The 243,793-nt window shown below is 39.8% G+C and overlaps 3 protein-coding genes across 7 annotated transcripts in view; 2 read left to right on the forward strand and 1 right to left on the reverse strand.

The window, feature by feature from the left end:
* Positions 1 to 2,811, forward strand: part of epn2 (epsin 2) — a 22,361-nt gene extending 19,550 nt beyond the window's left edge. For all 3 annotated transcript variants that reach the window (XM_022209403.2, XM_022209404.2, XM_022209405.2), the window contains one exon: positions 1 to 2,811. This exon is cut by the window's left edge and continues 804 nt beyond it. The gene's annotated coding sequence lies outside the window, so the exon portion shown is untranslated.
* A 54-nt stretch (positions 2,812 to 2,865) lies between these two features.
* On the reverse strand, positions 2,866 to 7,099 carry b9d1 (B9 protein domain 1). Its single transcript, XM_022209407.2, has 7 exons — positions 6,888 to 7,099; positions 6,685 to 6,753; positions 5,996 to 6,107; positions 5,745 to 5,841; positions 4,888 to 4,950; positions 3,443 to 3,510; positions 2,866 to 3,264 (listed from the first exon to the last, which is right to left on the reverse strand). The coding sequence occupies exons 1-7, from the start codon at positions 6,948 to 6,950 to the stop codon at positions 3,116 to 3,118; spliced, it is 621 nt and encodes a 206-aa protein (XP_022065099.1). The 5' UTR covers positions 6,951 to 7,099; the 3' UTR covers positions 2,866 to 3,115.
* An 81,590-nt stretch (positions 7,100 to 88,689) lies between these two features.
* On the forward strand, positions 88,690 to 239,260 carry cacna1ha (calcium channel, voltage-dependent, T type, alpha 1H subunit a). 3 transcript variants are annotated; one of them, XM_051941077.1, is made up of 38 exons: positions 88,690 to 89,214; positions 90,375 to 90,858; positions 158,355 to 158,467; positions 159,261 to 159,394; positions 160,712 to 160,809; positions 167,242 to 167,401; positions 171,213 to 171,537; positions 179,458 to 179,550; positions 181,240 to 181,478; positions 183,211 to 183,749; positions 188,311 to 188,477; positions 190,028 to 190,219; positions 198,197 to 198,348; positions 199,351 to 199,536; positions 199,642 to 199,759; positions 201,781 to 201,936; positions 202,382 to 202,469; positions 202,582 to 202,865; positions 204,973 to 205,344; positions 208,164 to 208,267; positions 208,669 to 208,792; positions 213,577 to 213,645; positions 213,790 to 213,974; positions 214,085 to 214,211; positions 214,680 to 214,805; positions 215,396 to 215,485; positions 216,402 to 216,615; positions 221,817 to 221,968; positions 222,576 to 222,685; positions 223,219 to 223,352; positions 223,564 to 223,634; positions 224,952 to 225,030; positions 227,332 to 227,453; positions 228,323 to 228,481; positions 228,630 to 228,770; positions 230,121 to 230,289; positions 231,529 to 231,585; positions 232,481 to 232,605. In XM_051941077.1, the coding sequence occupies exons 2-37, from the start codon at positions 90,399 to 90,401 to the stop codon at positions 231,537 to 231,539; spliced, it is 6,063 nt and encodes a 2,020-aa protein (XP_051797037.1). In that variant the 5' UTR covers positions 88,690 to 89,214; positions 90,375 to 90,398; the 3' UTR covers positions 231,540 to 231,585; positions 232,481 to 232,605. The 3 variants fall into 3 exon arrangements, with proteins under 3 accessions (XP_051797037.1, XP_051797035.1, XP_051797036.1); XM_051941075.1 differs by lacking the exon at positions 231,529 to 231,585 and adding an exon at positions 233,725 to 239,260 and having other exon boundaries at positions 88,693 to 89,214; positions 232,481 to 232,629; XM_051941076.1 differs by lacking the exon at positions 231,529 to 231,585 and adding an exon at positions 233,725 to 239,260 and having other exon boundaries at positions 88,693 to 89,214; positions 216,402 to 216,594; positions 232,481 to 232,629.
* The last annotated feature ends 4,533 nt before the right edge of the window (positions 239,261 to 243,793 follow it).

The following is a 243,793-nucleotide window of genomic DNA, read 5'->3' on the forward strand; positions in this document are numbered from 1 at the left end:
TAATGCCAGGATCTTATCTCTTCACTAGAGCTAATCTTTTATAAGCCCTGTCAGCTTGTGTGCGTGTGTGAGAGAGTGCACATCTCAGTACTTTTACACTGTGTATACTCCAGTGAGTTTTACTTACACACACTGGAGTAAGGATGAGAGATGGTCAGATGTGTTTATACTCTGTGTATGCGTGTGTTACAAAGCAGGAATTTTGCACAATTTTTGGCTTTTTTTTTGGTTTTCTTTCTGCGACTGTTGGGCTCACCGTTACACCTTAGCTTAGGGAGGAAGTCGAGCCGCTAAAACGACCGAGACGACACACACTGCCTCGGCTCTTGGTACCACTCAGTCACAACTCTCGTCTGGTCACTTCCCCTCACCTTGGACCTTTTTCTCTGACCCTCCACATGAACTTTGACCTCAGCGGGTCACTGGATTAACAATGAACGCTTCTCAGAGGAGATAAACCCTCTTTTTAACCCCTAAAGGTGGACATGATGAGTGAACAGTTGTTTTTGTTTGTGTGTGCGTGCACATATGCAGGTGTACTGTTACTGCTCGGATACTAACGGCTACATGTTGATACATTTACCACTGAGTTTCGCCCAGTGTGTGTTCAGAGGAAAAGACACAAACTGTGATGGCATCAGTATTTTGCTATCTGAACACATGGATGCAGCGAGGCATCTTGGGACAGTTGTTTTCCTTTTAAGTTTGCTACTAGGGTCAAAGGGATGAGGGAGGGTTGTGTGTGCGTGTGTGTGAAGTTTGTGTGTGAGATATGTTTAGCTTCCAAGTGTACTTTAATGAGCTTTTTTTTTTTTTTTTTTCCATTTCTCACTCGGTTAAGAGGAACTCTACTCACATTTAGCTCAAGTTAGTTTCTGAAGTGCAACTCAAAACAAGGGGTAATTTAGGCATCATCAGCCTTAAGTGTGTGTGAGTGTGCGCATGTGTGTACGAATGTGCAGCCATTTATCGAGGAATGTTACTATGGTGACAAGGTTGCAAAGAAAGCTCCGGGTTTTAAAGGGCATGTCAGCCACTCAGTGTTGTGAAGAGTTTACCTCCGACTGGATTTGCTCTGGCTAATCTATTTACAAGAACATTACAGCGTGGACACACACTCACACACACACTCTCGAACGGGGCTTTTCCAAGATCAGACTATTGACAGCACAGGGAATCCCACAGCAAACAGCAGCGAGTTATCTCTTGTAAACAAGCAGTTGTTCATTTTGTTGGTTACTTTTTGTTATTTACTCGTTAGATGTAAATCCATAGCCAAGCCTTTTCTGAGTTTTGGAGCCATGTACTAGCTAAGCCATGTGTCATCTTTAGTCTCTCTTTTGTCTATTTTCTGTCATTCTAGTTTTTCACCCTATGGGTAGGCGATGTAATTCTCTTCTCTTAGAAGCACAACTGTTACCAAAGTCATAGCGACTGTGATTTCTGAGGATGCCGTACTTTGAACAGTAGGGTCACACTTCACTGACATTTTTCTTTTTGGTTTATGGATGCTCACAGTGTCGTAGACTCCATCGTCAAATTGTTTTATATTTCAGAAATATTTTACATTTTTTGCAGTTTGTGTAAGAAAGTGTTACTGTTGGCTGAATATCAGCGCATTTACTAACAGCAAGATGAGCATCTCTCTCTTCTATTGGTTGATGCAAAACGGCTAAAGATGAGCTGCACCTGGTGTATAGACCCCTTTTCTCTACACTGTAGTCTCCTCAGCTCTGTCAGCATACCTGCCTGTGTTGTTACTGTGGAAGGCTTTTTTTTATTCCTTTTATGGTGTGGGTTGGCGCCCCCTCATGGTCTGCTGTGGTATGATAGCTACACCACAGGACCGTGGATGTTTCCACTTAATGCAGACCATTTCTCAGGCAAAAGGAGGGGCATCTCCAACTGTGTGTATGAATTTGATATTAATGCTGACGGTGGTGGTGTTTTTTTTGTTTTTTTTTAATGCTTGGGGTCTAGAATGAATGGATTATTACACTTACTTGCAGACCAGCAAATATTTTTAATCTCAACTAAATATATGCAAAAATTGGAGTTGGAAAAGTGAAAAAGACAAGAAGACATAACGCTTTACGTGTTTTGCAAAGTTAGATTTGCTAATAGTCTTGTTTGTTAAAAAGCTACTATGATATTCTAGCTAAGACGTGTCACTTTCTCACAGGCCTGTATTTCACTGCGGCCTGACCTTAAACTCTACTCCAGCGATTGTGGGAAAAGTTTGTTATTAATGCATTTACAAAAAAAAAAAAAAAGCCTTTACTGTTTTTGAACAATTTGAGCACTCCCAAACAGTCAGAGGACACTGCAGTTGAACACTTTTTCTTGATCCCTGGCAGCAGTTTCACAGTCGTGGCTATGGTGCAGTGAAAATGTGGCCTGTGTGTAGCGAGCTCCTCCGTGTTTATGTATTCACTATGCTTTTATCAAGAGGACTAACTGACCTTATGGGCTGTCTGTCTTTATATGCATAAACAGCCTCCCTGATTCTTTTTCATGTCTGTCTAGTTACCCTTCTCATAGTACTGGGAGCAGGCTGGTTTTTTTTTTATTGGATACGTGCTCAACCCGTTGGCATTATAACTGTATAATATAATTTATCATTTGTACTATTGTAACATACTGTTCTTCTGTATACCTTATTATTCTGTGTAATGGGTTTTTGTAGGAAAAGTCATTGTGGTATTTTAACGGCATCTAAACAAACGAACGCAGCAGGCCGCACCCTGTTGGATGAGGACAACTGTAGCTGCATCGGTTCAAAATAAAATGTGTATCACTTCAGCTCTGTAACTTGGGTGTCTGTGTCCTTGAATTTTTTTAAACCACCTGTCCAAAACACAAGGCTTTTGGTGAAATTTGCATTTATTTAAAAACTTTTTAAAAAAAAATAGCAAAGTAGGACAATAGAAAATATCTGATTAACTATGATCGCATTAAAATAATTTCATTTTTAGCATTGCAGGATTACTATCAAAGAGGTAAATAAATTAGTTGATGTGAGCGTTGTGGATGTATTTTGGCAGACAAAAATGTCCTTGTGGGAAAAGAATGAGTGGACAGGTTAACTGCCCCAACAGTCTCTTATTACGTGTCATTATTGTTGTTCCTCAGTCGACCAGCCAGATGTAACAGATGCTGAGTTTGCAGGGCTTGACGGTCCGATGTCATATCCCATTTTCTTCATGTCTTTAGTCAAGATGTGAAAGGAAACCGTAACGAAGCCTTGAGAACGAACCCTAGTCACTGCAACGCACACACACACACACACAAAAAAACGGAATAAATGTTATTTTGAAAACTACAATGTATGTATTTTGTAGTTTGGAGATGTCACACCATTTCCACTTCAACATGTTATCTGTTTCTGTATTTACTTGGTGAGAGCTGCTGTGCAACCAACAAACACACATGCTTCACAGACCTTCTCTGCCTTCACCCTGGGCTACCACTTTGGGGTCTGTGTACTCGGGCCGCCGTCCCAACAACCAGCTAAACAAAAGAGAAAAAAAACATGTTAAAAACGACAAAGGTAAAGAAAGGCACTGAAGCTCAGACTAAACTATCTTGTCCTCACATACTGTATACAGTTTACACTCTACAGTTGCCACACACGGGGGTAATAATATACTTTTAGTTCAAGATGGACATTATGTCAGTATCATCATACTCTGTTGATTCAAAACAATTTGAAGATGAAGATTTTTTTGTAAATATTTGCTGTTCTGAAGCCTCCCACACAGGAAAATGATGCTTCTTTGTTTCCCACAGCTACAATGGCATTGGTGTGTTCAGAAAAAGAAAAGTAAAACCTGGTCAAATGCACGAGCAGGAGAGAGCCCCACCCTTAGATACAGCTGTAGGCAAAAGTCTGGGCTCCAAGAGCAGATGGGATATTTTACTGGTTTTTTTTTCTAGCAACAAGAAGTAGATTTTCAAGTGTTGATGTACTGTTGCTTTTCTTTCATGACCTTGGCACGTGGAAAGGTTTGGGAATTTTCCCCCAGTCTCTCCACTTGAAGTTCTAAGATATTTTTAGGCTGCCTTGGAATGTACAGCATATTTAAGATTTAAATGATCTTCATGTCAGGACTCTGAGGGCCGCTCCAAAAGCTTCATCCTTTGTTTCTTCAAGAACTTTGTGGTGGATTTTTAACATCTGCTTTGTATCAGTGTTACAGAAGCTAGCCGCCTTTTACTTTCCCATTTGATAAGTGCTTTGATATCTGTTTATCGCATTTATTTGCTTTCTATGTATCCGTTAGCTTCACTCAGTTGTGCAGAGGGACCCATGGCTGTCAAGTTTTACTGTAAAGTTTGAAGAGTCAGAATTGATCAGCTCTGTAGTTATCTTGACCTAGCTTACAAGTTCCAAAGAACCATTAATGAAGATCTGAGACATCACAAGTGAAGCAGTGCCCAACCCCTAAATAAAACGGGGTATTTTTTCATGTTTGTTTGCTGCAATAGCTGCATGTACTTCTTCATGCCAAAAATCAACAAAATATGTAAATTTCCCAGGGGTGGCCAAAGATTTGCATACAACTGCACGCTCCACAGCTGCAGACATGCGTTCATGAATCTCTAACAACCTATTGTGTAGTTAGGAATTGAAATTGACTTTGAATATCTGTGTGTGTGTGCATGTGTGTGTGTGTGTGTTGCCATGCACTGATAGCAGTAGCAGCTAGGCCAAAGACTACATCCTCAGTTGGAGCCACATACACACACTGAGAGAGAGAGAGAAGGGAACAGTAAATATTTGATAATGCTCTGAGATCATCTGCTTCCCCCAGCAGGCAAAACTCATCATCCACAGCACCATAGCTGCTACAAGAGAGAGCTACACAAAATATTCACATATCTCACCCTGTGAACTTCTGAAGTCTCCACGTCGGCTCAGGAACAAACATGGGGATGGTTCTTGTATGTCTGGGGAATAAAAAAAACAGTTACAGATTATTATCTTTTTAAATATGTGTTAAATATTGAATAAAAAATACAATGGTCCATTGGATGAAATGGAAAATAGCTACATGCTTTAAGTAGGTGTGTGGTTTTTTACTAACATAAATTACATTCAAACGCTAGCTACACGAAAACTCATTTTACTTCTCATTTCTCTATTTTGTGCCACTTCATGTCCTATGTCCACGGGATTGAACCAGAAATCAAGCTGAATTCACCAACCTGAGGGATGTCTACAAAACATTTTGAGGTGAGAGGAGGCCTGCCAGAGGAGCAATGACGTTTATTATCATTGAATGCCATGCAATAATCTTTTTTGTACCTGTGATATAAGAAGGGGCTTGACCACACAGGAAAAACAAACCATAGCGGTATCAATAATCTACAACGCGAAGTCAAATTTAAAGGCTATAACAAAACAACTGACTTGTCACGTACAATCTGACATCGCTTTATCTCTTTGACACACAACATGGGTCAAAAGTGACCCATATTCAATGGAAAATGGGTATCTCTTGACCCATGTTGTGCATCAAAGGGTTAAGATGTCAGCTTTGAAGCCAGAATGTCTCATTTTGTCAAATGTCTGTTGCATAAACTTCTCTCTCTTCGTGTCTCTTTCTCTTCTCGTCAAGGACAAAGAGGACAAGGAATGAATCAAGGATGTGCACACTGAGAAATGAGAAAATGGGAAAGTTTTGGTTTGGATGTGCTTGATGTACAAAAAACAAGAGGAAGTAAAAGGAAGTTGTACTGACTGTCCAGGTGTGAAGGGGACATGTGTTGCTCCGTAGCCTCTGACCACATCGTTGCCAAACACATCTGGACCGTATACACTCACTACTAGCTGAGGCCCTGGAAAATAAACAAGCATCATAAATGAATAATATGTACAAACCTCTGAAGTTTTACATAGGATTTCTAAGAGAATAACAGAGTCTAACCAGTAACATGTAACAATGGGCTACCAATCAGGTACGAGTAGTTTGTGTTCGGGGGTAATGCTTACATCCAGAAGGATTTGTGCTCTTAAACGTTGTTTCCAGTGGAAAGTTCCATATTAACCTGTGTGAAGATTGGCTGTTTTTACGGGTTATTTGTGTGATGCCTTCCTCCAACCCCTAGAGGGAAACATATACATTTTCAAATAATGTGATTCACAGACACGATTTAAAGAGTTTGAAAATAGAGTCTTTGAAAAGGTTGCATGTATGTGGAAATATACCATATTATCAAAAGACTATAATCTTTACTACATAATGGATGTCCCATAAAGAAGAGGACAATAACGTCATATTTTACTGGTATACTGTCATTGCCCCTTTGAACAACTTTCTGTAGTTTTATATTAAGATAGTAGATATGTTTTTTTCCAGGGCGAATACCAATTATTAGTATTCAAAGAGACTGATTATCGATATTTGGAACCAATACACACTAAATGTTATGTCATGTAAAAGCAGGAACTTTGATTCCTAGTGAGACTTCTTCATTAATAAGGATTATTATAGCTAGATATGTACAAATAATAAATATGTATATTAAATGTTACACATTAACAGCATGTGATAGCAGGGATTATTCATAACTAGGCTGGTCCAATAACAGGGATTACCGTAGCTGAATATGTACATTTATGGATGAGTCAGATACTGATTTTATGCATGTTTCTTTCTTGTTAACCAGTCAGCAACTCACTGTAGTGGGAGCCCAGTCGTGACCGTAGACGAAACAGTATTTGCAGTACAAATCGTCATACTCTGGAAACTGAAAAAGCACAAGAATACCACGTTTAGACCTGGAAGAATTGAAACACAAACTGAGAAAAAGGACGCTAAGTTGCGAATGCTAGCTGAAAATGTAGCTGCTAGGATAGGCTAACACACAGAAGCACTACTCACGTTGGCTCCCTCTATCTGTCCGTTCACCGTGAGCAGAAACACGGACGGGTTGCTTGTCGCCATCACAGCTTCGGTTACTAAACTGGGAATTTAAGGCGTTTTTCTTTTACCAGTAACTCAGTCCGCCTTAGAAGGATCCTATAGCTAACTAAGCTAAACCTCGGCCGTTGCTAGGGCGACGTTTGCTCCTCCCTACGGCGACTCGCCAGGTGCAAACTGAACGAGAGTGCGGAAGTGAAAATAACACCAACATCCACAAGATGGCGGCAGCGTGACAACCAGACCATAGACTGTATAAAGTCTATGAACCAGACTGGATCCGGTTGTAACTGAAGCAAATTCTGCCCCCACCTGCCCCTGAACCTGCACCGTGTACGTCGTTATCACATGGTAGGCAGCTTTAAATTAAAACCAGTGAGTCCCACTTTGAATTCTTCATCAATATACTTGCACGACGAATAAATGTGTGATTTTTAATGTTCCAAATGGCACAATTTTTATTTGATGGTGTAAATTAATGGTTTTTGTGCTTTTGAGCTCTGATTGCATGTGTTCTCTGGTTAAACTGAGGCTGTGCAATGTTTCTAGAATATCTGTGAAAATGTCAAATGTGCACATTTGACAAAGGAAAATATACAATAGATGTACTTGTTCAAGTAGAAATTTGCAGACCGTTGTTTTAAATTGAATGAATTCAGATGGAACCAAGTTACTGACTGGATGCAGTGACTAAGCTTCTGATGAAATGACACTGAATTTAAATGTATTTTTACAGCTTTAAAAACTCTGATCAGCCACAACATTAAAACCACTGACAGGTGAAGTGAATTACATTGATAATCTCATTATAATGACTTCTGCCTGTGGATGCCACGAAGTGAACAGTCAGTTCTGAGTCAGTTAAAAGCAGGGAAAAAAGGTCAGCGTAACAGTAAACCACTTTGACAAGGACCAAATTGTGAAGGGTAGACACCTGAGTCAGAGCATCTCCAAAATGACAGGTCTTGTGGTTTCTTAACTCTGCTGTGGTTAAGACAAAAAGCAGTCCAGGAAAGGACAACTAGGGAACCGGAAACAGGGTCACGTGAGTACCCAAATCTCCTTGATCCCACAGCATAGCTACTGTAGCACAAATAGCTGAAAACCTCAGTGCTGACTATGATTGTGTATGGCGCTGTGAAGTGTCCACACTGACCCACATTCACAACCTATAGTACCTACGATGAACGTGTGAGCCCCAGAACGATATGGAGCAATGGAAAAAGGTGGCTTGGTGTGATGAATCTGTTTTTATTTACATCATGTGGGGAACGGGGTGCATTATTTGTCTGGGAAAGAGATGGCAGCAAGAGGCACAATGTGTAGAACATAAGCCGGCTGAAGTAGTGTGATGATCTGGACAATGTTGTGAAGCCTTCAGTCCTGGGAACCATGTCAGTGTTACTATAGCATGTACACCTGCCTCAGCATCATTGCAGACCACATACACCCCTTCATGTCACCATTGTTTCCTGATGGCAGTGGCGTCTTTCAGTAGGATAATGCTCCCTACCACTAAGATTGTTAAGAAACTGTTTGAGGAAAATGACGAAGAGTTCAAGGTGTTTGCATGATCTCAATCTCATTTGGGCATCTGTGGGATTTGTGGAGGCTTCAGCTCTGAATTCACAGGAACTACAGGATCTAATACTAACATCTTGGTGCCTGATGCAACAGGACACTTTCAGAGCTCTTGTGAAGTCTAGGCATCGATGGGTTAAAGCTGTTTTGGTGACAAGAGGAGGTTTTATCTCTAGAATCCGTCACTTTTAGGGTGGCAAACCTACACTGACTAACTGGTAGTCCCAGGCAATCAGGTCTTTTGTATACATGTGCATTTTTGCATGGATACTGTACATCCTTGGCAAGCTGCTGGTAAGCTAAACTTTTCTGTTAAGTAATGATAAGCTAATTTAGCTCATATCTGACCTCTATTAAAATTCGCCTTTGCATTGAGGACATGCAGACTTGCACAACTAAAGGCTGAAGTATTATTATCACAAAGCTTATATATGGCAAAATCCTTTTGTGAACTATACAAGCAAGGACTTACGCTTAACATCGATTAATCCGATAATATAGGTCACTTAATTGTTCCGAAAAGTCGCTATATTAAGGACACTGAACTCACCATTGGATAAGTAGATTTCTTAGAACGCAGTAAATGTCCGTGCCTGGTACTAAGAAACAGTAAGATTTAGAGTTGCCTTGGTAGTACAAGAAGATTCCTTTCTTAAAATACTGCTTGAAATCAAAGATGGTGTTGGATGTCTTTCTTGCCCTCAGACTGGAGTGCTCAAACGATATATAAAGATCTACTACTATTGAACAAAGTACCTAATAGCCTTCTGTTTATACATCATGCATTCTCATTATTGTTATTCCAGACTGATCCATTCTGCATTCAAGAAATTTTACGTAAGCATCATAAAGTTGAGCTCATTTGTTTTACTTAAACTGTTTTATATTTCCAACTTTCAATCGGCTGCTTTCCATATAAACATTCATGAATTTTGTTTTTTTTTCTTAAAACTCATTAGTTTATATCCTCATACAGACACTAAATTCCAACTTTAAACCTTTCCACAATCTATGTAATTTCTACACAAATAATGCACAAAACAATATAGTATTGCTTCAATCAAAGTTGAAGCTTTTTTGACAGCTTTTAAAGCTTTATCATGGACATGTTTTGAGTGAGTCATGTGGTGGTGATGATGTGACATGGTGGCATTGACAGACAGTTTCTAATACTGCACACAGATGACGTCACCTCTCTGACTTTGACCACTGAATCATTTCAGCGAAAATTCTAATGTTTTCTTTCTCACTGCGCTATGTGCAATGAATAGAATAATGATTAGAGTAAGAGGTATAAAGGATCCGATTTCAGAAATGAGAAGATGTAGCACAACAGTTTAATTTATTTTTCCCTTGAGGCGAAGAAATAAAACAGCCAGTGTGTATATACCACAAATTGTCCATAACCTTGATATGTTATCACAAAAAGTTCTGATTTTAATAGACTAACCTATCCATTTTATGCCTTTAATAATTGCACTTAAACACAGGGTAACGCTCAAAGAGAGAATCTCATTAATTCTTAAAATATGAGCAGCTCCTAATTATTGAGTTAAATTTTTCCTTTAAGCACGAAACAAAATAGCAATTTTCCAGCAGATAATTGTGTCTGTCCAGTGTTGTGTTCCACCGAGGACAACCAAGGACATGTTCTCAGCGAGAATGATTCGGATACCCTTTATGAGTCTATATTCTTAAACTCAAGAAAAATCTTGGGAAAAAGTAGTAATGAGATGTCTTTTTATTACTTTTCCTTTAGAACTATGAGTCTGGAACAGATTGGAGGCCATTAGATATGCAAAGATTGTAATTTAACAGCATATAATTGAAGAAGAAATAAATATTTTTAGACTTGAATTGGTTGAGGTGAAACCATATCAAGTTCACTTTTAAATTCACTCAACAAGCCATAAAACAGCGCGTATTCTGTTTTGTAGCAAGCAATAATTACAGTAGGTTGTGTTTGATGCATCCCTAAACACCATGTTGCTGTGAAGAGCGTGGCCTAATATAAGGCTCTGAAAATAGCGTATTGGGTAATTATTAGGCCATGAGCCTCCTTTGTTCAGATAATTCGCTGTGTTTTAGTTTTTAGTGTGGAAAATCAGCTGTTTTTATCAGCTCTGTCACACTGTAATTCCCCCCTCTGTCTGTCTCTGGGTCTGCTCACTCCCCCACCTTTTCTTCTCTCCGTCTGTCTGTCTGTCTGATAGGTTGCAGTGTGTCCTGCTGTCAGACAGCAGTGGGCCCCCCGGAGTTTCTGACCTTTGTTACTGTCCAAACAGCAGCTCTCTTTCTATCCACCGTCCCTTTACTTCCCCGCCCTCTTCATAGCCTTTTTCTGTTTTTGCCTCTTCTCCTCGAGCTACAACCTCTTTCTGCTTCCATGTAGGAGTCAGGAAAGTAATACCAGACGCCTCTGAAGTCCCTCACACATGGACTTCCCCTCCATCTTCCCCTTTTTCTGCATATTTTTCTCCAAACCCTTGGCGCCCCACCACCATCCGTATCACTTTTCATCTCCTTCCCAGTCTCCCCCTCTTCCTCCCTCTCTTCCTCCCACCACTTCACTGTTCCTCCTTTTTCTCCACCTGCCAAATTAATCATCATCTTTTTTTGTTTCTCCACCATCTGCATTCCCTCTCTCATTTTCATCATCTACCCCATTTTGTTTTCTCTCTTGCCAACATCTCCCACCTCCGTCTCCTCCGATGTCCTGTCTGTTTGAGTTTCTTTGTATCCTTTTCTTGTTATACCACAGCTGCAAATTTTGTTATCCTAAAGCATTTGGACAATATTAATGGACAATGTTTTTAGCACAAAGTTTCGTTCCAGCTGCCAGAATGATGTTCTTAAAGGCAGGGTTACATTTCTAAAAGTGTTGGGTGATAAAATTGTCATCACAGTGTGCTCTGACATTATTAAAATGTTTACAGCGAGAAGATTTACTATTTATTTTGTTCTATGAATGTTATTACAGAACATCATAATGTTCTTTAAAACACCATAAGCATCTTTTGTGGTATTGTTGTTAAGACATTTTTTTAAATTGTGTTGTAAGTTTGTGAAAGTATTTCCATCAAAAGGTTTATTTTTGTTCCCAGAATGTTCCTTTGCAGAAGTAGGACGGTGTTCCCTAAATGCTTTCTAAACAAAGTTTGTCAAAAACTTTTCTATATTTTTTACACTTATCCATTGTTAGAACATTATGCTATAACTTTCTTGAATCTTTCCCAAATGTTACATTGAGAATGTTCTTTGTTTGTTGTCATATAACATTGTGCAAATGTTTTATAAAAAGAGCATTCTCTAATCCTAAGAATATTACAGACAAAATGCTCTACTTTTGTTAACATATTACATTGCAGGAACATTTTACACAAAATATTCAGACATCTCAGGTCTTCATAAATTAAAGGCATTATGGAGGATGTTTTTTTTTTTTTGTTTAATTTGTCTGATTCACATAAAATGAATATACTGACCTTTAGTCAGTATATTCATGTATGGTCTCTAAAAGAATACATTTTTTTTTAAAATAACTGTGGACATGGCAGGACCTGAAAAACATCAGCCAATCAACACGCTCGGACCGAGGCGTTTGGTTTGCTCCCTTTCCTGTCAATCAAAAATCTTCCGGCTCAGGCCTAGTTACGAAGATTACGTACGCCTTGGACTTACGTGTTTTCTGTATGTGTTGCTTTGGTATAGCTTCATAGTTAGCTGGCGACTTGTTTTGCTCATCTTTTTTTACATAATGGCAGATAAAGATCCAGGGGGACCCAGCCGTAAAAGACAACTTCATGAGTGCTACGCAAGTTTCTGGAGGGGGGCGTTTCTTCGTAAATGTTAAGAGGGGGGAGGTTAGAGGGGGGTGAGGGAGAGGTTGTATGTGCGCATGCGCGTGCTACGTTCAAAGTCGTAGGAAATTAAATCTCCTCTGCCTTTAACACACATTTTAAGGTAATATGTGGCCCTGAAAATGTTGCAGCTAAAACATTCTGTCTTAGTTGACATTTAACCTGAATATCTTATTTGAGGTTTTAAACTGTAAAATATTCTTTGAACCATAGATTAAAACCTTTGTAGAAACAGCTTTTAGCCAATGTTAGCTAATGTTGTGGGAACGTCCCCTGCTAGCTGTGTACCCTTTCTGTCTCTTTGTCTTCATCTGAACATTTTGTGTTGTTTGTCTTGTCTCCATCTCTCAGTCTTCTCCTACATTCCTGCCCTTCTTTCTCTTCATCCTGCTCATCTCTCTGACCCCTTTCTGTTCCATCTCCATCCCCTGGTTCTCCTTCCTCCTGCCAAGAGCCTGATTTAGAGCCCGACAGACTTCCTGACTGGCGGCCCATTTAAAGTTGTTGCAGAGCGTGGATCGTCCAAAGGGGTCATTTGACCCATAAGGGATCTCATTTTATCTGGACTTTCTACCTGAAAACTTGACAAATTGTTTAAGCCAGAGCATTTTACACGGTGTGCTGACATGCATTTTAATGTATAAGCTCGCACATCAGTCTTCTTTATGCTTTATATTCACTGAATAAGTGCTTACAAAGAACTGTGGAAGCCAAGTGCACATAACAGAACCGCTCTTAATCGAACTACACATGAAACCACACACTTCATTGGTTAGCTAGTGTCCTTAAAGGGTCCCTATGTGAGTGAAAGTGACACTACATGGTTCTTGCATGTATTTCTTATGGAGATTTTTTTCATGTCACACAGTGATCTCATGCCTGGAGGCTGACTCGCTGAAGTGCCCTTCACAGGTATCCACTGGGTGAGCGTGATTCATCCGGAACAGGAGTGGAAAACAGGAAAAAAAGATAGGAGGGAGGTTGACAGAATAGAGAGGTAAGCTGAGAAATGCCACGTTCCTATTTTGGAATCGACACATAAACACTCACCATGCAGTCTTTAACAAACTGTTACAAAGCATTATGTATGACAAGCATAATTGAGTGAGTCATATTTATCGAGTTTTCAAACGAGCGCACACAGAATAGGCTTAAAGAAGTGAGACATGCTGACGGAGGTTAATGTCTCACACTGTGACTAATGGCTTATGACCACTGGTTCAGTGACTTTTCTTCTGAGAGGATGCCCAGACTTCACCCGCTTCCCAAGTGCTCACAGGAGGTGGAAATACAAATGTGGATGGGGAGGTTACAGCAGAGAAAGTGACATAACCAGAAGGAGATGATATTGAGGATGCAGAGGAAGGAAGGAGAGGTGATGTGAGTTAAGGGAACAGAGGGAGAGTGGAAAAGAGCAGAAACAGGAGAGGAGATGGGGAATAATTAATAAAGAAAGAAGCGAGGGGGAGAAGAAATTGGAAAGGAGTTGGGGGAGGTGCTGGAGGCAGGATAAGAAAAGCTGCTGGGAAAATATTTGGAGGAGGAAAAGGGATGATCGAGAGGATAGAAACGAAGAAGCTAAAAATGTTAATCAACTTGTCAATTGTAAGAAAAAGAATTTGCACTACCCATGCAGGTGTGTTTACTTAAGTTGCCTGGTAAAACCTCTTCTATTTGGGTATTCATACACTGCTTAACATGTTTCCCACTTTGTCTTAGATGTGTTGCACCTATTGGAGCGGGATGTCCTGCACCTCCATCATTCCTATATGGCTTCTTCCCACTAGATATTTTGACTCATCGTGGTAGAAAACCCCCCACGTATTTTAGTTCTCAGTCTCCCTAATCCAGCGTGCACGATACCAGGAATATTCTGAAAATAAAGCAGTTAAATGGAGATCCAGCTATCTTCAAATGTAATATTTACGCCAGTGCTTTTTACTGTGACGTTTCTTTGTTAAAAGGCCTGCTGCATTCTTAATGGCTTTTTCTGAGAACTCGAAGCTGCTCACCTTTTGCTCAGCCGGATTGAAAACATATGTGGGAGTGTGCAAAACCTTTACAATCAATTAGCATACTTCCATGCTAAACATTTACCTGTTTCTGCTTCTCAAATGTGAAGATTGTCTGATTTCCTTCCTTTGTGTATTTGGCTGCAGCAGAAAGTAAATGCAAAAAAAGAGCAGATAAGCTATTAAAAATAGTTATTCAAAGGATTAGCAGAAATATTTCTTGACAATATCTGTGCAGATAGACCTTCTTATAGTTTGTTATAGCAAAAGTTAGTAATGGAGTCCCTGACTTAGCTAAACATTCTTCCTTAACCAGCCACCTGACTAGGCAGATGTGTTTTATTGCTCCTTTATTCAAGTTATGTCCATTAATTCCACACCAGCTGTTCCTCGTGACTTTGTGAAGACAACTACCTGTGTAATGATACCTGCAACAGTCGATACATTCTGCCTGTCTAACAGAAAAAAAAGAAACCTCCAAACTGTCTGTTGCAGCCCTTCACATCCAGTTTAATGAGCTGCTCCTGTTGCTGTCTCCTCCTCAGTCGAGCCTCTCTATCTCTTTCTCTGCCTCTGTTTCTGGATGAACTGTCTGCACAAGTTTCTTGTCTAAGTCATCTACTTGTCTGCCTAACCTGGACTTGTTTCTAGTGTGGCGGAATTTTACATTTTGGTGTGTGCGACTGTGTGGTAGAAAAAGTGTGTGTGTGGTCCGCCTTTGGCCCACTTTGAATCTTGCATTCCCTCTGGGAGAGGCACCAAAACTCCACATCATATTTTTAAACTGTCCCCCCTCTTCCTCCCTCATGCTGTCCCTCTTCTCTCAGCCTCCCCCCAAATGTCTCCCTACCTCAGTCTCTGAGTCCTCTCGGCTCCCAGGGGCCTTTCTGTTGAGAATCAGGCTGGTCTGTTTGGGCCGAAGGGTTCTTTTTAACTGTTGTGCACACTGAACCAAATTTTCCAGGAAAGAACAGATTTCACTTACACTGAAGTAAACAACTTAGCCTTAAAGGAGTAGTTAACAATTTGGGGAACTTGCTTAGTCTTCCCGAGAGTTACATGAGAAGATACTAATACAATATCTGTCCGATGAAATGAAATCGCAGGTAACTTGGTTAAGGACAAAAATTGACATTCAATTCACTCCATTTCAAGAGTAGCACTGTTGGAATGTGTTCGCAGACACAACTCTTTAGTGTTGCATGGAAATAGGGGACAGTGCCTCTGGAGTGGCAGACCTGAATGGTGGTTCCCATTTTCAGAAAGGGAGCCTGGACATTGTGCTCCAATTATCAGGGTAACCTACTGCTCAGCCTTCCCAGGAAAATGTATTCCTGCCACCTAGAAAGGCAGCTTTGACTGACTGACGAATCTCGGCTTTTGAATGCAAAATCCGTCTTGGCCGTGGAAGAGCAGAGCGGTTCTTTACTCTTGCAGAGCTGCTGAGGGGCATTGTGGGAATTTGACGGTTACAGCGGTGTTTCTCAGGGAACCCTAATAGGATAGTGGGGCCCTTTCTTCAAGCCATCTGGTATATGTACAACCAAAGTGGGCTGTGTTCGTATTCTCAGCACAAAGTTTAAGCACATTTCAGCAACATTTGGAGGTTGGACTCTGTCAGAGTAGACTCTTGTCTCTGACCCTGTTTGTGATGTTCATGAAAATGATTGTGTCCAGCTTGAGGACCACAGAGTTGTATCTCTGCTTTTTGCAGATGATGTGATTCTACTGGTTTTATCAAACTGTGAATTTAAGCGTACACTGACACGGATTGAGTTGGCTTGAATGAGAGCCAGCACTTCTGAAAAGCAAAGTACGTTCCAACCCTCACCTATGGTCGTGACCTTTGGGTAGTGACCGAAAGAAGAAGATCAGATACAAGCGGTGGAAATGGGTTATATTCGTAAGGTGGCTGGGCTCAGCTTTAATGACAGGGTGGGGAGCTCGGACATCCAGAAGAAGTTCCTCCATTGCATTCAAATAAGCCAGAAGGGGTGGTTCAGGCATGATAATTAGGAAACCTTGTGGGTGTGCCAACTCGGGGAAGACCCTGGTGTGTACCTAGAGCTTGCTGGAGGGTTTACATATTTTATTTGGCCTTGCACTGCCTTGGGATCCCCCAGGAGGAGATGGAAAACATTGCTGAGGGGAGAAACATCTGGATTGCCCTGCTTAGTCTGCTGCTACTGACTTACCCACCCCGGATAAGTGGAAGATAATGGATACATGGACCAAAGACGAAAACAAAATAATCTCCGTTGCAGCACTTCTAAATCTCAATAGTTAACACATCATATATTGCTGACATATATCAAATGGAGAATGTGCACATTTGAGCAAGCCAAGGCCTAGAGCTGTATCCCCAAATGTGGCATGTGGGAAGAAAAAGTTAGAAATATGAGGATAAATGTCACATTTTTTTACAAACATTTTTACTGGAATGGCTACATATAAAGTAACATACCATTCTGATCCGGAGTTTTCTACCTTTCATGCCGAGAGCCCTCACTGCTTAGCAAGTGGGTGTAACCTGACAGTTTTCTGACCACCAAGGATGCCTTTCTCTGCCGTAACAACTCAATATGCATGGAGGCAAACACAGCTACAGAAGGCTCAGTGACTACACGACTGGTGAGAGAGGGCTCGACAGTAAATTTCCAAGCCGCATCAGCATCCTCTTCCTTTCTCTGAGAGCCTGTTCTGCCTGCAGGCTACCACCCAGCTCTGTAACCTCCACTGTCCTTCACAGAGGAGGAGACGAAGAGAGGGAAGAGGGGGAGGGAGAATGGGAACAAGGTGGTACAAGAGAAAGTTACAGGGACAAAAAAAAAAATCTGAAAATGAGGAAGCGACGGGTTGAAAAAGACAGCTGTTTTCAAGTACCATCAAGGAGTAAGCAATGGGGGGGCCGCGGAGGAAATCAAGTAGCTGCTGAGGAGGAACAGAGGAGATAGATGTGAAGAGCTCAGAGGGGAGGTTATTTAGATATTCATCACTGGAGCGAGCCTTTAAGGTCAGCTAGGTCTGCTGAGCGCGTCAGTGGTGGAGCAATAAGTGTTGAATGTTGATGCTGTTGGCTCTGGCTGGAAAAAAAAAAAGGTGAGGGAGACCTTTATATGTATTCCAGCGTGTCAGATATGAGCGGCTTTTATATGGATCACATTAGTTTATTGCACACAATTAAATCTCTTTAGCTCTGATTTGTTTAACTAGCAGCGCTACTTGTTCATTCCAGGGTTGTTTTGTACGTTTGTTGTCAGGCTTTCAGTATTCTGTGGTGTGCCATTGATTTATTGTAATGTGGACTATAGGAATTAGGCTTATCCCTAGATTTGTTGTGCTCAGCGTTGTGTGTACGAGACTTGCAGCCAAACCCTTTTGTGTGCACTGTAGCTGAGGTAGTAAATGAGAGGTTACATGGTTGCCAGTGTGAGTGTCGCACAATCACATCCATTATAGATTAATTGTGTAAATTTCTTATACGATATATCTAGTGAAACTGTAAAAGGTGACCAAAGATTCTCAAATGTAATGTTTTTTTTTCTACACGAACACAAAAAAATGGAACAGCTGCATATTTTACTGTTAAGTACCCACAATTAACAGTCAGAAAAAAACACTAAAATTTGAAAAAAATACATTTTTAATTAGTAAAACATCCATGCTTTCTAATTCCATCACATGTAATTGACCTTTCAACAACTTTACTGATGTAGTTGCATTAGATAATTAATCTACTTATTCAGATCTTTATTTACAGCAGGCTTGGGTGCTCATTTAGGTTTGTTAGCTGCATAAGTATTAACATAAAGTCAGAAACTGAATTTATTTGAGCAGTTTTGCTAGTATATCAGAGTGTTTCATTTCTTTGACAACAGAGAGGGAGCTCACACAGAAAGCCCTGGCATCCAACATTACTCCTCTAATTTCAGTTCATTACTGTAGTTAGGGGAAAGTGCAGGAGCTCAAGATGCTGTAATCTGCTCGTACATTTCCCACCTGCTAATCTCCCATATCTATTCCAACACCTGGCGTTCCTGAGACACAGCTGATTCATTCGAGATCCATCTGGTGGAGGAGAAAAACTAAAGCAAACATCCATCCATCAAGTATCTATACAACGCTTAATCCTCATTAGACTTGCGGGAGGCTGGAGCCTATCCCAGCTGACTTGGGGTGAAGACAAGGGACACCCTGGGCAGCTCACCAGTCTATCACATGGCTGCATATAGAAACAGACAATCACACTCACATTCACATCTGTGAACCTAAAGTCACAATTTAGAGTTTCCAATTAACCTCAGCATGTTTTTGGACTGTGGGAGGAAGCCAGGCAGCCAGAGTACCTGGAGAAACCCCCCCCCACATGCACAGGGAGAACATGCAAACTCCATGCAGAAAGGTCCCAGGAAGCCCGGGATGCGAACTGGGGATCTGTCACGGCTCCCTTCTCACCCCCGTCCTTCCCACCTGACCTCCCCAATACCCTTTTCCCATCTGGTTCTTCCTCCCTCTCCTGTTCCTCTGCCCTGTCTGTCTTGCCTGTCTCCCATCCGCTCCTCTACCCTGTCTCTCCCCCTCCAGCTCGGTGCCTGAGTGGAGTCTAGCTTCTCAGCTGACTCCACTCAGGCAATCAACCACCTCCACGGCTCCCGGACAGCTGAGAGACATCACGCTGATTAATCACCCCTGCAATAAGAACCGGCTCATCTTTCCACTCCCTGCCAGATTGTTGAACAAGAACCATGCAGTTCAGTTCGCTCTCTAGCCTCTTACAAGATCTGTTTGCGTTTCTGCCTTGTTTTCTAATGTTGTTTTCTCCTGTTCCTCGTCCTCAGTTCAGCTGTCCGGGGTCCCCGCCATCCTCCTTCCCCTCCGGCTCTCCCCGTCAAATCATCACCGGTTTTCCCTGTTTGGACCCCCGTTCCTGCCTGGACCCCCATTCCTGCCTGGACCCCTTCTGCCCCTGCCTGGACCCCCCCCCCCCCGTTTCTGGCCAAAACCCCAACTACACCAGCCACTCCTGCACCCTGGATTTCCCCTCACCGTGCCATTATTCACCCCTCCAATAAAACTCCTCCTCAGTCCCACCAGCCTTGGAAGTGTGGCTTTCTGTTCGGGTCCGCCTTTTTGAGATCGTGACAGGATCTTCTAGCTCCAAGGCGAAAATGCTAACCACCAATCACTGTGCATTACCTTATGGAAAATTAAAAGAGCATTAACTTGCTTTGGTTCTCTCCAACTAAATTTGTCCAGTGCATCAGTTTTGTGGTGTGAAATCCAACAGATTTGAAACTATAAACCAGAGAACACAGTGTTTTCAGCTTGATATTGAGCTACTCCTCAAATTACATTGACACAGGTTACATTGACTCAAAGCTGAATGTCATGTCTCAGTAACTTTTAGTTCAGCAGAGGATCTGAGTGTCATCTGATTAGTCTAGAGGACGAAAAGAAGATAACTGTTATTTTGACCGCTTCATCCTAGGAAAGTTTTACTGAGAGAGAGATCGAACAAGATGATTGCCAAATTCAATAAAACAACCGATCTCAAAAATGACCACTAAAATAGTGTGTATCAGTCACTGAGGAAACTTCAAGTCAGCTATTTTGACCCAGTGGATGTTGGAACAGGCCCCAACCCAGTTGTGACCCTGAACACAAGCAAGCTTACAAAATGTATGGCTAAAAAAGTTACTTGAATGGTCATCTGTCACATTTTTCCTATATCTGGGCACAAGGAAAGAAGCCAGAGAATTTATTCAGCTGTGTTCCCAGCTGTTAAACATGATCTATTGTGGTTTGAATGCCATTGTGGAAAATCGTTAGATTAGTATATTGCTCTGGTGGAAACTGCCAAAGACTACAAGGACATTTTGTAGAGCACATTATAGTGTGAACGCAAAGTGCCTCATAGACTACCCAGATGGACTGCTTAAAGAATATAAGAGCAGTTGGAAATGGCTGGAAATGATGATCATTGTCATTATCATATCGATTTGTCATTTAGCATATAAAAGGTCAGAAAAAGGTGAAAAATTTCAAAGCCGTACGTTTCCTCAAGCATCTTGCTTTGTCCACAACACAAAAATATTTAATCATAAAGGTGTAAAGACAGCAAAATTAAAATCAGGAAAAAAAATCCAATTTGGCCAACTGGGATCAGAGAGTTTTCTTTTAAAAAAAGAATTTCTCAAACTGATTAACTGATCCCAAAATAGTTGACGATTAGTTAATAGCTCATAACTAATCAACTTAATTCTTAAATTTCTCGTTAGAAATGACTCCATGTGCTTCCCTTGTCACCTGATCTAAACATCACTGAAACTTAATGGGAAATAGTGGAGACTACAGTTCTTCGTTGCATAATTTCCAGTTTTCTCTGCTTGCTGGAATCAAAGTGTGGCCGTTTGAAGCGTACTTAAATATTTATGAATATATCTAAAGAAACATCAGGTTTCATATAAGTGTCTACTTATTTCTGGGCTTATATCGTGTTCATGTCCTGACAGAGTTCTCATAATGACCTGGTTTGTAATCAGTTTTCACGTCAACATCGGATACACCTTAACCCACCCATAACTTGCTGTTTGTAAAAAAAATCCCCAAAAAACCAAATAGAAAATGCTGACAATGATTAAACTCACCTTTAATGTGCTAATTTGAAATGTGAATATCTAACAAAACTTTAACATCTATCCTATTTCACATGAACATGGCATTAGCACGTTGTGGAAAATAGCTGTTTGTCTTGACTTTAGATGCTGTAAACATGCATTTTCTTTGCATAAATTTGATCAGATGTCAAGCTTTTCATCTAATCTAATCCATCTATTTAATGCAGACTCTGTTTTACATTGCCTTTGGGAGTGATTGGTCATATATTATAAAACCACATGCAGACTAGTTTATCTCTAGTTCACTTCACTTTTGTCTGTAGACACACACAGCCCGACTTGCTGACTAGCTGAATCCATTTATCTGTCAACCATCCATCATGCATCCATCCACCTCTCAGTAATATTTCCTTACGCTGACATGTCTGACTTCTGGCTTCCATTAACGTGAAAATCAGCTGACCAGTCCTCTGCAAGAACACATTCATGCAGCCAGACTGACTCAAGTACATGTTGAGACATACAGCAGATTAAGAAGCACAAAGCTGAGCACAGAAAGAAACATTCACATGTCCTAAATATGCAAACAGATTTTTAGCATTCAAGCGGTAGCAGTTCCTTGACGAAAATCATGATTTGAATGATAATGTTTCCATCGGCTCTTATGTTTGTGTGTGTATGTATGTGTGTGCGACACAGATCATGCCTCATAAAATGGCAAACGTTTGCATCATTTTTTGCCTGCCGAGAATAACAATAAAACTTTAATCAATAGATGAAATGAGTCAGGTAAACAGACCCCGCGTCTCTCTCTGCGTCGGAGGATGCATCAGCAAACGAGTAAAAGAAAGCAGGTCAGGTAAAAGTGTCATCGATTTATAGCTGGCGTCTGAGGAATGAAGAAGCCATTTATTATAAAGTCTATTAGTAATGTATGCATTTCTGTATGTGTGTGAAGAGAAGAGCAGAGAAAAAAGAGGGTGGAAGGGGGACGATGCATCGTCATTAATATGGCTCCTCCATTAGCCTGAGTGCTTCTGTGACAACATAATGGCCGTCGCCCAGACAACAGGGTCACAGTAGTTATGAACACGCCCGGCAACTGCTGATGTCAGTGTAGCAAAGTGGGTCCCGAAGTCCTACTTGGCTGCAGCAACCGCTCATGCACAAATGCATACATATACTCAGCCTGGGCAGGGCAACTCTTTGGGATTTGAGAGGTTTTTGAACTAATCAATTATGAAAGAAGGGATGATGGGAAATGAAGAGAGAAAAAAAGAGCTCGAACAAGTGAGTGAACAAGTCAGACTGGAGGGAGATGGTGAGTGGATGAAAATGAGAGAGACAGAGTGCGATGCGAGAGCCTTCCCACGAGAGTTGTTTCCAAGAAAGCACGGTTACAATGGAGTTATACAGGCCCATTTCCCCAAAAAGCATCTTAGCGGTAAGATTATCTGTTCCATTATAAACCAACGGATGGATGGAGAAGTGCTTGAGATGGTCTCGTCATCCAGCTCGCATTTAGCGTGACTTGGATCAAATGGATTCTTGGAACAATGAGAAAGAGCGGGTCAAAGAGGCAAGCAGATGAATGAAGACAGAGAAAAACAAAGTGTAGAAATTAAAGTGGTGAGGAGAGGAAAGAATTATTAGGAGATGGCACAGTGAGGATTTTGGGTGTGTAGGAAGTTGACGTTTCCATCTGTTGCACTTCTGGCGCTGTTGCAGGCAGTTGCCTGCAAGAGTCCCTTCTTATCGTTGTGTCTCTTTCAACTATTTATTTGCTATTTATTTGACCTTTCTTTTAGTTTAATAGTTTTACAAATTATTGACCAGTGAAGACATGCCACTTCACTAATTATTTATTGTTTTTCTGTCGTTTGAAATTCTTTTCTCGAGCCTGTTCAAGATTCTGGCTGACATGCTGCTCAACATGAAGTTGGAATTCTTTTGGACATCACATCTGACACAATCATGAGCAGCATGACGGTGCCACAGGGGACAATCCTGTTTCCCTTGTGTTCAAAGTTCACACTCTACACCTCAGACTTCAGGTTCTGGTCACAGTATGGCCACCTGCAGCAATTTTTGGATGACTCTGCCATTGTGGGCTGTATCAGCAGGGACCAGGAGGCTGAGTATAGGTGTGTGGTGGACAGGTTCGTTGGGTGGTGGGCTCAATGTCTCGAAGACGAAGGAGCTGGTGGTGGACTTCAGGAGACAGAGGATCCGTTCGAAACCAGTCACCATACATGGATCACAGGTGGACATTGTGGATTACTACAAGTACCTAGGTGTCCACATAAATAAACTGGATTGGACAGGAAGCACAGATGGTGTATATGCGAAGGCTCAGAGCTGGTTGTATTTCCACAGGAAGCTCAGATCTTTCAACGTCTGCAGAAATATGCTGCAGAAGTTTTATCACTTAGTGGTCTCCAGCATCAACTTCTACACTGTAGTATGCTGGGGCAGCAGGCTGAAGGCATCTGACACTAACAGACTCAACAAGCTCATCAGGAGAGCTGGCTCTGTCCTGGGGGTTCAGCTGGAGTCTGTGGTAGAGGTCTCAGAGAGGAGGATGCTGAGGAACCTGCTCAGCATCGTGGACAACACCTCTCACCCTTGCATGCCACGCTGATGTCCTGTCAGAGCACCTTCAGTTGTAGACTGAGACCACCGAGGTGCACCACCAACCCCTACAAGAGGTCTTTCCTGCTTGTGGCAATCACACTATATGATTTCTCCTCGTTCTGCAGGAGGTATAAATAATCAACATACCAATTAAATTTCATGTGCAGTATTATTGGACTTTTCTATATCTTCAACTGTTTTTATCAGGTGCAGTAGTCTCACTAACAGTGTCATCATTGTTAAGTACAATACTTCTGTACAATGCAGCTATTTAATTTTACATTTTTTTTAGACATTATTCCATGGCATCCACTTAGATACTTTACACACTTAAACACGCTGCGTTTTGTACTTTGTGTTCCTGTTGTGTTTCTCTCTGTAAATGTGTGTATTTCAGTAACCTTTTTCTATTGTATTCTGGCAAAACAATTTCCTCCGGGATAAATAAAGCTGATCTTATCTTCTGCCACTCATCAGGAGCAAAATGAAGTAATGCAGATGTCCTTTTCACTAGCTACGCTCTCAAACTCCTCCTGAGGGAGGCGCTCACTGGCTGAATTCAAAAATAATCACTCCATCTTGTTCTGGGTTCTTCTACCACCATTCAGCTAAAAATCTAGACAGGGAACCCAAATAGTCTTCCCTACAAAATGTAAAGAAGCTCCGAGATGCAAAATAACACACTCATGATCCATTTTGTAAGTGTGTATCTGTTTGTTCGTATAAGGGTTTGCCAGATTAAAAAATGACATTTTTATGTGTAAAATGGGTGGAAAGACAAAAACTCACTTAAAAGCAAACACAAATGACTCAGTCCTTTGCAGAAAATGAGTTTCTTGCGACTAAAATAAAGACGGAAAAAACAAACCTTTTTCCACTTGTTTCATGAATTGAAACAAATATAAGTAACTTAGAATGTTTTTTGTTAGAATATTTTTTTTTCAACTGTTCTTAATTCATTAACAAATTTCAATCACATTTAGAAAATGATTCCCCAGTTTATTATTATTTTCTGTTTGTTTCAGTTGCATCTCTGGGCTTCTGTGGCAAACAGAAACTAAGCCTTTTAAAATTGGATGTGAGTCTAGATGATGAGAAGAAATTGGAAAGGGAAATTGCCTTCTTCTGTTTGAAAACATTTTTCCCACTACTTCATCTTGTCCAATTTGCTGACTTTAACTGGCATGAATTTGAGCCGTCTATTGACTTATTCTTGTGTTTACTTGAAGGGGGATACAGATTCTCCAAAAATTGCTGAAAAAGTCAATTCAGTTTTTCATTTTTGTTGTTGTTGATAGGTACAGTCATATTGGTTTTAGCTTATTTTAATTTATTAATCAACTACAAATGGTAAGAACATTTCTTTCTGGCTATGTTTACTTTAAGGATGAAACATTTTGTCAATCACTACATCCTCTTCTTGATTTTTTTTTTTTTTGTTTCGCAGACCTAAGCATCTCATGGAGTACCTCGGTTTACAGACATTGGTGGTTCCCTTAGGATGAACCACAGTGATTTTTGGTGAGTGTGTAATATTTTTTGTAACCACATCATCACGTCTTTTCCAATATCTTGTCTAATTACCAAATATAGTAATGTTGTGATAGTTCTAATAATAATTACTTTGTTTTCATAGCATCTTTTTTAAACCAGTTTAAACAGTGCTTTACAAACAGGGCTAAAAATGAAAAGAAAGAAGCTCAAGAATACCATTTAACAACAAAAGGCTGGATAGTCTGAACAGGAGAAAGACTGGAGAGGCAAAAGTATAGAAATAAAGTTACACATGGTGTAAGATTTCTAAAATTACTCAATAAAACAGCACAAAACAAGAAAAGCAAGAACAAGAAAAGCACTCAGAGAGTGCAGTACTCCACCAAGGCTGCTCATTCCCCCATATGGCATTGTTAGAAATGCAGAAATTATTATTATTTTTTTTAGAAATGCACATTTGTTTATTTGTTATTGATGATCAGAAATCATGCCAACATGGAATGTGGCCATTTGATATAGATGTACCCACAATAAAATGACCTTACGCTGAGCACAGGCGTGTGTTATGCATATGTATGTTATGTACGGTTACCAAATCGCGTGACCTAAATATGTAATGAGCGACGGGAATTGATAGAACTCGGAAGCACCCAACAACTGTTGTTTGTTGTGTCATTTCCGATCGATAAGTCCGCAGCAGTGGATTTGAAGATTGCAATCATGTGATTGTCAGCAGGCAGCTGACGTACTGTTCACTTGTTGTCATATTTACAGTGACGCCATACCACTATCGCACAATAATGCAGAAATCTTTGACAAATCCATGGATCAAGACTTTAGGCTACATCACTGCCAAAATCTAATCATTTGGTCCTTGTTTCATTTCTGACCTTCCCTGACAATTGCATCCAAATCCATTAGTCTGTTTCTGAGTAATGTTGCTAACACAGACAGACAGACCAATGCCTTGATGGAATAAAAATGCCGTAGCCCAGTAAGAAAAAAGAACAACTTGGATAAAATGAAATAGAGGGTAAAACCATCTACACAAGGCTAATAATAATAATAATGTTGGTAATAGCAAATATGTAATAAGTAAACATTGAAATAAATTTATACACTGAAGGTGAAAGAGATAAAAATTCTGATGTAACAAGGTAAACTAAGATGGTTGGATGCTGATGCTCGCATTTAGCTCAAAACACGTCTCAACCTAAATATGACTAAACACTCTCAGTCTTATTTATGTAAAAGAGTAGCGAACATAATTATCAACAGTGGTGACAGTATGTAAGCTAGAGAATGGAGGAGGGGAAAGTATTCCTTGTCTCTTTCTTGGTAATCAACTGATAGCATCAGACTCCTGCAAGGGAGCAAACTTTGTTACGAAAGAGGTATGTCGTGCGTCTCTGTGCATATATTCCATTTGTTAACCCATAAGCCTAGTAACACATACAGCTGTTATCACAGTGTGTGTTTCTGTGTTTGAAATGTACAGAGCAGCAGGCAGGGTCCCACAGGCAATAAAATCTATATTTCACGAGCTGCAGAGATGCTGCCGACTTCTGCCTGCTGCTTTGAAGACCGGGGGAGGAGGGTGAGAGTGGTTGGTGGGTGAAAGGAAGCGAGGTTGGGAAGCCGAGGCCAAGGACTGCAGGGAAAGACAGGGAACCGGGGGGGATATGACAGATGTAATGAGGGGAGAAGGACGGGAGAGAATCCAAACTGATCATAATCAACACATGCATGCAGCAAAGAGCAAGTGCTGGTGGAGCCGACGCTGGAAATGCACCACTCTGCATGACAACTGGCATCAGACAGCGCTGCTCAGCAAATTAGAGAAGAGATTAAATGGAAATTATGACTCACTTATCTGCAGTCCCTTCATTGGCTTTGTCTGCAAATACCTCCTTGACACACTTTGAGCCTTTTTGAGGGCACAGATTACAGACAAGGTTTAAAAAACAATAATTTCTTTCATATATCTGTGCCTCTTTGTGCACAACATTGTTTAATGAAGTGCAAGTGATTATGAGGAAAACAAGACCTCCAGCATTTTCTGTGACTCATTCCAAGCAGTGCAAATAATCAAATAGGAGCTTACTGAGTTATGGGAATAAACATAATATTAGGATTACTGTACACTTTGATGTAGTGTTGTGATAGCTTATCCCCTCCTTTTATGGTATCTTCTGCATTAGTCATTAAATCAAATGACCTACAGCTTGCAGCAAGTTTCTCTATAATGGAAAACTTACCTCGTTTGTCAGGCTAGAACTTTATTTCAAGTGTTTCATGTGTTCAAAATGGCTGTGCTGATTTTGGAAGCCAGTTTCAGTCTATTAGTCAGTGTGCTGACATACTGTATGCTTTTCAAGGACCTACATTTCTTGCCAGGCTGAAAAAATCCAATAATATGTTTCAGATGTCTGCTATTTATTATTTCTATGCTTTAAAATATTCTCTTTTTCCTGACATCTAATATTTTTTGGAAGGAAAGTTTTTTTATTTATTTATTTATTTTTTTGCAATTAGGAACAGGTGTTATTGAACTGAGTAGTCTTTCGAAACTCACAGCCATGCTGAACAGATGCCCTTAGTTATTTGTAATACCAAAACATTTATTCATGTGATTTTAAATATTAACAGCACAATGGTGAAATCGGCAGAAATAGTACCCCTTCGCAAAGATAGCAATTAGCTACACTGAAGTACAAAACACAGGGGCCCAGTGTGGATGTATGAGCTGAGGTATGTTCAGACAATCTGCCCACTGACAATGCAGCTCTGCCGAACATGAAAATGTAAGGTATTCCTGTGCTGGGGAAATAACACCACGGGACAAAGAGTTTATGCAGAAATGAATAATAGGAGCTATTTATGCATTGGTATGATTTGTCCTGGTGGGTCACATGGGAGCAGAACAACATTCTCGCTGCATTTACAGTGTGCTTTAGGTCATCATTCTGTCTCAAGCTGCTCTCCTTGTAGGGAATTTCTATCACACTGAGAAAAGGGCAATTTTCTGATCCCTTTGAGAAGAGACTGGATCTCTGGTATCCAATCAGAGAATCAGCCGACAAGCACATTAACATGCATGTGATTAGAGAGTGTGAGCTGAATCGAAAGACGTGACATGATGACACTCATGTTAAACATTTGAATGCATCTGAACACTTAATAAGAGTCCTCCTCAGGATTGTTTGTGTCTATGCAGAGTCATGCACTTCCTGCATGTGTGTGGGTTCATGCATGTTATGTGTGTGTGAGCGTTTGTGTGCACACATGCATTAACTTATTGCAGAATGGATGCTTATGCTCTCAAACAGCGCAGTCTGGTTGCATAGCAACAAAATCACCCCATCCCCTGCATCCCTTCTTCTTCCTCTTCTTCTTCTTTTACTTCTAGTCTGTCTGAGCATTTGAACTACAGTGTAACCTGAAAACATTTTTAACGGTTTCACACACTCACCTCTGAGTGTGCCGTCTGCTCAAACGACAGTGTGTGTGTGTGCGTGTGCGTGTGTGTCTCCGTCTGTTTGTGTGCCTGATATCTATAGATTCCACAGAGCTGAACACATGAAAGAAGTAGAGAGAGGAAGAAGTCTTCCTTCCAGCTCTGCAGTATTAACGAGAGAGAGACAGGGAGCTCAAATCAAGCCTGCAGTTCAGCTTTATACATTGGGTGAATATTGATGTTTTTACTCTGAATATCGGTGAAGGCTTTAAAGTCTGCTTTTATACAGTGGCTTACTTTTTCATCTCGCCATTCCTTTCTTTTCCTTCATCTTTCTTCTCTCTTTCCCTCTCTCTCTCAGCTCACACAGCAAAGTGGGAATTCTGCATGTCTTGACAATCACATTACACCCCTCCGCCATCACCCCCCCACCCCTTCCCCTGTGGCCTAGTTAGAGAAATATGCATAACTTTTTCATTTACCCCTGCAGCTAAAGTAGTACACTAGATAATTCACTGTACTAACAGATGCTGCAAAATTGAGTTTTATTATCCACTCGACTGCTGTGATATCCTCCTGATGTCGAACCGTTGCCACTGTCACCGGATAAGACGGCGCTGTGATGCATTGATGTATGGAGCACACTCAGCCTCGAGGCGTCATCTCTATATTGAACAGTGATCATGACACAGAGTATAGTAATCATGGACACAATTCAAAACGGGGAACCCACGCAAGCCGCAGCTCCAGATTAAACTCGTATCTGCGATGTAATTGTGTGTTTACAGATGTGGCGTTGCACGCATCTCCTCAGACTGCTTAATGTGGGCAGGGAAGTGAAGGAATGCTGGATGAAGCAGTCTGATGCATGTATGCAGTTTGATGCATTCAACGGCATCAGAAGATTGCATTTGGATGCCTGTAATGTGGTGTGTCGCTGTGCAGCCAGCAGAGAGATTGTTATGACCCAGTAATCCAAACATTAATAAAAAGTTAAATCCTGCCAGAAGAAGGCAAAACAAAGCAGGATTGGTGAATGCTAATACCGTCAGCCACATTGTGCCGCACAAAGGCAGGATTTCCTAATGAAAAACACATCACAAGAAGACTGCTGTTTCAGTGACTCATCATATTGGTTGTTTAAGATATCCAGCCTTTTCCCACAATGGGAAACGTACAGGACGTGATGTGATGGCAAATGTCCACAACATTCCTTAATATATTAGAGATGTTATAAGAGAGTTATGGGACACAAGAGCAACCCCCCCCCCATCCATAAAGTTAGTCGTCTGCTTTGTAATAGCAGTACCAGGAAACATTCTGCTAGCTGTGTTGCTGCACTGATGCAAGCGCTGTATTGTGAAACTATGTGTAGAATAACAACTTGTGGTGAAAAAACTTCTTAAAATTTGTTGAGGAAAAGTTACCAAATTTTTAAAGCAACTTTTATCCGTTTTTACTCATTAAAAAGTGCAGTTCATGCTCAAAATAAGCGCTTTTCAAAATTTGAGAAGCAGATGATTTGGGACTATCCATCCATTCTCTATACACCGCTAGGGTCACGAGGGTGTTGGAGCCTATCTCAGCTGACTCGGGCAAAGGCAGGGGACACCCTGGACAGGTCGCCAGTCTGTGGCAGGGCTACATAGACAAGCAATCACACTCACATTCACACCTGCAGGCAATTTAGAGTTATCAATTAACCTCAGCATGTTTTTGGACTGTGGGAGGAAGCCGGAGTACCCGGAGAAAACCCACGTATGCACAGGGAGAACATGCAAACTCCATGCAGAAAGCTCCCAGGGCTTTGAACCGAGGATCTTCTTGCTGCAAGGCGAAAGTGTTAACCACCACACCACTGTGCAGCCCTCTGTTTTGGGACTAGGATATTTTAATTTTAGGGTTTTGGTCATTTTAGTGCATTTAATGCATTAACAATGAATCACATGAGCACTGTAATGTAAAAATGTATCCTTCAGTTGAGTATTATAAGCTCTTACAACTTATTGTTGTAACCTTCCAGCCTGCATCTGTACTGTTGGATGCTAAAGACGCAGATATTTTTCTCAGGAGTTGGTTGAAAGAGACCAAGCAGGGCTTGCTTTTCTTGATAGATTACTTAATTCAATTTACTGTCAGTTCTTTTCTTCATTTGCAGTTTTATGTATCAGATTTGTTTTGATTTGGTCGGCATAATTACAAACCAACCAAAGCTTTAAAACTGCTCTTATGGACTTACATGTAAAGACATTTGCATGTTGAGACGAGTCAAGACAAACACAATTCCAGTCACCATAGGGTGAACAAACCTAGTGGATGAAGAAAACTGCTTATATTTATGGTTTCCTTTTGTTTCATAGCACAGGAATGACAACTGTCAATAATATGTTTAGAAAGTCAATGAGAAGAAGTCAAGTAGTGTTTTACAAAGCCTCAGTTTGCTTGGTCAGGCTACTATAGCATGAGTGTTGGCTAGAAGAGAACAATGTCTACCAAGACCTTGTTCTAAAGTTGAGATGGTCCCATTCAGTAGCTGTGCTATCCTTGCTGGGTTAATGATGCTGTGCACAGCCTTGTGAAGCTGCAGCTTTATAAGGTGAAGAAGGGATATCTGCAGTGTTGTTGGCATATTTGGTCATATCTGATGTTATATGGCTCATCTAGTGAGGATGCAACCAGCAGAGTAAACACACATCACTTCATCGCTGTAGATGGATGGTAAAGCTTAGTCTTATAGTCTATATTTCAAATAACTCCTTATTTCCCAAACTGTCTCTCTTTTCTGGCACAGTTGTTTGGTAGAAAACTTATGAAATGGTACGTTAGAGCTGAGAAACTGAGGAAAGCAGGAATGATGCAATGAGAGGAGCAGGAAGGGTTACCTTAAACCTCTCTTAAACGTTCTTGGCCCGGCTGACACAATCGGCTGTCTTTCCGTGTCCTCTCGCTGTCTGCAACCACTCATGCTGTCACAGGAGCCACCTTTCAGGCCACCTGCACTGAAATTACACGACAGTTTTGGGGCTAGAGTGTTTCTGCTGTGCACTTTGCAGGGACCATTTGTCACTGTGACTCCAATGTCTAACGGCAGAAATCTGTCCTGCTGTTGTCTTAGACTGCAAATGGTAACTGTTTACCTTCCCATGTAGCCAAACTTTAGCCAACAGAGCCGTATTTTATTTATGATATTTGATATATACTTATAAGAGTCATTGCTAAAAACTGTGAGAGTGCAGTCTGAAGACTTAGAACCAGTTTGACCACAAGGGGCTGCACCTCCCAACTGATTGCATCCTAAAGACTGGCATCAGGCTACAGATAAGATAAGATAAGATAAGATAAGGAAATCCATGTGCCAAATATTGCTTCAAAAAACCAAAATGGCATACTGTAACTTAACAAGCAAAACAATTAAGTATGATACAAGCTAAAATACAGCTTGAATAGAAAAGTACAAATCAATGCTGTCAATTAAACTGAGACAGTAAGTAATGCCACACACGATACAGAAATATTGCACCTGAAAAAATTGTTTAAAATGAAATGTTGCGCAATACATTGACAAGATTGCACATGTAATCAAAATGTTCCAAATTAAAGTGAAATGTTGCACACAATAATGAAATATTATACATGAAACTGAAATATTACACCTAGGAAATAAAACATGACATATTGCATTGTGCATATTTCACATCAAAAGAAATGCTACTGAAGATGTGACATTCGCGAATGAGTCAGTCGTTTTGGCCGGCTCTTTTAAGTGAACTATGAGAACCAGTTCGCAATTGCGAGCCTTTCATATATGCAAATTGCCCACGCATTCTTCACGTGTCACCTCTGTGGCCCATGAGTTTGAGCTGTCCACGCTCAACATCTGAGTTTGAGGTGTCCACAGCATGCTTCATTCATATGAATGCAGCAATGTATGCGCAGCTAACTTAATAATCTCTAAATGCTACTCATAATATGGACACTGATATTGAACAAACTATTCAGAAAAGTAATATCATAAATTATATTGATGTTATTGTTAGTTTGTTTGATATTTTAGCTGTCATTCCTACATAAAGAAATCTAAAATAAGCTTAGTGCATTAATCTGATTAACTCATTACACTACCTGCATGTCCTACTGGGAGACTTGGTTCTTGGATATTCATGTGGATGTTACTTTGACCTAAACTTTGTTCCAGACCAAGCACACCCATCTATGTGGCAACAGCAGCGGTCTCACCCAGCAGGACAAAGCACCCCGCCAAACTGCAAAAACTGCCCCCAAGACCTAATCTGATTGAGCAGCCACAGGATGTGCCGGCTCCTCGGTGGCGCCACCCCACAAGCAGCACCACAGGACGCCCAGAGAGGTCCGGCATTTGTGCCCGAGTGATATTTCAGCAGCATGAGAGGGACCTACACCACATTCATCAGGTTGGTTTTAATGTTGTGGCTGATCTTTGTCTAAAAAATAGAATCTGAGTTAATAGATAATAAAAGATAAAAGTCAACAGGTGCCCAATAAAGGAAATGGAGTGAAGGAAATAGCAGCCGAAAATGAGAGCTGAATTTGATGGCAGGTAATAACACTGTTGGGTGCTTCACTGATGTCTGGCCCACAGCAAAAAAAACCAAAACAAACAAAAAAAACTAACTCTGCTCCGCATCTGCTGCCAGAAATGCAAACGGTCTCATTTCCTGTAATGACAGTGTTTTACCAAACACACACCTGACATTACCGCAAAAAAAGAAAGAAAATAGCGGTCAGTTCGTGGCAGGAAAGTTTATTAGGGAAAGTTATTGAGTGTGTGTGCGTGTGTGTGTCGATGCATTCATATCTGCCTTGATCCATATTAATCAGCCCCTGTCTAATCTAGACACAGCGATGGTGTCTCATGAATTAAACATAACCAAACCGGGGAACATTCAAGACACCCAAGTGTCATGAGACAGTTAAATCAGTGCCTGCTCAAATAACACACATTAGCGTTTTTTTGTTGTTTTTTAAGCAATAGTATGAGCAAAATCTGTGCGTGAAGATGTGTTTTTTGGACTAAAAAAATGTGCAAAGATGTCATAGACTACTTTTAATATTGATACAGATCAACGAGATATACATTTTTATCTGGTTGTTCTTTCATTGTCAGTTACAGTGTACCATGTAGAGAGGGATTAAACCTCATTTTTTTCTGCTCCACACATTATCTCAAGGATTTTAGTTGGAATATGATGTGATTATTTTTCATGCAATTCATATTGTATTTTTTACAATAGTATGACCAAAATTTGTGTATGAAAAGGCACCTGAGATGCATTTATTGAACTACAAAATGTGCAACGATGTCAAAGGTTTCTTTTAATATTGATATAGATCAATGAGATGGACATTTTTATATGTTTCGTTCATTTTAAGCTACAGTGCAGCATGTACAGAGAAATTATGCCTCTTTTTTCTGTTCTACACATTATCTCAAGGATTTTAGTTGGAATATGATGTGATTACTCAAATTTTCCATGGAAACATATCTAACTTTCAGATTGTATCTGTTAGAATTTAAAAATTAGGTTTAAATGGATTGCCCCATCCATAACTACGACAAAATAGGGAACACAAAGTCATTATTTTTGCATTAGCAAGCCTTGATAAGCGCCAGAAAAGTACTTGTAAGATTTATTTCTCTGTAGATGCAGCTAACACAACACTTGGTCACACTGTTAAGTCTGAGCTCTACGTGATATTTAGGGATGTTGAAGGAAGACCAGGAGAACAGGGGAGGCTGCAGCTGAGTACTGACACTCCTCCACAGAACCGCACACTGGAGAGTCTCTTGGAGAAGAGTTGCTAGCTTAGCTGCAGCTCAGGTACCCACACAGAAACCTCCTAGAGCATACATAAATGTGCTTTTTGTTCCTGTCAAAACTCCACAGGACTCCATGTCTTTGCATGCAGAGAAAATAACAGCCAGACAAAAGTTTCAGGTTGTGGTTCTGTCAGAGAAAAGGCCTCAAAGAAGAAGAAACACAAAAACCAAAATCCAGATGGTGCTTGTTAAAAATGATTATGAATATATTTTTGAAAGCAGTTAATAACATGTTAAAGCAAAAAATTAGACACAACTTCACACAGGCATTTGAAGATTTGCAAATACAAAACCTATAAAAAGTATTCAGCCTCCTCTCCCCTTGGAAGTTTTCACCTTATACCAATGAATCAAATGATATTTAATGTGACCTGTTTGACACTATAAAGAAAAACAACAACACAAAGTGATCCAAATTAATTAGAAATACAAAATGCACATAAGTAGCAGTGTGCGCCAATGACGTCGGACCATCGGTCAAATCCGATTTGTGTACCAAAAGTCCAGTAAAACTTACTACATTACTGGTCTCATGTCCGGTGTAATTTTTTTCCTGTAACCCCGAAGTTCCACATAATGCGATCGCGCCGCGCCGCGCAACGGAACGAAGCGACGCTGTCTTGCTCCGAAAGTCAAAGCACACAGCAAGCGCAGCGCAGCGGCGCGCCGTCCGGATGGGGAGGGCTGCTCCTCAGAGAGGCTCTCGTGTGAACAGCGATATCACGCGATAAAAACGCATGATATAAACAGAAAATAAATAAACCACACCTCATTTCGCTTCTACAAGGTCGCTCTGCTTGACCCAGCCACATTTCAACTGACTTTACACTATCCATGTTAAAATAAAGTCGTATTCACTATTGAATGTGCAGTAAAATAACAGATATCTTATAAAGATTAAATTTAATTTTTGACCTACTGAAATATACATTGTTAAAATGTTCATTAAGTTAACACTTAGTTTACTAGAGAGTCAAACTGTAACTTCAGATGTGTTCAACTGTTCAGTGTTGCCACTTGTTGAATTGATAAGTTTAGTTATGAAATTCAAGTCATTTTCAGAAATGTGTAAGATGTAAATCATTGTATATAATGTGCCGATGTCTAGTCATGAAACATTGAAGTTATATAAAATTAAAGTTATATGAAATTCTAATGAAGTTCATCATTGTCTGTTATGGAAATCGTAGCAACCCTTTTCTGTACGTATGTGGCTCTTAGAAGAGCCGTTTTGTTATTGCTTCAGGCTTGAGTCTTGAGTCTTGACTTGAGTCTTCATTCTTGAATTCTTGGGCTTGGCAATGGGTCTTGGGTCTTGAGGTCCTGCCTCTCAGACTTGGTCTCATATGGCATCAACTCTTGGCCCCCACTGTGACTTGACTTGTTTCTATCTTCTACTCTTTAAACCTACACATGGGCTGTTTCGGGGCTTTCTTGAGCTAGAATCTTGATCTTGGTTTCATACATACCTGCAAACATAATTAATAAAGTAGTAAATTTGTATAACAATTATTAAAATTAAATTATACATCAACTTTTGGTACATTTGTGCATAAAATATTCGGTCCAGTAAAAACGGTTTCGGTCCAGTAAGAAATTACTGTTTACTGGTCCACGGTCCAGTAATAAATTGTGCCCATTCGCGCAGACTGAAATAGTCACCCCTTTTTACTCTGTAGGCATCAAATTAAAAAGTGACACAGAGGTCTCGAAGGACAAAAGTGTCTGTGTCAAAAACACTGCCATATATTATTAATATTGCTTTCTGTTATCGTTGAGGTTTTTTGTGTTTTTTAATCTTTTCATAGCTGTTTTTTTTTTCAATTTTAGTGCCAATTTGTTTACATGACATCAGTGTTGTTTCATATGAAAAAATGCAAAAAATGATAATTTCTCACCCAATAATGTGTGGTTTCTTTAAGTCTTTATGACAGTAAACTCCAAATCTTTGAGTTGTGGACAAAACAAGACATTTAAGGACATCATTCTGGACATTTTTCACAATTTTCTCACATTTTCTGACCAAAAAACTAATCGATTCATCCAGAAAATAATCATTTTCTAAAGTAATCAATTAGTTGTTAGCTAGTAAATTGAATGCAAAGCAGTTTAGGAATCAGACTGAGTAATTATTTAGGGAAAAAAAGGGCAAAATCCTCTGATTCCAACTTCTTACACTCTGTGATATCAAGTGATTGACTTTGATTTTGATGCATTATTATTTTTGCAGTATCAGATTTAAAAGGAAAACTTCACACTCAAAAAATGTCCAAATCAAAGAGGTGCCACAAAAATGATGCATATTATTTACCTCTTTTTAAAGTAATGGTAATAACTATTTAATATTGAAGATGTATTCCTTTAAATGCCACCTTTTTTAACATAGTGACACATTGTGTTTCTTTTAGTCACGTAACATGGTGTGTTTTCATGTTCACAAAGAATCATATGGAAAATGAGAAGCCAAAATGCAGAGTTTCCATCTTATGTAAATCTGAGAAATGTAGGATATAATGTTTGATGGATTGACCAACTTTACCCAAGATACCAAAACATTCCGTCCAGACTGCATTCTATTTCAGACGTGTTTGTTTAGCTACATGTTCCATCTCTTGGACGTTTTCCACTCATACCATTCAGAGTTTACTTAATGTGACTGTTTGTGCTCTTCCCAGCTAAAAAAGTCCTACAAAGTGCTTTGAATTAATTAGAAATACAAAATGCACAGACATTCTCACCCCCTTTAACAGGATGCATCGGTACAGCTACTTTTGTGTGTAGTGTCCCTTCATTATTTAAATGATGATTGTGTGTTTTAGCTGTTTCCAGAACAAATATGTGTTTTGAAGATCCAGCAGTTGGTGAGTCCAGGTTATTACTACATATTGATTACATGGTCACGGAATCGATTTTCTCATCTAACTGTCCGCAAACAAATAAGAGTACATGTAAATAGAAGAAGCACTGAGCACAGCTGGTAGGATGAAGTGTGTAAATCTGTTAAAAAATGTATTCAGATCATATATTCCTGGACTGGTGACGTGTCCATTTGGTTTGTGTTGCCGACCCTCTACAGCAGCAGTCTCCAACCTTTTTTGCACCACGGACCAGATTCAAGCAAGATCATTTTTTACGGACTGGTCATAGTGCACATAACAAACAGGAAAAGCACTCAGAGAGCACAGTACTCTGGCAAAGCTGCTCAGTCGTTGTAACAGTTCCAATGGCTGAAAGCTTTAATAAAAAAGGACCTTGCACAGAGCACATGCATGTGTTATGGATTATGTATAGATACCGAATCACGTTACCTAAATATGTAGCAGGAATTAATGGGAATTTAATCAGTTGTTCCTTCTATCATTTCCGATAAATCAGTCCGCAGCGGTGAATTTGTAGTTGGATCATAATCATGTGATCGTCAGCAGGTAACTGATGTAGTGTTCACTTGTCGTCATAGTTACAGTGACGCTGTGCCACTATATCTCGTAATGATACAGAAATCTTTAGCAAATCCGTGGATCCAGACTATAAGCTGCATCACTGCTAAAATCTAGTCACTTGGTCCTTGTGTCATTTCTGATCTTCCCTGACAATTTCATCCAAATCCGTTCGTCCATTTTTGAGTAACGTTGCGAACAAACAGATGGACAGACAATCGTATTCCATTATTACTTCCTTGGCCGAATAATAATGATTGCTTTTTCTTTTCGTTTTTTTTAGAGTCCTCAACAAATAAAATTACTTGTTATTGCTAAATATTTATTTACTTTTTCTTCTGTGTCGGCATCAAGCCTCCCTCTTTAAAAAAAAAGCTCTCCAGAGATGTTTGATTTTTATCAGTTTTGGCAGACTGACAGCTTCATTTAACATCAAATGCAGGAAACAAGCACAGACAGAAGTGACGGGAAGACGATATAATCATTTTTCACAATAAAACACCCTGCAGACTCTGCCAGAAATAAAATATAAAGTAAACCGTTTTTATTCTCTCTGTTCGGCCCGGTACCAAATGACCCATGGCCTGGTCTGCGACCCAGTGATTGGGACCACTGCTCGACAGAAAAAAATGTTTATAGTTAATGGATGGATGGATGGATGGGTGGATGGATGGGTGGATGGATGGGTGGATGGATGGGTGGGTGGGTGGATGGATGGATATTATATTTATCACTTCAGCAGAGTCCAGTGGTTCTCCTTTATCACTTGTTGTCTTGGACGCCTCTTGGAAATCCCATGCAACTTTTTTGAACCCAAGAGAATGCAGACATGACAAAAGCAGACACAAACTTCTACTCAATATGATGCGCAAACACTGACATTAATCGCTGAAATGCAAAACATGCAGATTATTTAACTGTCAAATACAACTTTTTCTTATCAGCCAACAGTGTAAATGCAACACAATACACTTGCTTCTCCTGTCTGCAGTTCTCGTTGATACTGCTGCACACCCAAGATACTCCATGTGCCTTAATCACATTGTGATTCTGTGCTACTTTATTATTATTTTATTGCTTTCAGTGGATTTCTGACACATACAAAGACACTTCCTTCAGTTTATCAGAAGACTATGCTGTCTGTAATGCTGTAGCAGCAAAGAATATGTTCATGTCCTTCCTGTAGTTTAAGTGAATCCTGCTCGGCTGCTGACAACCTGGGAGTCGGTCCAGTTAAAAAGAGAAGCAGCTCAGAATGAGAGAGTCTCAGAGGATGATGCTGAGAAATTTACACCCGCTGCAAGCTTTTCTTTTGGTTATGGCTGTGCTGTGATTGTGTCATCTAATTTGGCTTGTATCCAACTGTTAAATGCTTATTCATTATTTCACAGACTGAAGTTTACTACACCGGAGGAGAGAGAAAATAATAAAAATAACTCAGCAGTCGACTTCTCAGTCTTCTACACAAAACAAAGACAGGCAGTGGAAATGAACACACTGAGAAGGGAACTACTACCTGGTAACATTTGCTACTGAACCAGTCAAACGCTCACCACCTGTCGTTTTAAAGCCCTGTTTGCTTTTTGCGAAGTAATCTGATATCAGACTACTACTAGTCGAGACAAAAGGGTCACCAGAAGTCCTGGAATCTCTCTCACTATCTAGTAGACACAACTGGCATCAATAATGTACTTTACATAGGCCTAATAGTTGGAGAATACCAGAAAATAAAAAGTTTATATTTGCCTGATACACAATTAATCACATTTTTCATTGTGCCATTTTTAAAAGATTGCTTTTTTTTTAGATGTCAAGGTGTAAAAAGAAAAAAGTTTTTAGCAAGCCTTAGGTTATACACATGCCCCATGGCATTAAAATTACAGATTTGTGGACTTTTAATCTAGTATTATATCAGTAATGTACTTGAAAACATTGTAAATACAGCTTGAATGGATGTTTACTTTGCACAATTGTTCACAGAGAAATTGAACCTTAACTGCATTTGTAAATCTTCATCTTTTTTTCGCTCCATAATGTAGATTTTGTTTTCATTTCTACACACTGACACTCTTCAGTGAATGAAACCCTTTGATTATAACCAATATTGGACACTGAAAACCTGTCACTCAGCTGGTAATAGGTTAATCAGCATTGCATTGATGCTTACTGTGGTATTGGTTGCTGTAGACACTTGCAATCATTCTGTTCTGCTGCAATATGTGTGAGCATGTCCACAAGTTGACAATTTATTTGGCTGAATAAAGTAAATACTCCCATTGAGTATATTTGTCCAGAAATTTTTAACCTTCACATTTTAGAGTAAAGCTGCTTCTGGAATTGGCAGAGCTTAAAATATCCACACTGGTGGGAGTATAAAGTAGCTGAGAGTCAGTCAGACGGCCTATACATTATGTGCAAGTGTCTGCATATTTGTGTGTGTGTGTGTGTGTGTGTGTGTGTGTGTGTGTGTGTGTGTGTGTGTGTGTGTGTGTGTGTGTGTGTGTGTGTGTGTGTGTGTGTGTGTGTGTGTGTGTGTGTGTGTGTGTGTGCGTGCAGTGACTGATCATAACATTCGCAGCTGTTACTCTAAAGAATTCAGCATTGGTCAGAGGTCATTAGATGGATTGTGAATGTGAATAAGTATCCATTACTGTGACAGTTGCACGTCTCCTAATTGTGCAAATGTGTGTCTGCACATTCTTATGCATTCCAGGTTGAATTTCAAGCTTTTTAGGCGAGTATATTTTGTCTGGTTTGTGGCTAGAACTGGGATTAAGGGTTAAGATTAGAACTAGAATGTCAGTCCTGCAGTAGCAGTGCATGTAAACATATGTGTTTATCTTAGCGTCAGTTCTCTTCACCTGTTCTGTGCAACTTGTGCACAGCAGAGCTACAAAATGCATTTACATGTCAATAATGCCTAAATTAATAATATGCTGTGGAAACCACACGGTACCAGACTCCCGACTGTTGGATAGAGTTGTCTTTTCTTTGTATTTACAGCACAAGAACATAAAATATAGAATTTCAGGAATTTTATTTCAGTATGTTTTGTCTGGTTTTTGGATAGAATTTAAATTAAGGGTGAAGATTAGGACTTGAATACCAATGTCAGTCCTACAGTAGTGATGCATGTAAACAATTGTGTTTGTCTTAACTTCATTTCTCTGCACCTGTTCTGTGCAACTTGTGCTCACCAGAGCTGCAGAATGCATCCACTCATGCATCCATTATCTATACACCGCTTAATCCCCATTAGGGTCGCAGGAGGGCTGGAGCCTATCCCAGCTGCCTTGGGGCGAAGGCAGGGGACACCCTGGACAGGTCGCCAGTCTGTCGCAGGGCTACATATACAGACAATCACACTCACACTCACACCCTAACCCTAGTCCTACACTATCCCTAACCCTACTAACTTTAACACTGCTAACCCTAACCCTAACACGTTAGAATACTCAATTACCCTCAGCATATTTTTGGACTGTGGGAGGAAGCCGGAGTACTCAGAAAAAACCCACACATGCACAGGGAGGACATGCCAACTCCATGCAGAAAGATCCCGGGAAGGCCGGGACGTGAACCAGGGATCTTCTAACTGCAAAGTGAAAGTGCTAACCACTGCGTCACTGAGCAGACTCCTGCAGAATGTATTTATAAATTATTATGAATGCATAAACGAATATGCTCTGGGAACCACGCTGTGCCAGACTCCTTGGCCTGTTCAATAGACACATCTGGGACAAGAATTTGCTACATAAGAACATCAAATATGGAATTTTATATATTTATTTGAATTTTTTTTTCTGGTTTTTGGCTGGAAGTTGGATTAAGGGTTAAGATTAGAACTAAAATTAGAATGTCAGTCCTGCAGTAGTGATGCATGTCAACATGTGTGTTTGTCTTAGCATCAGTTTTTTGCACCTGTTCCTTGCAACTTGTCTGCACCAGAGCTGCAGACGGCATTTACATGTTAATAATGCATAAATGAATGTGCTCTGGGAACTACACAGACTCCTTGGCCTGTTCGATTGCCACATTTGGTTGCAACACAGGAACATCAGATATGGAGTTTCAGACCTTTTCTGGGTGTCACGCCCCCTCCCTCTCCGGTGCTCTGGCTCATCAGCCTAATGATGAGTGGCTGTGTTTCCAGCACAGCCGGCACGAATGACAATCAAGCACAGCTCAAAAGCCTGGCTCTGCCAACAGCTCTCTGCTGGGCCATTGAATGCAATCCTCCGTCAGACACACATCACGATTGGACTCTGTCAGCTCCTCGTGGACTATTCACTACATGCCGCTCTCCGTTGTGTGCACACCGCTTCCCGGATTCTTGGAATTACCTCGCCTGCTCTTCACCTCTGCTCCGCTCTGCACCCCATCCTCCGTCTGCCCCTCAGTCTCTGCCAGTACCGGCTCCCTCAGCTCTGCCACCCCACCTCGTTTCTCGAACCCCTGGACATTATCGTGAGTCACCTCTCCTCTGTTTAGTTTAGTTAATCTCCACCACGGTCAACTGGTCCGTCGCCTTTAGTTTAGTTTTCATCCCTGTTCTGTTTGTTCCCTGTGCCTCCTCATATGGAGTGTTTATGTTGCGTTTTTATAATTAAACCTCTTTTTGCAAATCACCCGCCTGTCTGTGTGCCTGCTGCATGGGTTCTAAACGCCCAGTTCATGACACTGGGAGTATGTTGTCTGGTTTTTGGTTGGAATTTGGATTAAGGGTTAAGATTAGCACTAGAAATAGAACTACAGTAGCGACGCATGCAAACGTGTGTTTGTCATAGCGTCAGTTCTCTGCATCTGTTCTGTGCAACTTTCTGGACCAGAGCTGCAGAAAGCATTTATGCATTATTATTAATGCATAAATTAATAATATCCTGTAGAAATCACGCTGTGCTAACCTCCCTGGCCTGTTTCCTGGCCCACATTGGGTCCAAGTATTTGCAACACTGGAACATAAAATTAGAAATTTCAGACCTTATCTCGGAGTATATGGTGTCTGGTTTTTGGTTGAAATTTAGATTAAGGGTTAAGATTAGAGCTGGGATTAGGATGTGAGTCCTACGGTAGCAATGGATGTAAACGTGTTGGTTTTAGCTTCAGTTCTCTGCACGTTTCATGCAACACCTGTATACCAGAGCTGCAGAAATGATGAAGCAAACGGACAGGTTTTGTATTCGCTCTGCCCACTTTCCTTTCTCTTTCCGTCAGTCCATCTTGCTAATGGTTTCTTGCATGCACTATATATTTCATAAAGCAGCTGGTTATTTGCTTTAGATGCCATCCTCGCCCTGTCTGCAAACATATGCGAGTGTGTGTGTTTGATTTGCACAGTCTAAAAGCAGAAATGGATGATTCACGGAGGATGACAGCAGTTTAAGGTAGCTGACATGATAGTAAAGAGTAACAGTTTTGTCTGAGATTTTTTGTGTGTGTGTGTGTGTTTCTAGTAAACATCTCGCAGTATACCATGTAAATATAATGATTGTTATTTCTGTTAAGTCGAACCCAGTGTAATGCACAGTCACAGGATTGAAGTTTGACACCAGACTGTCTCTCTCTCCCTCAGTAAGGTGACATTATTATCTTGACTCGACGTGCTGTTTTAAACCAAAGAGAATGTTCTGTTCATTGCGTCTGCCTGACACCAAATGTTGTTTTCTCTTCCCTCCCCGACATTAACACCATCATTCCATCTTTCTGCCAGTCCCTGCAACACATGATCATCCATTTTCTCCATCCATGCATCCCCTCCTCCCTCCTCTATAGTCCCTCCATCCTTGCTTCCTTCACACCATCTCAGCTCAGGTGAGTTCAGCTCACTGAGCTTTACCAGCAGTCAATACAAATCAGCGTATACAGACAAGGCTGACAAGTAATAAGTAATGCAGATAGGCAATCATAATTTAGCTGATTATAACTGTGTGTCTCTCCACTTTCCCTGCATGAGGTGTTATTTGACGAGCATCTATCTGCCTTTCTCATCTCCATCTCGGTGTTTATTTAAACATAACTGCTCTTTGCTTTCTCTCAAAGTGCAAATTACAGATAATACTCGTGAAATTGGAGAAAGACATATTTACATTAATTATTTATGCTTTAACCAACAAATCGAGAATGGCAGGAGTTTATTGTATATACACTACTGTTCAAAAGTTAGTTTGGAAATGTCCTTATTTTTGAAAGAAAAGCAGTTTTTTCAATGAAGACAACATTAAATTGATCAGAAATACAGTCGACACATTGTTAATGTGGTAGATGACTGTTCTATCTGGAAACAGCTGATTTTTAATGGAGTAACACCATAGGGGTAAAGAGGAACATTTCCAGCAACCATCACTCCTGTGTTCTAATGCTACATTGTGTTAGCTAATGGTGTTGAAAGGCTAATTGATGATTAGAAAACCCTTGTGCAATTATGTTAGCACATTTAAAGTGTAAGTTTTCATGGAAAACATGAAATTGCCTGGGTGACCTCAAACTTTTGAGCTTTTTTATGCATCTTTACTCAACCACCGTGTCTATATTATAAGCCTTGTACAGCCATTTTAAGGTTAAAGTCAGTATTTTTTTTATTTTTATTTTGCTCAATATCTTAGCTTTGTTAAATTAACTTACAGAATTAACCCTTAAATGTATATAATGTATTTCAGCCCATTCACATACCAGAACGTGTAATAGCTATGTCAGTCCACATTGCAAAATGTGTTGTTTCCATCGAAAAGACCGCAAAGTTGAGAGACATCTAAGCTTTTTAGGGTCTATTCTCGTATTTTACAGTTCTTGTAACATAGAAAACAACATCAGCTTTGTGTTTTGTGCATGTGCATTTAAATCTAAACCATGATTTTTTAGTAAAGACTTTTAAGACGTTTTATAGCGTAACCAAAAGCAAACAGTCGTTTTGTTGGGTGGAAAGCTAAAAGCAAACAATGACTAGAAATGTAGCAAAGTTAAACTGAAAAAAACAAAACAAAACCTAAAAACCCTGAAACTCCAGACCTCTGGGAGAAAGTCCTGTGATTTATGCCACCAACAAGCTAACAACATGCGGACGTTGCTGCTCTTTGTATTTACAAAGTGAAAGAAACAAGCAAGTTATGCGTTGTGGATGCAGGCCAGTGAAATGTGGGCATTTCACACCTTTATTGTGAAACTAATATGTTTGCGCTGTAGACCAACGTAGCTATGAAACACTGTGAGACAGCACTGTGTATTTTCTAACAGAACACGATTTTGTCTCTCATATTTTACACTAAAGTGCTGTACTGACTTAAGACTTAAGAACTCTGTTTCAATCTTTTAAACAGACTACGCTGCTTCATCTACGCATGATTTCCTTTTCTTGAGTGAATTTTTGGGCATGTTCAGCGGATTTAGGGATCAAGAAAGGTCAGCTTGAAAGGAGGAAAGAAAAATGGTATAAGCTGAACTCAGAAGTGACAAAGCATATGTTCTTTTTTCATTTCTTTTTAATGCAAGAACCACCTGTGGAACTCCAGTGAAAGATAAAGATTGAGAGGCTTAAGACACTGGTGCGGTTCTACACAAAAATACACTTTGTCACTGTCTTTCTGTATTGTTTCCATCTGTATCTGTTTGAACCAGGTTAGTCAGCGTGGCAGGACCACATCTAAGCTCTTCACTTGATAGTTTGTCCTATCAAACGTGGCTTTTATTCCACAAAAGATGCAAGTATTAAAAAAAATCAAACACCGCCTTCAGATGGGACACTTATCCAGAGCAAGTGACAATGAATGCAACAGTGGCCAATAAGATCCACGATCATGCAAGCAAGTCATGCTACAAATAGAACGTCACAGGAGATGAGACAAGGTTTTTATTTAAAGTAAGACAGAAGGAGAGATTGACAGCGTGAGAAAGAAGCACCAGTTCACAAATCCTCTAAGTGACAGCCCCTCGGAAGGGATTTCTGCCAGAGAATTGAGTCTAAGAACTCCCAAACCTGAACAAAATGAGAGCAGAAAGCAGATTATTGGGGCTACAGTGACAGATGCTTTTTTCCTTCTTCCCTCATGAGAATTGAAACACGTTATTGCTACTCAAGAATGTGTATGCTGCTGAGGGAAGGCATTAAATGTACAAGTGCCAAATGGTTTTTAGTGTTCGGTTTGAAGTTGAAAAATGTACATCTTGCACATTAACTTGGCTGCAAAGTTTGTCTTATTCGCTCCATAAATTCTCCTGGGAGCTCTGTTCTCCTCATTTATGGGATGTTCATTAGGAATGTGAAATTAATATTTGATGTTTAGGAAAATATGGTGCAGGAGAGATGCAGCTTTTCCCCCAAAACACTTTATGTTCCATCTGTTTAAATGGATAGCCTTCTGTGTACCTGCAGTTCTGCCACTGTGACAATGTCACGGCTTTCAGTGTAATTGTTACCAGCTAATAGAGTTTTAGTGCACACCGGGGAGCAGAATTCAATAATTTGACATGCAAATGCAAATTGGCTTGGCGACACAGCTTTGGCCATAATGTTCTCTGCACCAGCTGGTCGGTTCCAAGCCTTGGCAAGGTTGCTTAGCAGTGGCAACGGACTTGTGCAAAATGATGTGAAGCTGCATGATTTGATTTCTTCAGTCGGATAACTATGTAGTCAGCAGTGTAAATGCTGGTGTTGCAACGTTATTCCTGGCTGAAGTAAAATCATGAAAAATAGTGATGCAAGAGAAAAAACTAAACAGTTCAGATGCAGAAAACTTCCACGTGGCTTTAACTATTCAAACATTTCTTTAGACACTCATGTATTTATGACATTTTTCACGAAATCCCAGTTACGCGAAAAGATTGGACACTGTGTCAGATATTCTGTCAACAAATAAATAAATACATGTTGCTCCCTACTTAGAGTTGCCCTGCTGTCCAAGGATGGTCTCCAGGATTACAGTTTATCACTGGAGACAAAAGTATTTACAATGAATGTAGGCCACCAGGAGTGCAGGCCAATGTTTCTCTTAATGCATTTTCACAGTTTGAAATTTACTGCAGACAAATGACACTTATGTAAGGAGGTCCAGGGTTATGTAATCACTGTCACAGACAGCAGGAAGAACAAAGAGCAGATTTCCTGGTCTCCTGTGTTTGATCCCAATCTGGCTCCTGACAGTTAAATATACAAGATTAGGCTTACGAAGCAGAAACATATTGGCCTAATGACACGCCAGGGGTTATAATGCATAGCAAGCAGCTAAAAAAATGTGTACACAACATGCACAAGTACTTTACACATCTACACTGTTCAAAGTTCCATTCAGAAAAATGGTGGAGTCCAGAATCAAAATTATGTAAAATTTTTCCAAATCTTGGAAATTAAGATTACGGTTACCATTCATTGAGCATATTATTAATATATACAACAGATGTTAGTTGCAGTATATTTACATACCATAGCCAATAAAAAGCACAGATGAAATTAATAACGTATCCGGTTTATTTACTTATTTTTCTGCTTCAAAATACATTTTTTCATTTCTGTGGACGTCTTTGCAGCAGTATAATAGCAGCTATACTCCACACGGTCTTGCAATCATACACATGGATGTGGCCTGTTAAATTCGATGAGCCCCTCCTCCAAGCTGAAGACTGATCATTTCATCAATATTCTATAACAGGACCTGACCTCTGGTTATGGCCCCAGTGTGCACATACTCAGCATCAAACAATGACCGGTGCTGGATGATTTACGGCCTCTTAGTCAAGATGGAAAACTGTTTTCAATAACTGAGCTGGTCTCGGCCATAAAGTGATATCTTGACATTGCAGTTGCTTTACTTTACTGGCACCATTGTTCTTTAGAGATCAGATCATATAATGAAGTCAGTCACGATAGACTTCTGCAACCTGACCCCTGCACCCATTTTAAATAAAACTGTGACTTGAATATAAAACTCAAACACCGAAATGTCTGCCTGAACCCCATCAGAGTACATTTCACTATCAGAGCTTACCTGCGTTTCTCTTGACATGTCTGTAGTTTCTCTTTGTGAGGTGACAAAAGTATTTTCACAGACGCATATGAGAGTAAATTCAGATAGCAGCTTTGGGAAAGATTGCTCTCCTGGAACCCACTCTCCATGTACTCGAACTGCAACACAGAACGTGTTTGTTTTCATTACTGGTGGAAAAAAAACTGAGACAGAGTGACGTGTGAACATGAAATATTTATGATATTATTAGGCGAGAAGATTGATATCACTGTCGTGTACTTTTTGTAGATATGGGGCTAATTGTAGCAGCCAATTAGCTCAACATTAACACAGCAGTGCACACAAGGGGAAAACAACTAGCCTGGCTCTGTTCAAACATAACAGCATCTTACCCAGATTGTTGATCTTACCCAGACTTTTAAGCTACAACCTCATCTCCCAGTGGTGTACGACTGCTGATTCAATCAAAAGCCAGTGATGGCTGTGCCCACTTAGTGATAGACGCTGTACCAGTGCTTGTTTTTAATATGCAAAACAAGGTCTCTCTACGGGTTCACACAGGTTTTTGAATTTGCAACGTAAAACTAGAAGTAACCATAAAAGCAAGGAATCAGGCTCGCAAAGATAAATAAAATGATGGTTTCAGTGAGGCTGTACAATTAGTTCAAATCAATTAAAGCTGGGATAAGCAGTAATTCTGAGGGTCATTGGGTTGAAATTCTAATCTTTCAGCAAGTTCTAATTCAAGTGGTCTCAGAGGAGGAAACCTGCTCCTCCTTGTTTCTTTAGAAGCCCAACTTATTGAACACCTGAAACACTTGAAACCTTAAGAACACATTTAAGGCTTGCAATTTCCAGAAAACCTTTTTTAAATTACCTATACTGTTTAAAATCTTAAGATATTTTCATCCCAAGTACTGTCTTAATTGAGTTAATGTTGGCATATTGCCATCAATGCAATCATATTCAATCACAGATACTAAATGGTAATTTCATAATTATTTCATACTATTGGGAAGAAAAACCTTTTTATTGACCGTTTAGGAACATCCCAACCCATACCATAACCATCCATCCATCTATTCTCTATACACTGCTTAATCCTCATTAGGGTCGTGGGGGGCTGGAGCCTATCCCAGCTATCTTAGGGCAAAGACAGGAGTACCCTCGACACGTGACCAGTCCATTGCAGGGCTACATATATAGACAAACAGTCACACTCACATTCACACCTACGGGCAATTTAGAATATTCAATTAACCTTAGCATATTTTTGGACTGTGGGAGGAAGCAGGAGTAGCCAGAGAAAACCCACTCATCCACAGGAAGAACATGCAAACTCCATGCAGAAGGATCCCAGGAAGGCTGAGACCTGTAATCTTCTAGCTGCAAGGTAAAGTGTGCTAACCACCAAGCTGTTGTGCAGACCCCCACCATTACCATAACCTTAAATCTAATGTCAGCGTAACCTTTAACCAAGTCTTCACCTTAACTTCTAATGATTTTCATCATGGAGCCATGGTTTTTGCTGCCAATAAGAAGACAGAAAAATGTCCACACACACACACACACACACACACACACACACACACACACACACACACACACACACACACACACACACTGGATAGATTTAAGTAATCTGTGAAGTACAGTGTTGACATACGGTAAGCAGTTTCTGAGAGATTTTACTGTCCCACAGTGCTGAGGGCTGGTTGACGCACAAACACAATAAACCTCTTTCCTTAATTACCTTCAGCCTGTAAAATTCACATGCACATTTGCAACCTCACGCGCAGCACATGCAGCATCTTCTCCTTCCTATTTAGAGAGTGTGTAACTTGTTTACATGCCAACACACATCATTAGTTATGGCTCACTTGTTATTGACAGCTGAGTGACCGCATCTTTCCAGCTCCGCTGTAAAAAGAGGAACGAAGGTTCAATGGCAGGTCACCTTGAAACTCTGATGTCATTGCCCAACACTTGCGTGTGTCGTGTTTCGCAGAAGGACCTTTTGGTGTCTTTGCATTTACGTGAGTGTGAAGGAATCAGGAATAGAGAGAATAAATGAGTGATTGATTTAATTTGACACTGTGTAAGAAACATAAATACAGCGACTGCAGGCGGGGGGACTGTCAGTGAGAGCAGGGATAGCTGTCAAAACTATTAACAGCCACTAACACTGGTGACTTCAGTCTTTAAACCTCTGAAATCCAGACACACAAATCAGAACTTTTAAGCTTCAATTTATGGCCTGGTCTCCCAGCGGTGTACTCGTGCTAATTCAATCAAAAGTCGGTGATGGATGTGCCCACTTAGTGATAGACCTGAACCAATGCTCATTTTCTAATATGTAAAACAAGATATGGGTGGGAGAGCAGTAGATGCATACAACTTTTTGCATTGTATCCTAAAGCCAGAAGTAGATATAAATGCCAAAAAGTTGGTGTACAATTAGTTTAAATCAATTAAAGCTGGAGCAGGCAGTAATTTTGGAAGGTCATGGGGTAGAAATTCCAACTTTTCAGCATGTTGTAATTAAAGTGGTCTCAGAGGAGAAAACCTGCTCCTCCTCTTGGTTCAAGAAGATCTAGCTTGTGACAGGAAATCTTTAGCTAGTCATAGGTCTTCTCAAGCAATATGTCCCTCCAGATGATGGACAACCTGATTCAGTGGCAGAAAATCGTGGAGAAAAAGTTGCCGTTGCAGCACTGGCAGCAACGGCCTGCACTGCAAAGCAACCCCTAAAAATGTAGGATGGTCTTACACTGATCAGCTAAAGCATTAAAACCACTTAGTTAATATTGTGTAGAACCACCTTGTGCTGCCAGAACATCTCCGACTGATTGGGCCAGGGCCTTTGGGAGTGTTTTCTGATGTCTCACACCAGAATGCTGGAAACAAATGTTTTGGGTTCTGTGGTTTGTGGACTTTGGCATAGATCAGGCTTGTTGTTGTTATTTTTAAAAGCAACCCCAAGCCTACCTTTTTAGGCAGGCTTTTGATTGATTATATAACTTATGTTTATCGGTCTTCTTACAAATGATTTCATTTATTGATTTTTCCATTTATTTGCCTATTGTCTATTTTCTTCATTTGTTTAATTTCTTATTCTGCTCTATGTATAATTATAAAGAGTAGGTCCTCGGTTTACAGCATCCTTGACCTACGGCATTTCATGGTTACATCGCCATCTCCCATAAATTTATTCAGGAAGTCTTGTTCCATCATTCCAATGTACGGCATTTGCCGCATTAAAACAAATTTTGTGTGGGAGCTAGTTGGCGAGCGGACGAATATGTCGTGACACAGTGCTATACGAAGAAGACGGCTTTGTTTACATTCGCCAGTTGTACGCCACATTGGATTGTGCTATATTCGCTTGCTTTTGTCTTTGTTGTTTTTTTAGGAAACTTTTTGCAGTTCATTATGGCTCTCAAGCACAAGTCAGACTCTTCTGATGGCAGTGCTTCAGAAGACCACTGTGTTAGTGTAGGTGAGTGACATAGGTACATATGTGCATATATGAGTTGCGACTTATGGCAAAAAATTGCGTTATGTCGCGCCATAGGAACGGAATTCCAATGTAAATCGAGACCCTCCCGTGTGTGTATGTATATATATATATATATATATATATATATATTGATTGATTGATTGATTGATTGAATGATCATCTCGGTGACGTACAATTGGATTAGGAGACCGAGTCAACGCATTGAGCTCTTGGTCGTGTTCCTCAAGTTTTTCTGGAACAGTTTGTGCATGTCGTGGGATACATTGTACTGCTGCGGGAGGACACTGATTGTTCAGGAGTGCCACTGAAATGGGAAGGTGTGCTTGTATTGCAAGAATATAGGAGGATATTGCATTGTAAGAAAATAATCACCACAATCAACTTCACCTGCCATTGGTTTTGAAGCTGTGGCGTGTGGTGTGTCTTAAATGAAACAACTAACGGTGACATGTAGCCATGCAAAAATCCAGATGTCTATCAATGAAGCTCGAGTTGTATGAAGTTCAAACGTGTCCATGCTTATGTGGTGGGAGCGTCCTAGATTTACTTCTGACTCTAGCTTTAAGAATCTGTGCCTAACTGGTGAGTTTTTTTTTAAAATGCTGTTTACTGGAGAACACAATAAACCATCTAGTGTCAGTTGTAATGTGAGAGATGGAGGAACAGTGCACTCAGGACTGTATATTGTTACTGCTGTTGTTCCTAATCTGCAGAAGCGCTCCTGTTAATTGAGCCTAAAGCAGTTGATGATGGACTGCAAATGTTTAGGACAAAACATGGAGCAGAGCAAAAGCTGAATAAATGTGATTAATAGGAGAGAAATTAACAAAAACGAATGCTCTGATGCTAGAAATACTGCAGGTTAACAAGAAAGCAAACTGACAGATACGATGGATTTTTAGTTGGCGATGTAAGCAAAACAGGTACGTATACCAATTGATTATTAAAACATGAGCAGTTCTTTCGTTGTGTTGATATAAAGCAAACAAAGAAAAGCACAAAAGGACAATCACCAGACCATTTTAAAATTTCAAAATAAAAAGATACTCATCATGACTTGATAGTGTAGCAGAGCTTTCAGTTAGCTGTGTCAGAAAGCCAAAGCAGCGGAGGCGACCAATGAAGGAACCAGGGAATCAGAGAGATTCAAATCTGTATTTTCTTTTTATTGTTGTTTGTACACCATAATTCCAGACAATATACTAGCATGCTCTTCCAACCAGATAAAAGAAGCCTGTGGCACTTCTCTCCACTGACTTAAATATTCTGTGCCTATCAGGCACATACCACCTGAGAGGTAAACCCTCAAACACACCCACACAAATGGATACTAAATATTTACACAAACCCCATTGCAAATTACAAATGTACACCCAATAAGCATAACCAACCTAAACCCCATTTAATGAATACCCCCCAAATACTTTGAACAATTATTTACACAACTTGAAACACAAACTCCCCTCTACCTACTTCCCACACGGCACCTCTCTCCCAGAACTAATAAAAGGCATCCGAACCCACGGGGAATGCTTTTGCCCAGACACCCTGGGAGGAAGAAGACAAGCAGAGGTAAGTTTTGCTACCAGTACACCAATAAACAAACATGACATTTGCACAGTTTTCTTAACTTGTTCACCCTGCTACTTTCCACTACATCATCTACTGCCATGAATCACCTGCCACCTTTGTTCACAGGTGAAGGCCCTGACAGAACTGTATGGCATTACAGCTGCAAACCATGTGCTCCAATCAAACAAAGAACCAAACAAATCACAACATACACCTAAATAAACTATTTTACAAATGGAAGAGTGTGTTGGTTTTTATTTCAATGTACTAATTAACAGACCTCTGCTAATGGCAGTCTGTCGTTACGTTTCCTCCTCTCCTGTCCCAGAAGTACAGTACCTCAATTTTCATGTCCTCGGGAAAGACAGTCTGCCACCAGATTGGTTTTCCCTGCTCTGTACTGTAAAGTTATAAGGCTGCAGGGAGAGGTACCAACCCATGAGATGGGTGTTAGGGCCCTTCATTTGATTCAGCCACTGCAAAGCACAATGATCAGTCTCCAGGTCAAAGTGACGCCCCAGTAGGTAGTACCTTAGTGACTCAATGGCCCACTTCATTGCCAAACACTCCTTTTCTACTGTTGAGTACCTCATCTCCCGTTCCAGCAGCTTGCGACTCAGAAACAGGACAGGATGCCTCTCACCCAGTACATCCTGACTATACCCAAGCCAACACCTGAAGCATCAGTTTGCAGTGTGAATGGCTGGGAGAAATCTGGACTGTGGAGAACAGACTCATTGTGATGGCACTCTTAAGATCCTTGAAAGCCCTGTCACACTCGTCATTCCATCTCACTTAGTTCGGCGGTGTTGCCTTGGTGAGGTCAGTGAGCCTGGCTGCCCCCTCAGCAAAATGGGGGATGAACTTGCCCAATTAAAGGCCCGCATTTTCTTCCTTGTGTTCAGAACAGGATATGAGTGGATGGTTTTCACCTTCCCCACTTGAGGCTTAACACCTCAATGTCCTAGGACATGGCCCAGGTATTTCACCTGTTTGTGTGCAAAAGCATACTTGACTGGATTGATGGTCAGCCCAGGCGATTTGATCAGGTGCAGGACTTGTCGTAGGTGAACCACATGTTCCCTCCAGGTCTAACTGAAGATAACATCATCCAAGTAGGCTGCTGCAAATTCTGGCACCTCTCTCAACACCTGGTCCATCAGTCTTTGGAAGGTTGCTGGCACTCCCTAAAGACCAAATGGCATCACCTTGAACTGAAATTTGCCATAAGGTGTTGAGAAAACTGTCAGCTCCTTGGTCTCTGGTGTCGGGCAGCTGCCAATACCCCTTGCTCCGGTCAAGCGTGTTGATGAACTTTGCTTTCCCAACTCGACCCAGCAACTCATCAGTGCGGGGCATTGGATAAGGTTCAAATTTGGAAACTGCATTCAGATACCTGAATTCAATGCAGAACCTCAGTGAACCATCTTTCTTTGGCACCAGCACAATGTGACTGCCCCAATCACTCGTTGAACCCTCTATGATGCCCAGCTGTAACATCAGGTCAATCTCTTTCTTGAGCTTCGGCAGCAGTTGCTCAGGGATCCTGTAGTACTTGCGGCGAGGAGTAGCATTGTCTCTCAGATGTACTTGGATGGATGGATGGTGCTGCATGCTTCTCCATCTCTGGTCTTGGTGCAAAAACTTTTTCCATCTGGTTTTCTCTGGAGATTTGGGAGAGGACCAAGGACTTTACCAGGTTTGTCAGTTCCTCCATCTTATCAGAATCACTTGCCACTCCTGTCCCCTGTTGACCAACAGAGGCACCAGGTTCACCATCATCTGGCTCCTCAACTTGCTCCACTTTCTTTCCTCTGGTCATTGATTCTCTTCGGTGTGTTTTCAAACTGTCCCACTTCTGGCAAGCTGCAATATAATGTGCACTTTTTATTTGTAAAGCAGAAAATCATTGCATATATGTGAAAAGAAGCGTGTAGCTCAGGATCTTGTTGATATTATTTCAAAAAGATTCAACAACTTATCTGCAGAAAAAAGAAATCAATCTTGTTCTGCATCAGAGAAGGGATGACATAAAGTGAAATATTATTTTACGCCTTCCAAAGAATGCAATATCAAAACTGTTAAGAGCAGCTATATTATTGGAATATTATTACAAAACATTTTTGAATTGACAACAAACATTTTATTGTCCAGTGTTATTTTATGAACTTGTCAATGTATAAAAACTTCCTCTAAGATCCAAAGTAGTAAAAGTATAAACAAGAAAACACTCACAGAGCTTAGTACTCTGCCAAGACTGCTCAGTCGTTGTATGATTTCTGACAAATAAGTGCCGACAAGTCCACAGCAGCGAAGTGGTTGGCACTTTCGCCTTGCAGCAAGAAGATCCCTGGTTCAAATCCCGGCCTGGCCCTGGGATCTTTCTGCATGGAGTGTGCATGTTCTCTCTGTGCATGCGTGGGTTTTCTCCGGGTACTCCGGCTTTCTCCCACAGTCCAAAAATATGCTGAGGTTAATTGATGACTCTAAATTGCCCATAGGTGTGATTGTGTGTCTGTATATGTAGCCCTGCAATAGACTGGTGACCTGTCCAGGGTGTCCCTTGCCTTCGCCAGAGTCAACAGAGATAGGCTCCAGCACCCCCGTGACCCTGGTGTATAGAGAATGGATGGATGGATGAAGTCCGCAGCAATCTATTTGTTGTAGGATCACAATCATATTATCATCATTGTCAGTAGGCAGCTGACGTAGTGTTCACTTGCTGTCATAGTTACAGTGGCATCATGCCGCTATCTTGTAATGATCCAGAAATTTTTAACAAATCCGTGGATCCATATTATAAGTCGCATCACTGCCAAAATCTAATCATTTGATCCTTTTGTCCTTTCTGACCTTCCCTGAAAATTTCATCCAAATCCGTCCATTTTTGAGTAATGTTGCAAACAGACAAACAGACAGACAGACAAACGTACGCTGATCATCACATAACTCCGCCGTGTTCCTTGGCAGAGTAACTAGCATGAAATAAAACACTCAAGTAACCTCAAAGTACCCAAAAAGTACTTCGTGTCTTCCATAAGGTGAGATGATCAGAACAAAATTCTGGTTGGAGATGATGATCTTGTTCAGAAAAATACTAAAATCAGCACAGATGTTCAGTGGCTTATTTGCATCCCTAAACACAGTGTTTCATTGGAGCAACACATAGCATGCTACAGCCACGCATTACCTTCTGAATTCTGCTCAGGAGCTTAGTGTGTCAAAAAAGCCACAGGTGTCACAGGAGTGGACCATTTGAATGGATTTGAATGGCAGAGATTTGTTTTCCATTGTGGCTATGTGCAGTGACTTGTTGCCTCTGCTGTGACAGGATGGACACTCACACAGTAAATACATTTAGAGGGCATAATAACCCACAACACACACACAGAGGATAAAGAGAAAACACTCTGGGGCAGCGGATTTACACGTGAGTGTTGTGTGTGTACATAAGTTGTGTGTTTACATAAGTTGTGTGTTTACACGCGATTGCGCACTTTATCATGTGAATGGATGGCTTGTGTGCAGGTGTGCTGTGATTGTGCTCTTCAAATAGCGTTGTGTTAAAGCAGCAGACTAAAGGCTGAGAAAGATAAATTCTGCTCATACTAAAGCTGCTGTTAACGCTGTTGCTCTTTGTCCAGCACAGCTTGAAGCTTAACTAACCTTCTCACTCACATTTATTACACATCTTTAGAGGCTTTCTGCCGTATCGCTTTCCCGTTTTTCTTCATTTTAATGGTCTGTTTAGTAGCGGCTGAATTATTGAGCTGATTTTAAGGCTTACCATCCCATCAGCGGTGCCTGGGGCCCGGTTCAGGTTTTCCAGTGAAGTCAGCGGCCAGTGTAGGTGATCTGCAGAAAGCATGCAATCATTTCATTCCCTGCTGCTGCACCAGTGACTTCCACTGGTTGGTTTGCATGTCCCTTCAGGGGTGGGGTGGGTTGATGGAGAGGACCCGAGGGAGATTTTTGTAAACGTCCTTGCTGTCCTAAGTCATTAACACTGTGCTTGTTTCTTCTCACAATATAGTACGTAAAGTAGCTGCACACCAGAATCTCATCAGGGCTGCTGCAGAGGACACCGAGGGCATTCACGTCAAGTGTTGACACAATTCATTTAGGAGGGAAATGAATGGTCTTTTAATGCTTTCTTCTATTTATTGACCATATTTACAGCTTTTGCCGCCACTTTGCCAATTAAAAGCAATAGAGTTAAAAAAATTTTGGGAAATTCACCCCTTTGTTTTCTTGCCAGAAGTTGGACGAGAAGATTAATTCAACCTTGTGCCGTAAATATACAACCAGCAGTGTATTAGCTTAACTCACAGACTGGAAACAGGAAACTGCTTGCCTTGCTCCATCCAAAGGTAACAAAATCTATCCAACAGCGACTCTGAAGCTCAGTAATTAACGCTGCTGGTTGCCTGGCAACCTCATAGCAACAACAAGGCTTGAGGAAGTCGAGAAACTGTGTCGCACATAATCCCCACTGAAACCACATTACATACATTACAATGTCCCTTTGCATGTTCAGGTTAACTCTTAAATCCACAGAGACCAAGTGACATCAGGCTACATTAAATTATGTGTAATTCATTAATGTCTTTGAATTAACTCTAGTTTTCCCTAAACAACTTGCCTTTAAAAATGTTCTGATGTCAAAATGTCAAAAATGACAAAGAAAATATATTGTCTTTCCTCTCGAAGGTTTGTTAATGTTAGAGTTACCTTGGTTGCTTAGTAGCTTAACAGGACCAGTCCCCGACTTCGGAAGCTGACCTCAAACGAGTGCACTCTTACATATTCTGTCTAAAACTGCTTGTAGAACTTTGATAAATTACAAAAACATGTTTTTAGTGTTTGCTTTCGGTAATAGCACATCCTGAAATGATTACAAACAATATGCTGTTAATTTATGGGCTATTCCACCTAAAATAACAACCTAGGTTCTGTAGGAATGTCTGAGAAAACACCACAAAAAGCTAAACAAACCTAAACATTACCACCTGTCGCTCATGGGCTCAATGTTAAGTTATTACAGCTATACTTGTAGAAATATGTGAACAGTAGTGGTCCATTTCCATCCCTCCAAACAATATACACTACTTTACTCTAGGCTAAGGCCAACAATTGAATCTTGAGGTGACTATGTGCGCCGTTTTTTAGCCCCAAAAAGGCACAGGCCATGTTCCTAGAAGGTGCATATATGTATCATGTCTTCTTAATTGTAAGGTACACAATCAAGAGACAGTTTGTCTTTGGCTAAATACCATAAAAAGGTAGTTATATTCATTTTACCCTTAGTTTTTAAGTTTGTACAGTTTCCTTGTTTAATCAGATTTTAATTAAAAACTTGTAGAAAAAAATGAAAAGATACTTTCTTATACGCTACAATTATCCAATCAGCACTGTATTTTTGATACAATATTGATTATAAATGCATGAAAAACAACACGGTCAAGAGAAAAAAAACGGTACTGGCAGCAAATAAGGTTTTGTTCATGTCTCTTTGTGTCTCTGCCCTCCCTGCTACAGAGGTAACACAAACCAAAATAAAGGACATGTGCACTCACAAAGGCGTATTCTATTTTCTTGTGATACCACAACTTGGTTGGATTTGCTAATGAGCGTTGCTTTTTACAGAATGTCAAATAAAACTTAACATCTGCACACCAGACGTAGTTCAGTTTTTTTGACCGTATTACACCATCTTATTGGAGAGAGTTGATGTGAATCAGCAGCTCGCTCTTTTTATTGGTGAATATATGTCAAATAAGTCCAGAGCCAGTAATGACTGGCCGCAAACCAAGCCGTTTCTGTGAGTTTTTTTTATCTCCTAGCCTGTGCTGAAGATTTTAACTCAACCTCTGAAAAATACAACTGAAGCTGACTCAGAGGTGATTCAGAGGTATTCAACTCTAGTGCCATGTTAGTGCGACGTTACAGACACTTTTGTGACATACAGACTACAGTTTTCTGTAAATGCATCTCACCTGGATGCAAAATTTGCACAACAGCTCAGTCTCTTTATTTAAATTTTGAAACGATGAGATGCAGAATTGAACTGATTTTATGAAAAGCTCGACTGATGGAGAACTGAGGATCACCACCAACACCCGCCTCTGCAGTGACCATTTCAGAGACTTTCATCTTATTCACAGGAACTGTGCAGACTTCATCCTCCCTCCCACCAACATCTGGTGCCATCACCAGCAGTGTGTGCCCAACAGTGACTTTAGTCCAGCTGAAAACATGTAAGATTTGTGCTGAAAATAATGCATATTCACTGTGTGTCATTGTGATTTCATGTCTAGCTGGTCATGATTTTAAAACCTAATCTTATACACCGTACCTGCCAATTTTCCTGCATTAACAACATATACACTACCAGTTTAGACACACCTTCTCATTCAATATATTTCTTTATTTTTAGTACTGTCTACATTGTAGATACATACTGAAGACATCAAAACTATAAAACAAGATATATGGAAATATGTAGCAAACAATTGTGAAATAACTATAAACATGTTTTAGATTTTAGATTTTTCAAAATGTCCACCCTTTGCTTTGATTACAGCTTTGCATACTCTTGGCATCCACTCAATGAGCTTCATTAAGTAGTCACCTGAAATGGTTGTCACTTGGCAGGTGTGCCTTGTCAAGGTTCATTTGTGGAATTTCTTGGGGTTGGGGCCATCAGTTGTGTTGTGCAGAAGTCAGGTTGATACAGTTGACAGCCCTGTTTGACAGTTGTTCGAATCCATATTATGGCAAGAACCAATCAGCTAAGTAAAGAGAAATGACAGTTCGTGATTACTTTATGAACTGAAGGTCAATCAGTCCAGGAAATTGGAAATCTGTGAATGTATCCCCAAGTGTAGTCGCAAAAACCAACAAGCGCTACGATGAGACAACCCCCAGGAAAGAAAGACCAAGAGTCACCCCTGCTGCTGAGGATTAGCTCATCCAAATCATCAGCCTCAGAAATAATAAGTTAACAGCACCTCTGATTAGAGCTCATATAAATGGCACACAGAGTTCTAGTGGCAGACACATCTCTACATCAACTGTTCAGAGGAGACTACGTGAAGTTTTGGTGGCAATCTGTGCTTTGGTCTGATAAGTCCAAATTTGAGATCTTTGGTTTCACCCGTTGTGTCTTTGTGCAATGCAAAAAAGGTGAATGGATGGTCTCTACATGCATGGTTCCCACTGTGAAGCATGGAGGAGGTGTGATGGTGTGGGGGTGCTTTGCTGGTGAAACTGTTGGGGATTTATTCAAAATTGAAGGAACACTGAACCAACATGGCTACCACAGCATCCTGCAGCGATATGCCATCACATCTGATCTGGGTTTAGTTGGATCATCATTTTTTTTCAACAGGACAATGGCCCCAAACACACCTCCAGGCTGTGTAAGGGCTATTTGACCAACAAGGAGACTGACGGAGTGCTGCATCAGATGACCTGGCCTCCACAGTCACCTGACCTAAACCCAGTCCAGATGGTTTGGGATGAGATAGACCATAGAGTGAAGGCAAAAAGGCAGACAGGTGCTCAGCATCTCTGGGAACTCCTTCAAGCCTGTTGGAAAACCATTTCAGATGAGTACCTCTTGAAACTCATTGAGAGAATGCAAACAGTGTGCAAAGCAGTAATCAAGCAAAGGGTGGCTATTTTGAAGAATGTAAAATATGCAACATGTCCTGACTTATTTCACCCTTTTTAGTTTACTACATAAGTCCATGTGTGAAGGTATGTCCATACTTTTGACTGGTAGTGTATATTTGACATTTTTACAGTTTTTCAAGAGCACACCTCTAAGTTGACACCATATTAAGGAGCTTTATCCAGCACTGATAGCAGTAAAGTGCAATTATAAAACAATTATTCATCTTGTAAAGGGGTTTCGGGGTTGGCGATTAACCAGGTGATGCTTGGAGTGAAACAAATGATGAAAAATGCTTCCATTAGCAAACAGGTTTTCTTTGTGTTTGTGCAAAACACAAATACTCAAATGCCATTTTAAACACTGAGCTCGACTGCAGTATGTAAAGTCATGTGAACCCAGGTGGTTCATGTTGAGCACAAAAAACAAATGAAAGCAATTCATCAGAAACTGACCTGGACGTCTGGGTTTGTGTGTTTCCAGCTCTGCTGTATTTCTCTCTCTGCTGGAGAAATACAATTGTGCTCTGTGCTCTGAATCCCAATCCTTTTATTTAAAGGAGTACATTTATAAGTTGGAGGGAAATTGTGCAAACAGTTTGGTGCCAGACAGAGGGAACACGAGCAATAAATTAAAACCGCGAGTAATATATGAAAGCGCAGTTTCTGCTGCTTCAATGGCAACGCCCACCACACACACACACACACACGTCATACTATAACTCTCTCTCACACTGCACACACACCTGTCAGACAGCAGTGTTTACCCACAGCGTCATCTGCCTGAAGGAGTATTTTTCCTGGTAATTGGACCTGACCATCAGTTGTCCTGCTTCTGTTTCTGTATCCGCCCAAGTTTCCCTGGTTTGGTTGCTGCTCCATACATATAAATCAAGTTGTGTTTGGTGTTTCTGCTGGTTGTTAAATTAAATACATTTATTTAATAAGTGTTTGCTTTGATATTTCACCCAGGCATGTCTGTAAATCCTTCTTTAACCACCCACTTCCCCTCCTCCTCTGACTCACTCTGTTTTTGCTGACTACATCTTATCCCACAGCACCGTGTCTGTCTTGACAGTCGGCCTGACACTCGGCACTGGCCCGTCTCTCCTTCCTCTGCTTCTCTCTCGATCTCTTCACGATCCCCCCTCTCCTGGATCATCAGTTGTAAAGTCACACCCTGACATATGTACTTGTATTTCTGTCACCACATCTGTGCACGGATTATTGAGAAAACTACTGATCTCGTCGAACACAAAGGATCAGTCACACCTTTGTTCTCCTGCTTGTAAGAACAGCTGGTCATGTTCCAGAAAAGTGGGAAAGGTTGAGACGAAAGAACAGATAAATGATTGGTTAAAGATATACCACAAGCATAATGTATGATTAACATTTTATTGTGACAGCAGATTAAAACAGAAAAAGGAACCTTTGCATTTACATTAAACCAGGTTATTTCAAGATGAAGACATTTTCAGTTATGTTGGATTGCATTTGCTCACAGACACATTTTAAGCATATCTTTGCTATTGATTTTACTCTTTTATTGTCACTCCTTTGCAGCCATTTGATTGTATTTTAGATGGAGTGGTGCTTGTGACTCTTGTAACTCAAAAAGTAGAGGAAAAACTTTTAAAATGGTTTGAAAGGTTTATGTTTTGACACAAATCCTGATGTTTTCCTAAACCTAAACACAAAGTTTTAGTGCCTAAACTTAACCAAGGAGGTAAACAACAAATAAAAACCAGACTTTATTCTAAGAATATTGATCCAACGTGTAGGTGAAGTCCTGTGCAGCTTGTGCACATTCACATGCTTTGTTTGACTCCCATTTGCAGAGACAGGGCTGAACACTGGATTCTTGAGAACATGTTTTCCCTGAATTTGACAAAAAAGAAAAAAAAACATTTTTGATCATAATTGTTTTGTTTTGTTTTTTTTGTTTTTTTTTACCTTCAGTCTGAGTTAAAACCTGGGTCATACTTCATGAAGTTGTCTGCCCCGCTGGTGAACCATGAACAGTAGAACAACCTGAGAGTGTGATGAATAAAATCACACATCTCTGACAAACACTACGATTCCTCTTTGTGGAGTTCAGCTCACTGCCAAGTGTCATTCTAAACTTTTGGTTCAGCTGAAAATGTACAGACATTTTGTACATTAACTCTTAGATGCATGATTAATTGCACCCCATACTCTTCCATAAAGGGATCAGAAATGACCCGTGTAAGAATCAATGTGTTTTTATGCCATTTTTGTCGTTTTTGTTCAGAGTAATCATCCGTATTATTGTTTTTCAATTTTGGTCCACGCGAGAATGATTTCATGTTTGAAGTATTCTTATTTTTCACTTTATACTACATTTTAAACATTTTGATGATTGAAAAAAGAATATTACATAGAACAGCAATAGAAGAATGTCAACATTTTGTTGACATTTCTCCACTCTTTTCCAGCTGTTTCTGCTCTCTGTTTCTCCAACTTTGTGTACTTCATCACCTCTTGTATGATATGATGATAAAGACCTCACATGCAGGTTTTGGTGAGTTGGTGGTGGTTGTGCTAAAGTGCAGGCCCTGACTGACTTCTTAGGACATTGTGTTCTGCTCTGGGTGGAAGGTCACTTGCTCCAGTAAGAGTCCTCATGACTCATTCTGTTGGATGTGGTTTGGACTTCACTCTCCTCTTCAGAAGACTCATCAGAGAAATCTTTTGTGTCTGATTGATCCTGTCCAGCTAGGAGAGATGGATTTCCAGGTGAACAACTGACACCCCCAGCTGGATGATTATCTGGGTCCTCATTATCTGAGATGTCAGAGATTTCAGATTCTGAGTCCAACCTCATAACTGCCTCCTCATCATCCAGCATCTGTATGACCATTTCTCTTGTAAACCTACCAGTCATGACACTCTAGATGAGGAAACATAAAAGGAACAGAATGTTGACATGCAAACCAATCAGTCAATATGTAGCTATATAAATAGATGCACATGTGCACAAGCAGACACCCACACTCAATACATATTTAATGTTAGCTATCTTAGTTGGCTAGCTAGTGTTAGCTAACTATAAAGTTGGTCAATTTGATGTTAAATAATAATACCACATACTCTTACACAGAAGAGTCATGAATGTGCAAGTATGTTGAAAAATATCAATTTGATGACAGTTGTTTTTCTGAGGTAAAAAATGTCGATAGTACTTCCATGTATCATGTTTTACTGTTTAAAATAATCTCCCTGATTGGTGACACTTCTGACACAGTGTGTGTAGTCCACAATAAATATCTTCCTGACAGTCAAAACTGAGAAGAAGCGCAGGTTTCCATGAGATTCTCCATAAAATGCATGCGGATGATTTTTGACTCACTTATGGAAGCTTGGTGAGTAACACAAATTTTTTTAATTTCTTAAAAAGTATGAAAGGTACCTTAAAATTTTAAATGGAATGATATCAAAAAGAGGTTTTTGAGGAATACTTGGAATATGAAATAACAACTTTTCATTACAATGATAATTCAAGAAAACGACCTCACCGGGTCATTTTTGACCCACTTATGCATCTGAGGTTTCAGAATAATAATCCGTGAGGACAACTGTTGGAACATCCATTTCGCCTGCTCAGACCTTTTCTCTTGACTCCAGATGACATTTTTTTTCATTTGTGCAGGCCAGCAGTGACCTGACACATCATTCAGAGTTGTTTGAGGGTTTGTGCTGCTGAGACGATGGGAATAAAGTGAGTGAACTGTTTTCTAGTTTGTTATCATCATACAGTCCACTGCACCTCTTTCCCATTTTGCCTTCTGCCTTTCTTTGTGATTGAATGAGCATGATGTAAGCTGTTCTTTGATTGGCTTACCATTTGTGTTTGTATAACCCATCATAATTAGAAATGTGTACACAGCATCATGGGTGGAGTTGTATTTGGTGTTGGCACTGAGTTCACTAAAATCTATTATGTAAAATGAATGTTTGGCACAGTTTGATTGCTGGAGTGGCTTGACAGTCTTGAAATTGTGAACAAATAACACAGCACTTTTTTTGTATAATTTTCGGAGGTTGACATCTTCGCCCTGATCTTAACCCTAAACTTAAGCATTTCATGTGTCATTTAACGTCATAAAATGACACACAAAGTTAAAAAAAATATGTAAACATGACATGAAGTAGCCTTTTACTCACAATCTTTTGCCAGTCTGAGCAACCACAGAATGCTTTTCCTGACTGATTATTTGCTGTGTCCACAAACAGCAAAATCAGGCAGGCTGGTTTCAAGACTGACTTCCAATTTACCAGGAAAGCCAGATTCTTGTTTTCTTTCAGACTTCCTCTCTTTTTTTCTCTGTCTACATCGTTGCTAACCTTCCAAGTTGAAACTCTTTGAAGTCAAACTGATGTTTATTCACCTCCATTTGCAGCACCTTGATAAAATATGTTTGACTGCCTTTACGTTCAAATTAAACCCATACAGGAATATCTGCTTTTTATTTTCTGTTAATTGGTGTAAGTGGATCAAACTGGATTCTCAGCTGCTTGTAAAGGGTTTAAAGTAAAGATACTGCTACATAATTGTTTGCAGGACTTTAAATTAAGAATGCTAACTTTAGAAAACATTCTATTTGCAAATCTTTTTGGAGTTACTGGAAGCTTCTTTTTTTTTTTACCCCTTTTAAATAAATAGTTTCAAAAAATACTGTCTTTTCTTGTAAATGTCCCAGCTGAAATAATTTGCTGCGTATGAACAAAGTCTGGCGTCCTGGGATGATTTTTAATGCCATCTGGAATGACGGCTGCTGTTTTGTGGAATTAGCGAGTGACCAATTGGATTACAAGAGCTACAGAACCAGCGGCAGGATAGAGCAGCATCACTCTGTAGATTAGATAAGATGATTAATGATCATCGTGGGAACAATGGCCTGTCGCAGCAAACGTAATGCAGCTCAGGAAGAAAAATAATGACGAAATATCCAGAGACGAATGGAATATGCACTGAGTTGTGAGTGTATTAGAGCTGACGAAACTCCGATGATCAAACCACACCACACACAACTGCATCTAGATATGCACAAACCAACACCCCTGTAAAAGTGCAACACAATCTAACCGTTTGAATGCTAATGAAAGCATGATTTATTACATTTTTTTCCCTCGCATTGATTACATGGACAGTAAAACCGCTGTAATCCTTCCTGCGTCGGATTAATTCTAAGCTGCCGCGGTTCTGAGGGCAGAAAATGGTCACAAACTAATCATCTGAAGGCCCTCACCAAGCAGAATCATCTTCTGAAGTTCAGAGAGCAGCTGATCACTGTTTCATTAACTTCCCCTCGCTGCATCCACCTCTCCCCTCCTTCTCCATCCAACATGCCCTCTTCCCCTCCTCCGCTCCTCCTCCCGGCCTGTCTAGGAATCCCCTTTGATCTGTGGTATGACAGCAGCTGCACTTTGTAGCTTTCCAGAAGCCCATAAATCAACTGACAAGTGCTATTTCTCGCCGCCCGCCCGCACACACAAGCACACAATAGTTGCAGATCTGAAAGGAATGCAACGGGGACGAGCAGCCGGTTGGTCAGTTTACAAGTTAAACCTAACAAGCGAGGAGAACATAAATAACTGTGGAAAGGCATAAAAAGTCACTTGAAGGCTTTGGACAGAAATGGATTGGCATAAAGCTGAGGAACTGTGATGTCAGGGTAGATTTACTGCCCATTTACTTTTATGTGTGTCTAGTTTACATTTACCAATCACTCCGCCATGCATAGGGCCAGCTGTGGTTCAGGTGCTGGAGCCGGAGTCCATTAGTAGCAGGGTTGGTGGTTCAAAGTGACTTTGAAGAAGATGATGCTGAACCTCAGAAGGGCTTTGTTCCATTTTCAGGCACCATATGAGTGTAGTCCACCAAGACAACTGAGGAGTGAGATACAGTAGTGCCTACAACTGTGAGGAAAATAGACACAGCAGGTCTTGTCAAGCTTTATTCTACTGTTAAAAGTGACTCTCTGCATCCCTCAGGGGTGTAGTTTTGAAGGTGATGCTTAGAAAAATACAAAAGCAAAAGTAAACAGAATGATTAAACTGTTCATTTTGGCTAATAGCTCATCACCCACAACAGTGACATTAACATGTTGCTAATTCCAAAACAAATTTTCCAAATCCTCCACTACTGAAACATTCAATGTATGTTAGTTTGGATGCTACTTCATCAAAGAGCAATGTTAAATGCTTGTTCCAGTTTTGGGAAAATTGCCACTCCAACAGCGTTCACTTAATTGTTACCCAAAGAAACAGTTGTCCTCCTCAAAGTGGAAAACAACTAATTTCATATTGTCTCAGAACCTTTGTTGCTGACAAAAATCTTCCTCACTGTGCAGCAGTACCACATAGTACCCACTGTCACTCCTTTATTTCACATTTTTTATGTAATAATCAGTTCAGGGACACCTGACAATCCACTTTGGAGACATATTGTAGCCTCAGCCTCGGTCTTTAACCATTGTATCATACAGAGTCTATATATATATATATATATATATATATATATATATATATATATATATATATATCACCCTGTCATGGAAGTTTCCCTTGTTTGATTTTCAACATTGCATCATGATCGATTTAATTTGGGGTTTTTTTTGACAAAAGTTGATGAGAAAAATGAAAGTGAAAACAGATTTCTACACAGTCATAGCAAGTAATTGAAAATATAAAATGTAAAATAAGTAAATAAGTGTTACAGTTAAAATACAGCATTGTGCCTGTGTGGATACAAAATCAACTTTATCAGTAATTCTGACAGACGTACAGGACATAGAAATGCCGATTCTCTCAAACATGAATGGGCTAGTAGAAAAAAACAAAAAGACAAACACACAGATATGTCTGTATATGCAGTAATCAAGTCCAAATTTTAGACTATTTTCCAACAAATCGTTTAAAAACAGATGAATTTTCAACTAACTCAACGGGCGTAACAAGGTAATCAAGGGAGAGGAGGTTTAGTGAAAGGTCACTCAACACAATATTTGCTGTGTTTGCCTCAGCAGGTTTTCACCAGTTTTAACAGCGAATACGAATTCATGACAGGAAAATCCTGCAAACAGCATCCAGGGTGTTGATGTGTTCATGCATCAGCCACATTTTCTGCAGACACCACACAACACTGAAAAGCAGCACACATGACTGACACAGATATTCCAGATATTCCTTAAGAAAGGCAACAAAATAAAGCTGAAGGCAAAATCACACCCTCAGATTACAGTCCATGCCATCTGTTCTTAGAAGCAGCTCTCTGATTGGTTGGCTGGATGGAACGATGATTATCACTGAGTGATGCATTGGTCTGGTGACCCAGCACATCTCACCTCACAACCTCTGTAGGTCAGGACAGTGTGTGTGTGTGTGTGTGTGTATAAGCTCAGTATCAGCAGGTTGTACTCCTGCAGGGGCTGGATTCAGCTTAGATCACACCACTGGACAGTAATCCTTCTTTGACGAACATATGTTTTAATCCTTCACTCACCCACACAGCACACAAACACCATGTACTACATGTACGTCGACATACCTCTTGAAAAAAATCGAACAAAGGGTGAGAAATGAATAGTTTTCTTCTTGTAAAGAGGGCGAGAAAAGGAGGTACTGAGAAAGCAATGGATAAAAAGCATGAGGTGCCACAGGGAGAGTGTGAGATCGGAGGATTAACCACGAGAAGCAGCCAAGGACGAGGACCTTTTGGCCTAACACTTGTGCACTCGTACACACTCACACTTACAGTCCAAGAAACGGATTAGCGGGTGGGGATGTTTGGAGGCCACTCCAGTGAAATGGTGATTCACTGATCTGTTTGGGATTTTTAAAGGGCTGCTCCGGAGCCTGTGTGCACGCATGCGTGGCTCGCTCTCATTAGTAAGAGCAGTCAAGCCAGCTCAGTGGAGGCGATGCTGCCACAGACCTTGTTAGGAATCCTCCCCTCTGACCTCACAATCCTCTGAGTACACAAAGTCACACACCCATCTCAACGTGCACGCAACACTGTGCACACAAACGCTGTGACAGAAGATAATATTTGACATTCAGAGCTAAAAAGCTATATTTTTTTGATTTTTACAAATGTGTGTGGGTGTTTGTGTGTGTCTCTGTGTGTGTGTGTGGTTGCTTTTCTTTGTGAGCAGAAAAGGAGATGATGTAACTGCCCTGAAAGTCTTGTGGAGACGGAGCAGCCATGGCAGAAGGATGATATGAAATGAAAAAGCAATTGACCATATCCTGTTAGAGTACAGTAGCTTCTAACTTTTGGTCAGTGGGAACATTTGGCTGCTACTGTGAGCTCCAGTAATAATAACCCCAATTTATATGTATACTAATACAAAGTGGCATCAAACTGTAACTGCTTCCAGCCTTATCTCTCTTCTGTTTATCCAGACTGAAACAATATATGCAAGAAGAATTTCGGCTATGCTTTGGTTGAAAGACATAATGCGGTTTTAGTTTTGTTTGTCTTTAATTAGCACTTTTTATGTAGCAGATAGCGGGTGCAGAAGTTGTGTGTGAACTTCAAACTGTTTGCTCAGATTCTTTTGATCACAGTTCATTAAAATTGTTTGGTGTGAGGACCAAATCTTTAACCATACATTAAGCTTTCTTAATTATTAAGCCTTCTGCAAAACTTTATCAAACTCATCTGTCACATTACACAAGACCTGTTGTGAATTTGTATTGGTTCAAATTCCCATTTTTGTGAGGACCCCAAGAATTTGCCGTCTATGCTGACTGTGTTGACATTTTATGGACTGCAATGAAGAGTCGGAAACACTGAAACATACAAAAGCAAGTTGTAATAATTTCTGAATGTGCACCTACTCTAAACTGCAACCACTGTCTAGTTCACATGTTTGTATAATCTCACCACAAAGAGTTAGCAATGCTTTATGCACACTTACGCACCCTTTGTATATTTTGGAACCCCATTTTCTTTGAGCTTTGTCACCTTTTTTTCCTATCAATGATGTACTGAGTGACATTTTTGCTAATTTCATCTCTAAATGTGAAGTTCTGGATATGTAAAAATACACATACGTACTGATACTGTCTGCTATTGCACTCTCATGGTGAAGTCTATCCATCTCAGTAATATGCAGCCAAATACACCGTCTATCTCCGCGTATTGATTCAAAGAGAAATGTGTCAGCTCAGAGAAATATTTCAGCTCCTGTGAAGGATATTTTGTCTCTCTACAATTTGAAATTATTTCTCCGACTGCCAGTTATATTTTGAATTGACACCCCAGTTCTCAGCTCGGTGCAACTTGCAGGTGAAAGGTGGCATAACACACGGACATACCGATAAATTAAATGGCAGCTTCAGCAGACAGGAGCAGATTTCGATGTAAACATTGTTTGTGAATGTTTACGAGAAATTTCTGTAAATTGACACCAATTACAAATCATTGCAACCATTTTCCTCTGCATTAGCACTGTAAAATAGTCTCTTTATTGCTCATCAGGTGCGCAGAAATGGCAGCAGCTGAATGAGCATTCAATTTTTGTTTAAAGCTTGTTGAAATCTTTGTCATTTAGGGTTACCATGGCAGTGGGTAACCATTTAACCAGCTAATTCTTATTCCTGAGAATCTGTGACATGAGGCTGGAGACAGACAAACGCTTATTTACTGACTGGCATCGTCGACTCTTCCAGATGGTAGAAAAGCAGAGGATATTAGAGGATAATGTGACGGAAGGGGGAGGATGGGGAGGCTGGTGTGGCCCTCGGCGGAGGCAAGAGGGTTAAATCTTCCTGATTGGAATGCACAGCTGCACGAGGACACACACAGTCACGCACGCAGGCACACACACACACACACACACACACACACACACACACACACACACACACACACACACACACACACACACACACACACACACACACAAACACGATGAAATGCACACGTTCCACAGCTGAGTATGTGAAGACTGCGCACAAGTTTCTGGAAGTGTAGTGAGACTTCGCAGAGCCGCATGACTCAGCAGTGGAAATCTGCGTCTTCCCGTCTGTCCGCTCATCTTTTTCATTTGTGTCACCTCCATCACATTCTTTCTTTCGCCGTCTCACTCTTACTGGTGCGTCTCTATTCAGCTCGCACTCCCTCTCAACAGGCCGTCTTATTTGCTGTCTCACTTCAGGTCTATCTCTCTGCAGGAGCTCATAATGTGACAGACAGTGCGGACTCATCTGACAACTGTTTCAGACGCAGTCAATGGAGTGGAAAGTCAAGCAAAAAAACACACGGTGATGGGTTTAAAAGACAGATAGGAAGAGAAAGTAAGAGAAAAGGTAAAGGAGAATAAACTGGCAAGTTACCTGCCTTGTGGTTTAATTGTGTTTACTCATCCTTTTTGCCCAATGCTAGTATGCAAGTTGGCCATTACTGGGTTCTTAAAAGCACACACAGGGCATCCTGTTCTTTTATTCATTGCTTTGTTTCGCCATACAGTTCAATGCAATAGCCCTCTAATAATATATGCTTTCATGGGTTGAATGTTTGCTAACATTACTTTAGGTATTTGTATGGTATTAGCCTGTACTTTGTGGTATTGTGGACTATTACATTGTAAAATATCTTTGTTACTGGATGGAACATAATATTGGCTCATTTACTGTAATTTATACAGTGAATACAGGGAAACCAATCAATCAGCAATTATTCTGAAGTAAGTAAGTCAAGGTCAACTAAAAGTAAGAAAAACAAGAAATTAAATGTGAAAAAAATGCAAGCTGACTTTCTTAATGAGCTCTTAAGAACAGAAAAACGTTCAAATCAGCTTAGTATTTGAGCCGTATCGGACCAAAGAAACTCTGACTAAAGGCACCTCAGCATTCTGAACAGTTACTTTAGATCCGTTCTTTCAGTTCTTTGTGTTTTTCTCGCTCTACAGGTTTCATGAGGACAGCGAAAGCATCACTTTTCTGTTTTCTTCACACAGCAGCCAATAATGTGACACATTCTGATTTACTTCTCTCCTTCACAGGCCATTTTCTGCTTATGAAACTTCATTTCACATTAAAATCCATCTCTGGTCATTGATTAAACCTCTGACATCTCATCAAACTCATTCAAATATTATAGAACATCACAGATTTAATGCCATAAAATGGTGTATATGTAACTTTACACCATGTCTCCTCCAAGTCTCTACACACCAGCTCACCTGACTCCTTTTAAGGTCAAATTGTGCTTTCCATGTCCAACGATGGTACAGATTTTTTTCTCTACCCAGATCCACTAACTGATTGTGCACATGCCAAGAATAAAATGAAAGAAATTGTGCACAAAGCAAATGTTTGGTTGAGGAAAGACTGTATGAGGAGATTCTCTACCAGCCACACCTTTATAATTCATAAGAAACAGAGCTGTATTTGAAGTAGTCGCTGCAGGACTTTGAAGTTGTTTTGATTTGTACATCTATTGACGGCGCCCGAACACAGTGGGAAGTCCTAACATCTCCAGATATCCTGTGCTATGTCTACACGGTGTACTCTGGATCGATCACTGATATGATGCTACAGTCAAACCTATAAGGACCTTTTTATGTGCTGTAAAATTGCCCCGAGCGTTTTCTGCATTCTATATGCGGGACAATGCGACTGTCTGTAAATTAGCTATAAATGTTAAAAACGGAAACCAATTTTGAAGTGTAATGATGCAGAAAGCCCCAGCCTGCAAGGTGACTGTATTGGTTCCTTGGGTTTGTCATGTAGAAAAGCCATATAGTGTCATTGGTACACTACACTTTCAAGGTGGAAATGCTATTATTTATTTTGCTCATGATGTGTCCTCTAGCACAGAAATGTATTAGTTCTACATTTGCTCTGCACATGTAAACAAGCTACAAAACTATGCCTTTAATACTGGGCTTCCATAGGAATTCTCCCCTCAGCTCTCATTTCACCCTCAGAGCCATCATTTCCAACAGGAGACACTGACAGGAGAGCTTGAAGCTAAATCTTATTGTGTAGCTTTCTGGACCTTCTTTCACTGTTGGTATATTTTTAGGAGATGCGCTGACATGTTCTTCAAAAATCCACTTAGAAAAAACAAGAATACATAACTTTATATAACCATCCCATTATGTATTCTCCCCTCAGTTATTTGTGTCCTCCTGTTAAACCATGTGGGATGAAAATGACACATACTTTTTTAGCAGTGTAGTGTAATAACAGTGCCGTGTTATTTCCCAATTACACAATCCAATTAATACTTAAGTCAAACAGGGAGTTATATTTTAGTAACTGGAGCTGCAACTGACTGATAGAATTTCAATAAATGGATGCTCAGGAAATTAATTGTTCTCTGTCTTCCTGTGACTTTGTTCATGTCCCAGTTTAGTTTAATTTTGTTTTCCCTAATGTGGACTGTAAAAAGCTGCATTGGGGTATTATTTTAAAAACTGGATCTGGATGATGGTTAAATGCAGAACCTTCATACCAATGCAGACTCACTTCACGACAACACGAGCCAGTGGATCCTGGGTCTGTGTCAATGTGTGTAATGGTTCAACTGATCCAAGTGGACTTTCCATCAACTGCAATCAGGTAGTGTGTCAAATACCATCAGAGCCCTTTTAGATGTGGTATATTTAAAGTTCCACAGGTTTGTTCCACACCTGGTCTTGATGGTCGAAGAAAGTGTTGATACATGCTCTGGAGCTGGCGTCCCAAACCTTCACACTCTTATCAGACGAGCTTGAGACAAAGTGTGTGTCGTTTGGAGAGAAGGCGACATTAAGCACCCAGGATTCATATCCGCTCAGCGTGCCAGCCAGGTTGGCATGTTGCACATCATATATTTTAATATAGCCATCGTCAGAGGCTGTGACCAGGAGCTGGGAGTCTGGAGAGAAGGTGAGGGATCTGATGGGCATGGCGTGACCTTCCAGTGTGTGGAGCAGTTTTCTGGTGGCGATGTCAATTTGGAGTTTTAAAAAGTTTTGAAGAAATACTTAATTTACAGTTTGTTAGTACATTTATTTTATCCCAGTCACTATCTCATCTTTATTAATGTTGCCATTCACATGCATCTGCCACCTTTATGCATAACTTCATAAAGGAGCTGACGCTTTTGCTGGAAAGTGTAACTTACTGTGTTTCAATCACATTGTATGTGTCACCTTACTTATTGTACACATTATATTTTTTGAGTTACTTATGTAGTTTTACCTCACAAGTGTACATTTCTTATTCATTGATACAATGTTATGTAGTTTTAGGAATTTCCAGAATTGGATTCTATTGACTCGTTGGTTAGCACCGTCACCTTGCAGCTAGAAGAACCCTAGTTCGCGTCCTGGCCTTCCCAGGATCTTTCTGCATGGAGTTTGCATGTTCTCCCTGTGCATGCGTGGGTTTTCTCTGGGTACTTCAGCTTCCTCCCACAGTCCAAAATCAAGCTGAGGTTAACTGGTGACTCTAAATTGTCCATAGGTGTGAATATGTGTGAGATTGTCTGCATATGTAGCCCTGTGATAGAATGGTGACCTGTCCAGGGTCCCCTGCCTTTGCCCTAATTCAGCTGGGATACACTCCAGCTCTCCACGACCCTGATGAGGATTAAGCAGTGTATAGATAATGGATGGATGGATGAGTTTTATTATATGATTCATTGCTTCATTATCAGTTACAGCATCATAACATCTAAGTGACTTTATAAGGTGGCTGACTGTTGGGGCACTGATGGCAGGAGCTTCAGTCACAGTGCTCAGATGGTGTTTCAAAAGGAACAGTGACTAACGTGACATCTACATTTAGATCCATAGAACAGTAAATAAGTAAGTTATTGGCAAAATAAAACCAGACATTGTGGTCAGCAGTGCAGACTTGATGGCCGTGATGCTTGTCAATTAATGCACAATGTAAAGAAAAAACACCAAGTGTCCACAAAAATATGTTCCTGTAGAACTAACTTGCATTCACAATTACACACGTGGATAAAATTGTTGGTACCCCTCAGTTAAAGAAGGAAAAACCCACAATCCTCACTGAAATCACTTGAAACTCACAAAAGTAACAATAAATAAAAATTTATTGAAAATTAAATAATCAAAATCAGCCATCACTTTTGAATTGTTGATTAACATAATTATTTAAAAAAACAAACTAATGAAATAGGGCTGGACAAAAATGATGGTACCCATAACTTAATATTTTGTTGCACAAGCTTTTGAGGCAATCACTGCAATTAAACGATTTCTGTATTTGTCAATGAGCATTCTGCAGCTGTCAACAGGTATTTTGGCCCACTCCTCATGAGCAAACAGCTCCAGTTGTCTCAGGTTTGATGGGTGTCTTCTCCAAATGGCATGTTTCAGCTCCTTCCACATATGTTCAATGGGATTCAGATCTGGGCTCATAGAAGGCCACTTTAGAATAGTCCAACGCTTTTCTCTCAGCCATTCTTGGGTGTTTTTGGCTGTGTGTTTTGGATGGTTGTCCTGTTGGAAGACCCATGACCTGCGACTGAGACCAAGCTTTCTGACACTAGGCAGCACATTTCTCTCCAGAATGCCTTGATAGTCTTCAGATTTCATCGTACCTTGCACACTTTCAAGACACCCTGTGCCAGATGCAGCAAAGCAGCCCCAAAACATTACTGAGCCTCCTCCATGTTTCACCGTAGGGACAGTGTTCTTTTCTTCGTATGCTTGGTTTTTGAGTCTATGAACATAGAGTTGATGTGCCTTACCAAAAAGCTCCAGTTTGGTCTCATCTGTCCAAAGGACATTCTCCCAGAAGCTTTGTGGCTTGTCAACATGCATTTTTGCAAATTCCAGTCTGGCTTTTTTATGAGTTTTTTTCAGCAGTGGTGTCCTCCTTGGTCGTCTCCCATGAAGTCCACTTTGGCTCAAACAACGACGAATGGTGCGATCTGACACTGATGTACCTTGGCCTTGGAGTTCACCTTTAATTTCTTTGGAGGTTGCTCTGGGCTCTTTGGATACAATTGGAACGATCCGTCTCTTCAATTTGTCATCAATTTTCCTCTTGCGGCCACGTCCAGGGAGGTTGGCTACTGTCCCGTGGGTCTTGAACTTCTGAATAATATGAGCCACTGTTGTCACAGGAACTTCAAGCTGTTTAGAGATGGTCTTATAGCCTTTACCTTTAAGATGTTTGTCTATAATTTTTTTCAGATGTCCTGGGACAATTCTCTCCTTCGCTTTCTGTTGTCCATGTTCAGTGTGGTACACACCTTTTCACCAAACAGCAGGGTGACTACTTGTCTCCCTTTAAATAGGCAGACTGACTGATTATGAGTTTGGAAACACCTGTGATGTCAATTAAATGACACACCTGAGTTAATCATGTCACTCTGGTCAAATAGTTTTCAATCTTTTATAGAGGTACCATCATTTTTGTCCAGGCCTGTTTCATTAGTTTGTTTTTTTAAATAATTATGTTAATCAACAATTCAAAAGTGATGGCTGTTTTTGATGATTTAATTTTCAATAAATTTTTATTTATTGTTACTTTTGTGAGTTTCAAGTGATTTCAGTGAGAATTGTGGGTTTTTCCTTCTTTAACTGAGGGGTACCAACAATTTTGTCCACGTGTGTAAGTTTTGAGGGAAACTTACTTTTCCTGGATAGCTTTTTTAACATATTACAAGTATGTTTATAGGCAATGCAGTCATTTATTCTATTGCTTTACTGTCTTCAGCCAACTAATTATATATTAGACAAGGCAGGACATGTTATCCTGGTTGCTCAGACATACAGGAAAGAGGCTCTATTTTAACCCAAACTGTGACATCTTTCCTTACCCTAACATTTTGATACCTAACCATAACCAAGCTGCTAACGTGTAAAAATGTCTGACAGAGTTTGATGTTTTCCCAAATCTGACCACATAGATTTTGGGAAAACCTAAAAGTAAGCAAAATTTAAATCTGACACTGATGGCCTCTCTTCTATCACAAGATGCAAACCCTGGTCTTTAGCATGAATGTCCAGTCTCTGGTTTATCCCTCTATCCTCCAGATATAGATTTTTGTTCCTGTTTCAAAATCTTTCTAGTAATGTTACAGTTACAAATGATGTTAATTCCAAAACGAAATTACATTCACCTCACTACTTGATTGTGTTTTGGTTTTATAGGGCACTCATTCTGTGGAGATAGAGTTTGGAAAAACGGGCTTACTCGGATGACTGGGAATGGCACAGAATAACGTGATTAGACAGTGTCAGCAGTCCATTGACAGTACAGCCATGGCCATAAGTTTGGACACAGCATGACTTACTATGTCTGTTTTGATGTCTATTACAGAACATAACTAATATGTTTTGACAGCACCAGTTTAATTAGTCAACAAATCAACAAGGGATATATATTATCAATAAATTCCAACAATTGGAACAACTTTGTTCCTAAAACATAATATTAGAAGAAAATAACAAAAAAAATGCAGTACTTTCACAACCAAATTTGGTAAGAATAACAAAATGACACCAAACTCTTTTGATGTTTTTTTAAAAATATGAAACTTAACATAGTTCTCAGGAGTTGTGTACTGTATTGTAAGTGACAATTTTGTGGTATTTTCTAAGATTCACAAGCGCCACGGTACTTGTGTCCAAACTTATGGCCATGGCTGTATATACACCCAGCATTACAAAGATGAATGCACAATTGCCAGTGGAAAAAAATTATGCGATCAGATGTGTCATCCTTTGCCATATTCTCAACAAGTGTGTGAATGTATGCGACATACACCAAGAGAACGGTACAAGCCTGGATGTTTGACCCCTATAATGAGGAGATCTTGTGGCTCCATCATGCTGCAGGGAACATTGTTCTAGTATGGTATTAGTCCATTTGTCCGCTTCATGGTAAGGTCACGGAAAATCAATTCAGAATTATTGCGGTCTCCTTTACAATCACAGTGGCACAAGGGGTCACTGAAGGGTTTGATGATTATAAAGATGATCATATTCTAAATCCTTCAAAGTCATCAGATCAGAACAATTAAACACTTTTTGTGAGATTTTAGACTGATAGCGCTCTTCTCCATCATCATCAAAGCACCAAATGATGGAATATCTTTTGGAAGAAGTTGTTATTCCTCCAGTAGAGTTCTCACTGAAGTGTTCTGGTGGCTCATGGTGGCTCGACATCTTATTAAGACGCTTTATGTGGATTTTTTCATCAATTTTCCATTAAGTTGCTTCTTTACAACCCTTGTCTGAGATTAATTTCAGTCGATGGTCTCCAAGTGAGATGTGCTGCTGAGAATACAGAGTGATGCTAAGTGTGTACTCTCCTGCTGCTTTGGTAGTGATTAATAAAGATTATTCAAAGAGAAACTGCAACCGTCTGTAAAACACGATCCACGCATTAATCAGGGTAACATGCAGTTAATGTGTTGGCATCAGCAGGCTTGTTGCTTTCTATGTGATTGTATGTGTGCATGTAATGTCAGAAAATTCTACCAGACGCTGTTATTTGTGGCCAGATTATAACCCAGATGTTGCTGTCATTACTGCTGCTATGACACTCGCTCTCATTTTCCCAGTGTCAGTGTTTGCTCAGTGATTTTCCTCCCTCTTTCTATCTCTCCCTCACTCCATCTCACTTTCTCTTTGATTACCTTTATTCCTCTCTATTCACTCTCTATCACCTGTTCTGGTCTCGGCCGCTCTGTCTCTCTCTGAGTCGGTTTGAAGTCTACCAGTAGGGGTGTATGTGGGCTGCAACCTGCAGGTCTTTGTATTGAAAACGAGTTTCATATTTTTCAAGAGGCTTGTAGGCAGCCTGTCGGTCGTGTGTGTGCGTATGTGCACGTCTGTATGTGTTTATTTCTTTTCATTTTCAGTAGATAAAAGCAGACAGGGTGCAGGCACAACATAATCACACCACAGATGATACAGCAGTCAAGAATCAGATCCGCTTGTGCTTAAGGGCATTCCTACATCAGGATTCATCACAATGTTTTTGTGTTGAAATGTCCGGACATGAATCCAACTGATGTTTACATTGTGATGAACAATCCAGATTTATCAATGAAAAAGTTACACACAGGATTGCCGAAGAAGGATTCATTTAATATTTCTATTGTATTCAAAACACTGCATACATGCATGTTTCTGTATATCTATGTATTGTAGGGACTGTCACATAGGTGCATGAGTGTGTGTATGCTGGTGTTTTCAACCAGGTCACATTGGAGTGATCAAAGTAAGTTTCAAATAGACTCCCACTCAGAGTCCAACTTGCAAAATCATATTTATCGTCAATGTTTTGGCGCTAGACTTTCATCAAGCAAAATCTTTCACCAGTTCTGATTTTGCTTGATGGAGGACTGGCACCAAATCTTTGAGTGGAAGTGTAATTTTGCAAGTTCACACTTTGCTATTTGAAACTCTCCTATGCATCTGTCTCATGAAATAAATATGCAAATAATTCATTTGTCAATGTAATTGAAGACAGGAAATTGAGTTTTCCTTGTGTACCCCATCCAGCCACCAATTGTCTTTAGTCAAAGTACGTCAATTCACTATTTAGAATGTTGACTCAAAGTCTTTTCCACTAAAGAAAATTAAATTGACATGACAAATCTACCTGACATGTTTAAATATCAAAATTAAACGACAATATTAAATAATATACAGATATACCTGACAACTTTCAATATTAAGACTACAATAATATGCAAAGATACCCAATGAATCCACTGAGTTCCTTTAAGCAACCTCATTGAAAGAGCTCCCTGTTGTAGATACAGGACACAGTCTACACAGTAATTGGTGTGTCTGGATTAAAACCCAACAGGCTTGGAAGTGCTAGATGTCACCTACAGACTTCTCTGTGGTGAGATACTTCAACTGCTCATCTAAATCTTATTTAAAGTGTCAGGTGCTGCTATAAACCCACAGTGGAAGGGCTATTAGCAAGTCAGCTGCTCCCTCCTTGTCATATAAAAGACTGTTTAACGCTGGCAGGTCTGCAGTCGATCCTTGTCACACCAGAGTTAAAAATACCAACATTTTGGGCTGAAATGATTGAGTATAAATATTTTCTAATGCTTCGAATTTAACTTTAGAGAAGTTTCATGTCAAATGTCATTGAATGAACTGGCATTATTGAAAGGTAAAATGTCTTGACTTTTGAGGGAAAAGAGTTAAAATATTACCTATTGGCTTTGTTGCACCATTCATCTATTCTCAGCAGCTGTGGCTCAGGTGGTAGAGCAAAATTGTCCACTATTTGCAAATTTGGCAGTTCGATCCCTGACCTGTCCATGTGGCAAAATGCCCTTGGGCTTGACACTGAACCCTCAAGCAACTTGCATGGTATGGGTGAATGAGACACATGTTGTAAAACAGCTTTGTAGAATTCAGCTTTTATGATGCACATCATTTACCTTTTTATTTCTGTGTAATCCTTCACATCCAAAGGTTTATTATATCTCAAACCATCAGGGGCCTTCGACTTAACCATCTCTGATTTGCTTGAAAATTTTTTCTTCATTATAATCAGTTGGATATTGAAAATGGTATCTGTTAAATTTCAGCTTTATATACTAATTGTTTCCAGAGAGGCCAGACTGAGATGGTTCGAACATGTCCAGAGGAGAGAGAGTGAATATATTGGTAGAAGGATGCTGAGTTTCCCACTGCCAGGCAGGAGGCCTAGAGGAAGACCAAAGACGAGGTTTATGGATGTGGTTAAAGAGGACATGAAGGTAGTTGGTGTGAAAGAAGAGGATGCAGAAGACAGGGTTAGATGGAGGCAATTGATTCGCTGTGGCGACCCCTGAAGGGAAAAGCCGAAAGAAGAAGAAGATACTAATTGTTTCCAAGCTGTCCCCCACTTTCAGTATTTTTTTTTGCACATTGAAATTTGAGACCATGTTTGGACAATATCTCAGGAGCTATTAAAGATAAAAGCCTGACCAAGTATTTCATATTAACAGTATTCTATATGTTTGGTTTTGTATTACTGTGATCTGCAGCTGCTTATGGTTCAGAAAATTGTTGACCTCAGCATTCATTGGTGTAGTGGTTAGCACTTTCACCTTACAGCAAGAAGATCCCTGGTTCAAATCCCGGCCTGAGTCTGGGATCTTTCTGCATAGAGTCTGCATGTTCTCTCTGTGCATGTGTGGGTTTTCTCCGGGCACTTCGGCTTCCTCCCACAGTCCAAAAATATGCTGAGGTTAATTGATAACTCTAAATTGCCCATAGGTGTGAATATGAGTGTGATTGTTTGTCTGTATATGTAGCCCTGTGACAGACTGGCGACCTGTCCAGGGTTTCCCCTGCCTTCGCCCGAGTCAGCTGAGATAGGCTCCAGTGACCCTAGTGAGGATAAAGCGGTATATAGAGGATGGACTTCAACTTTATCGGTTGTTTTGTTAATGTGTGCTCAATTATCTTTTCCCTATTTCAACTCAGCCCAAATCAGAGAATCTTTGTTTTATTTGTCTAATATTCAAGATTCTGAATCAGTGACAGAACAAGAAATAACAGTGAAAACTTCAGGCTGTTATTATTATCAATTCCTGAGATATTGTTGTTCAAACTGCCTCAAATTTCAAAGTGCGAATAAACCTGCTAAAAGTAGGTTGATGGGTATTTTCATATACTCTTCAAATGTTTGGGGTCACCCAGGCAATTTCATGTTTTCCAGGAAAACTCACTCTTTAATTTATGTGCTAACATAATTACACAAAGGTTTTCTAATCATCAGGTAGCCTTTCAACTCGATTAGCTAACACAATGTAGCATTAGAACACAGGAGTGATGGTTGCTGGAAATGTTCCTCTGAACCCATACGTGGATATTCTGTTAAACATCAGCTGTTTCCAGCTAGAATAGTCATTTAACACATTAACAATGTCTTGACTGTAATTCTGATTAATTTAATGTTATCTTCATTGAAAAAATGCTTTTCTTTGTGACCCCAAACTTTTGAACGGTAGGATATATATCTTAATCAGAAATAGATGTTTTACAAATCAGTACAATACAATAACTTTGTTTATCCCTGAAGGGAAATTCAATATCACCCCAATTTTAGTTATATGTCATAAAGTTTTCAGGCAAATCAGAGGTAGTCTCGCAGAAATTTTAGATGAAATGAATGTAACATGGTTTGTAAAGATGGTTTAACAAACCATTCCAACTTACTGTGAGCAGTTTGAGGCTTCAAAGCCTGAGCTAGCATGTGTTTATATTTGAAGCTGGCTGAAATATTATCATTTATTTTCCCAGCAGCAGTTTGCCAACCTACAGGTCGCCTTTATATCACCAGGCTTCCAGCCCCACTTATGAGAAAGAACAACGTGTCTATGATACTCCAGAGAATTAAAGACTAAATGTGACTCTCGCGCTTGATCATATGAACACATGTACCTAAAGATAACACGTACTTATAGGCTAGTGAATGTAAATGAGCCACTCTGGTGCTCTTTCAGGCCTCACACACACACAGATATCTATCACATGTCAACATGACTGACTAAGCTGCATGGTTGAGAGGACTCGGTGGCATGACAGATTTCCCTCAAAAGCCGTCTGTGATGATGCTCCAAACTGCATGCTGGTGTCTGTGCAGGATTATGTAACCGTTTCTTCTGTTCTTGCTCTGTTTATGAGCTTGCAGATAATTTTCCCGCTCCTGTACCCTAATTAGAATGATTACTTCGGCATGCAGCTAGACACGGGGACTGAAAAAGAAAACACAACAGAAAACTCTCATTTCTTCATCCATTTCTCTCTCTCTAACCATGCCATCTCTCTTTCACATTCGTATATATGCCATGGTGCACTTTTCTTTGCTGGACTTCAATAATACATCAACAATATATTTCAGTAACTTTGTGCGTTACACTCATGGCACACACTCATGATGTCTGCACATGTACAGTATAGAAGTGGCTGCTGCTCGGGGAAGCCCTCGGAAAAGCAGCAGAACATGCAGCAGGGTCTCCCCCTCCTCACATACGTCAGCAGGCCTAATGAGAAGACTCCAGCCTGCAGAGACGAAGAGGGGGGAGAGAGAGAGTGAGAAATGAGGGGGAGGAGTGAATAAGCGAGATAGATCGCAGGACAAGGTGGAGAGAAACGCTGAAATCTTCAAGAGCTATTCCTCGACTTTGTTGTTTTTATTCATTAGTTTGGCTTTGATGTCTTGTTGTGTTTTCGGCCTCTGTGTCTCTAAGGATCACTTGTCAGTCAAGGAGTTATGCATAATTTTCTTTGCTGTTTCTTTCAAACAAGTTTGTTGTTTTTGTAGACGGTGCAATTTTCTTCGTCTGTTCAGCCATTTTTTGCTCTCAACTACCCCTTTCCATCATTATATAACATGAGTTGCAGTAGGACAGACTTTGGAGGTTCCTAAGTAAGTGAGATGAGCCCAGAAGTATCCAACAAGCAGCCATGATAAGAGATGATCGATTTCTGTAAATGCCAAGGAAAGGTGCTTCAAGCTTCTTTCTTATCTCCTTTAGCATAGCACCATGTTCTGCAAAATAACAGGAGATAATACCATCCAGCTTGTCCTTGTTGCAGCAACATTGGACACTCCATCCACATCGACAACAACTGCCGTCACGACTGTGTAACCGTCAGATTCTCTTAGCACTGTGGCTGTCTGTTCCTGAGGCTTCATGTTCGTGACGTTTTCCATTGAGGTCAAGGAAAACTGCTTAGGAAAAGACTTAGGATAGAATTTTTCGGCTTTTCAACTGCAATCACGACGATGTATATTGCATTTTGTGGTTTATTGAAGAAAAAGTACTTTATTGTACTTGTCCAGATGTACAACATAATCTGATAGCGTCTGATGGGATGTAGATTTTTCAGATTTATGCATTGTTTGAACTGAAAATCCATTGCTTTCTGTGTGCATGTGTGAGCTTCTCTGCTGCTCGACTTAAAAAATCCCACTTAGGAGGATCGAGTGATGAGATGAGATGAGAAGGAGATGAGAAAAGCAGGAAGAAAAGGTTGGATGATGAAAGCGTAGGAGTTGGAGCGGAGGGAGATGATGGGATGGAGGGGGGAGGGAGGGATGGGGAAGGGGAAGTGGTCGCAACAGCCAGCGAATGCTGACAGACGAGTATTGATCATCGGTGGGAAACACACACGCTCCGATTGATTTAGACTGGTGGCAATACATATCATATAAATGAATTAAATACAGCGTGTGAAGAGAGATGTTTTCCTCCATAAAGCAGCACTCTACAGCGGTAAAGTTGCTGATTTTGGTTGTGTAATATAAGAAAAACAAGCTGAGAAAAATCGGATACTTCACTGAGGGGGTTTGTGGAGGAAAAACACTTTGTAAGAGACACCGAGATCAGATGCAAACCAGGTTTTCAGGCTTCATGCACACAGCTGAGTGGGGCGTGAAAATGGAGCCAACATTAGCAAAAGCCACATGGGAGACATTTTGGGCCAAGCCTACAGTAATGAGGATAGAGCTCCAACTGTGGGGAGAGAGAGACAGACAGGTGGGAGAGGGAGACAGGTGTCGGAGGGGGTTTGTGCTGCAGAGCTCGATCTGTCAGCACACTGTTCGCTTTTACTCACAGCTGAGAATTAATGGACACACACACACACAAACACACACATGGGACATTTTGCTCCTGTAATGACTTCTGCAAGTCTTTGTGGTGGATATTACTTTCGAAGATGCCCTGTCCACAGACAGATAACGGATGATTCAGCTGGGCTTGAATAAACCCTCCTGTATTAATCAGGTGCCCATGAACTAAAATGGTCCACAGCTTTGGGACAGCTAGTGAAGAAACCATCGCTTTAGTAATGCTACATTAAGATCACAATGTGAGCTTTCCTTCTTTTCCAGCAACTGCAGATTAAACTAAGTTCATATTTCTGGATAATACCCATGAGTGTCTCCGTGGTCCCTTCTGTTTTGCTGCTTCAAACAACTCCTTAATTGGCTTTCGAGGACATGGCTCCACTGCCAAGGGTGCTGAAGGAGAACATCAACCTTTTGGCAAATTATTGTTTTGATCAACTTAGTGACGAGAAGGTTGGCAACGAGCTCACATCCACGCGCCCAACATTTATTCATTATTTGTGGTCGATGCTTTAAAGTGATCTATGAACTGCAAAAGTTCGCTCTAGGACAATGCAGTATAATAAGAATAACTGTGTTACTGGCAATACAACAGCTACAAATCTTATCGTAACAAATTACATTAATCAAAGAGCTCAACTGCAAAAACATTGAGAGATTGTCACCAAAAGCAACTTCTGCTTTTGTTATATTGATTTTCAATAGACTTAAGGTGTGAGCCATTTAGTAGCTGGCAGAAACTCAGTGGGATTTTGCAATAAGGTAGACAGATTTCTGGTTTGAGGAGGTGTAAAGTTTTATATCTGATATGATGCGCCTGACGTTCCTTTACTTTAAAGGACTGTAAAGTCTTTTCCAGTCTGCAGTTGAATGTGATTTGTTCAAAATTAGCTGACATTAACCATAATTTCCTGCATGGCCATGTTAACTGTATTCATTAAACAAGAAAAGCACTCAGAGAGCGCAGTACTCCGCCAAGGTTGTCCAGTCGATGTATCATTTCCAGCGGCTGAAATCTTGAAAAAATATGTGGCAGAAATCATGGCAACATAGGATGTGGCCATTTAATGTAGATACGCCCACAAACAAAATGACATTGCGCTGAGCACAGGTGTGTGTTATGCACATGTATGTTATGTTAATCACGTGACCGAAATATGTAGTGGGTGGTGGGCATTCATGGAACTTGGAAACACCCCTCACAATTGAATGAATTGTTCTGTGTATCATTTCCGACGGATAAGTCCTGATAAGTCAGTAGTGGTCTATTTGTAGTAGGATCACAGTCTTGTGATCATCAGCAGGCAGCTGACATAGTGTTCACTCAGTGACGTTGTGCTGCTATCTCGCAATGATACAAAAATCTTTAACAAATCCATGGATCCAGATTATAAGCCGCATCACTGCCAAAATCTAATCAGTTGGTCCCATGTGCCATTTCTGCTTTTGTTATCAGGAGAAACTGAGTGGGATTTTGCAAAAAAGTAGACAGCTTTGTGGTTTTAGGAGGTGTAAAGGTTTGCATGTGGTCTGATGCGCCTAGCGTTGCTTGAGTTTTGACAGGAATGTCACTGCGTTTATAGTTTGCATGTGCTTCTGCAGCTCATAAAAACTGTAAAGACTTGACTGCAGCATTATTCTGAGCTGAGGTTCCTTCGGGTGATAAAGTCTTTTCCGATCTGCAGATGAATGAGATTTGTGCAAAATTTTTTGACTTTAATCATAATTTCCTGCATGGCCATGTTAACTGAATTCATTAAATAAGTCAAAATCTCATTACTGACCAAGTTTTATAACTTGGTAAAGTCAAACCACTAAACTAAAGAACCATGGGCCATATATAGACATAAGGACATGAGCTACAAGATCAGAGAGTGTAGCTCTCACATCCTTCTGTATGTATACACACCAAGATTAAAAGGGTTATGTCAGTTTTCTGGCATGCAGCTCTACTTGGCCATTATGTAATGTATGCACAAAACCGAAACAATCCAATAAATTGGCTTCTCTCTTAGCACAGATGCTAACTATTTTACATAATGTGGTTACAGGACTGAGGCGAGTAGCATTATCTGAAGTAAGAAGAATGACCTTTTGATGGAACACATAAGCTGCTTTTTAGATAAATGGTATTTTAAAGGATAAAAGGTAAACAAAACAAATTCCAGCCTTATCCTAAAATAACAGTGGAAAAAAGAAAGAACTCTCACCACAATGTTCAGCTTTTACCACTGTTTCAGATGAGTAATTCTCACAGTTTGTGCAGTGACTTTTAGTCTTCCACTGCCCACCTCCTCAGTTTCCAGCAGAAACAAAAGCAGCACTGGTAGTTGAAAACCGTTTTCTGTTATAGTGCTGAGTGCCAGAGTGAGTGCTACAGCACGAACATATGGATGACTCTTGTTGTTCCCGCCCCTAATCTCCCACAAAACTTGTCAGAATGACTTTGATCTGGACCGGTCAAATTCTCATCCAGTCAGCTGTCAGTTCAAAATAAACCCTGAAGGATTTGATTCCAGATAGAAGATTCCAACCTCTTTCATTCTCCCCATCTTGGTGTCAATTACTGTCGAGTGTCTGCCAGGTTCTTCTTGCAGAGTGGATGTCAGCAGGGTTTTAGCAGCATGGCCCTGACAGTAGAGCTATCCAGGACTCAAAAGCACAGCACTAAACTCTCTCCCAGTGTAAACCTCCATCCTACACCCTGTCTCCTCCCATTTCTCCCTCCGTTTCTCATCCCTCTTTTTCTCTCACTCTCTGTGCTGTTCATTAACTATAGTGTTTGTATTTGTGATTGATTATTCAGGCAGCTTGGCTTTAAATTGATTGTCAAATCAAATTGCCCATAAAGACGTTGACGCGGCACAGACACGCCCGCTGCCTGATTGAATGCAAGCGTTGAACTGTGATAAATATGCTGAACAAAATAAGAAAAACAATGTCGATTATGGGTAAATTCAGAAGCAAAAGCCTTTTTTTCCCAGTTTCCTGTTACTGGGGTACTAATCTTACAAGTTAATTTTTACATTAAGAAAGATAAATGCATTTTTTTTGATACAATGTGCATTTTACCAGTGTTGGACAACATTTTAACCACATATTTCTAAACTGATATAATATTTAAGATGAATAAATGCTTACATTAGCAGCTTCAATAGTATCAAACCTTCTAATTTAACATACCTCTTATGTTGCTCCCACTGATGAATGGACGAGCGCCATAGTCTGTGTTGGTTGCTGTGGAAGCAAATTCATGACACTTTCATTTCAATTTAGTGCTTCACAAGTTTCCATGCATTTTTGATTCCTTCTTTGGTGGCAAATACTCCTGAGAGGGAAAGGATTAGAGATCCAGATTAGGTCCAAATAACCTGTATCTGGCAGAATAACATGTTAACTGGACCAGTTCTGTCTCATTTGGTTTGGATCCATAAATCATAGTGGCTTAGTCCAATATGGATCTGTTACTCAAAGTCATTTTTATAGTCGAAATTGAACATTATAAAATATATAGAATTTAATCAAACCCGGTCCAACCAATTTCCGAGGGTAATGACGTTCATTGAAGCCCTAATCTTGTTGGATCTGGACAAATTGTGATGATATTTTCTGAGTAGTTTTGTTTTTCGTTATACTCAGAAAAAATACAGCTTTTGCAGTCCTTTTTGTGTGTATGTAAAATACATAAATAAACAAATAAAGAGCAATGAGTAATACAAAGGGAATACTATTAATACAACTTTTCCAGATCTAGAAGCAACCAGCACACCTCAAACGACCTCCCTAAACCATCTATGCAACCACAAGTTTCTTTCTGTCGCAGATCACAGGCAATATCAAACTCTCCGTGTACAAATATATTTGTATATTGGCATAGTGTATCTCCATCTTCAAGCTTGATTCACTGACTATGATCATTTTGGTTGGGTTCTATTTTTTATTTATTTTGTTTCTTTTCCCATTCAGAATAACAGAACCCTGCATGTATTGATCGTATTGTTATCTAGAATGGGACTGAATTACTTTGATTAAGGCTCTATAATTAAAACATGCCAGCATCCTGTTATCTGCAATTTCAACTGTGGCCACTGCTCAGATTTGTTTTTGTCTTATTTATCTCGTACCTTACATTCGGTCTGCTTCACTATGTCAAGGTGAAGTTAAAACCCTAAACTCGTCATCTGAACCCAGCAGATCCCATTAATTAACTAGAATTCTCCTTTTCTTGAGAAAATATCATTTTTATGAAAACAAAGGAGACATAAGCTCCCTTATATTACAATTCGTTGTTACCAATGAGAGGCACATTAGTGGATTCTATTATATATATATTATTATATATATAAAGTAACAGAACCAGATGAGGCAAACAAAAAGGGAAAACAACAGAAGACAGTCCTGATCCCACTGTAATATTAATAATCCCAGACTGCGCAGGCTTCCTTATCCTCTGCTGACTGCATGGTGATCCATTAAACACCGCGGTGCGTGCGCGCCTCGGCTTGGCTCTTCATGCGTTTTCGCGCGCATGTGTGTCTCCCGGGGCGCGCTACGTCTCCATCGCCGGTCATCACGTCACGTGTCTCAGGGCTCCCGAGTCCTGGGCCAAGTTTTTTTTTCCCGTGTCAGATCGTCCACGGAGCTTCAGCACAGCAAACCCACGCAGTCCGACCCTCCCGCGCGCATCTCCGCTCCACGCTGCGTAAACCAACACCTCGGCGAGGACGGACGGACGGATGGACGGACGCACGGATGTGGATAGATGTTGCCCTTTAACTGATCGAGACCACTCTAAGTGACTTCTTTGATTACTTCCAGAGCTTTTCTGACGACTCTCGGATTACCTTTAACAAGCAAAAGAAGGAGATTTATTTCGTTCTTTGTGTCTGAGGAGAGAGAAGAGAGGAAGGGAAGAAAGAAAGGGAAGCTCCGGGTGGCTGAGAAAGGCTGGGTGCGCTGGAAAGACGGAAAGTCACGGATCATGCTTATGGAAACTTCCGATTCCGTCTCGATAAGGTATTTTGAAAAATAGCGAAGTTATTTTATTTGCATGTGATGTTTTTCTACACACTACATCCAGCGCTGAGTCCACTTTTTAAAATCACAAGAAACACAGGTGATGGGCGCTCCATTACACCAGGCGTGTTTTCCTTCCTTTGACACCGTTTAAAATGCACATCTAACTACTTTCTAACTGCTGTTTTGATGAAACTATCTTTAATATTTGTCCCTCTTTGCCATAAACCCCCCAGAGGAGAACGTACAACTGCCTCCAGCGTCACATGCGCTTTTTTTTTTTTTTTACGACAAACGACGGACAACAAAGCCCATTAAAAAGACCCTTAAAACAGAAAAGTCTGTTTGCTAGATTATGATGACTGATGTTTTGTTCTCTGCGTTATTCTACTTATTATGATAATCAGGATTAGAGTAGCGTTTATAGTTTTTTTTCTCTCCTTTTTTGGCGCATTCCCTGCCCACCATTGCGTGGTGTGGGCTAAAAACCTCCAGTAGACCAGAGACAGAGCAGTCCATCTGTTCAATCACATAGCAACAGGAAGAGAGAGGGAGACAGAGTGGGGAAAAAAATCCCTATTTCCATAATATCACATTATCATTGTGGGGAATCTTTTTTTTTTTTTTTTTACCTCCTTACACTGGATATATATTGCATATCCAACTATTTGGTGATACTGAAAGAGTAGAAACTGAGGTGCACAATAGGTCTACAGTATCAATGCCATTACTTATATCAGATTTATGGAGTGTTCAGACAAAGACTCACAGTTTTGTGTAACAAGAAGAGATTTTTTTTTCACTTTAAGTGGATTGAAAGATAGAAGGCATGTTTAAAGTTACAAAGAGCTTGGCAATAAGAAATTTAAAAAAAGCCTGAAGCGCTGCCAGGTTGAATATTGAAAATCTGTGTTCTACATTGATTGGAAGCAAGCACTTGTGCTGCTGAGGGATTGGGGGAGGAAATGGCCCGAGTGTTTATTTGGCTCATTGTGTGATTTGTCTCCAGCCGCCCTTTGCTAACTTTATCTCTCTTTCACCCTCCTTTTTCTGTTGCTGTTTCTCTGTATCTTTGCACATGATCCTTCTTCCGCTTGCATCCCTGCGCCCTGCTATTCACCCCCCCTCCGCTAACCTTTTTCCCTCTGACCTCCCCCCAGAGTGGCTCTGCCTGATGCTCTATCATGACTGATGGCGAGGGGAGAGCGCGCTTTCAGTACGCAGAGTGCCAGGAGCAGGAGGAGGAGGTGCAGGAGGAGGTGAGGCTTGCTATACCGACGCCCTACAGGAACGACGACCCGGGTCATGATGCTGACCCTGGAGGAAGCCGGGCTGAGGAGGAGGAAGAGGAGGAGGAGGAGGTGGAGAGGAGGAGAAGGCGGAGGAGGAGGAGCAGCGGTGGTCGAGGAGAAGCTGGAGATGAGTGGAGTCCTGAAGTTGAGCAGCATGAAGAGGAGGAACCGGAGCTGGAAGTGGAAGTTGGACCGACGCTGGGAGTTCGGATCACGGCTCCGATCCGTGATCCAGACTGTGTCTCTGAGGAGGAGGAGCAGCAGCCATACCCAGCCCTGGCCCCCGTGGCCTTCTTCTGCTTAAAGCAAACAACGAGGCCTCGCAACTGGTGTCTTCGCATTGTCTGTAACCCATATCCTTTCACATGCTGGAAATCTAACTCAGGCAGCTGGTAAGGCCGAACAAGTCCTCAGTCTTGTGTTTGTGAGTATCAGCATGCTTACATAAATCGCTTGATTTCAAAGTGTATGATTCAGATGCTTTAAAGCTCAAAATACACATCTAAACACGATGATGTTTAGGTGTTAATGGTTTTGAAAGCTTTGCACCGCCCATGTAAATTTAGCAACTTGCTTGTTTCTGCATGACTAAACAAGCAGCAGTGGCAGACTGCACGCTGCTGAAATCTGACAGGTCGTTTGTCCAGACCATTGTCCTTTGTTTGGGTTTACACCATTAGTAATGAAGTGTGTAGCTGAACTCATAACTGGTCTCGGTGTCGTTGTCTGGAGCTTATCTTCACTGAGGAGAAGAGATGGGTGACAAATTATTGGATAAGGCTGAACGTCTGACCCCTCCAGTGAGGGGCTCTGGTGGCTCTGATGTGCTGTTTGGGGCATTTTGTTGGCATGGTTTGGGTCCTTTTAAAGGGAAGGTCACTGCAAATCAATACAAAGTTGCTGGAGTGATGAAACATTTCTATCCTGATGGGAGTGGTCTCTTCGAGGACGATAATGCCCCCATCCATAGTGCATGAGGGGTCACTGAAGGGTTTGATGAATATAGAAATGATCTAAATCATGTGCTATGACTTTCACAGTCACCAGATTTCTGCCTAGTTTACCACTTATGGGACATTTTGGACAAACGTATTCGGCATCCTTTCCACAACAAACATAAAAGCACCAAATCAGGGAATATCTTTTGGATAGCAGGTGCTCCAACCCTCCAGTACAGGTTTGCAATCAATATAAAGGTATACTGTAGCTGTTCTGGTGGTGTGTGGTGGTACAACACCTACAGGGACACTTTATGTTTGTTTTTACTTCAATTTCTCACCGTCTATTGTAGATGTTGCTTTTTCTGAGCTTCGATTTGGATGATCTGCATTTGAATCCTTTGTATATTAATTGCACTTGACTGGAAGAATGATGTTACCTTTACCAGTTCATGTCAGCTGGGCATTCAGGACAAATCATGTTGCCACACTGTGGTTGAGGAACCAAGTTGGCATCTAGTACACTTTATTTGAGCAATTTTACCACTTATTTGTGGTTTTTGTCATCGAAAGTGTTTGACTTTGTACAGATTTGTAAATACATGTACAGAACATACTTGCATTGAGGCATCATCATCATTTGCAGAGAGCAACATCAACTCTTCTATTGTTTTTGAAGGATTTCTGCTGGGAATGCTCTTTTCTGGTCATGTTTGATACCATTGTTCCACTGATGATATGGAGTCTCCGTATAAATCGTCTCGAGTTCTGCTTGGCATAATTTCCCTTTGCTCTGAGTTTGATAGACTGTTACCAAGGTTTGTGCAAGTGCACTTTTAAATGGCTGGATCTCATTCACTGGAGTTGTTTTTGGATGAATTTCAAACACAAAACTGTCCAGTTTGTTTGAAGCTGGACATCATTAATCAGCTGGAGCTGCACAGGATAAATACTATCATTGAGGTTACAGCTTCTCTCTGCTGACATTTTCTGGCAGCCATTTTGTGCTAAAAATCTATCATTATGATTTAACTTGGGGTCCAAATAGCCGAAATAAAATGTCTTTTTAGTCTGTTTTACCGTCTATTATTACCCTTCAGCCAAACATCCTGCCTGGATAATTTTAATCTGTGGGATGTTTTAACACACTGGAGTGTAGACACACAAGAACATAATGTGCATCCAAATCCAAGTGCTATGAAAAGAACTTGAAGACTGCAATGTTTTTTTTCCCAATCCTGATGTGGTTAAGTAGTGGGTGGTACCTGAGTCACATTTCTTTAAGTACTTTCTGTGTCCCAAGAATATAATTTGAAGAGGAAGAGTAAAATATACAAGCACATTTATAGGATGTTTTCTTCCTCCTGAAGTCTTCCAGTGTTGTGTGTAGATGTAGTAGCACCAGACTGACTGCGTCTTCGGATGGTTTTGTAACTGCACTGCGTGATGTTTTGCTTCCAGTGTGAATGTGTTTTTTACTTACTCTTATGGCAGTGGCAGCCTGGAAGGTGGAAGTGGAGCTTTTGGAGGTGAATTGACAAGTTGTTTGTAGTTGGAGAAGAAACAGATGCTGCAGACGGGTAGATAAACAGCGAGATTCACGGGCAACCTGATGGCTTTACTTGTCTGGTGTTTTTGTGCTCCCCAGTGAAGTCAAAAGGCACAAAAAAAACATGCACAGTAGCTCAAAGCTGCATGAAAAGACTTATTTACTTTGCTTTCGTCATGAGAGATTATCACCCCAGAAAGTGGAGTTGATGATTCATACCCCATTCAGACTGACACTGTGACGTGGTTTAAAGCTACGTTGAAGGGGATTTGTTTGAATAGGTCACTTTGCCGCGTCACCCGACTCTTCTTCAGGACCCTCTTCACGAACGATTAGAGGTGATCACGGGTCTGATGTTACCTAGGTTTTGTAAACTACCATTTCTAAAAAGGAAAAAACCTGATTCAATGCATCTATGATAGGAAAAGTCGCTGATGTGTTGGGTCACGTGCTGAAATGACACATATTTAACTTTTGTCATTAAAGGGGCACTTCTGTGGTTAAGTTTATCCTTGGCTAGATGCAGGTTGATAAAGGACCAGTCAAAATTAGTGACTATGCAGACTTTCTATCCCTAATATTAGCAAAGATGGACCCTATTGGTGTACTATGGATCTCCTAGACAAGAAATGCAACTGAAATGCACACCGAGTGAATAATTTTTTTGTTAAAAACTTATAATTGCCTGCAGATTTACAAATTGTGGAATAGTGTTTCTAAACTATTCTTATGCACTCCAGTTTCTTGCTCAGTATCAACTAACATACTCACCAATAGCAATATCGTTGGTTGAGCTCTGCTGGAAATGCAACTGAATGAGATATTTTCTTTGATTGATGACACCTAATACTGTACACCCAGTTTATAAAACAGCATTTCTGTTAAATCTTTGAAAATTTAGGCCTTATTTATAGTAACCCTGATTACATAAGATGACATTTTTTGTCCCACATGAACTCATGTAACAATCCTATGCGAGCCCCATTTTGATCCCGAAGTGGGATATTGAGGATGTCAGTGTGTCTTCGTCCTAGAGGAAAAGCCTGGCAGCGACAGAGAACTTCTCAGACTGCAGGACTCGGACACAAAGTGACACTGCAACCGTCATCTCCTCCACCGAGTGTCCCTGAGCAGCTTAAAGCATCTCTACCAGCTTCAAGGTTTCAGTTTTGTCGCTAACACCACACTTGGCACTGAGTTTTCCTCTGAGGATTAACATCCCAGTGTCAGATCTGTGCAGGTGCTAAAGAATCCAGCCAGGAAAATGCAGAACATGGCAACGGGTAACAGTGATGTGGGGAATATTCTACAAATGCAAGTGTTTGCAAAATAATTTAATGGGGAATGAATTGATAGACAAGTGTGTGCAGTTTGGAAAAGGTACAAATGCGCATCTTTTTGGCTATTTTAAACAGGCTGTCCAAAGTGGCAGGGATTCTGACCAGCTTTATTTTACATTTTGGACAAACAATTCTTGAACTTGTCTTTACTTGTTCTGTATTATTTGAGGCGTTGTTCCAAAGTCCTGGTTTTATAGTTATGCGCATTCACTCACTGGCCACTTTATTAAGTACACAAGGAGTTGGAAAGATTCCTCACAGATTTTGGTCTATACCGACACGGTAGCATCACACAGTTGCTGCCGATTTGTCGCCTGCACATCCATGATGCCAATCTCCCATTCCACCACATCCCAAAGGAGCACTATTGGATTGAGATCTGGTGACTGTGGAGGTCATTGGAGTACAGTGAACTTATTGTCATGTTCAAGAAACAAGTTTGACATGATTTGAGCTTCGTGACATGTCGCATTATCCTGTTGGAATTAGTCTCCAGGAGACAGGTTACACTGTGGTCAAAAATGGATTGGACATGGTTACCAACAATACTCAGGTAGGCTGTGGTGTTTAAACGATAAATTGGAATTTAAGGGCCCAAAGTGTGTCAGGAAAATAACCCCCACACCATTACACCACCATCAGCAATCTGAACTGTTGATACAAGGCAGGATGGATCCATGCTTTCGTGTTATTTATGCCACATTCTGACCATCTGAATGTCACAACTGAAATCAAGGCTCATCAGACCAGGCAACGTTTTTCTACTCTTCTATTGTCCAATTTTGGTGAGCATCTGTGAATTGTAGCCTGTGAGGTTCTAACTGAAAGGACTGGCCCCCGGTGTGGTCTTCTGCTGCTGTAGCCCATCTTCTTCAAGGTTCGATGTGTTGTGCGTTCAGAGATGGTGTTCTGCATTCCTTGATTGTAACCAGTGGTTACTGAGTTCCTGTTGTCTTTCTATCATCTCCAACCAGTCTGCCCATTCTCCTCTGGCCTCTCACATCAACAAGGCATTTTGGTCCACAAAATTGCTGCACACTGGATATTTTCTCGTTTTCGGACCATTCTCCATAACCCTAGACATGGTTGTGCATGAAAATCCCAGTAGATCAGCAGTTTCTGAAATACTCAGACCAGCCTGTCTTTATCCAACAACCATGCCACGTTCAAAGTCACTTAAATCCCCTTTCTTCCCCATTCTGACGCTCGGTTTGAACTTTAGCAAGTTGTCTTCACCACATCTTCGTGCCTAAATGCATTGAGTTGCAGCCATGTGGTTGGCTGATTGTCTATTTGTGTTAACAAGCAATTGAACAGGTGTACCTAATAGAGTGGCCATTGACTATATATACATGGGAAATATTTAAAGAAGACTTTTATTAGAAATGTGTGCAGATTGGAGCAAGCAGGTGACGAAGGAGTCTAAAAATGATCTGAACACATACATATGACTCGGCTGCCTGATATTTCACAGATTTTAGTGTTGCATCACATTAAGTCTGTTTTGTTCACAGCGCTGTAGCAGGGATTATACTGCAGTGGCTGCTGAGGCAGACTGCGATGAAGCAGATGCTCCTATGGTCAGCACATGTGCATTTTCCTGCACGCTGATCACATTTCTGATTCCTGGCTGATGGCATAAGATGTGCTGTTTCATGGTGACAGGACTGTTTGTACCGAGATAACACGGCTGATGGATGAGGCGCACACTATCGCATGCTTGGAATCACATTATAATTGCTTGTTTAGGACTAGAACCAGGTTATGTCTCACCGGTCAACTTTCTGTGATTTATGCATCAGTGTCGGCGACTGTGTGGGTGTGTGTGCGCGTGTATGAGCCACTGTAAGCAGCGCAGGGTTGGTGGTCCTCAGTAGACTATGTAAATATTATTCGCAGCATAAATGCTCTGCCACTCAAGCACACAAAGGAATGAACACACCGGCTAAAGTGTGAGTTTGAAGGAGGAAGAAAGTTAAATGTGAAGCCTGTTTTTCATACCTTTTATTCAGGCTATTTTGAAGATGTCAAACAAAGCAGTCATCAAGCAGTTATGAATAGAATTGTATCATAGAAATTCCAGATTCCACACATGCTGCACATGTCTAATGCGTATCGGAATGTCATTAATCACCTCTGACAATAAAAGCAGGTCAACAGTTGCTCACAATTACCAGAATAGGATTTCAGCACAAGAACACTTGTCGTCCATCATGTTTATTATGCTCATCATCATTGCCGCTGTGCCTTTACATAAACAGCTGAGGACTTCCACAAAAGTGCACGTCTGCATTCGAGCTGCAACACAGCAGTGAGCTAAACTTCTTTATCTTGTTTTCAGCTCCCTGATTAGCTCTCGACACATCCACCATGAAACACAAAACGACAGAAAGATGAAATAATCGTTTTTAAAAGTGGAGGAAAAATACTTTCAAGGAAGGAAATCCCTGCATTTTGTGGGTCCAAGTTGTGATCTGCTGTCAGTGTGAGATTTTCATCTGCTGAATATCAATGTTTTTAAGCGCTAGAGAAATCTTTGCTTACTGTTTGTCACTCAGATTGGATGTTTATGTTTCCCATCCAATAAATGCTTGTATGTATTTGACTGGAAAATCTCACCAAACAAACAACAAAGAATGACAAAAGCTTAACATGGACAAAAAATATACATAGCACACTAGTTGTTTATGCTGACAGATTATGCAACTCAAGCAAATTTGAAGAAAGAGCACTTAAATCTGGAGCTGAAAGAATCACATAGTCAAGCTTGTATATCATCAAATAATCAAACTAGAAAAGCAGTACTCCGCCAAGGCTGCTCAGTTGTATGATTTCCAATGGATAAGTCCCAGTAAGTTTGCAGCATTGGATTTGCTGTAGGATCGCAATCATGTAATCGTGAGCAGACAGCTGACGTAGTCTTCACTTGTTGTCATAGTTACAGTGACACCGTGCCGCTATCTCGTAATGATCCGGAAATCTTTAACAAATTCGTAGATCTGAACTATAAGCCATGTCACAGCCAAAATCTAGTCACTTGGTCCTTGTGTAATTTCTGACCTTCTTTGAAAATTTCATCCAAATCTATTAGTCCTTTTATGAGTAATGTTGACAGACAGACAGATGGACAAACATACAAACGACAATTTAAACATAAAGTCTGGTCACAGTATATTGAAAAAGGGTCTTGATTCTTTACCTGTATTATCAAGTGTGTCTTGTTGTTTCCTTACTGTCGTTGGTATATTGTCCATTGTTGACATACATGTGTGTATATATGGATATGTAGATGTATGCATGTATGTATGCTTATGTATGCATTATTCATACAATTACTACTCTAAATCCTGTGCCATACCTTTTGGTATGTATAATTCCTTACCATCGTTGGTATGAAACTGTTGTCGCTATTTAACTGTTGTTGCTATTATCTATGGTTAATCTCACTAAGTTTTAATACTTGTCATGCATTGCCTATTTAATGAATAACTTATGTTTATAGATAACTAGTTTATTTTGAATTCCTTGTCTTTATTTATAGGAAGTGAAAAATTTGAATTTAAGTAAAGGGGACGGGGGTGGGATTAAATAAGTTTTCTTCCTCCCACTCCCTTTCAGGCATCAGATCCTACTGTATGTAACACCTACTGTAGCTTTGTAGCTGCTGTATGGAAATAACTATATCTGTATGCATAAAATGCGATTCTATTGTATATACTTGCCTGAAATGAAATAATAAATACAATACAATACAATACAATACAATACACTGATCGTCATATAACTGCACCGTGTTCCTTGGCAGATTAATAATTAGTTGGCAGCATTTGTGTAATAATTCAGTGAATACACTGGACAAAAGTGCTGGAAAAAGCTACTTTTTCCTCATCTAATGTAAATATGCTTTAGTTTAAAGCAAGTAAATTAAACTTTTTTAATTGAATTTTTATCTTACCGATATAGGGACATCATATAAAGAAATTTTGTCAGCGTTTTATTTATTTTTTCATATAATTATTTTGTTTAGGAGCAAGGAAAATTAGGATTAGCAAAAGTGATCACTTGTTTATTATTTAAGTCTACTGACATATTTAGAAATCCAGCGACTGTTTGGCAGCAGTGTCAAACAGTTTGTATTCCACACGTTCAAACATGCAAAAACCAGCAGTGTGTGGTCCTTCAACATTATCCCAGAAGAAATCTGTCTGTTAGTCAATAGACGAGAGTGTAATCATTTATACTACTTATGCAACAAGAGTGATTGTTTTGGAGTCACTGATTAGATTTGTGTGATAGAATAACAAGCTGATTCGGGCTGATTAGATCCGATTCAGGAGGCCAGACAAGGTTAATCTATTACAGACGAGTGGGTTCATCATGCTATCTGTCTCCATTAGTCATTCTATACTCTGAAGCATGTTCACAGGAACCCTTCAGCTTCCTTCTTAAATTAATGCAGATGAGGCTGATATTCAGAGAACGCCTCGGTTGTGTTGCTTGTTTGAAGGCTCAGAGGCATTTAATGACATTTGGTATTAGAAAATAACTTTTAAAGATGTATTCGACTACATTGGTCAACTCTCAGAATCCAAAAACACAGTGGGGTGTTTGAAAGGCATGTTTTAGTGTTTAGAATACAAACTGTTTGACATTGCTGCCAAACAGTCACTGGATTCCTTGAAAAAAAATCACCAAAATTGCACTATGATCCGAGCCAGAAACTGGTAAAATGGAAGTAATTCCAATATTTTCAACTTTCTGACAATTTATCAACTAAATATTGTGCCACTAATGACCTTTTTCTATCAACCATTCAGAAAATGTGACCAAATCTAAGCTTAGAATTGTAATTTAATCAGAATTGCTTTATTCTACATGTCTTGTATTAAACTGAAGTGTTTGCATGAAACGGAATCTGTAAAAAGCATAAAAATTCCACACTGCACAGCACAGTGGTGAAGCTGTTAGTCGCTCAGTTCCGATTGAAAGTCATGTCACCAAAATTCTGTATTTTCAGTTGAACTGCAGGCTGTGTTTACACAGATTAAATATTAGATAGAAAAAATGTAAGTTGTAAAATGTGTATTATATGTAGGAGCAACATTTTTTCCAGTGTTGGTGACACCTGTGGACACTCGGAAAGATGTTGTACATGTCGATTCCAAGATTTTCTTCAGTTTTTATGGAATGAATGATTACAGAAATGCAACTTCACATTTTTCTTCCTTTTTTATGATTTATGTGATACTGCACAGAAGACATTTTTAGTTCTCTCTGCTCGTAGTCATGGTTGTGGTGTTTCCATAGAGGTGCAAGATTTTTTATTGCCGTGAAAAACGAACCCACAGTGACTAAAAATGTGACTAAGGCAAAAAAAACAAACAAAAAAAACCCGAGAAGAATTAAATCTTAAAATAAAACAAGACGATGTGATTTCTGTGGTTTTGTCAAGTTTGGAAGGACATGGCTGTGAACCAGAGAAGCTTAAAGCTGTTTGAGATAAAATCTGCTGCATGAAGAACGTCATTAGAATGTAGCCTGAATGAGGTTCTGACTTGGAGATAAGAGACATGAGCATTTGCTGAGTGGGTCTGTTACTGTACACCCTCCTGTAGTGAGGATCGGCTCATGTCTTCGGGGCAAGAAAGTTGAACTGTCCCCTTCTCGTTCCTACAGCAACATCACTTCAGTGGTTTCATTGCTTTTTGTCTGTGGTGTGTATTTATGTCTTAAAATGACTTCATCTCTGCAGTGTGAAAGGGAGTTGGCCTTGATGTCAGCAGGTTGTCCTTCTCCTGCTGCCGTCAGACAGGCGTCCTGAGGCTTCTGTGCATCACCGCTAGTCTTGTCTGTATTTATACTGAGCAGTGCAGCTAATGCGTGCCTGTTTGTGTGTTCGGTGACTCATTATATTTGGCCCGTGCTCATCATAACAGCAGATTGGGGGTCGTGAGGTGCGTATGACTGCGGAGTTAGAGGGATCCTGCCACTCTGACGTATGAAGTCCTGGCACACCCTGAGCAGGCATCACGACGTGTGTGCCTGAGCGCTGTGTGGACGTCTGTGTACATGTGTAGCGGGTCGAACTTGTGTTGTATAGTGGACGAGGCCCACGCTTCCAGACTTTCAGCTGAGCTTACACCAGACTTTTGCAACACAGAACCTCGCTGCAATGTCAAAAGCATTCTTTCTTTCGCATAAATGCATTCTGTGCCTTCCAGGGAAACGACTAGAACCGAAAGAGTGAATAATGCACACTGATAAACCAGAAAGATAAACACAGTTCCTTCAAAACAAGTATCCACAACACACTGTTTCTGATAAATATTACAAAAGAAAAAAAGCATGCATACATCTGCTTACTTGGAATTGTGGAACAGAGTGCACTAGTGCTGCAAGCTACATGATACTGCTGCAAACCAAACTTCTGCTGTAATTACGAGAGATTTGCGTAAAACTCAGGCTCCAACACGTAACAATATCTACAAATTCTCATCACACAAGCAACTTGTGTCGAATACAGTCTATAGCAAATACACATAATAGTAAAGAAATGAAAGAATATGCTTACCGTCAACCAAAAAGCCCAGAATGAAAAAATGAAATAAATCATTTATCCACAGGAAATGTATTCATTTATTCAAGCAAGATAATCAAAAACACTTAAGTAGAGAAAGCTGCTATTTAATGCTTGTTAAAATGTTTTTTCTAAACTGTCCTTTTTGATTTGACCTTTTTTGTACAATTTTAAGAACAAATTTTAACATTGAACATTTTCAGAAATTTTCGAATGAACATGAAACGTGAATATGAAAAGGATTTGCCAACAGTATCATATTGTTTATGGAAAACAGTGTAGTTTTGGTGGTGAAATTCAACTTTATTGGAATATTGGTATTGTTGCAGCAAAATTACAAATGTTATTCAGCCCTATATGTCATTATTTGCTTAGAAATGCATTAGCCAAACTAATAAGCTAACAAATGTGCATTTCAATATAATAATCCTTTCCCGCCCTGCAGGCATTTATTAATGTTTATGTTAATGCATGTGTTGGGGCCAGTGTGTTTTCGTGTCAGTTTGTCCGTGTGTGTGTGCTCAGGGGGTTAAGGTGTGTGTGTGCAGTGGGATTACTTCCAGAGCAGTAGGATCTTTGTTTATCCCCAGGCTCACTGTTTACAGGCTGCTTCGCAAAATGATCTGGAACTAATAGCGCTGATTTTCATGTGTGTAAACGCAGGGATGTGTGTGTATGTGTGTGCGTGTGAGAGTGTCTGTGTGTTGGCTCAACTGAAGGAGTGTGTTTGTGTGCATTCACACTCGCCATGCGCTGGTGCAGTGACCCTCACCTGCCCCAGGCTCTGGGAGTTTGACTCCATAAAGCACTTCACAGAAATGGAATGAGTGTGTCTCAGTTCTGGTGTGTTTGTGCCGCCGGCCAGACGTTAGCTGGTGTCTGTGAAATGGTGAAGCTGCCGGCATTATGGGGAGAAACACTTTGATTGGTTCAACATTAGCACTGCCACTAATGACCCTTTTCTATCAATTAATCTACAGATAAGTCAAATAATCTAATTAAGTTTTCATCTAGAGAAGTAAAAGGATCATTTCATTTATGTTTTAGGGCATTTTATTTTGACAGGATGTATGTAATTGAATAATAAAACAGTATGAAATTTTTACATATGTAAATTTAAGCTGGAAACTCCAGGATTAATAAAATAAATGAAAACGGGGACTTATTATTACTCTGTCAAGGAAGCGGAGTCTCCACCTTGGTTTGTCTGTTTGTCTGTATGTTTGTCTGTTAGCCACATTACTCAAAAACGGACAAACGAATTTGGATGAAATTTTCAAGGAAGGTCAGAAATTATACAAGGGCCAAGTGATTAGATTTTGCCAGTGATGCGGTTTATAGTCTTGATCTATGGATTTGTTAATGATTTCTGTGTCATTGCAAGATGATGGCATGGCGTCACTGTAACTACAACAATAAGTGAACACTACGTCAGCTGCCTGCTGATGATCACATGATTGCGATCCCACTAAAAATCGACTGTTGTGGACTTATCGAGCTTATTCATCTCAAATGATATAACAAACAATTGATTAAATTGTGGGGGGTGTTTCCAAATCCGATCAATTCCCGCTGCCCACTACATATTTAGGTCATACGGTTCAGTATCTGTACATAACATGCACATGCATAATGCATGCCTCTGCTCAACAAGATTGTTTTGATTGTAGTTACATCTATATTAAATAGCCACATTCTATAGTGCTATGAACTTCTTCAAGATTTCAGCTGTCGGAAACGATACGACCCCTGAGCAGCCTTGGCAGAGCACTGCACTCTCTGAGTGCTTTTCTTGTTTAAGTCTGTGGTGCAGTGCCTTCCTATTAGACCACTTAACAAAGATAAAAAGTTCAGTCTGTAAAATAAAAAAAATACAACAGTCGACAAGATGGATGATTTAACATAAAGCAGTTAATGCACCTCCTTTTCTCCTAATTGTGTAATCATTCTCTGGCTTTAGTAGTAGCTAAGAATTCCATGAAAACATCATCAAATTCACAAATGTTGGTTGTAAAATCAAGACTTCAGTGGTGCAGCTGGGAAGTGACTGCTGGTTAGCATGTAGATTACTGGGCCATGTTTTAGTTACTGTTTCACACTTGTCTGACAACAGAAGCAGAAAGATATGTACACTACTGTTCAAAAGTTTAGGCAATTTCATGTGTTCCATGAAACTCACACTTTTATTCATGTGCTAACATGATTGCACAAGGGTTTTCTAATCATCAGTTAGCCTTTCACCAGGATTAGCTAACACAATGTAGCATTAGAACACAGGAGTGATGGTTGCTGGAAATGTTCCTCTGTACCCCTATGGAGATATTCCATTAAAAATCAACCGTTTCCACCTAGAATAGTCATTTACCACATTAACAACATCTAGACTGTATTTCTGATTAATTTAATGTTATCTTCCTTGAAAAAGCTGCTTTTTTTTTCAAAAATAAAGGACATTTCTAAGTGTCCCCAAATCTTTGAATCCTAGTGTAAATGAGATCAGCTTTATTCAGAATCCGGCTCTGTTAAAATACTGTATATGTGAGCACAGAGAGGAGGAAAGAAGGAAAAGACTCTGTGCTGAGTAAAGCTTGTGTGTTTTCTCTTCAGGTGCTCATGTGTTGTAGAAGTGCTGAACTGAAATTTGTACACACCATCTTTCTAGTCTAAAATAATTTAATGCAATCACATTTCTGAAGCTTTGGAAACTTTTGAATTTACACTTGTCTAAAACACTTGTGCTGACTGCAGCTGACCAATTAGCCAAAAGTAACAGATGTCAAGATGCAACCATGAGTGATACCAAAGAAAAGCATTTGTTAAATTGAACTGAAGTATAAAGAAACCGAAATATTAATTTTGAAACAGTTTCAACGTTGACAGCATTGATTATGTCAAGTAACTGCAGCAGCTGTTTTGATACAGAACGACTTATAATAGTGGTACAAATTAGCCAACAACAACTAGTATGGGATGCATATGAAGGCACTATGTTAGCATCAACACAGAACCCACTGCCAGCCAACTGAGGTTTATCAGAGCATACTCATTACTCAGTTGTACAAGAGGTTAAAGGTCAATCTGAGTGATGCTGGTGGCTGCTGGTGTTCAGGGTCAGAAGGTTAATCTGTAAAAGAGTGTACATCAAGTGCTTGCCCTATCTCTGCTGTCTTATAAGCAGTGCAAGCAGGTAATTTCTCCCCCCCTGTTTTTTCCTAATGCTTAATTGCGTCGTAAAATGACTGCTAAACACACACATTTTCTCGTTCGATAAATGCTAATGCACTGTTACACAGCTAGCCACCTGTCCTCACCTATCAGCAGTGAGCTTCACTTAGAGCCAGTGTCCTAATAGTTGGTGGTGGATGGTCATTTTAATGATATTTTACTGCTTTTATAATATTAAATCCAGCAAAGTGAGGAAGACTGGTCAAAATTTGAAACAAAAAGCAGCATAGACGGTGAGAGCAGGTAGGAATTGATTGTGAGCGAGTGAATAAGTGATAGATAAGTAGGTACAAGGAGTACCTCACTTCTTTCTGTCCAATGTGTCTTTTCACTCAGAGAGCTGTCAGTCAATCTCCCTGTAGTGGCAGTGCCACACTGATTGGCCCTCTGATACTGTGGGAGGGCTTTTGTAGCAGCTGTTGCCATGGCTGCGCATCATGTTGACGATGGCCTAGAAGTGTGTTCTGTGCTTCCACGGATCAACCCGACATCCAAAACCCTCTCTGTCATTCGCGTCAAGAAAATCCATACTGAAAATGTGTTTCTGTTGAACAAAGCCGGACTCCAAATAATGATGGAAAATTACTGCGAGTGCACTTGAGTAAGTAAATGCAGCAAGTGGTAGGTAGGCAAAGCTCACAGGAGGGTAAAAAGAAAGGGAGACTAAGAATTTAGGAGAGGAGAAAGAGAGACAAGGATGGATGGATGATTTTAAACAAAAAAAGTCAAGAAATGGACGAATGAGGAAGCAAATGTAGTCCAGGATAGAAAACAGATGAGGGAGGTCAAAACAGAGGGCAGGAAGTTAAAAATCAAGGCGAGAACGAGGCGAGAAGGAGAGGATGAAATGAATAAACAGGATAGAGAGAGGAATGATTGAAGAGCGAGGCGAAGGGGAACATGACGAGAAGTGAACAGGACAGAAATTGGTCATTTAAATTGAATCCATTCTGCTCGCCTTGTGTACTGTATCACGGCACTCTTGTCTGAAAATTGGACGCAACGTTCAGCCAATCACAAGTGTGAGTGATGAGCACGTCGCTGTAAGCTCCCTGAAGCTCTGTTGTGCTTTTTATTGTCTTCCTCTGCTCATTGATGGCTGCTGCAGTGAAGATGCAGCGGTGTTCCCAACCTCAAGACAACGACTCTCTCAACCAGCCCCCCCCCTCAGCCTGTCGCTGTTCAAAAAGAAGCTGCAGCCCAGTCCTGCTTCTCCTCCTCTCTTCCTCTTTCCTTCTCCTTCTATTTCTTTGTGTCCCGACTGCAAATACACCAAAACAGTTGTAGATTTCTTTTCTGTGGTTGCTGTTTTTTTTTTTTATGTCACTCTATTGAAATCAAAGTGTGTTGTTTTCAGTGTGCTGCAGTATGATGCATTTGCATGCACACACACTCTTGCAAGGGCAGGTTTTTTTTTGTTTATTATGAGACCACTTGCTGAAAGGAATTGTTGTAATGTCTCATCATTCCTCTCATTGTTTTAGCATTTGACATGAACTGTCTCCCAGAGTGTATTGAGTTATAGGAATGAGTTGTGTGTCTGTCGGTGCGTGATGTCCTGGTGGCCGAAAAGTTGAGGTGGAGGGTCACAGAGTTCAACAGAAGAGGATTTATCCCGGCTATACAACGGGAGGTTGTAAGATGGAGAATCAGCGGGTATAATTGAAAAATTGCTGCCGTATCTCACAGCACATCTCCAACACATACAGAGACACACACACAGGGTACAACCCTTAAGGATGCAATAAGTGACCTGAGAAGGTGGTAATGTGTTTCTTTTTCTGGTGGAGAAGCTGGCAGGGCAAGGTCAGTGCAGGGCTCCCCAGGGAGGCTGCATCGCGTTGGGGTTGGGATCGTGAGCGGACCATCACAGTCGCCTTAAACTCCTTCTCCTTATTCCATCTTCAGCCGGGTGTTTAGTATTCAGTTATGTTTTTAGGTCATATTGCCTTGTTGCGTTTGCTGTTTAGCAGCTGCACTGCTGTTCTTAATGAGCTTTATTTTGTTGGTGTGTGTGTGTGTGTGTGTGTGTGTGTGTGTGTGTGTGTGTATCAGAGCCATTTCCCCACAGTCAATCTCCACATGAATAACACAGCAGGCCTCGCCATGCTTCTGATCACATTACTGTCTGAAAAATGGCAGGAATGATGGAAAAGACGCACAGAAAAGACAAAAGACACACAAACACACCACCTGACCTTAATGTCCCACTTTTTACGGGCAGCTTTTAATTTCAGACAGCAGTATTCTGGAGGTGACAAAAGATTCTTCCAGTGTTTTGTGTACATGCAGGCAAATTTTTTTGCAGGACATTTAATGCTATAAATTTCTTCTGTGATATCAGACATGCTTGTAAAATGAAGGCTTGGGTGTGTTAAGGAGTGCGGGGGGGACATGCATGGATGCACACACGTGTGAGGATGCACATATGTGTATATATGTATGAAAGAGTAATGTGGGGATGGATGAATAAATGAAAGATCTGGGAAACCCATCAGCATCTTGCACTAGGTTGTCATGGCAATGCGGACAGCACAGCACAGTGTGTGTGTGTGTGTGTGTGTATGTGAGTGAGAAAGAGAGACAGAGATCATATCGCTGCAATGTTTTAGCAAGTATGTGTAACTTTGCTTCAGCCCAGACCTTCTTTAAAGCTAACAAAGAACTGCTTTCTTCCTTTTCTTCTTCATCTCTTCTGGTGTCTGAATACACTTTGAAGCAAATAAAGAGAAGATCAAATAACAGTTAAGAAGAAGTGTACTGAGTAGGAGGATATGGTTGACATCAAAAAGGTTTTGATTTGCATATTTCTGTTTCTTATATGCAGTTATTTATTTATGACACAGTCTGTAGTTTTTATAATGACACAGGCTGCTGCTCATGCCAAATGTTTAGCTACATGCTTGCACCTCTTTGTGTGTACTTGATAAGTGACGCTTTTACAGCAGTGGTATATAATGGATATAGCCTGATACTCAACTGCATCTCCTCAGAGACCTGAAAACTGCAGCCTCCTCTTTCTGGTTCTCTTCCTCGCTCCACTCCGCAGCATGTGTCTCTGCTTTGTCTACAAAATGGGCCTGGGAATGTGTGTGTGTGTGTGTGTGTGTGTGTGTGTGTAGATAGACACAGTGTGTGCATAGGTGTGCAGATAAGCGTAGTGTGAAGACCGAGAGTTACAGCAACCTAGTTTTACGGCAGAGTGGTGATTGAAGGTTGATGGTGAAGAAAAGTGCGGGGTGAATTTAAAGTGCATGTGCCGAGTTTAATGAAAGCAACTTCAAACGGCGCAAATATGTGTTGCGATTTGAGTGTGTGTGTGTGTGTGTGTGAGAGAGAGACAGAGAGAGAGAGAGAGAGCGAGAGAGAGAGAGAGTGTGGGCGAGGGAGGAAGAGGGAGAAGTCTAGGACAGTGGGATTCTCTCAGCAACGAGGCTCTTACTAGAAACTCTACCTGGTTACTAGGCAACAGAATAGCACTGCTGCACATTGGAGCAGTGGTGAGGGGGGGTTGTCGATCTTCCGTGTGTTTTCATGTGTGTGTGTCTATGTTTGAGTGCTGAGTCAATACCTACTATGTTATTGAGTATTTTATAGAACATGTGTGAAATTGATGTGTGTGTGTGTGTGTGTGTGTGTGTGTGTGTGTGTGTGTGTTTCATCAAAACTGTGGAGTTTTTCTATTGTGATGTCGGTTAATGGAACAGCTTAAAAAAACACTGTTATTACTGAGCTTTGTACACAAAGCTTCTGAATAGGTTGTTCTGAAAGGCTGAAGCTTCCTCTCTTTGGAACTGACACTGTTGGGAAATTGGATGGATGCATGCAGCACATAGCTGACTGCATAAAACAAAGGAAAAGGAAAGAGATAGGGGGAAAAAAAACTTGACCCAGCCTTCATTCTCAGCTGCTCATATCTGATTTCTTTGGGTGACTTCATATCCATTCGAGGATGTAACTCACACCGAAATGAACTGACAGTGAACTCGCAAAGAGACGTGCGGAGTAAGAGAAGTCATCACATCTGTTTGATTGCTGCTTGACTGAATGAAGGCATTGGGCCAAATACAACTATAGGGTGCATTTTTATTTTAGTGTTTTTGGTTCGGTCACATGCCTTGAACTTCTGCCATCTCTCACAAAATATTTAGCAGTGCACAGTATTACAGAACCCTCCCTTCACACGGAGGAAAGCCTGATTTGGACACCTCTCTGCTGCACCGTGTAGCAGATCAACATGAACAGAGTTTAGGAGGATGTGATATTAAAATGTGTCAGCTCACCGTCCCCACAGACCAAATTCCTGCATGACTTGAATATTAACCACTCAAACCAGATTCATTTGAGTGTGTTTACTGATAATCTGCGCTGTCAATCTGACACTGAGGGAAAAGAGGTGGGCCTTACAGTAGGATCAGTTAATTCAGAGGCAGCGGTGTGAAAGTGGGATCTGTTGTAAACCGAGAACCAGACGTCTCCGTGTCAGTATGATCTAAACAGAACCCAATGAACTGTCCTCCGTGTAAATGATCTATTATTCTCTGGATCGAACTTGGCACTGTTTGCCTCGGCTCACACTGAAGTCACACACACACACACACACACACACACACACACACACACACACACACACACACACACACACACACACACACACACACACACACACACACACAGGCGCCGGGTCAATGTGGATGGATAATCATGAATTTTGACTTGGAGAAAAGGCAGCCTTATTAAAAGCATTTCTTATTTGCTGCTGTGTGCATGTGCGAGTGGGAGACCGCTGCTTAATGTCCATTAGGCTGTGATGAAGGAACGCTGCTCTCAGTGGCCCCTGTATTTGCTTTCTAATGGACCTCTATTATCACAGTTCAAACACACATGGAAACAGCGCCCCACACACACACACACACACACACACACACACACACACACACACACACACACACACACACTCACTATGTTTTTCTGTCATTGTGAAGACCTACCATTGACTCCCATTCATATCTAACCCCTAACTCTTACCCTAACCCTAACCTTAACCCTAACCAAAACAATGGCTAACCCTAAAGAAACGTTTTTGCACTTTTACTTTTTTTCAGTAACAACAACATGGCCAAGAAAACACTGTTTAAACTTGTGGGGACCAAAATGAGGTCCCCACAAGTGACATTGTTTTCGGTTTTCCTACAGTTGTGGGGACATTTGGTCCCCATAAGTATAGCCAGCACCTGACCCCCCCCACACACACACACGTGCTGCCTTTGTACGAGATGAAAGGGCGTTGTGAAGCAGCTGACCCCACTGAAGAGCAGTCAGCCTGCTGTGTGTTAAGCAACCTGATTTTAGCTAAAGTGGCTATATGATGATGCTGTTATGTACTTGTCTCAAGAGGAGTGAGCCATACGTCATGCAACAAAACACCGTTACACTCAATATAGACCCAACAATCAGCTGGAGTCATATATTGCTACTTTAATGCAATTATGAAGACAAGTGACACATTAGAGAAACAATACTGCAGCAGGCCACATAAGTTCAAAAGTACTCCAAAAAAAATCTCACTTAACATGTGCATTCATATCGTATTTACACATTATAAATACATTCATACATTTGCATTTATTAGTGTATTTATATTCAACAGTTTAGTTTCATGTTGCTTTAAAAATGTGGATAAACATTTAATATAACTCGCATCATCACACAAACAAGACACTATTAGGTTCACTTTATTGACTTTATTGACAGGTGGAGCAAATAACAGACAACTGATTATCTTGATACAAACATGGACTCCACAAAAAGAAGGATGAAACTAGCAGGTCTGAAAAGTTAAGCCAGCACAGAAGTGCCTTACACCTTCATAATTGTTTCTACTGAAACTCATCTGGTTGCAAAAAGAAGTCAGATTACACAGAAGTGGATAAGAAAATGACCCTACTTCTCACCTGACAGCATTTTCCTATTGAGTTTATAGTCTGAATTGCAAGGTTCATGGCTTTTTGAATATTCCATGCCGTTCATTTTGTACATTACAGTCCCACTCAGAGGAAAATGGACAATAAAGCATTGGGTGTTTTAGAGGGCTTCTACTTCTGTGCAGAGTAAACTTGAGCTCTCAGTCAGATTTATATCTCGTTCATTATATCTGACCAAGACCAGAATGGCGATGACAAAATTCCAAACTCAAAGTTTTGAAACGTTACTGCACAAGTGATGTTACATAGCGACGTCCATCTTTTATATATGGTCTGTGGTTATAATGCAATGTTCTTCTGAGAAACCGGGGATCTTGTTGTTGGTGTGGATGTTTGCTAGATCCATACCACCTACACTACCCTTCAAAAGCTTGGGGTCAATTAGAAATGTCTTTATTTTTGAAAGATGAGCAGTTTTTTCAATGACGATAACATTAATCAGAAATACAGTCTAGACATTGTTAATGTGGTAAATGACTAATCTAGCTGGAAACAGCAGATTTTTAATGGAATATCTGCATAGGAGTACAGAGGAACATTTCCAGCAACCATCACTTCTAATGCTACATTGTGTTAGCTAATTGTGTTGCAAGGCTAATTGATGACTAGAAAACCGTTGTGCACTTATGCACATGAATGAAATTGCCTGGGTGACCCCAAACTTTTGAATGGTAGTGTACCTACACTTTCCCCCCATGGTAAAGGTGCTAACCAACAGCAACAGCCCAAAAACTGCTCTGGAACAGTTCAAGGAAAATGAGCCCAAAGTGTTGATGTGGCCTTCTCATTCCCCAGGTCCTAGTCTGATCCAATTTGCACCACAAGGGAGACCTACACAGCGTTAGACAGTTGGTTTTAATGTTTTGGCTGGTCGGTGTACATGCTTGGAATAATGTAAATGAAAGGCACTAAAATTCTATTTCTGCAAAGAGATGCGTGGTGTGAGTGTGGGTGTTGTTTGGTGTCCTTTTTATCTCTGTGCAAGAATTTACATACAGATTTGTGTCTTGCTGCAAAATATCTGTAAATATAGTTGTTACACTTGGCGACTCTTAAATTGTGGAGAGGAATATGTAATACAGGACACATGGTTTCTAAATCAAATTGTTATCAGAAATATCAAAGGGAGACTTGAGAGTCAGGCAAGTTCGTTGAAAAACATGCCTGCTGGGTTTAGGTCACCAATAATCTAAAACTACTGGTGTGAATGAGACTTTTTTTTTACTGTGTCTGCACTCTGTAGTTTCCTAGATTATATAAAGTACATCGTCTGCAACGGTGTAATCAGTTATTCGCTGTTATCGCTCTGTTCTTTTGAGAAATGCGCAGGCCAGAGGTCACTGACCACTGGGGAACAGCAGTGGCTATAAAAAAAATGACTGGATTGGAAATTAAACTGTCACACAAAGAATAGCCCTGTTCTGTAATACATTTTAATACCTTCAGTAGGCACATCCAGCCCACTTTGTGTTGCTGTAATCAGCCAACTCCCTGCTGGAGATCAATAAAATTAAGCCTGCTGTATTGTTTTATAACTTAAGGAAGGTTTTAAATCAATTTGTTGCAAGTGTTAGATGTTTAAAGCAGATTTTACTGTAAACAGCTGCATTATATTCGACACACAACGCTTGTAGATGTACATCAAAAGCGAGAAAAATCCACTTATCGACCAGCTTCTGTGAGGGAGACGTGACTAAAAGCAGGATAACAGTCTGACATTGAATTAGTGCAGTGGAAAGAGAGCAGCAGAGCACCTCAAAAGTGACTCACTCATGTACTATTTATTCATTCATCCCTTTGCTCTCTCACTTTACCCGCTTACAGTTAGTGGCCATTAGGGTGGAGGTTAGTGGCGTCATTATTAAATATTGTCTGCTGACTTTGTCTCGGTACTTTCTGCATCTATGAGGTTCTTCCAAAGCAAAACTTTCTTATGGCATGAGACAGAGCATAGAAGACAAGTCCATCATCTGTTTCCACCATCTAATGAGAAGCACAGATTTGAACTTCTATACTCTCTGAAATTACAGTGATTCAGTCAGTTTAAGGAGGCTGATTCGGTTTTTCACCATTAAAACTCCCAATAGAGGCACAAAGAAGAGGCATCAGTTGTTCCTTTATGTTGTGAGAGTGATGCTTCTGTATTTGTGTCCATATATGCGCATGTGTAGTGTGCATCTGTGGGTGTTTATGAATAATGCAGCTGACGTGAGCTTGTGCACCAGTCTTAATTTGTGTCTCTCCATGTGTGTCAGTGTGCGTTTGAATCTTAAGACTTCCAATGGTGTATATGTGTGCATGCCATAGTGCACTGCAGGCAGAGCAGCGCTAACATGAGTGTGTGTGACAGACCTCCCACGCACCAAGCGCCGATCTGGTTTGTTCTGGTTGGCGACCGCGTGTCGGCATGGCGATGGACACTGGACAGGCCCTCCTTTGGCGAGCTGAGCACCAGGAGCAGAGGCCTAATGAGATGCTGTGCTAACGAACAGATCAGAGAGCGACGGACTGAGAATTGATGTCTGTTAGTGTGGGTGTGTGTGTGTGAGAGAGAGGAGGATGTGTGTCTAATTGGAACATCGTCTGTCAGATCGGCTCAGAACAGCAAAACTCAAGTCCATACCGACCTGCTGTTCTGCGCTACATTAGTCGCTGATGCAGATGCAAAATTTAAAACCCCATCTTAACCGCCCCAAAAAATGCAAATCCAACAAAATGTCTCATCTTCAGTGTTCTGAAAACTAAAAATAACACACACTTATCTCCATCCAAAAAATGTTGATGACAAACCCACCGGTGATGCTAAAAGCAACAAAATCAGTTTAAGACAATCTGTTTTAGGAGCCAAGGAGACAGTTAAAGGGGAAACCATGACAGCAATTCTTCTTGCTATATCGATTGCTCAAAGAGAGTTTTGTCTTTTTGCTATTGGCTACAGATCAGCACCCTTTCAGCTGATGGAGATTCAGGTCTCAGATTTTACAGCGATAAACTACTGTTATAGTCCAGAAACAGCCTGGTGCTTTGTTTTCATTCTGTAATGGCATCTGCAGGGTTTTGACAGTGCACTCGATGATTCTGAAGTTGGCGCGGTGTAAAAGTGTAAAAGTAAAAGGGTTAAAATCATTCTTAATGGCACTTGACTGAAATCATTCAACAGCTATTAAATAGACTGACATGACATTTACTACAGACAGTCATGGCCTCGAGAGAATAAAAGCTCATCACTTAGAGGGCAATCCCAGGGCTTTTCCCTTATCACCGCAATTTGAAACCATGATGTATGTGTAAGTGGAATGTGTCAGACATGAAACATGGCAGTGACGCTCATAACAATGGAATTCCCTTTAGTATCAGTGGTCCTTTGTATTTAATGCAAATTAACAGTTTTTTTTAGCATGCAAACGTGCAAAAGATAGTGAACATAGTAAACATTATATCTGATAAGTGTCAAGATGTTAACACTGACACTGCCATTGTGATTATATTACCATGAGACCACAAACATTTTGTGCTATAATGATGATAGATTCTTGTGATAGAATTCTTCTTCTCGGAAAACACAGGTGAATGTGGCAAAACTTGCACAGAGAGGGGTGTTTCAGGAGGTCACAGCAGCTTGCTGAAGTGGTGACATGTACTTCTCTAAAATCTCAACAACACAATGTGTGCGCTGATGCATCAGGCCGGTAGGTAGTTAAAAAACATTGTAGTATGTTGTCAGTAGGTGGACTTTGAATGGGGATGAAGTCTTACTCTAAGTATTTGAAATTATCCATTAACACCTCAAAAACATAAATATTGACTCTCCAGATATTAGCCAGATCTGCATAGTATGGGCTAAAGGTCAGACAGTGATGTCTTAGAGTAGAATCTTGATCCACAACCTGAATGAAAATTCTCTCTACAGATTTAACTGTAACCACATGATAAGTTGGGCATATGATTGCTTGGATAAAAAGCCTGTCACCTGAACTCAAGTTTTGTTCAGCTTTTATTCTGAAAGTCGTGATTTGTATTTCTGCTATTTCGATGCTTCTTTTCAAAGTTCAATCGCAGCAAGCCAGCTCGCCGCATCCTATCCCTTCTAATTTTTCCTCTCCTGCAGACTGGACCAGTAACTGTTGTGGTTTTTTCCCAGTGTCATCCAGCTGCCCCTCCAACATCTCGGTCTGCAACTGGTGACAGTAGTTGGCTGTGTTGTCTTTTGGCATCCTTTTCATGCTCTTCAGCCTCAGTGAACTTGCCGTAGCAGCACTTGAACCAGATCTCCTCCTCCTGCAAGTTCTGGTTGTGGTGACACTTCAGTTTAAGAACAAGAAGTATAAATCACTAGCTGCAATTCATGATGATGGTTCATCTGTTGGATTAGAAACTCACTGGAGAAACAACTTGGTGGCATCGAGCACAGCCATAGCATTCTGGCCAGCCTGTATTTAGGACTTCCTGATAGATGGGTAGCAGCTTATACATTAAAATATTGCTTGTAGTGCTCTTCATGGTGTGATCTGTGCAATGCATCTGGAAAGCAGTTACTGTCCGCATTAAGACTGTCCGCAATATGAGATGTCAGATCACCTCTTCCTACTCCTAAGTTTGGTTTGTTGCATTTAGTGACAGTCAGTATTGCTTAAGTTATTTAGGATTGGAAATAGACCTAATATTTGATCTTACAAATTGGATATCGAGATTGCAATGTAGTTTTCTGCCGAGCAAATAGCCACACATACAAAGGTTCAGCCATTGTTAGTTTTATGCTCAATGCTTCTAATACCTTGGAAGCCTCGACCTCCTGTATGTGTGTCTGTGTGTATTTTTCCTGACTGAGGCGAACATGATGTTTGTGCGACCTTGCATATTATTTCCTAATTTGGTAGCTGACACGGTGACTGTCTGAGTGTGTGTGTGTGTGTGTGTGTGTGTGTGTGTGTGTGTGTGTGTGTGTGTGTGTGTGTGTGTGTGTGTGTGTGTGTGAGTGAAAGTGAGAGCGTCTCCAAGCATCTTTAGTTTTTTTTCTGAATGATTACTATCAGGTGTAGTAGACTCTGTCAGTGTGTGTGTTGATGCAGTTTGATGGTGACATTTTTTAATAGACTTCCTGTGTAATGATAGAGAGAGAGGTGGGCAACCAGAAAGTATAAAACCATTTGAGAATGGGAGAAAAAATTACTAAAACTATTAAGACATCAGTAGGGAGGAATAAAAATAATCGCAGAATATGAATTTACGCTGTAAAACCAAGACCTGTACAGTAAGTGGTGATAAAACTGTGGGATTCTGTGCAAGTAGAAGATGACCTCCACCCCAGAATGTGTCTACCTTTGTTCAAGTATTCGATACTAACCCATTGAGATGGCTAAAACAATGTTAACCATGGGAGGAGGGATGTGGCATTAACAGCTCAGTGTGAATAGCTGCTAATTTCACTCTCATCCTAGCCCACCTAGCTTCGTGTCCATGCTTGTTTGAAGTGCATACTTATCTGAAGAGGAGCCTGTCATGCAGGGTTTGCTCTGTAAGAAAGGGTAGATGGACTGAGACAGATTCACGCAGGGGGCAAATGCTGCTTTTACACACAAATCATCTGGGAAATGTGCTCTGTGTCTTATGGAAACATGATGTATAGCTCTTTGTACAACAGATGCCATATTCACACTTGAGGAAACTGTGCCTCTTTCAGAGAATATGTAGAATCTTGAGTGCTCTGCTTGACTTGTGGCACCAATGTGAAGTGTCATGCATTGTTTTTGTCCTCTGCCAGAATATTTCAGTGCAAGGTTCACTGTATAGGCAGTGATGTACACATTATAACTGCATCTTTTTCAGATGGTATTGTTGGTCTGTCAGCTTGTGTGTCCACTTGTGTCCACTTGTGTGCAGACTTCAGTGGTGCTCGAATGATGAATCCTAATGTACTAAGTGATCTGCTGGCTTTTGTTCGTGGAATACGTAAACATCTGTTTGATGGATTGCGATGTGATTTGGTACAGACATTTATGTCCTGCATGATATGAATTGTAATTGCTTTAACAAAGCCCCTGCTTTTGATCGTGAAAATCATTCTAGATTTTGCTGTATCTCTAAATAACAGGCCAAAATGGTGAACATGCTAAACCTTCTAGTTGCTAAACATCAGCATGACATTGGAGTGAACTTGTTTACATGATCACATTTAATTCAAAGCACCACTGTGCCCAAGTACAGCTTCACAGTTATTATCCATCCTAACAAAGATGCTACAATGATGCTGAAATGCTGAACATTATGAATGTTTGCTGAACCCCAAAACCCACCATTTACCAAAGCAAGAAACTGTAAAAAATAGAAACAATCATCAAATTACTGACAATCTTTGAATGCTAACCTGCAATGGGCCGTTCTATCTGGAAAATGACCAAAATTCAAGCTTAAAATCACAATTATTTTGTCAAAATTACGCTCTGTGTTTCATGTAAGAATATGCAAAAAAATATTAATTGTTCTAACCATATTCTGCAAAAATCCAAAAAGTCTTTGCTCCTCGTTGCAATTGGAATGGGATGACTCATTCAACTATGATCAACAGTCCAAAATGACAAAAATTTAGGCACTTTTTGGCTGAACTTCAGGTAGTGTTTACACAGAGGAAGTATAAGACAAGTATAGAAACCAATTACAAATGTAAGCCTTAAAATATCGAAAGTACTTGGACAAATGTACAGTTTTTCTTCAATTTCAGTTTCAGGTTCTTCAGTTTCAAACTGTTTCATGCTGGACAAAAGACATGTGAGTTCTCTCTGCTTTTAGTTATAGCTTTGTTGTTTCCAAAGAGGTGAAGGACTTTATTTGACAGTGAAAAATGAGCCCACAGTGAAGAAAAAAAATGTGACAGGAGCAAAAAACACCCAGAAACTGCTAAGGGGGTTCTTTCTGAGGGTTAAATGCTGCTATTCCAATAAGGCAACAGTTGTGTTGGAGAGTATCACTTGACAGGACAAGTCGATTAACTTGTAGTACCCTGTGTGAAAAACGTCCTCACCAAACCATAGATATTTCTTCTGGGAAGAGTTTTAAAAAGAGCAATTATTGGCAAAGTGTGCTTCTGAATGATCCAAAAGTGGAAGAGAGTCATGTGTCTTCCCAAGAAAACCTCACTTGAGTGACTTCGCTTGTGTAGAAATAGGTTCTGGAAATAGAAAGTAATAAGAACATGAGTTACATAACAAAATTGTCATCTATCAAACTGCTATAAAAAGTTAATGAAATTAAATTTACATCTCCCGGTGGGCATTATGTTTTGATTGAGGTGGTTAAATGAGGCTGTCACATTCTTGCTGGGCTGTAATACAGATTGTTAATGGAGTTACGGGCTCAGTGTAAACACGGCTAATAGGAGTACGGCGTAAAGATGTTGCACATTAGAAAAGAGAGGTCGGGAAATGCAGAGGAAAAAGATGAAGTGGAGAAGAGGAAAGAACTTCAACTGCGACAAGACTAGAGGGTTAACAAAAAAGCACACAAAAGGAGAGAAAAGACGACAAAAGATGAGGTGAGTACGAGAAAAAAGAAATAGTGACAAAAGAGGAGAAGGGAGAAGACAGGTGAAAAGGTAGTAACGAGGAAAGAGAAGCGATGAAAGTCAAGTAGATGAATGAGGGAAGAAAAGAAGCCCGATAAAGAGACAAAGCAAGAAAATGAAGGGAAAGGAATGGAGAGAAAATGATGACAAGTGCAAGTGGAAAAGAGAGTTCCTGCAGTAGAGCAAGAGATGTTTCACTGTGCGGCTTTAACCACATAGAGCTATATGAAAGAAACATTTTCTATGTGTGTGTGTCTCAGCTGTGAAGCTCCAACACTTTTTTGCATAAGGTGTAGCAACACCAGGGGGATTCTGTGCGTGTGTTTTCGCTGTCGGTGCATCAGAGTTGTTGTGTTTGTGTGCGAGGCCCCCCAAGGCAAGGCTCCAGATGGCCTTAAAACAATGAACAACCTCTCTGACCCTCTTATTGCTCTCTCCAATTCAATTAGCAGCTGATCAAACCAAGCGGGCCAAATTGTTCACTTCTCGAGGCTTTCTAAATCACCTCAGCGACCAAAACACACACATGTACTTCTTATACAGCTAACCGAAGCAACCCAGGCATGCAGAAACATAAGAAATGCCAACGAGCTAATGCAGCGCAGATGCAAAAACCACACCAGCTCAAGGAAATTGGAGCTCAGGGGACAGATAGTGAGAAAGTAAAAGAGAATCAAGGGTGAGGCAAGGCCTGGAAGAGAAGCAGAGGATGACATGAGGAAGTGTAAAAAGATCAGATGAATAAGCTCCTTGAAGATAAAGAATGACTTTGCAGAGCAGAATATGATGACAGTTTGAGGGCTTTACTGGGTCACGCAGGAGGAGATGACACAGTAAAAGTCAAAATTAAGTGTTGTGCTCGCTGCAGGACTGCATTCATTTGTTATGATGACACTGTGTTTGTATCTTGATACTTACATGGTGGTTGTAGTGGAGGAAGGGGCAATTTGTGAAGAAGGTTAAGATGTTTGTGCCTGTGCTTGCATCTGTTTATATCTGAACTTGTGAGAGCTTTAAAACATTTCCGTGAGGACGGTTTACTAAGCTTGGACACCGGCTGTTTCTGGTTTCATCAAGTGATTGGTCTGGTTTTAGGATTTTGTTGCATGCCACTGTGGGGTAAACATAAAGGTGGAAGAACAGTGACTCATGCTTATCACTCAAATCATGACATGTCATGTGACGGCATGACATTCTGTGCTCTTTAGGCTACCGTCACTTCTCATCTGCCTCTTTCTCCACTGGATTTCTGAACATTGAATCAAGTGTCATCAAAACTCAGAGTTAGGAGAGACACTTTTGACTACTTCGGAAGAGTGTTAACATCTTAACCCTCCCAGCCTTCCACAGGTGGCACAGCCATGACATAATCACACTGTGCAGTCAAACGGTGTTCAAACCCACAGAGCTTTGAATCATAGCTCAGAGCCCAATGTTTCAGAAGAAGCCAAAAATATCAAGCTGGATTAATTTATTTGATGGATTGGCTCAGGAGAGGTGGTGAGGCGATCTGGCCAAAAGATCATATCACCATCCATGATCTGAATTACATTTCACTGTGCAGATTGAATTGAAATCACGTGATCAGCTGTGCATTTGGTTGCCTGGATACAAAGCCTCTGACTTCAACTGAAGGATAAAGGCCAATGTTCAATTTTTACTAAGATTTTATTCCAAAAGTTTGTATCTCTTCCACTTTGATGCTTCTTTCAGGATGCTGGTTTGCTCTCTGCTATTCTTGTCCACCGTTCTGTCTTGTGGTTACAAAATAAGCTGCCAGGGTTCGTTTGCGATGGTCCTCGATGTCATTCAGCTGCTTCTCTAGCGAGTTTCTCATCTTGAGGACTCGGGTGAGCTTGATGGCATCCATGCTCTGCTCTGAAGCCTTGGTGAACTTGGTATAATGACACAGGAACCAGTCCTTCACCAGCTGCAGATTCTGGCTGGAGTGGTCCTCCATCTCACAGCGGAATCAGCTAAATGACATCTAAGACCACCACAGAAGCGATTCTTGCCTGCAGGTGAAAAACTCGACACAGGATCAGCATATAAATGAGGCCAGGGTGGTGATTTATGGCTAGCAGCAATTGAACTTTCAACATAAAATACTCACATATACCACTGTTAATTAGGCCTCTGAATAGCAGCCAAATTAATATAGAAAACGATATATAGTTGTCACATCACCCACCCCTAGATGAGGCATAGAACACATAAAATTAAGGTTCCTGAGATCTAAAGAAGAGAAAACTGAATGTTAAGCAGTCAGAAGCTTTTTTTCTTTGTGTGTTTTCATATCTCACTATGAGCCCAATCATCTTTCTGAACTGTGTGGTGACTCTCATGTCGGAGAGTTCATCAATCACAGATCACTGCTCCATAGATCATTACTTCTGTAAATGCATGCACATACATGCGATCATGAGGCCTGTGCACTGTATGTGTGTGTGCTGCGTGCATGTGTGTATTATAGTGGGAGAAGAAGCTGATGAGGTTAATGGAATGACAGCCCTCTTGCAAAACCCTCTCATTAGGAGTAATGGAGGGTCTCTGTAAATGGCTTCTGGCACACACACAATCACACACACACGCACGCACGCACGCACGCACGCACGCACGCACGCACACACACACACTCTAAGAGAGCAGGAACTAGCATGGCAGAAAGTTGGATATGGTGACATTTGAATTAAAGGAGATGAGTAGCATGTAAAGAGGTTGGTGTCTAAGCAGGAGTGGATTGAAATCAGGAAGCAGAATAACTGTGTGAGAGAAAGATATGAAAGACGGCGAGTATTAAGGAGACTCTAGAATAAGCCAATATTTGTAGACTCATTTAGGAGTCTCCTGGCTGGCCTTTAAATCTGTCAGCTCGAGCTGAAATACTGTCAGCATAGGTTGTAAATTTGGCTCTCTGTGCTGCTATCTATGCGCACCCACTGCTATATTATCTTGGCTGATAATTGGCCTTTTAATAATAATGCAAAAAAACAACAACATTCTGTCCAGTCAGCGCCAGGCAGCTCAGATACAATGGATGTGATACACTGTGTATGATTGTATTTTTACTCTAACACCCACTGATTTACGCTGTTTGTTTGTGGAGTCTTCCTGCATAACCGATTATATTGCTCTAGTTTAATTAGATTTGATAGAAATGCATGTGTTTTCCCCTCTTGTGATCAATGTAGACTTTAATTTCTTCTGTGATGTAGTGGTCTTTTTTTCAGTTTTACAAAGGGAGACGCTTAATCTTTTTAACATTTAAGCTGGCAGAAATTAGTGGCAGATTTCTTTTAGTCTTTAGGAAGCTCCGTGTTCATCTCTGAACAAATGAGTCCAGCTATGAAAATAGAATTATAAAACATGGAAGAGACTTTCAGTGTTGCATTTTCTACTCTATTCATGTAAAAGTGTACACAAGTGACCATTTTTCAAAGCATGTCTTTTAGATGCTCTGCGTGATATCTTTATATAACAGTAACTTGAATTTGAACCCAGTATTGCAGATTACAGATTCTGAAAGTTGATCTTTATACAGAAATAAACATTAATGAGAGGCACCACTGGTGGTAGGGAAAACTATCAGAAATTTGAAACGTTATTTTGCAAGTCCCTCACTCTTATTTCCTTAGAATTTCTGAGAAACAAACTGAAAAGTTACCTGAGCATGTAAAGATATGTAAAGAAGTGTGCAAATCTCAGGACAATAAACAATTATATTATATATATATTATATATTATATTAAACTTTTTTGGGTCTTTTGGGGGATTCGTTCTGAAAATCCACAAGTGTTTATAGATTCTGTGACTATATAGATGACTTATTTACCTTGGTTGTTGCTTAAAAGGTGTTTTTACAAGTACAACCTCTATTTTCCCTGAAAAAATGCAAAATTATATTTCTATCCATGAAAATGTGCTCATATTATAGTAACTTGAAAAGTAAACCTTGGCAATATCCGTATTCTTGGAAAAAAAAGTAAGCATTAACGTTTCAACATAAACAGTTATCATAGACAAATTGCAAAGTGAACTTCAACAATAATTTAGTTGTTTTCAACTGGATATTGTTGCTACTGAGCTACTTGAGAGACGGAAAGAGAATTTTAGCTTTAGATGAAGTGCAAAGAGCACCAAGGAGGAAAAGGTCCCAAAAAAACAAAAACTCAGAGAAGTGGAGTTGGAGAGATTGAAAGGCAAAATTTAGATTTTAAGGAGAAAAGTAAAAGGTTGGGTATAAAAGCAGACAGAACTGACGCAAAAGAAGCTGGATAGGTAGAGCAGAAGGAGCGAAGTCAGGTTAATTACATTAAGAGTGTGTTGAGGGTGGATGAGGAGGACGAGCGAGAGACACCAGAGAAGAAGAAGGAGAGAGAGAGCAGAGAAGTAATGGGTTTTGAAGGTTGAATGAGCTCCGTCAGGAGAGAGTATCGGTCTGTGCCTCATCTCTTTCTGACCATAAAATACATGCCTAGGGCCAACACATGCACACACACACACCAACACACACTCACACTGTCTTTAATGTAGTGTGGAAGCAGCGGGCCATATCGGTTCTTCCTAGTGCTCAGTAACTCAGAGAGCAGAACATGCTGCCTTCCATTATTCAATCAAAAGCACATTAAATCTCTCTCACCGTCTCTCTCTACATACAATACATCTTCCTCTCATGCTAACCCCTCTTCTGTCTCTTTAACCTCCTCTAATGTATTTGCTCTTTTTTGGAGAGACAGTATATTGCTGGGGCGCTACAGATGCTAAGTGTGCTACATTGAAATGGTTCCCCGGCAACTTTTAAAGTAATGTGCACAACAATAATCTTTGCACCGTAAAATGCAGTGTGTCCTTTAGTCACTCTGCTGATCAACACTAGAAAAGGGGAAAGCAGTCCCAATTATTCTGCATTAAGTGCCTCTGACAGTGGAGACAAATGTGACATTAAAACTCTTTGTACTGCTGCAGCTTTCAACAACCAGCTCTGTGCACAAGTGTTCACCTGTGAGCATGTGAGTCAGGGGGACGATGGAAAACGACTCCCTTAATCATGTTTGATGCAATGTTTCTTGGTTTTACGCAACTCTGCACTGACTGCCACTCCTGTCAGAGGGATCTATGTCCATTTTTTTCTTTGTTTACTGGTTTAGCATAAAGTTGCACACATGGTGATGTGATGGAAGCTGATTTATCTCCAAGGCGGAGATGGGTCTGACCTTTTAACTCAATGGAAGGAGAGACAGAGGGAAGGAAAAAGCATGAGGAGGGAAAAGGGAGAAAAGAGAGGAGATCAGAAGGTGGAGAGAGGAAGCAGATAGAAGGAGGAAATTTTTGTTGTTGTTGCTATTCATGGTAAACAGTTATAACAAGAAAAGTACTCCACCAAGGCTGCTCAGTTGTATCATTTCCGACAGCTAAAGATCTTGAAAAAAATTGTGGCACGTAGAATGGGGCAATTTAATACAGATTTACCCACAAACAAAATGACATTGTGCTGAGCACTGGAGTGTGTTATGTATGTGTACGTTATGTATGGGTACTGAATCGTGTGACCTAAATACAGTGGTGGAAAAAAGTTTTTGGACACTTAAAATTTTACGTAATCTCAAATATTATCATAACATATTTGTAGAGAAATCTTTTTTGTATTTTAAACAAGAGTGGCTGCGTTAAACAGACACAAACAAATACAAATTCTATATATTTTTTATTTACTGTTTACAGGAAAAACTCACAAAACAAAATTCTACCAAAGTGACACAGTCCTCAAAATTTCTTGTTTTAATACAACCAATCAATTTTAAGTTTTTAATGTTTTTTTTGTTTTTTTTTAGGATTTGTTTAGTATTATGGCTGCGTTTGTATTAAAAGAAATTGCACTTGAAGAGTGCACCTAAGAGTGATTCTTAATGCAATATTTCACAAATGCATGAGGTGTCTGAAAACTTTTTCCACCACTGTATGCAGCGAGCAGCGGAAATTGATGGGACTTGGAAACACCCCCAAAATTTAATCAGTTATTCCTTATCGTACAAATAAGTCTCGATGAGTCCACAGCGATGCATTTGTAGTAGGATTGCAATCATGTGATCGTGAGCAGACAGCTGACGTAGTGTTCACTTGTAGTCATGGTTACAGAGACACCGTGCGGCTATCTTGCAATAATAGGGAAATCCTTAACAAATCCATAGATCTAGACTATAAGCTACATCGCTGAAAAAATCTAATCAGTTGGTCCTTGAGTCATTCCTGACTTCCCTTGAAATTTCGTCCAAATTCATGAGTCTGTTTTTGAGTAATATTGCTAACAGACAGACAGACAGACAGACAAACGTACATTGATCGTCTGTCTAAGGCTCCACGTTCTTGGCAGAGTATTAATAACTTTATTTAGCACCCGTAAAAACAGCATTCACAAGGTGCTTTGACAGTCAAAACATATAAACTCAGACAATCAAGCAAGACATAAGGAGACAAAACAGAGCAGTCAGTTAAAATAAATCGTAAAAATGATAAGTTAAATGAATAATTAGCTAGAATATGACACATATCAAACAGAGGAACTAGGCAGTTTAAAAATGAAAGAATAAGATTGAAGGTTAACAGTTATCTGTTATTATTGTTGCCAAATAATGCATCAATTCCTGTAAAAGTGCTCCAAATATATAATTATATAAAAAAACAAACGTCTGATTATTGCTCAAGTGTCTGAAGTGGAAAATACTGAGGCTAATTTTGTGAATTTACGCACAGCAGGTCCATGCGCCTTCACGGTGCACAGCACTGGAGCTGCTGGAGCAAGATTTTGTCAGGCAACCGCAGTGGATCTGGCATGCTTGATTACACTTTGACAATTCACACAATTTAAAGTGGATGCTGCAGATGGAGCACTTACCTGCCACCTTTGGAAGGCTGTAAAGAGAGCTAATCAGCTGAAAGAGAAGGACCTAATACGTGTAATCTGTTGTGGATGGCAGGAGCTGGAAAGAAGCAGAGATTAATCAGACTTTGAAAAATACATCATTTTAGCAAACAACATGCAATGCAAGTTCAGCTGAAATCTTTAGTCATGTCACTGTTGGTTGCAGCTGAGTTGCTTGTGCTTTCTTGGTTCAGCTTAGATGGACAGGATTTTTATGTTGTTGTTTTTTTACAGAATCTTTTTAAAAGAAACTGTTCATTTTTGGTAAATTTTAAAATGTAGAATATAGTGATTTCAATGAAATATCACAATTGTAAATGTAGATAAGTGTTTTGTGTAGATGGGTAGTTGAAGGACAATCAGAAAGTACTCTTTAGTTTCTCACTGATAGATGGTGTGATTTTCGCAATTTAAACAAAAAAAAAAAACTCTTCAAACCCACCAGCTGGTTTTGGGGTTAAGACAGTTAAATGGAGATAGTTTTTGTGTTTTAGAGGCATAATTATGTTGCACTAGAGACTTTCTTTAAGCCTGAAAATAATGTGTCCTTTAGAATTAATAGTATTTCAGAGCCTATTTCAACCGTTTCTGATGGTACATGTTGTGTGTTTTGCCATCAAGGAGGAAAAGAATTCCTGTCCAGTGGAAATTAATTCAAAACATCTATTAATGTTTTACTACAGAAACTCACTGTGAAACCTGAAAAAAAGTTTTACCTTTACTTCCCAGAGCCTGACAGCACAGGGTACGAAGATGTGAGTTAATTGCATATGTATTTCCTGTTTCACATCTACCCATAGAAAAGGCTTGAAGCATAAGGAAGATCTTATCAAACACATGAAGAGGAGTTGTGTGAATTTGGAGCATCTTTGTGCGTTTCTCTTGTGGCTAAGGTGCTGGGCCACATGCTTAGTGTATCGTTGTCCCCAAAATACTGAACAGACAAAGATAAACTGCACCACCAAATCCTACTCCTGCGTAAAAAAAACAGAGCCTGAGAATTTACTGTTCACTGAGCTCACTGATCCAACAGAGGTTAAATAAAAGAGACTAATTATGTGGATGATGAGTGTTTCCGTTTTTCGGCTGGCAGTGTGTGTGAGGTACAAAGTGAGTGTCTATATGTATGAAGGCTTTAGGCTAATCCTGTTGTACTCAGCTGGATCAAAGGTGTTTTTAAGTTCTATTTGTTAAAAGAGTGATCCAGCTAATGGACTGGTGTCTCCATACACAGTCCATAACTGGAAATACACACACACACAGTGAATGTTTACCTGTTTACACGCTTTAAGTGTGTGTGTTTGTGTGTGCAGGTATTCCCATATGACCCAAGAACATCGCCCAGGCTGTGGTGGGAGTGTGGTGGTTGTGTACCGACATGCTCCGCTGTTCACACCACCAATAATCTCCTCGTACACCCATCCAACACACACACTTATGCACAAACACACGCGTACAGCAGGAGGCTGTCAAGTAGGGCCGTAGTGTTCTGTTCGGTTCCCTCAAGCATGTGACAGCTTCTAGACAGGAGGAGAGAGATAAGGATGGAGAAGAGAAAGGAGACGGTGGAGAGCTATGGAGAGCAGAGCTGCCTGGGAGCAGAATGAAAGAAAAGAGATCCACAAAGAAAGCAGAAGTGGGGTTAAGAAGAGGAGGGAAATGAAAGAGTGTGAGGATGGCAGCAGTGCTGAGATACGTTTTGTATTGTGTTGACTCTGTACTCCAGGGAGCGTTCACGTCCACACTGAATTTATGAGAGTTGTTGACAAAAGCAGCAGGACAATGACTGTAAGCACACTGGAAAGGCTTTTTTCCCCCTCTTCTGCTCTGACAAATCAGCTATTTAAGCCAAAGATTCTGTGGTTTCTTTTATATAACTAAGAAGTGAAGGTGGCCTGGTGGGACATCATTATAAGAAACGCTGACTATAACTCATGTTTGTGGGAGGAGCTGGATGTCAAACCTCAGCCTTGTTTGGCAAAGAGCACAGAATATCCATAGCATAGCAAGTATTAACAACTGGTATCTAAAATCTTGTTGGATTGATTCCTTGATCAGATAATCTAAATTTAAACTATTTTTAAACTGGCAAGATTCTTGTGGCACTGCTTATGTTGTTCATGACAATATTTAATCTTGAATAAGTGTAGATTATTTTTATTTTAATAAATAGAAAGCAGAAATATATGTAAAAAACATAGAAATCATGTAAAGTATTTTCAAAATATATAATTTGCACTGAAATATCATTTTTCTGCATGGGCTTTTAAACAAGCCTTATATTTGGCTTGTAAATTTTATTTACGTTATTTAGATCGATAGATTAGATTATTATCTTATGTTTATTCTTCCTTATATGTGCATGAGCTGGACCATATTGGTGCTGATGCCAATATCAATTTTAAGTGCGTAAAAATTTGTTAGATTGGTTTTCAGAAGGGAAAATTATAGGATTATTGTTTATTCACTTTCCAGCAACAGCTTTTATAATTTGGTTAGCAGCTTGCCATGAAAATACTGCTCGATTCTGCACCACAGTGTGCTCAACATACTCTGCTACATGTGCTGCAAACAGTGAAATATAATCTAATAATTGAAATAGTGGAGCTGGTGATGCTCTGCTGGACAAGTAATGTGATGAAACTGTTTCTAAATCACTCTAATCGTAGTTTTAACCTTATGTTCAATTAGAAAAAGCACGTTTTCATACATATGGACAACACATTGCCGATACCAGCATCTGTAAGAGACTGATATCATGCTACTGATATATTTTTTGGACTATAATAAAACAAGCTACAGTCAATGCAGAAATACAAATTGAAAGTCAGCAATTACCTCATCACCAGTGTTTAATTTCAAATCCACATGAGCACATAAGTATGGGATTTAAGGAGATAAGACTGGTGCAGAACGGGTTTAATTAAGCGGTTAATAGTAATGCTGTCTTAAGGCCAGATTACATTACGTTTACTACTGCATTTACATTGGTGGACGGGAATGGAGGGTCATGCCAAGTGTGATTTGATAAACAGGGAGGTGTGTGTGCCTGTAAACATCAGGATGACAGAGGAGTGAATCAGTATTTGAAAAATCACTTCTTCCCACACGTTCCCTGCTGAGCCTCCGGTCAGTGTAACCTCAGTCAAGGGGAGCTTTTATGGTCAATTAGCTTCCCCGAGGGCTGAAATCTCCTGCACTGCATTGGGCTGCATAAATAAACGTAATTGGACTGTATAGAAGAGCAGGTCGAAATATTTCAACTTAGGTGAACTATAGGGAAGGAGCTCTTAGCACCACAAGGGTGTAGAGCAGAAAAATCGACTTGGTTATGATCTTGTAGCTCGAACTGAATTGGACTCACAAGCAGCTGGTTGAATAAACGAGTACAATATAACTATGCTCCAATTTGCTCCAATTTTCTTTTTTTTTTAAATTTCGAACTTGAGTAATTTCTTTCTGTTTGCTGAAGCCAAATTACGTGTTGTCCTCTCCTACTAATCTTCCATTCAGGGGATTTGTGATCAGCTTGGATTATGTTATCACGCTTAGTTTGTTGGGAGCAGACAAATATTTAATTCAGTTATAATGGTGGATGACTTCCTCCATCGTTGTCTGTTGAAAGGTCCGTTTAAAGAGTCGGTGGACACGCAGCATGAGGTGCGCCTTCCATTTCAGCAGATTTACACATTGATCTCCGTTGAGTTAATCGTTTAATGTGTATAAATAATTAAAAACCACTTTGAGAAGCATCTCAGTGCATTAGGGGAAGGATGTGGAAGTTATTTAGCTGTTGCTGCTTGATTCCCAGTGACTGATTACTGTTCTTTGTTTAATCTTCGATAATTTCCATTTCCCAAGCAGCTTAATTGAGAAATTAGAAAGTGATTATGCTGCGTATCTACTGACAACATCTCTGACTGTGACAGGATGTTACATCAAGCAATGGCGCAATATTTATGGGAAGGCTCACTGGCTCCTGACCTACAGGTGGAGTTCATTTTTTTTCTGTCTCTTTTATTGCTTTTGACGAAGTACTTGAAAACACCAGAACAGAGATATTTGAAGTATCAGAAAATAGAAGAAACAATAAACTCAGACATGAGGAGGAGCCGATGACGTTGACTGTGATGTATTTCTGGCAGACCAGACGGTGCAGGTGTTCTCACTGAGGCAGCTTTCTATTTGTGTTGTCTTCCACCTACATGGAAATGCACTATAGTAACATGAGATGCCAAATCAGTGAATGGACATTTGGGTTCTCTTCACCTAAACTGACTTTCTGTCGATAGTCTGAGCACTATATATACATTTGCAGTATCGTTTCCAGCATGTGTGTTATGTCAGCAAATGTGGAACATTTTATTTCTTTTAAGGGAACATTTTCGAGAATCCCTTTCTTCAACGTCATTAGAAGAGACTGCATATTTGGCGAAATGATTTCCATTTTTTGTTGGAACCAAATATGAAATGTGTCTTTGTGACGACGGCGCTCTTGTCGTCTCAAAAAGCAGCAATATGCAGACAGAGCTCTGTGCGACACTGTGAAAAGACTCCTGCAGTTGGTGCCTGTCCACCCACACCAGTTGGAGCATTATGGTATGGCTCATTCACACAGATAGAGAGGCTACTGTACATACTTTATCTGTTTCTATGGAAACGGCAACTTGAGACGCAGTGAGCTACGAAATCAATGACATTTACGTGGCTCTTAGTCAAGATAAACCAGCTTGCATGCATGTGAGCAGTCCCTGGTACGCAGAAACAGATACATGTGTGTATGCAGTGACTGAAAAAAAACACACAAACATAATTAACACACAGTCGGTGTGTTTTAGAGAACACTAGACGGGTTTGGTGCAACAGTGCAGTCTGGTGTTGTCATCTCAGAAGCAAAGATGGTGTTTCACCGCTATTTAGTTTGTGTCGGGAAAAAGGCAAAAAGTGTCTTAGAAAATGAAAGTCACGTCAGTTTCCCGTTGCTTATTTAGTAGAACATTACAGGCGTAGAGAAAACAGAAAAGGCATTGCTTTCATTTGGTCTCCAGGTCACTTCATGCTGACAGCTGAATTGAAGAAAAAAGCCATTTCCTCTACTTTTGATTTAAGGGGAAATTGTTTTGCTTCAAGAATTCATTTGCATCTATTTTTTTAAAATGCAAATCGCTCCGTCAGTCAATAGCACTTCAGCAGAGGAAGAATCTGTGGTTGCGTAACACAGGAGTGAATAAAGAGTACTTTAAATCAATGAGCCCCTGCCAGAGGAAACACTCATCCGGGGAATTAAAGGTTGCAGCATAAATTAGACTGCTGGGAAGATTTAGGTCCACTTGGGGCTTTAAGTTGAATTTACAGCTGAGCAGAGAGGGTTAATGAAGTTTCAGTATTAAATGGAAGTGCAGTGAAGCTGTCTAGAAGCTCTGAAGAAATTAAATATCTACTGTGTAATGTGAATGCAGATGGCCATTTTGAATCTGAATACACGTTAGCTGTAAAACTTTAGTATGTACATGGTTAAAAATAAATGTTTTACAGCAGTTTTAACTTTTTTTTTAAAATTACTGTTATTTTCCAAATTTTACTTGTTTTAAGCTACAGATAATAATAGTAAAATCACAAAGAAAAATATTAATTTACATGTTAACTGTAAAAGTAAACAAATAAATAATAATAATAAAAAAGCAGGCCAAAATTGTAAATAGTGTCCGCATCAAAAATCACTATTTTTAAAATATGTGTTTGTTTGTTTGGGTGGTTGGTTAGTAGTTGATTGATTGATTGATTGATTGATTGATTGATTGATTGATTGACTGAAGACCTGCCACAGTATAATAAAGACAAAAAACAGAAAACAAGTTTTAGTGTATTTAAATGAAAAAAAAAACGTTGTTTTACAGAAGTTTGCTGTTCTTGCTGCTGTTTTTACAGTTTTTTTTACCTTACAATATTCCATTCTTTTTTAATTATTTTTTTCTAGAACTCTTGCTGCCAGATCTTCTCAAATTTTATTGATTTATTTTTCTTTTTATTATTATGATTTATTTATTTTTACAAGCATGTTGTGGCGATTTAGTTGAACTAAGACATACATGTAAAGTGTGACCATTTGGCTATTTATTGTAATGTGTTTGTTAGAGATCACATGTGAGGCCACTCGTTTGTTTTTTCAGTTTGGTCTGAAGTGCTCCCAAAACCAGATACAATAGTCAGTGTTTCCCTGATGCCCTTGATGAGAGAGCTTGTTCACAGTATGTACCTTGTAAAGGGATGAGAGGTGGACTGTGTGTGTTTGTGGGCATGTTTTACTTACGTTATGGGGACATAAATCAGTGTACACAGTCACACACTGTGAGGACACGTCTCCCTTTTGGGGACATAAAGCAGCTTTCCGTGACGTAAATCATTATATTTTAAAGTGAAGACTTAGTTTGAGGTCAGGACGAGGTTAGATTTAAGTCAGTGTAATGTCCTCTGAAGTGATGGAAACATGTCTGTGTGCATATGTGTGTGTTGAGGAGTGAGAGGAAGGAAGAGTGTGGGCATAAGTAATGAATGTATTGTCACTTTCTATTTGCTGTGCTAAAGCTTCACTGCACTGCTCCCACGAGAGGAAACACTACCTACCTCGTTTAGCTCAAAGGTTGGAGTGGAAGAATGAGGGAAGGAGGGTGAAATAATAGAAAAACAGTACAGAAGAAACAGGAAGTGTGCATATGCTACATCGGTCTCAAGTGCAAACAAGCACTCTTTCTACAATAGCAATGCCTATGTTTACTTTTAGCTTATTCTTGTCGATTGATCTGCAGCTACATCATGAAACTAGTGAGTTTCTTTCACTTTACACATAATAAGAGCAACAAAGTCTGCATAAGGTAGCTACAGGATGTTCTTTTGTTTACACTATAAAATTACTTCATTTGGTTTTGACACTAGAGTTGGTTAGGTTTAGGTAAAAGATCACAGTTTGGGTTAAAATACAGTCTTGCAAACGTTCAACAAGAAACTCTTGTTTGCTACACGAACAAACAAATCTTTAGACTTGATAAAAATGATTATTTTATATATGTTCAAGGCTTTGTCAAATTACAAATGATGGAAATGACACATTTTTATCAGTATTAATCTACTTTTTAAACTGTCTAAAAATGTGAAAACGCACCACATGAGAATTCTGTACTTTGACAAACGGTCACTCATTTTTTTGTCCGATTTGTTTGTGATTATACACTATTTTGAAATGTATTTGTTTCTGCAAAGAATATGGTTTTTAACAGATATTTGCAGTTATTTGAGCTGAAAAATATAAACAATTTTAAAACACGTTATTTTAGAGATTCTTTCCTGTTTTGTTACATTACAGATAATATCTAGTAAAATCAAAAACAAGCAAACAACAAATAAACCAAAAATGGGGATTAATTGTACAATATGTACACATTAAAAGTAAAAAAATAAATAAAATCAAACTTAGGCAGCAATTTGTATCAGTCTTTTTTCTTCTAGTGAAATTATGTTCAACCAGCAAATTACATTGAGTACAGTCAAATTTTTAAGGACTTGAAAACTTGAATTCAAGGCACAAAAAAAAAAAGTTTTTCAAGCCAGTTTTTAAAATTTCTTATGACTTGAATTTAGGTTTAAAACAAATGATGCAGAAATTTCAATTTCAATCACACACAATATTAAGTTGGTATAATTAAAAACATTATGTCACCACAACAAGGTTTATCTAAATCAGTTACTTATTTTTATTGAAATTAATTGAAATTGAACAGAAGTAGTTGAGATGTATAGAAAGATGGACAGAGAAGGGCTATAGAGATAAAACAAGATTAAAAACTAAAACTTATCCCTATACAATTACAAAAAATAAAACATAAATAGTTATTAAACAGTTAAAATGGACAGAAACCCTCCCAGCTTCTCAGTGACAACATGTTGCTGCTGTGGTGATGAAAAGAGGAAGTAGATCTCTCTTAAAAAGCTCTAATGAACTAAACTTCATTAGAACTAACAGCCTTTTAAATGACTATTAACTGCAGGTGTTTTACAGAACAGGAACAAGATTGAGATTTACATATTTACATACAAAGCTGTGCTGTCTGTGATCCTCTAATTTGTAGAGATGCCGAATATAAACATTTCTGTATGTCCAATTTACTTTGCAAGAATGAGTCCTAATTTAAGGAAAACAGAACAAATTTTAGCCTCTGATGTTTTCTGTTTTGTTTTGTTTTTTACTTTCTGTTCACTGCATTCCATGTGAGCTCTGTTTCCATGGTAATCTTCAGTAGGCTTATAGTCTGTTTGTTAATGTACAAGATATTGGGATGTGTGTGATGTCTGTGTTGAAGTGCTTATTTAAATATGAAGTCAAACAGCGGATGAAGAAGCTCACAGAGAAGCACATTTTTCTCAGTTTTGTCTGTTACATTTACACTAGTTAATATTAACCCCTGTTCCTCCCGTGACAACACCACCACCACTTGCTGAGCAGTTGCTATGTTAAGTTGTAGTACCTGCCCCAGGTGCATTCCATGTTGTCTGCTGTTGCTATAGTGACAGTAAATAAGGTTTTACTGTTGTTTGCAGATCACCATGGGCCAGCGAGCCACGAGTGCTGCTGAAATATGAAATCATTCATTTTCCCTGACCCTGGAAAAATGTTGAGTCACTGTTCAGAGTGACATATTTCTAAAGTTGAGATGATAGAAGTGAGCGTGATGGATACATTTTTTAGAGTAGAGACATCAGCAGCATGACATGCACTTTCTTCAGTCCTGGTAGATTTCAGGATCTTTGTGAGGTGTAATGCACATGGTGGCCAGACCCTGAACTTTAGTGTTTTGGAGGCTTTTATTCCCCAGGGTATAAACAATTGAAACTATAAAAACATTGCACGGATTTCCAAATTTACAGTTGTAACTCACCATAATTAAACATCTACATTAACTTTGTACATTTGTGCAAGCTTAAATTCAATTCTGGGTCACAGGGTTTATGTTTTGCTTTGGCTCTGGATCAATTCCAAAGAAATACCTTTCAGTCTAACGCAGTAAAAATCGAACACTACACAAAGCAGCAGATTACATAACTGTCGTTTGTGCAGCACATTATAGCGTCTTTTGTCTGGCAAAACATTGTGCTGTCACCTGTTAATGTGATAGAAGACAAGTTTTCAAGCAGCAGCAGATTAAGATAGTCATCTTCTTTTGTTTACTGTTGTTTTCATGCTGAGCGGAGCGTTTGGATGTGCATGTAAACCTGCTTTTTTTCTTCCTTTGGATCATATCCCACCAAAGCCAGTCTGCTGTGCTTCCCGCTGTCTTAGCTAATAATAAAACACAGTAATGTATCCTGCCCACTCTCCTGTGGCTGTGCTGTGAAAAGGCTGAGGACCTCTGGCCCGGTGTGTAGTCACCCATGCATGGCTCTGTATCCACCTCTCTGTTATACACGATTAAATGTTAGAGGTTACCGAGACAATTTAGAGAGGACAACTCAAGCAAACAGGTCCACTCAATCACAAAATACTAGAATATATACCAGAATACTACTAATGTCAGCTGATTTTTCTATTTAGTTTTGACGCACTTTGTCTCATGCAGTGTAATATTGACACATATTGATTGAATAGGTGTGGCTTCGCTCTGTACCTTCTATGAAAAATACAACCCTTAATCTATTTGTTATCTCTTGTACATGGAAAAGTCAACTAATCAGTCAGTGTAAATACTTGCCCACAAGGAGCCACAGGGCTTTTTGCAGCTTTTCCTCTTAATAAATAAGTGATTAGGTCAGACTTCTAAAGTGGATGGATGTTAAAAGACAACACAGCCGTATAGTCTGCTAGACTAGTTCCTCTGATTTTTCACTCTTTTTGGATTTGTGATGTACAATTTTCTTTTGCAAGTTTCCCTATTTTCTGTATTTTTTTTCAATAGCAGATAATGAAAATCACAGACAGATGACTTCATTATTTACAGTACCTACGATTAACCGTCAAAAAAAGTTAAATGTAGATATATCAGCAGATATAACGTAGATATAAACAATACATTGTGAAATCACAAAAAAACGTTAATTTGTTATGTTGACTGTAAAAAGAAATCAACAAACAAACTGTACATAATATCCACATATAAAGATACCGTTTTTGAATGTTATAGTTTTGCACATTTTAAGGTATTTGTTTTGACACTTCCTACTAGATTTTTGCCTTTTTTTTAAAAAAATATTTATTTATTTTCTTCCATTCATATTTGATGTTGCATTTAAATCACAGTTACTTTTTAAAATTTTGGCATCACATTTGCCAACAGAACACGTTAACATGAACAGTGGAACATTGTAATGTTCATAAACTGTTGAAATGGTGAGGTTTACTGTCAAATTTTTGTAAAATACTGTTTTTTTTTCTAATTATGGTGTAACTATGCAATTTTATTGCCAGAGATTGTGAAAAAAAAAAAAATACAGCAAATCCTGTTTGCAACAGTACAGCTTTTTGATGTGGACATTATGTACAGTTTTGGCTATTTTTTTTTTACAATAAACATGTAAATTAAGATTTTTTTTCTCTCATTTTACCAGTTGCTATCTGTATTTAAAAATACAAGGAAGATCTGGTACATAACTGATAATTGTTGAATAAAAAAATTAGGCAATTCTCTCTTTTTTTTTTTTTTTACAGTGTAGTGATGTCTAGACCAAAAGTTGAGCAAACTTCCTTTCAACAGAAGACACCTCCTCATTTTATATACAGTGGAAGTTTCTTTCAAATTTAGACCCACTATCTCTTTGTGTTTCCTTTTCCAAAGCATTCCCCTTTGAGAACATGTATTATGTTTGTTATTATTATTATTATTGTTCTTGTTATTATGATTATTATTTTTCTTTGGTTTACTGCAACATCTGCATCCTACAGTCGATACAGTAATCATACAGCTCTCCATCTTGCACTCCATCCTGTAGAGCAGCGATCTCAGAGGACAGGTCATTGGTGATCAGAATCAGCGAGCAGTGGCGCCTGGGGAGAAACCGCTGCGCACTCTTTAATTGGATTAATTGCACCTAATAAATAACTATTACAAGACAAACCATGTGCTCTAGCTTCCTCCTGGGCTGGACTGTGATTACCATTTTTCAGTAATCTAACACTCGCTGGATTGGGGAGCAAATCTTGGACTCTGTAGAGAAGGAAGAATGTCTGTCTGTGTGTGTGTGTGTGTGTGTGTGTGTGTGTGTGTGTGTGTGTGTGTGTGTGTGTGTGTGTGTGTGTGTGTGTGTGTGTGTGTGTGTGTGTGTGTGTGTGTGTGCTGAAAGATATGCTGCAAGGAAATGTGGTTCCTATGGTAACACGACCTAAAAATATGGAAACAAATTCAATTACTCTTTCACTCGATTTCTGCCCTTCGCTGTCTCTGATCTCCATTTTGTGTCTCTGTCTTCTTCGTCCTCGCGCTCTCTGTCTGGCACTCGGTAATAGAGGTGATTTGGAGCAGACTCATAGGAAGGAAGTTGTTGCGTCTAAGTGGCGCAGATTTAGGATTTAAATGAAAGCGAGCGAGGGAGACGACACGCTCACCAATCTGTCAGATTTTGGCGTTCTGTGTGTGTGTGTAGGTGTGTGTGTTTGTTTGTTTATGTTGGTGCACGGTCGGCTGTGCCGGGGACGAGTGCAGTGAAGAGGAGTTATTTTACAGCTCCGAGGCAATAAGCAGAAAATTTTGCAGAGTGCGCCAAACCGTGGTCAGCGTGTAAGTGTGTGAGGCGTTACTACGATGGCACAGGAAGTGTGGAAAGCTCTTGACTTTATTTTCTTGCAGTTTTCCCTCAAACATTTTTATCTCTCTGCAGTCTCCCCTTTTTTCCTGTCACTCCTTCTATTAATCCACCTTATATTACTCCGTCAAGGAATGCGGCAGAGTTTTGTGAGATCAGCGTTGGTTTTTCTGTCTGTCTGCCTGTCTGTTAGCAACATTACTCAAAAATGCATCAACAGATTTGGATGAAATTGTATGGGAAGGTCAGAAATGACACAAGGACCAAGTGATTAGATTTTGACAGTGATATGGGTTATAATGTGGATCCACGGATTTGTTAAAGATTTTTGTATTATTGCGAGATAGCGGTGCAAGGTCACTTTATTTGTGGGTATATCTATATTAAATGGCCACATTCTATGTTGCCGTGATTTCTGAGCATCTATAACTAGTAAACAAATGCTGTATCTCTAAGAAAAACATGCTGCATTTCTAACAATGCTATATGTGGAAGTGAGCAGCCTTAGCAGAGTACTGCACTCTCTGAGTGCTTTTCTAGTTCTCTGTGTCTCGGGTCCTCCAGCTCCAGTGCAGGAGTGATGCTCTGTGCTCCCAAAGAAAAAAACGAGGAGGAGCCTGGAAGGACAAGTTAATAGAGGGAAGACAAATTCCATCTTTTAGAGTTTTTCTTCTCCTGGAATAATCCTCTCAGTGTGATAAAAAGAACTTCATTAAGCCCGAGGTGTTGGGTCTTCTTCGTGTTGTACAGAAGAAGTGAAGGTGGAAGGAGAACACATACACAACTGATGTGATCAGCTGTTAGACTGTCTGACTGAGTGTGGGAAACTTTCAATTATGACTCAGCAGCGATACAAAGAAATAATGTGAGAATGGATATCAGAGCTAAAATGCTGTTCAAGTCCTGCATTGTGCTTTTAATGGCCAGAGCAGAGTCTTGAGAGTGTTTATTGTTGTACTCAGCGTCTGCGTCTTAATGGCTGTTAAGCTGTTGCCAGAACTCCATATTGCACCGTCAGACTTTAAATGGTCTCCAGCAGTTTTCTATTTACTCTCTGCAACAAAATCTGTGTTGCTAATTGATTTACACTTAAATCTAAGCAAACTGTTGTTGTGCTTTTACAACATTGACTTATCGGAAATTAAATAATGTATTTATGTGCAGTTTTTATTGCAATCGAAATGTCTTGCTGTTGCAGAAATCCTTTTTTTATTTTATTAAAAAACCTGAGCTTACATTGCTGATAAGAAATATGCAAAATTAGCGGCATGCAATTGCAGCATTTGGAGACATAAATCATGTACAAGATTGAATAAGTAAAATGGAGATGCAAATTATAATTACAAGCGTTGATATGGGAAATTTTCAAAAACTATGCAGCCACTTTTTGACAGTGGCTTTAAAAGGCTGCTCCAAAAACAACAATTCTTTTACCCAGCTGCTTTTTGACTAAAGCAGATTGTTTACAGTATGTTGCCTCACACAGCTGCAATTTTGCTTCTTTTTTTGTGGCTGGATTGGAAACCATCTACCATTTATTTCATAACAAGTAGCTACATTCATTAGAAAGTGGCAATACTGAGCAATAAAGTGTGCACTTGGACACACAGTTCAGTACTTCATTACTAATATTCAGCAGAGTTCTGCATCAAAGTTTGCAGACTCACTGAAAACATGAAGCTACTTTTCTGCTGACTGCAGTACTACGTCCACTTTTCCTTTCGAGCAGATTCCTATCCACCCAAAGTCAATTAATAAATTGAAAAAGGATACTGGGTTTTATCGACCTCATTCAGAACATATGTTTTTCCACACAATGGTTTCTTATTGTCTAATGAGTTGGACAGATTGACTTCCTTCTTTTTTTTTTTTTTTTTTAAAGAAGCTGTTTGCTCATTTTACTGGAAATAAAATGGATCAGTTCTCAAGGAGAAATTGTTGCTTAGACAACACATCAGACTCTGTGAACTTTGTTTTGAAGTCATTTTACATAAAAACAGTGGCTAAATAGCGAATATGTACTCAATACTAATTTAATTTGGTGTATAATGCTTCACAGCGATTATCTTCAGTGCTAGTGCAGTGTCGAAGTGAGATAAAAAGCTTGAGGCAGGGTTATATAATAGTTAGCCGAGAACATGCCCGATCATGGAGGCTGTAGTCTGCTAGTGAATCAGGTGAGCTCACAGAGGAAGCTGCCAAGATTCACTGCTCACACACGGATACACACTCGTATGCTTCAAGATATGCATGCGCTCATAGACACACATGCAAAAGTTTATATGTAGGGCACACATGTAAATACAGAATACAGACATGTAGGTGTACACACAAGGTATTGATGCTATAAATGCAGATTCATGCAAACTTTAATTGGATGCCATGTTGAGAGGTGTATAGCCTGCACACCTGGTGTATTAGCTTTTCTGTACTAATGAATCTGAGTGGTGCATATGAAGTGGTGATGTTAACATGTTTTGCTTGTTTTTTCTTTTAAAGTCAGCATGTGTAATGTGTGCGTCTAGCTATGGTTTTGTGTGTACCCGTTGCTCACGGCTTGGGTTGGGTCCAGATGCACATATGCTGCCAGGCAGGGCAGGGCATATGGCCATCTGGTGGAAGATAGAAATACAACCAATAGGCTTTGACCTTTTGATTTGGTTTCTGTATTAGGGCCTGCATGCATAATGGTCATTAGAACTTCAAATCATTGTTGAAGTTGTTTTTTTTCTTGTCATTGATTTGAAGAAAAAATAGTTCTTATTTTTCTCATTTTCTGCTGTGTAAACGATTATATTTGCATATTATTTTGAATACTACCGACACTTTCACATCGAAAATTGCTGAGATTGATTTCAAAGTAGTGAACCAGACAGATCTTTGTCAACCTCGCGTCAGTTACATAGACCCATGCAATCGTTGCCATTGATTGTGTGCAGTGGCTACAGTATGTGTAGGTCATTGATTCATTGTGTTCACAGTCATTATAAAGAAGCTGTGCTTCTCACTTCACTTGTTCTGTACATGGTTCATATTTCAAATATTCACGAGAACTACTGATAGATTTGTATCTGGTTTGTTGGTTCACATAGTTTATTTCTGACGCTGTCTCTTTTTGTCTTATAATGCCTCAGTTGTTGGTATATAAAGAGTTCCCCAATAAATCGATCCTCAAACGCGGTTCTTTTATGTTTTATATCCTCCTTTCCTTTCCACTTTTTATCTACTGCTTGAATGTGTGGTCATACATGGCTGATTTTAAATAGAAAACTCCAATCTTAACCTAATCGAAACCATACTTCCAAAGTAAAAGCAGTTGATATAATATCTATTTTCACCCCTTACTTCACTTAGAATCATCCACTGAATCCACTTCCTAATCTTTCAATCTTGTTGAATAACCAGAATAAGCTTTTTTTTGTTTTTTTAAAAAAAAATGTTTTTAATTTGAAAGACGTGCACCTCCCTTGCCATTTGATCCTTGCAGAGTTTAATATCTAATTTTAAATTGCTTCTGCACCAGAACGAACAAACCTTTATATATTTTTCTTTATCTCTTTGTCCTGCTCTTTTCTCTTCCTCTCTCATCGCCTCTGGCTCAGTCTTGACTCCCTATTTTCCCGTTTAATCCGGCAAACAGTGAATCCGTCAACAGGACTGATCTATAAAACACACTAAAGAAGTAAAAACAATACTGTGGGGTCAGCACTATGGTCCTCTGGAGAGCTGTGAGGCTCCGAGACAAACGCTTGACCAGAGCGCTGAAACTCTGCTGCACATTAACTAGCGGAAGTGTGTTTTCAATATACTATTAACCGACTAGCATTTTTATAATTCATTTTGGAGGTGATTTACTCAAAACAGTGTTGATATGATTATGGTAAAAAGTTTAACATGACCCTTTAACAGGATAAATAGGAGAATGCATTTAGGACGAAGCTTACTGCTTTTGCATGTGTGTATGTGGAGAGATTAAAATTCATGTGTAGTGGATTATATTTGCATTATATTATGTGTATTGGGATGTAGTTGGCATGCAGAGGCGGAGGGAGAGCAGAGGGAGAAAAAAAACGATAAAGGGAAATGAGAGGGAGGTTATCTTTTCTTCCCCCCTTCTCCCTTGACAATTTGGAGCGTGAGACTAGTTTAGGAGGAGGAGGAGGAGGAGAAATGGGACGGGAGGGTGGGTTGGAGGAAAAGGCTGTGAAAAGAGCAGAGGAGAAAATACCAAGGAAACAATCAAGGAAAAATGTAAACATGGCCACCAAAATGCAGACAAAAGACACAAAACACTCCACCTTCCTGTCCTCAACTCTCCCCTCTCCCTCTCGGTTTCTCTCAGCGGACGCTTCTCTGGAATCCTCGGACTGTGGTTGGTTACTAAGCAACCAGAATCCTGTCGAAACTGTGTCAGAGAGGCTGAAAGAGAATAACCACGCATGATAAAAGTGGCCCTCCTAATCGCTATAATCAGTCAGGATGTTTATGTCTGACGGTCTTCCACGGTTCGCCTGTTGTCACCATGAAGATAAACCAACAATATAATTTACACAGAACAACAAGAATCCACTCTTACACAGGGCAAACCCAGGTTGCATAATAAGAATGGTATTAGGCTATATTAAGATCAAAACCAAGAATGTTTTAGTCTGGCTCAGTACTTTCTGACTCACAGATCCTGTCTGTGGCATGAAGATCCAAGACCAATAGGTCTTACAGAAGATGCACATTTTTGAAACTAAGACAATATCTTACAAAAACAAAAAAAATAACAAATGAAGAACAGATAATTTTACAAATACAGTCTCCTTCTCCTCCACTTCATAATATCTTTTGTTGCTCAAATCTCCAAAAATATCAGCGGTGCCACTGGAGTTGTCTCATTTTGGGCTTGGAACTTCAAATTGGTAGCAAGAGGCCTTACACACTGTGGTCCTAAAAAATGAGAATATGCACTGAGAGTCTTAATAAAGCATGCATTGAGTTACATTATTATGTTACAGAATTAGGGTCCAATCTTCTTGAAGTTTCTCTGAACCCCATGACTTTTATACTCACTGTGGTGAATTTTTTTTTACTGAAATAAAACGTTTTGAACCTGTATGGAAGCAGCACAACCATGGCCAGTTTAGCAAAGTTATAATGGCATACACTGTAAAAATAAAAGGTTGATTTTCTTTCATTATTCATTTAAAAACTTTTATTTTTTTTACTTGTGCGATGTTCTTCCAAATGCCTGCAGAAAAAACAATGAAAAAAATTGGATATTTTACTATTTAAATTCTTAATTTCTCCAGTTTGCTCTGTGCATACACAGCCTGCAGTCCATCCCAGTTTAGCCAACAAGTTCCAGATTTTTTTATGAATGATTGGTAGTCGTAGCTGAGTCACTAATAGTTCACTGGCAGTGCCGAAGAGTACAGAATTTTTCAGTTTTTTTCACATTGTCATCAGAGCAAATGGTTTATTATTGGCGATTGAAAAAAAAACCATGTAGAATAGAGGGGTTTTGATTAAATACTATGATTGTAACCCAAAGGTTTTACACCTGTTGGCTTCTGGTGCTTTATTTTTTGATTTTTCCCTTTGTTTTTCTGTCTTCCCAGCTTTATTGAAGGCATTATGGAGGATGTTTTTTTTGTTTAATTTGTCTGATTCACATAAAATGAATATACTGACCTTTAGTGGACTTGTATGTATGGTCTCTAAAAGAATTAAAAAAAAAATAAAAATAACTGTGGACATGGCAGGACCTGAAAAACATCAGCCAATCAATGCGCTCGGACCGAGGCGTTTGCTTTGCTCCCTTTCCTGTCAATCAAAAATCTTCCGGCTCAGGCCTAGTTACGTAGATTACGTATATGGAGTTAGAACAGTCTCATAATCCACAAATGCACACAGAAGAATTCACACATGTGAACTGGGATTCACAAATGTAAACTGCAACCCACAAATAAATTAAGAAAGTTCACAAATGTATTTCTGCATTCACAAACTGCTTTTGTGTGTGAATCTTTTTTGAGACTGCTCTGCCGTCAGCTCGATCCACAAATGCATTTTTTTCAACACGGAAGTTTCTGTAGCCAATCAGATGTCTCCCTCCTTTCAGCCAATCACAAAAACTCACCCCAAGTGGGGGTGGGTGTACTGTTCAGCCAATCATATGAACGCGTCCGCACAGCGTTATACTTGACCGTGTCATTGGGCTGAAGAGTGAAGCTGCCCGTCGGAGAGACCATGGCGTCTGATGGGGACAATAGACCCTTTATTTGTTTACAAACATTGTGACGTTTTTTTGTTGGCGGGGCTTATGCTTGAGGCAAAAGCTGAGCGAGAAGTCAAGCGGGACTGGGAGTATATAGTTTGCGCTGGGAGTTTGCAGCGAGGTGCATTTCCTTTAAAACGACCGATTCGTGGATTATATACCGACTTCAAGACATGTTTTGAACAAAATAGTTTACTAGCTTGTGTCGTCTGGATGTCCAAGGTTGGATTATGGCCGTTTTTGTGGAATATTTTCATCTGTGTGTAATAATGAACCCGGAAATGTCAGTCGCGCTGTGTACGTTAAAGCCATGTACAGAGAAAGGATGGATGGATATTCGTTGTTTGTCGGACAAATGTTTTTATATTATCCGCTGTGGTAATCACATCTGAAAGTGGTTTATACCGGCGGATTCATGAGAATCTAAGCTTTCCATCGGCGTATAATGTTTATATAATCGCATTTGCAGCCTTCGGACATTCTTTAAATTCCTATGCAAATTAGTAAGTGTACCGCCGGCGGTACACTGAAGTTTAACGGGTTAAAAATGCTCGAGTTTGTGCTGCAAACTCCCAGCGCAAACTATATACTCCCAGTCCCGCTTGACTTCTCGCTCAGCTTTTGCCTCCAGCATAAGCCCCGCCCACAAAAAACGTCACAATGTTTGTAAACAAATAAAGGGTCTATTGTCCCCATCAGACGCCATGGTCTCTCCAACGGGCAGCTTCACTCTTCAGCCCAATGACACGGTGAAGTATAACGCTGTGCGGACGCGTTCATATGATTGGCTGAACAGTACACCCACCCCCACTTGGGGTGAGTTTTTGTGATTGGCTGAAAGGAGGGAGACATCTGATTGGCTACAGAAACTTCCGTGTTGAAAAAAATGCATTTGTGGATCGAGCTGACGGCAGAGCAGTCTCAAAAAAGATTCACACACAAAAGCAGTTTGTGAATGCAGAAATACATTTGTGAACTTTCTTAATTTATTTGTGGATTGCAGTTTACATTTGTGAATCCCAGTTCACATGTGTGAATTCTTCTGTGTGCATTTGTGGATTGCAGTTTACATTTGCGAATTCATCTGTGTGCATTTGTGAATTATGAGACTGTTCTAACTCCATATACGTACGCCTTGGACTTACGTGTTTTCTGTATGTGTTGCTTTGGTATAGCTTCGTAGTTAGCTGGCGACTTGTTTTGCTCATCTTTTTTGACATAATGGCAGATAAAGATCCAGGGGGACCCAGCCGTAAAAGACAACTTCACGAGTCCTACGCAAGTTTCTGGAGGGGGGCGTTTCTTCGTAAATGTTAAGAGGGAGGAGGTTAGAGGGGGGTGAGGGAGAGGTTGTATGTGCGCATGCGCATGCTACGTTCAAAGTCGTAGGAAATTAAATCTCCTCTAATGCCTTTAAGTCTACCTTATGGAAGCAAAAAAAAATTGCTAGTTATTCGTTCAGTTTTTTTAAAAAATCGAGTATGACCGTTGTTATAACCATTGTTTTGGGCATGTTCTACCGTGGTACATGCGGAGGAGCAAGGTGAAACTGAACGCCTGTACCATTCCAGGCATGTTTGGTACCCTCCGGTGGGTGTATGTGTGTGTGTTAGTCTGTGTGTGCATGTGCATGTGTGTGTGTGTGTGTGTGTGTGTGTGTGTCACTACAGGTTTAAGGCCAGGCCCCACCAGATGCAGCTGCTCTATTTGGGGCTCCCCTCTCTTTTTCACCTCCCTCGTTTCCTCTTTGGCGTTCCATGATACATACACACTGTACATCATGATGGAATGGATGACACAGAAAAGAGACTCTCACCTTGGGGCGCCTTTTGTTCAGGTGTGTGGTATGTCAGGATTGATTCAGTTCAGTACGCCGTGTGCACATCGCCACGCAACGCCGAGCAAACACTTGTGTTGCTGTTTATGTCGCAGTGGTCTGAAAAAGACGATCTGTTCTTTGTCATTGCATAGACAGCACTGGAACACACCACAGGGAGGCTTAGAATAGAATTAAATGGAATCGGCACTGATAGTTGATGTGAAGCTGCTCGGAAAACATTTCAGCGCGGAAAATGAAAGTGCCATCATCATCATGGAGGGCTGAGGAGGCTGTGGAAATTAGTGGGAGATGATAAAGCACGCAGCAGAATAACAGAGAAGACAGAGGGAATCCTGGTGTAACTGCGTCACTGCTGCCTCAGCCTCCTCTCAGGGGCGCTGGAGGAGGAGGAGGGATGGAGGGATGCAGGGATGGAGAGATGAAAGAGGGAACGAGGAGACCAGGGATGGAGGAGCGAGTTCAGGGACGGGCTGATTTATGAGTTTCTGTTTCTGAATCGTGCCGTCTTTAGGGATGAGATGAGGGGAGTTAACACACACACACACACACACACACACACACACACACACACACACACACACACACACACACAAAGCACGCAGCTGACACACGAGACACATGCAGTTCTGCAACTCGTCATTCTGTTGGCAAAATCCTTAAAGTAGTAATCACAGCAGGGGGGGAGCCTTTTTATGTTTGAGGTAATGGCTGTGTGTGCCTTCTCTGTGGCAGATGGTGAAATAAATGAACAATCATTCCAATCAAACACGACTCGGAATCTGGATTGAAGGCACTCCGCCACAACATCAACAGAGAGAGATGGATCACTAGGAGGCAAAGTCGGAGGAGTTAGGAGAGAAATGAGAGAGAAGAAAGAGGGGAAAAACGGGACAGACGTTACAGGGAGCGGCAGATTCTCGTTTGAGCAGAGATTCTCAACAGCGTTTGGAGATGAGCGATAGAGGGTAAAAAAGGAAAAGATAGGACAGCAGAGGGGAAACAGACCTCATTAACGGTGAAGGGAGTGATGAAGGAAAGAGGACAACAGCTTGTGATGGTCAGTCGGGCGATGCCGGCAGTTGGAGAAGCTGGAAAACCTGCCGAGCTCTTGAGAGCTGCTGGTTGGTTGAAGTCGAAATAAGTTCCTCTGAGATTTGCTCACCACTGAATCAGTTAAAGGTGTTTAATTTGTTTCTAAAAGTGATACATCACACCACAAATGCGAGCAGCACATTTGAATTAATAGCAGACAAGGACGCTTTAGTTGTCTCTAATAAATATCTGTTATACATACATTTCAAAAATAATGTACACAATAAAAGGCTGGGATATTGATGATATATCTTGAGTGAACTCACTGACCAATCATAATGTTACATTGTGATCCATATTATGTATGGAATGTAGTGTTTTTGCCAACATTATCAGCTAATGTTGTCCTGTAACACATACCAGCATTGGCATGTATGTTGTCTAGCATGCCAATATGAGAGCTATTTTTAAGAACAAAATGAAAAGAAATGATGTGAAAACCAAAGATGTTTGGGGTAATTTAGAAATTATGTCACCGCATAGTAGTGTAACTCCAACTCCATTGTTCACAATACTCTAAACAATGTCTCCATACATTTAGCAGAATACACATCAGAGCTGAGCAGATGGTGGTGTGGCGTTTGTTTGTAAAAGTAAGTTGGTTTGCGAAATACATTGCTGGAAAGTTCAGTTAATTATCTATGCATCATATATATCATATATGTGACTATTCAAAAGTTTGGGGTCACTTAGGTCTTTATTTTGAAAAGAAAAGCAAATTTTTTCAGTGAAGATAGCATTAAATTAATCAGAAATTAAATCTCGATGTTATTAATGTGGTATATGACTATTCTAGCTGGAAGCAAATGATTTTTAGTGGAATATCTCCATAGGGGTACAGAGGAACATTTCCAGCAACCATCACTCCTGTGTTCTGATGCTACATTGTGTTAGCTAATGGTGTTGAAAGGCTCATTGATGATTAGAACACCCTTGTGCAGTTATGTTAGCACGTGAATGAAAGTGAGTTTTCATGAAAACACGAAATTGTCTGGGTGACCCCAAACTTTTGAACGGTGGTGTATATTAGAGCAACTTTTGAGCATCTTTTTAAATTTCTGCATGCAGCATGCATACAACTTGGACATTCTAATTTGTGTTATAATGCACCTAAACTTTGACAGTTGCAGTTTGTAGTGCAAAATGTGCAGACAAATATGATGTAAATAAGCGATTACAGAAGTGTTGACTCGCATGATGCTGCTATCACCATGCTTCACATCTGTAACGGTGAGCTTTCCCCACAGTGGGATCAATCAATTTTGTCTCGTCTCATCTCGTCTCGTCTCGTCTCGTCTCGTCTCGTCCCGTCCCGTCTCGTCTTATCGTGATGCTGCCACCACCATGCTTCACCTCAAGCTTGTTTTTCCTTGCACGTGATGTATTTGACATAAATGTGCAGAGGATTGTGGGTCATAGTAGTATATGATAGTGCTGTTTCTTACACCAAGCAAATGTTCTAATATCAGTCTGATCTTGAACAAGTTTTCAAGTAGCGTAAACCTCACAAACGGGGCACTGACTGGCAATATTTTAGCCTTTGACATGTTCTGTTTCACAGGATTTATGATGCCAGCTCCATACAGAGTAATGATATACAAAGTATATGTGGAAAGGACAAAGGACACTGCAGCCTAAATTGTTATGCTCAACAACAATACATATATGCATGCACTTGTTTTCATACTGATTGCACGCGCACACACACATCGCTGCCCTGCTGATCGACCTGAGTCAAGAGCGTGATTAGGTTATTACATCTGATGGGATTGAGTTTGCTCTACTCTAATGAAAGAGGGATGGACTGGAGCATGAAAAACGAGGCTGAGGGTGCACAGAGATGGATTGCAAAAGAGGCTGGAGGCAAACATACTTGCAGAAGGAGGCGCAGATAAAAAGAGAGAGGTGAAAGGCTAAGAGGGGAGATGGGGGGAGGATGACGTAGAGAAATAAAGGTGGAGAAAAGAGAGTCGGGGTGAAGGTGAGAGTCAAGGAATGTAGGAAGGAGGGAGGAATGAATAAAAGGTGTTAAGGAAGGGGATGGAGGAAGGGAGAAAAGGGGAGGTAACCTTGTTTTGTGCAGGAGGAGGTTAGTATTCCCGCAGTGTTGTGAGATTAAATTGTGTGGGACATCAGCAAGAATTTATTCCATATTAAAAAATTAAATAAAGTATATTGAGCACATTAGAAAAATTAAAGGTGCTGGGAAGGCACAGAGTTTATATATGGCTGAGTGGCACTGATGAATGAGAATGTAGGTGCACTGTCTGTATGGAGAGCAAACAGAGAGACATTTGGTATATTTTGATTTATGATTTTTAACCTAAAATTTATTTAAAATGTATATGTTGCACACTCGGACAGAAAGGGATTCCAAGCGTGCATGAGTTTAAAGTCCATATTCCTGTGCAATATTACTGCTGGTCCCACATATAGAACAATATGCAATACTCTGCCGAGTGCATCTTGGGATAAACTCCATGGAATGGCCATTTACATTTAAATGATTCCACCCTTTTCTAGTCTGTCACATAGAGTAAATTCAACATAAAGATGCAAATGCAATTTCTGCTTCTTTTGGTCTGTCTTCTTTTGCTGCTTCCTCTGTCTAATATTTCAACAGAGTTAGCCTGAGCGCTCCATTAACCCCCAAACCACTTTCAGAATGCGGTGTTGCAGGGAAAGAGCATTTCTTCCTCCATCTCCTCTGTGTTTGTGTGTACGGATGCAAAAGATTTGCTTCTCCTGAGCCATCTGTCTCCTTTGCAGAGCTAAGTGCTGTGACTGGTCACCGATCTGAACCTTTCACGGTGACACTGATTATCCCTCATTTAGCCCCTAATTCAGCGGAATGAGGCAAACGCAGCCAATCAGACAGGTTACAGTTTGTCCATTTGGCTGAGAAATTCCTCTTGACAGACAACAACCAGTGAGCATCAGACAGGATGTGACCACTGACTGTGACCAATGACATCTATACCGGATAGTTTTTAAATACAGTAATGCCAGGAAATGCAGCAGCAGTTTATTTGTGCATTCTTGTGCGAATGTGTGGTCACACAGCAAAACTTACTGTACCTCTTACTGTAGCAAAGGGAAGTTGAAGAGCTGTAACCAGACGGGACATCCTAAATGTGTAGCTCATTGCAGAACAAAGTGCACTAAGCCGTGCAGCAGACAGGGATAAGTTCTGCTTGTGAGCCACGACTTAACACTGCAGCTCCTCTTTAACACGTATGGACAGATAGAGAGCCAAGGGAGGGTGGTGGGGAAGACATAGGAAGGAAGTCATACCAGAAAAAAAGTGACAAAAACAACTGAAAATGTCTTAATTTAACGAACCAAAGGTGGACTTTTATGTGGATGAAGTGGCGCTGTGATGGGAGCCACTGGACGTCTCTTTGTTTGGCTTATTTACTGCAACATCCTTCCTCCTCTCTGCAGCCTCCTTGTGTATACGCTGGCACCGCCCTGACAGCTCAACTGGAGTGGGCTTGACACTGTGTATGCATTGTGGAGTGGGGATGACATAGTGTACTGTGATGAGATCTCTCCTGTGTATTCATGCCTGTGTGCATCCATGCATACCTAAGAGGATGTGTACAGGCACTCATGTGCCGCAACAGCAGCAGCTTGTTTCGAAATATGCGTGTATATGTATTGTGAGGACAGTAAGCTCTGCTGATCATGTAAAGCTGCAGAGCTGCTGGACTTTTTTATGTCCACTTTTTACACAAAAAAAAGAGAAAAGGTACAGCCTACAAACCATGAATTAAGCCTGGAACATACATGTGCATACAAACACTACAACACTATGTGTGCAAATTTTCACTTTGTGATTGTGTGTAAGTGTTTTCACAGTCGCTGTAGGTGTGAGACTTTGCTATGACAGAATGTGGTGCAAATTTAACAGGCTCGTACAAATACAAATGCCTAATAGTGCATTGTGATATGTGTGTCTTGTTTACCTTGGAAGGATTATATTGTTACATATTTGCACAACAGATGCTGAAGATAAACACTGAGTCATTCAGTAGCCATGACACTGTGTCAAATAAACGGTATTGATGGTGTTGCATTTTTTAAATCTTTCAAGCTGCTAATTGTAAATAATTTTTGCAGTTTACATATCTAGTCATTTGCACACGTTTTCAAAACTAACAAAAAGTTAATTTCTGTTCTTTTTGCCGCATTTCGCAGATTCTTTAAATCATTCCAATTTTTCATGACTTGGTCAATTATTTTCATTCTAATGACTTAATATTATTGTTTTCCGTTTCCGTTTAAAAATGCTTGAGTTTAGTGCGAGAATTGAACACTTAATCAGTTTAAAGTCTGCACTGCAATTAGATATAGTACAATTTGCAAACCGCAAAAGCTCCTTTTAATCTATAATATGGCAAATATTGAAGTGATGCTTAATATTGCATGTGAAATTGCAATTATGTATCAGAAAATATATCAATTAGACCTTTTCCTTGAATTGTCTAGCCCCATTTAATGCATTTTAAAAAGGGCAATCAGTCTACAGCACCCAATTTGGCCAATGCAGTTTTAATAGATGGAACTATTTAGTTAGTTCATGTTTACAGTGCATCCTAATTTAAAGTTTCACATGCTGTCAAGGGGATAGGGGCACTTGGACAGTCATTTGGAAGAAGACAGGCACAGATTTCCTCGTCGAAATACTACTGTTCCAAAAGCACAGACAGATTTGAGGAGGTTTGCTCAGTTTATTGGAGCTCCAAGATGTGTTTGGCTGTAACAAATCTAGAATATATCTCTTTAGTAGAGTTTTGGATGACATTAGTGTTGATTTTTTTCCAGATCAAGACTGGCCAGATTTTGCATTGCTGAAATTTTTAGACATAAATGTCACTCAAATGATGCTTCCTTAAAAATGAATGAAAACGAAAAGACACCAGAATCAGCGGTTGGTTAAAAAGCCTTTAAATGATAATGTCGATTGTACTTGTTGTGATTGTAAAGTTGCAGTTTGTATTTAAGAAAGGAAGAAAGAAAGACAATCTACAAATGAATTGGAACTTTCTTGAAAAAATAATATATATTTTTTTTAAATGATGAGTATTCTGAGAAGAAATTAGTTAATACATTTGCTCTCATATTACTTCAGTCAGTTGTCCTGTATTTTAAATATGGTGGTAGGATGAGACTTTGAAGTGTGCACATTTATTAAGAGAAACAACAAATAGAGTAAAATTTCTTGTATGTGTTCACGTTTGGCCACTAAAGCTGATTCTGACAGAACACCAACATATATCCATGATGACAGACAGTGATTCAAATACACACTACCATTCAAAAGTTTAGGGCCACTTATAAATATCCTTATTTTTGAAATAAAAGTGGTTTGTCGATGGAGATAGCATTACATTAATTGGAAATACTGTCTAGACATTGCTAACGTGGTAGATGACTGTTCTAGTTGGCTGATTTTTAATGGAATATCTACACAGGGGTACGGAGGAACATTTCCAGCAACCATCACTCCTGTGTTCTAATGACACATTGTGTTAGTTAATGGTGTTGGAAGGCTAACTGATTAGAACACCCTTGTGCAATTTTGTTAGCACATGAATAAAAGTGTGCATTTTCATGGAAAACATGAAATTGCCTGGGTGACCCCAAACCTTTGAATGGTCGTGTATGTTGCTGTCCAAAATGACTCCAGAAGCATATCTTCAACCAGACAGCACAGAAGATCTGTACAATTAATATCACAGCTTCAAGGTTTGCACCTAAGATTAGTGTGACAAAGTAAATGTACAATCATAATATCTGTTGTTTTTGTCACGAATAAAGGTATTTTGCCAGATCAATGTGACTTTTGACCACCAAAATCTAAACAGTTGGTCATTGAGTTCATGTGAACATTCGTGTCAAATTTGAAGAATGTCCCTCAAGGCGTTCCTGAGATATCACGTTCATGAAAATGGGATGAACAGTCGGTCATTCAGTGGTGCACAGGCATAAAAATTCTGCTCCATTTACCCAAACTGAATTGAATCTGACACAGTGATTTTCAGTGAGTGATTATGAGACCCTATTATATGGACAGGTGATAAATTGTAAGGTAATATTGAACTGTCGCCCAGTGCTGGACTTATGAATATACACAATTCCCCACATCCAGTGTGACATGAGTCAGACCTAATTTGATTTGCTCAAAGTGCCCAGGCATAAATTGACCTTAACAAGTGAGACCAGGAGCACCAGGTCCCTAGGCCTGGATTAGCCACTGCCAGAGGAGCAAAAGCAGACCGAGGAACACTATATTTAATCTTGCTCATGGTGGAAAACATAGCCATATTCCTGCATTTAATCTTTGCGTGAGGTAGAGGCCAAACAAAATTAGAAAAACACCGGGAAGTTTTGTTGTTCTCCGTTTGCTGCGAATCAGTGTCTTCGCTGAGCTCGCACTTTTGCAGCAACAGCCTGGCTTCTGCTTTGAAGACTTCCACATTAATGCATGTGTTTGTCTATGTGTGTGTATGTGTGTGCGTGTTTGGGGGTAGAGGGGGGAATGAAGACAGAAGGGGGCTCAGGAGGTGTTGACTGTGGAGATTAAAGAGGAATTAGAGAAAGCAGAGCACACAAGGAGGCACATAGGGGCATGAGAGAGAGAAAGAGGCCGAGCTTTTCTGAATATTCAAATCTCTCTGTTTGATACTGCTGCAGATTACTGAATCTTTCATCTGTGAAGGAAAAGATCGACCTTATGTTGCTTGGCTTCGTGCATACGTGCGTGTGTGTGTTTGAAACCTGTATAGTGATTGACTGACGCGAGGCCTTTTCCACGTGATTGAAGATGTGTTTTTTTTTTCACTTTGTTTAATACTCACAGCACCACATGGTACCTTAACACGCTGCTACTGACGCTGTTTTTTTACTATTCCCAAGAGGGTTCCGCGGTACGTGTTGTTCTGTGATGTAAATGCTAAATACGCATCAGATACATTCGTTAACTGGCTATATACCAAATAAACAACACCTGTAATGCCTCAGAGCTGCTGTTGAAGAGCTGCTGTTGATTGCAAGGAATTAAACGGCTTTACCTCAAGCAGTTTCAAGCATTCTCATTTTTCACTGTAATGTGCAGCCCTGCAACACTAGAAGTACACAGAATACACATCTGTTTTGTGCAGTAGAGCAAAAATGATTAAGCTGTAAGTCATCGAAAAGAATTTCCTTGTTTATTTATTTCACAAAAAATGTAAAACCCTTCAATCAAGTGTGTAACATTTTTCCAAGTGCCCACAAGTGTTACTAGTACTGAAAAACAAATGGTGGCTCTTTTAAATTTGTCTCCTTTCTGCTCTCTCTCAACACAGCCTGCAGTTCATCCCAGTTTACCTAAAGATATCACAGAAGTTTTGCTAGACGACTGATGGACACAAGTGAATCTGTCATGGCTTTACATTTGTGGTGAGGGGTAAAAAATATTTCGTTTTTACAAATTTTGTTTAGTGCAATAGTTTTATTTTTGTGATTTTTTAAAGAGACATAAAGTATGAAGTAGTTCAGGCTTAGCTTTGATTGAATAGTCTAACAAACACCAAAAGTAACACATGATGAGTTCACAGACTGTTGCAAAGTTGAAAGTCTGACTGTTCCATTTGATTTTACAACAGCAAAAAACATGTATTTGTCATTGAGACAGATAAAAACTAAAATGAAATAGTCCCCATGTGAACATGGCCCCTGAACTGGACTTCCTCTTCAACAAAGCTCTCATATCTCACACTACCTGCCTCAATTCTGCTTTATTTTTTATTTACAAACTGTTTTATTGCTCCCTCTCGATTTTTTAAATGTGTCTTCTGAGGATTAGCAGAAGGGTTTGCATTCTTTGTGCCTCCCAAAGCAGTGATGCTTCTGTTAACTTGAATATCCAGCAGCTGCGTGCCACAGCAGCTTACACTGGCAGAAACCATATTTTCCAGAAATACAACAGACAGCCCAGTTTTTCTCATAACCACAATAACATCACAAAATCAGATGCGTACCAGGAGGATGTGTTTTCTGCTTAGATGGCCATTGCAGCCATAAATAAGCGTGTTCGCTGTATAAAATACATACATACACGAGTTTTAATAGTCAAACAGCAGATTCATATCTTCACCGTCCCTCACAGCAAATAGAGCGTGTCCCCTGTCACCAAAGAGAATAGAGATGTGTGGCATTTTGGCAGAGCGCATTGCACATTTGTCAGGTTTAGCTAATTAAGCATAGGTGAGCAGCAGCAGCCGGGGCTCAGGAAACTCTTTGTTAGATGTGCAAATGGTTACAGCATACAGATAATGTGTTACAGGCAGCAGAGCATCGACTGTTTAGTGCGGCTTTGTGCATATAAAACCACCACAGATGACTTACTGCAATATTTTTTTCTGTTGTTATTCCCTGTCCAAATTGTCCTAAATGAAGAGGGACATAAATACTTGATGTTGTCTCTTCAGTTGTCAATAGTAAATATTCCCATTCCCTGAAAAATACTCCATCAAAACAGCGTGATTCTCTGATGAAAATCTGCTCTTAAACCCCGTGGGATGCAGAAATCTGCACATACATGAATATTCATCACATATTTTTGCTATGTCTTGTTTTTTTGGCAAACTGTGGTTACTCATTACCCTGAAAAGACAGATTTCTTCACATAGGCGCAATGTCTTCAACTTTGTTCGAACTGATTTTCTCTCATATATATTTTATGATTCTTATATTGAACCTACAGTATTCAATGTTTAATAATATCTGTACCTACAGGTGTATTTTCATTGTGGACCTTCACAGCAGGTTCTTTTTATTGGTGCCACAATCCTTAGCTCATCCAAATCAAGTCTATAGTACAGAGAGATGTCAGGTTTTTCATTTTTTATTGAATTTTTAAGACGACAGTGCATTTTTTGTTGAGTTTTGAAGAAAGTAAATCAATTGATCAAGTGGCTTAGCACATTATCTCTGTATTGCAGTGAGTGCAGTTGTACTTTTTTGCTGATCCAAACCTCTGTTTTGGCCTCGGTTCACACCAGTAAGTCTCAAGTGTCTCTGTCTTTGTGTATTTGCATGTGCAAAGCATAAACAAAATGTAATTTGCAAAACAATATCTGTATTCTTGCCTTTTTTGTGTGTTTTATGGATTTTTAAGTATCTCTGCATGTGAATGTAATATGGAAGATAGTGGCCACCATTTGTTTTCGGTTTAATTCCCTTCTAATTAGAACAGTGCCTCACCTTGGGAATACTTTCAGCAGTGCAGCTCAGTGCACACACCAGATCATCGAGAGAGGGTATGTGTGTGTGAGAGAAAGAGTGTGTGGGTTGGGGGCTAAAAGACAAACTAAAGTAGAAAACAGCAGCATCAGTGCCTTTTTTTGTAGTTGTGGAGACATGATTTAAAGATAGAGTATGTAGGAATCACAGAAACTGCATTTTGAAAGCAGAAAACTGAAAGAATCCCACTTCCTAGAAAGAGACAGAGAGAGAGAGAGGGGGGGGGGGGGGGGGGGGGGGGGGGGGGGTGCGTGACAAATTAAAACTACCTAATTTCTAAAAACACACAAATCATATGTTTTGTATGCAATCTTATGTGTGGAAAAGAAGTCTAAATTTATCCTCGAGCTGCATGAGACAGCTTCTTTTTAAAAAATGAAATGCAAAGTCACAGGAGTTTTTTATTTTTGTATCCACAGCTTAGTTAAGTTTTCCCAACTCATAACGAGAGAGTTAAGTGTTATGTTAATGAGTACAGCTGTCAAAGCTGACACACAGCAGACAGGAAGTGTTTTATTTCTCTTGCACATGCAGTGAAGTGGTGCACATCACTGTATGTGCACGACATCCATTTCAAAGCCAATATAGACAGACATAAAATAAATAACATCAAAATAGGACACAATGCAGGCAGTAACATATACACAGATCACATAAATAATAAAACTAGAGGAGAACGGAGACCATGAAGAGCACTGGAAGACACATAGATGTGAAAAAATAAACTAAATGTAATGATTGAACAGGCTTTTTACAGCCATATGACAGGCAGATAGCTGTTTTTTTCTTTTTTTTTTTTTTTTACTATTCAATCACTTGATTTATTGATTTCTGCTAAGAAACTTGTGCCATAAATGACTCTCCAATGCACTGCATACTATTGCTTTAAGACTATTTATTTCCCCTCTTTTCATCTATTCCACCATCCCCGTCTCTCCTTAGTCTTCTCTCTGATTTACTTGCCATGCATTATTTCTCCCCATTAAGATAATGAGGCATCTTCTGGAATTATTGCAGCTGCACAAGCACCGACATGTGCTGTCCATGCATCTTTGATGAGTTTACTCACGATTTTATAAAGTGCTGTAATTTACGGTATCACATCATGCTGCAACATATTGTCAGGACGGCTGGGATGCATTATGAATGCGTTATCAGTAAGACTCATGTTGATGCATTCGGCTTTCATCAGTGATTGTTCCCCTTTGTTGTACATTGCTATTCGTGGCACATCCGCCAGATTTTTGTGTCTAGTTTGGTGAAAACAAAAATCAAATCAGAGGAATGATAAGATTTTGGAGCTGACAGACACATTTCACATTCATTATCTTTTATTTTGGCGGTAGAAAGGAGAGCCTGATTTTAATTACGATGGACATTGATGCACGCAAACCACATGAAAGACTGTGGTGAGAAATCAATGTGGGCTAAACTACTGACACCATTCTTTCTGGACTCTTATTCAATGACTGAAAGAAAAGGAATGAAATAAAAGAAAAAAAACTCACACCATTGCCTGCACACCCTGTAACTTATTGCTTTTTCCTAAATAGATAATCTCAGTGGTTGTCCAAAAAGGATAAAAGAAGCAAATCTACAAAAGATTACTCACAAGTGCTTTTTTAGTCGGGTTAAGCAAGGCCTCTGACATTTGTGTACCTTTGAAATTATGCTTCCTCTGTGCCAAGAAACTAGGACAAATGTTTTTACGTAACAAATTTGAGGACTCATCAGAGGATTGGGAAATTACTGTCATGCTTGTTTCTTTAAAGACATTGAGATTAACTGGAACTGATGCTAGCTGTGATATCTTAGCATCCTTTCTTACTTCCTCTCACTGATCAGTATTAACAAACACTGCACCGGATGTACAGCACGCAATAATCATTTGAAATATTTATTTGTGACATAGTGAAAAGGCTGTAATCAGATTATCAGCCAGGCCCATTCGGTCATTATTAGACCCATTAGGCCAACACAAAACTTCCTATTTGTATCCAGTTCCAGTGAGATGGAGGAGTGATTCACATGATATCAGACTCAATTTTGTTTACTGGAGCTCAGATTTTCTGACCTTTCTGTAGGTAGTCAGACTCATCCCATTAACACTGTCACTGAACCGCTTATGTATGATCAGCAATCAGCATAATGGGGATAGGAAGCGCTCTGCTCTCCGTGTCGACTCTCTGACTAACGTTCTGTCACCGCTTGACTGACTCTGCAACAGGTCAACAAGCTTGTTGTTCTGTTTGGTTTGTACCTTTGCACTGGCTGCCTGGGATTCCCCCTGTAGGCATCACTAGAGGTCACAGAAACCAACACCTAGCCTTGATGTTGCAGCATTAGTTTTTTTTTTGCCTTTTGAACTGCATCTGATTCTCTTTTCCGTGAAACTGCGATTTACAGAATACATCAACCCTGCTGTTAGGTTTGTTTCGCAGGAACAACAGTTATGTTCATGGGGAATGTTTAATGATCCAAAAATGTCAGAAACCAAAAAATCTCAATAAACATGAATGGATGGATGGATGGATGGATGGACGGACGGACGGACGGACGGACGGACGGACGGACGGACGGACAGGCAGACAGACAGACAGACAGACGATAGATATGATTCATGAATCCAGAGGGACATTCAAGTACTTTGCAGTTCACATACAACAAACAAAACACTTCTAATTTAAAATCTATGTAATTTAAATATTGGTGTTTTTTTACCTCTCACAGATCATGGTTCAATGAGGATAACTCACTCATTCACATCACATAACATCACATCACATCACATCCCATCCATCCATCCATCCATCCATCATCTATACACCGCTTAATCCTCATTAAGGTCGGAGGGGAGCTGGAGTCTATCCCAGCTGACTTAGGGTGAAGGCAGGGACCACCCTGGACAGGTTGCCAGTCCACTGCAGGGCCACAAACACAGACACACAATCATATTCACAACTATGGACAATTTAGACTAATTAATTAACCTCAGCAGGTTTTTGGACTGTGGGAGGAAGCTGGAGTACCCAGAGAAAACCCACACATGCACAGGGAGAACATGCAAACTCCATGCAGAAAGATCCCAGGAAGGCCGGGACTTGAACCTTCTAGCTGCAAGGTGAAAGTGCTAGCCACCCATCCACTGTGCATGCCACAGCAGTTTTACATGAATTTTCTTTTTAAGGAGTGATGCTGATGATCGATGAATTTAGTGCTTTTGCTCGGAATGGGTTTGCAAATAAGTGAAATTTCATTTGATGTTTTATGTCAATTACACTTTTTAAGCCAAGCAGAAGAAGTTTCATACCGAAAAAATACTTTCAACAATTATTTTTTGATTTTATTTTTATTTTTAATTTTAATGGAGATCAGTTTGACCCGCAACATAACAGGAGAGTTAAGTTTTGCTTGCTTGTTGTGCATCTGTTGTGGATGAGTTAAAATGACACCACATACGTGTTTTGCCCTTAACTCCTTCTCGCACGTGGTTCGAGCACGTGTCCATGCTGGTGATCCTGCTCAACTGTGTGACTCTGGGGATGTTTCAGCCCTGTGAGGACGTTACCTGCCAGTCAGAGTGGTGCCGCATCCTACAGGTCAGTGTGACTCTCTCGCTCTGTTTGCTGGGCTTAATAGAACAATCTCTGACATGAAAAGTGTTATTTTTGGGTAAATTTGCCCCCTTTCAAAGAAAACACAAACTCACATTCACCTGGTTTCATAGGTCTTGTTTTTCACCATGCCACATGAAATGCAAGTGTTTGGTAGAAAAAATCATGGAATAAAAGTTTTGCTGACATGCTTGAGGTTTTTCAACATAAACATCTATCTCTAAAGTAATTTGCCATAATTTGTTTTCTCTTTACTTACACTACTTAAACACAAGTCAGTGCTCCAGTGATCAGTGTGATCTCCTTTTCTATCGCTTTCTGCTTAAAGTTGCTGTTAAAAGACTTAAAGAGAAACTGCTAATTAAAAGTACAATTCATAAGTGAACAGTAATGAAAAATTAATCCATTTCCTTCGTGCTGTCTCTCTTCCATTTGTTTCTATACACTCTCACTGTAGCGCCGTGCGGCATTTTTAGATGTGCTCATTATTCTCAAATACAGATATTCCTTTTGCGGTAGTAGATCTAATTAATTGAGACAGCCATAACCGTGCGAAGCCGGAGCTGTTGTTCCCTGCTGGGATGCAGCTAACTAATGGATACAAGAACTCATTTTTAGACAGCCTCCTCTTCCATGGTTTCTTTCAAAATGTGACTGTATTGATGAGGAGACTTAACAAGAGCCTGACCTTTTTCAGTTTGACAAAGGTCGATCTCCTCTTGTGTTATTGTTGTCCGTCTTAAACTTTGCTCCTGCATGTTTCTTTTGTTGACATTAGGTTTTGGACGACTGCATCTTTGCATTCTTTGCAGTGGAGATGGTCATCAAGATGGTGGCCCTGGGAATATTTGGCCCCAACTGTTACCTTGGTGACAAGTGGAACCAGCTGGACTTCGTCATTGTCATGGCAGGGTGGGTGTACCACTATGCTTTTTACTCAAACCCACAAATTGCTCAGTTTTCCATGTCAGCTGACAATGAAACATTTAATTTTATCCACGCACAAGTTAAGCAATCAAACAAGCACAAAAGCAGCCAAACCTGGATTCATGTACACATGAGGAGTCAAGAAGGCTGCTCATACATGACAAAGATGTATGAAACAGGTGCATCAGTTCGTATTTGTAGGTGTGTTGATGCACATCTTTATGTGTTTGTCCTGTCAACGTCATGCCATTATCAAAATAGAAGTGTCCTTTACTATGGAAGGATGTGTTTGCTGAGGGGAATTGTTGTCCCCTACATTTGTGCACATATAGGATGTTGTGCTTAAAAATTACAAATAATGTCTTAATTGACCTTATGAAGGAGGATTTACCTTCTATTAACAGGGAAGAAGCAGAAGGTTCTTTTTGAAGGAGGACATGTGCAGCACAATGTACACTACCATTCAAACGTTTGGGGTCACCCAGGAAATTTAATGTTTTCCATGGAAACTCACACTTTTATTCATATGCTAACATAATTGCACGAGAGTTTTTTAATCAACATTTAGCCTTTCAACACCATTAGCTAACACAATGTAGCATTAGAACACAGGAGTGATGGTTGCTGGAAATGTTCCTCTGTACCCCTATGGAGAAATCCCATTACAAATCAGCCATTTCCAGCTACAATAGTCATTTACCACATTAACAATGTCTAGACTGTTTTCCGGATTAATTTAATGTTATCTTCATTGAAAAGAAATGCTTTCCTTTCAAAAATAAGGACTTAGTGGGATAAGTGACCCCAGACTTTTGAACAGTTCTGTATATCTGCCGCAAAATGCAACAGTAATTGGTTGAGTAATGCTGCTCTTGCTGCAAACCAAAATTAATGCTTAGTATGACTGGATAGGTTGAGACAAGGGCAGGATGCAGTCATGAGCGCTCTCCCTCTTTCCAACAAGACCAGACCCACTCCCCACCAAATACAATGACAGAGCAGAACACAAAACACAGTTAAACCACAGCTGTTCTGATCTAAATACTTGTATGTTGTCACATTTATTGTGTTTTTGTGCTGCAGTGTAGACTACACAGGAGGAAAAAATGCCTTAAAAGTTCTCACTCTGTGTTATTAAGTGTCAAATGCACAGTAATTATGTGAGTTGATTCCAGTAAAAGTTTTATTAAGTTATAGTTTTTGTCTTGTTGGAGCTTCTTTGTGTTTATATCTCTGTGTGTTTTGTTTCTATGAAGTACTAAAGAAGAACACTTTTTTGTCTCCAACTTTCTGTATCTTCAGGGTGATGGAGTATTCTCTAGATGGCCACAATGCCAGTCTGTCAGCCATCCGAACTGTCCGAGTGCTCAGGCCGCTGCGGGCGATTAACAGAGTACCAAGTAAGTGTTTCAGAGAAAAATCCACAGCTCTACCTTCACCGATTAGTGGTCAGGGTAGAAAAACATAGCTTATTTACTACACAACATTTGCTTCTTATCTAGAGTCATAATAGCAGCAAATGTGGTCACTTTATTAGTACCCTGTTAACACATGAGATACCAGGTGAGTGCTGTCAAATAATTTTCAAGCTGAAAGGTTTTAAACCACTGAAAAATGTGGCGTAATCCCATGTGAGTAGCATATCTTGAAGTAAGAAGACGGACCTAAGGTGAATGTTATTTGTAACTTTGGTCAATTACGAGGCATTTTTGAATTTCTTTGAAACTATTTTTGAGGGTTTTTGCATCCACTTATGCTGCAAAGTACACTGTAAAAAAACGGTAACTTAAATGACAGTCTTAAGTTTTTTCACAATTTTTACTGTGCTTTTTAATGTATTTTTTAAACATAAAACTTAAAAAAAGGAACTCTGAATGTTCATATGTTGTGTAAAATTAAAAAAGGTATAAAATCCGTAAAAGTGACTAAAATTAATCTATGCCTTTTTCTATGAAGAAATTTTCATATTTTTAATGTAAAACTTTTTTTCTTAATTTTGCAAATATTTCCTTTTTGTTTAATAGCTAAAAGTTTTAAAATCAAGTTTAATACTTTTAATATATTTCAAAAGTTATAATTAGATGCAATTAGTAACAAATAATAGAAACAGAAGGATTGGTTCTGTAATTCCACCTAAAATGGCAAAGTTATGTTAACATTATTATAATTTTGGCTTTTTTGGGTAGGATTTCTTAGATAAAATTATGCAATAAAATCCGCTTTTAGCATCACTTTTCTGCAGTATTATGCCTGTTTTTTTTTCTGTTAGATCATTATTTGGCCTTGCTACAGATAATTTTATTGTTTTAATACATATAAATGTATTTTATTTACATTAAAAAGCCAAAAAAAATATGCAATTTCATGTAAAATGAAGGCTACAAACTGTATTTTAATGATGGACAATTCGAGTTTTTTTTTGTGAAATGGTTATTGAACTATTTTTTATTTTTGATTATTTTACTTTTTTGGTGCCACAGCTGCTGGGATATTACACTTTCTTATTTTTATTTTTCATATATAGTGTAGCCTTTGCAATTCCCATTACTGAATTGTTTGTTGTGACTCCAGTAGGCGCAAACATTTTTCATATAGGTCCTAACCCACATTTCATGTATTTTTTAACCAATGTTTACAGCATTTCACCTGTGTTTAATGCTGTCCGCCTGTTAGCATTCGTCATTCATTTGTTTGCATTGAGCAGTACAGACAGTACTTTGGTGTCTGCATTCTCACCGTTTAACTGTAGGGTGACCAATGATCTAGGAGTTGAGTGTTTAAGAGCTTGCACATAGTTTATCATTATCCTAAAAGCTATGCGACAGCGGTGGCCATGAATCCAGAGCGAAAGAGGAGCTTGAGACAATGGTGTCATAACAGCTTACAACATTATTAACCAGCATGCATTAGGGAAACAGCCAGCCTGGTTTCAGACTCAAGCATGCAACGTTGGTAACTAGTTTGTTAAATACATTTGTCTCAGGTTTGTAGACATAGTTTTGAATATTTTTTAACAGTTTTGTTGCGTGCATTTGTTGTACATTGATCGGTGTCTGTTGGAAAAAATGGGAGTTGTGTTGGAGCAGTGTTTGCACCACAATGACTTTGTCATATGAGGGTTATACACATGCTTGCAGCCTGGCACCGGCACACTAGAAGCCTCTCTGACTGTATACCTTTGAATGTGTTTGAATCATGACCCCAGTTTCCCAGAATAAGCCAGCTGTTAGCATTCGACACAGGTTGACCTGAGATTAAGCCACGTAAATTATGACGTTTCATGTTTATTTAAGTGTGTGTGTGTTGGGGATGAGGGTGTTACTTGTGCACGACAGATAACCCAAACACAGTCATAAAGCGTGGCAGGTTGTCTGTTTCCTTAAGCTATCACCTCAAGCTGGCTTTCGCACACACTCATAGTATTCCACCTCAGTGAGGCCTGACAGTGTTACATTAACCTTAACCTTATCACTGAGCCAACAGTTGCCCAGAGAAACTGACTTCACAGGCTACGAATGAGGTGAAGTAAAACCTGTATTAATGTAACAAGTTTATAGTCGCTCCCTGAAGGTGGCTGCTAGATGGAGGCAGATGTAGACAAGACATATGGAGAGAATTGCAATGAGCTTGACAATGAGAGCTGTTACTTCAGGCTGGAAAACTCAAGGTCAGTGTCGATGCGCAGTCACAGGTTCAGACACCCGGAGGATGTTTAGCTTACTTCCTCCTTTTTTCTCTCTTTTTCTTTCTCATCTGATCACAGATTGAGTGTTTGTGGGTTCACGCCAGCCATGCTCGTAGAACGGCTAATGTTTTTCTCCGGCCATTCCACCATCGCTTGGCCTCTCTGTTTATCTTTCTGCCTAAGTGGATGGGATATAACCATTGTTGGACAGATGTTTAATGTGTTTTTGCTGCTGTAGCTTAGATACAGTGAGCAGCAGTCTGTGTTTATGTCATGTTTTTGAAGGCTGCTGCAAATACTCTGCCAGCTCTCTCACACATGGGCACACACAGTCACATACGTGTTTCCCTGCTGCTCTAATAAGTTCTCAGGATTATTTAATGACACATGCAACACCTAGCTTTATTTGGCCTGTTTAGACTGCATGACTGAGATTATAAAAGGCAGTAAATTTCCTCCTCTGCCAGCTGATTTATTCCAAGAAAGAAAGAAAAAAATAAATATTTGCATGCTAATAGTTTCACAAGCTGACAGCAGAGTTAAGTGTCATCAAAAGATGTGCTTTCAGAGTTTGTTCTTCAAAATTTGTCCCCATAAATTACTTAAAGATATTCATTTTGGCCTCTATTTGGATTCTTACAAACCAGCTTTCCTGTGATATTTTAAATTGTTTGACTTGCAAGTAGTTTTATGACTTCGTTACAAAATCTTTTTATAGTTAAAAGCTTATGTTTGCTACCTTCCACATCATCCGAAAGGAAAAATAAAACAGTTTATTCACAAGATTTACAAAACATTACAATTTCTCATTTTGTTTCCTTTCAACCACCTTACTCTCATCACTAAGTACTTGCTAAAATACTGTTTATATCCAGGAAATGGGGTATTTTTTTTGAAGTTTTTAACAGAAATTCCAACCTTATAAAACATAAACTTGTCCTAGTAGCATGACTCATCTCTGTTCGAAACTCCTTCATCAAGTGTGCTATTTATGTTCCATTTGATTGAATTACTGAAATCAAATCCATCTTAAGAGACGTTATATGACATTGCACACTACTTTTTAAAAGTTTAAGATCACCGAGACAATTCCATGGTTTTCATAAAAACTCACACTTTTATTCATGTGCTAACATAATTGCACAATGGTTTTCTAATCATCAGTTAGCCTTTCAACATGATTAGCTAACACAACGTACGATTAGAACATAGGAGTGATGGTTGCTGGAAATGGGCCTCTGTATCCCTATATAGACATTACATTGGAAATCAGCCGTTTCCAGCTAAAACAGTCATTTACCACAGTAACAATATCTAGACTGCATTTCTGATTAATTTAATGTTATCTCCATTGAAAAAACAGTGCTTTTCTGTCAAAAATAAGGACATTTCTAAGTGATCCCAAACTTTTGAACGATAGTGTTTGACACTTTATGACCTTATATAGTCAGTCTGAGAGTAAACGCATTTTCTGTCTCGGTTTTCAGTGTCTTTGTATTTTTCACTGCCTCCTGTTTTCCAAGCAATTACATTCAATGCGTTGCTGAAAAACAATTTCTTGCCATAAATGGTACTTGGAGAACCTGTTAGTGTTCCGTATAGGTGATGTCAGTGCTGTGAAATGCTTTGTTTGCTGTACAGATTTAGATGCCCGAATAGTGGTCACACATCTGTGTGCACGTTTCCATGTTTGAATGTGTCACTGTACTGTCTGAAGCAACCGATCTATAACCAATATGTAAGAAAAGGAGGTTTATGAGGAAATATTAGACAGTCTGCTGCACAGACAATGATTTAAATTTGGAATTTCACTGATTTTATAATCGTAATGTAATTTCTGTCTATGTGTCTGAGTGGCCAGAAGTGATAACTGTGATTTTCTGGTTTCTATTCTATCCCACGGCCATAACCACATCCCATTAGAGCTCTAATGGATTGACCCTCACAAGCCTGCTGCACATTTCTCAAAAAAAAAAAAATGACAAGAAAAAAAAACATTGTAGCAGACACAACGTGAGATGTGCAGCTGAATTGTAAACAGTCAATTACTGAAGAAAGGTGAATAGTTAACTCCTCAGTACGTTCTACAATTAGGATGTAGAAAATATATCCTCGGCAAAAACTTTGTGACTAATGAGTGTACAAAGGAGCAAACAGCGATGAGTCATTCCCTCTGAACGGGGGTAACAGAGTAACGGCATCAACAGTCTACTGGTGGGATACTTTCTATACTTTCAAACTAAGGTGGGTGGGTGGCCTTCACATTGTCATAATTTAGGTTCATTGTTTTGTTTAGTTTCTTCAATACTTTGAGGTCTTTGATTTCCAAATTAAAGGTCCTATATAGTGAAAATCTATGTTTTTTATAATGTTTTTTTTATGTTTTTAAAAACTGAAGCAACTATAAAAAGATGTGACAATTTAAAATTGCTGACTACTGCCATTCTTTATCCCAGCTTTACAAGCCCGTCAGATTTTTCTTCAGTTTCTATGTGATTTGCTAATGGCATATGCAGTCTTCTTCCTGAAGGGGGCAGGGACAGGAGCAGCTACAGACACTGAAATAACTGTTTTGAACAGGTTTAAGACCAAGGTTTATACAGTAAAAATAGTAAAATTAACTATCTTAGCAGCGTTTTGAGCTTTAAAATCGAAAGTCACGTTCTGGGAATGTGAGCTTTTAACTGATTTGTTGAAAAGGGGCGCAATATGGGACATATGATAATTATGTACAATCATTTTGCCAGATAAAAAATGTTAAACATGCAATTTAATGAAACTGTAATCAATGTAATTAAACTTTAAGGTGAAAACAAACAATAAAACAAAGCAACAGAGTCGCTACAGATAATTTTGTTTGGTTAATTTGTCTCAATGAGTGACTACAGCAAGTAATTTTAGTAACAACAGCTGGAGGATTATTTAATGATGTTTGTCTCATTAAATATAATTATAATGAATGGTATTTTAATATATATAGAAATCCCAGCGCTGAGCCCTTTGGCACATATGTCTCTGCACCCCAGAGAAGAGCCACTTGGCACTAATCCTTGGTTTACAGATGCTTTTGTTATGACAAGGAGGCACTAGTGTGCGCATTACCACTTGAACCTGGGATTTCAAGTGTTGATCACCAGCCATTATCAGGGACAATGCTCACATTCCTCAGAAATGGTCCTCATTTCAAAATGAATAGATAATAGCCAGAGCCATCTGGCACAGTTCTGGGAGTAAAAAAACATGGTAAAATCTGGGATTTCTAGTGTTAAAGAAGAAGAACAAAAGCTAAATAAGTCATATTTCTATGTTTACAAATATGCCCCAATAAAACGTTATGGACAAGTGAGCGAGATTGCCTTCATGGAAAAGTACTTTGATCTGTAGTTTCTGTCACAAATTTAATAAGAAATATGTTTTTTTGTTTGTTTGTTTTCCATCCACAATCCTAAGAAAGCTTTCAGGCACACTGTGGACTTCAGAAGAAGATTTGATTTTAAATTGCAAATGTAAAAATTAGCAGCTACAGTGATTAGAAAGACTGCTACACATGCACTGGCTATTTTAGGCACAATCTGATGTGATCTAATAAACCCCCTCTGCGGAAAACTCTGCTTTTATGATGTTTCTGTTGACAAAAACTGCCACAGAGGTGATAATACAACTTTATGACTGATGGTGCAAACTTTTAAAAGTGTACTTAATATTTTACCCCATCTCATGCAGTGTATTAATGGTTTTTACAGGTGTCCCTAACAATGTGACCCGTGTGTGTACGTGACACATTGTGTGTGGAGCTTAGGGACTGGATTCCCGACGCTTCTGACAATAAACGCATCTGACAGCTGGAGATGGATGCTGAATGCATGTGGTTAGATAATAGTAGCCACGAGGAAGCTGTGAGTTCAAATCCCAGAGGACGAAATAACGTCAAACTGTCACTTTTACTGTTGTCAACTCTTGGAATTTTATTAGCTGTGAGGATGAAATTGTGGTTTCTAAACTCTCAAGATCAATAATGGCTGTCAGGGTGAACAGCTGCCAGAGGGTTAGCAAAACTCCAATGAATGCATCTATCAAGTATTTGAACTGGTGCACATCAGACAGTATCAGCTGGTGATCTCTCTCCTGTTCGTCTCCTGCTGTGTAGGTATGAGGATCTTGGTGACACTGCTGCTGGACACCCTGCCCATGCTGGGAAACGTTCTCCTCCTCTGCTTCTTTGTCTTTTTCATCTTCGGCATTGTGGGAGTCCAGCTGTGGGCGGGACTGCTGCGCAACCGCTGCTTCCTGGGAGAGGACATAAGAACGTAAGGTTTTCAGCCTCGCAAAGCGGAATTTGCATTTCATTTCTCTGAAGGATGGAAGCAGCACAGATGGCCTCGGGATATTGTCTTTTCTGTCAAATCTAGATTAGACTTCTGAAAAGATGCATTTTGGGGGAAAATAGGATCTGCTTCCAAATCGTTCTCCTTGAGAAGAGAAAAAACGAAAATGAGTGAAAAATACAAACTTCGTAAGCAGAGTTAGAAGTCACAGTCGGCTTTAATTTTCTCCACATTCACCAGCAGTAACTCCATCTTGCAGATGGAACTGAAGCGTCAGATTTGCTTAGCTCGTTTAACCCAAACATGATCTTTTTTTCAACTCTGTTCTTTTCTGTCTATCCTTTTTCTTTACATCTTTGTTCCTTTTGCTGTCATTCTTGGTTGCTCCCTCATTAGTCACAGTTGTAGCTTGTGTCGAGTTGTCATCGGGAGTAATTGTTAGCCACTGCATGGAACAAAAATACATAAATCATAGCTTGTTGGAGTATCTGCATTGCATAGTGTCCTCAGGATGTACCAACTGTATGGTCTCACATATAGAGAGTGACGGAAAGAGGAAAATACAGATGTAGGCTTGTATTTAAAAGGCAGTTTTAGATATGTGTAATAATAAGCTTACTTACATCAAAAACTCTCCTTTTCACAGGTGATGGGGCTAAAAATTTAGCAAAATTTCAAATCCAAGGAAAACTAAATTATTCCAGAAAAGATACAGTGGGAAAATGATTTACATTGGATAATACAACAAACCAAAATAAACAACTTGGACATTATCAGCACGACAGGAAATTAACAAACTGAACATGACATTTCAAGCTTTGTGGAACGAAGTGATAAAATCCCCAAGTCAGTGTAAAACTTATCTTGCTCAAACCAGCCCGTACTTAATGTCAGACCGTTGAGACTGACCTCAAACTGAGCAAAATTTTAACAAGATGCAACTCTCTCTACCTGAGACAGTGAAAACTATTTGGTGCAGAGATGTGCTGTCCAGAGAGACAGAAGACTGAAAAAGACTGCATTGCCTTCCACACTGCACATGAAAATATTAGGTGTATTGCCAACTCTCTCTTTAATTTAAAACTAATTTGGTGATGAAATCATACAATAGAAGAGGAATAAAAAAATTTCCATCACCTCTGGAAGCAAAACATGTAACCCAGACATCCTTGAACTCATTCTGCTGATGTAATGGTACATTTTGTACCAGAGACAATGTTGTTGAATCCTCTCTTTGTGAAAGCAAGAAATACAGACAGTAGATTAATATTTCATAATCAAGGCTGCTGTATCTCCTCTCACAGAGCAAATAGTTTCCTGACCTCTGTCTGCAGTAACACACTTGAACATTTGGAAACTTGTGCACTACATGTTTCCCCAATGTAGGTTTCAGAATCACAAGGAAGCTAGCATTTACATCTACATGACCGGGATCACGTACATTAAATTCAAATTTGTCATTTCTCCTCCAGAATCTTGAAAAAAATTTTCACGCTCTGAATCCCAACCAGTTTCTGGAGATTTCTTTAGTCCTATCACATTTTTTATTCTCACTGTAAGCTCATTTTTTACTGGAATATAAAGTCAGAAACAGCAATGCCAAACCATGGCTACTAAAAGAGAAACTTAAAAATGTATGCTGTGTCTCATAAAAACGAGAAAAAAAATGAATTTCTTTTTGAAGAATGAATTTATTTTTCCCCCAAAAAATGAAAAAAAAAAAGAAATCAAAATGTACAGTCTTTTTGCTAAGTGTGTACAAATGCTGTAGTTATTATACTATGTACATTTTTTATTAGTTTAATTCATTTCTGTTTGTAACTTCTCTCTACTCTGAAAAACTCTCTAAAATGTCCCTGAATTTTTATCGCATGAATGCTAGTAACACTCCAGTCACTAATTAGTGAATAATGAATTAGCTCTTTGTTTTTTACAGAATATTGTAAATGTAAATAACACATTTTTGGCACATGCTTAAAAACCATGCAAAATACAGTAATATTGATAAATTATCATGATTTAATGCTTTGTATTGGCTGTTATCTGATGGAATGACAGATCACACTTTAGTTCAAGGAACATCTGTCAATTCTTTCTATTTTTACAGTTTTTGGTTCTGACAAATGGTGTCATTTTGACAATTTTTTTAAAGAGATAACACCTGCCAGATGGCTTTTCTTCAGTGCGTTGAATTCTGCAACAGTCAGGCAGGAGTCAGGTGAAGAAAGAGTCAAGTCCCGAAAGGTAGGACACAAACAGGGACAGCAACAGGCAGAAGCAAAAGTTACAAGACAAAAAGGATGTGACAAATTGTGGGAACACTGTGGAAATAAGGCAGAGGACATTCAACAAAGGCTACCTGTTCCCGAATCCGTCTTTCCTCACTAGTACTTCAAAAGTGAATGTCACTCCACATAAAAGCACAGTCACTGCTATGAAGAGCTCTCCAGTTTTAGGAGAAGGCTATAAATAAGTGGTTAAACGGTGGGACACATTCACCACAAGTAGAAACAGCAGTCACTGTGGATACCAACCGATCCTGTCTACTACTTTTTGTGTGCTGATTCCTTCTAAACACAGTTTGTTTATTTAATTATATTCTTCAGTGTCTGGTAGCTCTTGATTTGGTGAACAATACATGCAAATATACAAACCATAAAGCGTAAATGCTTGCGAGATTTGTTGCAGGGAGTCACAAACTTCAAAAATTGTTCTTTAAGATCTTGCAAAAGCTGAGTAGAAACTTCATGACAGCTGAGATAGAAGTGGTTAATGTGCTCTATATGCTGCAGCTGTAGTTTTATGTAATTTTAGAGCCGCCGCTATTATATAACTGCAAATTCCTCCAACCCGTTATTATGTTGTTGGGAAGATGTTCTGATTAGAGTGGAATTGCTGATTGAAATGCTGTGGAAGGAGAGTACAGTAGCTCTAAGTGTAAATACAGCGTGATAGTGGTGCAGGAGCAGCAGTGGATCATTGCTGCTGGTATTTGTTTTTTGGAGAAATTAAAAGAAAACATCTGCAGCATGCACAGAGGTGTACAGATGTAGTAGCTTTATTGGCATGCTTTATGTGATGGTGTTTATTTCACATCTAATCCAGATGTCAGTGTTAGAGCTCACCTTAAATGACATAATGTATGAATATATCTCATCCTGCTTATTGATAATTGGCTAAAAATGACCAGTTCTTAATGCAAAAAGAGCCCAGAGAAGCATTTTATACTATTGTGCATATGCAAAATTTTCTGTAATATATATAGATATATTTTTTTTACAGTGGGCATGAGTCAAAGTGTATTCATAGTGGAAATAAGATAAGATCAGATGAGTTAAAACTTTATTGATTCTTGTGCCAGATATTGCTTGGAAAAAAATCATAATGACATAACACGAGAAATGCAGTGTGTAAAAGTAGAAAGCAATAAGATATAAGTCAGGTACATTACTGAAATAAAATGAGAAACTAAATTATGGCTGGAATAGATGAATAATGAGTAATGCATTCAGTTATGCTGATGTAATAAGTAATATCACAAATGATAATGAAAAAAATGAAATGATTTATCGCACCTGAAAATTTTTCTGAAAAGCTGAATGAAATATTACACATTGCATCAACAACGTTGTGCAAGAAGGTTACATATTGCACCTCTGAAGTAAGAATAGGTGTAGTTTAATATAATCTACAGCTTGCTTTTCTCAAAACAGACAGTTAAGGCAGACGAGCTAATTATTATTACTGTTGTAGCAACATGTTCATTTGTTTTACGTCTTCCTCTTCCACCCAGAATGTACAACCTGTCCATAAACCCTTACTACATGTCTGAGGAGGGTGAAGACAGCCCGTTTATCTGCTCAGCTCCCCGAGAGAACGGGATGCTGCGCTGCCACGATGTGCCAGCCTACACAGAAGGCAAGGAAGAGTGTATATTGGCCGCTCCCCCCCAAAGTTCAGCTCTGACTGGACTGTCCCCAAACGAGAGCGGCGCCGACGTTAACGGCTGCGTTAACTGGAACCAGTACTACAACGTCTGTCGCCCCGGGCAACTCAACCCTCACAAGGGAGCTGTCAACTTTGACAATATTGGCTATGCTTGGATAGCCATATTCCAGGTAAGGATGGACGAATGTGCAGATCTGACTGTGGGAGCAGGAGCTGTAGAACAGGATGCTAATAGTATTGATAGCTTCATTTATGTAGCACCTTTGAAAGATTTTACAGACAGGGCGATAAAAAAAGAAGGATACTCAAGAAACAACAGAAGGCCGGTCAGTCCAAGGATAAAAATTAGAATAATAGTAGTAATAGTAAATGCATACAATAACAAGAAAAGTACTCAGAGAGCGCTGTACTCTGCCAGTGCTACTCATATATGTTAGTCATATGATTTCTGATGAATAAGTCCTGATAAGTCGCTAGATAGCTGTGATACTGTCGCACAATGATTCAGAAATCTTTAAGAAATCCAAGAATCCAGACTATGAGCCGCATCACTGCCAAATCTAATCACTTGATCCTTGTGTCATTTCTGACCTTTGCTGAAAATTCCATCCAAATCCAAGACAGACAAGCAAACCAAAGCTGATTGTCACATAGCTCCTCCGCGTTTCTTTCAGAATGAATATGTGAAAAAATACGCAAATGTGTGGTAAATATTTATTATTGTTTAAGATTTTGTTGGAAATTAGTTGTTCTGTTTTTATTGTGTTATGAAGTAGCTTAATATTTGTTGGCAAGAACACAGCAGTCAGGCAAACTTGAGCATTTCTCATGTTGAAATTGAAACTTTTCAATATCTAGCTTGCTTGTTGGCTGTAGAACAACAAAACCAAATGATTTAAAACAGAGTTTATTAACAAATTATCTGTCTTAATGAACAGTACAGCTACAGACTAGTGCCAAATTATAAGAAACTCTATTGTGAGGGGATCCATTGGCTCTGTTATTGTTGTTTGGTGCAGTTTGCAGGCATAGTTTGGGCTTACTGTCCAATCGGATGGAGAGTGTTTCTGAAAATTACTGCAAAGTTGTTCTGAGTGATCACTTTTATTCTTTGATGAAATGTTTTTATCCTGATGGGAGTGGTGTCCTCCAGGATGACAGTGCCCTCGTGAATAGGGCATGAGAAATCACTGAAGGGTCTGATGGGTATAAAAATGATATGATTCATGTACTGTGGCTTTCAGAGTCATCAGGTCTCAACCTAATGTTAAAATTTAAGATTCAGGACCAACATGAACGCCAAATTAGAGGCTACATTTTGGAAAAATGGTGTTTCATCCCTCCAGGAGAGTCCCAGAGATGTAGAGAACCAGTGCCAAGGTGGATTAAAGCTGTTCTGGAGGCGCATATAGCTCCATACCTTACTTTCTATTGTTTTTCCTTTAATTTGTCACTTGTCTGTATCTCATTAATAGCCATAGTTCTGAACAACTTCACGTCTTCTCCTTGACCTGGAACAGACTCTAAAGACAGTCATTTTTCAGAAACCAGGATAGATCTACTTTTAGAAAGCAGGAAGCTCACAATATCACTCCCAAGGTTCTGAGTTTTTAAAGTTTCCGACAGTTTGCTACGTTCTCTTGGGAAAAATACGCAGATTGGTTTAAGCTAATAGAAGGACTGGTTTGTGATTCATCCGAAGCAGAACAAAATATGTTGCACATGTGTGTGTGTTTTTGTAATTCTGTGAGAGTGTGCTTGAAATAGGACATTATTTGACTGGAGGAAGACAGATTTTATCTTCTAGTTCAGGCTCAGAGGCTTTCTTAGTTCACTTCCACTCCACACTGTCTGGTCGAGGAAAGCTCTCAATTTGGCAGACTTTACTTGCGATTGTATAAAAAGAACTGTCAAGCTTTGATTGCAGCAGAAAGGTGAGATTCTTAAAAGTAAACCTTTCAAAGAGACTGCACTATTGGAGGATGACACTACATTACGTACTCTGCCATAGAGTCTTTTGAACAGAACAGTGATAAAGACTCAATCAGATATGACAAAGTGGTTAAAATGCTGCTTCTTTTTTTTTGCATAAACACAATCGGTCATCAATTAATTTCCTGCTGTGTTAACAATTCAAAGTGATTATTTCCAAAATTCCTCCCCTTAGGCTATCAGAGGGCATCTATTATGACCTGAAAGTCTTTTCCTCTCCACATGCTGCTTCTCAAAATGTATTTTTCCTTTTCCCTCATGCTGGTTCCATCTCCCCAGGAGACTGTGGCAGGCTTTTCCCCCTATCACAGTGTCTGTGCTTTGTGTGTCTGTCCGCCTGTTGTGATATGAATTTCAGCCTTTCTGTCCAAATAGACGTGTCTGGGTGTCTGAAAGGGCTTTGATGTCGCAACATGGGTTTCTTAAAAAGAGTTTTATCTGCAGATTACTGCAAACAGCACAAATACTAAAGACACACACACACAGAAGCAAGCACACTAATCCCTGATAGGTACTCACAACTTTCCTGTGTGTGTGCATGTATGTGTAGTATCAGCTCACAGTTAGAGGATTTATAGATTAGATTTTTTTTTTTTTTTTTTACATTTCTTTTGGTATAGCTTAGTAAATATTCTTAAGTGCAATTGGTTTTTTATCCAGGTGTATGATATGTGTGTTTGTGTGTGTCTGTGCACGTCTTGTCGCAGCTGTTGTGTGCAATCAGAAACCTGTAATTTGTTTCTTTCACACGCTGGCATTTCCTGAATCTGGTATAACCTCTGGTAGGTGCCAGTTTTAACCTGAAAAGTTAGTCATGAGTAGTGGTGCAGAAATTCAAATTCAAATTGTCTGATTTGGTTCTTCTGGTGTGAAACTAAAATCTGTCAACATGAGTCACCATGCATGGAAGAGAGATTCCAACAGAATTTGCTCAGTACTGCCGAGACCTTTGTACAAAATGGTGTTATTTGTTTTGCAAAAGATCAGAACCACAACAAATTTCTGGGTGTTTTTCTTTGCTCCTGTCATATTTTTAGTCACTGGTGGTTTTCTGCTGCAATATAAAGCAGTGGCTCTTTGGAAACAGCCCAAAAATGGCTAAAATTAGAGCTAATTCCATAAATTATGGAAATAAATCTTTGATTATTTGTTAATCTAATCTAATTTACAAACCTGGAATCAGCATGTACAATATTTTTAATTAAATATGTGTAAAATACATATTATTGTATTAGTTATTCTAAATTCTGACACCAAAATTTTATTTTTTCCTGCAAAATGTAAATCGTTTCAGTGATTGTCTCCCTGACTAATAATAATCTGAGCTATTATCATTTAGCTATAACTAAGAATCAACTCGATATCAGACTTAACACGCATTGTTTGCTGATTTGAACTACAGATTGATAATCAGCATTTTACCGAATATCTGTATCATAATTTTGTATAACTGATTCACAAATGCACCATGATGTCTCTGATGCACCTCTGTGGTCTATACTAATAAAACAACTGTTACATGTAATGATGTAAAGTCCTATCAACACAAAATATAAATGTTGACAAGTTTCTTTAAATTTATTATGTGCAAAAAATGTATTGTTCTAGAAATGATTCTAAATTCTGACAGAGTTTTTAATTTTTCCTGCAAAATGTAAATCAGTTCAGTGAGCATCTCCTTGATTAAAAATAATCTGAGCTATTATCATTTAACTTGAATTTAGAATGAATTTGAATATACAGCTTAAACCACAATATTTGTTAATTAGAGCTATTGATTGATCGATTATCAGCATTTTTGCAATTATTGGTATTGTTTTTTTTCGTTTTTAAGTGCCCACGGGTGTTACCAACAATGGGAAAAATAATGACCCTGTAAACCATCTATATTTTACTACCTACATTTTTGATTTGTCTCTGTACTTGTCTCTTAGCAGTTCTGTGTAAACGCTGCCTGCAGTTCAGGCAGCTCAAGAAAAAGGCGTAATTTCTTTTTTACGTGACTGTCACAGCAAAATCACTATTGGCAACATAGTTTTTTCTGTTTACAACATCTTTTTAGTGGAAATACTGCACTTTTGCCATTTAAAAAAAAAAAAAAAGAATCATGGCATACTGACATGCCTTTCAAATCTGCTGGTTGGTTTTGAATTCACAGGATTAACAATGCCACTGACACTGAGCGATCACTTTGACGACATGTCGATCGCACTGTCAAAACCTCGAAACATATGTTAAGCATTTTATTTAATTGACTGGATATTTGTGAACAGTTACATGTAAACATGAACAGAAACAGAGTAAGCGTGAGAGAACTGGCACAGAAAAAGAGGAGTTATGCAAGAGATAAAGAGAGAGAGAAGCAAAGTTTGCTGAAAACAGAAATGAAAGTGCTGTATTGAATGTTAAATGAGGGGTCTGGCTTGTTATCCCTTTCTACAACTTTTTTCCTACAGTATCTGTAAATATATAGAACATGAATTATACATTTAACAACAGGGTTTTGAAAACATTTCAGCCCATGTCTCCAAATTGACTTAATTCAGGGTAACCTTGGGATTCTTGCAAAGTGCAACAAGCTGGAAACTCTTCACGCTCAGTACCAACTGCAACCAAGTTTATGGCTTAATTATGTCTGAACTCAGGTTGAGTAATACCGCAACAATATCATGCATTCCTTTTTTTGATTTTACAGATATGTTCAGCAACTGGAAATATATCTACATATAGATATCAAAGGCAGTCTAATGGGGTCAGGTTTATTTATGGTTAGAGACACAAGATGGTAGTTTGCACCATTTTATAGATCGGAGTTTCATTGCTGGAAGGGTTCATTCTAGAGTTCAATACATACAGTATGTGATAACAGCAGATTTTATTGAAGAATCCCTCTGAAATCCAGCCCAGATTCAAAGATTTACAAGGCCAGTAATGGACTGACCTCTGTCAATGCTGTTAAAGAGAAAAAAAGCAGAGCTGAGAGTGAAGGAAAGATAACAGATTAAATGAAAGTAAGAAAGACAAAGGCATGTCAGATGAAAAGATAGAGAGGAGAGCAGTGGTGGAAGACGTGTTCAGATCCTTCACTAAAGTAAAAGTATCAATATAGCTATAAAAGAATACTCCATTACAAGTAGAGTCTGAAACTCCAACTTAAGTTTGGTCCCTCTGACTGATGTAATATTAGATATGTGTTATTTCTATATGTATCATCCTTAATCATCAATGTTTCAACAGTATTTTACTGTTGTAGCTGCTGTAGGTAAAGCTAATTTACAGTACTTTATTGATATTCGTGGACCCAAGATAAACCTGAGGGATTGCAAGACAGATTTCTGATAAATAAAGCTCTTTGTTTATTGACCTTTTCTTGACTCTTTCGGTTTTTTGAGATATCAATAACAAGCACATATAAAAACACATGTATGAAATGAAATATTGAGAGAAATTTAAAAGGAAAACATTACCATTTGCTGGAGTTGTTGTCAACAACTGACTGAACTGTGAAATGTGAATGTGACTGCATGGTGCTTTTTGATCTCAGTAGCCAAAAAGATTGTAAACCACTGGTTTAATTTTTAACAATCTATTGTATTCTGTTATGTAACATCTTCATCTTCAAAAAGCTTTCAGTTCCATGACGTAGAATGTGCTGTATTTCCCTCTCAAATGTATTGAAGTCAAAGTATAAAATACCATGTACGTAGAACTATGTAAGCAAAGTACAAGTTCCTCACAGTTGCATTACAGTTTTTTTCAATTGCTAGCAAGCACTGGTCCAAACTGAAGTCACATGTTCAAAACTCTTAACACAGCCTGCATTTCCATCATGTATCTCAGCTATACAGTTAATCTCATCCCCAAAACTGTTTCTCACCAACAAAACATTTCATACATGTCTCAAAATAAGCTCAATCAACCACAACACTAGCAAATAGTCTCACTTTGGAAACAAACACTATCTTAGGACGCTGAACCACAAAATAGTAACAACACAGAGCATTACATGAAATAAATTTTAATCTTTCCAGTTTGAATGATTTCTTTTTAGATAAATCAGTATTTTATTATAAAATAAGATATTTGCACTCTGATTGTTTGAAATCATTGTAATATATTGCAACAAGAATGAATCAGGAATGCAGCAGTTTACTTCAACAACATTGCTGTATTTTCTCTGTGCCTTTGCATCGGTACTTTGGGACCTTACAAAAAAGAAAAACTTTACTGTAAACAAAAAAATGCAGAATTCAGAGGACAGAATGGAAATCAAGCTATAAAACTCAAAAACCAACAACACATGTATACTGTAACATTCATGGCCTCATCTTTCCATCCATTACATCTGATGTCTTCTCTGATGCATTGTGGGTGGAACTTTTTTGAGTGTCTTCTTCTATGTGGTTTCTGATGAGACCAAACACAGATCACATGAATCGGTTTTCAGCTGACAACTACACTCAGCTGTGTTTGGAATTACATAATCTTTTAATGTATTTTAATTTTTAATATTTTGATATGATTTTCCATAGATTTCAATGTGGCTGCAGCAGAAATTCCCCGTGTTTTTTTCCTCATCCTTCTGTTCTGATTGTGTTTTTAATTGTTTTGAACAAAGTGTGTTAGCATTTGAAAAATGTGCTGTAAAAGTCTAGTGTTTTGCAGGTGGTGAACTAGAAACTGAGAAAAGAGTTCATGAATTTTGGTGACTGTGGTCACTGAATGCATTTTGTGTGAAAGCAATGGAAAGTGATTCACAGTTCAGTCCATATGGACTGCTGTTTTGCAGACTGTGTTAAGAGTTTTGAACATGTGACTTCAGTTTCGACCAACGTGTGTTAGCAATCGAAAAAAACTGTAAAATGCAGTATTTGAGTAAGTGTGGAGAAGCGATAGAGGATGGGGTATCATCATGTTAACAGTCCAATGTTCCTATCAAGCTATGGACAACAATATGTTGGCTGAGTCATTTTCCAGTGACAGCTGAGAGCATGATCTCTGCTCTGAATGCAAGTCATTAGCATGTAATACAGGCCCTGATGCTTTGCTACTAATGTCTGATCTTCAAGATGAGTCAGTAGCAGATGAAGGGATTGGACCTCAGGGTCACTAGATAATTTGTTCTGGTTATCACCTCTGTGTCCTGTCTTAAATAAACAGCATTAACCTAGAATCACCTCCTTTCTTCAGGCAGTTAGCATCAAGAACTATCAGACATGCGGAAGAAATGCACTTTGATTGCTGATGTGCACATTTGATTCCCGATTAGCTGTATGAATGAGGTAGTTGGGTGTTCATTTTGAGGCTTGTGTGATAATTCCCCATGTGGCCTGCTTGGATGTTATTTTAACAAACTTATGCATATTCTGTCAGTTTCAGAAGATGAAGAAAATACACTGTGATTGTAGTTTTCAGGTGTGCATTTGCTCAGAAATGAGAATCCAGCTCTTTGGATAATCTTGCGTGATTATTCCAGAAGACAGCGGATTAGTTTCCTCTGGATCTGTGTGTGAGCGCATAATGTGCATTCATGGTGTCTGTTTGTGGTGTGTTAATGCAGGAGTTTTTTTTAATTCTTACACAGATATAGATGCACGTGAATGCTGGCATCTGTCTTTGCCTCATCTATATGCTGTTGTCGTGTGTTTGTGCTGTAATGTTTTATGCTAGCTGAGGTGTAAATGTTGAGGTGTGAGCGTATTATCGGCTTGACTGAGCTGAGCCGCCGCTTTCAAGTCTCAACGTCTCAGCTGCTCATTAGCATAGTGGCTACATGAAAGAGCTGCGTCATTCCACTGGCACTAGCACACAAATGCATAAGAGACTGGAGCGACGCCACAGACTTTCTTCAGAGGAACGGCCATTAAAAACCGAACTGGAAATGTTCTGGCTGCTGCATACTTTGGAGTGTGTGTCTGTGGGTGTCTATGAGTGCAGTCTTGTATACGTGCGTGGGTGTGTTTGTCATATGTTTTTTGAAGAAAGAGTAATGAGCAGAGCTATGAAGGAATGTTTTTTTTTCTTTTTGCTTTCCTGTTCATGATAACTAAAAGGCTTCCTCTCTCTCTGTCTGTGTGTCTTTTTGTGTCTGCCATCAGGTCATCACACTGGAAGGATGGGTAGATATCATGTACTATGTCATGGACGCTCACTCCTTCTACAATTTTATATATTTTATACTGCTCATTATTGTAAGTACCGCTTTTATTTACATATTTTTATTTGTTACCAGCAGTACTTAATGTGTAACTGTTCCCCTAGGCCTCCAAAAGCAAGCCCAAAGTGGTTTTAAAAAACAATTTGACTTGGTCCAAGTACACTGCCAAGCACGTCTTGTCTTTCTGGGTCTTTCTTTAAGTCCAGGACAGGTTTTCCACAGCTTCTCTCTCGGCTGAGTCTAGACCTGCTACTTACTTGTGCTACATAACTCACAATTTCATATATTTGTGATCTGATTTAGGCATCAAAGACAAAACAATAACCCTCTTGTTGAAAACCAGAGGGAATTTACAGACAAAACTAGACATATTAGTATGTCGTCCAATATGCAGCAAGATGAAAACTTTCTTTTACAGAACACAATGCAGAAAAAGATGCCTGGGGTAATTTAGAAACAGTCAACAACACCATTAGGACTGTCTGCAGCACATGTAGCAGAGTATGATTTAGAGCTGAGCAGACGATGGTGCAAAATCGAGCTTTGTATTCACACTAATCTGCTATCTAGTTTGTGGAATATATTGCTGGAAAGTTAATAAATAATGAGTCCATCATTTAGTACTTTTAATGTGACTATATAAACATTATCTGCCAGTAATTCTATATTCAGAATTTCCTACTCCTTGAAATCTGTAACAGTCACAAAATTCCAGTAGCAGAGATCAAGCTGTAGACAAGCTTGATCTCTATATACATTTCTTTAATCCTTCTCCCCTTTATGAAGCTATGCAGTGTTGTGCTTTGAATGCTCCACAAATATGCAAATACATAATGTATAGATATTTTCATGTACTTGCATCTTGCTTCAACTGTGGAAAACCCAGAATAACCTTTCAAAAGTTAAACACTAAACTCTGCCTGGAGCTTAAGTCTCCTCTGTTGAACCTTGTAGATGTCTTATCGTGTATAATATCACTCTTATCATGCTGTTGTGGGGGTTCTCAAAGATCCCAGCTTCGGCTATATTTCACAATGCCGTATGAGCTCCCTGCTTGCCTGTCGTTTGATGTAAAAATGCTTATTAGGCACTTGGAAGGCGAGGGGGAGAGAGAAGGAGGGATGGGAGCGAGGATGGCCTACGAAAGGGACTGAAAGAAAAACACCCATATGGGAAGTGGGGGAGACAGAATAAAGACAAATGCAAGTGTCCCAAAAACAACAATTCAATAAACAGATGGAGAAAGCGTAAATCTCATTTCCAACTAGTCTTTTAGTAGCATACAGTAATGACTTGTTAAATACAGATTGCATTATAGTGTTGATATATTTCTAACTTCCTGCCAAAGCCGCCTCATTGGAGCAAGTTTCAGATTTCATTATGCCCAAGTAATGATAAAAGCAAAGTGAGTCTTGTCCTCCCAGCAACACAGGCTGCATCTTAATAATATATAAGCCAGTATAATGCTTCTTGTTGACAAAACGTTTTATAGCACTTTTAACACCGCAAAGAGGGATAAAGTCAACAGCGTGTTGTTCCTTAAATCAAATATTGATGAAGTAGCCACATTGTTGACTTTCTATTCCAGCAGCAGGGTGTCTTGCCACTCTGTCAGCACTTTCATAGGTCTGCCAGGTGCAACTGCTCCTGTATCATTAGGAATGTACGTTGTTGTGGTTTTATTGGGATTGCTGCGAGAGCTGCTCTTTACCTCCCCAACCAGGTGGGCTCTTTCTTCATGATCAACTTGTGCCTCGTGGTCATCGCCACCCAGTTCTCCGAGACGAAGCAAAGGGAGAACGCCCTGATGAGGGAGCAGCGCGCTCGCTACATGTCCAACGACTCCACGCTCGCCAGTTACAGCGAACCGGGTTCTTGCTACGAGGAGATGTTGCGCTACATTAGTCACCTTTACCGCAAGTTAACCCGCAGGCTGCAGAGGATATACTCTGGATGGCACAGGTACAGACTGGGAATGTTCAGTTAAATACAGGGAAAATTAAATTATGCATTCGTTGCAGGTCCTCCTGTACACAGCAAAATATGCTGCTCTCAAAACAAGAAAAAATAATTATTTCGAGGAACTTTTACCTTGAAATAAGTGAAAAAAATCTGCCATTAGAACAAGTGAAAAATGGCTTGGTAAGATTTCTTGAAATAACATATGATATTTAGAATATTGAGATCTTAAAATTAACTGGGTAAACTTATTTTATGCTATATTTTACCAGGGGTGGTATTGATGTATTGACCCTCCTGTTGTCCGCATTTATGGCACCAAATTCCCCAAATCTATAACAAAAAATGCAAAATCTTCAGGAAGAAAATGCTTTAAAAGTTTCCCTTGAAAGTTTTATTTAAAAAAAAAAATCCCCTAATTTGACAAGAAATAAAAAAAAAAAAATACAAAAATTGTATATATTTTCCAAAAAATTGATAAAAATCTTCCAAAAAAATCCTAAAAATATCTAAAGTGATTTCATATATATATATATATATATATGTATATATATATATATATATATACATATATATATATATAAGGGATGGGAATTTCGACTAATTTACGAATCGACTAGTCGCCAATAAAATTAGCGACTCGTCGGTTCGGAAAACTTGCAATTTAACCCTTTAAGCGCCAAAGTCGCAATATTGCGACAAGCAACATTGCTGAACATAACAAGCCATAGCTTCAAATATAATGCCTCCTGTGCCTCAAGTACTGTACACCAGGAGATGGCGGACAGGTGGTGTAGGTTTGGAGAAATAAACGTGTCATCCGGAGGTCGACAGCCCCCTGCTACATGTGCGTGTGAGGGGAGGGGAGGAGGAGCAATTCTCTCCCTGGCTGCTCAGCCTGTTTACAAAGAAGCTGATGCAGAGGCGCGAACAACAAGGTGCATGATGCTTGATGCAGCGTTTAACAGACTAGTAAAAGGCGGTTAAACGATTAAACGACTAGTTGCGCACATCCCTAATATATATATATATATATATATATATATATATATGTATCAGTAAAAGTTCTAATATTTTCTTTAAGAACATTCACAATTTTGGGGGGATTTTGGTTGATTTTTTTCCGAATGTTCTTAAAGAAATATTATTTTAACATTTCTTTATTTCCATCAAAAAAAATTCAAAAATTTCCCCCCCAAAATTTTGAAAATGTGGAAGTTTTCACTGTGAAAATATTTTTTTCCACATTTTCAAACTGCAAAATGGATCAATTTGACCCACAGGGCTACAAGAGGGTTAAAACAAGATAATTTCAAGATTGTTTGACTTAACAAAATATTTAAGATGCATTGTCTTAAAACAAGTCCCTCCATCTTGCTGAAATGTTACTCGTTATAAGTGAATTTATCTTAAATCAAGTGGGATGAGACATTTTGACTAAAAATAAGACAAATAGACTTGGCAAGATTTTGAGTTTTTCCAGTGTATCTATGTGTAACTATTTAGTGTGGCTAAATATGCTTTGTTCTGAACATTTAATAATTCAGTGGGCTCTGGTAATAGTGTGTTTTCCTGAATTGCACTCCTGGCCTGCAAAACTGTTGCATCCCTAGAGATTTGTTCCAATGCAAAGACACACAAACAGAATAAATAGTACAACCTCTTATTAACCTTGAAGTTACACCTTCTCTATTCATGTTCAGTTGTTATTTCGTGTCTCCTGTCCTTTGAACAGCAAACGGCGCAAAAAGGTAAACCCTAATGGCAGTGGGGGAGGCAATAACGGTGGCGGTAATGGACACGGCCACAGTTCGAGCAGAGGTTGCGGAGGCTCAGGCCCCGGCAACGCGTTATGGTTGAGGCCGATCCATAACCTCCTGCAGCACCATCAGCACCAGCACTGTCGCCTCAGCAATGGCGGGCAGCACCCCATCAGCGTGGCGACCGCTGAGCACATGGACAGGGGAGGACGTGTGGGAGGAGGGGAGGAACTGGAGATGAAGTCGCTTTCTGTTCGGAGAGGAAGTGCAAATGGAAATAGCAGCGACAGCCCGACCGCGGTGACCCAGGGCATGGGGGCGTTGCTGGGGCGACTCAACGGGGGGATGAACTATCCGACCATCCTGCCGTCGTTTGTGTGCAGCTACAGCAGCAAGACGCCGCCTCCCCGCTCGAAGCAGTGTGGGCCCAGCCCGGAGCAGCATCCACCGAACCACCCAGCGTCCGAACACGCAGAGACGCTGAACAAGCTTTACCAGCTGATGGGGCAGCACAGTACGAACACAAACACTGACACACACACACACACACACACACACACACACACACACACACACACCACACACACACATATAAGAATAGTAAATTACAAAGATAAAATGCATGTAGAATTTCTCTCCACACCTGCAGGTTCCTGAAGGGAGTCTTTTAAGTCTGGAGTTTGGGTTTGCTGCTCGCCATCATTCATTTCCTGATCATAAAATCCCAATTGAGGTGAATGAGAGGAGACTGAGTCGGTCTAACCCCTAAAGCCCGAGGCTATTTTTTGAAATTTCCATCAGATTTTTTTGAGTGGAAATTTCCCCAGATGTATAGCCCATAACTGCTAAACTGCAATACCAAAAAGAACAAAAATATGGGTAAGAGACACCAGGGAGATGCTTGAAATACCAAATCGTTTTCGCATCTTTATCACTAGGCAAGAGTGAGATTTTAAAATCAGAAACTGGCATTTTTACTTTAAAACAGAGGAAACATGCAGTCTTATAGCAATGGGTCAGCAAGCACTCACATTATTGATCATTTTTTTCAATATTCTCAACTAAAGCTCTATCAAAATTGATGCAGCAGAAATGGAGCACAGCATGTGTTACATCTTTTACAGTTATAGTTGTAGTCGTGACTATAAGTGAATGGGACACACTCTGCTGCCTTTGGAAAATTGCAGCTTTCTTTCTGTTGTCAGCATAGAGATCTCCAGGGCAGAAGCCGTTAAAAAAGCAGCAACCACCTCCAAAGACGCTGAAAATCTGAGCCGAAGAAAGCATTTTCCGACTTGATAGTCCCTTTAAACTTCTTATCTGAGTGGAACAATAACTTTCATTTGTTTGTTTTGCTTCTTTTACCATTCTTTATGTGTTTCACTGTCCTTTAATCCTCCTTCATGTTCTGTACTTGATGCTTTAGATTTCCCCTGGGCTCCTGTTATAGCACCGTTATCACGTCACTTTCAGCTCTCGTTGTCGTCTTCGTTCTTTGTTTTCTTTCTTTCTACCTGTGTCCTCATCCCGAGCCTGACCTGAGTTAGCCTGTAGCTACGTCTGCTGTGCGAGTGTTGCAGGCAGCACTTAGAGCCCTGACAAGAAATCTATGTCTCGTGTTACAGTCATCAGTGCGGAGAGGTGGATAAAGGTGGAGAATTGAGCGAACTGGTGTGGCGTTTGGGGAGTAGCGCAGAAAGAGAGAGAGAGAGAGAGAGAGAAAGTAGACTGTGCGGAGTAATGTAAACAGACATGTAGCTATGGAATTCTGGAACCTGTGGAAGAAGAAAAAGTGAGGCATGAGGTATGAAAGATTTAAGATTTAGGGAGAGATGCTGAGAGAGGGAGGCACTGAGAGAAAAATAAATGAGATCAATGAAAAGAAAGAGGGAGCAGAGGGGAAAAGGAGGGTCAGAGAAAGAATAGACAGAAAAGGGACAAAATGTGCTCTATATGAAGAGAAAAGCAGCATCAGCGTGATCGACTTGTCTATTCTGTTCAAATGGGGCGAAACTGCCACCAACCACACACATGCTGACACTCAAACATAATTAAATGCACATGAATTACTTGTTGAAGTAAAGAAAGACCGTGACATGTGATAAATTAGCGAAAGACAATGACGAGGAGGAGACCCAAAAAAGGAAAAGAAAAGGCTTAAAAATGCAGCTCCTTTTTAGATTAAGTCACTCATCTCAACTTCTCCTCTAAAGATCCCACGTTCAGTTGTTTTAAATGCCATTTCTGGATCCGTACTAAATGTTTGCTTCCAGCTTTGTCAGAAAAGTCGATCCCTGCCAAACTTTGTTTTCGGTTAAATGGCTCCTTTTTACTTTAAAAGCACCCTGTTCTTGAGAAGATTTTTCAAGTCTGTCACTCTCAAATCTAATTTTAGTGTAAATGTAATCAAATCTAACAAAATACAATATAAGGTAATGTACGGATTGGATGAGCTTTCTTGCCAGACAATTATTTTCTCCCCTGAAGGAATTTGCTAAAAGAATTTGTGAGAATACAAACAGTCTGTCAAAGATCGGAGTCGGGACTAGACAGGGGAATTTATTTACAGCATCGATGTTTAAGAGATTATAAAAGACAATGAAATATGATGACAATTCCAACAGACGTTTTTTATAGCTTGAGGTGCGAGACGGCTTCGTAAACAACTTTATGTGCTGTTGAAGCTGCTTTTGAAGAGCTGATGTTTCCGGAAGTCAAGCGTTTGCTTCTGTTAGCTTTCAGCTGCGCTTTGCAGATCCTCTGTTCTGGTTTTAAAAAGGCTGTAGTCAGAGAACAGAGGGTGAAAAGAGGCAGCAAGGATTTCAAACTGTGGGCGAGCTTGCAGTGTGTATCGGCTCTTTACTGGAAAAAAGGACAACCCTTCAGCAATACATGCAAAATTTCACTCATGTTATGTCCTTACCCTGCAATGTCTCTCTCTCACTCTGGTTTTCTATTGTGCTGATAAAAATCACCCATCGAGCCTAATAGAAAATGTTGATGCACTCACTTTTACTCACCTTCAATTATACTACACTCACAGCAATAAGCTTAATGACTTGCATTCGCTGCAGAGTATTTAACTCTCTGTGCCTTTGCTTTATGGCGACATACAGACTTTGCTATCGGAGGCTTCAAGCACAACTGTGGGGTGCAAAAAATACTTTTACCTTCTTTACATGTTGCCTTAACCCTTGTGTTGTCCTGCAGGTCAAAATTGACCCGTTTTAAAGTTTGAAAATGGGGAAAAAAAACAATGTTTTCACAGTGAAACCCCTGATGTCCACATTTTCAACATTTTTGGGAAATCTTTGAACATTTTTTGGTGAAAAAAAAGAAATGGTAAAAATATTTCTTAAGAACATTCACATAAAAATCAACCAAAATCCAGCGAATTTCGCTGGATTTTGGTTGATTTTTATGTGAATGTTCTTAACAAAAATATTAGAAGTTTTCCTGATATATATGTAATGACTTTAGATATTTTTAGGATTTTTTTTTGAAGATTTTTACTAATTTTTTGAAAATATTTACAAGAATCTTCTTGCCAAATGTGGGGGATTTTTTTAAATTAAACTTTTAAGATAAACCTTTAAGGAATTACTGAAATTTTCTTCCTTGAAAATTTTGCAAATTTTCAGACATTTGAGGATTTTTATTTATTTTTTGCTGAATTTTTGGATTTTTTTCGGACAAGGAAACAGTATTGTTTTGGTGCCCGTAAATAAAGACAACAAGGGGGTTAAATACCATTTAGTCTGTCATACAATCAGATTTTGATGAAAAGAGATCAGAATCTAACATCAAAGATAATGCAGTGCGGGATGTTCTTGGCTGTTTTAAAATGTGACTGCCAGACATTTCAAAGAGGGATAGAAAAGGGCATTTTGTCTAATTTGTCCGCAGATACTGTGCTTTATTACAGTTGTCGCAAATTAAACCTAAAATCAAACCTGTCAACACTACTCAACTACTTTGACTTTTGTTTTATTAGTGTTTTCGTGTAACAAAGCCTGACTGACACAACTACTGTCTGGCAAACACTTTTTTTGGCTTTCTGTTACTTAGATTTCTTGTTGCATACTGGCTCTTGTAAATCCTGGTACGGATTTATTTTCATTTAGCTTAAATCACCCCACTGATGCAGCAGCAATCAGGCTCTAATGCAGATACGGAATTTTAAGAAGGTTTTGTGCAAATAGCAATAAAAAGAAGTTTGTACAGTATTTCAGTCTGGAAAGGAAATAACCAGATTGTTTGTTATTTGTAATTTGCTAGATTGATCTACATATATACATGCAGGATGTGCCATATTTAACATAACCTCTACTGTTTAATGTTACAGTTTTATTTAACAAGCTTGTTTAATAAACAATGAATTTACAAGTATAGTAGAAAATAACATTTTAACAAAACCTATGACTGTATGTAACAATAAAACTTCCATTTTTCAAAGAAAGTTTAAACATTTTTCACATAGAAATATTGTTAACATATTTTTTTAAAAACTGCACACAGTTTGATCATCTATCATTTTATTTAACCTAAAACTTACAGTAGAATCTTTCAATTTAAAAGTGAAATTTTAGTCTTGTAACACTGTTCTAATTATACTTCCAAGATTATTTGAATGCAAATAATCAATAAAGTGCGACTCATAACTGATAGCTAATATTGTGCAGGGGTATTTGTATTTTAACATTATTCGACTGTTAATGTTATTGTTTTTACACATGCAAGTATTCTTACAGTGACAAATTGCACATGATCACATGTAACATCAAGGCTTGAATCTCTTTTTTAAGTTTTTGTTTCTATTAGATGGTTATTTTATGTTATTTTACAGTGTTTTTTTTATCTGTTGGAATACTGCCTTTTTTGACTATACCTACCTATATACACATATATTATGAGATTTGCAAAATAATAACAAGTGAAAGTGATGTAAAATGAAGTGGACGAAACATGTTTGCATGTCTCGTCAAAGCCAAAGAGAGACAACAACAGCAGATGAAGACGGCCAGAGGCAGCCTTCCTGCAGTGTCTGACCCTGTCCACTCATTTCCAACCTGCAGGCCGACAGAGGCTGCTGTACCAGCTGGCCGGCGTGGTGCCCAGCCCCTTGCTCCTGGAGCTGCTCAGCTGCCCCCTGTGTGCTCGCAGCCTGGAGACTCTGGAGCTGGAACTGGGAGACCTGGAGGGAGGCAAGGGTGAGGCGGACGGACTGCACGACTTCCCCCAGGTCAGGATGGACGGCGACACACTAATGATGATGATAATAAATGTAGATGATGCATTTGAGGAAATGTGGATTTGTCATGAACAAAAACAAGACTATACACACGTGGACAAAATTGTTGGTACCCCTCAGTTAAAGAAGGAAAAACCCACAATTCTCACTGAAATCACTTGAAACTCACAAAAGTAACAATAAATAAAAATGTATTGAAAATTAAATAATCAAAAACAGCCATTACTTTTGAATTGTTGATTAACATAATTATTTAAAAAAACAAACTAATGAAACAGGCCTGGACAAAAATGATGGTACCTCTATAAAAGATTGAAAACTATTTGACCAGAGTGACATGATTAACTCAGGTGTGTCATTTAATTGACATCACAGGTGTTTCCAAACTCATAATCATATCAAACTCATATCCAAAGAGCCCAGAGCAACCTCCAAAGAAATTAAAGGTGAACTCCAAGGCCAAGGTACATCAGTGTCAGATCGCACCATTCGTCGTTGTTTGAGCCAAAGTGGACTTCATGGGAGACGACCAAGGAGGACACCACTGCTGAAAAAAACTCATAAAAAAGCCAGACTGGAATTTGCAAAAATGCATGTTGACAAGCCACAAAGCTTGTGGGAGAATGTCCTTTGGACAGATGAGACCAAACTGGAGCTTTTTGGTAAGGCACATCAACTCTATGTTCATAGACTCAAAAACCAAGCATACGAAGAAAAGAACACTGTCCCTACGGTGAAACATGGAGGAGGCTCAGTAATGTTTTGGGGCTGCTTTGCTGCATCTGGCACAGGGTGTCTTGAAAGTGTGCAAGGTACGATGAAATCTGAAGACTATCAAGGCATTCTGGAGAGAAATGTGCTGCCTAGTGTCAGAAAGCTTGGTCTCAGTCGCAGGTCATGGGTCTTCCAACAGGACAACGATCCAAAACACACAGCCAAAAACACCCAAGAATGGCTGAGAGAAAAGCGTTGGACTATTCTAAAGTGGCCTTCTATGAGCCCAGATCTGAATCCCATTGAACATATGTGGAAGGAGCTGAAACATGCCATTTGGAGAAGACACCCATCAAACCTGAGACAACTGGAGCTGTTTGCTCATGAGGAGTGGGCCAAAATACCTGTTGACAGCTGCAGAACGCTCATTGACAAATACAGAAATCGTTTAATTGCAGTGATTGCCTCAAAAGGTTGTGCAACAAAATATTAAGTTATGGGTACCATCATTTTTGTCCAGCCCTATTTCATTAGTTTGTTTTTTTACATAATTATGTTAATCAACAATTCAAAAGTGATGGCTGATTTTGATTATTTAATTTTCAATAAATTTTTATTTATTGTTACTTTTGTGAGTTTCAAGTGATTTCAGTGAGAATTGTGGGTTTTTCCTTCTTTAACTGAGGGGTACCAACAATTTTGTCCACGTGTGTACATCATTTGAAGAAACTGTGCTTCTTGGTCTTGACCCTAATCTAGAATACTGCTATTTACAGCTGATTATTTTGTATATATTATAATTACTGTATCCAAACTCTTCCCTCCAGGGGGTAGATCTAAGAGGAGGCAGAGTTCGCAGACGGCGGAGAGTTGTGGAGTTCAAAAATGGAGCTGTTCAGGCCTGGATAGACTTTAGGGACAAGTTGAGGAGGATCGTGGAGAGCAAATATTTCAACCGAGGGATCATGATCGCTATCCTTGTCAATACTCTCAGCATGGGGATAGAGTACCACGAGCAGGTAAGAGTCTGCTGCAGGTGTTTCTGTAAAAATGGCAACTTGAATAGTTTAGATCAGCGATTTAAAGCTGAGAGGTTTTTGGGTGACCTTCATAAATAAATAAGAGCCGTTGACAGCGGTGTGTGAAAATGCCATTTGGCTGTCTGGGAGTCTGAAAGAGAGGAAATGAGGAGGCAGGGTGGTCAGGGGTGAGGGAAGAAAGGGGAGGATCTCATCCTTTTTCTCACACCACAAAAAAGAAAGAAAAATCCAAATCAAGGCGCTGTCACACACTTCCAGCTTCTGTTTCTATTTTAGCCTCCAAAGCCAACATCTGGGAAGCTTTGGTCTGATAATTCCCATCCACGTTCCCTGTCTTGCAAATGTGTGTGATGGCACAGACACATTCATTTACTGAGTTTTCACACCCAAGTAAGTATGTGGTATATGCGCACACACGCACACAACCTTTTCATTTCCCATCAGGCGAGGAAATGGATAAAACCCAAAGAAAAGATTCTTGTGCAGGCACACGGTCCATTCCTTCACTGCTCTCCTCTCTCTTTGTCTCTCCCTGCCTCCCTCTCCTCTAATTCCCTCTCCAGGGGTTGTGTGTGCGTTTCTATCTTTGTGATATAAACATAAGGAGCGACTGGAAGAGCCATGGCCATTTTAGGGCAACAACACACACACACACACACACACACACACACACACACACACACACACACACACACATAGACTGAAGTGTTATGTACAAGAGCCTCCCCCTCAGTACTCATCATCCCCCATATGTGACACCTAGCCAAACTTTATGAGACGATGAGTGCAAATGTGTGTGAAGAGGTGTGTGAACGTGGGAGGCATAGTGCAGACTGTAGAGGGAGAGACGGGAAAGCGGGAGATGATCGATGCTTGTTTTGGCTGTGTTTAGACTGATTCCAGTTTTGGAAATAGACTTGCTATTATCCAGACTGTGTGAAAGTAAAAGCCAACATGTAAACTGACTTTCACCCAGTTGTCTGGCCATTCAGATCAGATACTTAACTGTTTTTAACTTTGTGATGAGCTGACGTTACACACAGAGAACTATTAGTAGTAGTGAAAATGTGACGCAGGGTTTCAAAAGGGAACTGGATGTTACTTAACGAAAAACCTTGTAGGTAGTTTAACAATGACGCATCCAACTTGATAACTCACAAAAATGGATTTTAAATCCCTAAGATGCAGGCTAATTTTAACCTTTTCTTGAGGTTTGTTTTTAAGACCTACCATTGTGCAAGTCCGCCATGACTATATTCTTACATTTTTATCCCCCGCCAGCCATTGGCGTGGGCACGTCCGTCCGTCCACATTTCGTGTCCGCAGCATATCTCAGAAACTACTTGAGGGATTTCATTCATATTGCACCCAGTCCATCTCTATATAGTATAGATGTGCCTTTTGGGGTGCACGACCTTGACCTCATTTTCAAGGTCATAGTGAGGCACTTCAAATATTTTTTGGTTTCCGGATCATATCTCTGAAACTACTTGAGGGATTTCACTCATATTGCGCACACTAAGCCTGTTGGTAATGTAGATGTGCCTTTTGGGGTGCATGACCTTGACCTGATTTTCAAGGTCATTGTGAGGCACTTCAAATATTTTTTGATTCTGTTTCTGGAGCATATGTCAGAAACTACCTGAAGGATTTCATGCATATTGCACCAACGCCACCTGTGCATAATGTAGATCTGCCTTTTTTGGTGTATGACCTTGACCTGTTTGTTTTCATTGTAGTGAAGATGTATCATTTTGTAGGTGTATTGTCCAGTATATATTATTATTCCTTGCACTCAGAGGCACTATATATAAGGCGGGGGATGTTTTAAGCGGAGCGTGTTTATTTATTACATACTATAGTCCAATTTTTTGACGCATTTTTATGTGCTTTGCCTTTACTGTAGATCAATATAACCCTTTTATTCCAAGTTTTAATAATATATATTGACTTATGTCTTAACTACTACAATAAATTGCTTGAAAATGCAATAAACCTAAAATAAGTTAGTAGCTTTTTTTCCACATATATTTCAAAATGTAGAAATTTCATTGCTGTATCCCTCAAATTTTTTAATGGAAAAAAGTTGCCCAATATCCTGTGGTTTTGTTTATAAAGATTTTTGTCATGTGCATTATTTTGTTCATTGTGTAATTTTACAAACTCCTCACTGCAATGAAAAAAGCACTCTAAGACATGGTACATGTGTGAAATGTTAGTGTAACTCCCCAGATTTTATATCTTATCTGGTTTCAAATCTACCACAAATCAAAAATGAATATGCAATCGTAGCGCCGGCGCTACGCTGAGCTCTATAGGGTTAAAAACAGACACACAAATGCAAAATAAAGAAATGCTCTTCAGGGAGGTTTTTAAAGTCAAACAGGTAGGATTCTGTTACTTCATTAATTAGGGCTGCAGTCAACCAAAAAAATCATACCTTCTCTTTAACTAGTTGATGAGGAAAAATAAATCTCCACTTTATCTCTAGATTAACTAAATCGGTCACAGTGCACTGAGTGCTCTCTACCTGCTCATGTTGTTATCCTGAATGGATTAGAAATAAACTAGTAATTGCTGCATATTAAATCATTTTAATCTGGTTATTTAATTTTAAAATTCCCATTGCAATATAATTTTTCCATTTCATTCATCTGATGTGGCTGTGGCTGCTCCTTCTGGCAGACACTGTTGAAGCTGTTGCTGGATTCACCTGCCTTATAAAATCACTATTACACCAAATGTATTGGAATATGCCAAACCTCAAGTAATAGCCATGGTTAGGTTGCGCTGTGTTGGATGTTGAGCTTTTATATGCAAAATGCTGCAACAGCTTTCAAACAGCTTTGCACATTTTTTGCTCCTGTCACATTTTACCTAGTGGTGAGTTTCATGCACTGCAATGGAAACAGAACAACAAATAGAAATACATGGAACTCCAAAATGTCTTCAGTGCAGAACAGCAGAATCAGTGCTATAAATAATAAAGAGAAACACTAGATCTCTTTCTTTCTTTCTTTCTTTCTTTCTTTATTTATTTTACAAAAATTTCCAAAACCAGGAATCAACATGTACAACATTTTTTGAAGTGCCCACAGATGTTTACTGACACAGAAAAATATTGGTGACTCTACATAATATAGACGAATTATTACATACATTTTGTTGCTACTTCCATTTGTTTCCACATGTGTCTCTTATCTGTTCAACGTAAACACAGCCTGCAGTTCAGTCCAGTTCAGCTGAAAAATCCCTGAATTTTTGTCATGTGACTGTTGGTCACGCATGAGGCATTCATGCCTTGTCAGTTGGGGTAAGAAGTGCAGAATTTTTATGTTCCTTACAAAATCAAGCGAATGCAAAGACTTTAATTTTGGCATTTTTTTTAAAAAAAAAGAGATGTATAGAAGTTGTGATTTTAAAGAATAATTTTAATTTTTATCTTTTTTCATGTCCAAATAAGTAGTTCAGAGACAGCTGCAAAGTTTAAAAAAAACAGCATTATTTCCCTATTTCTCTATTTTGTATCACTGATATAGCTGTGTAATTTTGTTAGTTTTTAAAGATAACATGGCATTAATGGGTTTTGTGGTTCAAAAAAGTTGACAAAAGACATTTTGACATTCACTGAATATTTACGCAGAGTTGACGGCAAACATATTGACACCATATCAATGCGTGTACTGTTGGATTAATGGATTAATCTTGGGATTTAAGATTGATGTAGCGTTTTACTCCGAATGAAAATAACACTGGCAACTGACAGAACAATGAGAAATTCAATTTGGAAACTACCTCAAGATAAACCTCACTCTAAATTGTGACCTCAACATGTGTCACAGGAAAAAAAAAAGCAGTATTCAAATGTCTTTATTTGATGTGTGATGGGTAGACTGAATATCACATGGTGTAAAAACCACCAGAAAAATAAATATCAAAATAAAATCTAGCCAGTATGTCTAAGTTGCACCTTTTCTCTAAATATTATTCATACATGAGGATGCGACCTGTAATCGCAATTACACAGTAGATGCTGAGATATTTAGTCCACTTTATTACATTTTGTGTTTTCAGGATTGTTTTTATTAGCCAGTTCCCTGCTTTATAATCAAGGTTATTCCTCTGCCCCGGCAGCCGCCGCCAGGCGAGTTGTGTTTGTGTGTGTGCAAGTCTCCATCTCTTTGTGTTTCTTGCCCTTGTGTTTTTTCAGGGCAAGGTCATGAGCAGAGCTGTGTTCAAAATTGCTCCAAATGTCTCTTTGCGGCCTCTGACACAGTGTTTAATTCTGATTGATTGCTTTGTCTATCAAATGTAATGACAGTAATGTAAAACTATGTCTAAAAGAGCAGTTCTGAATGCTCAGTGGGGGCCTTAGTGTATTACATAAACTGGGTTGACATATGGTGAAGTGCTTCTTATTATTTTGAAACCACTCAGTTACTAATGATCATGACAATCTCGAGCTGTTACGACACTTTAAAAGTGCATCGTGGCATGAAGCTGACAACTCAAGGGCACCTTGGTAGGATTTATTAATGTAGGAACAGTTTGTCTTCATTTTAATGTCTTATGTTTTTATTCACTGGCCCCTGGACTTAAAAATCTGCTTTTGCTGTCTTTAAACCTTACAAGCTCATTTTATCTGTTTGTGCCTAACACTACCATCAACCAGAAGCAGGATTCAGTTCTGATGACACGCAAAAAATGATCACATTTTTTTTTTGTCGGGGAAAATTCAGAGATTGCAAACACAAACGTGAATTTTTTTTGTCTCATGATAAGAACCCCATCAGTAGTTTTTAACGTGCCCACATGCTCCACCATCAGTGAATGAAATCCAAATAAAACAAAACTCACAAAATGGACACAGAGGACACATAAAAAATTATCTCAATATTTAGAGCAAAAATTTCAGAGATTTTAGTTAGAAGTGTGAATTTCTATCCCAAAATTTTAAAAATCATCCTAAAAAATGCCACTTGTAAGCACCCTCCATCAGAATGAAACAAAAATCAAGGTTAAAGCTTATCAAACATATGTAGAACCGTTTTATGCATATATTATAATCAGCCATATCTGTAAGTGCGGCATTCATGTATCCCAATGTATGTTTCCTTATCCCTCACCCATTCTGCCGTCCCTCTCCCTCCCCCTCCCCCTCCCCCTTCTTCAGGGGCAGATGGGTAAAATTGAATTGAATTAAGGTAGTTTGTCATTAAGCAAAACCACAGAAAATACTCAAGTCAGCTTTGTACTCTTAAGCTGTTTTGTACTGTTTAGCCAACCATATTGTAACAGACTGTACAGTAAAGTGGTATGTAAAAATATATTTATTACCAAGCAGGCAGAAAATCTGCCAACCGCAGTATGCTCTGTAATTTCTCTGGTGTAAAGACAGCGAGCCGCTGAGGTAATGAAAACGCCAGCTAGTCCACTGTTAAATAATAATGTATGTGTGTCTTGCATTGTGTGTGCTGAAGAGAAACGCTGGCTGAGAGCTCTTTTCAAACTTTATTGAGCTTTTTTTTTTTAATGTGCTGCCTAGTCAGTCAAAGTGGGTTTGAGCCATGGCAGTCGCTCTGTTGTCTGTCCAACTCCTCTTTAAACAATCTGGCACCTCGTAGGACACCGCAACTTGTACTCGAGTCCCCTGACATTAATTCTGCGTTCTTTTTATTTTTGCACAGTGCAAAGCTGCTTTGGTTTTCAAGCTTCACGACTGTCCCAATTAACTCAAAAGCTCATCAGCCGAAAATAGTAAGCAGAGGAGAAGAAACATGGTTTATGCTTTAGATTATTCTGCACTGTAGGTGCTGTATACTCCATATTCAGCAACCCAGTTCATACAGACTGTGAGGTCACAGTTATACCAGCAGTAAACGTTTCAACTACTGTCAAACTAGTACAATAATGTAAGAACTTGCTGAGTGTGCTGGAATAATATTGACTCATTCATACGCGCTCTTACATAGAGTTGTTGAGGTCAGCAAAGCAATGCATTAGACAAACTCTGTCCAGCTGGCATTTTAACTTGTGTGTGTGCATCTGTTTTAGACATTCCAGTGTAATACTGGAACATTTACCTATACAGTGAATCATGTATTTGATCAACAAATGCTCAATGCTGTCATCAGATTATGGGCGATGCACGATGCTGTGCAAAATAGCAATATCATACTGTGAAATTTCTCCGTTACAAAAATTTTGCACTTCAAATTTTGCAGAAAAAACAGCTTGTAACTGTCAAGTATAAAGTCAAGTATTGTGCTCCTAACTCTGCTATCACAGGAGAATCGTGATTAAAAATGGAAAAACTCAACTAAAGTGCCTTAAACATGCACTTGAAGATTGTACTTGAGCCAATATATTTAATTGTTTTCTACCAGTTGAGCTCTTCAGTCAGAAAAAATAAATTCTAGTCCGGAAATGTGGCTGTAAAAAGATTGCGGTTTGTGTACATGCTGTCATGTGCGTTTGGGGTGGAGTGGGGTGATGAGTGCTTTGTAGTATGGCGCCCTCTATCTGCAATCGTGATTATTATCTCTGTTGTTGAACTTCATATGTGATTTGAATCATATGCTTGAACTTTATATCATTAGGGTCTGATCATGCTGCCTGAATCATCATAAATATCACATAAAGCCATCATCTTTATTTTGAATAATTGAGTTCAGACTTTGCTTGTATATAAACAGAGCATTACCTCCTTAATTTCAGTTGTATCAAACATGCATAATATGATCTATGATTTCCATCCAGTATACACAAAATCTGAAATGGATAATTCATTCATGATACCAATAGAATAGAATAAACCAGGATGATTTTATACATAAATCATGTTGGTGTTAGTGTAGAATTTATTCTGCTTGTGTTTATATGCCAATGGCAAGGGCATAAAACAAGCTGTTGGCCTATTACTTCTTCAGCCCCACACAAAAAGAATTGCAATTACTTTTAATGAGTCTTCCTTTGTGTGACACAAGAAGAAAATTCTGGATCACAGGCTAAAGGGCTTTACAAACTGTGCAGCAGAATATGGAGTTTAAGAATTCATGGTTTAGAACAATTCAGTCATCTGGGATCATAATTATTCAGCGCATGTGAATCCTGGGATTGCATTAAGCTTGTTACCAAGGAATCATGATGCTGTACAAGAGACAAATGGAATATGGAGCATTAGAAGGAAAAGAGAATATGATAAAAGGAAAGAGGAGCAGTAGAGGGAGTATTTGCCAGAGCATTAAGCACGAGTGCAAAAGCATGATATGAGATTTCAGCTGGTGTACGTATAAATAATGTTACTCTCATATTTTTATTTAATCAAAAGACAATCAGTAGAATAAATTTAAGTTCACAGTAGAACCTTTTGCAGAATTTTACACAAACTTGTTTGACTAATTTTTCATGGTGAAAAGAACATCATATGAAACAGCACGTCAGCAAGCAATACAGTAATAGTAGTATGGATGGATGCTGACGTGACATATTTGGAAGGGGTGGGTGGACCCTGTGTCGCAATTTTAATGACTTCAGCACATTTGGATCACTGATTCAGCTCAAGCCAAGCTGTTTCAATAAAGAGAAGTTGTGGATGTGGTCCCATAATGCATTTACCAGAGCCCAAAATTGCTACATTTTTCATAAAAAGAACCGGCTACATGCTTTATGAGGGCACCTCGGTTAAATCTTTGCTGGATCACTGACTGTAATGGGAGGTAAGTGGAGTAGATCAGCAGTGATTGATTGGTGCTGTTGGTCCCATTTGATTGATTGGGCCTGACTGCAGTGTTGAACTTGATTGATAATGTCTCAGCTCAGGGCAGTAAGACCAAAAAGGTTTTACAGCTCTGGAATAATGGAGTGGAGATATTAACTTGTGTTTTCTGTCTTTCTTGCCTCTTCTCCTGCTCTCTGTGCTTTCTTCTTTTCTCCTGAATTCTTCTTTGCCTGCAGCCTGAGGAATTGACTGATGTGTTGGAGATTAGTAACATTGTTTTCACCAGTATGTTTGTGCTGGAGATGGGCTTCATGCTGCTAGCTTTCGGCCTGTTTGGATACATCAGGAACCCATACAACATCTTCGACAGCATCATTGTTATCATCAGGTAATGTTTTGCTGCCTTATCTCTTACTGTCATAAAGTGTCTGCCATCTTTAAAGGCAAGTAGAATTCATGAAAGAGGCTAAGATCATGGCTTCAGTCAAATTAGACTTTACCAAGCAGACATCGACTTGGAGCCACATCTCGTTCTAATTTCTTCCACAGCTTGTCAGTCATGAGGCTTGGAGTGTCAGGTTTAGTGCTGCAGTATTTGTCTTTGCAATACAATGACACAGTCATGAAAGATCACACTTTGAGTCCTGCCTTAGCAGATTCCTTATTCAGTCAAGAGTCGGTTACTATAATACTATAAGGCTGTTATTCCTCCACCAAGGACCGCTGGGGATCGGCGTTGGTTTGTTTTTTCTGTCTGTCTGTTCGCAGCATTACTCAAAAACAGACCACTGGATTTGGATAAAATTTTCAGGGAAGGTCAGAAATGACACAAGGACCAAGCGATTAGACTGAGGCAGTGATGCGGTTTATAGTCTGGATTCATGGATTTGTTAAAGATTGCTGTATCTTTGTTAGGTAGTGGCATGGCATCACTGTAACTATGACAAGTGATCCCTACCTCAGCTGCCTGCTGATGATCACATGATTGCAATCCTACTACAAATCGACCGCTGCAGACCACAAATTTTTTTAAAGATTTCATCCGTCAGAAATCATACGACTGAGCAGTCTTGGCGGAGTACTGCACTCTCTGGGTGCTTTTCTTTTTTAATTTGAAATATTTAGCTTATTAATGGAAAATGACCCTAAAAATCACTATACATGTACTAATCAGCCTCTTACAAACAAAATGTGTTACATATCATAATACTGACAATTGTTCCATCATCCATTTTTTTAATATCTCTCAGTAAATTAAGACTAAAAACACAATATACTGCAGTCTGTTTCTCCGTTTACTATGAGCAGCATGATGTCAATACAGATAGGAGCAATCCATTACATTTCTGAACAGTATTTTCAGGGACATTCTGCTGTTTGTGGTTGTCAGTGTGTGGGAGATAATCGGGCAATCGGATGGTGGTTTGTCCGTCCTGCGAACGTTTCGTCTGCTGCGAGTTCTGAAGCTTGTTCGCTTCCTGCCGGCCCTGAGGAGACAACTGGTGGTGCTGATGAAGACCATGGACAACGTGGCCACCTTCTGTATGCTGCTGATGCTTTTCATCTTCACGTTCAGGTATAAACATACAATACACGCATCCTGTAAGTCTTTGAACTTCTCTGTCAAAAACAATATAAGCACATTTTTCTCTGATGTTTGCATTTTCTTATTCCCCTACAGCATACTGGGCATGCATCTTTTTGGTTGTAAGTTCAGCCTTCAAACTGAGAATGGAGACACCATCCCTGACCGCAAGAACTTTGACACTCTACTGTGGGCCATTGTCACTGTATTCCAGGTAGGTTTGTCTCTTTTCAGAACCACATATGGTCCCTCTACTCCTGGTTATTTCACAGTTTGCACTACCCTACTCTGTTGAGTTTTGCTAATCAGCAAATTCCTTTTCTCCACATTTTTTTCTCAGTCAGACTAATCTGACTAAATCACACTGATTAAGACTGAAATGAAAGGTACTTCATGATCAGATCACATTTGCTATTGAAATCTTAGCATAGGAGAAGAGAAGAAGAAAAAGAGAAGAGAGAACCTTTTGACCTCTAAAAAATTGCTAAGGGAGGCATTTGATGAGATGAGAGAAAGGCTCCTAAACTGAATGTGCTGTCAGGAGGTGCAGTCCACTCTCCACATCACTGAGAATTGATGGTCTGATGCCGAATCCAAGCCCATAAGCCAAGATAAATAAAAAACGCCCAGCACATGTCCAGATCAATCATGTAATAGGTATTATTGACAGCAGATAAAGTCAGGCTCACTGTCCGAAGCCAGTCTCGGCACACGCATTTAAAAGTACAGAGGACTTTCGATTTTTATTACACTATACTTTTCTTTCTAAAGTTATCCCTGCATTAGAAATGTTACTGATTATTTGACTTTTTGCCATGATCGTGATTTTGGCTTCTCACAATTGAATTCATGTAATCGATACGATACTATATGATTTATTCACAAAAAAAAACTCCACTAATAGCACAATCCATGTAGATAAAATCACTCAGTTTCAACTTGGATAAGTCTGATTTTAGAATTAGAAAGGTTTGGCCACACATCTGTCAAAGTTGTGTGTCCAGCAATAATTAAATTGGGGGACTAGAGGCTTCTGTGTGCACAGTCACTAATGTATCATCTATCATAGCCTGCATGTCAGGTGTTTAGGAAACATTGGTAAGTTGTAGTCTGTCATGATATTTAATGATTGAGTTCATGTTTTGAGGACATTTTAAAAGAATGTTTTACCTCTGGGAGGTGTACTGAATTCATGTAAAGAACCTTATTTGAAGTCCTATTTTGATGCAAAGATTTATATTTATAGCGCTAATGTAGCACAGTAGGGAAGTGAAAGCAGTCCTCTCTATATTCAAATGTGAAGGTGCAATATTAATATGTCGTCCCTAAATTCAATGAATGATTGTTATAAATTAGTATGATGCCTCTATAGATCACAATAGTTGTGATTTTGGCCATGATTGTGCAGCCTTAGCACGGAGTATCATATCCATTTTTTAGTATACCTGCAAGAATACACTAGAGTGTTAGTGTGCACTTGAGTGTGCTCAGTGTGTACTTGTGCCAAGCTTCTGCTCTTAGTCAAATGCTGTGAGATGTGAAATTCTGCTTATTTCCACCCACAAACTCTCTCTCTTTCGCCATTATTCCTATTTTCTGCTGTCCCTCCCTGTTGAGATATTGTTCAATCGCTCCACATAGATTGTCCTCTTTTCTATATTGGATGCGTCAGCAGAAGAGCGGAACACAGAATGCAGTGGACTGTCTCACTTTGGTGCTGAAGAAGCATTTTATCCAGAACTGACTGTCATGTGAAGGAGTTATACCCGCTATATATACTTACTTTCTGGGGAGAAGCTACACTACACACATAAATCTGTGTACAGAAATATATATGCATGCACACGTTTACACCAAAAGTACAGTGAAGTGCATTTGGGCCACTGGGGTTTAGAGTGGGCTGTGCTTTCATGGTGGATCGTGCACACCAGGCACGATGGGTTTCGGTGCTTTCATCACTCACATTGATTTAAATACAGATACAGACATGCACTCTCATATACTTTGCATATCAACTTGTAGTAAAGCAGGTCTTTGGATTTGAACTATTGTGGTAATAAAAGTAGGTGAACAGATGTTTTTTAGAGCATGTTTTCCTCTATTCATATGCATTCTTGTTTTTAATTACACATCTCTAACCCTCAAATTCAATCTGTCCTCGTCTATTTTTGCCTCCATCCATCTCTTCCCCTCTTCTCCATCTTTATTTATGTCTAAATCTCTGTCTGTCTATAGATTCTGACTCAGGAGGACTGGAACGTGGTGTTGTATAACGGCATGGCTTCTACCTCTCCATGGGCGGCCCTCTACTTTGTTGCTCTCATGACATTCGGCAACTATGTGCTCTTCAATTTGCTGGTGGCCATCTTGGTTGAGGGCTTCCAAGCTGAGGTAGGAATGACTTCATTAGTTTTTGCTTCCAGTAAGGCTCAGTGTTTTCCAATATGCAAACTGCGTTGCGTACATGTAATTACTTTAAAAGGTAGGTTTATTCCGATTATGGCACTAGTATATCTCTCATCCACATCTGTATGCATCTTGTATGAGTCTTCGCATGCTGGTAATTAAGTCTAAATGGAGCCTTTTGGGGGCCAACAGGCCCAGACTCTCAATTACTAAGTGGTCAGCGAGATGAAGCTGTTCTTAAAGGTGATGAGAGGAAAAGGGATTATATTAGTATCTAACTGAAGGCTGCTAGTGATTTCAGATAATCAGTTCTGTACATCTTTAGCTACCACTGAGTATCACTGGAGCACTGAATGCAGCAAAATCAGAAAAAAATGAGATCTAAATACAGAAAACAAGCTTATTTGCATGGATGATGTGTGTTTTGTAGGGTGATGCTAATCGGTCAGAGTCGGATGATGACAAGAAATCAGATAACTTTGATGAGGACGAGAAGGTAGAACAACTCAGAGACAATGGTAGGTGGAATGACAGCATCTTGTGTTGCGTTTTGTTCCTGCTCTCTCTTTACAATAAGCTGATTATTTAACTTTAGGAAAAAATGATAATGTCTTGAACTCTTTTCCACAGAGCTGAAGATGTACTCTCTGATGATGACAGCTAATGGTCACATTGACCCTCGTGTCTCCACGGCTCCTCCCATAATCATGCGCACAGCGGCTACGCCCATGCCCACCCCGAAGAGCTCCCTAGGACCCGAGTCCATCCTGGGGGAGGATCTCATGTACAGAGAGGGGGTTCCTCAGTATAGCGAGGTGGGCCTGGGATTTTCTGAGGCAGGAAATGGACGTACAGAGTCTCGCCGTGGAAGCTCCACATCCCTGGAACCTTTAGCCTATGATCAGCACTCTCTGGTGAGTTCTATCATTGAAAATAATCTTCTGAAAAACCAATAGTGGGTTGTCACAGACGCTGTCCAGTAAAAGTCAAGTTTTTTTTGCATTATACATACATCAGATATGGTTTTTTTTTTTTCATTTTTCATATGTACCAAATGTAAAGAATCAATCCTGTCTACTTGCACAGTACTCATTTTAATAATGGAATGGTTATATTTTTTTGCAATTGGTTTCCAGTTTTAACATTTACTCCAATGTTACAACGTTGTGCTATTGTGTAGCATAGAGTAGCTTTACAGTCTTTAAGCAGAGTCGTAGGTGAGCTGGTGTGCTTGAGCTGCCATAAGACTATGTTGTAGAGTTACATCTAAGCAATTTCTTTGGCAGGAAGGGAAAAAAAAGCTTCTAAATATGTAACTTTGTCACCCAGAGATGATTTTAATCAATATCAAAGAGGCATTTTAACCCTTTACGCTTCAGTGCGTCGTAGGTGTACCGCCGGCAGTACACTTACTAATTTGCATAGGAATTTCAAGAATGTCCGACGGCTGCTAACCCGATTATACAAACACTATACGCCGATGGAAAGCTTAGATTCTCATGAATCCGCCGGTATAAACCACTTTCAGATGTGATTACCACAGCGGGTGAGAAAAACACATTTGTCCGACAAAAACAAATATTCATCCATCCGTTCTCTGTACACGGCTTCAACGCACACAGCGCAACTCACATTTCCGGGTTCATTATTACACACAGAAAAAAAGATTCCACAAAAAACGGCCATAATCCAACCTTTTACATCCAGATGACACAAGCCAGTAAACTATTTTATCCAAAACATGTCCTGAAGTCGGTATAAAATCCACGAATCGGTCGTTTTCAAGGAAATGCACCTCGTGATGTGCGTTCAATATTCCCTGTATTTTTCGTCATTTTTTTTATTTAAAAATAGAATATTAGCGATTTTTTGTACTGAAAACGGCTGGAATTGACTGAAGCTTAAAGGGTTAACATATTTAGATCCCATATGCAGCACATATTTAAAGAGAACTGTGTCATACGCACAGATGATCCTCCAATCCTGGAGGAATAATACAGAAAAGGGTACCTTGTTCCTTTACTTCACAAATCAGACTCATTAGACAAAAACATTCATTGTCCTTGTTGCTGACTCAGAACAAGTAAGCTCTCACCAAAATGATTTACAGCTGCAGGAGGCACAATCCCCACAAAAGCGTATACCAAGCCGAAGCCAACCTAAAAAGCCAGCACACATGAGATAAACTTCATGTGAACACACCTGAGAATCACAAAGGGCCTGAAGAGTCAGTGGGTTAAATCAGGCAACTGCGGATTTGAGCTTGAAATGTTTCAACCCACAGTACACTTACAAATCAATCAGATCTAATTTAGTCAGATCCTATACTATTAAGGAGATCTCCATTTCTGAAATTCTACACTGAGCAAGAGAGAACAATTCCCACTTAGTGCAGTTTTATGGATATTGATTGATTTGTTGATTTGATTTGACATATTATTAAATCCTGGTATTACAGCAGACTGAAAGTGTTTAAGAAAGCTGCTAGTAATGGCTCTGAAGGTGGTAGATTCACCATACTGAGCTTTTTTTTCAGTTTCAGTCTGCATAACTATCTGTAGGATACATGAAGATAGTGATTTATTCCACGAGGGATTCTGGAAATACAGAGAGCTGATAATCACCTGGTGTTATCTCAGGGGAAGGAAAAAATCCTGTGAACCTGAGATATTCAGCTTAGGTTTTTAAATGGGCAAAAAAGGTGAAATAGCATATTAATAGTTTGAGATACTGTGGAGAGCGCATTATTCAGTCCCAGAAATTCTTGTCCCTGCCTTGTCTACAGTAATTTCTCTCTGGATCATGTGGCACCCATGTGGAAAATGTTTTAAATAAAAAGGCCTTTGTCTTTCATGGAGAGATGAAAACCAGAACATTTACAATTTTGTCGAGCTCAAATTGAAGCAACACTCAGCATAAGCTCACATAATGTCACCTGTAACTTGGATAACGACTTTTAATGTTTGCCAGGTAGGCTTTAGAAACTGCAGTAACTCACATACACTATATACTTCTTTTCAGGGCCTTTCCAGTCCCGGACGACGCTCTCCTCTTCCTCCTCGCGGTTCTGGCAGCTCGTGGGGAAGCCGGCGCTCCAGCTGGAACAGCCTGGGAAGAGCTCCGAGCCTCAAACGGCGAGACACCAGCGGGGAGAGGGAGAGTCTGCTGTCTGGGGAAGGTGGAGAGGAGGAGGACGGCAGGGACGATAAAGAGGAGGCCGAGGTGAACAACAGACTGAGGCCGGGGTCCTTGGAGCTGCTGCAGGCGTCTACTCTCTGCCCTTCTATAATAGCAGAGTACGGCGACTGTAACGGGAGGACTGTGACTTACGACCCGAACATGAACTCCGACTCCAAGGATGACTCCTCGCCTGAGGATGACATGGACGATGACGTAAGTTACCATGAGTCAGAGCTTTCGGAATGACATTTGGGAAGTCTCATTTTGAGCAGATCTTAAAGGTCCCCAGCAGGATACTCTGTTTTAATTCGCTCTGTGGCTTGTTGTACAATTATGTACACATGACCGAGCAAGAAGTTTGGTAGATTTCTTCGGTGACAGTTGAGTCTCTGCAGAGCTGCATTCTTATGTAAAGTCTTAATCTCTTAATCTGTCCTCTCTGACTCTCTTTACACATTTTATTTCTGTTTTTCTCTCTGTCTGTCTCTACTTATCCTTTGTCTTTCGTTGCCCTTTGTTTCTTACTTTGACATGCTATAGTGTGTGTGTGTGTGTGTTTTGTGTTCACACTCCAAGGCCTGCAGAGACACTAATTGTCATGGCTTAATTGATTGGCTTGAGCAGTAATTGTTTTCTCAGTAGGTATAAAACAACGTGTGTAAGTACAGTCAGTGTACTTGTACTTGTGTGTGTGTGTGTGTGTGTGTGTGTGTGTGTGTGTGTGTGTGTGTGTGTGTGTGTGTGTGTGTGTGTGTGTGTGTGTGTGTGTGTGTGTGAATAAGCTGGAGAGGGGTGAACTCCCCTGATGATTTTGGATGACCTTTTGCTGCGACAGTGTTCATGCTTTTATTGACTCCAAATTGAGTTTTTAAAGCTATGAAATCCTCTGAAACAAAAGGCGTCTCCCCGGGCCCAGTGACTACAGAGGGCTTAATGCAAGCAGCGTATGGATGGATGAGGGTGTGTTTGCATGTGCACTTGCAAGGGTTTACATCCATGTGCCAAGCCGAGCATGTATATGCATGTACCTCTCTGCATGTGTTTCCACATTAGGGGATTAGGGATTTCAGCTCCAAGGATGTCAGAGCAGCAGGTTCTTTGTATCCACACATGAACATAGAAGGACACACCCAGATGCACACACACTCACATAAGTGGCAATTTGCCAAATAAGCAGAGGCTTGACTTTGGGGCTGTTTTTAATTAGAATCCAGTAGCAAAAGCTGTGCACCCTAAGCTTTCTTGTGTTTGTTTTCTTACGAACTTTAATGAGTTTCACAATACTTTCTATTGAGCTCGTGGAGTAGCTAAGTCAGAGACCCACCTGTTTTGGCCCACTTATCTCTGTCTACTTATGCAGTGAAACACATGTTTATTTTGCCACCACAGATTTAAATTTGGGATGGCTCACATCAGCAACACTGGAAACAGTTGAAACTGTGCATTTTTTAATGGGTTTTGTGGTACAAGTGTTGAGACACAGCCAGAAGGTTCAGATTAAAGCAGCTTTTCTTGCTGTCAAACACACGTTGTATTTTATGCTAATGACATTCTACGATATACAGTTAACATTTGAAAAAATCTTCAATTTACCTTGTTCAAAGAGTTAGAGGAGGAGGTAAACACTCTTTCTCCACATCTCAACTATTTTCTCGACAGTGTTTGCTCCTTTCACTTTTTAAAAAAAAAATTTGCTCACTGTGCTTGTTTTTGTCTGCCATCTAAAATCCTGCACTTCTACAGAAGCAACACAACCATGGTTAGAAATAGATTGACAAAATAATGCAATTACCTTATAGAATATTTGACAGCTGCCATCACACAATCATTTTTTTGGCTTGACAGCTGTACCAAGGAACACAGATATGATTTTTTTAATCAAATCTGGATATAGCAGAATGTAGAATTAAGTGATTTAAATCACAGTTTTTTGCTCAGAACTGGGTAAGTTTTAGAAGGTTTTTTTTTTTTGACAAGGTTAACTGGACAAGTTTCAGGGTAAGAAGGTTGAATTTTTTTAATTCACTCTGTTTCTATCATTTCTAGGTAATGTTCGATGTATTGCTGGCTATTTTAGAAATATAAATATAATATGTCTTACGAACCAGCAGGTTTTATGGTTCAGAGGATTAACAGTTCTTCAACAGGTTTTTAGGGAGTACATATAAAATACAAAACAGTTAATTTGGCATCCCTATTTCTACTGTTGAGACTGGGGATTCATGACAAATATATATAAATGTATTTTTTTTTATCACTGAAACTTTGATTGTGTACATATCTGTATTGTTACTGATCCACAACAGCAATAACAATCTCAATATAAAAGACCATAATTTTGAATGCATGCGTTAATATATGTGATAGACAACTGCCTACAAATTTAACTATTGCAATTAGGAAACAATCAGTTTTCACAATTACTGAGTGAGTATTACTGCACTGGGCTTTGACTTGTCCAATGGCATTTCAAACAAGATGACATAATCTGTATTATTAGTTACTGAACTGTGAAGATGAGCTAAATAATTGGTTTGGCAACAGAAAAATCTATCATTTAGTATGATAATGACTCATAACTTTTAGTTTTTCTAGCAAAAGTGCCAAACTTTCCTTGTCATAATGTGAGGACACAGTTTACTGTAAAGCAAGCAATGTGTTGATGTCATTTTGGGCTTTGAGAAAGTATTTATTCATTACCTCCTGACATTTTTGCAGAGAGTACCATTAAGTGATCATTCAAGTGGCGTAATGGAAGATCAGTCAATAATAGAAACCAATGCTGGAGTCCTAATTGATACAAAACAGGTTTGGTCTGTTGTGGGCAACGTTTTTGCTGCTCCCTTATTGAAGATGAACATATCAGAGTATGCAATGACAGTAGTGGTGATGAAGACTGTACAATTTGACCATCATAATGGAAACACCAATATGACACCAATATCTGCTTTTTCCTGCTTTAAAACATTTATTAATGAATGACAATGTTGTTGTTGCTGACGATGCTTTTGTGTGACTTCCCACCCCCGCAGGGTCCTTTCTGCTACTGGGTCAAGAAAGAGTTCCACAGCATGAAACCTCGCTGGTGCAAAGAACATGAAGACTGGACGCTGTACTTGTTCTCTCCAGAAAGCCCGTGAGAATCTTGCACATACACACACATGTGCATAGGCATTATATTGTCTTACATCTATTTCTGAAGAATTACACTAATCTGAACCAGAGTTACTACTTAAACTTAATCTTAAACCAAAAAAAATAATAATTTACATTACAAATGCTCGTTTTTTGTTCCCAAAAGGTTGGCGGGTCTCCAAAATGTGCTTGTATTAACACACATACGCTTATGCACACACATACACAGGCATATTTCCACATTTCCTCTCTGCTTATTGCCTCTTTATTTTGATTATAGTTGCTTCCTTCTCTGATTTTTATTCTGTCTTTGCAGCTTTCTCACGGCTAATTGTTTGGTCAGTAGCTTTAATGGACCGTAGATGACTCTGTGTGTGTGTGTGTTTGTGTGTGTGTGTTTAGATTCCGTGCGTGGTGCCAAGCTGTGATCTCTCACAAAATATTCGACCATGTGGTTCTGGTTTTCATCTTCCTCAACTGCATCACCATCGCTCTGGAAAGACCTGACATACAGCCTCACAGCACGGTGAGACAGACGAACACACACAGTCTGCAATTATCAGGCATTGTGGCTCTGTCTCTCAATTTCTGCCTTTCATAACTGATACACTAACTTATTACTCAAAGCAAATTACAACAGCTGAGGAACAATTCATGCTCCAGGGACACTTACGTAACATACACGACAAACAAAAACAAAAGTAAGCCCAAGACTGCTGTCAAAAATATGTAAATTTTACGGGCATTACGTGAAATAAGACACGAGGTAGTTTCTTTAGAAGGTATAGATGCTGGCCATAATAAAGGCGAGATGGAGATAGTTGTGCACGGAATGCAGAAATCAAATTAATAATAAATGAGAAAGCAAAAAAAAGAAACGATGTGGGGCCAGACTGCAATATCAGGGAGGTTAGTGTGGAGTTATGAGTAAAAAGAAGATATTGTCTCAATATTTGTAGGCAAAATATGAACAAACCACCAAGACACCTAACTCGTTTTAAACCAAATCAGAGCTGTCATATAACTCTGGAATTTACCTGCTCACAGCAAGCTAAAGTGAGTCCAACCACACAAATTCAACACACAAGCTGGATGACTACTACATTACACAGCAGCTAATCCAATAATAGAGAATAATCCAGTTGATGAGTCAAAGGCACACAAAACTCTAATAATTCTGGGGAAAACTACGGCTGGCTCTACAAGTAGTGCCTTTGTTTAACAAAACATTCATATTTGCAAAATGAGACTTTACAAGAAACATTTTACAGAAATTGTACAATGTAATAGTGAACAATATACCTTGCTGGACTGGAACTAAATTTAGAAAGATCTTGGTAACATATTTTAAAAACAGCTAAAACCTGTATACTTGAACATGCCATGTTAGAAAGCCCAAGTTGAGATTTATTTGACTTTTTGTAGAATTTGCTCCCAAAGGTTACCATTCCTGAGACAAGAAAATGATTGCTTTATGCTAGTTTTACACCAGTGGTTCGAAAACAACAGGAATCAATTAGCTGGATGCCTGAGTAATGTTGTTTTCCCTGATATTTTCAACTGGCCTGCATACTGATTGTGTCAGATTAAAGGGGTCTGTGTGGTGACTTGTAGTCTGACAGGAACATGAACAGGGGAGGGAACAGAAGGTTCACCACGTAACTGGTCTGCAAAGTAGTTTCACTGGACCTCAGGTTGTATTGGAGCTGGTGGGTCTTCGGTTAGCAAGCTATGACGTGTGGTTAGCAGTTGGAAGTTTTGTAAAGTTTAGAGGTTGAATGTTTAGCCTCATGCTTGGTTCAAGTCTTACCTCCTAAATAGAGAACAGTGTGTAAAAGTTGACGGACAAACATCACCCTTTTTAAAAAAACACAATGGGAATCCCTCAAGGGTCAATTCTTGGCCCTCTGCTTTTTAGTCTTTCTATAAATGATATGCCCAAAATGTGTTCAGACAATGGCATCCAGCTTTATGCTGATGATGCAGTCATTTATGCTCCTGCTAAGTCACCTAGCAAGGCAGCAGAAATCTTGACTGACCATATGTATGGAGTCCAGCAGTGGCTGAAGCTCAGTCATCTTGTTTTAAACTTAAATAAGACCGTGTCAATGTGCTTCTCCGTAAGGAAACGGTGCCAACTTGAAAGATTTTGTGTGAAAATAAAGGCTCTAGAAATACAAGAAGTCAATGAATTCAAATTCTTGGGAGTCATTTTAGATCCACAGCTCAGATTTGATAAACATGTGAAGAAAATCACCAAATCAGTAAAAAGTAATCTGAACTGTTTTAAATTAATAAGGCAGTACATACCAATTCAGGCAGCTCAGATATTTATGCACTCTATGATCTTTTCTCATTTCTCATACTGTATGACAGTTTGGGCCCAGGGTTCACCTTCAACAATCAAAAGTCTGTCATCCTTGTATAATAAAGCCCTTAAAATAATGGACAAAAAACCCATCCGTTGGCACCACTGCCACATTTTGAAAAAATACAATCTATTGAGCTTTGAAAGTTTCATGCAGTTTTCATTCCTTAAATTAGTTTTCAAATGTATTAATAATCTTGCCCCCGAACCCTTATCCAGATTTATTCAAAGACAGAACAGTAGCAGAGTAACAAGAAGTAAGGTGAATGGAAACTGCAGCATACAAAAATGTAAGTCAACATTTGGACAGTCAGCTTTCTCTTTTAGAGGCTCTAAACTCTGGAATTCATTACCAACCGATATTAAATTAATCACAGATTTAAAACCCTTCTCTACAAAGGTCAAGTGCTGGCTAAAAGCAAATCAGAGCTGTAATCATTCTTAGTTTGCCATGTTTTTTTTATTAGCTTATTTTGAACTGGTTTGTGTAATTATTTGTTTTTATGTGAACATGTATTTTATTGTTCTTTTGTAAACTGTTCTGTTATTTTATGATGTTATATATTCTGACTTTTATATTTAAAGGCCCATCTAGGGACAAGAGTTGGAAATTAGCATTTGCTATAAACTCTCTGTGCAGCACATCAGATTCATGCTAAGTAATGGAACTATGTTAAACTGCATCGTCCCTATCAAATAAATAAATTCAATTCAATTCAATTCAATTCAATTCGACTGCCTGTTTTTGTCATTTTCCTTTTATTTTGGCAAACTGTGCGGTTCAGGTAAAGAAAAGTCAGGAATGTTGAGTGGCAAGAAAAGGGAGAACTTTAAACTCTGTCTTTTTGATATAGTGTAATGATATCATATTTTTCCTCTGGCTCAGCTCTTTTCCTTTCTCAGATTTTGTAAACCCTTTCTTTCAGATCCAAACAGTCACACAATCCCAGACATTCTGCATTTTTATTGTGTATAGGTGTATACTTCCTTCAAAAGATTATGGTCTCTGTTAGCTACTAGTTTTAGTCATGTGCAGTCTTCAGTCTTTTCTAATGCTGAACTACTTAATCATGGGTGGTCAAGTTGTGAACAATCCACAGGCAGTTTGGTTCTTTGACATTAAGCTACAAGAAACATGTTCTGTTGTGCTGTGTTGCATGTAGGAAGGATCTGAGGCAGGTGCTGTTCACTTTTCATTTCAGTTTGGAGGTCACTGTGTAGGTCATCCATAATGTGATTGAAACTCTCACACTAACTGGTACCATCAGGGTGGTTTGGTATGGTGCGACTCTATCCAATGCTGTATATTTTGCACAACTGTTTAGATTCTCTCCCTTAAGGGACTGCATGTTAAATCGTTTCTTTCTGGCCCAAGGTCAGATACGCTTGGGGAAATTTGGAAACGCTCTCTCGGGGTTGTGACAGTTGCTCAGGTTGCTCTGTGGGTTGATCAGCTTAGCTGCCAGGGACTGATTAGAGCTGTGGCAAGATTTCGTATTATGTTGCCACATCTTGGATCAAAAGCATCCCTAAGTCACAATGTTTATTGTCCCTTTATGGCCATAGTTATCATGGAGATGTTTACGAATCTAACCCTTAAGAAACTCTGGCAGGAGATGCTGAAAAACATCTGTTTTTGGTGATCTGATACAGATATAGAAACCTTTACCTTTCTTACAAATCTTGTCTCACTGTTGTTTGTGGACATCCTGAAACGTGGAACTGACGCACAAATCACTTGATTGGTTTTCTGTTGTGCTCGACAGTCTGCGGTTTTCTGTTGTGTTTGACAGTCTGCTTTTTTCTGCCTAAACTGCCAAAAAAAAGTCCTGAGGTGGAATCTGTAGCCCATGTTTTTGTTCCCAGATCAAAGTAGATCCCTTGATGCCAAGGGTTACTAAAGAAAGTGGTCATAAGTGGGCTAAAGGCTGGCCTCAGTTGGTCCCTCAAGTGTGTCTCAGTACAGACAGAAAGACCCGTCTGAGCTTCCTCTTGATAATTACTTGTTATTTATGGGTAAAGTTAATACAGTAACAAAGAAAAATTATAGTCTCCTTTAGGTTTCCTTTCATAGTAACTAGTGAACTTATCAGTTCAGTGTTATGGAGTGTCAAGTCAGAAGAGGACAACATGCACTTCAATATACCTCTCTCCTGAAGATAAGAGAGAGTTCAGAAGCAGGGAAACAAATGGCAGCTGTGGCAGTCCCAGGTATAAACAAGCAAAAGTCCAATAAAAGTCCAAAGAATTACCAAGAAAATAGTCTAAAAGCTGAAGAGAGACACAAAGAACACAGGCAGGGAATCAGTGCACAACCAAAACAGAGCAAACTCAGGTAGAATAACAGAAGAGCTGACAAAGAGAGAGAGGAAAGCATACAGACACAAGGGAGGCAAGAGGAACGAGATACAGATGAAACCAGTCAGGGATCCCTGAGAAAACAATCTCAGCGGCAAGAAAACACAGGAAGCAACCAATAGAAAACAGAAAAAAATGACCTGAAACCAAACCCAAAACAAGCCATTTAGCTATCTACAAAGTTTTCAACTGAAGACATGTCACATCAGATGATCTGTGGTAGGGTTTTTGGTGTTTGCTAGATGATTATGTTCCATCCATGTAGAAAAAACTTTTCACAGGTTACTAAAGTATATGCATACTATGCACCAGTAGAAGACGAGAGATATTTGAGGTTGATTCACTGACACTATGTAGACCAATCTATGTAAATTCAGTTGCTTAATAGAGACTTAAAACTACCAACAATGGAATACCCTACGACATTTACAAATTCTCTGTATGATACGACAGATTGCTCTCGTTCCATTCAAAGGCACCACCTCTTGCTGTCAATATAAAATGTAGTCACTGGCAGTGTCTTATGTTCATGCCAACAGCTCCTCTATATGTGGGTTGACAATTATCCTCACTCTCCTCTTTAGGAGCGAGTGTTTCTGAGTGTGTCCAACTACGTTTTCACTGTGATCTTCCTGGCAGAGATGACGGTTAAGGTAAAGAGGATTTTTTTTCTTTCATTCTTTGTTCTTTTATTTCACAATTTTAACAGTTCTTTTTATTCCTCATCCTTAGTTACAGCCTTACGTAATGTGCAGGTCAAGTTGTCTTTTTTTCAAACTCTACAATCTTTTCACCAGGTTGTAGCTCTTGGTTTCTGCTTCGGGACGCAGAGCTACCTCCAGTCCAGTTGGAACATTCTGGATGGTTTATTGGTGTTTGTGTCTCTGGTTGACATTTTGGTCTCTCTGGCATATACTGGCGGAAACAGGATCCTGGGAATTCTCAGAGTCCTTCGCCTACTACGAACACTTCGCCCACTCAGGTATGTGATGTGTTTCTCTGTGTCTATGTGGATGTTGGTTTTCAGTGACCGCAATTGTTGGTACTCAGAATAAAAATACGTAATTTTGTGTGTATCTTTATGTATTCCAGGGTGATCAGTCGAGCCCCAGGTTTGAAGCTGGTTGTGGAGACTCTCATCACCTCTCTCAGACCTATCGGAAACATTGTCTTGATCTGCTGTGCCTTCTTCATTGTCTTTGGCATCTTGGGGGTTCAGGTAACAACAGTTTCTCAATGCAGACATGTAAGCTAGCTAGAGATCCACTACACAAACAGCACTAATGATAATGATTTTTATTTTTTTCCCTTTGCCGGAGAACCAAGTTTTACACCCTTTGTAGTTTAAATGTCGGCTGCATATGTGAATTGTGGCTTACGGGAATTGGACGTGTCTTGAATATCCAGTGGACAATAGGCTTTTGTTCATCATGAATGTGAGGTTTGAAAGAATGACAATTAGGTTAAGTGTGAAAAGGAACAACATGACCCCCAGGCCAGCTATTAGCCAAGCACTCAGGGAAAACCTCTGATAAGAACGTGTTCTATGAAACGTCCTTTTATTCCTGGCATTAATTGCTGAATGTTTAAAAAGCCTCAAGCTCCAATGCAATTGAGATAATTTGTAAATGGCAGCCAAACAGCCCTGCAGACCTCTTTCTCTCTCTTTTTCTCTTCCTCACTCTAGCTGTTCAAAGGGAAGTTCTTTCATTGTGAAGGTCTAGACACGAAAAACGTCACCAACAAGTCTGACTGTCTCCAAGCCAACTACCGCTGGATACGAAGAAAGTACAACTTCGACAACCTGATTCAGGTACCGACTAATAGACTGCTGGTGAGATAAGGCGAGATGGGAAGTGAGATATAGAGAGCTGGGACATCATTATACCACTATGGGCTGTTTTAAAGTGATTTTCCTCCACTTGTGCTCATATTTAACACAATTACTCTCACATTACTCCATCTATAACATCATTATATTTACATTTGACAGACTGGGATTCTCTTCAGTCTGAGTACTACATTAACAAATGCAAAGGGTACTATAAATAACCCGATTTAAAATGGGGTCATTATTCTTGATTTTTATTGTCTGGGACTTTACACTTAAAACTTTTTAAAGATTGTATACATTTCTTTATTAAATGTCCCTTACTGTGTCTTCAAAAAGACAAATTCTTAAAGAAGTTTCGCCATTGGCAGGTCCCGTTATAAATGATAGTATTATATGTAATTTGATTTCAAATCAGCTGTCGACTGCATGTGCATCTCCCAAGGAGAAACAGAGAGAGCTACCAAGTACATTGTGCAAATGTAAATCCAATATTAATATCAAAACTGTTTATGTTGTAATATTCAAACCCATGTATGTCGACTTACTGTACACCTCTGTTTGCTTTCCAGGCTCTGATGTCTTTGTTTGTACTGTCATGTAAGGACGGCTGGGTCAACATCATGTATGACGGGCTCGATGCAGTGGGAGTGGACCAACAGGTAATGGTGTGAGGAATGTGCAAAGCCGTTCTGCAGAGCCAAATATTTGCAAATGACTTTATCGGCTACGTGAATCCACACTGTCAGTCCTCTGTGTATTACAACCCACTGTGCTCCTCATTGAGGATTTATACGAACCGTCCTCTTGACTGGGATGTTATGCAAAACATTACATGCAACACTGAGCAAAATAATATATGACAGTATTTTCAAAAAGATGTTACTCATGCTGCAAAACATTGTATGCCTGCCCATTAACTACATGTTTTGATATAGGGAATACTTCAAATAGTAAACCTAGATGTGTAATCTAATTCAGTATCATCAGCAATAAAACTTTATATATATTTATGCAAACCTCAAGAATAGCACAAACTCACCCCCTCATTAGTAGAATATATATATAGAATATATATAAGATAATAATATAAGAATCAACCTCAATCAGTGTGGGTTAGTGATTTTGGGTTCTAAATGAAACTATGGCCCAACATTAGAGTTTACAGCAGAAGGCCAAAGCTTCAATTAATGTTGTTGTCATCAGATCCAGGATTGCCTGTGGTGCAGTTTACTGCAGCAGTGTGACTTCAAGTAGATTGTCATTTTTCAACACCGTAATTAATCCAGTGACTGGAAATACGTTGATTAAAACTATTATTTGTGATATCATCAGGAAAATACATGACTCTGCTACAATAACAACATATTTATCCTTGCAAAGTTTGGAAAAGTTTACCAAGATTACTCAAGGCTTTCAAGAGAATTCACACTGTTCTGGTTTTCGTAGTGTAGCAGTTGGGGCTTGTGTCTTGCCTGCTCAAACCAGGTTCATCACACAAAAACCCTTACAAAGCGACACACAGAAACAATAAAAATTGATGCGAAAATCTTCTCTGCTCTGCTCTTTTCTTCTTAGCCTGTAAGAAACCACAACCCATGGATGCTCCTCTACTTCATCTCCTTCCTGCTCATCGTCAGCTTCTTTGTCCTCAACATGTTTGTCGGCGTTGTGGTGGAGAATTTCCACAAGTGCCGACAGGACCAGGAAGAGGAGGAGGCCCGCTTGCGGGAAGAGAAGAGGCTCAAAATGATAGAGAAAAAGCGCAGGAGTAAGGAGAATGGAGGGGCTGGTCGGTAGTCTATTTTTCTGAGCACTGCCTGCTTTCAGAGCTTGAAAAAAGAGAACGGGAATGACAAAGAGACAAAACAGGGAAATGTATACAGACTTGAACATAAAACGATTGAGAGTTTGAAAGACTGGCTAGCTCACGCAAACAGTGATTGATCACTGACAGAGGGCGTGGGCTACGCCATTCTAATGCATGTAAGAGCATGACTGCAGCCCAACCCTCCCCTAACACTGCATGGAAAACTGGATTAGCTCTATTAACTTGACTAAAACTTTGTATGCTCACTCTTTAAATAATTGAACTGCCACCACTGTAGAGTAAAAATGACAATAGCTGTAATATTTTAAATGCTTAAACTATATTTTAGATACCACATCTGGTTTTAATATCATTCCTACTCCAGAACAATAATTTGAAATGTTTTATAGATCTGATTACTTTCAAAGACCACCTTTGTAGTACTTTTTTTTTTTTTTTTTTTTTCGTTTCTTTTTTTTTTTTTTTTTTTTTCTTTTTTTTTTTCTTTCTTTTTTCTTTTTTTTTTTTTTTTTTTCTTTTTTTTTTGTCTGCAAGTCCGCTCAAAAAAATGACACCAACCACTCATGGTGCCACTGCTTAAGCTTCATGTGCAATTTTTTTTCTTCTTTGTGACTGTGACCATCACCGGCCCTCATGGCAAATTAACCTATCATGTTTATTTCAAGCTGTTTTCTACATTATGCCATTGAGGGCTGTGCACACCCAAGTGAAACATAAAACAAACACAGGACAGACAGAAAGGTGAGGCATAGACAGTGTTCTAAGAGAAAAGGTGCATTTTATTTGTTTGTACTCTTTAATTCACACCTTAAAACCATTTACAAATCTAAAACCCTTCACAAACACCTAATACGACAAAGTCCCAACGGATCAATCATGAAGATGTCAGGAGGCCACAAGAAGGATAGATAGAGCAGAGTGAGATCCACAGACACTAACCCAGCAACCTCCACTGACTCAGCAACCGGAGGAACACACACTATTGAGTTTTGGTAGGTGCCGGTGTGGTGGGTCTGACATGCATGAAAACCTCCACCAAAAGGAGGGAGCTGTCCCCTCCAGCCCAAGGAGGTCCACCCAGCCCCCCCGCAGGAGCCACCAAGCGGAGACCCAGCCCAGGAGCCCGGAGCGACCCCCCCCCGACACAGCCAGAGCCCCAAGGCCCGGGCAGCAGAACGGGCCATAGCGGACCCCCACGGCGCCCCACCGGCCCACAGCCCCACTTCCCCCACGACCACCCGCCCTCCCTCCCGTCCCCCCCACAACCCGACCCCCCGCCCCCCAGACCCCAAACCCCCGCCCCCTCCACCGTCCCACCCCCCCGCCACCCACCCACGCCACCCCCCTCCCCCACCATGCCGCCCACCCACAACCCACCCCCAACACCCCCCCGCCCCCCCACCAAGCCACCCCCCACCCCTCGCCCAGCCACCCCACCCCACCCCATCCAACCACACCACCCACACCACCCACGCCACCCCTCCCACACCCAAATCCGGGAGGCCACCCGCTCACCGGAAAACAGCACCAAGGGACCGGGCAACGGCACCGAAAGGGCAGACGAGCCCAGCCCACCTCCGGCCGCCCAGAGAGACGTGACCCTGAGGGAGGGAGGGAGGGAGGGAGGGGAGGAGGGAGGGAGAGGAAGGAGCACCAGGGGAGGCGCAACAACCCAGGCCCTCGGGCCCGGCAGGGAGAAGCCCCGGAGATCACGCCAGTAAAACTATTGTGAGTTGCCCTGTTACTGAGTTCACCAGTTCCCCAACTGGTGAATACTCGCCCTGCACCGTGAATGTGACCCACCCAAGTGTATATACAAGTATGTGTGGTGTCTTAGGATTGGGGGGTCGGTGAGGCAGAGCACAGGGTAACGAAACCCCCACTCAGCCTCACCGCAAGCCCAAAATGTGAATGTGTATGTGGTGCGTTAAAATTGGGGGAAGAAGTGTCAGGGCGGGGGCATAGACGGGGGGCCACAGCACAACACTGCACTGGGGCCCACCCCGTCTAATGACGTCCCACCCCATAACCACCCACCCCCCAGGTAGTGTGGTGCATTAAAATTGGAGGGGAATTGTGGAGTAGGAATATGACCTCTCCACCCCCCCCCCGAGGGATATGTTGTGTGCCCTATGTGTATATTTACAAGTTGTATTGTGCGAAGCTTGTGAAGTGATTTAAGAGGAGCGATCAACGGGGCCCCACCCAGCCAGGCGGAGGGAGGTGCGCGCGCGCCCAGTGCCCCACCATACACCCCCCCACCCCAATCCCCAACCCCCCACCCCACCCCCAGCCCCGGCGCCCCAGCGGGCAGACGGCGCAGTGGTGGAGAATTTCCACAAGTGCCGACAGGACCAGGAAGAGGAGGAGGCCCGCTTGCGGGAAGAGAAGAGGCTCAAAATGATAGAGAAAAAGCGCAGGAGTAAGGAGAATGGAGGGGCTGGTCGGTAGTCTATTTTTCTGAGCACTGCCTGCTTTCAGAGCTTGAAAAAAGAGAACGGGAATGACAAAGAGACAAAACAGGGAAATGTATACAGACTTGAACATAAAACGATTGAGAGTTTGAAAGACTGGCTAGCTCACGCAAACAGTGATTGATCACTGACAGAGGGCGTGGGCTACGCCATTCTAATGCATGTAAGAGCATGACTGCAGCCCAACCCCAACCCTCCCCTAACACTGCATGGAAAACTGGATTAGCTCTATTAACTTGACTAAAACTTTGTATGCTCACTCTTTAAATAATTGAACTGCCACCACTGTAGAGTAAAAATGACAATAGCTGTAATATTTTAAATGCTTAAACTATATTTTAGATACCACATCTGGTTTTAATATCATTCCTACTCCAGAACAATAATTTGAAATGTTTTATAGATCTGATTACTTTCAAAGACCACCTTTGTAGTACTTTCTGCATGTGGAAGTAATCAGCAGCTACTGTCCTCGATACATCTCGGGAAATTTTGCAAGCAAAATTTTCATTGGTGAAATGCCCCCCGCCCTCCCTCTGAATGCATGTACAGCACCGACCCTGAGGCGGCTCTCGACACAGTCGGAAGAAGGAGTTTTCCTGTAAATGTGCTTTGACTGGCAGACTCAGAAACATAGCAGACAAATTGGCTGCTATACCTGCAAGTATCACAGCTGTTAGTAGCAGTTAAGTTAGTTAGATACGGGTGATTGCTGCTCATAGGAAGCACAAACACGTGCTGGCAGAAACATGAGAAACACACCACCTATTGCATTAGTGGGTCAAAATGCAATAAAGTACCAATGCAGACCTAATTGTGGTAATATGTAAAGTGAAACAAAGTAAGAGGCATGTGGTTTTTATATCGATCTACCTAATTATATAATTACATTCTAAGGCAGTATATGGTGTGAGCAGAACAGAACTCTTTTTCATCTTGTATTAGTTCCATGTCTCACTGGTCTAAAACTGCTATCTCCAGGGTTTGCCCATACAATCAGTCCAAACTCACTCATCAATCCAAGAAAAAAAAAAAAGTTTTGGACTATTGAGATTTGTTTTATCCTTCACTGGTGCTATTAACCAAGAGAGTTGCTCCAGTGTTTGTTCAACATCACAGACCAGATCTCAGGGTAATTTAATAGTGTGGCGGTATGGATACATTTATGTTACATTATAAATTTAAATTTTGAATTAAAGAGCACTTGATCGGGGACATGTAATCCTTTTGTGATTAAGTTTGTAGAAAATTGTGTTGTTGAACAAACTCTGCACAGCTCCTCTAAATCATAGAACTTAAATCAAAGGCATGTCAGCATGAAGCAGATAGACAGGGCATGGTGGACATGGGAAGGAGACATAAACGTGCACGAACACACTCAAAAATCATCAATATGGACATGTGAGTACACAGCCTGTAAAAACCTAATGGTGTAGTCGGGACTATGGGTGAAAAATACCTTATAATAAACACCACATGACTTAAAACCCATTTATTATTCAGAAGCAGTAGTGCATCTCACAGTTCCCTCATGTCTATCAAAACCTAGTCTGCAGTCAGGGTCTCAGTGAAAACATTGACTCTCCTATTGTGGTCTGAATGCAAAGCAGAGACCTTTCTAACCCTGACGAGAATAACATTATTAGAGTTGATGAATCTTTTAAAAACTGCTCCCAGTGACAGAATACTCCCAGGGAGCACTGTTTGCCTTTTTTTTTGTTGTTGTCAGAAATCATTTATTTACTTCAGTAAATATGCCCAGAACATGTTTATTCACTTAGCAAAAGAAAATGGTAAATGGGAGAATGACTTAAACTAGCCAAGAAAACAACTGCCACGCTGTCTTGCTGCATTTTTACTTATCATCCTGTGCTGTTGCACTTGGATACAGACAACTTTGAATTAAATAACATTGTTTTAGTTGAGTATTTTGCTCACATGCTATGTCTGCAGCAACTGAAATGTAGCATCCTTGCTCTGAAGCATTGTGCGCTGTGTCATGGAGAAACCCTTATGACTTCTGAATCATTTCCCACGGGCAAATTGCTTATGTTGCAGTTGTTCCCATTCAAAGTCTTAGAAATATAAGCAGTACAAATATACATATATAGGCGAACATAAATAGAAAAATACGTCCAAAAATATAAACATAATTAGAAAAGATATATATATATACTGGAATCTGTAATTTGTATCCAAGCAATAGCAAGTTGAGTAAAGATACTGCAGCGAGTCTAAATATTTGATCTCCTTTAATCTACAAATACTACAAAATATCTAATTAGCCCAGCTGTTACTCTCATGTCCTCTCTTATTTGAACATCTCATACACAAGCAGTAGTGTGCACATACTGACTGAGGAACAGGGACAATAATGCAAAGGGGGTATCACCACCGTGAGTGAAGTTACAATTAGATATCCAGCGGGGCACCGGGGCTGTGTGTGGAATTCTATTAGGGGAACAAGCATATCTTGGTTTAATAGAAGGAAAAGAAAGAAATGTTTACAGCTTTAGCAAAAAGAAGCGGTGGTTACCTTCCCTTTGGCCCTCGACCTCCCTGTGCATACTACTGGACATGTGATATTTTATATTCAGAGCTCAGCTACTAACAGTTGCACCCTATCTGTCTGTCTCTATTTCTTTGTCTTGTTTTTTTTTTTTTTTTTGGTTTGTTTCTGGTCTCCAGAGGCCAAGCAGAGGCCCTACTTTGCCGACTACTGTCCCCTGCGTCTGTACATCCACACACTGTGCACCAGCCACTACCTGGACCTCTTCATCACCTTCATCATCTGCATCAATGTCTTCACAATGAGCATTGAGCACTACAATCAGCCACAGGTAACGTGCGCACTGCGTTTTAGAAATAGGAAGAACATTTTTCTACATGTCCATCTGGCTTGTAATAATAAAAATAATCTTTCAGTTTCTCTCGTAAAAGTCAACATTTAGTTTTCTTCATGTGAATTGTTAGTGTGCTTAAAGCATCACTGAAAGATGTGTTTTTCAGTGCAGTCTGTCTGTTTGTTTGATTGTAAGCTTTAATACTCAAACACTGGCAGGTCGAACTTCGTGAAACTTGGTGGAGAGGTGAAGCGTGACCAATTAAATTTTGATATAGATCGGGATCAATTTCTTCAACTTTGCGAGATAGAGCTTTGGCCCAGGCGAAGGATTGCCTTACACTTGTCTGCCGAACCATGGATGAAGATATAAATTGGTGTCTGTTACTTTATTAAAGTATCTGGTATTTCTTCCAGAAAAGCACCAAATGGACTCCATACATTTGTTGACAGAATTTCCAAAAAAGAATTGTATTTATTGCTTTCCTATGATGCTCCGTGTGTTATTTGCTATATTTTACCTCAGTATATAAATCATGTAGTCTGTCGGGGATGTTATGAAATAATCTGCTCGTTTCTGTGTGTGTTTCTGTGTATGTGTCCAGTATTTAGAGGAGGTTCTGAAGTACTGTAACTACGTGTTTACCTTCATCTTCGTCATCGAGGCTCTGCTCAAACTCGTGGCGTTCGGCATACACAGGTTCTTCAAAGACAGGTAATGCAGCAGGATGAAGTGCAGCATGGGGAACTCATTGCGTTGTAAAATATAAAAGTTATGCATTGGCTCTATTTCATTGTTACAATCCTGCGTGAAACAGTTAACTCCAGCTCCATGGACACATGTATAGGCTCCTGACTTTATGGACTGTAACTGTGGCTCCCTGTTTTCATTACACTGGATAGTGAGTGTATTTATCTGTCTCAAGGTGGCCTGGAGGAGTCTTGTCAGGGTTAAACTCAGTGTTTTCCCAACCATACAGATTAATGGGTGGAATACCCATGAATCTAAACAACCTTTTCACTATTTACTATCAGCAGCCAGACAGCAGCAGTATTGCATCTCCTCCTCTTTTTCTTCTTTTCTGCTAACTCACGGTAACCTTTAAAGATTACACAATTACAGATTTCAAAGGGAGGATTGTGTATTTGTTGAGAAAGAGAGAAATCTTGTCAGAGCAGCACTATGTGATATATCAACTGTTTTTATTTTTTTGTATGTTCCTAAAATGACCAACAACGTATGTTTAGGTGGAATCAGCTGGATGTAGCTATAGTGGCATTGTCCATCATGGGCATCACCCTGGAGGAGCTGAAAATGAATGCAGCACTGCCAATAAACCCTACCATCATCAGAATCATGAGAGTACTCAGGATAGCACGAGGTAAACACACACAACCTTTTTGCCAGTCATTTAGTCAGCTTTCATTGTCTATCCTCGTAAATTTGGCATTAGAAGTCATTTCTAAAAGTAAATACACAGCTAAGAGTCTCCCTAACACTCGTATCTTGCTGTGCCTTTGTAAATTGTGCAGCAAATGTGCCGAGTAACAGCTAACCGAGACTGCTGCCGTTACTGTTGTGTGTCTCTGCAGTGCTGAAGCTTCTGAAGATGGCCACGGGGATGAGAGCCCTGCTGGATACCGTCATGCAGGCGCTGCCGCAGGTAAACACGGTCTCTGCGAGGTCTCAACGCCAAAGAAAAGAGTGGTTTTGTTTTTTTGTTTTATTCATGAATATAGGGTCAGTATGGCAATTTTCTTCAAAATAGACAGCTCTGAAAGATTCATGCTCGTGGATGAATATTTCATTCGAGGCGTATCCATCCACATTACAAGATTCGTATTCTGACCCTCAAGCGTCTATATTTGTTTGTGCCCTCTCTTACCTTTCTGCTGGTCTGTTGTGCACTTCAGTTGGTTTTCCTATTAAATGTGCACACTACAGAACATCACTTTTGGCAGTCAGAAAAATAAGAGCTTATTAATGATCTTGCAGAAGAGGTTGCACTGAAATTCAGGCAAATAGGGCATCTATTTTCAGACTCCAATAGATTGCCAGTAAATACGTTTTTGCGTAGATTGGTCCTTGATCCGTGAGCTGTGCTTTCTTTTAATAAATCATTTTCGGAATCAGACTATACAACTGGCTTTCTCCCATCATCTGTCTGGTCGATGCACTCCGTTTTAAAGTATGTGGATGAAGCATATCAAGTCTCTCTGTCCTGTTGCCTGGCCCAAATCTTAGAGGCAAAGAGCAGCTGCACCCAAGACTGTGATGTACATGCAGTGACAGACTCCATTGTTCTGCTGTTTTCTAAATGTCAAGTGTACAAATATAACCGTTGGGGCACAGGGTGCGCCATACAGAGTGTAAGGATAAAAGACAACATTCTGATGACACGATGCAGATGTAGTCGGAGGAAGTGCTTTCGATAATGTTCACAGAGTGTGCCCACAAAATCCATTATGATGACTGTTTTTATAGCTTTCTTGTTGAACGGGGGAAAAATGCTGCCGTTAATGCAGCTCAGACTTTTTGATATTAAAGCTTGCTGTGATTTTTTGTTCTTAGAGTCTATTTTATTATGATGTACACACACGAACTTTAATAGCTACGGGGAAATGAAACTAAATTCAGGTTACATGGTGCATAAATACAGATTATTGCATGCACAACCTGTTTTCTCTACAGTGCTAATGTGTAAATAGAGAAGTTGTGGTTTTTAGTGCCACTACAAGCAAGCAAATAGTTTGTACGAGGTTCGTTTTTAGTGTAAGTCAGCTGAGTGTTTGCAGCAATGAGCTTACCTGCGGGCAGTACGTGCTGGTAAATAAGGTCTTTCCATTTATAATGTAGGGTTAAATATGTGTCAAATGGAATAAATAGAATGCTGTAAATCCTAATGCTTTCTATTCCCTGGAGCTTTATTTACACTGTTTGGTGCACAGAAGTGGGATATGACATGTGTTATTGCTTCCAGGTGGGAAATCTTGGTCTCCTCTTCATGCTGCTGTTCTTCATCTATGCTGCTCTGGGAGTGGAGCTCTTTGGCAAACTGGGTCAGTCACACAACCTGCCGAAAACACATACACACACACACACACGCACATACACACACACACATGTTGGTCTACAGCAGAAAGGGTTTTTGGATACACTCATTACTACCACAGTCACGACTTATAGCAAATTTTTCCTGCCTGAGTCGTCTCTGTTGAATCCTCGCTCTCCATGCCCATCTGTCTCTGCTTCTCTCCACCACTCTTACATCAGAGCGCTGCTCCTACCAAGGAAAGATCACATTTGCATGATCACATTTATTCACATATTGCTTCCTCGATAGGCCGGCTCCGTTTTCTCTGAATGTGCAATAATGTGCGAGGGAAGAAGATTAGCTAAAAAGAGGACGAAAAAAGCATCTGGGAAGACAAAATGTAAAGAACTAGCTGATAAAGAACTCGCTTTCTGCAAAATGTTATTCCGATTTGGCATCGGGGAAACAAAGTGATGTCTGTTTTTCCGTTTTATGGGGCAAAAATCCCCTTTCCTGTTTTTACTCTGATTTTTATTTTGCCAAGCAGCTGACAGAAGCTTTTAGATGTATCTGTCCTTCACTTTAAATGGCACTTTGTGCCTCGCAATTGCTGAGGAGTGAAATGTGTTTTGGCTTGCAGAGAAGTTGTGGCGCAGCTTGGTGGAGATCAGGCAGCATTACTATAAACTGTCATATTGTCCCACCCACAGACTCAATCATGACTGGTGGTTATGGGGCTTTTTTCTTTTCTCCAAGTCTTTGAGCCAGTATGGGATTTCTGGAAGTTTACAATGATGAGCACATATTGAATTTTGCATCAAATAAGATTCATAGCATTTCTTATTCCTTCTTATTTTATGTTGTATATTTCGCATGAAGGGTTTTTAATAACGAAACTTTTTGTTTTTCCCTTCAGATGGCTGTCAGGGAATACAAAACATCTACATATAAAGCAACAAAGTCCTCCACTTGAGGACTTTGGAGCTCTTTGGGGTTCATGTGTATGTGCGTTTCAAAATTTTTTAAAACTTGTGTTGTAAAAAATCATTTCCACTGAAAAGTGGAAAGGAAATGACATAACTGGCAGACCTCTGATGTGCATTTGTCAACTCTGACCATTGTATGTGCAGAAGACTGAGCAGATTCGATGCAGTCATAGGGGACTGAATCAATGTTTAAATGTTAATGCTGACATTTTTGACTCCATGTTGTTTTCGTAGCTTGTATTTGGCACAGCAGAACCTAAAAGTAATTCAAACCCTATCTAATTCCTTGTCTATTGATTTTCGTGCCCAGACTAAACCTTTATTTTCACTCCTATTTTCTTGCCACTGAGCCATGAGGCCTAACACATAGGGGTTTCCATTTACATTAATTCTGAACCCTTTTCATCAAGCCCCCTTTTTCTCTGTCATGCCTTTTTTACAAATTGTGCACTAATGTTCAAAAGTTTGGGATCACCCAGATAATTTCATGTTTTCCTTTAAAACTCACATTTTTATTCATGTGCTAACATAACTGCACAAGGGTTTTCTTATCATCGATTAGCCTTCCAACACCATTAGCTAACACAATGTAGCATTAGAACACAGGAGTGATGGTTGCTGGAAATGCTCCTCTGTACCTTATGTAGATATTCCATTAAAAATCAGCCATTTCCAGCTCGAATAGTAATTTACCACATTATGAATGTCTAGACTGTATTTCTGATTAATTTGAAGTTATCTTCTTTGAAAAAAAAACTTTCTTTTCAAAAATAAGGACATTCCAAAGTGACCCCAAACTTTTGAATGGTAGTGTAAATATAACATTTCTCCCATTTCTTTGTTGCACACTGTGCATTTCAGTCTTGCATAAAAAGAACTACTTAAGTAAAATTTTATTCCATTTACCATTACATAACACTGCCCTCTTCAGTTCCTCTGAGCTTCACAGTGGTATTGTTAACTCTCCCGGTGACTGATACTTAGAATAAGAAACAAGATACATAACCCTCCAAGGACCTTCTCCTTCCTCTCCAGCTCCTTGTTAATGTGACCTGGGGTTTGAAACGAAGGAAGATAGCTTCTGGTGGATGTTTTTATTCCACAAACAGGCTCCTGAGAGCTTTCTGTCAAAGTGACCCTGACACTTTCCATGTCCTCCAGAAGACAGGTCCTCTCTCGTCTCCTGTGTCTCGTCCACAGGGAACCACTACTTAGCAGCTGTTTATTTCCTTGTACTCTGCTTGCATATGACTTAAAGCAGTAGTACTTTCTAAATGGGGCACGGACAGTATTCCATTCTTGCTTGTAGCTCAGTTTTTTTTTGCCTTTGTCTGTATTAGAGTGCACTGACAACAATCCATGTGAAGGTCTGAGTCGTCACGCAACCTTTCAGAATTTCGGGATGGCCTTCCTCACACTGTTCCGAGTGTCCACTGGAGACAACTGGAATGGGATTATGAAAGTATGAACACACAGACACACACACACACACACACACACACAGACACACACACACACACACACACACATGCACTCTCATAAATGATGACTAGATTATCTCATAACCACGGAGAGAGCAGTGACCTCGAAAACCAATTATGAAATGATAAAGTGGCTTAGAGCTGAGCAATGTCAACACTCTCACATCTTGATTTTGACTTTATTAAAAAATGTGATGGATGATGTACTTGTCCCTAAATGACATGAAAAATGTACATATGATCTGATAAGAACAAGGACAGTGGTTCTAATGACTTCCATGTTTGGTTGTTTGTGCTTAATGATAAGAACAGTTTGAATTCTAAACAGACTCTCGCTGATTTATGGCAGATGTTTGTGTCGCAAAAGTTTTTTTTTTCTGCTGATTTATGCTATTGTGGGAGATATTTCTTTTCAGAGCTTGTGTTACGAGGAGGTGGCAATTTATGCAATCCAATCAAATACCTTTTAAGTTCCAGTAGAGGGCCCTCATGAGTCAGTGATGCACACTTTCTGCATTTAAAGTGCACCTCATGAAGCCAACTAAAACCCTAACAATAAGTAGATTTACAGGAACATGTAGTTTATTTGGCAGTGTCGTGAAGCTGTGCACATTTTTGCCAATTGAGATATATTTTGGTTTCATTCAAAGCTACTGGGAGATAAATCAGTTTAGGCTAAACAAAAGTAGAACTTTGCAGAAGTGTCAGCTAGACATAGTTGTGCATTGATGTATTATTAACTATTACCAGTTGACTGTGTTTTCTTATGTGTGTCAGGGTTTTCTTTTTTGTTTCCCATTTTCCTTTCTCTTCCCTTCATCCCTCCTTCTTTCTGAATCTTTCTCCTCAGGACACATTAAGGGAGTGTCTCCCAGACGACCGCAACTGTCTCTCATACCTGCCTTTGGTCTCTCCAATTTACTTCGTCACCTTTGTCCTCATGGCTCAGTTTGTTCTGGTCAATGTGGTGGTGGCTGTTTTGATGAAACATCTAGAGGAAAGCAACAAGGTATACTAACCAGAAAGAACAAGAAAGACGGAAAATGAGCAGAAATATAAACATTTTTTTCCCATTTTGGACTGAACTCCTTTGTTGAGTATTGCTAAGATTTCCTGTAATATGTAGTCACTAAGTAGAAGTATATGTGCGTTTGCAGGAAGCCAAAGAGGATGCAGAGATGGATGCAGAGATCGCCTTGGAGATGGCGATGGAGAGGGAACGCAGACTAAGCACAACTTCAAACAACAGCTCAGTGGCAGGAACCTATGTTGGTCCATGCCCACATTCACCTGGAGAGGTAGGAAGACATCTGCCTCTGTTGAGATGAGTCAGGCCTGCAAAGAATCAATCACCAGCGATCACTGCACAACGTTGGTTAAACTTGATCCTGACTTTATTTATTCTGACTTTATGCAAAATCATTTCAGAGGAGATGCTTGACAAGATTGAGAGACTTTACCCACACTGGAATTAAGCACTGTTCTTTTCTTCTTTTGAGGTTTTCGATGATATCATTATTGTGACTTTTTCCACCATTATTATCATGTAGTGGAAATCTGATTTTATGACAGGCCTATCGGATGTCAAGAAAAAAATCTCATTAGATCGAGGCTGCAGGTTTTGGGGCCAGTTGCTCTCCATCGACTGGGGGGCCTCAGAGCTCGATGGGAAATGCCTGGTTCTCCTCTGATCTCACAACTGATTGACTCACATGTTTGCTCAACAGTATACCACTTGAGACCTTTCGTTTTTTGAACTGGATAAATTTAGAATTGCTTAGAATCCTTTTCTGTGAAGAGAACACATTTTCAGTCACAGAGGCTCAAAACTTTCAGATTCCAGACCATAAACTATGTGTATTGTGTAGTTCTAGTTGCTGTGTATTGATATTGGACTGGTTTAATTTTTTAAGCATTTCACAACACAAAAACTACCGAGTAGAGGGATGTTAGTGTTCATAGAATAACATCTGTACAGATGTTTCAGCCAATCTGAAAAGCTCACTAATAAATGGAGACAGATTTTTATATGAAACTGATTTACATCAGTCTTCATGTAAAATGAGGATTGAACCATGGACAGAGATCACAGATCACCTGTATAGAATTTTAACAGCCTTCCTTTTCATAACTATAACTGTTGGAGACTGCATGCAATCTGATATATGGATCCGATAGCATTTTATTAAATTGGAGTCAGATCTGACAGGATGTTCCTGTAATTTCCTGTAAAGACTGAAGGTTGCTGGAAACTGTTTGACTTTACTGCAGCTTTTTGGCTCTGCCCCCTGCTGCGGCTGCTGCCTCCTCTGGTTCACTTTCCAGGCGAGCGGCAGTTCATCTCGAATGAGCCTGTGTGCCCTTGTTCATTAGTATTGTAATATTACAACTGGATCTGGAGCTGTGGGTGTGACAGAATAAAGCCGTGTGCAGCATATCCAATTCTTTTCAGTCTTTTTATATACTGCCAGGTCACAACATAAGTCATCTCCTTACACAGTCGGATCAGGTCTGTACAATATTATGTGCTGCGTGTTTCATACTGTGCCAGTTCAGTTAATTCACTGTGAAACACTGATGCATTAGACAATATTTCTAGTTAAACACAGTGAGTGCCAGACCTGTGCGGTCTCTGTCTCCCCCTGTAGGAAGAAGAGGTGCAGTTTGATGACCAGGACCAGCTGTCGTCAGGGAAGATGTCTGTATCCAGGATGCACTCGCTTCCAAATGACAGTTACATGTTTCGGCCTGTACGCCCCGCCAGCGCCCCCTACCCGTTGGAAGAGGTAGATCTCAGCCCCCAGCACCAGCATTCAGGTAAATGAATAGTTCAGGATTTAAATATGAGAGATGAGACAAGCATTGATTAATTAACATGGGTGTTTTTTCTGTATTCTGTCCTCCATGTGTGTTAAACAGCCACTAAGCCTCACATGGACTGAAACTGAAACATGATGCATGTGCTTTTCTAGCACCAAGCTAATCACGGTGATTATAAGATTTCCAGTCTAATGCTGTAATTTATTTCAAATTAAGTACTTAAGATTAACTAGTATTAGCATATGGCTTTTATGCATACAGACTGTGTCATTCAGTAATCTAGGTACTATAGTCCACGGTTCAGTAATCAAATAAATCATTTTTTGTTAAATTCCCCAAGTTTTCTGCACTATTAAAGCTCCAAAGCAGTATTTTCTAGCACTCCCAAATTAAAATGGATGATAAAAGTTGAAATTATTCAAAATTTTTAGCTCTGTGATTTAATAATATTATTTTTAACAGGGGATATAAGGAGCATAAAACTTTGCCATTGGCCAGACACCGTAGTCCAGACATAATATGGAGATTTACAAAAAGAAAAAGGTCATTAAAAGTTATCAATAAATAGTCAAGTGCAAAATATGGTGAGATGTTGTTTACATATGACAAAGCAGTTGTTTTACCAGGATACAGCAACACTAACAGCATGTCCCATGAATCATAGCTGTTGACATAGTTCATAACAAACCTGTTAAGTGCATACATTTTTTCTTTTTAATGTGACAAAATGCTCATGTTTTACCATCAAGAGTTGAAGTAGAAGTTGAAGTAGAAGTTATCTGTGCAGTTTAGAATTTTACCATGAAATGAATATGACTAAAATTCAAAAAAGGATTTTGGTTCGAATAGCGATGCAGATTCAAGAAAATAATCTGGCCTTGGGAAAGGTTTGCTGAATTTGTTGGTTTTTTGTGAAGATGGAGAAGAGACTGAACAGCTTGTGAGCAGAGACCATCGATCTGCCATTCTGGGAATGCTTTGAAATCAGTTATTTTGTGTTTTGTACATTTTGATTTAGGAATTCACTGTTCAGAAAGACATAAATATCACTATTGTTTTACATAACATTTAGGTGTTTTTTTGTTTTTTGTTTTTTGCTGTATTTCCAGATTGTGTCTGTAAAAAGTGAAAGTTAAAGCAGGAATAAATATATATATATATATATATATATATATATTAAAAAATCAAACAGACACGGAATACTTCTCTAAGCACTGATAACTGTTTTATCTGCAGTCAGAATCTAATGGCATGTTGTGGCCAGGCTGTGGACAGACCCAGCTCTGTCCGAAGGTACTAACTGTAGCGGATGAGCCGATACGTGTGAACCTCTGCAACTTTCACACGGGCTCATCTGCTCAGCTGTGCAATGGCTGAAACTAAACTATGACGGTTAACTTCATGGCCAAGCTGCAAAGTCAGAAAACTGTATGTGCAAATTATTTAATCCTCATGGTTGCTGATCTTTGCCTATTTGGGAGAGATTTGTTATCCATTGACTTTGCAGCTTGAACTGAAAGCATCAACTTCAAATGAATTTGTTTGTCATCTAACTTGACTTTGCAGCAATATTTTTTGTTTTTTAAAAAAACATGTTTTACTTTTGTTACATCTGAACTCACAGGTTTACTGGGCCCGTGTGTGCAGAATGCCTAAGACCCTGGTTATGTAGTTTCACTGCTGTAGTTAAGCACAGATTGAACTTCTCATGGAGTTTCTGTCTCCTCATCTGGCGGTATACTTGACATATGATACATGAAAGTGCTATATACTGTCAAGACTAAATGCAGTAACGTGAAACTGTAACTCTAACCAGGATCTAATGCAGAGTATTACATCCATCTGGCAGTCAGTTCAGGACTGTTACAGTTCAGCTACTGCATCTGCTAAGGATTTTTTGCCCAGAAAACACTTTATTTTGATAACAAATGAAAGCAATTTTGACTTCAGCATGACTAAAACTTGAACTTTTAATTGAATGGTTCAAATGTTTTATCACAATAAAGTGTTAGTGATGTGATACTTCTGCATTGATAATTCAAGCATAATAATTTGAATCTATCCCAAATAGGAAATAGTGTTTGTGTGTTTGCCCAACTATGCACGTGTCTTATGCAAAAATGCATGTGTAAATATTAAACGTATAAGCAGTTGTATCACGTTCGATTAAAACTTCATCTCCCTGCAGTTTCAGTGATGTCGGTCCACTCTCAGCCTTGTGAGAGCCGCTCCCTGCTGCAGGTTCCAGACGTTTCCCCCGTTCACCGTCCCACCCTCACCCTCCCCCGCATCGCCCCGCCAACACCCAGCCCCTCACCACGGGCCCTGCACAGACAGGTGAGAGATCCCAAGTCAGCTTCCTTTCATGTACAGATACGAACTAGAAAAGCGCTGAGAGAGCGCAGTAATCCGCCAAGGCTGCTCATTCCTCTTTTATGTTGAAGTGAAAACAATTTCTGATAAAGTACTGGCAATTGTGAAAAAAATTATATTAAGGAACGTACGTGATTGCAAGTATTCACATCCTTTGAAGTGCACAGGCCAAGTCACACAATTAATGAAATAGAGGAAATTTAACAGTAAGAAACCTGTATGTGGAAGGTCTAGCAACTATTGAATCAGTACTGCTGGCTAGACCAAAGAATAATCCAAGAAACTATGTCACTTGAAGTACAGTTAAATCCATCATTAAGAAATGAAGGCACATGTGTAAATCTGCCTAGGCTGTCCTCTAAATCTAAGAGACAATGCAAGGAAGAGACTAGTCTCACTCACCAGATGTAAATTGCAGGTATGAGCTCACCATTGGCAGGTTATCTCAGTTAGCTTTCTTCCCCCTATTCTGCTATTTGCGTGTTTTCTTTGCCACTGAAAACAAAAGCAGCAACCGCTGGACTGTAACCTACTACGTAAAAATCAAATCTTGGAGTTAAGTAACTCTGCTAAGTTTTTTTTTTTCCGCGGTGGATGATCAGTTTTAGTCATCGCCTCCCTGTCACTGTGTTTTTGCTGTGTCCCACCCATGATGACTGTGATTGGTTTGAAGAATTACAAACAAGCCTGAGCGTTTAGGAGTACAGTTAAATCCATCATTTAGTAAAGGATGAGCTATGCCGCATGCATAAATCTGCCTAGAGCAGAAAATGAGTGACTTTGCAGGAAAGAGGCCACCAGGACAAAGATGACTCTGCTGAAGGAGTTTAAAGCTTCAGCAGCTAAAATGATAGAGACCGTGTATACGAGTGAGCATGGATTCTTCCCCAGTGGCACCTACAGTTCCTGTGAAGGACTTACAAGCTAGTGTTTATTACAAGGCCTTTAACTTTGGAGAAGGGTGAATGAATACTTTTTAGAAGCACTGCAGACTGATGTTACTTGTTAACAGCCACTTATGGATTTTGTGTCATTATGTGATGTTTCTTTATTTTGCAGGTGGCACTTAAAGTGGATTCTGTGGAGTCCCAGGGTTGTGAGCACCAAGAGAGGCCTGCTGCTATCCTCCTGCCCCCCCTCTCCCCTTCCCCACGATCCCTTACCTCCTCTTCATCGCCTCTTCCTCCTCCTTCTCCCTCAGCCCTCTCCCTGCCACCCTGCTCCCCCTCTCCCTTCCCACTCCCTCCTCCGTCTCCCTCCCCTCTCCCTCTGTTGGTATCTTCCCCTCCACTTCTTCTCCCCCCACCTCCCTCACCACGCCTCCCCCTGCGCCCTCCGAGCCTCCGGAGACCCCGACCGCCCTCCGCCGTCTCCCTCTCCGACCCGGCTGACGAGGAGGTGTATCACATCACCAGCTCAGCCCAACTCAGATGGAGGGAAGAGGAAGGAGGAGGGCAGGAGAGCAGAGGGACGACGGGTCGCAGTCACTCCCTCTCCCCTTGCACCATGCCATGCTCTCTCGACCCCACCTCCTCCCCTCTTCCTCCCCCGCTGCCACCGTCCTCCTCACGGAGCGCACTTAGTCTGCTCGGGGCAGGATTGATGGACCATGACTTCAGGAAAGGCTTTATCGTCGATAACCAGGGCTTCCTGGACAAGCCATCATCGTTGTCTGCCGGTCACTCGGATGACCACCGACGCCATTCCATCGAGGTCTGCCTCCCGCAGGCCGTCATCAAAGGAGATGACCAACACTTCACGCAGGACGTCCGTCGGTCGGAGAAAGGTCAGGGATTCCCTATGAGGGTGCAGTCAGTCGGGAGCAACCACAGAAAGAAGAAGATAAGTCCTCCCTGCATATCCATCCACCCACCAACAGAGAGGGAGCATCCCCACATCGCCTCACCCCCAAAACTGGCTGACTGCAGCATGATGCTGAGACGCAGGACACCGTCCTATGACTTGACACCACACACACAGTCAAGCACACAAGACGTCTCGGCAGACACACAGATGCAAACACCGCTAACACCAATCCACGTTCCGCTGCAAGCACACTCACCAACCCACACACTGACACCTTCATCCACCCCGACACACACTCAGGCGTACACGCCGCCGCCTGCATCCACATCTACACACCCACACATCCCCATCAGCCCCAACATCTTCATTCAGCCTCACGCCCCTCTGGTCCCAAACCCTATGCCTTTCCCGCACCCACTCTCACCCGCTGCGAGGCACCCCCTCACAGGAGAATACGTCACCCTCCCCCAGTTCACCTTCGACCAACCACAGTCCAGATACACGAGCGGCCTGTCAGCTGGCATATCAGACACTGATACAGCCACCTGCTCTTCCCCTTTCGACAACAGACTGGGAAGCGGTGCAGGATTCAGTGCAAAGAATCGGAGGACCGCCCAGTAAACATGGAGCATTTGATTCAGGAGGTGAATTGTTTAAAATCTCTGCAACTGGAGCTCTGACCCCAGCAGAGATCAATGCTGGGGAGAGAATAAGTTCACAGGGAGAGGGTTTTGTTTTTGTTTTTGTTTTTTTGTTGATTAAGATCATAAAAAAGACATTGATTACTCTCTCTGGACGTTGGTACAGACTCGTCCCAGAATAACAGAGAATGGATCCTTTTTTTCTAAACCCAGCCTGAAAGACAGCAGATCCACTGAGGCTGTACCAGTACTCACTGTACATGGTGTGTTTGGGACTAATACTAATGACACACCAGGACTAAAGCCACCTAACTTCGTAGCCAAAGTTTTTTTCACACACTGTCCTCACCCACGCAAGCCAATCAGGAAGCAGCGTCTGGCTGATAACCTCTGACTTTTACAGGAAGTGGTTTGTGACATGGAGCGTGGGGAGTATCGTGGGATATGCAACTTCAGGTTTTCTACAGAAGTTCTGCTTGCCCCTCCTCTGCTCCTCGATCACATTGATCAGAGCAGAAGTGTGTGAGTATGTGTGTGTGTGTGTGTGAGTGAGTGAGCGTGTGTTTTCCTATGTGCGAGTATCGTCAGATCTGTTGTCACGGAAGTCGGCCATGTTATTCTTATGCTTGCATCGACAGAGAGGGGGAGCAGGGCAGAGCTGTAGTGTTTGTTTCTTTGTGTATCTGTGCATTGTAAATAAAGGAAAATACTGTATTTGGTGAGATTAAAAATAGCTCTATCCATATGCACATATTTTTATAGAGATCTAAAATGTTTTTGCACACAAATTTGAATTTCAAGTTGCTTGTTTTATCCTCTGTTGTCCTCTTGTGAATGTATGTTTCTTTTCAAAACTGAGAGAGAGAGCGAGCGGCGAAGGACATCAACCCATCTCTCAGTCTGCTAGCTGAAGTTGAGGAGAGGGATTTTATTTTTCTATTTTGGAAAAGAGAAAGAAGAGAACAAACAGGGGTGTGATGTGTTTCTGTAGCTTTGTCTCAGATTTCTATGTATCTAGTGTCTAATGAACAGTTGTACGAAGGGGGACTCAGTGATACGTTTGGATGAATTTTCACATGGAGAACTGCAAAATACACAAATAAGTAGTATATATTTAGTGCAATATATTAGGGCTAAATGGCTAAACATGTGCCCTGTTTCTGCAATGTTAAATTTAAATTTGCAAATCTAAGAATGTAAGAAATATTTGGGGTGGGGGGTGGGGGTGGGGGGGATCTAGCTATCAGACAATTTGTAACCAGAACAAAATTTTGCATGATTCTTTTGAGAAACTATGCGTGGTATCATTGAGCCGCTCTTCTACTGCTGTTTTCAAGCTGGATCAGCTCTGACACCTGTGTTTCTGTACATCTAAAGACAACCAAACTAACTTACTAAATATGTGTAGCCAGAGTGCAATAATAATATATAACTTGTGGAAAATATAGTGACATCCACACTACATAAAAACAGCCACACTCTTGTATTCATACATACTGTAGAACTACTATATATAATATAAACCCATTTTTTATATATATATGATGATTGAGAATATTTATATCTCTGGTGTTCATGCTACTATAGGTACTTGTGCCCTAAATGTGGCTGTGATGGGTGTGGCTGGAAGCAGTGTTAGGTACTGTAGATTTCTCCCAAAGCTCAGGCCCACCCGCTGATGGTGTTACTGTAAGCAGAAGAGTGACATGCATCTCTGCTGAGGACTCAATAAGCCATTTGTCATTTCAGATTTTCTTTTTTCAACCTCACCAACCAACTTCCTCACTGGTTTCCCACATTGTGTTAAATTAACCGGACTGAATCATGCAACCCCCCAACGGTATGAATGACAAAGTATGACAAGCGTTTTCCTTCCAGTGGCTGAATGTTTTCTTACCAAGCCATACTACTATCCTGACACACAGCACAATATGTATTTATTCTCTTTTGTGCACAGTCTGGTTTGGCACATGCACACAAGAAGCATGCTTGTGAGCTTCTTGGTACTGATTCCCCCTTTTCAAAGGCAGCTGGCTGGGACGGCGTCTTTCTTTTTTTTAAATCTTGTGTTATTTTACCTTTTTTTTTTTTTTTTTTGTGATCCAGCACGTAACATGCACAAGTCCTCAGCAATCTGAGTGAAAACCAAAGTGCTTTGATGCTGTACCATAATCACTTAAGGCTGAGTTTTTCATATTTGTGCAGAAATGAATAAAAATTTATCTTGATAGGGATTTACAACCAAATTAAAAGTTTTTTTCTCACAGACTACCTGGGTGATAAAAGGTCTCTGCAGCATGGTTTAAAAGTCTGAAATAGTATTAAACCAGGTGCGCAAAAATGTCTCCGGTCCTGTTTTTATGGGTGTTCATTTTGTTTTTAAGAAGCTAATTTAATTATATTTTCGAATGCATAAATTGCCTTGAAAATGGTGACACTTGCAGGGACCTTTGTATACATGGGGTCAGTGATGAAAAGGATTATTAATGACAATAATTAACAGATAATCATTCTGCTACACTCTCATTAGCTCCCCCCCCCCAAGCAGTATGCATGCAGAGGGTAGACTTGTGAGATTAAAATAATAATAATTATTGTCTGTTAACCTCATTTTTGATGCAGGTCAACGCGTTTGACCTTTGAGAGCAAAGCCCCCTGATTGGTTGTCGTCATTGGATAAAGCCACATTTGGCAGATCAAGTGAAAATGATGCAAAAGTAACAATGTAGATGAATTTTGGCATCTTGCAAAAGCGGAATGTAAAGCGCCGGGACGGTGAAAGTGTTGCTGCTGATGAACACAGCTGGCTCATCTTTTCATGGCACTCTTCCTCCAGTTCTGGTATACGGAAACATATCTGATGTTGGATTCTGAGAGGTTGTCCTTCCTGAACATGGCACAGTCGGTCATTTCTCTGGTTTAAAATCATGTTTTATACAGTATGTGCTTGAACATCATGATATTGTACAACTGCTTTGTCTTGTTTCTTGTCCTCTTCCTGCACAGCCTGTCAGCAATGGGAGGTTTTTAGGTAGTCTCTAGACGACAGCCTCTCTCTGTCTCACTCTTATTTAACTCGGTGCAGACAACCCCGATCTAAAGCATATTTGCCATATTAATCCACACAGTTTGGTAGAGTGACTGCATAATTGTTCTTACGATTTACAGATCTTTGGATCTCAGTATTTAAATCCTGTTTTTGAGGAAACAGTTTTGACTATTGCATGTTCTGATTTAAGAAAAAAAAAACTTTTGGGAAAGACTCATCTGAATGTTTTAGAGATTTTAATATTTGCATTTTCAGATGTTTCCATTTGTAGATTGACTACCTAATTGCACTGGGCTCTGATTAATTGGTATCTGATAAAATACTGATTAAATGACCCTATTCTTTATTGTCCAATGCAATACTGGGTGGTTATTTACTGTAAGAGGACGAAGCTCCTCTTTATACAGTTTTATAGAGAGAAATGGAAACCAAGTTGGTTCTATTTTATTCGGAACCACTGTTATTTAATGTTGAGGTGAACTTTTTTCACTTTTCCTCCTGATACTCTAAACATAGTAGGTGGTGAAAATAATTATCTGATGTATATTATATGTAGGAGTAGCCTCAGCCCTGATGCTCTGTAAAGGACTGATCAGAATAGTAATAAGTTGCGTTTTCTTGGTTGACATTGAGCTGGTCCAGTGACAGTGATCACGCTCCAGACACAACACGAGTGTTTCCACAACACCAGAGAGTTCAAACTGTGATAGAACTTGGCTCTGATGAATCAGAAGCCTTGTGTTTTCTTTTATTTTCTTTATTTCTGTCTTTCTTTCTTTCTTTTCTTTCTTTCAACCCTTCAGTGATTGGCCCCAGGCACCCCCACCCCAGAACCCCCCCCAAGCCTTACAAGGAGGGGAGGAGGTGCATGTGTTCTGTCTGTCAGAGGAGAGCCCAATGTGTCTGCAATAATAAGCTCCTCCATCATTCCCCAGAACAGAGGGAGAAGGGAGGGGACAGGGGCGGTGTTTTAAAGGCTCGACACACAGCCGGACTCTATCTATTGTATCGTTGCTGATTATTGTGTGATGACCAACCGTTGTCCTGAAGGATGTTTCCCTGTCAATTAAAAAATACAAGATTTTTTTTTTATTCCACACACAGTCTGCTGAGTGTCTTCTGTTTACTGTGTTAACTTATTACTGTTTGATTCCAACTTAGCATACTTTAGCCCGACAAATGAATCATCCATGCATGATGATTAGCTTGTATCAGAGATATCAGATTTAGTGCATACCAATCAAGCTCAACATTAACTTGACTGATCATCTCATTACAATGCAATGTTGTACTTGGAAACTTCTGGCATTTATATGGATGTCACTTCTACATGTACCGGCAATTTAAATATTGTTGCACAACAAGAACACTCCATCCATTTCGATAGCATGCCCCAACGCCAGCAGCCTCCTACAGCAGGAAGGTGTGTCCTCCCACACTGCAAAAACTGCTGAGAAATATCCCAAGGATCTTGACAATGAATTTAAGGACTTGAACCAAGCTCTAAACACTTTCCATTGGAATAATGAATAGATATTGTGATACTGAGAGTTGTGGCTTCAGAACAAAGTGAAAATGTCAGAAATCAAATTGTTATTCGAAAGAAAGACAGATTTTCTCAGTGTCAACTCATGGCTAGATGGGAGATTTCCAAGGGGGCAGTGCATTGCCCTCTGTAACACTCTGTAGCACTCTGTGGAAAGTGGATCAGTCGTATACAAAGCATGATCAAACAGAGCAAAAGTGACCATATCATCGGAGGATCAATACATCAAGCTTTGTTCACTAAGAGATACAAAAACAATTTCATTACAGATACAGAGTTTGCTAAATGAAGGGAACAAGACTCAAATCAGCAAACGTCCTGTCAAAAGATGTCTGTCTGGTTGTGTTCTCAGAGGAGTAACAACTCTGAACCACTTCTCAGGAGGGGGAACAAGGACAAACAGCTGAGCGAAGACATACCAGCATTGCAGACAAATAGTCCTATTTAGTGATGAGAAACATTTTAGCATATGTGATCAAACAATGATCCAGCAACAACTGAGGGAATCAGAGAGCTTTTATGGCAGAGGAGGGGAACAGGTGAGTGGAGTTGGCTGATTAACTGCTGCTGAAGCCTATGCAGTAATCAGCCGGCAGCCAGAGGGCAAGCGATTGGGAGAGAGAGAGGGAGAGGAAAAAAAAGGGGCAGGAGCTGGAGTGGAACCATGACACAAATGGTATGACAGCAGATCAGTTGTCATGGCCTCCAACTTCGTGGGCATTGGCAGAATGGATGAAGTGCAGCGGCGGGACAAAAAGAAGGCCCAGTTTTTGATGGTGCCCTGTCCAGAAGTGGTTAAGCTATACAATGAAGCAATAGGCGGCATTGACTTGCTTGATCAACTTGTCAGTCTGTACCATACAGAAATTCGGTCAAAAAAGTGGACCCTGAGAATGATTACACATGCTTTTGACATGGCTGTGGTCAACAGTTGGTTGTAGTACAGGCTGGATGCCAAGAGGGCCAATATCCAGACCAAAGACATTCAGGATCTCCTCCACTTAAAGATGAATGTGGCCCAGTGTCTGGTCAGAGTCCATAAAACAGTGGCAGCAAAACGTGGAAGACCCAGTATGTCTCCAGAACCGTGTGTCCCCCACAGACCAGTTCAGAGACCAGTTCAGGATGTAAGGCCTGTACCTGAAGTGCAGTATGACATGGTTGACCACATGCCAAATTATGACGAGAAGAAAGAGACTACCAGATGCAAGATGCCATACTGTACAGGAAAAACACGTCTTCTGTGAAAAGTGCAACATCCACTTGTGGTTTGTGCCACACCGAAACTGCTTCAAGGCTGCTCATCGAAAATGAAGATACATGAAAACATCCACGAGCTAAGTTCCAGTTCCATTCCAAGTAAGCGTGTTATCAGTTCATTAGCCTACCGATGGTTATGTGTTGGAAGTACTAAAGCAAAAGACTTTTTCAGGTAATCATATCTACAGTCATGCCATGTCTCCCTGCAGTCCGTGGTGAGAGTGTGTGTGTCTGTGTGTGTGCCCGTGTGAGTGAAATCTTTCAGTCAATTTTGTGTTTCTTTCAATTTGAAATATCTCGATTTAATTAATAAAGCTCAGTCAATTACATTTTATATTATTAAGAATTCTTATTCAGTTTAACACTAGATGACATATCGGTTCATTGAATATTTCATATAAATCTTCATGTTCACCTCTTAAAATACAAAAACACACCACAGTAGTACCCTAAACTAAAACTACCAGTGGGTTCCCTGTTTTCCTTTCTGAACAATTCAAAGGTCCCTCTCTATCTCCCCACACATCCACGTGCTGCCAGATGAAGGAGCCTTTTGAGAGGCAGTTGGCATCCAGAGACGGCAGGCAGGACAAGTCAACGGATGCCGGGTGGATGAAGGCATGCGGCTGAGAACAATCCAGAAAACACCAGAGGAGGAGTGCAGCGGTCCAGGGCCAGAACAAACAGAGAAGCATAGTATGTCTCTGAGAAAACATCATAGTATAGCCTTTGGTTTTAAAAAAAAACGCGATCATATACATCATATATTTTACAAATAAGTCAAAGGAAAGAGACATACATTGTAGAATTGTAGTAATTGTAGGCTGACTGATTTACTGATTATCAGTATTTTAGTTTTTACTGATTTACGGTAATAAAACCATTTAAAAATGGCACTACTTTGGCTCTGAACCTTTATCTACCTGTGGTTGCTCTGTCTTCTGGAGGGATTTGATTGGTTATACGTCACAAATAAAACTCCTTTAACTTCACATCTGGAAACAAAACAAAAATGTAACCAAGTTTTCTGTTGGAGTTTGTGTTCTTCTAAGTTTAACTCCAAGATTTTAAATACTTTCATTTACTGCAAATGAATATCTTCTCCAAATGTATCACTAATAATCATAATCAGCCTTAAAAACCCACAAAACATCCCTCTATACTCCACCACACTTAGTACAGTCCGGTTCCCCTTTCTATAAATCTGCTTGGAATCTTCCACTTCCTGTTTGTCAAAGTGGCCTTCTACCTGGACAGGTTTTGTTGGTGCTCATGCAATAAACATTTTGATTAACTGCATTTTAATATGGATGGATGACACTTAATTAGAGTCTGTTTTAATGAGACTGAGTTCAGATGTGTAGCTCTGTCATTAAATAGGAAATTTTTTCTCAGAATTCACAGAGAAAAGTCTGAAATGTTTGCTAGGTTAGCGTTCTGTGGCTCAGCTAAAGCTAACTCTCTGCAACTTCTGGATCTCTGGAGTTGCTTGTTGTTCAAATATCTTGCTAGAGGTGCTGAAGCTCAGAAAGTCTGAGATGTTTGTTCAAAATAAGCTCATTCTCAAGTCTTATCTGAACTGTCCTCTTTTGTTTGAACTTTCCCTAAACTTAGGAGTTAATGACAGAGCAGCACATCCAGACTCAGTCTCATTTATGTAGAGATTAAACTTCAGTCTCATTCATTGATGTTAAAGTGCAGTTTTTCAGACGTTTGTTGCACATGCTCTCGACCAAACCAGTCAAGGTAGAAGATGATGTGAAGAGAAGCTCCAGAGGATGAATATCACACATTTACATTGGAAATAAATGTCCTTTTATGAGACATTGTCATGCAAAAGTTGGATTTCCCTTTAATGATGTTCAAATCTTTGAGTGTTTTGTTGATGTTGGTTTCTAAATGTTTTTGACACTCGGCCCCAAAGATTAAAACCTTCTACGGCTAACAAGCTGCAACAATTCACACTTTATTAACCATCTTTCTAAACTAAGATAAAAAGTGAAAAACTGCTAATTCCTACATCATGAATGTAAATATTTTTGGTATTAATGACAGCAAACTCAATATATTTGGGTTGGACATTTTATAAACCAAAACAAGAAATGAATTACTGGAGAAAACAACAGATTCATGGACAAAGAAAATGTGTTTTCCAACATATATGTCTGAATTACTCCAACATTACAAGATACATACAATTTAAATTCAATTTTATTTATTTAACGCCAATTTCACGTCAAATTGTCTCAAGACGCTTTATTTTTTATATTTTTTTTGTCATATTTAAAATATGACAAAGTAAGAAATTTAAACCTCTTCACTAACTTTCTCCACTAAAACTAATAAACATGAGGTCAAATAGAAGGAACAGTTTTAAATACTGCAGTCCCACGACGACAAGAATAAAGTTTCACAACAAAATCTAAATCTGCCGGTGGATTCCATTAAAGTCCTAATAAATGATAAAGTGTGATACTAAATTTTTGTGGTGCTAAAAATCTCAAAGTAAAGATACTAAGTTGAACATCTGGATGGAGGTTGATAAAAAATTGACCTCCCTTCATTTCTCTGGAGTTGACTCCATGGGTTTTAGGGATGCTGGTTAAAGACCTGGGGCCTCATTTATAAAACATTGCGTAGGATCCATACTAAAAGTTTGACTACGCCGAAAATCTGAAATAGGCATACGCCAAAAAATATTTTGATTTATAAAACTGTGCGTACGCACAGCTGCATGCAAATTCCCTTTATAAATCACACACCAGCTGGAAGATTGTGCAGGTGGATCCACCTCACATCCCGCCCACAACACACCCACATTTTACC

Source organism: Acanthochromis polyacanthus, chromosome 21 (assembly GCF_021347895.1).
Source record: "Acanthochromis polyacanthus isolate Apoly-LR-REF ecotype Palm Island chromosome 21, KAUST_Apoly_ChrSc, whole genome shotgun sequence".
In the NCBI taxonomy this organism is placed as follows: domain Eukaryota; kingdom Metazoa; phylum Chordata; class Actinopteri; family Pomacentridae; genus Acanthochromis; species Acanthochromis polyacanthus.

Excerpts from the sequence above, each read along its gene's own strand:
- b9d1 (XM_022209407.2), bottom strand. The coding sequence starts at position 6,950 with ATGGCGACAAGCAACCCGTCCGTGTTTCTGCTCACGGTGAACGGACAG. Across the intron at positions 5,842-5,995 it reads GAGCACAAATCCTTCTGGAT|GGCCTCAGCTAGTAGTGAGT; the intron begins GTAAGCATTACC and ends TTTATTTTCCAG. Across the intron at positions 3,511-4,887 it reads AGACTTCAGAAGTTCACAGG|CTGGTTGTTGGGACGGCGGC; the intron begins GTGAGATATGTG and ends TCTTTTGTTTAG.
- cacna1ha (XM_051941075.1), top strand. The coding sequence starts at position 90,399 with ATGACTGATGGCGAGGGGAGAGCGCGCTTTCAGTACGCAGAGTGCCAG. Across the intron at positions 199,537-199,641 it reads CTTTTCATCTTCACGTTCAG|CATACTGGGCATGCATCTTT; the intron begins GTATAAACATAC and ends ATTCCCCTACAG. Across the intron at positions 232,630-233,724 it reads CACGGGCCCTGCACAGACAG|GTGGCACTTAAAGTGGATTC; the intron begins GTGAGAGATCCC and ends TTTATTTTGCAG.